The following is a 209922-nucleotide window of genomic DNA, read 5'->3' as shown; positions in this document are numbered from 1 at the left end:
GTGCGGTGCAAAAAAATGCAGTCATGTTGAACTTTTGCATGGTGAAACTCACCACACCACATCTTTGCTTGTCACCAACGCAGACAGATTGCGTCCTGGGGGAGTCATCAGTACCTAACCACAGCTGTTTGCTGGATGTAGGAATACATGTGAACAGTCAAAGACTTCTGTGGCTCCTGTTAGACTGACATTGATTGTACAGACTTAAAGCGGAGGTCCACATAAAAATGGAACCTCTGCTTTTCGGAACCCTCCCCTCCTCCGGTATCACATTTGGCACCTTTCAGGGGGGTGCAGATACAGATATTTGCACCCACTTCTGGGCATAGACTCCCGCGGGGGTCACTACCCTTCCTGTCCCCCACTGCTGTCTTCTGGAAACACACAGGTCCCAGAAGACAGTGGGGACCAGTTAGGACGCACAGCGCGACTCGTGCATATGCAGTAGGGAACCGGGAAGTGAAGCTGCAATGCTTCACTTCCTGATTCCCTCACTTTGGATGGCGGCGGGGGCAGCCAAGAGCCGAGCGATTGATCGGCTTCGGCTGCCGACTTTGTGGGCACCCTGGACAGGTAAGTGTCCATTTATTAAAAGTCAGCAGCTGCAGTATTTGTAGCTGCTGGCTTTTAATATTGTTTTTAGGTGGACCTCCGCTTTAAAGGGGTTGTAAAGGTAAAAATGTTCCCCCTAAATAGCTTCCTTTACCTTAGTGCAGTCCTTCTTCACTTACCTCATCCTTCGATTTTGCTTTTAAATGTCCTTATTTCTTCTGAGAAATCCTCACTTCCTGTTCTTCTGTCTGTAACTCCACACATTAATGTAAGGCTTTCTCCCTGGTGTGGAGTGTCATGCTCGCCCCCTCCCTTGTACTACGGGAGAGTCAGGATGCCCACTAACACACAGCTCCTTTCTCTATCTGCAAAGTAGAGAGCGTCCTGACTCTCCTGTAGTCCAAGGGAGGGGGCGAGCGCGACACTTCACATCAGAGAGAAAGCCTTGCATTACTGTGTAGAGTTACAGACAGATGATCAGGAAGTGAGGATTTCTCAGAAGAAATAAGGACATTTAAAAGCAAAATTGAAGGATGAGGTAAGCGAAGGAGGACTGCACTAAGGTAAAGGAAGCTATTTAGGGGAAAAAAATTACCTTTACAACCCCTTTAATGGTTAGAGAAAAGATCATAGATAAGATACTGTGGTGGTGATCATTTCTCCCTCCATTTTAGGAGGAAGGTAAACTAGATACTAGCATTCCCAGGGGTTTAAAATTTGAGTGGGATCTTACCCACTGTTATGAATAGTTTTATTTATTCCCCTTTTAGGGTTATTATTACCACTATCTATCTCTGTTCTTGGACTCAATATTAAACTTATGTCAAGTTCTGTTGTCAGAATATATTTGACCTGACCTCTAGCACCATTTTTACATTCAGGTTTAGAGTGCGTTGCTACTGGGGATTCCTTTTTATTTGCATATTATTTCTGAATTTTGTATCATCAACATTTATTATCTGTTCTTACTTTCAGTTTATTTATTTTTTTCATTTGTTTTTATTTAGGAATTAAAATAAAGTTTCAATTATTATGGGGGGATTTTTTCATTTTTAGATAAATATTGTATGTACATGCACATGCACATTGATACATTTCTTGGGGTGCTGGCTAGCAAAGATCTTCCTTGATCTATGTGTGTGTGTATTTTGCACACATGAATTCTTATGACTAGCCCCACACACACCTGATATCAAATTTTCACTGAGTGGCAGCCGATGATGCATTTACCCCCCCCCCCCCCATCTTCTACTTGGAGGTTCCATCCCCAAGATTAAGCCAGGGGGTGGAGAGAAATGTATTGTGGCTTGACCTGGCAGGATCCCAGGCTGAGACTGCCATTTATCTCATTACAGGTGGGCCTGCATTAATGTGCAGCTTATGGGACACACCACTTGTTATACTTTAGAAAGCAGCCACAGTCTAAGTAGAAAAGCCTGTTCCCTGTCAGCATGTTGCAAATAAGGACCTTGCTTTCTGTGTGGAAGCAGTGGTCTCTCTGCAGAGGTCCAACAAGCCTAATGATGAGGCAAAGAAAGCACTCTCCAGTTAGTAGGGAGCATGAACTTTGCTGCTTTGGTTTGACTCTGTAAGGGGTGTGTTGAATCTCTGCACATAGTTCATTGTTTCCCTAAATATTGGATTTACATACACTTTAAATATAAAAACATAACTGGGAGAAGTTAAATAATAAACAAATGCCACTAGAGGGAATTAGTGAAGGAAAATAAGCAGGTGATTCTAAAGCCAGCCATTTTTGTTTTAGTGGACCTGCAGCTATGAGTGAACCTTGTTTGCAAGGTGCTTAGTGAATTGGTAAGAGCTGCAAAGGAGCCCTTGCTAGTGTACATTTTTTGGGGAAAAAATGAACTAATATATTTTTTGAATCACATATAAAGAAACCACAAAATAATACTATGTAATATTTCCTAATAACCTGATTAAAAAATTAAACTTTGAATTTTTTTGTATATTTTAGTCCTAACTATAAAATAGAAAGAAAATACATGTATGCAAAGCCAGTATAGCTTCCATTTAGCCACCCTTTATTGCAACATATCTTAAATGTTTTATCTTCCAGGAACTGTTAAAAGTCCTGCGTCCAAAGAGAGGATATACTTTATTTTGCTCAATACTCCTCTATAGCGAATGTAACACTGTGCATTGTTACTGTAATGCAGATCTTTATTTTGACCACAAGATGGCAGTGTTCAGCCACTCTGTTCGGCATAATACAAGAGTGCAGAACTTCTACAGTTTAGAAGAGACCAAACTACACAGCTCAGGAGCAATTGCCAGGGGACAGGAGCACATAAAAGGGAAAGCCCATGAACACAAGGGGGGAGAGAGAGACTTTGCCCTCTTGCAAAGACGTGTGTGGAAGAACTGTGTGAGGCCACATGGGCCTGGGCCAGCAAGTTACAAGTGTCATCGGAAAGCCGGATTTCCTAAGGAGGCAGACTTGTGGAGATCTGTTTGCTGCTGGATCGGGAAGACATCATCATTGCAGCCACTTCTTCAAAGAACAAGGGTGGACCTCAGCACGACACTCATCAATTCACTCTCCTTTACATAAGAATTGTGTGAGAAGGTTTCTTACCCCTTTAACAAGTTATTTCACATTTAAAGACATGGAACAGTACAGGCTTATGCAATCAGCACATGTGCCAGAGCCCATCTATTGCTGCAGTCTACCTTTATTAACTGTTTCTACAAATACTCCCTGCAGGTTATCTGAGATAACCCTATCACTTCCTGCTAGGCCGAACTCTGCATTTATTCCAATTCAAGTTCAAGTCATCCAAGGAAGGAATTTCCCACACTTCTCAATTTAAAGAAACATACGTCTGACAATTCCCCCCCCCCTTCTACTAAACTGACTTTTCCTTGCCATTCAATATTTTTAAAGTGGTCTTCCACACCAACTTCATATATTAAAGGGGAACGCCGCTAACCACTTTATGATCTATAGAGATTACTCAGTTTTTTCTCATCTTAAAGAGACCGCATACTTCATTGTGCACCAACCTATGGGCCCCAGCTAAGCCGGTGGAAGAATCAACATATACTTATAGCTTAGTTGTGGGAGGTAGCTCTGAAAAACTTCCTGAGTTAGCCTTGTGTTTTTGTCACTCCCGCTTTGCTCACTTGGGGAAAATATCTCAGTCTGAGAGCTATCATTTACATCTTCAGTCCTGCAGGATGAGTGGGCGTGTCTTAATGTGGTATTGTACTGTGTTGCATTGTCCCTTAGCTGTTGCATTGTTTATTGATAGTTTTGGCTAACTGTTTTCTTTGCCTGCCAAACTATGCTTTGATCTTAATAAGAGTTAAACATTTATTTGTGTTTTTTTTCGTTTGTGTGACATCCAAGGAACTACCTGGCCAAGATACTTTGGTGGTGTGAGCAGGGGCGGTGCTCTGCCCATGGCTCAGTGATGTACAGAGAACCCAAAATATTCTAGTGGCTTCTGTGGGGGTAGCGCTCCACAAATAAATACCAGGAATTGGGCTATAAAGTTCTGACCAGATAGTACTATAAGGTCTAAACAGCCTGCATAAAATGTTTCCTCAAACGTTGGACATTTATTGGTAGTGCAGAGAAGAAAGCGGGTACGCATCTCCACATATTCTGGCCATGTGGTAAGCTTAGAAGTTTCTGGTCCCAGGTGAGAGTTCTAGTTAAAAGACTGAGATTGTGACATAGGGGATTACCTGTTACATTTATCACACCACCCCAGCCACAGGTATAGAAAGACAATAATTATTCTCTTAAATATGGCTAAAGCGTGCAATCCTGCCCTCTGGAAGCAGGCACTTCCCCAACAATAACACTTTACCATTACACCCTCAGGGGGTAATCCACAAAAGGGATACGCCGGCGTATCTACTGATACGCCGTCGTATCCCTGTTTCTATCTATGGAACTGATCCACAGAATCAGTTTCACATAGATAGGGAGAAGATCCGACATGTGTAAGGGACTTACACTGTCGGATCTTAGGATGCAGTACTGGGGGCATTTCTCGTCGAAATGCCGCTTCGGGTATGCAAATTAGCACTTACGGAGATCCACGAAGCTTTTACGCTTAGTTTTTTCTCCGTAAGTATTAGTTTGCCGTCGCAATATTAGGGCTGCTTTTACAAGGCCTAAACTGTTTAGGCCTTGTAAAAGTAGACCCTTCTATCGCGCGTCGCTGTCTTTTTTTTTCAAATTTTTTTTTTCCGCCGCAACTCGTATCTTTTTTTTTACGCCCGTCGCGATTCTCAAAACCCGGCGCAACGTAAAACCGCGCAAAGCACGTCGGGAAAATGATGTCGGGAGCATGCGCAGTACGTCCGTCGCGGGATCGCGCCTAATTTAAATGGGACTCGCCCCATTAAATTAGGAACGCCTTGCGCCGGACGGATTTAAGTTACACCGCTCAAAATTTCTAGGTAAGTGCTTTGTGGATCGGGCACTTAGAGATTTTGCGGCGGTGTAACTTAAATGGAAAAAGTTACGTTGCGCCGGGTTTTTGAGGATTAGGCCCTCAGAGTCTTACATAGGAATGTCTTCTTCCCTTTCCCTTACCTGACACCCCCCCCATCTCCCCCTTCTTTACTTTCCAGTCTCTCTCTTCCCTCCCGCTCTTCCTTCTTCCCCACTGGGTAATCTCCTTTACTTATTTTTTTCTTCACTCTTCTGTGTACCTTTACCCAATGTAGAAATATGTAGCGGGCATATCTCCAACTGTCATGCCTAAGACTGACTTTCAATGCTATGTTGTGGAGAGTGAGTCTCTACTTATCTCACACCATTTTCTAAGTAGTGTTGATGATGGACCACATGAGCACCATCAGGAGAAAAACCAATCAACCACTGCTAAAGGAACCCCTAAAAATTCTAGGGAACCCTAGTTAAGATAAGCTGCTTACTGAAAATATGTTTTTGTTATTTCTAATGATTTTTTGGTTCCTGCTTATAAATAAGTAATACCTATTTAATGGTGTTGCTCAAAGATTACAGTATCTGGACTCGTAAGGCATTTGACGCAATGGAGACAAAAGAAAACCAAAGTCATTACTACTGTAGCTGTTCATGTTATCTCAGAATACAAATATAAGCTTTACTTTGACACATTCCATAACAAGCAGGTAAACAAATTTATCTCAGAGAGTTAATTTCAATGTGAATATCAAAACCATAGACAAGTTCATCCACATACTAGAAATTTTAGTTTCCTGCAGGGGGGGTTACACAGAACCAGCATGAGGGAAGAACCTTACCTTGGTTACCACCTGTTTCACCATTTATTTTCTATTATCTATATATGGTTTGTATATGTAGTGATAGAATTCAGTATATATTTCCTTCTAGTTCCTTTCTCTAAGGCTTCGGTTTGTAAAAAATATATCCAGGTTCAATAATGTCAGCCAACAGTTTGTTGAAATTCAAAAGCATGCCAGTGAAGGAATGTCATTTAACCACCCAAAAGATTTGGCTGCTCAATGACCAGGCCATTTTTTGCGATTCGGCACTGCGTCACTTTAACTGACAATTGCGCGATCGTGCGACGCTGTACCCAAACAAATTAATGTCCTTTTTTCCCACAAATAGAGCTTTCGTTTGGTGGTATTTGATCATCTCTGCGGTTGTTATTTTTTGCGCTATAAACAAAAAAAGAGCGACAATTTTGAAAAAAAAACACAATATTTTGTACTTTTTGTTTTAATAAATATGGTGGTGAACGTGCAGTTCTCCCTGGGGGGTATGCTGGACGGACTTTTTGGTCATGAAGGCGCAGAGGGTTTGTTAAACCTGATCTGATTGCGCATTTGTTGTGTCTAATTGCAGCCTGGGCTCCATGGTCTAATGGTCATGTATATAGAACTTGCATTAAATTTGGATTTAGATTAAAATTTTAATATATGTTTATACTACTCAGGTCTCTGACTCAGTTGTACAAATTCATACCACCACACCCCCCCCCCTTCCTCCCCATATTCTCTTCCTCATCCAGTTGGGGTTTTCCAGTTGATAATATTTACAATCTAGTCACCATATGGCATTCTGAGCCAATAGTGAGACCTGTTTTTCTCCAACAATCCCTAAGTGTGTCCTGACGAAGCTAGACAGCAAAACGCGTTGATGCACAGGGGCTCAATACTATATACTATGCATGTTCATCTTTATCATGTAATATATACATATATATATATATATATATATATATATATAATTTTAATTCTTCCATTTTTTTTTGCTTTTTTTGTACTATGTACGGTTATAAAAAAAAAATTATATACTCTACTGTTACTGCCCCTAAAGTCCAACCTTTGGGCTACTTTTTTGCCCTCAATAAATATCCTAATTTTTTCCCTCAGTTTAGGCCGATATGTTATCTTCTACATATTTTTGGTAATAAAAATCGCAATAAGCGTATATTGATTGGTTTGCGCAAAAGTCATAGCGGCTACAAAATAGGGGAAAGATTTATGGTATTTTTATTATCATTATTATAATTTTTTTTTACTAGTAATGGCAGTGATCAGCGATTTTTAGCGGGACTGTGACATTATGGCGGACAGATCGGACACTTTTCACACATTTTTGGGAACATTGACTATTATACAGCGATCAGTGCTATAAAAATGCACTGATTACTATGTAAATGTCACTAGCAGGGAAGGGGTTAACACTAAAGGGCTATAAATGGGTTAACTGTGTTACCTTGTGAGTGTTTTAACTGTAGGGGGGTGGGACTGACTAGAAGAGATGACAGATCACTGTTCCTAGCTAGTAGGAACACACGCACTGTCTCTCCTCTCAGAACAGTGATTTGTGTGTTTACACACACACGTCCCTGTTCTGGTTCTCGTGCCTACGACCGCCGGCCACACGCATTGGCATCCCCGCAGAGAGTGCCTGCTATCCTGCTTAAAGGGCCAACGTACAGCTACCACGGTTCACGGGAACATGCCGACCTGCCGTAGTATAATGACGACTGCTGGTTGGCAAGTGGTTAACGGCCCGTTTTCTGGAGTACATCAAAGATGTTAGTTAAAGTGGATGGAAACCCTCACATATACCCAGTGAAGTGAACAGCCTCAGGTGATTCACAGAGATGAAACAAATATCCCTACATAAGATAAGAGACATGTACAGTATCTCACAAAAGTGAGTACACCCCTCACATTTTTGTAAATATTTAATTATATCTTTTCATGTGACAACACTGAAGAAATTACACTTTGCTACAATGTAAAGCAGTGAATGCACAGCTTGTATAACAGTGTAAATTTGCTGTCCCCTCAAAATAACTCAACACACAGCCATTAATGTCTAAACCATTGGCAACAAAAGTGAGCACCCCCCAAGTAAAAATGTCCAAACTGGGCCCAATTAGCCATTTTCCCTCCCCAGTGTCATGTGACTCATTACAAGGACTCAAATGGGAATGGGGAGCAGGTTTGTTAAATTTGGTATTATCACTCTCACTCTCTCATACTGGTCACTGGAAGTTTAACGTGGCACCTCATGGCAAAGAACTCTCTGAGAACCTGAAAAAAATAATTGTTGCTCTACATAAAGATGGCCTAGGCTAGAAGAAGATTGCCACGACCCTGAAACTGAGCTGCAGCACTGTGGCCAAGACCATACAGCATTTTAACAGGACAGGTTCCACTCAGAACAGGCCTCACTATGGTCGACCAAAGAAGTTGAGTGCATGTGCTCAGCATCAAATCCAGAGGTTGTCTTTGGGAAATTGACGTATGAGTGCTGCCAGCATTGCTGCAGAGGTTGAAGGGGTGGGGGGGTCAGCCTATCAGTGCTACACCATATGCCGCACACTGCATCAAATTGGTCTGCATGGCTGTTGTCCCAGAAGGAAGCCTCTTCTAAAGATGATGCACAATAAAGCCTGCGGTTTGCTGAAGATAAGAAGACTAAAGACATGGATTACTGGAACCATGACCTATGGTCTGATGAGACCAAGATAAACTGCATAAGTGCTGCTGGCACTGGGGAGCTACAGTTCATTGAGGGAATCATGAATGCCAACATGTACTGTGACATACTGAAGCAGAGCACAATTCCCTCCCTTTGGAGACTGGGTCAGATGGTAGTATTCCAACATGATAACGACCCCAAACACACCTCCAAAACGGCCACTGCCTTGCTAAAGAAGCTGAGGGTAAAGGTGATAGACTGGCCAAGCATGTCTCCAGACCTAAACCCTATTGAGCATCTGTGGGGCATTCTCAAACAGAAGGGGGAGGAGCGAAAGGTCTCTAACATCCACTAGCTCCGTGAGAGGGTTAACCTCAGGGTGAATTTTTTATACCAAAAGCGGTATCCCCGAGCTAGACTCGGATTGCATTGCAGGATGCAGGGGAAAGTTACTTACCTTGTCCCTGGATCCTGCAATGTGTCCATGCTGTGTGTGTGAGCTCCTCCGCTGTGTCTCCTCGCTCGATTCACAGTGCTGCCGAGCTCCGTTCCCTGCGACGTTACGACGCACGGGGACGGAGTTCGGCGCCAAAGTGAAAAACACAATACACATACAGTATACTGTAATCTTATAGATTACAGTACTATATGTAAAAAATACACACCCCCTTTGCCCCTAGTGGTCAGCCCAGTGTTCTGCATGTACTTTTATATAATAAAAACTGTTCTTTCTGCCTGCAAACTGTAGATTGTCCATAGCAACCAAAAAGTGTCCCTTTATGTCAAAAGTGCTTTTAGACCAGCTAGAAAACAGCGATAATAAATTAGAATCAGTTGCAGAATTGCGTAATATAGATTTGTGGGGAAATTCGTCATCAAACAATAAAAATAATGACAGCGACAATTCTGCAACTGAGCAAATTTCAGTGTTTTTGATTTGATTACATTATTGAATATTTTTTATTATAATTACATTATTATTTGTTATAATTATTTATAGTTATTTATTATATTATAATTAATAATTTTGTGTTTCAAACTTTATCATACCCGGGATGTCTACTAGACTCTTGTTTGGACAGATTTAAGTGAGTTATTCCTAAGAATTGCAGGCCTACAGTATAAAACGCCAAATTTCCATGCAAAAAATTGTTCTGCTTTTGGTACAAAATTCCAGACATAATCATACAGCCAGGGAGGTTAAGGCAATGCTGAAAAATAATGGTGGCCACATAAAATATTGACACTTTGGGCCCAATCTGGACATTTTCACTTAGGGGTGTACTCAATTTTGTTGCCAGCGTTTAGACATTAATGGCTGTATTTTGAGGGGACAGCATATTTACACTGTTATATAAGCTGTACACTCACTACTTTACATTGTAGCAAAGTGTCATTTCTTCAGTGTTGTCACATGAAAAGATATAATAAAATATTTACAAATATGTGAAAGGTGTACTGAGATACTGTGTATGAGTATGTGTGTATATATATTATATATATATACATTTATTGTGATAAACAAAGAGTCACCCAAGCTCTACCGCACAGTGAAGGGATAGTGAGCTGAGTACCGTTGCACAGGCTTGAATGTCGCATATACATAAGATAAACAAAACATGCCGGAAACACAAATGCTTCTTCTTATGTTCCGTTATTGAGCACAAACAGCAAGGCAACATCTCAAAACTGATGTGTTTTGGCCAAAGCCTTCCTCATATAAAGGGCGTGCTCAATAAAGGAACATAAGAAGGAAGCATTTGTGTTGCCGATGTCTTTTGTTTTTCATATATTGTGTCTTTTCATATTCTTTTTCTATGTCAATGTTGCACCTTTATGAATTTTTAAAGTCACTAAAAGCGCGGCTATTTTTAGATTTGCGAGCATGATTTCTATGATGTTTTTTAATGTTAGATATGACTTTAATAAACAAAGCTATTATATTAATATTATAAAATCAACACTTTCTTTTATTGCCTGTCCCCAAGTCTCTGATCAGGAAGAACAAAAAGGAAGAATGACAGCATTCTAAAGATGCAGGGGATTACCGGATCACGTCAGAGGTTACATGCAAACACGTACAAAGGTATACAAGCAGGTTATGTAGTATGCAGGTGTGGCAATGAAAGTACCTGGAGGAGGTAATCTTTTACTGTACTAAAGTAAATAGCGATATATCAAGGTACATCCATTCCAAATTAGTTGAGAGGATTGTTTATATAATATGTATACTTTCAGCTAAGATCCTGGAAACCAAGATGCCTGACCACTGTAGGACTGGGTTCATATGATTGTCTCAAAGGAGGCATCTAGAAGATGATTTGAACATAGAGACATAAAAGATGACAGAACAAAGACTAATGGGTCCATCGAGTCTGCCCCATTGTTTTTCTTTATACATATATATTTTGTTAACTTATGTCATATTATAGATCTGGTTGATGCAAGCATGTTTGAATCCACTTACCGCTGACTCACTACCCCTGCTGAAGTCTATTCTAAGCATGAATTACGCATTTGATGAAATAATGGCTTTAAACTAGGAGAAAGATTTGAAAGTATGTCCCTGTGTTCTTTGATTTTTAACTTCATATTGCAAATACTGCCCCTAACCCCTACTAAGAGCCACCCCACCAAAAAAAGTGATGGTAGCTGTCTGGGGATTTTGTAGCAGGTATAGAATAACTCTGTAGCTTTATTTGCAGTTTGAAAAAAAATAACTAAAAATAAGCAGCGGCCTTTGCAGGATTGCATTGACTTATTTCAGTCAAGAAGCAATTGACTCTTGCATTTGGAGCCATCTACAGATTAGGTATCTACCCTTGTAATCTAATGCAGCTGTTGGAGGACAATGACGCATCCATGAATATTGTGTGTGTGTGTGTGTATATATATATATATATATATATATATATATATATATATATATATATATATATATATATATATATATATATACACATACATACACACACACATACACAATTTAATTTTTTTGTATTGACATATATTACAGCTAAATACTAATCACAGACAACAATTATTTATATCTGCTACAAAATGTCACCAACATAGTTTCTGAAAGATTAAAAAATAAAATGTAAATTGTTAAAGGATACTAAAAGCTTTTTTTTTTTTTTTTGTTAAAAACAAATAACATGTTATACATACCTGCTTTGTGAAATGGTTTTGCACAGAGCGCCCAGGGTCCCTCTTCGGCACTCTTGGCCCCTCCCTCCTGTTGAGTGCCCCCACAGAAAGCAGCTTGCTATGGGGGCACCTGAGTAGAGCCGCAACTCCCCGTGTCCATTCAAAGAGACACAGTAAGGCCCCACACCCTCTCTCTCATTGGCTGACAGACTTTGATTGACAGCAGCAGGAGCCAATGGCACCACTGTCTCAGCCAGTGAGGAGGGCAGTCCCAGGCAGCTTAGACACTCCAGCAACAGCGCTCGATCTAGACGGGGCTCAGGTAAGTATTAGGGGGGCTGATGCATACAGGGTTTTTTATCTTAATAGACAGCAAAAACCTTCTGCCTTTACAACCACCTTAAAGTTGAACATGTACTTGTAAGATGATAGGACGTAATAGGATTTTTTTTTCATCATACTTCCCTATAAAATCATTTTCTTTGAGTACATCATGGGACACAGAGTTAGGCTAATATTAATTACCAACTGGGTTATACGCCATCTCTAGGTGAATGGACACTGGTAGACACAGTCTTGGACAGGAAGTGATTCCCTATATAACCCCTCCCATACAGGAAGTACATCAGTTTTGTAGCAAGCACTGAATCCTAAAAAAAAAAAAAAAAAAAGGGGAGGGATCTCAGTGTCCCATGATTTACTCAAAGAAAAAGATTTTACAGGTAAGTGTGACGAAAAAATCCTATTTTCTTTTTCATACATCATGGGACACAGAGTTAGGATAATATTCAGTACCTACTGGGATGTCCCAGAGCAATAGCCTTGAACATATGCACTGAAGACCAGGTAGCAGCCTTACAAACCTGAGCCAAATATACCTGATGGCGAAAAGCCCAGGAAGTTCCTACACCCCTGGTAGAATGAGCTCTCACCCTAAAGGGAGGAGCTTTACGTTTCAGACCATAGGCCTAAATTAACAATTGGCGGACCAAAATGGCAATGGAAGCTGACACCACCTTTGGCAAAAAGGATGGAACAGGTCATAACACAACCCTGTCCTGGTGAAGGATGGTTGCCTGCATGAAAGGGCCGCCAAATCCGACACCCTTCTAGCCGAGGTGACGGCCATTTGGAAGGCTAGCTTGCGTGACAGCAAGTCTAATGGATTTTCCTTGATAGGCTCAAATGGTTGTTTCTGTAACACAGACAGCACTAAGTTCAAGTCCCAAGGACACATCGTGACCTAAAGGGGGGAAGCAAACAAGTTGCCCCCTGCATAAAGGTTGGGACCAGCGAATGGGAGGCTAAAGGTCCTTGGAAGAATACTGACAGGGCTGAAATCTGACCTCTGATTGTACTCAAAGCCAATCTGATTTCCACAGCTGACTGTAGAAAAGAGAATTCTCCCAATCATGTATTTCAGAGGATGCCATTTTCTGGATTCCCACCAAACAATATAAGTCTTCCAGACCTTATGATAGATTTTCCTAGTCACAGTTTTCCTAGAATTCACAAGGGTTGACCTTACTGGTCCCGAGATGCCACGGTCCTTCGACAGCCATGCTGCCAAATTTAGAGACTGTAAATTGGGGTGGAATATAGGAACTTGAGACAGTAGATAGGGGTGGCATGGAAGCGTCCAAGGCCCCTCTCTCCCCAAATCCTTCGTAACAAAATGTGGAAGGAGAGGGACTGGGGGGGGGGAGCAAACCAGGGAGTACTGGCTCCATGGCATCTGTGGTCAGTACTCTTCAAGTTACCGGAAGGATATTTCCTTTCGCAGGTTCGGATCCTGCAGCTACCAGTTTAAGCATTAGCCCAAGCCTGAGGAGATAAGAACATTGGATAATCCAGGGCTTGTCCTCTCCTGTATAGGCCTGGAATAGAACTAGGCATGAGGTACTGCCTCGAAAGAGAACCCCATCCTTCTGAGAAGACTTATACAGAGCCGAATGGAGGGTTGTCTGGTGCCCCTCATCTGTAGCACCTGATCGGTCAGGGCACAGATCCTTATGGGTGGCAAAAAATACCTTTGCTTGGACCGTATCTAGTATCAGACTTAAATACTTCAGACTTTGAGCTGGTCTCAAGGCTGACTTTTCGGTATTTATGACCCAGCCTAAGCTTTCCAAATACCACACTGTGCAGGTTATGCTCTGTTCTAGAGCCTGTAGTGAGGGATCTCTGAGCAGTAGGTTGTCCAGTCACCCGAGCACCAAGATCCCTTGGGCCCTTAAAAGACCCAGTACTGGTGCTAGGACCTTTGTGAACACCAGGGAGCTGTGGCAAGGCCGAAGGGTAGAGCCACAACCTGAAAAGGACGTTCCTCTACTGAAAATCACAGGAACCTCTGATGAGGTTGAAAGATAGGTACGTGTAAATACGCGTCCTTTATATCAATGGCTAAAAAGTCCCCCATCTGGAGCGAGGCTACAATTGAGCAGACCGACTCCATCCAAAAGGACTGGATTAGTAGATACTGGTTCAGGGCTCTTAGATCCAAAATGGGCCTTGTAAACAGGTTCAAAATAAAACCCTGCACACCTTTTTGGATACAGGAACCTGTACAATCACTCCTTGATGCATTAAATGATGTAGTGCCTGAAACAGTAAGTTTTTTTGGAGGTTGCTGGACATCTTAGAAACTCCAGCTTGTAACCGTGGGATATAGTCAAGGTCACTCACTCGTCCTAAACAACCATTCTCCAAAATGTCCGCATAGTACAGCAGCCTTCCCCCACCCAAAAGATTGGGGGGAACCCCTCAAAAAAAAAAAAGGAGGGCTTGGTGCTGGATTTAGAAGAGCATTGAACCCAGGGCTTTTCTGCCCCTGGCCTTGCAGCTTGCCCCTGGCTCTAGTGCACTGTTGGCAGCATAACTGCCTTGGCACGGAGACATCTGGGGAAGCAGTCCCTGAGGTTTTAAACAGAGGACGCCTGGTGCTTCTCTTCACCGGAAGTAGAGAACTCTTCCCTCCGGAAATCTTTTGGATATATTTGTCCAAATCATCACCAAACGTTTCCCATGAAAGGGGAAACCCGCCAATAACTTCTTACAAGGAAGCTCGGCAGACCAGTTCTTAAGCCACAAAAGTCTGTGCATATGTACAGACAAGAGAGAAAAATGAGAAACCTGCTATATTGAACCCTTTAAGCCAGTGGTCATCAACTCTGTCCTCAGGGCCCACTAACAGGCCAGGTTTGCAAGATAACTGACATGCATCACAGGTGATATCATTTGGCTGCTCAGCGATTGCAGTATTCTAGTCTGCATATCCCCAAGGTAATACATAAAACCTGGCCTGTTAGTGGGTCCTGAGGACAGGGTTGATGACCACTGGCTTAAGGGATTCAATATAGCAGATTTTGAATTACAGCAGGATTACAGCGGGAGGGAGCGTTGAGTCAACACCGGAAGAAAAGAAGAGGGAAGAAGAAGGCGACGGAAGAAGACCGGGCTGGCCGACACTAGTAAAAGAGCTACAAAGAAGATAGCGGCGGCCAGCCCCGAAGAAGGCACCGGAGAGCGGGAGAAGAACCGGGGAGCGCAGAGAACAGAAGAAGACCCCCAGAGAGTGGAGAAGTCAGAAGACCCCCGGAGCTGACTAATAAAATATTTTAAAAACCTGTGTAGTGTGTTTATTTTTTTTGACACTTTTCCTCCAGGTGAATAGGTAGGGGTACGATGTAAAAGGGGGCTCACAGATTCCGATAAGCCCCTCCGTCCGCATACCCCGACAATCAACGGCCAGGGTTGTCGGGAAGAGGCCCTGTCCTCATTAACATGAGGGGAGGGTGCTTTGGGGTAGGGGGTGCCCCAGAGCACCTACCTCCCCATGTTGAGGGCATGCGGCCTGGGACGGTTAAGGAGGGGGGGCGCTCGTTCATCTTCACCCCCTTTTTCTGACCTGCTGGGCTGCTGCTCGGATACGGGTCTGGTATGGATTTTGGGGGGACCCCCACGTCGTTTTTTCGGCATAGGGGGTTCCCCTTTAAATCCGCACCAGACCCATGGGCCTGCTATGCTCTTGGAGGGGGAACCCATGCCTTTTTTTGGTAAAATTTGGCGTGGAGTTCCCCCTCAAGATCAGCAGAGTACAAGTCGCATGCCAAAGTCGGAGCGTGCAAGACTGCGTTCCGACTTTGATCCGACTTCAATGATATTCAATGGAGTGAAGTAGGATCAAAGTCGGACCAAAGTAGTACAGGGAGCATTTGCAAAGTCGCTCCGACATGCGTCGGACCAGTTAAGACAGCTCCCATAGGGAAATTGATTTTCACACGTCTTGCGGCATGAGCTCCCAATGTCGGAGCGTTTGTCGGACTAGTGTAAACCCCGCCTCAGCCAGTGGTCATCAACCCTGTCCTCAGGATCCACTAACAGGCCAGGTTTTATGTATTACCTTGGGGATATGTAGACTAATATACTGCAATCACTGAGCAGCAAAATGATATCACCTGTGATTCATTTCAGTTATCTTGCAAACCTGGCCTGTTAGTGGGCCCTGAGGACAGGGTTGGTGACCACTGCTTTAAGGCATCAACAGCAAAACACAGCGCTCAACGTCTGACCTGATTCTTTACGGACTGGCTGTACCAATTGCTGCAACAGCTGGCTGAATACCTAACCAAAGAAAAGGAAGCCTTTAATAGTGACTCCAGTTTCTTGTCAAGGGGATCTTTCAAGCCCTGTGCATTTTCCACCGGACAAGTTAAGTTCTTGTTCAAGGAAGAGACTGCTGCATCTACGGCTGGTATTCTCCACTTCTTGATTAACTTTTCATCCATGGGAAATAAAAAGGAAAACCTTTTAGGAGGAACAAAAATTGTGTCAGGATGTTCCCAATCAGCATACACCGCCTGTTTCAACAGTAGGTGGTAGGGGGAAAGCCTGTGTTGGCCTGAAGAGGCCTCAGGGACCCCAAAGAGGACCAGGGGGCTTAATAACCTCTGCAAGAGGCAACTTAAAGGCAGAGTAAGAGTCTGGATCAAAAGCCTCCACGACTGAGAGGCAGACACCAACTGGATATCTTCTTGTCCATATTGCTCAGAAGCAGACTCATCCACCAGGCCCTCCACAGAATCCTGAGCTTTTAGTTCTTCCCCATCCTTAACCCATTCCTGCTCCAAACTAGGAGGCTCAGGGGAGGGGGATCCATCATGTTTCTTGCCACCCTGTGGGATAGAGGCAATCTTGCCAGCAATCCTGTGCTTTAACCTGGCTAGGGCTGAGGACAGTTCATCCTTGGTGATAGAGGGTAAAGCAGCATTGGACTGTAGGCACAAAACCAGATAGGCACAGCGGCTCAGATTGCCTGGAAGACTCTGGTCTTTCAGGGGATACGACTAGGTTCATCAGGAGCTACTGACGACATTGGTGCGTGTCCTTCCATGTAGCGCAAGTCCCGCTCCTCTTTTTTGAAGACATTTACAAGCCACAAAAAGAGTACATGGGTGTAGTATTACCACACCTCAGAAGGAAGACCCTTTAATAGGGCTCACCAACCCCCTATGCAACAATCCTGCTAAGCGCCTTAGCCTGCCAAGCGACACCTGGTGACCCAGGTAAGGATAAATGAACTGCTGCAAATGCCTGGTTCAGAGCCTGCTGTGTCCCACTACTGCCTTCTGGAAGCACTGCAAGCTTGGCATACACAACTTAAATAAGTTGGCTGTGCTCTGGGACATTTTGCGCATGCGTGCGCACATGGTCCCGGAAAACAGGCGCAACTGTATTCGCATATAACGCAAATCTTGGTGTGCCCAGATTAGGCTACGGTGCATGCGCATCTTCGAGTGTGCATAATGGTATGGCCGCCAAACTGCTGAGCACAGCAGCGCTCTTGCGAATCCATGTGTGCCATGGCGAACCAAGGTGAAATGGTGCCGTGCGCCATCATACAGATTAAAAAACAGCAAGACACAAGCAAAAAACAGGTACACTTTGAAAACACCCACAGCAGGTACCATTTATCTAAGCATATAGAGCCTGTGTCAAATAGATCCAATCAGTCAATTCCTTGATTCATTTAAGAACCATTTGTGGAACTAGGAGACCTGGAGCTCAGAGAGCTCAAACAAACATGCCCATCCACCTTGCAGACACTGGTAAAAAAACAAAAAAAACCTGATGTACTTCCTGTATGGGAGGGGTTATATAGGTGAACACTTCCTGTCCAAGACTGTCTACCAGTGTCCATTCACCTAGAGATGGCGTATAACGCAGTAGGTAATGAATATTCATTACCCAACAGTGTCCCACAATGTATGAAAAAAATTATATATATGAGAGATACAACACTATACATATTAGTTATGCATAATGGTGTGTATGCCATTAGCTGCAGGTGTCTCCTCAGTGGCACCAGATAACTTCACCAGCTATCTGCACCATTCCTCTCCATACACAGAACTCGTCTGACTACAACAATACATTATGTTCTGCCAAATGGCAGTGAAGCTGTTGAATGACAGGATTACAATTCGTCGTCACAGATATTAATGCATTGTGGAATTGTAGAGAAACCGTGAGGGATGGGAGTGTAAAGGCAGTTGCTGAAGCTGACCATGTACACACATTCCCGCCCAATTGGTTAGAATGAACTCTCGGTACTGATAAATAACAACGCAGTTCTTAAAACATAAGCTATTTTCCGTGGCGGACAAGGGGGATTATGTGTAATACATTATAGATAAAAGGAGTGATATTGATAAAAAAAAACATACTATAATGTTAATTCCACTGGGGCATAAGGGAGGGAACCCCTAGTATTGGTCCGTTTTTATAATTTTAATGAACTTTGTATGTCATTTTATATGTAATAACTTATTTAAGAACTACGTTGTTTATCAGTACCGAGATAGTCCATTATAACCAATTTGGCGGGAATGTGTACATAGTCAGCTTCAGCAGCTGCCCCTACACTCCCACCCCTCACTGTTTCTCTATATTAATCTGGATGATAGTACTTCGTTATGGCTAGTTATAGTCCTACTATGTGAGGCTATACTCAAAAACGCTGCATTGTGGAATTGTAGTAAACTGAGTTCTATGAATAGAGGGGCATAAATGGGTGGGTAGTGGGTAGTTCAGTATAGCCAATCCTGCAGTTAAATTTTACAGTGCCAGAAGACAGTCACTGAAGATGATATCCAGCAACTGTGAAGGGGCAAATGGGGGGTGAAGGACGAACTAGCAAGCACTAAAAAGTCAGAATAGAAGCTGCACTCCTTACAGTACTTGAGCTTGTAATGATGTGTACTTGAAGGCAAGGCCACACATGGTGACTTTGCATCTGGTTCTGGCACAGCACCATCACGCCAAATAAATGGCACTTTAATAGGTACACCTGTTCAATTGCTTGGCAACACAGATTGCTAATCAGCCAATCACATGGCAGCAACTCAATACATTTAGGCATCTAGACATGGTGAAGACAACTTGTTGAAGTTCAAACCATGCATCAGAATTGGGGGGAGGGGGCTTTAAGTGACTTTGAATGTGACATGATTGTTGGTGCCAGAGACAGGCTGGTCTGAGTATTTCAAAAACTGTTGATCTACTGGGATTTTCACACACACACAACCATCTCTAGGGTTTACAGAGAATGGTCCAAAAAAAGAGAAAAAAATCCAGTGAGCGGCATTTGTGTGGACAAAAAGGCCTTGTTGATGTCAGAGGAGAATGAGCAGACTCGAGATGATAGAAAGGTAACAGTAACTCAAATAAGCACGTGTGTTCACAGATGGTATTCTGCATACCTTGGTTGTAACAACGCATAAAATCTTTAAGCGGAAGACCACACCGGGTGCCACTCCTGTCAGCCAAGAACAGGAAACTGAGGCTACAATTAGCACAGGCTTATCAAAATTGGACAATAGAATATTAAGAAAATGTTGCCTGATCCAATGAGTCTAGATTTTAACTGCAACATTAAGATGGTAGTGTCAGAATTTGGTGTAAACATGAAAGCATGAATCCATCCTGCCTTGTATCAACGGTTCAGGCAGGTGGGGCAATGGTGTGGGGGATATTTTCTTGGCACACTTTGGGCCCCTTAGTACCAATTGAGCATAGTTTAAACACCATGGCCTACCCAAGTATTGTCGCTGACTATGTCCATCCCTTTAGGACTACAGTGTACTCATCTTCTGATGGCTCCTTCCAGCAGGATAATGCACCATGTCACAAAGCTCAAATCATCAAAAACTGGTTTCTTGAACATGACAATGAGTTACTGTACACCAATGGCCTCCACAGTCACCATATCTTAATCCAATAGAACACCTAAGGAATAAGGGCAGTTCTGAAGGCAAAAAAGGGATCCAATCCAGTACTAGCAAGCTGTACCTAATAAAGTGGCGGGTGTGTGTACGTACAATATATATACATATACACACATGCATACACACACACACGACCTAGCTTTAAAAATGAAGCATCATTAGTGGGGACTGCCCTGTATGTAGATCAGAACATAGAACAAACACATATTCCTTTGCCAATTTCTCACCAGGGTAACTACCTACACTGAGGCTGTGGAAAGAAAGTGCAGTAACCCATAGCAATGAATTGGAGTCATGTTACTAAAGAATCTTGATATCCTGTTGACAATTTCAATTTATTGCACTTTACTCATAGTCGTGACTTTACACTCTTAAATCAAGGTCATTAATGTACTGTTGTAATGTAGGGTCACTCTGCTTTCCGAACATTAAAAAAATTTGTAAATTTTTACAGTACCCAATACTAGGTTGTATTTTGCTCAGAGTATCAGTGTATGAGCAACTTTAGTAGCACAACTAGTTTTTCTGGACTTAAGTTAAACAAGTTTTTATATTCTCCTCCGACATGCATGAAAAATATGGGTTTTATGTACTGCAATTTTTTTTTATTTTATGCAAGCTATGTAAGGTACCCAATTTTGTCTTGTATCAGTCCCTCTTCAAAAGAGGTCAGACTGGGAGAGGAAGAACAGTATCAGGAGCCAATCAGCTGTGTAGCAGTGCATGAAGCATGCTGGTAAGGATGTGAGAGTGACAGTCTCCTGCTTGTCCTTTTACAGTATAGTCCCAGGGTGGGAAGGAGACCTGCAAGTGTTACTGTACTGAAGCAGTGCAAAACCAGTCTCCTGCTCAGCCAGAAAGGGAGTGGTTTTGCATTAGAGCTGTGTAAATGTCAGATCTGGATTGACAAGACATACAAATCCTTTGGAAGGAAAAACAGCTTCCTTATTTGTGCTTCTTCCGTGTATGCATGAAGAACAGGTTTGGGTTTGCAGACGCTTTAAAAAAAGTGATCGATCAAGCCACATGAAAAAAAGGTTTTGCATTGCTGGACAGAAAAAAAAAGTGTATGTGTTGGGAAATGTTGTACTGCCATCATAATTAAAATAAACATAAAAAACAAAAAATAATGACTCCAGAAATGTCTTATTTACCAGTGATTCAATTATTTTGGCACTGAAATATTTTTATTATCATTCTATTAATGACATGGCAAGAAATTACATTCTATCATAATAAAAACAGCATTACAATTCCTTTGACAGGCAGGAAAATAGGAGATTAGCTCTAGAAATGCAGAAAAGATTTATTAACATAAAAAACATACAGTATCTTTTTCTCCTCCCAGTAATCATTTTTGTTAAGTACAGGAATTCCTGCTCCCCCAACAAACATTAGGTAGTAAAGCCAGTAAATAAGGCCTCCCAATGCAGATGTAAAGAGGGGTGGGAAGCTTATTAGTTTTCAATATTGCACAAGCTAATTTCAAATCATTTAAAATTTCATATTTACATTTGCGAGATACAACAGCTACATAATTTAAGTACAAAACAATACTAACAAGCAGGTAAAATTACAATAATAAAAAAAAAAAATTAACTATACAGTACTTTCATGGAGAACAAATTCAGAAACACTACTGATGTTACACCAGTAGGTGACAGCATAGATACACATATGTACATTATTGGCAATTATTTGCCAGCACAGCCCTAGAAATGGAACTCTTATGCGACGGGCTGAATATCATTTACAGTTATGAGACAAAAAAAAAAAAAAAGTCATCAACTTGCAATATGACAAGTGATAAAATGATGGAACTTTATGAGCAATCCATTAATAAACCAATACCAATAAAAGTGACATTGGGGATATAAAGGAAACATTTACAAAATACCGTAGAACAGGTAAAACACCAGCTTTTAAAATTTAATCTGCCTGATGAGCATTTTAATCCCTGATTAAATTAAAAATTGGTGAGGTAAATCTAAAAATAAAAAATATGTGCGACAGAAGATTTTGCCAGTGTATTTGTCGTGATATAATGCTGGAAAATATTATGGGTAATGGAGGATATTCATACCAAATTTAATAAGGTAAAGGGCAAAATGTCATAATGGACATCAACCAAATGATTTAGAGGTTTTAAAAACAGATTGCTGAAATCCAACTGCCTGCTATTGCCAAGTGCAGATGGTTGCTTTTATGTAGATTTTAGGGTTATACAGAATTATGTTCCCATGAGGAATATTATTATAAAATAAAAAAATATCTCAAAGTCAGTGGAAGAAACAATTTTCACCACTGTGGCAACCCATGTGATCCTTGCACTAGGTAAAGTAGGCCTGCCAAAATGAGCCACTACATAAGTTACCGAATACTAATCCACTCCTTGGCCTTTGTAGCGTTTTGTTCATAGGATTATTTTGACATCAGTTTAAAATGCATTTGAGCTCATGGAGAATTAAATTATGGGTGCATTTGACCTGCAGTTCACCACCTTTAAGTGGGTTTTTTATTCGTATAGGACTTCCATAGTGAAGAAAAACCTGCTTACAGCAATCAAAAATCCATACCTTTCCAATTTACATCCCCTTACCTTTATAGGTACCGAATGAGAGAAATTCAGGAGCACAAAGTGCAGCCCACAGAACAGGTAATAGGGTTTATAAATACTGCACAGTGATGTAATTTACAAAAATTGAAAGAAAACGGAATAATAGGTTTTACTTTTAGTAATTGCTTTTGTTCAAGTTCTGTGAAATGAACCCAAAGACAAGACATGGGGCCCATCTGCTGAAGTTCCCACTGTATTTGTAGATTGTACAGATTGAGCAGTACAGTTGAGGAATAAGGCTCCTTTCACATTAGCGCATCTCCAAAGTCATGATTTTGACTTTATGCTCTACGGAGCAAAGTCCCACCAAAGTAGTGCTGGCACCTTTTCAAAGTTGCTGCCACTTTAGGTCACAGTGATTTAAAGGGGGCCATTTAAAAGAATGGTGTGCAATTTATCAGGCGACTGATGTCCAAAGTGGCATGAAAAAAAAAAAAATTAAATTTACACAAGTGTGAATAAACCCTTAGGGGTTGATTTACTAAAGGCAAATAGACTGATCTTTGCAAAGTACAGTTGCTCCAGAGCTTAGTAAATGAGGCAACCCTTCACCTTGCAAAACAGTACCCAATCGCGTGCAAAAAAAAGGATGGAAGTCAGCAGAGCTTTTGCTCATTTACCAAGTTCTGGAGCAACTGCTCTTGCAGAGTGAATCAACCCTTTAAATGTCATATTCTGAATGACTGTCTAATTGTTAGCTGGATATACCAAGTGTGCAAAATTGTCTGCAATAGGCAGTCCAGGGTGTATACTATGCGCCCGTCAGTACTCCAAGTCCCTCTTTTACCCTCAAACCATATAACACTGAAATTGGTTGCCATGGTGTGATCATGGAGCAAGACCAGAAAAGTAGTGGCTCTTTTGCTGGCCAAACACTTTATAAATCAGATTGTACAACCCTCTGTACAATGGAGGACAAACTTAAACAACCAATTCAATTTGTTTGGAATCAGACAGGCCCTTGCACTACACAGATCATATGGAGACAATCAGTTTGTATACAACGTGTAGTCAGCCTTGAACCCACATTTACTAAACCACCAGTTCAGAGCAGCAGGCATTTTACCCGACTACTGCATTATTCGTGTACAAGAACATGGTAAAGCCCTTTTGAACATTTCATTTCAGAGCAATGTAAACCGAGTTGGATAAGAAAATATTTGGTCCTTAGTACATTGGCACAAAACAGAAATAGGCTACAAAAATCTGAATCCTAAACCATAAAGATCTAACAGACTGCATTCATACTTTGACACAGAATCTTGCACAGCATTAATTTCAGTCTCTGTCTCTCAAACTGCCATAAAACATTGACAATTTAGATCCAAAAAAGGCTACTAAACATCAGCGCAGATATTGGTCATTTCCTCATGTGAAGTGCGTCCTGGAATTTGGTACTGGTATATCGAGCATGGAATCCTTTTTTATTGATGGTGTCATCAGTGTGGAAGCGAATCATGATTGAGTCCCCGGCAGAATAGATTTCTTCAGGAGGCTAAAAAATAAAAAATAAATAAAAGTACAGAAATCAACTAAAAAAAGTACAACAGCAAGAATAAAATACTATTCCTACAGCAAAATAATGCAGATAAACAATTTTAGGTATAAAGGGAAAAGTGGGTATATTGTCAATAAACCGGTACAAAAAAGTGGCCACTGCCCCCACATATGACTGGTCTTTGTAGCAAGGAGCACTGGAATGGCAAAGCATGTCAAACATGCTCAAACTTGCCAACCAGCCAGTGACCAACCGAACTGACCTGTCTAACAATGTGCATTAAGAACAGGAGTTTAGTTGCACACATAGTGCATACTGCCATAGTGCTCTGTGCTGGGTGTTCAGTGTGACCCTGTACCTTTGATGGGTGGCTCCTTCCAGGCTCACCTGTCCCCTACCTATCCATTATAAATGCATGTGCTGCCAAGATGGAGACTTTCAGTAGTTAGGGTCTGCAGGAAACAGGGTGCCTTGGCGGGGCCTGCAGCTTACGCATGTATTTGCAAATGTGTGCAACTAAACCTCTGTTCGTCACACATTGTTAGACAGGTCAATGCGGTTGGTCGCTGGCTGGTTGGCAAGTTTGAGCTTGGAAATCCCTTTATATTTGTTTGACATATTGGAAACTAATTTAAACAAACAAATCTGCACACGGATTTACTTTCTAAGCCACCTTAGAAGAAAAGCCTGTCCCTGCCAGCAACCTGCAGAGTGAGACCCTTGCTCTGTGGGTCCAACATAACCACACCCGAGTCAGACTCATGCTCGATGCCGATTGGAGCACTCAAGATTTGACTCTGCAGGGGTGTGAGAGATTGATGCTTTCCTGCACAGCACACTGGCAGGGGACAGACATGCTTTTGTTCTCTAGCTGTGGCTGCTCTTTAAAGAAAACTGACTTCAATATACATTTTTTTCCCTCTGTTCCAATATAAATCATGATTCTAGCTTATATCAGGATGGGATTCTCCATATGCCCCATTAGGGAAGAAGGAAGCATAGCCCACAGTGAAAAGCACAGCTGTTTCTATATAAAATGTAAAAGAAATGCTCTAAGAGTTTAAAATAATGTTTGCTTTAGAAAAGCATTGGCTTCCATGATCAAAGATGGCCGGCATATATTACCAGAGTCGGAGGTGACGTCAAACTGGGAGGTACCTGCCCAACGTGTTTCGTTATAGGAAAGGACATCATGATGTAAATTCCTATGACAAAAGGCATATGGGGGGGGGGGGGGGGAAATTGTACCTCTGGTTTGACATCACCAGATTTATTTTTTTATTTTTTTTAATGTAGGCTATCCTTCATAATGGGACATAGGAGTACCACATTTCGATATAAGCTGGAACCACCAATTATATTGGAACATAAGGAGAAAAAAAAAATCGATTGGAGTATACGGAAGCTATAACACCTTGGCTAGAGCTACACATGCTGGTTTTGACTCTTGTTGTTGCAAGGAGTCAAAACTCTCTGGTGAGTGTGGTGTGAAGTCTGTGTACCAGGTTTTATGGAGTGAGCACACCCTGTCCGTCTTGGTTTGGAGCACTATAGTGGAGTGGTACCGTCACCTGAATAGCACATTGATCTGATTTATGAGACCACGTGATATTGATAGGACTTATGATTGCACATATTTGTTTTTATGGAGAATTTAATTACAGTGTATAGGTAGCACTGTTACCCATAGGGTAGGTAGGGATTTTTTTCTGTGTTTTAGTTGTTTTTACACTGCATAACAGCAAACAGTTTTTGCTCATCACTTTATTTTACATTAACATAATCGCAGGTTAATATTTATTTACACACACAAAAAAAAAAAAAAAAAAAAAAAATCCCCATTTTATTAAGAAAAGTGAATTGTTTGTACTTTGTTTTGGATAAAGCAGAAATGTGTTAGACCCTCAGTAAGCTTGGCATTTCCCCACCACTTTCTGTCCCAACAGGAATAGAGGTCAAGTCACCCCAATAGGAACACAGCAATAAAAAAAAAAAAAGGAGAGCTTACCGGGGGTCTAACATTTGTGCTTTATTCTAAACAAAAATACATTTTTGTTAGAATGCCATTTGTTGTTGCGCTGGTGTAGCCCTCTAAAAACTTACCCCAGATCCACAATATCTTGCCAGCCTTGGAGCGGTACTGTCATATCCATCATAGATTTCTACATGGTCATAACCACAATCCGATTCTTCCTCCATTTCAAATGTTTCAAATATCAATTCCACACCATAGCCATCTTCTGCTACAATAACCCACTCACAGTTCAATTGTACTGGGTAATTGTTATCGCCATACTGGGCATGGGAATACAGATCCTTGGTCTGGATCTCCGCTTTTAAGCGTCCTCCACATTCTAAGAAAAAAAAAAAAAAAAAACACGTTAAAAAGGATTACAGTACAAATATATATATATATATATATATATATATATATATATATATATATATATATATATATATATATATATATAGAAGCTTTAGTAGTCAAAAGAATACAAAATCGGTAAAATATATTCATATACCTGTACTATATTTGGCCTGGAATCCTTTTCTCTGCACTGAAGCATCAGAATAAAAACGCAGAAACATATTGCTTGTTGATGCAATTACAGGCTCTGGTTTTGTGCTGCCGCAAAATCTCCCAAGAATGGGGAATTTGCTGGTTGGTCCATCGTACAGTTCAAGGTGATCATAGGCACATTCCTGGTGCAGTTCAATTTCAAAGTCATTGAAAACCTAAGAGTATAATCATGATCAGTATAATACACATCTTTATAAGCAAGGTGAGCTCAGACACTATTTGAGAATATCATGGTTTCCCATAAACCGCAAAAAAAAAAAAAAAAAAAGAAGAGGAAGAAACGGCCGCACTCCAAGATGAAGAATACAAGTCCTTTATTAATCCATCCAAGTGACACACCACAGGAAAAACGACAGTTAAGGCATCAAGGCAAACATGTTTAACACAGTATCATGTGCTTATTTATTGCTTAGGCAATGAATAAGCACACGATACAGTGTGAAAGATGTCTGCCTTGATGAAAGTATAAATCCTCTAGGTTTGGGATTTTTAAAGGCAATTTTTTTAAACAAAATTCTACATATGAAAAGTTGTATTAAATATATATACATACATAAAAGAGAAATATTCAACATACTTGATTCTCAAAGTACTTGCCTGCTAAGTTACGGCGGCGTAGCCTAAAGCGGGCGGGCGTAAGGGCGCCTAATTCAAATTTGTCTGAGGGGGCGTATTGTATGATAATGAGGCTTGACCCGACGTGATTGCTGGGCGCCTACATTTTCCAGTGTGCATTGCTGGTAAATCCGCCGCACGGGCCTATTGATTTCGACGTGGACGTAAACAACGTAAATCCCTATTCACGGACGACTTACGCAAACTACGTAAAATTTTCGAATTTCGAAGCGGGAACGGCGGCCATACTTTAACATTACTATTCCATCTATTAGATGGAATAACTTTAGGCCTGATAAAGCGTTACGTAAACGGCATATCTGTACTGCGTCGGCCGGGCGTACGTTCGTGAATAGGCGTATCTAGTGATTTACATATTCTACGCCGACCGCAATGGAAGCGCCACCTAGCGGCCAGCCTAAATATTGCACCCTAAGATAGGTTAAGTGTATCTCGGTTTGAGAATACACTTAACTTAGGTGGGCGTAGATTCCGAGTTAGGTCGGGGTATCTACTGATACGCCGACCCAACTACCTGAATCTAGCTATATGTGCGCTTTTCAGTCCGTTGCAGCGTGACGAATGTGCTATCTCCATTACGAATGCTAGTTTTACCAGAACGAGCACTCTCGTCTCATACTTGATTCTTGATTCTGAGCATGTGTGTTTTTCCCCCTCGGAAAAGCATACACACGAGCGGTTTTCGCAACGAGAAAAAGACTGACGGTAAACACCATGGGAAAAAAAATAGAGCAGGTTTTAATTTTTTTTTTCGGGCAGTTTTCTCGTCGGGAAAACCGATATGGAGCATTCACATGACTAAATCTAAATTCACATGACAATCTAAAAAAATGGCAGTTTTCTCGTCGGGAAAACCGGTCGTGTGTACGAGGCATAAAACTTGAGGCTAAAATGGACAATACCAATGACTCAATTTTTGAGATCACAATGGATTTTCCCCCTCTACACTTGTTTAAAGAAAGGCAAGACATAGAGGGTTATTTACAAAAGGCAAATCCACTTTGCAATTTTAAGTGCACTTTGCACTTGTAGTGCACTGAAGGTGCACTTGGAAGTGCAGTCGCTGTAAATCTGAGGGGTAGATCGGAAATGAGCGGAAGCTCTGCTGATTTTTTTTATCCAATCATGTGCAAGCTAAAAAGCAGTTTTTTTCTTTTCCTTGCATGTCCCCCTCAGATCTACAGTGACTGCACTTCCAGTACTTTTTTTATTTTTATGATGCATAACCTTTTAAAAGAACTATAAGAAAATAGACACAATGACATTCACATCTTAAATCATAAGCCATCATGTACAGTGTAGGCCAAAGTGCAATACCTTTAAATATTTAGCATTCCTATCTCTCATATTCATGGAAGGACACTTACTAGTTTGACTCTATGACCAGCAGTAGTGGATATGCCCCATGTGCACTCCTTGCGGCTTGGATACTTCTCAGGATAACTTGGGCTTGAAATGGTTCCCTCAGCATTCACAAGTCTGTGTTCACAGCCAGCTAGGGATAAGCACTGTGTTAGCAAAATGCAATGATTTAAACAATGCATTGGCTTTTTTGCATTCATATACTTGGAACTTAAGTTATGTAAAATATTCCATAGTAACACACGACCTGCACAAATTGTAATAAATGTTGGCATATTAATAAGCATCTACCCACATCAGTTTCTGCATAAAGCACATTAGCCCTTAAATATAGGAACAAATATGCAATACATTGCCGCTTCTTGGATTTGATGGCTACATTGGGGTCTTTTCTTTTAGTTTTGCCTGGTGATCCTTCCAGTAACACACTTCTTGTCCTAGGGTGACAACGCTTGCTATACTATATCTATGGAGAAGCAGCATCACTTAAGTCCCCCTCTCATCATAACATAGGGGAGGTGTTCTGTAGACCACAGAGAACCAATAACACTGCTGGTATATTTAACAACCGTAAAGGAAGCAAGTTGGAAAAGTTCATTGTTAAGGTGCACACACACATTTAAGTTCTTTATGGGACAGGGCTAATGAAAATGGTAAAAAAAAAAAAAAAAAAAAAAAAAAAACACACACACCTCAAATTTAGTGCCGCCAATTCCATTAGTGGCATTGAACAAAACAAATCCAACCAAATCAGTTAGCAATAAGAGAATATTTTCTGGAAGGTAAACATGCCCTGTAGTATATTCATTTAGCTTGAACCAGTTTTAAAATGTTTGTTAGGGCTGATTTTTTTTCTTCACTTTAATGCTTTTCTTGCCTTAAGGTAAACCTTTTGAGCGTAGCTCCCGCTCACCAGATCCCCCATTTTTGGTTTCTACTCATTTCCATAGTTCTGATTCTATCCTGGTTTTCTCTAGCCCTACAATATCAAACATTGATACATTTTCCAGATACCTTATTTTAATAAGGACTAAAAAAGTAAAAAATTTAAGTTTTCTATTAAAATGAATGAAAGGTTTTAGTTTATTGGTCTTTTTAGATGCACTTTGTGCCACAAAGTTTATCATCCCAGTACACCAAGACAGCGTATTTCTTTGGATTATGTTTGATTTGGGTTCTTGCTTTTCTGTTTGACCTTGTTTCTGTGGGTTTCCCCGGCAAGCCAAAAACAAACATTCTATAGAGTGTCTGAGACTATGGTGGGGCCAATGTGCTATAAGCAGGAGCATGGGCTGATGTGAACATTTATTTACAGTAGAACTATAGGATTTTGGAGTAAGGCCTTTTTCACACTACTGCGACTTCAAAGTCGCGTGATTTTTGCGGTCACGATTTTAGGGAATGCCTGTGTAACTTGCATCAAAGTCAGACCAAAGTAGTGCAGGGACTACTTTGAAGTCATACAAATATGAATGGTTGTCATTGGAAATCATGGGGTACAACTTGTCATGCGACTTTGCAGTCCCAAGTCGCAGGACAAGTCATACAAGTGGGGGCCTAAGGTAGGGTTACAGTCCCTTCTGCATCTGTGTCCCAATGTAGAGCTTACTTACTTCCTGTCTCATAGCCAAAACGGAAGCGAGAGGAAATCCCTACAAATGAAGGGAATTCCTTGGGGACCCTCAGGTCACCATAACTAGTGTCCCCATTGGAAGATTTCCTCTATTACTTTTCTGGGGACAACCCAAAATTTGGGATTTTCTTTTACTTTCAACGATAATGGTAAACAGGACAAATGGATGGAGGCACAGACAGCAGTACAAACTGACAAGCGTTCCAATCCCTCTCCACTATTCAAAAAAAAACATTTTTGTTGCCTTTAGTTATACTTTAGTCTGTTGTGTTGATAATATTTTATTAAAATGCATTTAATTTTATTGAAATTCTGTGCAAAATAAAACATATGCAGTTCATCTCTGCAATACATGCACATGTTCCCATGTTTTGTCTTTTTTTTTAATAAAACTTTGAAAGTACCTTAAAGTACTTGTTGACCTTGCTAATAATCCATTAAGTGCCCAAGTTCCTGCAAGATCAATACTGTGCTGCAGTGAAATCCCGACCAGTGTTGTCAGCCCCAAGTTCCGACTACAGAACACCTCCCCTGCTCATCGTCTAATATAAGGGGGACAATCTAAAGTCCAGCAGTGGAGGACTACAGCAGTGCTGTGAACACTGCTTGGCATTTCAGAAAAGCAGAGGCAGCTTTGTCAGCTCACCGAATTTGACAGAACCGGTATCTTTATGCATTAGCAGGGCTTTAAGGGATAAACCTTGTGAGAATGTACATTCTATTGCTGAAAATTGACTGCATATATTTGTTTTAAAGTTTTGGCTAGGCATACAGTGTTAACCCTCTGTCATACAAGGTGTTACAGAAAAGTTAAGGATTAAGAGACAAGTGTCAAAAGCACGATATGACACATTGGCCAGAGATTTGCCAGAATTAAATATTGGGAAACAAATAAGTATGAAACCATTACCCGAGGATCGAACAGGCCATTGGAAAATAGGTACTTGGCTGCAAAAGGTTCCACCACGTTCCTATCTTGTGGACGTTGAAGGAACTCTGCCACTCACAAATCCACTCGTTTGTGGTGATGGAGCAGCCTGAATCTCAGTCTCTCGTTGATCGATCAGACTCACCCAGTGTCACAAGGACATGACAGTGAGGCATGTACAGAGGCAATGCCTCATACCAATGGCAATGACAGTTCTGGGCAAGCAAGTATACCCGACAGCTGTCAAGCGCAGAGCATGCCAGTATGTCATGAGGAGCCCAGTAACTTCAGAGAAGGCAAAAAAGAAATCCCTGCACAAGGGCCAGTCTTCACTCGTAGTGGTAGATTTTCAAAACCACCTATGAGACTTAACCTATAGAATGTGTTATTGCTGTGTCTCTTGAATTTCACAATGTTAATTTATTAACACTAAAAGAAGTAGATGTTATAGATGATATTTCTTCTTTAAATGCAACTTTATGGTGCATCTCTGTTGTACCTCTTCCCGTGTGCCGTTTCCTGTTCCTGCTGGGTTATTCAGTAAACATGGCTTCTGTACAGTAATGGCTTGTGCGGTCTCATTACAGATATTGCATCAAACATACAGTACATTTTAGGTAAATTAGAGGCCTAATTTTGCACGGAGAACATCAATGTGTATACATTTAAAGGAAACCTGTCAAAACAAATGCATAGCCTGCCAATCCTAGCCTCCTTTACAAAACAATAGTTGCCCAACTAATACTTTGAGTGTCACTTACCCAGAACAAGCATACAGCAAGTGATATCGAAACGACCGATTTACATACTTTCTTGGTCAGGGACTCAAAAGTACTAAGGCCATTGAACAGCATAACAGTAAGGCAGATAGACATTTTCAGAAGAGAGGATTGTTATAGTAGCCCTCATATTTCTGTTATGAGAGTTTTAATTTAGTGACCTTACCTTCTTTACAGTCATGTCCGTTGTCATGAAGCGTGTAGCCATTTTTGCACTGGCACATATAGCTGCCAAATGTGTTGATACACTCATGCTGACAGCCTCCATTGTCTTTGGAACACTCATCTTTATCTGTAAAAAAGAAGCAGATCCAACTTTGGAAAGTTGCCATACAATGGTGGCACACAGACTTGAAAACAGTTTACATACTGGTTGATTTGTTGGTTGTTGCATTTGTACTCCGCAGTATCCAGTTAAGACACAGATGTAACTGCTATATACTGTATTCAGATCCACCAGTGCGAGAACATTTGGAAAGACATTTTTCACCATAAGTAAAAGCTGGACAATAACTAAATGGCTTCATGTCAGTTAACAGAGGTACCCTCTTTGACCTGTGAAGGTAGGGCTGCTCGTAAAAGCAGATCTTTCACACAGAACGATTGAAGTCATGTTACTTTTGCCAATGTTCCTAAAAACTAGCATATAGTTGACATTCAGCACACAGGCACAGTTAAAGGTGTGCTCTTTCTTCAAAGGGGTTAGTGTTATGACAAATCACTTGAGTCTCAGACTCTTGATGTTATCACTTGCTTGTTAACCCCTATACTGGCTATTACAGTCAAGGAATTAACAAGTGGCTATGTATGAATGACCTATGGCGAAAGCACCCGGTTTAAAAATAGTTGATAGAAAACTCCTTAAAATGCTTTAAAAATGTAGCACCCACAAAACAGGTTGTTTTCTGTGCCAGTGGTTCAAAGGTTACCATTTTAACCAAGATCATGCCAATCACATAAATAACCATCTATACACATATGCAAATAAGGCAGGACCCAGCCAAGTTTTGGTCCGTGTGTACTCCTCAGTTTTCAACAGAAGCCGATTTAAAAAAAAAAGATGCATTTACATTGTGTGTGGATGTGATGATCTGGAGTCGTCATCGTCCGTCCCCGTCCCCCACCCCCGTCCTCCCCAATTACCCAAACTCTAAATTGCCAATACACTAAAGCAAAGATCTATCTTTCTAAACAAAGGGACAGTTTACGGTCCTTCAGACTTTAGGGGAGCTGTATTAGGGCCATCGAGAGAAGAAAATAACCAGGTGTCCAGTGGGAGTAAACAATACCATATCTCTGGTGTCAGCGTGAAGACTTGTGCCCCATCACTGGTGTCAATGAAACAAATTGTGGTCTTTTTGATGGTATCAGTTGGAGGAATAATGCCCCTTTGTTGGCATCAGGAACCAGAATGATGTCCCATCATTGGTGTCGGCAACAAGAATGACACCACATGGTTGGAATCAGTGGATGAAATAGTGCCCCAAGGGCCAGATAAAGGCAAAGGGCCACATCCGGCCCTAGGGCTGCAGTTTGGAGACCTCTGCACTAAAGGACACACACTTGGGACTAAACAAATAGTCTAAGACAGGGGTAGGCAACCTGAAAGAGGTGGAGATCTACCTGAACAACATGGGAAAAGTCAAAGATTGGGCACAGTGTTGCCTCCTCACACCCGATTTAAACCTCCAATTGCTGTATTGCTGTGTCGCAACTGTATGCACTGCACAGCAATGATGGATTTAAATCAGGTGGTGAGGAGGCACCATATCGCCCCCTCACCACCTATCAAAAACTCTGATCACTTTTTAGGAGGCTGCACCTGCAAATGAGCCCTTAGTTACATTCAGCAGTGGAACCCTTAGGGCTCGGTCACACGTAAAGTTTAGGGGGTGTAAAACCCTGTGGTTGAGTTCTGGTTTTACCGCCTCCAATCCCTACCTCCATTGGTATACACATGCCACAGCAGAAATTAAGCTCCCTGTTGCTTTTGGTGGGTGCAACCACCTGCAAATCACAACCCATTCATGTAAATGGGGCCACTCTGCAAGCGCCCCGCAACTGCCTGCTTATATAGGGTTGAAGGTGTTAAAGCAACACAATGATGAAATAATGCCCAGTGTATTGCTTCACACTGAACTTAAGATCTCTTCTTTCCTGCTGCTGTCACCACTCTGGAGCCTGCAAGCTGGGATAAGAGGTATAGTGCAGTTGGCATCACTTCGCAGGAGCCAGCAATACAAAGGCAGGTATCTGCATATGTGGCTCTTGCTTCCTACTACAGCTCCAACTTTACAATTAGTCCCTCTGCATTGCACTCTGATGTTTGGAATGGGTCAGCAAGCCCAGACTGCAATCTACCAGTCACCTGTCTGAGATCTACTGGTAGCTTGCGATCTACAGGCTGCTGACCCACGGTCTAAGATTCCACCATTTTTACAAACGTCATGGATGGAAAAATCTCCTTTGCTAGGCTATTGTATTCTGTCAGAATATCCAAGCAGTGCCTTCAACCAATATCAACTGAATAATTGACTGCTGTTGAGCCAGCAAGGTCACCTACTGTTACAATTTCAGTGATTCAGAGGAACTAGCTGAAACTGTAGGGTCCATTTAGGGACTGGGAAACCCCTTATATAGTCCATTCATAACTACGATCACATAGCTAGACAGAACACTGAATCACAAGCTAGCTTTCCAAAGATCTCTACTATAGTACTATAGATATCCAAGCCATTCCTTGTAGTCTCTGTTCCCACTCATAATGTGGGCATTTCCAGTCCTCTTGGAGAGATCAAAAAAGTTGAGGATTGTCAAAAGGAGTACTATAACCTCTTCGAGACTAACCAAATATTTTTGTTGTACGTGCACATTTATTAGAATGCATGCAGTGGCTATATCAGCAGACTGATTTTAGTGGCCACGTCTTTCAGTGTAAATGATTAGAATTCCAATATTTAATTATTTTCCTTACCAGAAAAAAAGTTTACTTTAAATCCTTTTTTGGACACGGTGTTATCAGATTTAAATTCCAGCCTTATACCATTGCCTTGTGATGTAATGACATCTGGTTTTTCAGAGCCACAATATCTTCCATGTAGCTTTGACTCTGAAGTTAGACCACTGCGAATTTCCACATAGTCATACTTGCAAACCTAGAGAAATCATCACGTGGAGGTTATTTGTTTTGCACCATTTGAGCATTGGAAATTGTGGGTAAAATGCAGAAATCATAAACTGTAATATGAGAGAACAAATCATCTTTTCATGTGTTGTACTTACATCATTGCCCTCAATGTCAAAGACTTCAAACTGCAGTGATATCCTGTACTGTGCTGGAGCTACCACTTGCCATACACAGTTTTTGTTCATAGGATATTCATTTGGCCAGCCAGGACTTGTTATTGTCCCATCTAGTTTTGTTATGAAACCTCCACAGGCAACTAAAAAAAGAAAACCATGAAGGTTGACAAAAGAAGAAGAAGGCCTCACACCATTAACTCAAGTTTTAAAAGAATAAGTTCTCCCCCCACCACCCCAAAAAAAAATGTTGTTGGGGTCCTGTAACAGCATTGCAACGCAGCTTAGCAGGCTGTTAGGACTTATCATTTTCCCATCGACAGAACACTGAATAGACGATGCAGCCTAGCGTGCGAGGTGCCGCACGGCTGCATTTGTTTTAGATTGTAACAGCGAGTGTGGAGGCCAGGGCATTTGTACCATGTTACACTCTGAATAGCAGTGTGACATGTTACAAAAGGTGAACTAATCCTTTAACCGTTGTTACATTCCATTGTTACCCAATTTTGCTGGACATGCTACTACTACATATTAAGAACAGATATCTTAAATGGTTTGCCAGCATGTTCATACATAGTATTAAGCAGTTAAAAAAATTAAATAACATAAAAAGGCACCTTAACGTCACACTGATAAAACTAGCTAGACAAAGCAGCAACAGAGGATGGTAACTGTAAAATATTCTTACCAATAAAAAGATTTGCTGTTAAAAACTGTCCTGGCTGCCTCTAAAGCCTTGTACACACTGCCATGAGAGCTTTGGGCCTGGGAAAACCAGCCGTGCGTATGCTCCATCGCAGTTTTCCCGACAGGAAAGCTGCCAGAAAAAGAAAATGGCAGTTTTTCTATGGGAAACACTGCGATGGAGCATACACATGGCCGGGATTCCCGACCAAAGCTTCTCATGGCAGTTTTCCTGTCGGGAAACCAGGTCGTGTGTAGGGGGAAAAGTTACCAAGCAGGTTCTCGGTTTTCCCGGTGGTAATAAGTCCGCCGGGAAACCTGTATGTGTGTACGAGGCTTTAGTCCAGGCTAACGGTGTCTAACACAAGTTAGGCTAGTAAGAAATATGCATAGAACACATCTTCCCAAAGGCATTGGGGTCTTTTTTTAGGCTAGGTTCACGATGCTGCTATACAAATTTTGATCTGACTTTCAGTGAGATTATGTAGTGCAACTTGGATGCAACATTAATGTTTATACAAAAGTATATACATCCTTTGGGCTTAAAACCGCACTGGAATTGCACCAAAGTAGTACAAGGGTCTTTTCCTAAATTGCTTCATGCTGGGTCGCATTGCTGTGAACAGACACCACTAAAAACAATGCAATTTCCCTTGTCATCATGGGACTGACTCAAGCCACATCTGAAATTGCACTAGTGTGAAGCAGGCCTTAACGACACAAAAAAAAAGAAAAAAAGAAAAGAAAAAATTGTCATCCGTGTTCTTTTGAGCAAAACTAAAGGGATAGATCAACGTAATACTACATATTACTAGATGTTCTTCCAAATATCTTGAAGAATGTCTATAAAGCCTTGTTTTAATGTATTACAGCTTTGATTTTACACCAATATACTCACCCTCACAGTTTTTCTTGTCTGGCGTCAGCTCATAGCCTGGATCACAGACACATTTGTAACTTCCCAGAGTATTAACACAACGCTGAGCACATCCTCCATTATCAGGCCTTGCACATTCATCCATCTCTTTTCAAAAATAAAAAGATCAGCAATGCTAAATCAGGTAATGGAGTATTTACCAACAAGAAAATCACTGGTGTACATTTTAGAGGCTGAGCAGCAATATGAAAGTAATTAATTCTCCCATTAACATCAAACACAAGCTCTTACGTTTCCAACTTTTGATGACCCCGAGATACCTCCCCAAGAGCCACCAGACACAAAAAAGGTACAACTCAACATCAAAAGCAAGAATAAAAATTACATTCCTGTAATAAAATGTAAGAAAGGATGCTGCCCAATAAAGTGATCACTGATCATCTAAGCTAGAAGGCATGAATATGCTCCTAGTACTTTACACACGCCAAGACCCACGAGAGGATCTCAGCGACAAACTGTAGGCCCTTGTGTGCCAACTTACACGCCCTTACTGGGTGCATGATGGTGTTATATGTGGGATGTTTCTGCCTTTAACTGATGCCAAGATACACTGGTAAATGATTGTTCTCATCTATTGTAATGAGAATGTTACTTGGATCTACCTTGACTGTATTCTTAAAGGGGTTGTAAAGGTTTGTCTTTTATTTTCTAAATTGGTTGCTTTAAGCTAGTGCATTGTTGGTTCACTTACCTTTTCCTTCCATTTGCCTTCTAAATGTTTTTTTTCTTTGTCTGAATTTCTCACTTCCTGTTTCTCCACAATAAGCTTTCCACCATCATCTGAGCGGTGAAAAGTCATTTAGAACAGCTTATTGAGGAGGAACAGGAAGTGAGAAATTCAGACAAAGAAAACAAAGAAAAAAAAACATTTAGAAGGGAAATTGAAGGAAAAGGTAAGTGAACCAACAATGCACTAGCTTAAAGGAACCAATTTAGAAAATAAAAAACAAACCTTTACAACCCCTTTAAGTGGTCTCCATATAACCTTTGAAAAGAATAAAGACTTAAAAAAAATGTATTAAATTAAAATGATTGTAAAGTCAGATTTTTTTATCTTGATGCATTATATGCATTAAGATAAAAAGACTTGTGTGTGCAGCAACCCCCCTAACACTTACCTGAGCCCCCTCTAGATTTAGCAATGTTGCACGAGACACTCAGCTTGCCGGGACTTCCCTCATTGGCTGAGACAGCAGCACGGCGCCATTGTCTTCCACTGCTGTCAAAGTCAGTCAAGCAATGTCTGAATGGACACAGGAAGCTGTGGCTTGGCTCACGTGCCCCCATAGCAAGCTGCTTGCTGTGCAGGCACTCAACAGGAAGGAGGGGCCAGGAGCACCAAAGAAGAGCCCGAGAAGAGGATCTTGGCTGCTCTGTGCAAAACCATTACACAGGGTAGGCAAGTATAGACATGTTTGTTATTTTATGGAAAAAAACACGAGACTTTACAATCAAGTTAAACGTTTCAAATGCAAAATTACTACAATGCATTATCTGCATCATACGGGGATTATACATAGGACTAGACAAATCCATGTTGGATGGAAGCGCATACTACATATTAAAAAAGGAGACTGACTGGCTTCTGAATGCTGCAATGATCTGTCCTGCCATAATTAAACATTTAGAAACCAGAATGACATTTATAGCAAAAACACGATTATATATCCTGCATACATTTATATGTACATGTATATTTTACATGTACTGTATATTTTTATAACTGTGCAATGTTCAATATACAAGTGACCCACTAACATCCACTAACACAATTCTCAGCAATCAAGTATTGTTTGTCTTGAAAACATCTAGGCCTCATGCACACTGCAAATCAAAGAAGCTGCTCCTACAGGCATTTGAGCTTTTACTTTTCTCTGCCTGTTAAAGTGGTTATACGTCATCGCCACATGCGCACTAAAAAAACTGAAGCAATGGCACCTATGTGCCGCTGCTTCAGTCCAGGTACCATTACCAGCAGCTCCCATGCGCATGCACGGGAGTGACATCCCAGCTCCGGCCAATCACAGTGCCGGAGCCGCGATACCCAGAAGTAACCCCCGGGAGAGATGGTGCCGCCGGGGGGGGGCAAGGACCACTGCAGGGGCTTCGATCCAAGGTAAGTAATTCATACTGAGCTAGTATGCTAGGCATACCAACTCATTATGCCTTTGTCTTGCAGGTTTTTCTTTTTTTTTTTTTATTGGGTTTGCAACCACTTTAACTCCCCTGCATGTTAGCCCATGTGTGCATGCACACTAGAGGCGGTTTCAACCCTTTGGGTTTTTTTCTGCCTGTAAACTCCTGAAAATGCCTATAGTATGCATGGACACAGGCTAATGGAGGGGAGTTAACAGGCAGAGAAAAGTAAGGCTCCATGCACACTGGGTAAAACACCACCAGTTCCCTTGGCAAGAAGCCCACTGCTCATATAGGGCCAGATTCTCAAAAGAGTTACGCCGGTGTATCTACAGATACACTGGCGTAATTCGAAAATCCCCCCGGCGTATCATTGTTTTGTATTCACAAAACAAGATACGCCGGAATTGGGCTCGGATTCCGACTGGTGTAAGTCACTTACACCGTCGGATCCTAAATGCAATACAATGCTGACCGCTAGGTGGCGTTTACGTTCAGGTCTCATTTGACTATGCAAATGAGCCTGATACGCCGATTCCCGAACGAATTTGCGTTGCGTACTCGTCGTTTCCGTAAGCGTAAGGTTACCCCTGCTATATGAGGGGTAACCTTACGCCAGTCCGCCGTATGCCATGTTAAGTATGGCGTCGGGTCCGCATCGTCTTTTTCCGTCGGTTACGTCGTTTTCCTAAGTCGTTCTTGAATACGACTTTACGTCAATGACGCTCACGTCGGCGTCATTGACGTTTTCCGTCGTGAGCTGGAGCATGCGCACTGGGCTATTTTTCAGCCCGGCGCATGCGCAGTTCGATCGTCGCGGGGGCGCGCTTAATTTGAATACAAGCCGCCCCCTTTAAATTACGCAGCCATACGCCGGGCCATTTACACTACGCCGCCGCAAATTACGGAGCAAGTGCTTCGCGAATACGGCACTTGCTCCAGTAAGTTGCGGTGGCGTAGTGTAAATGACTTGCACTACGCCTACGCCGTTTCTTAGAGAATCTGGCCCATAGAGTGTTTTTGCACATAGTTTAGATGAGTTTAGTGTTTTCTGCCATAAAGCTCCAATCAGAAATGCAAACCAGAAGGGTTTTTCCTGCCTCTAAACGCGGAGCTCAAAATATGCCTCCAATTGCCCTTATGTGCATGGACAACATTGAGCTGCTTCTAGAGGCAAAATACAACTCCTGTAGAAGGAGCGATTTTTAAGCCAGTGTGCATAGACTTATAAAGCACAAAACAGCTCAAACACCGGTAAGAGCAGCTTCTTTGAGCTGCAGTGTGCATGGGGCCATAACCTTTATCTTACCGACTTTTCCAAGAAAGCAAAAAAGTACCAGTTACACTTTACCGGTAACGGATTTTCTAGGAAGTCTTCTTTTCTAGGAAGTCTTCCAGGACAGCAGGCCTACTTAGGTGTGCCGTCCTGGAAGATGACTGGAGAAATATTCTTAAAGGCCCACTTGTATGAAAAGCAGAATAAACTGACCTCTTGAGTAAAGCAACAACTAAAATCTTTTGAAATAACTCAGGTCCCCTTTTCAGACAAAGTAAAAATACAGCGAATTATATCTCCAAAATATACAAGCATTAGGAAAAAGGGTATAAACATGATTTTTGAAATGTTGCAACAAACTTCTAGGAAAATTAGAAAAATAAATAAATTAATAATCATATACCAGTATCCTTAAACCAGGTAAGATACCAAATAAATTGGTTTTATCTAGTATCACTCTGTATAGACAGGTACAAATGGCCTGAAAGTTATCTGTACATGGTGGTATACATATTTATTATCCAAGTGTGCTAAAAATATATGTGCAGATGTACACGTACGAAAAAAATAAATGTCAAAATAAAGCAACAATGATGGACATTGGTGCAACACAATTACCTTTGAAAAAGTTGGCAGAAAATCCAGCTTTATTGATAGAAGTGTCAGAGTAAAATTTTATCCACAGAGTATTTGAGGTAGATTTAATATCATCAGGCTTCTCATAGCCACAAAATTGTCCAATCAACGGACTATCTTCAGAAGGGCCATCACGTATTTGGAGGTGATCATACAGACAATTATCATGTGGTTCAAACTGCAGAGCATAAAAATGGTTTGATGCTTAACATTATCAATTAAGCCTAAACAGCGGTTATGTTTTTTTTTTCTTCTTTTTTTTAAGCTTGAATAGAGTCTGGGAAATTTACAACATTTGCAGGTTCTTTCCTCCCCTCATTGTAGAGATTACCCTACACTTCTGGTCCTGGAGACAAAAATGTCCCCAAACACAGGGACATTTCAACTTTTAAACAAAATTCCCCATTGGAAGACATCACTCTAATCTCCTGTTCTTGTGACAATCGTAAAACATATAATAATTTTCATGCATTTTATTACACCCCCCATTGACAGAGGTACATACTCTACACTAACCAGACTTGCAAATTGGGGGCCACTACCATTGTAGCCATTTCCGGTTTTAAGTTAACCATGACTACTTCCCATGATTTCTTTAGTAACACCTCCATCTTTTTGCCCATGTTATCAAATGTGAGGTCAGTTGACTTAACACATTGCAAAAGGGCTGTATACAACTTTGGAACTTTGTTACACACACACACACACACACACACACACACAGGGTCCTCGTTAAAGGGGAACCTCCTCTTCAAGCTTTTGTGTGTGCCGGTTCACACAAAAAGTGAACCTTCGCTTTTCGGAAACCCCCCCCCCCCTCCTCCGGTGTCACATTTGGCACCTTTAAAAGGGGGGTGCAGACTTCTGGGAAACACACTGGTCCCAGAAAACAGGATCAGCGAGGCTCGCAGCACGACTCGCACATGTGCAGTAGGGACACTTCACTTCCCGATTCCCTCCCCAAGGATGGTGGCAGGTGAAGCCCAGAGCCGAGCGATTACTTGGCTTTGGCTATTGACATCGTGGGCACCCTGGACAGGCAAGTGTCCATTTATTAAAAGTCAGCCGCTGCTGTATTTGTAGCTGCTGGCGTTTAATATTTTTTAGGCGGACCTCCGCTCTAAGTGTTATATGTGGTTTTTAAGGGCAAATGGACAATTGTATTAAGAGGCCCCTAGTTTCATGCATGACCCCAAGGTTAAAGCAGATGGCCCAAGAGATCCGAACTCAAAATTTTTCCAGAATGCTGGAAATTGTACAGCAGGATGAAACCACAACAGCTTGTATTTCATCATTAACAATATATCAGAACTTCCAGTAGATAAAAATAGCTGTCCCAAAAAGTAGCTTACCTCAAAAGTTTGGAAGGCAAGACCAACTACATATCCTTCAGAGACCGAAATCGTCCAAACGCAGTGTTTATCTGGCCGATAATCATCCGGATAGTTAGGAGACTGTATCTGACCCATGTCCTTTTTTAAACTGCCTCCACATTTAGCTGAAATAGTTGCAAGTTAGAACACATGACCAAAAATATTGCAAAATACAATAGCATTTACTACAGCGATGACTGCCAATTACAAACGCACAATGAGAAAATGATGTTGGGCCAATATATATAAAAAAAATTCCCCACTATTAAAATTAGTGATGGGACAAACTGTGACCGAATCCCTCATCTTTACCAGCATATTTTTTTTTTTACTTCCCTACCCAAATATGGCCAAAACTTCCAGGTATAGAGGAACATGTGACCATGCTGGGCCAATCAAAAAAACACAAGGAGTCTACAGTGCTCTGTAGGCAATACTGGCAACCCAAAATGTACACAGGACTTGCCTTCACTCTTAATGGACAAATAGAGTAGCAGGGGAGCGAAGGAAGGATGTTCTGCCAGAAAGGGGTAAATTAAAGTGAACTTACGGCTTTGCAATTCCAAAGCAAGAAAAACCCTTCCATGAGCCTCCAAAGCCATCCAGCAAAGACTTCAAGTCAGAAATTCTATGGTGCTAAAGTCAAGGGAATAAGCACACGCGGCTCCATACGGGGTTAGTAGGAATGTAGTTCATAGAGTAACTCGGTCTCCTTTCCGTATCACATTCAAAACTGGTTTGAGTGTTCTCGAGCAAGTGTGGAAACATTTTCAGCACTTTTAATTTTTTTAGCACACTCAAATTTGTGTGCAATGAACAGCAAAACAGATATTCCAGGATCACAAGATTAAAACAAAATTCAGTCATTGCAGTACAGTATTGACTGAATGGAAATGTAATTATTTGCAGGTAGGCTGTGCTCTGTGGATGCATCCTAACGTTTTATTTTACATCCTAATCATCCCCTTGTGTTCAGTAGGCACAACACTGAGCTCAGGAAAGTTTGTTCATTTCAGTACGCAGAGCACAAACACATTGAACTGGCACCTACCTTCATAAAATGCCAGGAACCCTTTACCAAGGATATTACTGCTACTTCGAAATTCAATCCATAACCTACTGTCAGTTGATATTAACGGCTCTGGAATATGATCCCCACATAATCTGCCTAGATTAAAAGAAAGGGTTAGTACAACAAATGTGATAGTTGAAATACTGGATCTTTATACATCCAACAGTACAACCCTCACATTTTTGTAAATAGATAGCTTTTCATGTGAGAACACTGTAGAAATTACACTTTGCTACAATGTAAAGTAGTGTGAACAGATTTCACCTCAAACGTGAACACACCCCTAAGTGAAATTTCCAAATTGGGCCCAAAGTGTCAATAATCTGTGTGGTCACCATTTTTTTCCAGCACTCCCTTAACCCTCTTGGGCATGGAGTTCAGAGCTTCACAGGATGCCACTGAAGTCCTCTTCCACTCCTCAATGACGACATCATGGAACTGGTGGATGTTAGAGACCTTGCGCTTCTCCAGCTTCCGTTTAAGGATGCCCAACAGATGCTTAATGGGGTTTAGGTTTGGAGACATGCTTGGCCAGTCCATCACCTTTACCCTCAGCTTCTTTAGCAAGGCAGTGGTCCTCTTGGAGGGGTGTTTGGGGTCATTGTTGGAATACTGCCCTGCGGCCCAGTCTCCGAAGGTAGTGGATCATGCTCTGCTTCAGTAGCTCACAGTACATGTTGGCATTCATGGTTCCCTTAAACTGTGGCTCCCCAGTGCTGGCAGAACTCATGCAGCCCCAGACCATGACCCTCCCACGACCATGCTTTTCTGTAGGCAAGACACTTGTCTTTGTACTCCTCACCTGGTTGCTACCAACACACACTTGACACCATCTGAACCAAACAAGTGTATCTCAGACCACAGGACATGGTTCCAGTAATCCCTAGTCTGCCTGTCTTCAAACGGTTTGCAAGCTTTCTTGAGCATCATCTTTAGAAGAGGCTTCCTTCTAGGACGACAGCCATGCAGACCAATTTGATGCAGTGTGCGGCGTATGGTCTGAGCACTGACAAGATGACCCCTTTAACCTCTGCAGCAATGCTGGCAGCACTCCTGCATCTATTTCAAAAAGACAACCTCTGGAGATCCTCAGAGTTCTTTGCCATGAGGTGCCACATTAAACTTCCAGTGACCAGTAAGAGAGTGAGAGCCATAACGCCAAAATGTAACACCTGCTCCCCAGTCACACCTGAGACCTTGTAACACTAATGGGTCACATGAGACAAGGGAGTTAAAAAAAATGGCTAAATGGGCACAATGTGGACATTTACACTTAGGGGTGTACTCACTTTTTTTGCCAGCGGTTTTTGACATTAGAGGGTGTGTGTTGAGTTACAGTAAAACCTTGGATTGTGAGCATAATTTGTTCCAGAAACATGCTTGTAATCCAAAGAACTTGTATATTAAAGCAAATTTCCCCATGAGAAATAGAAACTGAAAAAGATTCATCCCACAACCATTTATTCACAAGTCCTTTCGTTTAACCACTTGCCTACCAGGCACTACCTGCCGTCATATGATGTTGTCCCAGAACAAGAGTCGCACCGCTTCACCGTCATTTGACGGTGGGCAGGCGGCAAGCAGTTATATATCAGACAGGAGGCTCATATCTTATGCATTATCTTCCTTTAATAATGCGCACAGCAGAAATACAACTTTTAGTGAATTTCAATAATAAAATAACTTTTTATAAACAAACTACAAGTCCCAGCAGTCCTCTGGGTATGCCGGCCAATCACACGGCAGATCAGGTAGTATATAAGGGACTGTCTCTTTAAACACCTCCTCTTTCTTTCTGCTCACAGCATGAAATCAGATGAGTATTTTATTCTCAGATATATTTGTCTTGTGATTTGAGAAAGATTCTTTTCATATTGTTATGGGACTTCGTTTGGGACTTATTCCCATTATAGTTCCCAGTGTATTACTATTTGTATAATATCATTTGTATAATATTCTGTTTGCAGATTATAACATGTCTTAATTTATAGTGTGATTGTACCAGGTAATGTTACATGCTTTGGTACCTGTAGCTGCCGCTTTAGCGACAGCGTTTTTCTTCCTACAGGATTTGGTTTCTCTGAGGTGGATTCGATTGTCAGGCGGCGCCATTTTACAGACCTTGGCGCCTTCCTGTCACTTGCTCAGTCACCGCGCGCTCCCCCTCAGAGCGTCCCGTCTCTGAGGGGGCGTCGCGAAGCATTCCCGCGCTCCTCCAATCAACACGTCATCGCTGCGGGGGGCGGGCTCGGCGAACCTCAGCGCCGTCCTATCACATCGCAGGAAGCGTAATCTCGCGAGATTACGCTCTCCTGAACGGGGACACGCCTACCGTTCGCCGCTGCTCCAGTGTGGAGTAGTCGGCTGTACGGGTAGGTCATCCCTGAGGGCCCTGCCAGGCATAAATAATAATACTTACTAAATTACAGGATAAATCCATTAATAAGGGATAGGTTTACCCTAACTAAAAAACCTGCTGTACTGGCATATATGCTCTGGGGAGCCCCAGTCACGCTGTGATTAGAGGAATCAGAGTGTGGAAAATCTTCCCACCTGCTTTCCCCTTTTTGACCAAATTGATTTTCAATACCTCAGTATTACAAATTGTTTCAATTACCTTAATATTACAAATTACCATCAGCTTGGCATACCATGGCTGATGAGGAGCATACTGACTCCCCTGTCATCCCTAATGGAGGTGACCGCACTCTCCAGAGCCCCATATTCCTGACTGCTGCCCAGATCCAGGAACTCATAAATCACTCGGTACAAATAGCCATGGCTTCGGCCCCCATGTCACATTTGGCTAATCCCGTCATGCCTGGTCCCCCAGGCTGTGGTGAACCGCCCACAAAAAAGGGCAAGGCGACGCATAAGCGCAAACACGTTCCCACAACATGCGACTCCCCGGCAGGGGAAGTAAATAATGTGCCCCAGGCAGCACCCAACCCGGTCTGCCGACCCACTACCCTCCCAGACTCTCACCGACCCCTGAGCCTCGGGGAGCAGCAAACGCAGAGGCAAAGGTCCGCAAGACGGTCCAAACCTGATTCCTTTGTGGACACGTCTGATTCGTCCGCGGAATCTGAGGCGGCAGACGCCTACGAGTCTGATGATGATGTGGAAGATATTGATTATGAGGGTAGTGGGCATATGGCGCCCACTGACAACGCCACCCCTGTAACCCAGGGCGAAACAATTCTAGACGCTAGGGGAGAACCCTTCTTCGACCCAGAAGGGATTTCTCACCCCCGCTCTGGAGAATGGGCCCCTCTCCCGGAGGTTGCCCAATATATCCAATACTGGGCCCGCAGGTCCGTGGATAAAAACAACCGCAACAAATTGAGAGCGGAGTGTCCTCGCCCATGCATCCCGAAGAAGGCACTTCTCACCCCCGAGGTGGATCCGGTACTGCTCAGGTACCTTACTAAGCAGGGCAAATATTCTAAAAAGGGTATCGAACGATCCTTTCGTTCCATCCAGGATCGCATCCTCGACCTGTTTGGCCCTGTCACCAAAATTCTGAATATAGCCGAGCAAGCTTCCTCCTCGGATAATCCGGTGGACTTAGATCAGCTCAGAGGCTGGGCCCAAAGAACGGTTTGCCTGTTAGGCAGCGCTAATACCATTTGCTCCACGGAGCGTCGCCGATCCATTTTAATGAGATTGGATCCTCAACTATCCCATCTCGCAGACTCTGAACCTGGCCCGTCAGCCGAAGGGATGCTCTTTGGAGATTCCCTCATCAAAGATATTAATAAAATGGTCGGACTGTACACGAGTCTGGACAAGGCCCAATCTTCACTGAAGAAATCAGGGACCGCCAAAATTTTTCCCAGGGCCGGCAGAAACAGGGGCCGTTCTGCCGGTCGCTACTCCGCAAACAGGCAATACTATAGAGCACCCGCTCAGTACAGCCAGGCTCCGCAGTCATATCCGATACCGGTGGCTCAACCAGCACCATTCTTTCCGCCACGCGGACGTCCCTGGAGGGGACGAGGAGGGAGAGGCTACCCCCGTTCAAGACCTGCTACCGGTGAGTGCCACACACCTGTATTCTTTTCACACTCTCCTAGGGGGAAGATTGAGACATTTTATCCACGGCTGGTCTGCGATTTCGGCAGACCCCTGGATACTCAACACGGTTACGGGATATCAGATAGAACTGTATTCCTTACCAGAATTGAATGTGATACCTCACCCCATCCGGTTCTCAAACCAGAACTCGATACTTATAGACCAAGAGCTCCAAGCTCTCCTCTCCAAACAGGCCGTCATAGAGGTGGACCCTCTCTCCCCAGGGTTCCTCAGCAACCTCTTTCTGGTCAGAAAAAAGGATGGCGGATTCCGCCCCGTTATAAATCTAAAAATCCTCAATCAACACGTTGTGTACCGGCACTTCAAGATGGAAGGGATTCATCATCTGAGGGACCTCCTGCGTCCCGGGGACTGGTTGGTAAAGGTGGACTTGAAGGACGCCTACCTCACAGTCCCCATTCACCCTTCCTCCCAACACCTTCTACGATTCAGTTGGAGGGACAAGATATGGCAATTCACCTGCCTTCCCTTCGGGCTATCCTCCGCCCCATGGTGCTTCACCAAGTTGCTGAAACCAGTGGTGGCGGCCCTACGGAGCAGAGGCGTACGATTAATTATCTATTTGGACGACCTGCTCATTATGGCTCGTTCCAGACACCTGGCAAACATGCACGCCTCCTGGACTGTCAACTTACTCCAGGAACTAGGCTTTGTCATAAACCACGAAAAGTCCATCCTGATTCCATCCCAAGAGATGGAATTTTTGGGATTCTTAGTGGACACCAATCGCGCTGTCCTTCGCTTGCCCAAGACCAAACTGGCCATTATCCGCAAGGAGATTCGTTCCGTATTGTACAAACGGCGAGTGTCCCTACGCGGCTTAGCACGACTAGTAGGACTCTTATCGGCCTCTGTACAGGCCATCTTTCCGGCACCCCTTCATTATCGAGCCCTGCAGAGGCTCAAAGCGCTTCACCTACGCCAAGGCCTACGCTACTCAGACGAGGTACCTCTGGATGCGGAAGCTGTGGTAGAGTTACGCTGGTGGTTAAAACACGCCATCGATTGGAATGGGAAAACCATTTTCAGCTCCAATCCGGATTACATTATAGAATCAGATGCGAGCCGACACGGCTGGGGTGCTCGCTGCGGACCTTCCGCCACAGGAGGGACCTGGTCCGCAGAGGAGTCTATGCTTCACATCAATGCGTTGGAACTCACGGCGGCCTTTTTCGCCCTCAGGAGTCTTCTGCCGAACGTATCCAATTGCTGTGTTTTACTACGCATGGACAACGTGACCGCAGTCCAATATGTCAACCGCCTAGGCGGCTCCAGATCCAGAACCCTGGCAATTCTAGCGAAGGAGTTTTGGCACTTCTGCCTGGAACGCAACATCGTTCCCTTGGCAGAATACATCCCAGGCACCTCGAATTTGGTTGCGGATTGGAATTCTCGGTACCTCACCGACTCCAGCGACTGGCGACTGGACCGTTTGGTATTCCTCTCACTGCTTCGACTGTGGGGTCCCTTTTCCATGGACCTCTTCGCCTCACGCCTCAACCGGCAGCTCCCGCACTTTTTCAGCTGGAGACCGGATCCCGAGGCCCAGGCGATAGACGCCCTTCGCCAGATCTGGCCACAAGGGACGCATTATGCGTTTCCACCCTTCTCAATGATCCTCAGGGTTCTCCTACATGTGGCAAACCTGGGGGCCTCAGTCGTGTTGATCACTCCTTGGTGGCCAGCACAACCGTGGTTTCCCCTGCTCCTGGGAATGACTGTCGATCTCCCCAGACTGCTTCCCCGGGTTCCACATCTCTTATCCAATCCAACAGGGGAACCCCATCCCCTGGTAGTGGGTCACGACCTCCATCTCCTCGCTTGGTTGGTCTCGGGGTGTCAGACTCGAGTGGCGACCTTTCACGAACGGCTAGGGACCTCCTCGCCCTGGCCTGGGCCCCCGGGACTAGATCGGCGTACCGATCAGCCTGGGGAACCTGGGTACGTTGGTGTGATCAACGGCAAATTGATCCCGTTCACGCACCTGTACCAATGGTAGTTAATTATCTGGCGGATTCATTTGAATCCGGGAGATCATATAGCTCCATCAACGTGTATCGATCAGCCATTTCGGCTTACCATTGCCCGGTAGATTCCCTTCCGGTTGGTAGACATCCCTTGGTGTGCCGCCTCTTACGAGGCGTTAGATTCCAACGTCCTCCACATCCCAGATATCAGAACACTTGGGACGTGGCATTGGTATTGAACATGTTTTCTACATGGGAGGACAATGACGCTCTCCCGCTAAAACTACTGTCCTTTAAACTTACTGTTCTTTTATGTTTAATCTCCATCAAACGAGTATCTGATGTCAAAGCCTTAGACATTTCCAGGCGCCAATTTTCACCCCGGGGCGTTCAGTTCTCGGTTGTACGTCGTACAAAAACAAGAATACGATCGGTCTTCTATCCGTCTTTCCCATCACACCCACGCCTATGTGTGGTTCGCTGCTTGCAGGCTTATGAGTTACAAACAGCGGCGCTACGATCTCCGTCGTTGTCACAACTTCTCATTTCCTACGTACGCCCACATCTTCCGGTGTCCTCGGCCACGCTGGCACGGTGGGTGAGATTCACCATGGACATGGCCGGGATTGATGTCAGTCTGTTCGGTGCCCATTCTTCAAGGGGTGCCATGGCTACCAAGGTAATCACCTCGGGTGGCTCACTTTCGGATCTTCTGATGGCGGCAGACTGGTCTTCCGAGACCACCTTTCGCCAATTTTACTTTAGACCGGAGGACCACGTATCTATGACAGTTCTGTGATTATGTTATTGTTTTGATTAGTCAGGTTTAACACTGTATGTATATCCATGTATGACTTTGAACTTGCATAAGATATGAGCCTCCTGTCTGATATATAAATTGAGATTTTCCTAGCTTGTGACGGAAAATATTAGTTATATGAAGACAGGAGGCGAGTATCTTCCCACCCGACCCAACCCTATCACGGTTTATCTCATGTTGTTCCAGGTTATTGATGAACAAAACACAAGAGCCACGGGCTGAGAAGTTTCCGGAGTGTTCTCCGTTGTTGTTCCCCGTTGGGACGTATACCTGCTCGACTCGCCAGATCCGATTCCTGACGGACGGAAGACTAGTTGCAGTTGAAGTTTTCGGTTTCAAGTCCTTACCAGTTTCGCTCCAAGAAAGAGGAGGTGTTTAAAGAGACAGTCCCTTATATACTACCTGATCTGCCGTGTGATTGGCCGGCATACCCAGAGGACTGCTGGGACTTGTAGTTTGTTTATAAAAAGTTCTTTTATTATTGAAATTCACTAAAAGTTGTATTTCTGCTGTGCGCATTATTAAAGGAAGATAATGCATAAGATACTCGCCTCCTGTCTTCATATAACTAATATTTTCCGTCACAAGCTAGGAAAATCTCAATTTAAAGTCCATATAAAGAGATTATAGCAATGTGATAGGTTGTGTAATCATAAAATGTCTATTCACAAATGGCAGACTCCACAAGGGGATTAGAAGCAAACTCCAGCAGGAGCTACAAAGTATAAAAGTGTAGCAATATGGTTACATTTAATAAAAGGTACAACATTTAGCAACTTGCATGGTTGATAATTAAAAGAGGCACATACAAGTATGCAGGCATCCAGGGTAAAGCTGTGCACAGACCATCCCCCACACCGCTGGCTCTCACCACTGCAATCGTAACCGGGAAAACAACCCTGCAGTAGAGCAATTGAACCGTTCGTGGAGCGCAGTGTGGAAGGTGAGGACTATGGTCTATGTGGACAGCTTTAACCCGGATGCCTGCATACTTAGATGTGACTCTTAATCAACCACGCAAGTTGCTAAATGTTGTACCCTAATTAAATGTAACCATATTGCTACACTTAGAGGCGCCTCTTTTATACTCAGTTGTGACACAACGCTACTTGTATAAAGACATCGCTTATATAGCAAGTCAAAATTTGTTAAAAAAATATTTTGCTTGTCTTGCAAAACGCTCCCAAACCAAGTTACTCTCAAACCAAGGTTTTACTGTATTTTGAGAGGACAGCAAATTTGCACTGTTTTACAAGCTGTACACTCACTGCTTTACATTGTAGCCAAGTGTCATTGCTTCAGCATTGTCACATGAAAAGCTATAATAAAATATTTACAAAAATGTGAGGGGTGTACCCACTATTGTGAGATACTGTAGAAACTAATAAGGTTTTATGTTGAAAATGAAACTGCCAGCAATCTGTTTGCTATATGGGCTACTGCTCCAGTTTCCTTAGCAGATATGAATAGTAATAGCTCTCTGATAGGGATATAAGCTAGTGATGAGCAGCCAAGAGCCTAATGCAATTCCAGAAAAATGTGGCAGCGTGCTCATCATAAAAATAAAATAAAAACGATTAAATTATTTTTTGGCCCATTTTTCAATAAAGCTGCTGTCAAGCATTTTAACCTGCAACATTATATTCAAATTTACTCATTTGGCCCTTATTACAAGGCTACATATAGATTTTTTAAGTTTATTAAAGCCATTTGGAAACACAAACCGCTAAGGCCCCGTACACACGACCGAGTTTCTCGGCAGAATTCAGCCAGAAACTCGGTCGGAGCTGGATTCTGCCGAGAAACTCGGTCGTGTGTACACTTTTCACCGAGGAAGCCGACGAGGAACTCGTCGGGTCAAATAGAGAACATGTTCTCTATTTCCTCGTTGTTCAATGAGGAAAGTCGGCCCACCGAGATCCTCGGCGGCTTCAACACAGAACTCGACGAGGAACTCGAGTTCCTCGGACGTGTGTACGGGGCCTAGGTGATGTCATCAGCTGTACTTTTCAAACTAGTCCTCAAATATCACCAAGCTTACACATAAAGGAAGTATTTTGTTTCCACAGTTTAATGTGTCTCCCAATCAGTATTTACTGTAGATGAGGGAAATTCTTCAAAAAAGACTGGTTCAATGTACTTGAGTACTGGAAGTGTTTCAAGGAAAGTGTCACATGAAGGACCACTAATATATAACGCATTTAAAACCATTACACAAATACAGTATAGTAATACACACAAAAAAATAGGTCACCCAATAAAAAAACTATTTGGGTAAAGTGACATTTCATGATGGACAAGGAACAAATAAGGGCTCATTTACCTTATGCAGGAACCCCATCTAAGGACTGGTAAGCTGCATAATACATTTTTGGTCTTGGATTTAGACACAATTTAGCGGGTACTAAAAATGCCTTTAGGAAATTTAAGTTTTTTTTATATTTTCATTCTTAGATTTCAGACTAAAAAAGTAAAACGAATATAAAATTTACTTTTTTTTTTTAATCCAAGTGACAATGACTAGAAAATACTCACGTAATTTACCTGGATTGGTGTAACTGCTTTGCTGATGAAAAGGCTCAATAACTAAAGCACAGTTAATTCCTCTGGCTGATTCAATTTATGCCCTCTCTATACCCACCCTGTGGCGTGGGTGCATTTGTCCCCTGCTTATTTGCCTGCATTTACAGTATGTGCATTTACAGAATCCATCAGGATACTATTCGCATTTCATTAAGTGCCTTTACCTAGTAATGGTGCTTTCCTCCAATAACCATCCCGAATTTCTATGTAGTCGTACCAGCATAGCCGACTTTTAAATAGGTCCATTTCTGTGAAATTCAGAACTATCTAAAACAACAAAGTAGGAGTAGTTACCAAAATGGCATACAAGACATTAAAAATGTATTAAAAAATAAAATAATGGGTCAGATAAAGCAGCAATTTTTTTCCTCAAAGTGAAAGTGTGCAGAAGACCACCAAATGACTGGGGTGGTTTCCTTCATTTTCAGCTCACTTTTAGGCACACTATAGATCTTACCATTTATTCCCCTTCCACCACAGGCGGAAGGAGAGGAAATTGCTTGATTCCCTTCAGCTGCGCTATTGTTTTCCCTTCAGCTGCGCTATCCCTTCAGCTGCGCTATTGTTTTATGTTGGCGGGGAGCCTTCCCTGCCAGCAGAATACAATTAGTGTTGCTGGCTATAGCTGGCGACACCAATCAGGAAAAAAACATGACAGGCTGGTTTTATACAAGTCGATCAATAGATCGACTTATGTACAACCAGGGTGCCCATACATGAATCAAAATTCAGCTAGTCCCTGCTGAATTGGTCAAATTTTGATCCATGCATGGCATGCCATTGTGCTATACATTAGTTTATATTTTCATACTAGTAGTTTTGGCAGGACATTTGCACCACCCTAGGGAACGCCTACATATGATACCAAGCCTTAATGCCAGGGACAAAAGGTGAGCTCTGACTTCTAAATCCAGATACACAAACAGTTTTTTTCACGCAACCCCGTGGGTTGCACAAAGATGAGAAAAAAAAAAACCTGACCGCTCCAGTTGGAGACCCTGTACTAACCATGTGGGGATGCGGGTGGGTGGGCCCGTACGTCTGTGGAAGTCTAGAGGTAAGGCTTAAGTATTGCTTTAACAGTGAATGATGCTCCTACCAGGGACACATACTATGCAATACCCTTATAGAAAAAAATAAAAAATAAAAAACAATTCTATAAATGTCTCAATTGCAAGAATGGCATCTCAGATGCAGCATCATCCTTGGGCTGTTCATGGGATCTAGTTATTTCAATCTAAGGTTTACCATGAACTATAGCCACATGAATATACAATTTTTGGACGTAGAACTCTTTGCATGGCAATACAATATTGCACGCCCACAGCTCGCACCCATCAACGTTAATTAGGAGCATTCCTTATGCCCAGTATATAAATATTAGAATAATTTAATCCCCTGCAGATTTTGTAAGTTTGCCCACCTAAAAAGAAATGAAGGGTCTATAATTTTTATCATTGGTGTATTTTAAATGATAGAGACAGAATATCAACCAAAAACCACACCTAAAACAAATGCTATAAATTAAGTTGCAATTCAGTAAAAGTAAAATAAGTATTTGATCCCCAAACAAAACATGACTTTGTACTTGGAAAAACCCTTGTTGGCGAGCACAGACTTTACACTTCTTATATTTGGTGACCAGGTTCTCAGGGGGGGATTTTGGTTCACTCTTTACAGATCTTCTCTAAATCCTTAAAGGAACACTAAATGTTCGTTTTTTTTAGGTGAATTGATTGCTGTAAGCTAGAGCATTTAAATATCACTTACCTCATTTTTCCCTTTGACCTCCAAAATACAGTAATCCAGGTTTGAAAATGCCATTTCCTGTCACTCTTCTTGCTTTCCACCAGCATCTGAGCCGTTTTGCATGGTGGAAAGCAGAATGTGCTCACCCCCTCCCTATGACTACAGCCCTGCGTGAAGATGCTCTCTTATCCCTCACAGGCATGGAGGCTAAGCCTAATGAGAACTGTAGTTCCCATTAGGCCGTGATGTAGCAAGAATGAATGCGCACCGCAAACCAGGAAGTCAGTGAGAATAATGATTTAGGAGTACTGGAGGTGAATAAAACAGCTCGATTTCAACAGGTATCAAACTAGTTATAATGCAAAACATTACTTTTTACTTTATCAGCTACTGTCAGACTTTAATTTAAGAGGAAAATATTCTTGTCTTTACAACCCCTTTAAGGTTTTTTGGCGGTCACTTGACAAATCGAAGTTTTGTCATGTTGGAAGACCCATCTATGAAGCATCTTCAGTGTTCTGGCTGAGGGAAGAAGGTTCTCATCCAAGATTTTACAATACATGGCCCTGTCCATTGGCCTTTCAATGAGGAAAAGTTGGTCTGTACCTTTAGCAGAGAAGCGGCCCCAAAGCATGTTTCCACCTTTGTGTGCGACTGTAGGGATGGTGTTCGTAGAGTCATAGTCAGCTTTTTTTTCTTCCTCCAAACACGGAGAGTCTTCAAGAAGGCACATGTACAGTCATGCCAATGAATGTCTAAATGATTCAGGGGCCATGTATTGTAAAATCTTAGATGAGAACCTTCTTCCCTCTTAAGATGCTTCGTGGATAGGTCTTCCAGCATGACAATGACCCAAAACATACTGCAAAAGGCAACAAAGCAGTAGCTCAAGAAGCACTACTTTAAGGTCATAGAGTGGCCAAGCCTGTCTCCAGACCTTATCCTATAGAAGATTTATGGAGGGAGCTGAAAACGTCGGGTGGCCAAGAGACAGCCAAGAAACCTTAAAAGATTTAGAGAAAAAAAAAAAAAAAAAAAAGGAGTAGACCAAAATCCCTCCCGAGGTGTGCAAACCTGGTCACCAACTACAAGAAATGTCTCACATCTGTGCTTGCCAAAAAGGGTTTCTCCACCAAGGACCAAGACATGTTTTGCTTGGGGATCAAATACTTATTTTACACATTGAACTGCAACTTGAATTTATAGCATTTGTTTTATTTCTTGATTTTTGGTTGATATTCTGCCTTTATCATTTTAAATATACCTATGATAATTAAAGACCCTTCATTTTTTTGCAAGTGGGCAAACTTACAAAATCTGCAGGAGCTCACATATTTTCCCCACTGTAATTGTACCAAACATCAAGATTATGTCACTTAGACAGCCCTGTTAAAAGGCAAAAACTACTAGTAAAAGGGTATAGCAAGTTGTCTCAGAAAAAAGGCTACAATAGAGCGCTGTGATGCACTCGTATTTCCCTTTTAAGACCCATCCTAGAAAAGACCCAAGGGGTGGTAACTGGGACAAAGTTATCTTACAAAGGGAAACCAATGGTTAGAATGCCTAAATGCCCCACTCCTTCCTGGACTGAATGAAGTTCTGTCATTTAAACCTTTATAGAGGCGTTTGTGTCTATTAATTTGGGGTCATTCTTAACTAGGTGAGCGTATTATACAGTGTATACAAGCGATGTGGTATTTGGGTAGACTGGTTAGTTATAAAATGCAAATATATCGTGTTGCCCAGCATGGCAATAATCTTCCTTGGTCTGCCTGGTGGAGGAGATATCGGTAACAAATTTGGAACAAGTAGGAGCTTGGACTTGGAGAAGTTATGGCTATACAGGTTTTACATATCCAAGCAGATGGCCCCTCGGCTTTGTGGTGATAGAACTGGCATTTTAGTTTAGGTGTAATATTTCTCATCTGCAACAAGTGTAGTATATAGTGTCTTGGTGACTTGGTGACTTTGGTTGAGTATTTTATACTTCCAGCCATACTGTAAAGTTAGGTTGCATTAGACTTTCGCCTTATATGGGCCACATACAGTATCTCACAAAACTGAGTACACCTCTCACATTTTTGTAAATATTTTATTATATCTTTTCATGTGACAACACTGAAGAGATGACACTTTGCAACAATTTAAAAGTAGTGAGTGTACAGCTTGTATAACAGAGTAAATTTGCCGTCCCCTCAAAAAAAACTCACAGCCATTATGTCTAAACCGCTGGAAACAAGAGTACACCCCTAAGTGAAAATTTCCAAATTGGGCCCAATTAGCCATTTTCCCTCTCAGGTCTCATGTGACTTGTTAGTGTTACAAGGTCTCAGGTGTGAATGGGGAGCAGGTGTGTAAAATTTGGTGTCATCGCTATCATACTGGTCACTGGAAGTTCAACATGGCATCTGATGGCAAAGAACTGAGGATCTTAAAAAAAAAAAAAAAAAAAAAGGGAAGAGTTATTGCTTTACATAAAGATGGCCCTAGGCTATAAGAAGATTGCAAAGACCCCGAAACTGAGCTGCAGCACGGTGGCCAAAACTATATAGCAGTTTAACAGGACAGGTTCCACTCAGAACAAGCCTTGCCGTGATCAACCAAAGAAGTTAAGTGCATGTTCTCAGCAACATATCCAGAGGCTGTCTTCGGGAAATGGACATAAGTGCTGCCAGCATTGCTGCAAAGGTTGAATGGGTGGGGGTCAGCCTGTCAGTGCTCAGACCATATGCCACACACTACATCAAATTGGTCTGCATGGCTGTAAACCCAGAAGGAAGCCTCCTCTAAAGCTGGTGCACAAGAAAGCTCACAAAAAGTTTGCTGAAGAAAAGCAGACCAGGGACATGGAACCATGTCTAGTGGTCTGATGGAACCAAGATGAACTTATTTGGTTCAGATGGTGTCAAAAAAGTGTGGCAGCAACAAGGTGAGGAGTAAAAAGACAAGTGTGTCTTGCCAACAGTCAAGCATGGGGGTGGGAGTGTCATGGTCTGGGGCTGCATGAGTGCTTCCGGTACTGGGGAGCTACAGACCATTGAGGGAATCATGAATGCCAACATGTACTGTGGCATACTAAAGCAATGCAGGATTCCCCCCCTTCGGAGACTGGGCCACAGGGCAGTATTCCAACATAACCCCAAACACACCTTCAAGATGATCACTGCCTTTGCTAAAAAAGCTGAGGGTAAAGGTGACTGACTGGTCAAGCAGGTCTCCAGACCTAAACCCTATTGGACATCTGTGGGACATCCTCAAATGGAAGGTGGTGGAGCGCAAGGTCTCCAACAACCACCAGCTCTGTGATGTCATGGAGGGGTGGAAGAGGACTCTAGTGGCAACCTGTGAAGCTCTGGTGATCTCCATGCCCAAGGCAGTGCTGGAAAATATTGTGCCCAATATTCTGTGTGGCCACCATTTTGGACATTTTCACCATTTTGGACATTGTAGAGCAGTTTACGACATTAATGGCTGTGTTTTTATTTATTTTGAGGGGACAGCAAATTTACACTTTTCTACAAGTTGTACAAGTTGTTGCAAAGTGTAATTTCTTCAGTGTTGTCACAAGAAAAGATAAAAAAAAAAAATGTGAAGGGTGTACTCACTTTTGTGAGATACTGTATGCAAGTTTTTAATGATCAGTCCGACATACGCCTTTCTTCAAGAATAGGCGATTATAAAACAGGGTACTGTCATCCTTAAAGAATAGTGGTTTAAGAATTATTTGTGACCTTCACATTCTCCTGAAGGGAGATGGTGAAACATGGAGAGTACAAGCATAAGGACGGTAGAACCCCCTTGCTAGTTACCATTTTGGATACTTACCACAAGGACTTCTGGCGATAATCTAATCTAAAGTGGTAGTTTTCTTTCTTCCATAAATGTGAAGTTTAGATTGTCGTTTTTGTTTAACGGTGTGTTCGTTTAATAAAAAAAAAAAAAGTTGTACGTTTTAAATAGATTGTGTTCCTGTGGGTACCTATAAAGTCCATAATGGTAATGCATAGTATTTGTCCTAGATATCAGGATGTGGAGCCCTCTATTTACCCTATTGGGTTTCTATGCTACCACCTAGTATAGATCTGCCTTAGATGTTTTAATGTATGGACCTACCAAGTAGGGCACTCAAACTGCCAGAATCATCACACATTTGCTTTTATTGGTGCACTCAATTCCAAATGTGCAATTCCTCTAACTGAATTGGCAGGATCATGACATCAAGGTTCCTCTGGGGATCTAGCATTAACTGTTGAGGCAGCAGAATCAAAGTTTTACTGCAAATATTTGTACTTTTACCATTTGCCGCAATATTGGATATCCGAAAATTCCATTTAGTGTAGAGGGGACAATAGCTGTAAACAGTTTACAAAGTTGAAGTCACTGCCCCTTTCACAATCTTCAACGCTTGAAGCTGTGCCATTTTCTTCTGAGTCCCTTTTTATAATGTTTAATTTGTGAGAAAGATGAGGTTACCCTTTAAATCTGGAACCCAATACTTGTAAAATCCACCTATCTATATGCAAATTGTCAAAGCATCCTGTTCTGTTTTATGCCAATATGTATACTGTGATTACCCCACATGACAACAACAACAACAATAAAAGCACCTTTGTTAAAAACAAAACAAAAACACACACTTGTAAAATATTAAATATAATTTAGTAAACTCAACCAGCGATCACACTAGCCACTACAAAAAAGAAAAAGCATCTAGGTTCTTGTCCATCATACAGACCTACAAGTCTTCCCAAAGAGGCACTGAATACCTTTTCTCCAGGTGTAACTGAGATTCTCCAGATGCAATGTGTATAGGATGGATAACCACTTGGATAACCAGGAGCAGAAAAATTACCACTTGATTCTAGCAAAGTTTCTCCACAAGCTGGAAAATGAAAATGAGAAACAAACTTTACATCCAACATTAGAAACATTTATCATGTTACAAAGTACAACAAAGCATCTTTTTCTTATCTAAAGATGAACCTACAATTTAAATGTGACAATTACATTCCAGGTGGACCAAAACAAAAGCTGTACAAGTCTGTTTTATTTAGAAGGCAGCTGCAGCCTTCCTAGAACATTTAAATGTCATTAAAAGTAGTTCAAGATTTTGTTTGCTTTCAACATTCAATTCTGGAATGAATGGACTTTACTAAAAGAAAACCACATTCACTGATAATAGTGTACATAAGAGAACCAATGAGATTTACAGATTACAGATCTTTGGCTCTGACTTGGCAAGGGGAAATGCTGGTATCTTTCTTCTACCCAGTCTTGCTGAAGTGATCTTAAAAACCTATTAACCACTTAAGCCCCAGACCATTTGACTGGCCAAAGACCAGACCACATTTTGCGATTCGGCACTGCGTTGCTTTAACTGACAATTGTGCGGTCATGCGACATGGCTCCCAAAAAAAAATGTCCTTTCCCCCCCCCCCCCCCACAAAAAGAGCTTCCTCTTGGTGGTATTTGATGACTTCTGCGGTTTTTATTTTTTGCGCTATAAACAAAAACGGGCGACAATTTTGAACAAAAATGCAATATTTTTAACTTTTTTGCTATAATAAAATTTCCCCCAAAAAAATATATAAAATATTTTTTTCCTCAGGTTTAAGCGGATATGTATTCTTCTACATATTTTTGGTAAAAATTGCAATAAGCATTTATTGATTGGTTTGCGCAAAAGTTATAGAGTCTACAAAATAAGGGATAGTTTTATGGCATTTTTTTTTATACATTTTTTTTTACTAGTAATGGTGGCGATCAGAGATTTTTATCGTGACTGCGAAATTATGGCGGTCACATCGGACACTTTTGAGACCATTCTTTCTATAAAAATGCACCGATTACTGTAAAAATGACAGTGGCAGTGAAGGGGTTAACCTGTAGGGGCGCTGAAGGGGTTAAGTGTGTCCTAGGGAGTGATTCTAACTGTTAGGGGGCATGGCTACCGAAATCGCAGGCGTACTGGACAGGCAAGTGTCCATATATTAAAAGTCAGCATCTGCAGTATTTGTAGCAGCTGGCTTTTATTTTTATTTTTTTTAGGCGGACCTCCGTTTTAAGAGCTATGGGCGGAAGTGACGTTTTGGCGTTGCTTCCGTCCTGCAATGGTATGGAGCCATCATCCCCTCACTCAGCTCCATGCCACACAGGGAGAATGATCCGATCGCTGCTGCCGACTCCGGTAAGCAGCAGAGGGGAGCACAGCGGGAGGGGGGGCCCCTCTCACACCACCGATAAGTGACCTTGCCGTGAATCCGATACAGAGACCACTTATCTGAAACCCGGGCCACTCACTGAAGAGCATACCGGGGTATATGGCAGCTAGCTGCTGCCATAAATTGATATTGCTCTTCAAAGTGCTGACGTATATTGTGAGCCAGACCGGAAGTGGTTAACTTAAACTTATGCTTTTCTCTACTTCACATATACAAGGATAAACTTCTGTCCATTAAAACTTTACCATCCTAGATCCAAACCAGTTTTAATTTTTATAGAAATCTGTGCCTTGATTAAAAATAAAAAATAAAATAAAAAATAAAATAAAAAGTACCTGGACACTTATACAGCTTCTTTGCCTGAGCAATATCTCCTTGGCTGAGGCGAATGCGCTGCCCAATAGTTGGTCGAATATGGTTATTAATTCTCCGGGGAAGTATTGTATCAAAATATACACTCCTGTTTAGAAGAGAGAAAAAAAAATGCATGTTAAAAAAAAATGCTGGTTAGTTTACTGCTATGCTCCTACAATATATTTTGCATGGTCGTGGACATTTGCTTTATTTGCCTTCTGTGTGAATTTCTCATACCCCACCAAAATCTCAAGATCAAATTGGATTTTTAATATTCCAATCTTGGTTTTTCAAGGCTTGGAAACGCATAATTTTTATCAAAAAAAAAAAAAAAAAAAAAAAAGAAGAAGAACAAACCTTCCGCTACCATGAAAACAGATGTACTTGGACGGTTGAGTAAAACAGAAATGTTAGCCAATCAATGGAAATAATGCAACAGAGAAATGGTCTTTAGAATTTTTTCTTGTAAACCAAAGTAGAAAAGCTTTATAGCACTGTTGACAGCTAAAATGTATTTACCAGTAAGATTTATGGAATAGATTAATACGATAGTCCTAAATTGCAAAGATACTGTCTTCACCCCCTCTTCCTTCCTCTAACTGGCCAGAGTTACGGAAGCCGCCAATCACAGCACAGGCCCTTTAGAAATGGCAGGATCGTTCCCTTTCAGTGTGCAAGCATATAAAAATCTCCTAAACCGCACAGGTTTAGGAGATATAGGCTTACCTGTAGGTAAAAGTGGTATATCTAGGTTTACAACCACTTAAAATAGGTCAGTATTTGCTGAATATGCCTTCTCACAGAAAAGCAGATTTGTTACCATTGGCCGAGCTTCCAGTAATGGGGAATATAAGCTTGTGAGATCGCTGGTCACCTTGGGACATCAAAGCTTGATTAAAAGCTAGCAAACTAGCTTGATTCTACTCACCACTATGAAAGGATGGATGAGCTAAAACACAGAGGTCATGTGATATACTTTATAGTGAACACTAAAAAGTGAATATTTGTGTTTGATGAACGAATTATTCAACATTAGGGCTCCTGGCAAATGAGCCGCCATAATCCTGGCGTTTGGCCAACTAAGCCATGAAAGAGCATTGAAAATTTGAAGACCAGGCACCGCTAATGCAAAAAAAAAAAAAAAAAAAACACACACACCACACACTTCATTGATCTTATTTCTAGATACTTGTCAACGACTTGATTTGAAAAACAAATAATTTGATACAAAAGCAATCTTCAAATAAAGCCGCAAAATTAATTGTTGCTGAAGCATAGATCCTTTACATTTGAGCCTTAAGAAATAAAAAAATAAAATAAAAAATAAATAAGAAAAAAAAAAGGTGAAAGGGACGTAGATGTAACCAAGATACCAAACCCGTTTAAATGAAAATATACATCTTGTTTTGTATATTTGCTCATGAAATCTATAAACCACTGAAAACGAACGTCCGAACTATTGTAAAGCCATTACTCTTATAATATTGTCATCTCCGATTCTGGGATAGTGAGTTTCTGCCTGTCCATTTCTTAGTCTGGTAACTACTTTATAGTTAACCAATGCTGTTGCGAGGTATCCACAGCAATTCCAAGTGAACTAAGCAACAAATCAGAACAATTGAAGGGGACCACAAGAGTCTGCCATGAACTGTGGTCCAGATACAATTATTTTCCTTTAACAAAACTGGTCAACATGCAGGTGTGAGGTTCATAAGATGGACATGAAACATTGCTTTTTGGGGCTTTACAGCAAGATAATTTATTGGATTTACCACAAAGTTTAATCAGGACACCTCAAGTTACATAATTTGGCATCTTATGCTAAACAATAAGACTAAGGGAAAAGTAAGAACTTTTATAATTTAAGCAGAGCAACTACAGCAGAGCAGCTTACAATACCTATTGAAGGAAATGTATTTTTGTCTCTAGCATGCATTCTCTTGCCATTTTATTCTTCCAAATAAAGTCTGTTCCCTGACAATACTTCTTTTCATGGATCACAATGACACACTTGTCATTCCTAGAGATGATTCTTGTATCTCCAATGGCTCTTTTCAGCTGATGGGAAGATCAATATCTTTAATTCCTAGAAGCACTTTATTTGCTGGGTGATAAACTGCTAAGTCCTAAAGTCGTAGACAAAACTGGATATGAAGCATTACGCTGTGAGTCTTTGAAGTCTACCAGAAGATGGGGGTCCTCAAAGCTGCAACGCTTGCTAGATGACTTCATCTGAACAAAGATTTGATTTATTCAAGTTTTTTCAGTTTATAAAAACATCAATGTGCTTATTTGTCTGCAGATCCGTTGGCTAAGCTGCTCCAGCACATATGCCGCCTCTTGCATGATTCTCTTTTTGTGCTGGACTGTTGCAATAGTTATTTGGAGTTATTTACCATCTTTGTCACTCTTTAATTTCTTAGTCCTCATGCACACTGGATATTTAAAACATTGCAGTTCGAGGCAGGGGGGAAGCCAGACATCTAATTGTCAATGCATACATAGGTGTTTAGAGGAGCTTAGAAGCAGAGACGTTTGGAGGCAAAAAAACAAAACAAAAAAAACACTGCCAACGCATTCAAAAGCAGCATTTTGGCAAAAAAAAAAAAAAAAAAAAAAAAGATTGATGCCTGTAAACGCGCATTAAAATGCATGAGGGTCCGGAGTGTTTAGCTCTGTGAGTGTTAATTTTAATGGCCAAAAAAGATTGTTATTCTTGTCAAATAATTTAACTCCCAAGCACTTGATGCGTCCAAACCCGTTACACACATACAAACGTCAAATGCTGCTGCCAGGAGGAAAGGCCTCTATGAAAGATGGCAAAACGTCCAGTGTACATGACGCTTTACTGTATGAACATTTGAATTCTTCACCCACAGTTTCTAAAACAAATCCATAGTTGCAAGAAACAAAGCGGTTACATTTCCAAAATAATGTTTTTTCCTACAGCAATTATAGTCTACATTCTTCTCTGGTAGAATTAGAATTCTTAATTTCAGCAACTTCCAGTTACGGTACCAATTTATCCTTGGCAGCAATATGGAAATGCAAAAAGGTGTCTACAGACAGCCTTCACCTGACCCAGCAATTTATGGTCATATCAGGGTAGGTTTGAATTTTCATAGGCTCCTTCACAATCCTAGCTGATGCTTCCTAACCAAAAGTCTGCTTGAGGTGGAGTTTTCCACAAAAATATTTTGCTCGACAGCTTGTTTAGCGGCCAAGTCCTGCAAATTAATTTTGAAGAGAAAATTAATTTGAAGAGACGAAGTTTCTCTGTAATGTTTATTTAGGCAATGTAAATAAGTAATGCATGATGGATAGTACTTCACAGTTTATAAATGCAAATATTAAATGAATTTCCTACTAAACAACGCTGTTGCCTTTACTCCCAGAGTCTACTAATGCAATGGGGTCAATTTACTAAATATAAGTAGGCTATTCACTTTGGGGACGCTGCACTTTGAAAGGGCATTACCCCCAGAGGTTAATGAATGAGGTGACGCTCGGCTGACTTCTATCATCCAAACATGTGCAAGCAAAATTGTGTTCTTTTCTCTTGCATGTGATTGGGTATTCTGTGCACCAATTTTACTAAGCTCTGGGGAAATTGACTTGCAATATTCGATTTCCCTTGCAAAGCAAGTGTGTAAGGAAAGAGCTTCTGGGAGATATAGTTCTGGGGATCGGTAGGAAATGTAGACTGTTATGCCAATTCCTCTAAAAAGCTACCCCTACAAAAATGTTACAAGCTTGGTGAGAACATCACAGGGAGTAATAAAAGCTATGGCCATTCCAACAGCATAAAAATGAAAGCAACCTTCAGTCATTGGCTAGAATTCCAGAATAAAATAACCAACAAGCTTGTATTAGCCAGCAAGCCATGTATACCATTGTGTAAAAAAAAAAAAAAAAAAAAAAAGACGACCCCAAAACAAACCTCTAGCTACAAATATATACGCAAATCATTTTTATATGACACAATTAGGATGAGTAAACATTTTTAAAAATGAACTAGGTAGCAGAATGCAGAAAACAAAAAAACTTTGCACTGATGGATCTACTTACGTGTACTCTTGTTAAACAGATCAGCTCAATACCAGCTACAATTATGAATTGACTACATTCAAGGGTCATAGGAACAACTGAATTGGTAAATTTATCATGCAGCTTTGTGCAGCATTCCTAGTAAACCCTTTTACTGGATAGGTCCCTTATGTCAAATTAAGCCGTTTTGTTGAATTTGATAGATAGAAAAAATATGGCACTTAACCAAGCAAATTGTGCTTTTGCAGTCAGTTTCTGAATTATGTTCAGCCTGCCTACAGCTGCCCATTGAGATCAGTTTACAGTTTCCGCTTCTATATATGTAATCACTTAACAATCAACCCCAGTATGAGGTAAGCCTGAGCTATATTACAATTAGGCCAGAAAGCATTTCCTCTATAAAATATTTACCCAAGAAAACAAAAATAGGTGTGTATTTCGCCCATTCCCACAGTGTAAGATAAGTTGGCCGAAAGCATAACTCCTGGGAAAAAATGTCCCGAGAAGCATGGCACTAAAATATCACCAACAGCATTGTATACTGTGCATCCGGAGAGTATTCACAGCACTTTATCCACATTTTGTTACCTTATTCCAAAATTAATTAAATGTATTATTTTCCTCAAAATTCTGCAAATACCTGATATAACAATGTAAAAAAGGTTTGTTTAAAATATTTGCATATATATATATATATATATATATATATATATATACACACACACACACACACATATATATATATATATATACACATATACATACATACACACTACTATTCTTATTAACAATAATAATATCACCACATGTACATAAGTATTCACAGCCTTTGCACAATACTTTGCTGAAGCACCTTCGGCACCCATCACTGTTGGGATGGTATTGGCCAGGTGATGAGCGGTGCCTGGTTTCCTCCAGACATGACGCTTGCCATTCAGGCCAACGAGTTCAATCTTTGTTTCATCAGACCAGAGAATTTTGTTTTTCATGGTCAGAGTCCTTCAGTTGCCTTTTGGCAAAACTCCAGGTGGGCTGTCATGTACCTTAATACTGAGGAGTGGCTTCCGCCTGGCCACTCTACAGGCACGATTGGTGGAGCACTGCAGGGATGGTTCTTTCTCCACAGAGAAATGCTGGAGCTCTGTCAGCGTGACCACCGTGTTCACCTCCCTGGCTAAAGGGCGCTTCTCCCCAGATTGCTTAATTTGGCTGGGCCACCCACGTTAGGAAAAGTCCTGGTGGCTACAAACTTTTTCCATTTACGGATGGAGGCCACTGTGCTCATTGGGACTTTCAATGCTGCAGAAACTTTTCTGTACCCTCCCCCAGATCTGTGCCTCGATACAATCCCATCTTGGAGGTCTACAGTTACTTCAACTTAATGGCTTGGTTTGTGCTCCGACATGCACTGTTTACTGTGGGACCTTATACAGACAGGTGTGTGCCTTTCCAAACCATGTCCAATCAACTGAATTTACCACAGGTGGACTCCAATCAAGTTGTAGAAAAATCTCAAGGATGAGTGGAAACAGGATGCACCCGAGCTCAAATTTGAGTGTCATGGCAAAAGGCTGTGAATACTTCAGTGCATGTGATTTGTTTCATTTTTATTTTTAATAAACATGCAAAGATTTCAAACTTTTTTCACATGGTAATTATGGGATATTGTTTGTAGATTTTTGAGGAAAACCATAAATGTAATCAATTTTGGAATAGGGCTGTTACATAACAAAATGTGGAAAAAAGTGAAGCATTGAATACTTTCCGGATGCACTGTATATACCCCCAAGAATACCAAAAAAATGCATAACTGATTTGTTGCTATAGGATTGCTACAAATTGCAGTTGGGCTAATAATATTAATCTATTCCCCAAGCTCATGGGGGAGAATACCAGAACCCATTACAGATACTAAGGAAAAATCAATTCTTCAATCTTGTGCGATGATGTTTATTATAATCCACTTATTAAAATATATCCAACTGAAAACTTGGTTTTGGATAGAGTAGGTAAGGTAAAACCCCAGTAATTTTTTTTTTTTTTACATATATCGCCTAAGCCCCATTGGGGAGATTTCTCTCTTCACTCTGTTCTCTCGGCACAACAGGAAGTGGGAGAAAATCTTTTGAATGTGAGGGATTATCCTCCCTCAAGCAGCTGTATCAATTGAAATGCGTGAGTCACCCTCTCCATTTGTCCAGTTTATGGTTATGACAAAGTGAAAGACTATCCACATTTTGGGTTGTCCCAGAAGTTAAATAGTTGATAACGACAATAGTCCATCCTGTTCAACCTGTGTAGATGTACGTGTGTCAGTGTCGATAATCATTTCCCATAGCCCCATATGTTGTGTTCTTTAAGATGTTGTGTCTTTTAAAAATATAAATACTCCCCGCTGACACCACCAAGATTTAAATGGAAGAAATAGATTTAATTTTATTCACAATTTTCATGCCATAATTTCTGTCATGAATATTACAATTTCACACTGGGAGGAAAAAAATAATTCAAACACAGTGCCATGCAAAAGCACATGAAACGTTACTGGTAACTTGAAACAAAATACAAAGTCTTAACCCCCTGGTAACTTGCTCCCCACCAGGATCTCTAAATATGCCCCCATTACCCCTCTAATTGCTTTAGAGGCGGTGTAGCTCAAGGATCCTTCCTGCATATCTGGTGCAGTCTATTTAACATGCTCTCCACCCTATTTAGTGTGTCCTCATCACCAGAACCATCTATGCATTATTAAATCTGAAGACGCCAGACTTAACACAATGCCAACTTAAACTTTTTCTAAAAATCACAACAGCAGCCAAACAAATCATTGCTAAATCATTTTAACTACCCTTTGTGTGCTTGCAGTTAAAAAAATAAGGTCACGCAAGCCATGCTCCATGCCAAAGTTGAAGAAGTCATCTCTGATAGCATAGCCAAATAGGAAGCCCTCTGGTCCCCGTGGGTGGCACATTTCCATTCACCCAACTTTGATGAATCTTACTTCCACGATTGGTGGCGTTGTTGTCTCACAGCTTAGTGGTATTCCCCACTAGGTTCCGCTCTAGAGGTACCTGGGACTCCCTCCCTCCATTTCCCTTTCTTGGCCTTCCCCCTACTACCTTCTTTTAAGGCTTTCCTTCTTGAGCAGCCAACATTCCCGTATTCACCATTGCACTACAGTGAGCTCCCATGCAAACGCTCTTTGGTTATCATGTGTCATACACTTTTAGTTAGAGAATCCTAATGTAATTTAGGCACACTTTATACGTTCTAGACTACTAGACTTTAGCCTCTGCCACTTAATACTAGTTATGCATCTTATGTTTATACATATGCATCACCCCTTATGTGATAATTATCTTTGTTACTGTTGTGCTATTTACCCATTTCTTCATTCTTGCTCAAGTAATGAGCCAATATCTGTGTGTACCGTTATTCTCTTTCCCGACTAATAAAACATTTAATGGTAACAATTACAAAACAAGAAATACTATGAAGAACTTAAGAGACATAACCTTAGATTCCAACCTTGAGAATGTGTTCCTGGCATAATGCATGATACTATCAAAATCGTATGTCTCTCCCAAAGAGTTCACTTCTCCTGGCTCCATTTTAAGGAAGTTGTATTCCTGACCTGCAAGGACAACAAGCTTTGAACATATTCTCACACTGAAAATAAAACTTCAGACCTAAAGAGCTCAAAAAGGACTAAATTCATATTTCATTTTCTACAGGGAATGCCTTTAAAAATTAAGAGGTAACGATGCAATGAACTTAAATCAGGCAATGCAATAAAGCATTTACTTTTCTTTTTATTTGTAGGACCAATTTTGAGCAAGATTTTAAAGACTAAATGCCATTCAAAGCTTACAGTTCCAAATTGATGAGAAGCTTGATGCTCTGCAAAGTATATCGTTTTGCTACAGACACACATTTGCCTCACCTTTCTGGCCCTGGGTACAGTCTTCCAACAATCACATCATAAATTCAATATTTAAGCAAACGAAAATAAAGCCACTCTTGTATGAATTAGAATATCCAAGGCACCGATTGTTCCATGTGACCCTGGAAGCTCCAATGCCTTTCATTCCATTCTTGAACTTATTTGTAGACTATGAGTAAGCTCCAGATGGAGTGAAACATGTTAGAGCTTACAGATCAGGTGAAACAGTCTGTGTTGGACATCGTAATGATTCATACAAGGCACTTTAATGGAGAGCGGTTTCCTTTTTTTTTGGCTTTTGTTCCATTTTCATCTGGTGATCCAGCCAGCAAGTCTGTTTTTCAAAAGAACAAGCTCTACAGCAGAATATATCCGTTTAAATGAAGGAACCAAAGAACTTAAAGTATAACTAAACACAGATTTTATTTTGTTTTAGATAGAGTGGAGAGGGATTAGAATACTTGTCCGTTTTTATTGTGGTCTGTGCCCCCATTAAAGCAGAGCTCCAGTAATTTTTGTGTTTATTAAAAGTCAGAAGTTAGAAAAATGTGTAGCTGCCGACTTAATAAAAAACAAACAAACAAACAAACAAACAAACAAACAAACAAACAAACAAACAAACAAACACACACACACACACACCTGTCCCAGGATCCAGCGATGTGGCCTCCCTAAAAATTGATTCTCTCCTTTACTTCTGCCGGTGCTGGCATTACAACTGTGGGCACCAAGCTGGGGCAACTTGTGGCCTTACAGCCGGTTGTGTTGCGCCTTTTGAATGGCGTAGCAATCTTCTGGGTGTCCCAAATGATTGCAAAGAGAAAAAAAAAAAAGAACTTCCTGTCAAAACTAGGTACCCGCCCTCCCCACCCCCATCCCCAAAAAGGACATGCCAAATGTGGCATAGGAAGGGGGGGGGGGGGGGCTTACAGCATAACTTCTTTTGGGTGGAGCTCCGCTTTAAAGAGATTCACCCCCATACCCATATGCAGTTTGTCCTGTTCATGGTTACTGAAAGAAAATCTAAAATGTTGGGTTGTCCCCAGAAAAGTAAGAGGGGAAACACTAGTTTTGGGGACTTGGGGGTCCCAAGAAGTTCCCTTAATTTGCAGGGATTTCATCTCACTTTGTTTGGCTATGGTACAGGAAGTGAAGGGAAATCTTTGCAACGGGACACAGATGGAGAAAAAAAACAAACACCACCTGACAGGCGTTATAAACCCCTCCTTGCTCTATCCAAAAAAAAAAATCATGCCTATTGTTCTACTTTAACTGACAGGGGTGATTAAAACTATCAGCTTTCATTTATTTATGCAAAACTTTTCCCGGGGGGGGGGGGGGGGGGGGTTTGCTGTAACTGTTTATAAAGTATTAGCTGGAGTTTGGCCTCAATGTGCCAATGTATCTAAATCTGCTAGTACATTTAATACCACCCTCTCCCGTACCCCACACAGCAATGCATCCGTTTTCTATGCTCATTCCTCCAGAGTCTTCCTAATACAGGTGGTGTGTTACTGGCCAGATAACCAGGTGTAAACAGGAGGGAAAAAAGACAAAGAAAAGAAAACTGATGCAGCCACCACATCTAAAGACTGGTAAGCTGCAATATAATACATTTGTGGGTTTAATACTGCTTTAAATATGGAATAGGTAAGAATCTTGTGGATTAGTAATACCAAAAACCTTTCCACGCTTGCAGAATATTTGTCATTGATAACTATGGAAAGCCCATGCCAACTACAACACAACCAATTCCGTTTGAAACCAAAATGCAGCAGCCTAGGCATAATGCCTCTAGTCTTCATCCTCTGACACCATCAAAGCGAACAAAACCTGACAAAAATGGTGATGGGAGAGACCTCCAGCACACAGCCTGTGATGGACAGCCTCAGCTCTGTCCCCAAGTGAGGTGGGGTGTCCCTTTGCTGTCTCTCAAAGCTTTTGTATATCTGAGTGTTAAAAGAATGTATAGGACAAATCACTGCTAACAGATAAACTTATGCAGAAGAATTTGTTTCATCTTTGTGCATCACCTGAGGCCAGGTCACTTCACTGGGTATTAGGTAAGGGTTTACAACCACTTTACGCCATCTTATTGGACTGGTTAGTAACAGTACCACGTCCCTATATGCTTAATGTTACATGCCCACCATTCTAGAAATGGGACTTTGAGTGTTGTTGAAGTTTAAAAAAAATGGGTACCATCATTAAAGTTTTTAAGATGGTACCCAAAAGATGCTTAAAGTCTTGGGCCCCTGTTAGACCCCTTTTACAATGAGGCGCTTTTCAGTCGTTTTAGCTCCAAGAATGGTGCCTCTCATGCCACCCCTGTGTGAAAACCTGAGTGCTTTGTGGGATGGGAAAAAAGACCTGCAAGCAGCATCTTTGGGGCGGTATACACCGCTCCCAAAACGCCCTGTCCACACGGGCGCTTTAATCCTTTCTTCAGCCACTAGCGGGGGGGTTGAAAGCACCGCTAAAACTGGCAGCGCTTTACTGCCAACCCACCCCAGCTCCAGTATGAAAGCACTCTTACAGGGGCTTTCCAATCAGCGAGTTTTTTCAGGCAGAAGTGGGTAAGCAGATGTAAATGAACTTGTGTTAGTTTACATCTGCCCACCTCCAAAAAAAAAGGGGGGGTGAGTCTACACTTTCTTTTTATTTTAAAGTAAACTTCGGCTTTAAAGAATAAAACAAATCAAGAGTATGCAGAAGAATTACAAGCATGACAGAAAGCAGATCCTCATGTTCATACCTTGCTGTATGTTTTCTCTCACAATTGTCACATGCTCATCTCGGTCAGGCCGGGTATGTTCATGCCAAAAACCAACAACATGACCCAATTCATGGACCACTATGCCGAATTTATCACAGTTTTTTCCTATGGATATGGCCTGAGGACCTCCTCCACGACGACCTACATATGAACAGCAGCTTAAAAGATTTTAAAAACAATTATAAATTCACAATATCACATTTATAGATGCATCATATTTAGGTCATCAAAGTACACTATTAAAGTAAAAAAGTTGAATAAAATGATACAACTATTTAAAAAAACAAAACAAAAAAAACACACGGACATATTTGCAGGTAGGCGGGGGCATAACTAAATTTAAGCAAGATTCAGATTTTTAAGGATGACCTGGAAGGGATTCACAAAATCAGTGCAAGAATTTCTCTGGTATTTATCAATTTAGTCTTCGTAATATTAGATGTAGTACAAGTGCTACTTATTGGTGACCTGTACCAATTTAGGGATTCTTACAGAAGATGGTAGTGAATATTGCATTGGACCTCCTCAACCCTTTTACGGTCACAGCCTTTATTTTCCCTAATTTGTGTATACTAAAATGCACTGTCATAAAAATACACAACCCTTCAAAAAAAAAAAAAAAAATCCTGGGACCATAGGGCCTGTAGAAAGAAAACTGCTGGTTTTGCACTTTGTCACACAAGATTTGTGCGACTGTTAATCAAACCTATATTTTTAGTAAAAACTAAATAAAAAAATACACAAAAAACACTAGATTTATGTATAAAAGTTTTGTCACAGGAAGTGAAGCGGCTAAAGGATGCAAGATACTGTAGAAGTTGCAATTTCAGGAGATACGTGTATAGGTTTGTTTTTTAAATAAATACACAAGCAAAAAAAACAAGTACCCAAACATTTAACTGCAGAGAAGTTCAATCCCCAAAACAGATACACATCTAAATCACAGAAAAATAGAAAGAAGAACAGTTTGGGACTTTAAATGAGATGGTGACCTGGTAAGGTCCGGTGCCTCCATCTAAAAGGGAGAGGAAAGGAAATGGGACTTTGAATGAAGCACGTAAGTGTAAAAAGATAACATTTATTGTACAGGTTAATATAGTACATAATGGCAATCATAAATAACTAATAAATATCCACTACAGTTCATATAAATACACACACACACACACAAGTTAAAATACCATATGGTTACAGACCGCCAATTTCACATAATACACATATTGAAAAATATCTAATGAAACACATGGTAAATAGAAAAACGGCATTGAGGATCTATGCATTTCATGGATTAAGCCATTAAGCACGCAAGTTGATGTGTAATGTCATACGATAGAAAAAAATTTAACCATAGAAAGTAAACCCCCACTCTCTGAAATACTTACAAACGTAGCTGTACGATGAAGGTGGATGTGGCACTAAAGTTTGGAGGCCCCCTAAGGGCATCTCTACTGGGAGCGGAGGTGGTGGACGTCCTGAAGGCCAATAAGGATGACATCCAGGGGAAGACAGATTTCCAGGAATTAGAAATCGTCATAAGTGGCCAGGAGTGCCAAAATCAAAAAAGAGGACTTCTGAGAAAATGGTATAATACAAAATGTGCAATAGGTCCTGTACTCGGTAAAGGGAAGGACAGGTAAAATAAAAAAAGCGTCAGTGAAGTCCAAACTGGTGAAGAGAAATAATGGATTGGTGGAAAAAAAAGTGAACCTAAGAGAACAGATGAAACCACCAAGGCCAATCAGTCATCCATAAATAAGGCCTATAGGGGCACAGCCGCCACACGCCCACCAACGTCATGCTAGCCTGCACTGTGGGAGGGAGGCGCCATCAATTGGGCGGACAAGCCGCCCAACATTGGCGCCAATGTTTCTATCATATTACATTACACATTCAACTCACATGCATGCTCCTGAAGTGTGGATCAATCCACAAAATGCGTAGATCTACTCAATGATATGTTTAAATTAGGGGTGTGCATCTTCACTGACCTCACAAAATCGATTCCGATTATCCTGTCCACGATCCGATTCCGCGATGCATCACGATTACTGTGCACTGTTTTCATCCAAAAAAATTCAAGCAGTCAGAAGAACTCAATTTATCTGTTCTTAAAAAATAACTCCCTGCATTTAGCTCCAGACTGCCCCCAAATGACTTACAGGAGATGGTCAGAGACTGCAGACATGACCCACGAGAGGGTCAGAGACTGCGGACATGACCCACGAGAGGGTCAGAGACTGCGGACATGACCCACGAGAGGGTCAGAGACTGCGGACATGACCCACGAGAGGGTCAGAGACTGCGGACATGACCCACGAGAGGGTCAGAGACTGCGGACATGACCCACGAGAGGGTCAGAGACTGCGGACATGACCCACGAGAGGGTCAGAGACTGCGGACAATGTCCCCCCAAACGACAATGTATGCCATTTCATTAATTATTGTTTATGCATGTCTTATTGTCTCAGTGATTGATTCACATCACAACTTCATTGATACTTTTTTTTGTATGATTTATGGTTTTGCTCATCACTGACCCGACACATGCAATGCAAGGCTGCATGTGTGGTGGTGTCAGTGAGGAGCAAAACCATAAATCATACAGAGGAAAAATAAAAAATAAAATTGTATCAATGAAGTTGTGATGTGAATCAATCACTAAGATAAGAAGACATCCATAAACCATAATTAATGAAATGGCATGGTCACTTTAATGTTTTGATCCACCATCAAGTTTATTACAGTCATAATTTAGCAAATTTGTGGCCGATTTAAGTACCTGATGACAGAGTGTGCACTGGTTTCCTGCTGAAGCCTGTGAGGACAAGCGCGGCCATCCAGTATTCTTCCGGCTCACTCGGGTCTCCCACTGCCCGAAGCAGCCTGTTGTGAGAAGGACAAGTGCGGGGCGCTGGCTCAGGTCTCCCGCAGCAGCCTGTGTGACAGTGAGCCGAGGAGGAGGACTCTCTGGAGACCAGGAGTCGGGGACACTCGATCCACATGTCTCCTCTCCTGTAGCAGCCAGCTCAACACACGGCGACACGGCTGGGGATGACGTCAGCGGGAGACAGGAAAAGAGGGCGCGGCTGACGCCCACGGCTCAGGGGCAGGGCACAGTGCCTTCAGCTCCATTAAGAGAGGCAGGGCGCCGCATGCAGATGACTTCACCCTAAAAAATCGATTATTTTGGTCACAGCATCGATGCTGCGATTAAAGTCAAACACCCCCAGTTTCAAAACTATATATATATATATATATATATATATATACACACATACATATACAAACACACATATACATACACACACACACACACACACACACACTGTATTGGATTTATTATGATTAACATCGTGTACTATATTATTAACTTGTACAATAAAATTTGTTTTTGTACACCTACATGCTTCAAAGTCCCATTTCATTTCCCGCCTTTTTATTTTAAATCACAGAAATAAGTGAAAGCATAAAAAACGTAAACACAAAAATTGAATATTTTGAAGCTTACTAGTACTTTGATGCGGTGGCTGCATTAGTTGTCTTTAAGCCTTTAGTTTACACTGGCAAAACTGCCAGTAACACTTGTCACACCTTTATTGAAGCTAGGCAAATGCCCTGTGTGTGGATTTTGTATTGGTTTTAAAAAGGGCCCAGTAGAACCCCTAGCTCATTAGTACCCCAGCAGATGCCAAGCTCAGTAGTAACCCCCAGCTCTGCTGATGCCAAGCTCAGTAGTAACCCCCAGCTCTGCTGATGCCAAGCTCAGTAGTAACCCCCAGCTCTGCTGATGCCAAGCTCAGTAGTAACCCCCAGCTCTGCTGATGCCAAGCTCAGTAGTAACCCCCAGCTCTGCTGATGCCAAGCTCAGTAGTAACCCCCAGCTCTTCTGATGCCAAGCTCAGTAGTAACCCCCAGCTCTGCTGATGCCAAGCTCAGTAGTAACCCCCAGCTCATAATCCCACAGATCCTTATCTGAGCTTCCTCACTCTCAAGTCCCAACGCACCTCATGCTATGCTGCACACCACGTGCAACATCAGCTACTTTCTCTTGCTCTGGTCCCCCAGCTCAGCTAAAGTCCAGTCAACTTCCGCTAGAACGTTCCCATGTTGCAAATCACGTGTGCCACCTGGTAGTTGCTTCGCTCCAGTCCGGACCCTGTTCCTTCCTGCTGCTGCACACCAGATGTGAAGTCTGCACCAGAAAAACCCAGATTATATACACATGAACCAGAAGTTACTGCTGATGAAGTCTTTCCGATTCACGTGTTGGTTTACCAGTGCATCCTGGGATCTCTTACCTGCAAGACCTTCAAAACAAAGCTAAAGCTGAATAAAAGCCCCTCAAAAGCTTTAACTGCTGTTAGCGAGCATTGTCAGACTTCTATGGAGGTTTTAGAGATGCTTTGAAGCACCAAAAAAGCAACATGGGGTAAAAAAAAAAAAAAAAAGTATTGCACAATGTGTGAACAGAACTGCAAGATAACCATTTTATTTAGTGACCGATGCTTTGATTGGCATTCAGAGAGTTTAAAAAAAAAAAAAAAAAAAGTAGTGTGTCCAATGCCATTATTTGAGGCAAGTATAAACAAGCCCTTATAGTTTTGCGGTCATTAGTAAGGTGAATGGATGCACATAAACTTTGGGCGTGGAGATGGAATCACAACTTCATCAGAAGTGTTGTTGCACACATGAAATGTTTATGCATGGAACTTTCACTTTATTACACCACATTACCCTTTTTCACTTTTACTTATATGGAGAGTGAGAGATTTTCTAGCGCTGCACACCTTTTTGGATTTGTAAAAACGATTCAGGGTTCACACAAGTAAAAGCAAATACCGCCAGCCATTCACCTCTATGGGTGGCTGTACACGCCACCTGCAGCTCCCCAGCTGTAAGAAAACGTCAGGATTTTATGCCAGACCCCTGCCTGCACGTTTAAACCGTCCCCATGTGAACAAGTTCTAAAAAAAGTGATAATCGGGTATCTACTACTATGTAGCTAGGGCATTTCTGTATTAAGAAATATTGATTTACCACAACGTATTCCCATTTATACTTACCCACATGTTCTGTAAGTGAATATGATGTAACTTTCTTCATCAGTTCTTTCAACAAATGTTACACAGGTATATCTTTCCCAGTGCCTCATTGCTTGTTTAAAGATTGCTCTTTGAGGGCCTATAAAGAGCAAATATGAACTTTTATGTTAATGTACAAATGCCAATAAAAACCTCAACGCAGTAAACTTTGTCTATACCACATCATCTTCTGTAAGCTTAGCTGGATTTATAAAATAGCAATAGTCGGAAAAGCCTTAGATGTTTTTGGTAACCAAAATGCAAGCAGAAAATACTTTAGGTGTGCAGTAAGGTCCCTTCAATGTTCTTCTTGTCCCATAAATCCCCCATATTTTTTGGGCGTTTATTCAATTAAACTATTAGGGCTAGACGTGGAAAAAAAAAATAATCTAACCAGTAAAGTTTCCTCCGATGACATAAGGTATGACTCCTCCGGGCCATATTCTCTCCGTTCTAGAAGTTGCAGCTCTGCGAACCCTTGCCTTCTTGTCGCTAGAATATTTGATTGTGGATCCATTTGTCACAGCATTCAAGCTACCTTGTAAAGAAAGGTGCAGCACAGTTTACACACTCAGTGTAAATACCAACAGTATTACAAATTCTGAAATTGCATTGTATGCCATTTTTTTAGGTCATTAATGGAATTTTTTATTTGTGCCTCTTGTTTAACCACTTCAATACCGGCCCATTGTCATTTGACGTCCACAGATGGGATCTCCCATCCTGGGTGGACGTCAAATGACGTCCTCAGCTTTGCGGGTGAATATCTGAATGATGCCTGCAGCCAGAGGCATCATCCAGATATCCTCTTGTTCAGCCGGTGATTCTGCACGACATAAGAACGATCATAGCGGCGGTTCCGCCGCTTGATCGTTCTTGCAGGCGGCAGGAGGGGACATCCCCCCCCTCCATCCGGTGCTTCTCCGGGCTCTCCCGTGCCTTCGGGGGCCCGGAGAACGAATCGTCCGGTGTCGGCAGGAAGCATAGAGATGACTGGTGACCAGATGGTCACCAGTCATCTCTATGACCGTCGGAGGACCCGGGCGCGATGTGATGACGTCACGCCCGGGTCCCCGTAAGTAAACAAAGCCGCCATTGCGGCTGTAAGCATCTATTCACGAGATCGGTGAATTTTTTTTCACCGATCTCATGGTTTCCAGCCTGGAGGAGAGATGTGGGGTCTTGTTGACCCCCCCCATCTCTCCATAAAGAGGACCTGTCACACACATTCCTATTACAAGGGATGTTTACATTCCTTGTAATAGGAATAAAAGTGAAAAAAAAAAAAAAAAAAAAAAAAAAAATTTGAAAAAAAGTGTAAAAATAAATAAAAATAAGTAAAAAAATAAATAAAAGTGAAAAAAATTAAATTAAACCGCCCCTGTCCCCGGTAGCTCGCGTGCAGATGCGAATGCACACGTAAGTCCCGCCGACATGTAAACGCCGTTTAAAACCCATATGTGAGGTATCGCCGCGTGCGTCAGAGTGCCAGCAACAAATCTAGCACTAGATCTCCTCTGTAAATCTAAACTGGTAACCTGTAAAAATAAATTAAAGCGTTGCCTATGGAGATTTTTAAGTACCAAAGTTTGGCGCCATTCCATGAGTGTGCGCATAATTAAAGCGTGACATGTTGGGTATCCATTTACTCGGTGTAACATAATCTTTCACATAATACAAAAAAATTGGGCTAACTTTACTGGTTTGTTATTTTTTTAATTCATGAAACAATTTTTTTTCCAAAAAAAAGGGTGTTTGAAAAATTATTGCGCAAATACCGTGCAATATAAAACGTTGCAATGACCGTCGTTTTATTCCCTAGGGTGTCTGCTAAAAAAACATATATAATGTTTGGGGGTTCTGCGTAATTTTCTAGCAAAAGAATGATGATTTTAACATGTAGGAGAGAAGTGCCAGAATAGGCCCGGTATGGAGGTGGTATAAAAGCCCTGTATTGAAGTGGTTAAACTGTTTTTCCCCCTCTAGTGCACAGAAAAGGTCACACGCTTTACCTGCATGTGTGTAGTGACGATAAAACTTTTGCATCAGCCAGGGCACTGCAGGTAAAATAAGGCTAAGCTGTATATCATTAGGATTGCAATTATAAAAGGGTTCAGCACAAGGGACACACCCTACTCACTGCAAGGTATGCCCCTTGTGCTAATTTTTCTGTGTTTAATCTTAGCTACACTTTGGCATTAAGGCATGTCTTTCAGCATATGTGCAACAATGCTGAATACTACAACGTAAATTTGTGGCAATTCTAACCTATCCAGCATAGGCCCAAGCTGGAGACATTCGCCAATGGTTACCCACTACACCCCCACCGGCCTGTACCAATAAGATATGTTGGGCTAGGGGTCTTGAGTGGAGATTTTTCACCATTTAGACATTGAGCAGAACAGGAAAAGTAATCAAACACAATTTAGACATTTGTGATCCTAGCAGTGGAACGTGAACCGGCACCAACTGCCTATTCAAATTCGAGATGCGATAGGATTGCTGAAATCCAAAACGGAAGCCGATGCTGGCACCATGCCACACTTTGCATGGTACATTTCTTTAGCCCACAGTACTCTGTCCTTACCATTAAAGGGCCATTTGTCAAAAATGCCCAGTCCTCTTGTGTGCATATCTAGTAAATGTTAAAGCACACCTACTGCATAACTTCATATATTTTATCTTTTAATGCAGCAGTATTTAAGACAGCCTAAACATTTCATCCACAAATTTTCAACCAGGTAACTTTTCTTTCCATTATGCTGCAGACTCCCAAAAGGAAAACTGGCTTAACATATGGCTCAGTTTGAAAACCACCTTATTCTCCCATTATATATAAGGGAACCAGTTTAATGTCAAACTGTCACCAGCTTATTAGGTTTTAGTCCACGCAGCTCTCTGAGCTTTAAAAGTATATATAAAAAAAAACATATGCAAGTTGCCATATTTCCAAACATAATGGCTCAGCTAAAATCCTCTTTTTTGAAAAAAGACAGCCTATTGGCAAGTGCACACCATGCAAATGCATTTGTTTTCGGCTTGAGTTCACTGAGGAAAAAAAGTTTCCAGTTTACACTACTCAGACGTCGGAATTAAATACATCCTTCCTTTTACGGATAGGGTTACTGATTTTTCCACAACACTTGTTCAGCAAGGATGCTGACCATAGTGTCAAATACAGATAAGTATGTCTTCCAATAGCTACGAATCTATGAGATATTGTAAAAACTTCAAACGTGAACAGCATAATTTTATTTTTTCTAAAAGGGGACTTTTTACATGCTTCTTAAAGCATTTGCAGGGAAAAAACATTAAGTACAGCATTAGCAACAATGAAGAAAATTGATAAATTTGTGATCATTTAAATACAAGGAGTGTTTACAAAAGAAAATCTCTTCATTATTTTTATGTTTTTTTTAAATACAGTGGCAGCTCGTGCATTGAAGGTGCTCTATATACATATATATACACACACACACACACACACACACACACACACACACACACACACACACACACACACACACACACACACACACACACACCTGTAATGCTGGGCTATATACACCCCTAATCCAATGCGGAGCTATATACTGTCCTGTGATGCCAAGCTGTATACTCCTGACACTATGGATGAAAGCAAGTGGAATACAGGGGACGGAGTGGGTGGATTGTATAAGGGGTGGGGCTTGTGAAAAGTGTGATCCTAAGGCTTCAAGCCCAACATACAGTAGCCTGCTCGGATTGGCTTTGAGAGTCAGAGAGGCGTGGGCTGATGATGTTACAGCCTCTGCCAATCCAAGCAGGCTTTGTATTTATCAATAGAATACAATTTGAGTACAGGCAAAAAAATCTTTAAAAAAAAACCTGTAAAATTAGGGGGTCATCTTGTACACCATGTCGCCTTATACACCGGCAATGATGGTAGTATGCAATCTTTTTTTTTTTTTTTAGTTTAAGGCGAACACCTGGCAACAATATTCAGAAAACATCTAATGCAATCAAGAAAATAATGCTACTTACATCCACACAATTAAAAGTACATTTTTCCTATAAAATTGAGCCATTACAAACATTTTATACTTGCCTGCCTGCTCACATTTTTCACAAGTTGAAAATGACTGCTGGCGAGTGTGGGACTTCTGCGGAGGGGGGGGGGGGGCTGAGCACCACTGGTAGGCGGGGTTGATTGGAGCTGTGCCGTTCTCCCTGCAATGGGAGAGAGGAAGAGGCAAGCCAGCCGGATCAGGGAGAGGGGATTGCCCATTGTAACAGCTGTTATTTGAATTGCCGGGTGTTCCAGGAGCTCACAGTCCCACAGTCCCACCTCCTGGCCCACCGTCTTTAAAAGACAGAACACCGGTCCAATGCGGGACGTGTGACGTGATCAAAAGCGAGAGCCAGGAGGAAGGACTGAGGGTGAGCTCCGAGAACACCGGGAATTTCAAATAAAAGCTATTACAGCAGGCAATTCTCACTCTCTAATGATCTGACTGGCTCACCTCTTCCTCTGCACAGGTCACACTGCACTGGTGAGGCTGCACCGATGGGCATTGATAAAGTTGTTAAATGTTTTATGCAGAATTAAGTTACAAAAATAAAATATCGAGTGTCATTTCATGAGATTTATGAGGGAGTGTTTAGGGGTAGGATTCGGGGTGGGGCAACTGATGGCGAGTAACACTTAGGGCCTGGCTAGTAGCTCAGGACTTGAAATTGTAAGTCATGGATTAGATCAGTCATTGCCAGGACTTCAAGTTTTTGGCAGGGGGACCATGATACATTCTTCACTGGAGTGTGTAAAAAAGTGACAGTTAATATGGTAGAGTTTACCAATTTTGCAGTAAACATGGATAGAGCAACAAGCAGTCCATGCAGTTGAGGAAGTCATCCATGACCATGGTCTCCAAACTGTAGCCCTCTGCCTGCCTTTATCCAGCACTTGGGGCACTATTACTCTGATACAAGGCATTATTCCTTCTGCTGACATCAAAGATCAGACACCATTCTTTCCATTGACACCAACAGTGGGGCATACATCCTTCCACTGGTATTAAATCTAGTTAAAATACATTTTAGCACCTTGGTAGAAATTGCATTTTACAACATTTTATCCCAGGGAATGGAGCATAAAACATTGCATGAAGTATTTAGTGTCAAAATGATGTTAACTGAACAGTGAGCCTCATTTGATTTAAAATCTTTAAACTGTCTGAGGGCCGAAAAGAAATATAGGAGGGCTTCAAATTGCCAAGAAAAAAGCAGTAATTTGACATGCCTGTTTAACAGAATAAAAGTCTCTAGCTACAGGTGCATTTTATATTAAAGCAGTAAGGGCCCATGCACATGGTCGTTTACATCCTAAAAAGCACTCTAGAGTAAAGCCCCCAGAACGTTCCAGTGCCCCGTATGCCACAGGTGATGCATACAGCCGCCTGTACAAGTAAATGGCTGTATGCAGCTTTACATTTGTAAAAAACACTCATGCTTCTGTGCATTGCCGCTCACGCATATGTGAACAACCAATTTCCAGAACACGACCATTACGCATTTGGGGAAATTTATGTGCACGTAAGCGCAGATGCACACCATCTGTGTATACAAGCATAAGGTCAGCCATTTGCCTTTATATGCACCCGTTGCTCCTCTGGTGTAAGAAAGCACCAGAAATCTTACGCTAAAGGACTTTTCAGCATGTAGACATCTGATTGCTTGTTGTACCTACATTGATAGGTCTCATGCAACCACTAAAGAGTTACAACTTCAAAACATAAATGTAGTGTACACATAATGCAGATCAAAATTTAAGCAGTTAATGAAGAAAATAAGTTAAAGATACCCAAAGGTCTGGGTGGGGTACCACATTACCCTTTATAACTTGAGGGGTTGCGAGATTAGGTGCCGTTGTGTTCAGACTTGAAATGGTAACATTTTCATTCAGGTCATCTATAAAAAAAGAAAAAAAAAAAAACACACATCACAAATTAAAACCAACCAAAACCACAGAGCCATTAGAATACTAAATACCTCCAGCTATACATATTTTGGATGTTAAAGTAAATAAGGCTATACGTTAACGGGGTGCAATAGTGTAAAGGAGAGAAAAAAAAAAAAACACACAACATTCCCCCCATTGAGTGATCTGTGTACATTACAAGGATCTTAACAAAACTTTGTTGCAGATTGCTATCTTTTGTCATTTTGAAAAAAATGCTGTGTGTGTCCATATGCACAGTGAATAAGTATGGGAGTGTTTTTTAGTTTTTTTTAATTATCAGCTGCTGCACCTCCAGGGCCTAGAGTTAAACCAAAACTGACATTTTTGTTGCAGGCGATGCTTAAAATCCGACTTGGTGCAGACTTCTGGGAAAATCCATAACCAGAATAAGCAAGACACAGGAGGGTCCACTATCGGGGGCAAGGTCCATATTTTCAAGAAACTCTCTTCAAGAGGGTTCTTGGTCCACATCTTTAGATGCCTCAGGGCCAGGGTCATGAGCGCTAGCTGGACCTGGCAATGCATCCGAGTTGTCCCCAGCAGATGGGACCCCCCCGCTGGGCCCTTCTCCAGAGGAACCCCTGCCCATCAGCTAGCTCAGAGATCCTAAGGAGGAGGGAGGGAGGGAGGGGAGAAGGGGGATAAGGCCCTTTACTCACCTCTCCAAGGATGCCCAGCTCTGTCTTCCTGCTAAAGCAAGGTAGTAGCTACTTACCCTTCCAGTGGGTTTATGCTGGAAACATCCGGGACAGCACATCTACCGCATGGTAATGGAGGTGGCTGTCGGCCAGGGTACTGTGACTCGGCCGAGTAGACCGGTCCGATGCAAGCCCTGGAGCGTATAGCTCACCAGCCACCCGTAGAGCGACGGGCATGTCGTGGACGACCCAGTGCGTAGCTATGGTCGGCACACGCTCGATGGCCGAAACTGGGAAGAATTCAAGGATCTGGGATCCAGCCTGTCGCCCAGTCAGCAGTTAATCGAAGATCGCAGGAAAAACTTACATAAATAAATAAAAAATCCAAAAAATATGAATCCAAACTAAAAGCCTCCAAGCCCTGGGCCTGAAGGGAGCCATGTCTTCTCCTAGACTAGGCAGAAAAAAAACTGAACTGCTTGGTGCAGGCTGAGAGGATATAGTCAGTGGGACCGCACCCTGGGCAGGGCGGTTCAGCTTTGAAGTTAACACTTTCTGCCTAGTCACTCCTAAAGATAGGCTATTTCCCACTATGTCAAGATTAAGACTGTCCATCCATGAACGAAAGAAATACTGAATTTTTTTTCAAAAATTGTCGCTCTATTTTTGTTTATACAAAAATAGCTCCCCCTATGGTGGGACTTTGATAGGCCAAACATTGATATGTACATAATTTTTTTTTTTAATAAGGAATAGTACATATGATTACAAAAGAGATAAAACATGCATCGAACAAACAGTATGCATGTATGGAACAAATATACATGTACAAGACAGCACGTATACCACAATGTATAGCAAAAACAAAAATAAAACTCTCCTAGATTGATGATTCCCCAAGTGCCCGACGCGTTTCTGGTATTAGACCGTCATCAGGGGTCATAGATGGGGAGCAGTATGATCGTGGTTCTTTTGTAGCACGATCCAAGCAATTTCATTAAGTACAGTCTTTTGCAAATACAAGTTGTCTAAAAGAAAGTAGGGTTGCATCCGAGTGTCAATTTAGTCCAGAGATAGACATGGCAGGGTAAAGGGCCAAAAACCTTTTCTATGATCAGCATTGGGGCATGTCCTGTCCAGGTACAATTCCTTGAATCCCTCTTAGGGTCAAAATAGACCCGCCATCACTGTGTGCAGTTTCCTTATGTAGGCTGGCGTTTCCCCTCTCAGTAAAGGCACCTTTACTGATTTAAGTGAGATGGTGATCACCTCCCCTTTGTATATTTTTGTTTATAGAGCAAAAAATAAAAAAAAACGCAGAGGTGATCAAATACCACCAAAAGAAAGCTCTATTTGTGGGAAAAAAAAGAACGCCAATTTTGTTTGGGAGTTGCATCGCACAACCACACAATTGTCAGTTAAATCGACGCAGTGCGGAATCGCAAAAAGGGGCAAGGTCCTTAACCTGCATAATGGTCCGGGTCTTAACCACTTGACAACTGGGCACTTAAACACCCTTAATAACCAGACCAATTTTCAGCTTTCGGTGCTCTCACATTTTGAATGACAATAACTCAGTCATACAACACTGTAACCAAATGAAATTTTTGTCCTTTTTCCCCACAAATAGATCTTTCTTTTGGTGGTATTTGATCACCTCTGCGGTTTTTATTTTTTCCGCTATAAATGAAAAAAGAAAGAAAATTTTGTAAAAAAAAATATGTTTTCTTCATTTCTATTATAACATTTTGCAAAAAAGTATTTTTTTTTCATAAATTTGGCCTAAAATGTATACTGCTACATATCTTTGGTAAAAAAAAAAAAAAAAAAAAAAAAAAAAAAATTGGGTTATTATTTAGTCTGGGTGAAAGTTATAGGGTCTACAAGCTATGGTACCAATTACTGAAAATTGATCAATTTGATCACATCTGATGTACTGACAGCCTCTCTCATTTCTTGAGACCCTAACATGCCAGAAAAGTACAAATACCCCCCAAATGACCCCTTTTTGGAAAGAAGACATTCCAAGGTATTTAGAAAGAGGCATGGTGAGTTTTTAGAAGTTGTAATTTTTTCCCACAATTCTTTGCAAAATCAAGATTTTTTTTTTTCACAAAATGTTCATATTCGCCGGTTATTTCTCACACACAGCATATGCATAACACCAATTACACCCCAAAACACATTCTGCTATTCCTCCCGAGTATGCCGATACCAAATGTGTGAGACTTTTACACAGCGTGGCCACATACAGAGGCCCGACATGCAGGGAGCACCATCAGGCGTTCTGGAACACCCAGACCAATTCTGACATTCCTCTCCTACATGGAAAAATCATCATTTATTTGCTAGAAAATTACATAGAACCCCAAAACATTATATATGCTTTTTTAGCAAAAACCCTAGAGAATACAATGGCGGTCATTGCAACTTTTTATCGCGCACGTTATTTTCGCAGCAATTGTTCGAATGTGTTTTTTTGGAAATAAAACGGTTTTGTGCTTTTAAAAAAAAAAAAAACATTAAAGTTAGCCCAATGTTTTTGCATAATATGAAAGATGAAGTTACGCCGAGTCAATAGATACCCAACATGTCACCCTTCAAAATTGCACACGCTTGTGGAATGGCGCCAAACTTCGCTACTTAAAAATCCCCATAGGCGACGCTTTAAATATTTTTACTGGTTACATCTTTTTAGTTGGAGAAGAGCTCTAGGGCCAAAAGTATTGCTCTTGCTCCAACGTTCGCAGCGATACCTCACATGTGTGGTTTGAACACCGTTTTCATATGTGGGCGGGACTTACGTGTGCGGTCGCTTCTGTATACGAGCACGCAGGAACAGGGGCGCTTTAAAAAAAAATATATATATTTTTATTGTTCATTTCACTTTATTTTAGTTTGATACGTTTTTCCCCAAAAATAAATGTTTTGATCACTTTTATTCCTATTACAAGGAATGTAAACATCCCTTGTAATAGGAATATAGCATGACAGGTCCTCTTTACAGTGAGATGTGGGGGTCAATAAGACCCCACATCTCACCTCTAGGCTGGGAAGCCTGAAAAAAAATAAAACGATCCTGGTTTCGATCGTAGCGGTGAGTCAGAAGAGGCACCGGAGGGAGAAGGGAGGGGAGACGTCCCCTTTCGCCTCCTGTAAGAACAATCAAGAGGTGGAACAGCCGACATGATCGTTCTTATGGTGTAGGGAATCGGCGGCTGAAAAAAATGATATCTGAATGATGCCTGTAGCTGCAGGCATCATTCAGATATCCCTGCACAAAGTCAAGGACGTCATGACGGTGGGCGGGAAGTGGTTAAAACGCATTTTTTCCCCAGAGTATTTTCTGGGTACTGCAGAGTATTAGCCGGGGTATTGCAGAGTATTGGTGTTGGGGTATTGCAGAGTATTGGTGTTGGGGTATTGCAGAGTATTGGTGCTGGGGTATTGCAGAGTATTGGTGCGGGGGGTATTGCAGAGTATTGGTGCGGGGGGTATTGCAGAGTATTGGTGCGGGGGGTATTGCAGAGTATTGGTGCGGGGGGTATTGCAGAGTAATTGCGCAGAGTAATTGCGCAGGGGTATTGCAGAGTATTGCGCATGGGAGTAATGCAGAGTATTGCGCAGGGGAGTAATGCAGAGTATTGCGCAGGGGAGTAATGCAGAGTATTGCGCAGGCGGGTATGCAGAGTATTGATCAGGGGGGGTATGCAGAGTATTGCCGGGGAGTAATGCAGAGTATTGCGCAGGGGAGTAATGCAGAGTATTGCGCAGGGGGTGGTATGCAGAGTATTGCGCAGGGGGTGGTATGCAGAGTATTGCGCAGGGGGTGGTATGCAGAGTATTGCGCAGGGGGTGGTATGCAGAGTATTGCGCAGGGGGTGGTATGCAGAGTATTGCGCAGGGGGTGGTATGCAGAGTATTGCGCAGGGGGTGGTATGCAGAGTATTGCGCAGGGGGTGGTATGCAGAGTATTGCGCAGGGGGTGGTATGCAGAGTATTTCGCAGGGGGTATGCAGAGTATTGCGCAGGGGGGTATGCAGAGTATTTCGCAGGGGGGGGTATGCAGAGTATTTCGCAGGGGGTATGCAGAGTATTGCGCAGGGGAGGTATGCAGAGTATTGCGCAGGGGAGGTATGCAGAGTATTGCGCAGGGGAGGTATGCAGAGTATTGCGCAGGGGAGGTATGCAGAGTATTGCGCAGGGGAGGTATGCAGAGTATTGCGCAGGGGAGGTATGCAGAGTATTTCGCAGGGGGGTATGCAGAGTATTTTGCAGGGGGATATGGAGAGTATTGCGCAGGGGGGTATGCAGAGTATTGCGCAGGGGGGTATGCAGAGTATTTCGCAGGGGGGTATGCAGAGTATTTCGCAGGGGGGTATGCAGAGTATTTCGCAGGGGGGGGGGTATGCAGAGTATTTCGCAGGGGGTATGCAGAGTATTTCGCAGGGGGTATGCAGAGTATTGCGCAGGGGGTATGCAGAGTATTGCGCAGGGGGTATGCAGAGTATTGCGCAGGGGAGGTATGCAGAGTATTGCGCAGGGGAGGTATGCAGAGTATTGCGCAGGGGAGGTATGCAGAGTATTGCGCAGGGGAGGTATGCAGAGTATTGCGCAGGGGAGGTATGCAGAGTATTGCGCAGGGGAGGTATGCAGAGTATTGCGCAGGGGAGGTATGCAGAGTATTGCGCAGGGGAGGTATGCAGAGTATTGCGCAGGGGAGGTATGCAGAGTATTGCGCAGGGGGGGGGGGGGTATGCAGAGTATTTCGCAGGGGGGGTATGCAGAGTATTTTGCAGGGGGATATGCAGAGTATTGCGCAGGGGGGGGAGGGAGAGTATTGCGCAGGGGGGTATGCAGAGTATTGCGCAGGGGGGTATGCAGAGTATTGCGCAGGGGGGTATGCAGAGTATTGCGCAGGGGGATATGCAGAGTATTGCCGGGGGTATGCAGAGTATTGCGCAGGGGGGGTATTGCAGAGTATTGTAGGGGGGGTATTGCAGAGTATTGTAGGGGGTAATGCACAGTATTGCAGGGGGTTTCAGGGATGGCTGAGCAGGGATGGATGGATCTGTGACTGCAATAGTCACAGATCCATCCACAGCGCTGCTGACACCCGCGCTCCCCCCTCTCACACTGTACCGCTCGGTACATGTGATCGCTCCGTCATTGGACGGAGCGATCACGTGGTAAACGGCCGCTATCAGCGGCCATTTACCGCGATTCGTGATCGGCCGGGTCCTCTGGACCCGGCGGTCACGGATGTTCCCGTGTGCACGCCCCAGGGAGAGCGACTCTGGGAGGACGTACATTGACGCCCTCCTAGAGTTAACCACCCGCCCTGTAGACGTATATTGTCTATGGGGCGGTTACTAAGTGGTTAAAACATGTGACAATCATTAAAATAAACATTTGACTTAATATAATAAAACCTTCAAGAACAAAAAATAAAAAATCATGAAGTATGCATATATAATGCACATTCTTTCCATTGGTAATACAACATTATAAAATCATAAGTTATGTGTACAAAAGCATAAGTCATAACCATCATGAACTAGTCCCCTGGATTTTCACCCAAGCAGAACTTCAATTTGCAGGATGAATTACAGTCAATTAAAAATGTTTTGCATGCATTAAATTGTGACATAAAATGAACTGGGAGATTGAATTGCAAATTACCCTGTAGTGCACATTGCAAGCCTGACCTTTGTGCCATTGTCTTAACAAGCAGAAAGACTCTTTTCAGGCCTGCAGTTACATTCTTTCCCAAGGACCAGATTAAACTCTTTGGCTGACAGACAGCCACACATACTTTGGTACATGTTTGTTGTTTTTTTTTCTCTCTTTAACAATAGGAAAAACATTTGCAGATACAAATTTCCTACCTGACCACAAATTTCTGGTTTAAAACATACTTTCCCGCCTACTACACAACGATGGCCTTGACCTTGATCAATATGGGTTAAGGCTGGGTTCACACTACTACACTACTTTCATCCTACTTTGCTCTGTGTTCAATGTTTCCCTATGAGAGCGTCTTGTAGCGTCCTACACAAGTCGGTCCGACTTTGAAAATGCTCCCTGTACTACTTTTGGTCCTATCATTGAAGTCGGACCAAAGTAGTATCCTGTTCATGAAAGTAGGATGGATGTAGGACCAATGTAGGATAAATGTAGGACCAATGTAGCAGAGCAAAGTAGGATGAAAGTAGTGTAGTAGTGTGAACCCAGCCTAAGGCTCCGGTTTCCATTTCCGCCCGATTTTGCTGGGCTAGGCTCCTAGACACTGCAGCCTCCACCTATCTATCACGGACCAGCATAATAAAAAGTAAACAGTAATGAACCCCCCTCCCCCCCCATTTGAACTCATAGGCGTAAACTTGGATTAAAGTGGAGTTCCACCCTGAAATTTGTTTTTACCAAAAATCCACAAAAAAAAATTAAAAAAATGAATTTATACTTGCCAGAAATAGTGGTTGCTATGCGGAAGTCCGTAATCTACCTCATCGTCCACAGTGGATCTTCTTCCTCTGTCCTAGTCGCGGTGTCTTTTGGTGAATGGGGCTCGCTGCGTTCTGGGAACCGTGTGTATCCCAGAGAACAGCCGACCCATTCACAAAGAGCCGCGCGGCTCGCGAAGGCGCAGTAGGAAATGGGCAGTGAAGCTGCACGGCTTCACTGCCTGTTTCCCTTACTGAGGATGGCGGCGCCGGGAGCTGCTAGGATCCAGGGAATTGGCCTCGGGGGGGCTGACATCGCAGGCGCCTAGGACAGCCAAGTATTAAAAGTTATTAAAAGTCGGAGCAGCGAACGGTGATGGCTGCCTGCTAACCTTGCTCCTCCACTGCTGAGCACATCAGTCATAATTAGAGCCTCCAGGAGAGTCCTATTCCCCCCTTCACTATACCATCTGCCTTCCGTCCACCCTGCGGTCGCACATGGTGAGGCGGACCATGAACACCAGAGCCTCCGCCACTTGATCTACAAACTCACGCGGAGCCGTGGCCTTCCCGCCGGCCGGTGATCCGGAAGCCGCGGTCTGTAGCATGGAGCCTTCCCCGCCGCTCCTCTTTGGGGACCCGGATGCTCTGTCCGAGGCTGAGAGCTTGCAAGAGAGGTCATCTGACCATCCGCCGCCAGCCCTTCGGGATGCCGACTTGCTGGCTAGATTTAAAGGGATGCTGCAAAGTGAACTTTCTGCAGCCACATCCAAATTAGCAACCCATTTGACCAGAGAGATCAGGGAGCTGGGCAATCGCACCAATGTCCTGGAAGACAAGATGGATGCCGCTACTACAGTTATTGAAAACCATGAGCAGGACATCTCTGACTTAAAAAAAGGAACTTGACACGGTTTTGCTGAGGCTGGAGGATTTAAAAAAAAAAAAAAAAAAAAAAAAAAAAAAAAATCACTCCCGTCGGGGCAATCTGCGTCTACGCGGCCTACCCGAGTCCATTGATGACCTCACCTCCACTGCACTCTTCCAAGAATTGGTGCTCGCTTTGCCGATCGAGCATCTGGAATCGACCCTTCAAATCAAATATTAATGGGGCTTTCCATTCAAGCTCACCTTCACACACACACACACACACGCCGGAACCACACGGTACACAATCCGGAGGAGGCCAAATAAACTCTGGAGGCGCTGCACCTTTTGCCCCCGCGGGATAACAGCCCGGTGCAGCATTCCAGTGCACATCCTCCTTCCAGCCAATTGGGTCGTATTTGGGAGAAAGTTGGAAGCCGTAAGCGCTCCCTCCCTGGTACCCCTCTGCAATCGGGGTCATCACATTCTGACCCAGGTTGAGACATGAGTGGCTAAGCCTTCTCTTTCATTTTTTTTGTACGGCTTGGCCGTCTGGTTGGGAGTCGCTCAACCTTGCCGGTATACCGGTCTTGACTGCCCAATGTTGGGCGTTATGCCCCTTGGTTCTACCGTTCGGTTTCCATTTTGTTTGTGACCTTGCCCTGAATGATGCGAACAGTTTTGGTCTATGATGCCCTCCCGGGATTCTCCTTGTTTGAGACTTGAACTACAACATTCCTGTTGGTGCCAGATTAAATGCCCCAGGATTCCCGGCCCCTTTTTATTTTCACTCTCCACTGCCTCAGCCACGTGTTTTGCCACCTTTACGCATTTGCATTCCAATGGCCGATGGACACCCTACCATAGATGTTACCTTGGCAATATGTTGATGCTGGAGACTTACGCTCTTTGATTTTTTTTACAGCAAGTTTTGTGCCTGGGAAACCTGACCTGTGGGCCCACATGGCTGGTTGTTTAAGGTTGGGTGGGCCCGTAATTTAGAGTGGCTTTATCTCCAGTGGTGGATGTTGTTGCTTTTTTTTTACTCTTTTTTTTTTGTTATCTTGGTTAATTATCATTAAAACATTTTTTTGGGGGGGGAGCAAAATATTGTGTTTGCATTATGAAATAACATACCTGTAATGGTGTTTCTTCTATGTGTTTTCTTTTTCTGAGACATGTTATGCAATTTTATGATTAATGAATATGTAGTCCTATTTTAACCCACACCATGTCCACAGCCTCAAAGTCCCAAATTTCCCTTTTTACATATTCTGTACCAGGGATGGAGGTGCACTACACGTGTGCCTCATTTAAAGTCCCAAAATCCCCCCTTATTTTTTCAGTGGTGGTTAGGTTTCACCTTTGGCCATGTCCAAGCACTGAACACCTTGTACTTCTTGGAATATGATAGCACTGGACAATAAGAATTTTCTGGTAGCTTCATATCTTCAAATATTTGGCAGTGTGTGAGAGAATATATATATAATCTCTATCTATCTATCTATCTATCTATCTATCTATCTATCTATCATCCCTATCCATCTATCCCGATCCTGGTCTTATGAGGTCCCTCGGCAGCTGTCTCAGCTCCTCCCCGCAAGAGCCAACTCTCTTCTTGGGAAGCACTATCCCATGGGGGGTTAGCTTGCGGGCACGCTCCCGTGATATAGCTGCCAACTGTATCACTCGGCCCTGCCCCCGACACGTCATTGATTTGATCTACAGCGGCGGGAGCCAATGGCTGCGCTATCAAACTCCAATGACAAGCCACCTCAAGCTGGGGGAACCAAACGCGAGAACGAGCCCACTGAGTTTCGTGGGTTAGGCAAGTAAAAGACAGGGGGGGCCCCCAAGGGTGCAAGGTGTTTTTTCACCTTCATGCATAGGATGCATGAAGGTGGAAAAACACGAATCTTTACAACCCCTTTAAAGTGGTTGTGAAGGCTGAAGGTGATAAAGGCCTCCCCGTGTGCAGCTCCCTACTCAGCCTCCAATACTTACCCAAGCCCACTCACGATCCAGAAATGTGCACGTGACTCAAGGCTCTCCCAGCATCTCCCCCTCCCGATTGTCTGAGATTCAGCAGCCAAAGCCATTGGCTCCCACTACAGCCAGTCAGGAAAAAGCAGGGGGCTGAGCCACGCTCTGCAAGCATGCATGAGCGCTCCCACAACAAGTGGCTTGCTATAGGGGGCACTCAGTGGGGGGGGGGGGCAGAGTGCCGGCAGGAACCCAAGAAGGAGATTGGGCTGCTCTGTGCCAAACCACTGCACAGAGCAGGTAAATTACGTAAAAAATAAATAAATAAAATAATAATAATTTACAATCATTTTAATTTGCATCTCTCTCTCTCTCAACACATTTCTTGCGACCCGGAAGACGATTTGCAACCAAACATTTAAAAAGGTTCTGTGATCATGCCCCTTGAAAAAAAGTTAACATTGTAAAAAGTGTTAGTTACATTTTTGGCTCATTTTTCCTGGGGAAAAGAAGCTGCCCAATTATGCACACCTTGATATAGGGTGCTGATGTCCTTAGGCCACACCCTCCCTCATTACACAAATACACATCAACTGATATGCTTAAATCCAATAAGCATTCAAGCTTGTACAGCTTGGGAGTTGGCCAATATGCATAAAAAATATGATTTGGTCAAAATACTCACTTGTCCAATTGTGCATAGCGTGCAAGGAGGCATCTTTTAACCTTTTCAATATATTTTACAACGTATACACACACACACACACACACACACTTAAAAAAGGATTTGGAATAGCAGCAGGACACAAGTAAACTCCTATCCAAATTGCTAGCTAAATCTCCTGAGCCTTCCTTCATATTAAACATAAAGGATACAAAAAGGTGCAGAGACCCCCAGTAGGGAAACAAACAAAGCAGTTAGGATCACAAAACATCAAGATCTGGAGGGGGGTATAGAGACGAAAGAAGAAAAACTCTCCACGACACAAAAAAACTCTAAACAGGAAGATTTTGTATACTTTCCACAAAGGCCAGAGTGCGAAAACTTGACAGTTCGAAGGGCATGTCACACTTCAGCACTGCACAAACAAGTTGCGTAGAAAGAAGCGCATTCAAGGCTTCTAACAGCCACAAAAATACCCATGATGTGTTTAATCTGAAGGTCAGATCCAGCTCACATCATAGCTATACACTGCTGAAAAGGGAAGAGGAAAACTCTAATTAGGACAACATTCCTATCCCAATGTGCTCCTTGCCTGCTTATAACTATCCTCTACTTAAAAAGCACTGAATAACTATCCGGGAACAAAAAAGTCATTCATGTATGGCCATGTTCTCTATCGAATGTGGAGCCTATAAAAAGCTTTCATATTAGGTCATTTCATTAAAACAAACAAAGCATCCAAAATTAGTATTGTGCCGATTAGGTCTCGAATATAATTTTTTTTATACAATATATATATATATATATATATATATATATATATATATATATATATATATATATATATATATATATATATATATATATATATATATATATTAAAGATAGTGAACATGACATGTTGGCAATTATTTGTGGAGTATTACTACTTGGTTACGGTATTTGAGTATATTGCGGTTAATTATCGAATGGACTAGAGCAGTGTACATTGCACACTAAGGCTCATGCACACAGGGAGTTAGAAAAAATTAGCTACAAAGCCACTACCAACGCCAGGAAAAAGCAGCTGTAAAAAATGTGCTTAGCTTTTTGTATTAGAGTTGATGCCATGCTAGCTTTTAGCAGCGTTTCTCTGCCACCGCTTAGCGGAATCTGGAAGCCCCCTTTAAACAAATGTCAAAAATAAAAGCATGCAGGTTGTTGACAAAGTAATTTATTAAAAGCAGCTCCGGCATCTCATCCTCCTCCGGTTCTCTCTGCCAGGTCTCCTCTCTCCACTGTCTTCTCCTGCTGTTCTTCCTCTGTGTGCCAATACTTATATAGCCAAGGGGCGGGGCCACCCAGCAACATAATCCGGAGGCTTCACCATTAGTGACGTCACCGCCCCATCATGCCCTGGGCGGTGATGTCGCAATGGGTGGAGCCTCCAGATTATGTCACCAGGTGGCCCCCGTCTCGCTATATAAGTATTGGTACACAGCGGCCCTAGCATTACACCGAGAGAGAGCGTCAAACAGAAGAACAGCGGGAGAAGACAGCGTAGAGAGGAGATCCAGCAGAGGATGAAGACGGAGGATGAAAATCGGAAGGAGAAGAGATGTCAGAGCCGCTTTAATAAATTACCGTGTCAAAAACCTGCGTGCCGTTTTAAATTTTTTGGACACTTTTTTGGGGTGAATGGGTAGGGTGACTCACTTGTTCACATAGGGTGGGGAGCCGGGATCCAGGGGCCCCCCCTTGTTAAAGGGGGCTTCGATTCCGATAAGCCCCCTGCCCGCAGACCAATAACCAACAGTCAGGGTTGTTGGAAATAGGCCCTGGTCCCAATCACTTGTCTCTCCCTCCTCCCCCCCTTCCTGGCACGCATGCTCAGATAGGGGGTCTGGTATGAATTTTGAGGGGGGGGCACACTTTTTGGCACAGGGGTTCCCCTTAAAAATCCATACCAGACCGAGTATGGCGTGGGGGCTCCTCTTCAAGATCCTTAGCGCAAAAGTCGCAATGCAAGTAAAATCATGACGCAATTTCAAATCAATGGGCTCATAGGGAACAATTGATTTTGACATGTAAAAAAAAAGAAAAAATGTTTACAGCGCGACAGCCTCACGTTTTTCTACTGCCCCTAAACGCTTATGCCTCCAAACACCTCACAGTTTATGTGTGCATAGAGACCCAAGCCAACAGAGGTTTAGAAGCAATAAAAAATGCACGAGCCCTAAATTTTCATTTAGATTAGCAAGAGGATATGTGGACTTCAATCAATCATGTGCAAGCAAAAATCTTTACTCTTTTCTCCAAATGGGGTATTCTTTACAAAGCAAACGTCAACTTGGCTTCCCCCCATGCACCAAGGGTAGGTTTACACTTGGGGTTAGGAGGAAATAATAAAAGTGGTTGAACCACGTTTTACACCTGTGCATTTAGGAAACGTGCAGGTATGGCTGCAGCCTCAGGGTCTTTTCACTCAGGAATAGCAATGTTTCTGTTGAAAATTACCAAGGAGAGACAGAAGTATGCAGTGGATATAGCTTTTGAATGTATGTATGTGCATGTACAGCTGTGGCCAAAGGTTTTGAGGACACAAATATTACATTTTCACACAGTCTGCTGCTCCAGTGGCATTTGCTCTTTCTCAGACATTACTATGGTATACTGAAGTATAATTACAAGCATTTCATAAGTGTCAAAGGCTTTCATTGGCAATTAAATGAAGTTTATCCAAAGAGTCAATATTTGCAGTGTTCACCCTTCTTTTTCAAGACCTCTGCAAGTCGCCCTGGCATGCCATCAACCAACTTCTGGGCCACACCAACTAATGGCAGCCTATTCTTGCATAATCAATTCTTGTAGTTTGTCAGAATTTGTGGGGTTGGTGGGGGTTATTCACCTGCCCTTTGAGGAATGTCTTATATAGGCAACAAGCTGAGATTAGCAGCACTCCCTTTAAGAGTGCTCCTAATCTCATCTCATCTCGTTACCTGTATAGAAGACACCTGGGAGCCAGAAATCTTGCTGATTAATAGGGGATCGAATACTTATTTTACTTATTAAAATGCAAATCAATTTAGAACTTTTGAAATGTGTTTTTTTTTCTGGATTTGTTATTCCGTTTCTCACTGTTAAAATAAACCTACCATCAAAAGTATAGGCTGATCATTTCTTTGACAGTGGGAAAACGTACAAAATCAGCAGGGGAGCAAATAATTTTCCCCTCACTGTATATTGCAGCTTACCAGTCCTTTGATGTGCTAGTTACATGTGTTTCATTTTTCAGGCTTTCGTTCAGCAAGTAATTTGCTAGTTTCCTGTATGGCTACACTCACTTCTACACTGCATCTTTGTTCATCTACATTACATGGTCGATGAGGAGATTAATTTACAGAAGGAAGATAAGTGTCTAATTGCAGTCCAGCTTACAAGGAGGCTGCATTTCTGATGCAACGTCACGTGTGCGCCCCACCCACTGCAGCAAGCTTCTCCGCCCAGCTCCTGCCCCCCGTCTGTACGACTCTAATGGACCCCTTAACTAATCTATAGCAAGACTCTGATGGTGACAACCTGATTGAGACAGCTGATGAAACGTGGATGCGATTTTTTTTTAAAAGAGAGTCAGACCTCGGTTGGAAGAAAATTTTAGCTACCGGACCTCCTTGAATTTAAAATTAATTTCCCCTGGCATCAAGGGTGTTAAAAAAAAAAAAAAAAAAAAAACAACAACAACAACAACACACACACACACCACTAAAAACAAAAAAAACAACGCACAGTTACTTGCAGTGCCTGGTGTGAATGGGTCCGAAGAGTTAACTAAAATGACAAGTTTTTACAGTTGCTAATTTGTTTCCCAGAGTCTTTGTCAGCTGCCTCTTGAGAATTTGGCAGGTTCATTAAATGGCCATAAAAACTCCCTTGAATCTGTCATTCACTGTATTATATTTCATAGGAATTTCTCCAGGTACAGGCAAATCTCCCCATAGAAAAATTAATGCATTTTCAAGAAAGGAACCACGGACATACAGGTTGAGAGAAGCCCTTAGTGTGCCGAAAGAGAATTTGTAAAAGTCTTTTAATGGGATACAGAGTGTCATGAACACATTAGGAAGGCACATACTATTTTACTTCCTAAAAATGTCTTTGTCTAGACAAAAGCAGGTTTCTGCATTCAGTTCTGAAAAATATGTTGATACATTTATATAAATAGCAGGCATATTGCAAAAAGGTATGCAAGAAGAAACATTTTTAAAATTATAGCCTGCTGCCCTGTAAACCAGTGGTCTCCAAACTGCAGCTCTTTGCCTGCCTTTTCCAGCACTCGGGGCACTATTCCTCCAACTGACACCAATTATTGGGCATGGCTCTTCCTACTAACACCATTGATGGGGCACTATTCCTCCTACTCAAAACAATGGGGCATTTTCTACACCCAATGCCCAGATTCTGCCCCCCCCCTAAATCCTAAAGGACCGTAAGCTTGGTTTAGAAAGTTGAGACCCCTGCTTTAATTTTGCAAACCTTTTTTTGTCATTTTGAATTTGTATTAAGGGGGAAGTCAATTTTTCACTTGTAATTACAGGTAAGCCTTCAATAAGGCTTACCTGAAGGTACCATGAATAGCTCCTAAACCAGCACGGTTTAGGAGATATTCACACAGCATGCAGCCGGTGAGGTCAGTGAGCAAGTTAACCGCTTCCCGACCGCCGCATGTAGATATACGTCGGCAGAATGGCACGTACAGGCACATTGGCGTACCTGTACGTCCCTGCCTTTCCGTGGGTCGGGGGCGCTACATGCGGCGGTCGGATTCCCGCGGGGAGCGATCCGGGACGACGGCGCGGCTATTCGTTTATAGCTGCTCCGTCGCGATCGCTCCCTGGAGCTGAAGAACGGGGAGAGCCGTATGTAAACACGGCTTCCCCGTGCTTCACTGTGGCGGCTGCATCGATCGAGTGATCCCTTTTATAGGGAGACTCGATCGATGTCAGTCCTACAGCCACACCCCCCCTACAGTTGTAAACACACACTCCTACACTCCTAACTCCTACAGCGCCCCCTTTGGTTAACTCCCAAACTGCAATGGTCATTTTCACAATAAACAATGCAATTTAAATGCATTTTTTGCTGTGAAAATGACAATTGTCCCAAAAATGTGTCAAAATTGTCCGAAGTGTCCGCCATAATGTCACAGTCATGAAAAAAAACGCTGATCGCCGCCATTAGTAGTAAAAAAAAAAAAAAAAAAAAAATAATAATAATAATAAAAATGCAATAAAACTATCCCCTATTTTTGTAAACGCTATAAATTTTGCGCAAACCAACCGATAAATTATTGCGATTTTTTTTTACCAAAAATAGGTAGAAGAATACGTATCGGCCTAAACTGAGGAAAACATTTTTTTTATATATGTTTTTGGGGGATATTTATTATAGCAAAAAGTAAAAAAAATTTGTCGCTCTATTTTTGTTTATAGCGCAAAAAATAAAAACCGCATAGGTGATCAAATACCACCAAAAGAAAGCTCTATTTGTGGGGAAAAAAGGACACCAATTTTGTTTGGGAGCCACGTCGCACGACCGCGCAATTGTCTGTTAAAGCGACGCAGTGCTAAATTGTAAAAACCCCTTGGGTCATTTAGCAGCATATTGGTCCAATCCTTAAGTGGTTAATACATGCCCTTTATGCCACAGGCTATTCGCACCATCCCACCTAGTAAAAAGTTTGTGGACATCTGATCACCACACATATGCAGACACCCCTCCAAAATTGAGTTCAGGGGTTTCCAGTGACAAGTACTGTAAATCCATTTTAGAAAACTGCCCTTCCAACTTTTAGGAAGGCCCTTTCTCCAGCAGGACTTCCCCATCGAACAAAGCTCCACAAACGTGTTAGTTTTGACGTCAAATCTCAATGTAGTTTTAGTCAGTTTGGTCGACTAAAATCTTCAGTACTGTACCAATCACCAACTCTGTTCATTCATAACTAAAGCATAGTAAACTGTTTCCTGTGCTTCAGTTTGCGAATTAATGGGCAGCTCTGTACAGAGCTATTCCTGTCTATTCATTCTTGGCAGCTGAGGCCGATTAGGATTGCAGGCTGTGTCCTCAAATCTCCTTTCTTTGACTCAAAAGCTGAATCAGAGGTCCGTTTAGATCCCCAATATGTCAGAGTCCCCTGACAAATTGAAGCATATGCACAATTACAGCCCTGGCCATTGGTAGAGGAAAATGCCTCAAGGCATGCTGGGTGACTGTATATATACACACACGGTGAGGAAAGATGTGCGCGGAGTCTTCAGCTGGAGAGTGGGGTCCTGGAGGGAGGAAGCAGCTGCCCTTCCTCTGTACAGGCAAGGCTAGTGTCGAGTAAAGCTGCAACCCAGATGTCCTGCAGAGCCGATTGGAAGGGAGACACCAGGAAGGATCCGTTTCTGGTCACGAGTTCAGATCAGTTTGAGGGGCCTGTCCTGTGAGAGTCAGTAGACGGGTGTCAGCCAAAGGGGATGCTAGTGAGTGTCCTGAAGATTTATATAGTTTCAAGTCTGCTGCCAGAACAAGCAAAGGACTTATTCTCCCATACAGGTGCAGTATAGTATAGCAGAGAGTCTGCTACCTAGTTAATGCTGAAGAGGCCAAGTGAGTTGTCCTCATCTGTACTGTATATAGTTCAAGTTGGAGTATTTTACTAATCCCTTCTCCTACCAATAAATACTAAAAACCAAATATACAGACCTAGACTGGATAACTAGTGGATAAGAGGGTGGGTGGTCAAGTGCAAAATATCCCAGTATCTGGCTGCAGGATAATCAGTGGGACGCTCAGAAGTTTATACATAGCAAACCCTACGGGGGCAGTGCTAAACTGACATTAATAAATTGCTAGGCACATTGGGGGGGGGTGCTAAAGTTGAACATGCGTACCAAATTTTTGATAGTTCTTAGTACCAATGCACTTTGATACTAGCCCTTCAAAAAAGGCAACTATGGTGAGATTACTTTCCCTACGGTATATATTAACACTGTACAAAAACAAACATGGTGTGGTAAAAAATAAAAAAAAAGGTACTGTAACATTTAAACAACTATTTCATGCTGCTATGAAATATGAGATAGTGGTTACATATTTTATATAATCTATACACAAAAACATCCACTATTAGATACGCACACCTGATAAATATACTGACAGCGGTCCTCATTCCCAAGAATGCCTACCATTTTGCTGGATTTGATCCATCAATGCACATTATTCAGACAACCACACAAAAACATTTAAATAGCATTTATATGTTTATGTAAAATAAGTCTCCTCTTTGGAACTACCCTAAAGCCATTATTATATGTAGTACTTTTGTGTTTGGAACTACAGCTGTATGATAATCTAATAAAGAAGAAGGATTTAGGTCTGGCATGTAAAATCTGGCATCCCCACCAAGTACATAGTTCAGAAATGCAGGATAACCAATGTGTGAGTTTTGTTATAGGATTTATACGGTTTTAACAGACAATTGACATTTAAAAACGAAAATTTTGTAGTAAGGTGTCAAACTGTGTGGCTGTACAGGAGTTCAAACAGGTTGCAGTGTGGGGTCCAGTGTAATCCAAATGGACAGCAGGCAGGTCAGGATAAAAGGAGGATCCCGTCACCAGTTATTTGGGCCCCGCTGCAGAATGTTCTATATGCCAAGTAACTATTCAAGAGTATCTACAGATCATAGATACGATCCATCATTAGGCTTATGATCTACCCAAGTTTAATAGCATGCAATGCCAAGCAGCGGTTTCCAAAGCAAGCAAATTCCTCTCTTCTATTGAGAGGTATGGACTCCATAGAGCAATATCATTTTGCCCCTGTACAAGAGGGCCATATTTGATGAAGTGAACATGCGTGAGGGCCGACTATTTTGCCTGACATTCTTTGAACCATTAAAATTCTGTCTAAGTGTGTTCGTCTGAGCACTAATACACGGCCCAACAAGAATTCTCTCCAGTGCAGCACTAGTGATGCATTTAAAGTTTTGGATGGATGTTTGAACCCCAATGATTTGTCATAAGACAACCTAATTGTAAGATTACATTACCTTCAAAGAGGGTACATTTAAAAACATTAAAATTCACTAACCTGCTGTAAATACAGTCTGGTTGTTGGTTTCTTCTTGGTCTAGTGATCTGTTAACTTGAAACCATTTCAGGTCCTCTTCATCCAAAGCAATATCACCCCAATAAGCAGCTGTGGAGAGAAAAAAATAAATAAAAAAATAAATAAACACATCACAAAATGTATTGGTTATACAGAAGAACTCTTCGCCAACGCAATGAAGCAATCTTGTTAAGTGGGAACATTGACACTTTAGGAGGGAATATGCCATTTAACAATTCTAGAATAAAAGCCACACACGATCCAATTTTACGACAATTATTGTCTGATGGACATGTTGTTGGATAATCCTACCATGTGTAAGCTCCATCAGACAATTGTTGGCTGAATTAACGACAACAAATGACAGTTGGTGAGCATGAACAGCCAACTGTCTGGCAATATTATCCGATTGTGTCTACACAAAGCCGTCCAAGTACAAACACGCATGCTCAGAACCAGAACCAATGTTAAAACATTAAGACATTAGCAAAAGTTGCCCAAAGGGTGGCGCTAAAGAGAAGAAAAAAAAAAAAAAAAACACCACATTTAGGTTTTGACTGAAAATTTGCCTTCTGTATGCATTTCGAGTTCATGGCCAACGCCCTTGGGAACAAAATCCACGGAAAAGTCTGATGTAACTCTGATTATGTGTACGAGGTTTAAGGATTTCACCAAATATCTTATTTATAAACTACAGACCAGCTGCTAAATATACAACTAAAAAAAAAAAACCATCAGCTAAAGGATTTGTAATTTTGCACAGCCATTTTTTGTACCCAAAGCACCCCAATAGGCAATACAGTCTGAACCTCTACAGTAATAGTAAATTTGGGTGAAAAAATAAATAAATGATTGAAACATACTCCCAACCTGTTTGACAATGAAGAAGCAAAACAGAACGTTTACCAGGTAATTTGCTTGCTTTGTGCTCTTCCTGGCAGCATGTTTACAGTCACAGCACTAATACACTAATCAGGCACTTTGATTATATCCAGTGATATAACAAATCATTGAAGTGAAGCGGAACAGTTAGCTTAGGGTCCGAAAAAGATGCAAGAACATGGATAACCATTTAAATGGTAATTAGACAAAGTCAAATAAAGTCGTATTAGACATTTAGGGCCGGATTCAGGTAGATCGGCGCATTTTTAGGCGGGCGTAGCGCATCTCATATGCCGACGTAAATCAGAGAGGCAAGCACCCAATTCACAATGAAAACGCTCCCAACGTTGCGCCGGCGCAACGTAAAATCATTGGCGTAAGCCCGCCTAGTTTAAAGTAGGTGGAAGGTGAGCGTGATCCATTTAAATGAACCGTGACCCAATGCAAATGATGGGCCGAACGAACGGCACATGCGCTGTCCCGTGAACGCATCCCAGTGCGCATGATCAGGATCACGTCGGAACGAACGCCTAAGATACGTTGAATCACTGAACGTAACCTACGCCCAGCCCGATTCATGTAGTACGACGTAAAATACGACGGCTGTTCCGTGGTCCATACCTTTGCATGGGATGCGCCTCCTATAAATTTGGAATAACTATACGCCGGACGTAAGGCTTACGCAAACCACGTATATTATGCGCTGGGCGCAACTACGTTCGTGAATCGCCGTATTTCCCTCATTTGCATATTTGCAATTAGGCGGCCAGCGTAAATATGCTTAGGAAAGTTACGTCGTTCGAAGGAAGCCTATTTTCAGGCGTATCTAGTTCTATGGGCACGGCGCATAGATTCGACGGCGCACATTTACACTTACGCGGCGTATCTGTAGATACGTCGGCGTAAGTGCTACGTGAATCCGGGCCTTAATATTTTCGCCTGTTTTAAGTGCACAAAGATGTCTACAAGAAAAATAAAATTAAAAAACACACACGACATAATTCGATTAGTTTCAGTTTGGATTACAAATTGAAGATGCTACCTACAACCACCATATTGGCAAATAAAAAATAAATAAAAAAAAAACACTTCCCGCCGTTGAGCATAAGGCTGGGTTCACACTGATACGACACAACAGTCATACAACTTTCATCCTACTTTGCTCTGCGACATCATTCCTAAATTGGTCAGACATCCATCCGACTTTCATGAACACGATACTACTTTGATCCGACTTTGTGACAGTCTGACTTGTCCTTTGACCAATCAAAACAATCCCAGTGCGAGATAAATTCCTTTTACTGCTGTTGTAATCACATGTCGGATGTCAAAAGTCGGATGGCAAGGACAAGGCTCCTACTTTGGTCCGACTTCAAATGATATTCAATGGGCTGAAGTAGGATCAAAGTCGGACCAAAGTAGTACAGGGAGCATTTTCAAAGTCAGACCGACTTGTGTCGGACTAGTTAAGACGACTCTCATAGGGAAACATTGATTTTCACACGTCATGAGTGCCCAATGTCGGAGCGTTTGTCGGACCAGTGTGAACCCAGCCTCAGCTGCAATGCCAAAACTAAATACATATGTGGAACAATCTGCATGATGTTCATAGACCATAAGGAAAGTGATTGTTAAACCCAAGCTGCTCAGATGCAGCTTAAGCATCTGCAAGTCTTTTTTGTTGCAAGAAACAAACACATACATAGTATTTGAATACTGCAGTTAATGAGCAACTATGCACAAAGCCATGATTAGTCTTAAAACTATCCACATCATAAAAAAAAAAAATTCTTGCCAATATTCTCTTGCCGAGTGTACACACACTCCATTCAAAAAGAACTACCGTTCTTTTGAATGGCACGAACGTGGCGACATCGACTATGACGAGCATGCGCTCGTTACATTCAATCCCTTCGCCGCCATCTAGCTACACCCTACCCATGCCTTGGAAGCTACCGCGCATGCGTCAAAGTAATTTTGGGCATGCGCGGGTTTCACGGCGACAGGCAAGTATACAGACGCTTGGATTTCTCGGCAGGAAAACACTGCCGAGAATCATCCTGACGAGAAAATAGAGAACAGGTTCTCCATTTTTTTCGTCTAGATTCTGGGCAGTTTTCTTGACGAGAAACCTCAAAGCCTCGTACACACGCCCGGTTTACTCTGCAAGAAAGCTTTGCCAGCAGTTTTCTTGCCGAGAAAATCGTGCGTGTGTACGAGGCTTCAGAAATGAAGAATCTAGAATGTCTATGATGGGTGTATTTTAAAATGCAAAATGCAAATGCAAAAGTAGTCCATTTAGCCTAGGTTCACACTGCTGCGAATTCAAAATCGCAGTAAAATGCGCGATTTTACCGCGATTTTGGCTGCAATTTAATTGACATGTCAAATCGCATCTCAAATCGTTCCAAATCGTACCCAGTGTGAACCAGGGCAGAGAGTGGGAAAAAATGCGATTAGAGTATGGAGTCCTACCGGAGAGGCCCATCTGAGGAGCCAGAGTGCGTTTGTCAACCGTTCCTGAGAAAATGGTGACAAAATAAAAAATAAAAAAACAAAAAAGTGTTGACCGCCCTTCATGATGATCATGGTCACTTAGGCCCGGACAGAACCTTCAAGTTAGTCAGAGATCAATTTTACTGGCTATCCATGAGAGCCAAGGTGGAAATCTACTGTTGCTCTTGCATCAGGTGCACTCAGAGAAACACTTTACCTGGCAGGGCAGCCCCAATGGGCCATCTCCAGAGTTGGGGCCAATGGAGTTGGTGTGCATTGATTTGGTGTTTGGAGCCTGACTTGAGTGGGCAGAGTAATGTCCTGGTTGTGACAGATCATGTCATCCGCTATGCCCAATCTTTCTCCAACTAGGGTTAAGCAGGCCAGTACTGTAGCAAAAAAAACCCTAGCGGAGAAGTTATTCATTATGGGCTGCCTCAACGCCTACACTCAGACAAAGGTCAAGACTTCGAGAGCAAGTCAATCAGAAGTATTAGGAAATCCAGGACCACTCCTTACCACCCTCAACCCGAGCGTTTCAACGGTACCCTGCTGAATATGTTGGGGACCCTTCCCTCAGAAGAAACAGCATTGGGGAGACCATATAGCTGCATGCAGTAGTTCATGCTTTTAATAGCACCTAACAACGATTGTACTGGGTACTCCCCCCTACAGACTAATGTTTGGAAGATGAGCTCATACCAGTGGACCTGGATTTGGAACATCGTTTGATCGTACCCCTCGGTCCTCCTACCGGGGTTATGTTGACAGGCTTCAGAAGAATATGAAGATGGCCTATGAGAAAGCCAAGAAACCTCCACCAACAGAACAGAGGAACAAGAAAAACTTTTATCTCAAAGTTAGGGTTCAGAACCTACAACTCAGAGATTGAATAATCCTTTACAGACAATGTAAGGTTAAACGCTCAGACTTCCTGTATACCAGATTTGGCCAGAGGGCAGGAATGGGCCTCTGAAGACCCAACACCGAAACCATCTGCTGCTTATATCCGAGACTGTCCGAGTACCTCCATCTTCCTGTCCGGAGGCCTACGCTGAGGAATGGGGCCGAGAAAGCTTGCCGATCCATGCCACCCGAAGAGGGGAGTGTATTCCCCCCTAGCCTAATTAACCATTTTCTTAGAATACAGTGAGGCGATTCTATAGGTTGTGCTCTGTGTCTTCGGGGACAAAAGACTTAAGTGGGGGAGGATGTAGCAATTTGGACTACATTTGCAATGAACAGCTATTCCCTGCTCTGTCATATTGTCCCTCTAGTGCCCAGCGTTACTGGACTGACATATTCGGGAGCCAAACCAAAAAGGGGTTGGGAGACTAGTAGTACCATCACATTGCTGTTCGCCTGACTGTACACCCGGGCTATATATCCCAGGGATCCTTGCAATCACCAGAGAGATTGCGGGGAAGAGCTATAAAAGAGACCAGAGATCCACCCCACACTCTTCTTCCTCCTGGGCCTCATGTGAGAGGGATGTCTGTGTGGAGAGAGTGAGGACGCGGCCACATGGTCTGCAGTCATCTGACCTGGCTGAGAGGGGGGTCCAGCATTGCCTGTCGTTCAGCAAACATCTGACCAGCACCACCTCTACAGTGCAGCAATCCACGTTTCGTGCACCACAATGGATGATCGGCAAAAGCAGCTCCGCAGCCAGGACATCCATCTGCGATTTGCTAGCTGGAAATCATTGAATCGGTCTGGTCATTGATGAGAGGGCCATTGCCCATCTTTGCACGCCTTTCCTTTGTTGTTTCACTGGGACACTACAGACAGCTTTACTTTGGTAACACTTCACCTTTACTTGAACACCCTACATAAGCATCTTTAGCTACAGTCAGATATACTACCACTCTTACTACACCTTATTGGATACAATTAAATGAGCTCCGACTGTCGGTGAAGACCATCAAATCTGCAAACAGTGATATTCTGCCATTGCTACTTAAAGGGCCCTCACACCATCTACGTTTAACCTTTAATCCCAATGAGCGATGAAGCTAAACAGGTCGGCCTGAGTTCCTCTTTCTAGAAGTATTGTCACGCAATCTCTGCTTATCCTTTCAGGTTATGTTCAAGTGGTACTATACTGTACATATTTGTATATAATCTGTTGCCAATTGCCTTAGCTGGCATTCCCCCCCCCCCCCCCCCGAGGTGTCACTCAACTGAGTTTGTGCTGTTTTTCCAAGCTCAGATGAACCATTACCGCCTTTGTACAAACATAACATTTACTGGAATACTTCAGTGAAGATAACAGAATATAAACATAAAGTAAAGAAAGGGGGGAACTGAAGCGCTGGTCAATACTAACAAAGTGGGGGTGAAAAAATATGCAAACAAACTAAATATAAATTAATGCGGCTCAAATCTGAATTGTGCTAACAACAAATAAAGGAAATGAATAAAGAAAGTGATGAGCGCAAAAATATGAATAAATGGTGCAAAAACCACATCAACAATGTGAATAATGAGTGACAATATTAAACAGTGAAAGAGATCCTCCAATATGGAGGGCCTGACATGAACACACAAAAAACCACTAAATGGGTGGGGTGTGCAATCAATAATCAGAGTGAACGGTGTCCAATAAACGCTAATAAACGTTGGTAAATAAAATGTCCCAAAATAGCAAAACAATTATGGTGATTCCTGAGTGAAAATAAGGAAGCAATATGCTGTGACTCTTGTGCAATGATGGAAACATCCACACGACAGGTGGGCTCACAATGCGCTTACCTCCCCCATACAGGGTAATCAGCCTTGGAAATCCTCAAATGGAAAGCCTGCAATTCGATCTCCTCTCCCAATGGATGGTCTGCGGTGTCTAGGCACTCTCTCCAGAGATGTGTCCTTCCCACTGAGTACAAGTTCCTGGGCTTCACAAAGATGGCCGCGCCGTATCCATATAATAGCCAGGGATGTCAACAGAAAAAAACTCCCATAGTGAAGTAATTCCCAACAGGGATATGTTTATTCAAACAATAGATTTAAAATTGTAGTCCAAACATGGAAAATTCAAAATAAAAATAAAATTCAGCAACATGTGGTGACGAGCAGCGATGTTTACAAACGGGATGCCGCGTCACTTCCGGTTACGTCCAAAATGCCTTAGGCGTTGCGTCACGGCACGTGACTTCATCAGAGGCTGGGGATTGGTTAGACTGGCTCCCATTAAATAGAGCCAAAAGCGGAAATTGAATTCGGCCATTTTGAGTACTGGATGCCCTTAGAGCGCACCGCGGCCATTTTAAGTGTGGGAAACACTACAGTGACCTGACCGATTCGTTTGGGCAAGCATGTCCAGTGGGATACTGGACAGTAGTGGACAGAAAAACGAACTATGCTGGATCGCCTGATACAAGGACTGGACCACCACTGTGTATATTAACAATGATAATTGCCAGTGAAATTTGACAAAACATTGTATTACAGAGCGTGTATGAACGCAGCTGTATATGGATATTATGTGGATGATTAAGCCAGGGAGGATTTTTTACCATCGAATATAAAAAATATATATATATAAAATTCATATGAATATTAAAAAAATATAATAATATAAAATATAGATGGGATGTATATAAATAGATAAAATATATATTACTACGTGGTATAAAATATATGTTACTACGTGGTATAGAGTATATACACATAAAATTATATGTACCATCCGTAGAATAGCGAACACTAAATTATGCTGGGTATAAAAAGTGTTGGCATAATTTAAAATATTAAAACTAATCCACCCTCGCCCCAAAGTGGCTTGATCAGGCATAAGACACGGGCTGGGTGGAAAAAGATTAAAAAACAAGACTAAACCGAAGTGCAGCTTCATCTCATCAGTTAACATCTTATCAGTTAACAATAAATGAAACTTCAATGACAAAGTTAAAAATTACTAATGAAGCAGTTGACATCAAAGTCCACATTTAACCCGTCGGGCACCAGTGTATGTAGCGTGTGTATCCATAAAGATTCCTTTTGACTAATGGTTCTCACTAGATGTGCCCCTCTCCATGGTTTGTTGAACTTATCAATGGCCCAAAATGACAAGTGACGTGGGTTTCTATTGTGGACCTGATCAAAATGTCTGCTAACATTATGTTTGTCATGACCTTTTAATATGTTCTTAATATGTTCTTTAATTCGAACCATCAATGGTCTTTTGGTTCTCCCTACATATTGTAGATTACATGTGCACTGTAATACGTATACCACACCTTCCAATTATCCACATCCTTAGATGTTGATACTATACAACACAGCACGCTTCGAAACAATTCTGTGTTCAACCCTCAGGTTGGTAATGGACAACATATAGATGTTTTTAAAAAATTAGTGCTCCAAGATTTGGATGATCTGAAACTAAAGAAAGTTTCTGATCCCCCTCATATCAAAAGAGGGATACAAAGCCTAAAAAAACGTAAGGACATAGTGATTCGCCCGGCGGACAAAGGGGGAGGTGTTGTGGTCCAATCCAAGGAGCAATACCATCAAGAACTCCTTGGACAACTTCAAGATGAGGACACATACATAAAATTACCATCTAACCCCATCGCCAACTATAAATCGCAATTAAAACAACTGATCCATTTAGGCAAGAAAAAAGACATCTTAAATAAAAAAGAGGCGATGTTTCTGCTTCCAGAAACGTGCAGAATCCCTGTCATCTATACCATCCCGAAATTACACAAGGATAAAATCAACCCTCCGGGCAGGCCAATCGTTAATGGGATTGATTCCCTGACTGCAAGGATGGGCCAATATTTGGACCATTTCTTGCAGTCGGCGGTTCAGCAGACCAAGTCCTATTTGAGAGACACAAAACATGTCCTGCAAATATTGGAAGAAATACCAGTTTCAGAAGGGAATACAATACTTGCCACTGCTGACGTGTCTTCTTTATACACTATTGTGAAACATCACTAAGCTTGCAGCGCAACTAAATGGCTTTTAAGAAATTATACCACCTTAATCTGCAAGCAACGCAAGTTCCTTATTAAATGCCTGGAGTTCTGCCTGAAATCCAACTATTTTTGGTATAACCAAACTTATTACAACCAAAAGACGGGCATTGCCATGGGGGCTAAATTTGCCCCTTCGGTGGCTAATGCGTTTATGGCACAGTGGGAAGAAGAAGCAGTATATTTGAATACCCCACCTGAATTGTCTCTGTACAAAAGGTACATTGATGATGTGCTGATTGTTTGGAATGGATCCAGGAATACTCTGGAAGAATTCTTTACAGGCTTGAACGAAAATGATCAAAATATCAAATTGGTGGTGAACATTAGTGATAAAACAGTGAATTTCTTAGATTTAGACATCACAATAATGAAGAAACAGCTGATCACTAAAACCCACTTCAAAAGTGTAGACACGAACAGTTATTTATCACTGAAAAGTTGTCATTACAAATCGTGGCTATTGAATATTCCAAAAGGACAACTTGTCCGTATTAGACAAAATTGCACTAGGGACACTGATTTCTTGTCTCAAGCTCGGTTCATTGGGGAAAGTTTTCAAAAGAAAGGATATTCGGAACACTTTATTCAGCAACAAATTGAAACAGTTGCTGGGTTAGACAGGAAGATTATGCTACAAGGCAGTATGAGACCTCAACATAATTTGGAAGCACCAGTTATTGTTTTAGACTACAGTATTCAACATAAGGATGTGGAAAAACTTTTTAGGAAACATTGGCATATACTAACTGCAGACAAACATTTAAAGAAGATTCTGCCTGCCAAACCTAAAATTGTCTATAAAAGAGCTCCTACAGTTCGGGACATGTTGGTCAAAAACGTAGTTGACCCGCCTCCTAGGAGTGGTTTTACTTTTTTTAATAAAAAAGGTTTTTTTCCTTGCAAGTATTGCTTTGCGTGCTTACACACAAAAGGTCCTCAACTCAAGAGGACTGAATTTTTGGGTACCCATACTAATACAAGTTATCCGATTAAAGACTTTATTAGTTGCCATACGGAAGGTGTGGTATACGTATTACAGTGCACATGTAATCTACAATATGTAGGGAGAACCAAAAGACCATTGATGGTTCGAATTAAAGAACATATTAAGAACATATTAAAAGGTCATGACAAACATAATGTTAGCAGACATTTTGATCAGGTCCACAATAGAAACCCACGTCACTTGTCATTTTGGGCCATTGATAAGTTCAACAAACCATGGAGAGGGGCACATCTAGTGAGAACCATTAGTCAAAAGGAATCTTTATGGATACACACGCTACATACACTGGTGCCCGACGGGTTAAATGTGGACTTTGATGTCAACTGCTTCATTAGTAATTTTTAACTTTGTCATTGAAGTTTCATTTATTGTTAACTGATAAGATGTTAACTGATGAGATGAAGCTGCACTTCGGTTTAGTCTTGTTTTTTAATCTTTTTCCACCCAGCCCGTGTCTTATGCCTGATCAAGCCACTTTGGGGCGAGGGTGGATTAGTTTTAATATTTTAAATTATGCCAACACTTTTTATACCCAGCATAATTTAGTGTTCGCTATTCTACGGATGGTACATATAATTTTATGTGTATATACTCTATACCACGTAGTAACATATATTTTATACCACGTAGTAATATATATTTTATCTATTTATATACATCCCATCTATATTTTATATTATTATATTTTTTTAATATTCATATGAATTTTATATATATATATATATATATATATATATATATATATATATATATATATATATATATATATATATATATATATATATATATTTTTTTTTTATATTCGATGGTAAAAAATCCTCCCTGGCTTAATCATCCACATAATATCCATATACAGCTGCGTTCATACACGCTCTGTAATACAATGTTTTGTCAAATTTCACTGGCAATTATCATTGTTAATATACACAGTGGTGGTCCAGTCCTTGTATCAGGCGATCCAGCATAGTTCGTTTTTCTGTCCACTACTGTCCAGTATCCCACTGGACATGCTTGCCCAAACTAATCGGTCAGGTCACTGTAGTGTTTCCCACACTTAAAATGGCCGCGGTGCGCTCTAAGGGCATCCAGTACTCAAAATGGCCGAATTCAATTTCCGCTTTTGGCTCTATTTAATGGGAGCCAGTCTAACCAATCCCCAGCCTCTGATGAAGTCACGTGCCGTGACGCAACGCCTAAGGCATTTTGGACGTAACCGGAAGTGACGCGGCATCCCGTTTGTAAACATCGCTGCTCGTCACCACATGTTGCTGAATTTTATTTTTATTTTGAATTTTCCATGTTTGGACTACAATTTTAAATCTATTGTTTGAATAAACATATCCCTGTTGGGAATTACTTCACTATGGGAGTTTTTTTCTGTTGACATCCCTGGCTATTATATGGATACGGCGCGGCCATCTTTGTGAAGCCCAGGAACTTGTACTCAGTGGGAAGGACACGTCTCTGGAGAGAGTGCCTAGACACCGCAGACCATCCATTGGGAGAGGAGATCAAATTGCAGGCTTTCCATTTGAGGATTTCCAAGGCTGATTACCCTGTATGGGGGAGGTAAGCGCATTGTGAGCCCACCTGTCGTGTGGATGTTTCCATCATTGCACAAGAGTCACAGCATATTGCTTTCTTATTTTCACTCAGGAATCACCATAATTGTTTTGCTATTTTGGGACATTTTATTTACCAACGTTTATTAGCGTTTATTGGACACTGTTCACTCTGATTATTGATTGCACACCCCACCCATTTAGTGTTTTTTTGTGTGTTCATGTCAGGCCCTCCATATTGGAGGATCTCTTTCACTGTTTAATATTGTCACTCATTATTCACATTGTTGATGTGGTTTTTGCACCATTTATTCATATTTTTGCGCTCATCACTTTCTTTATTCATAAACATATTGAGTGTTGTCTTATTTAAAGGTGCAATGATGTCTGAACCCAAAGTGTCAGGTGAGTTGGAATGTTCACATGGTCATGGCGATGCAGATGAGCAGTAAATCCAAGCAGTCCAAGGGGGCCGTGCTACATACATGTTGATCATATCCCCAATTAAAGAGGAAGTAAACCAATGGGTTTTATTTTCCTGCAAAGGTAAAGCATAATGGGCTACTATGCATCGCCTAGTAGCCCATTATGGGTCACTTACCCAAAACCAAAGCCTGCAATGTCACCGCTATCCCCACTAGCAGTGAGCGTCTATCTTCACCCCCCTTCTGGGGCCGACCTCCAGCTCTGTGACTGGCGGGATTCGCGGGAGCCGCCAGTCACAGCATGACCTCTTTAGAAACTGCAGGATCTGCCCTTTCTAAATTGTGCATGCGTGGTGGACATCGGCGCATGGCTTTCTTGCAAATATCTCCTAAACCCGGAGGCTTACCTGTAGGTAAAAGTGGTTGTACAGGGTGTACAACGACTTGAATCTCCTCTTCTCAAGAGAATTCAATTACTCTAATCTTTCCTCATAGCCGAGTTCCTCCATGCCTCTCATCAGTTTGGTTGCCCTTTGCTTCTGCACTTCCAGTTTCAATATCCTTTTTTGTGAATTGGTGCCCAAAACGGAACTGCATATCCCAGATGAGGCATTACTAATGATTTGTATGAATGAATTAACAGACTTACTGGCTCAACAGGTTGAAGAAAAAAAAAAAAAATTGCCTGACCACTCGGAGCGCAGCGCCGCTCCCGCATGAGCAGTGAGTGCCCGGCCATGAAGCCGAAAAGCTGTCACGGCCGGGTGCCCACACTAGGAATGAAGGCGCCGGCCGGAGAGGGGGTGCTCCGGACGACCGCATTGCTGGAACGTGGAGCAGGTGAGTGTTTATTAAAAGCCAGCCGCTACACTTTTGGTAGCGGCTGACTTTCAACAAACCTAAAAAAGCCTGGAACGCCCCTTTAACTTCCTTTCACCCTTTGCTGCTCAATTCTGCCAGGCATTAGCAAAAAGGAAATTCACATGTAAAATCATAAGCTGGAGTGTAGTTGGGCCATGAACCACCCACATGTCGGGAAGCTGAATTGGTAAATTCCATCACAGTATACAAAATTGCATAATCAGAATAGGCAAGTCACTGGCCTTTCTGATTCCAATACCATGCCGAGGATGAGCAGGGGCCACACACAGGCATACCAGTTGAAACTTCCAAAAAAATTCCTGATGATCATTTGAAAAACCATAATATATTTTATTTTTGTAGAAATATAAAAACACAAGTTGGGTTTACTTGGATTTTTGGATCAATATTCCAGTGGATATTTTTCAGATTTATCTTGATCCCCTAACGACCAAAATTACCTTGTTCTGAATAAAAAAAAAAAAAAATTATACACACACACACACACACACACACACACACACACACACACACGATCTTGTCAGCTGAAATGGGGCATTTCTCCCATTGAACACCATGCAAAAGTAGCAAGAGCGGATGATCGCATTATTAGAAAGAGTTCTTTGACACCCAAAGTTTATTTTAAAAAAGGTTTTGTTAAAAAAATGTTTTATAAAAAATAAACCCATGTTGTGCAGCACTGAAAAAAGGAAGCAGAGCCCGACAAGAAAGCCGAATATTTGTTCCATGTTGATCTGTTTTTCTTCCACAGACGTCAAGTGGTTTACTGTGAAATGCCATTTTACAAACTTAGAACAAGAGAAGGAAATACATTTGTTACATTAGTTCTTCATAGATATTATTAGCCATGAACAATTTGTTCAACATGGTTAAGCTTCAATTCTGTATTTACGTTGGTTCAGATACAAATTGCTGGAAGTCTTCCATTTCAAAAATTTTACTTGGAATGGAAAGTGTTTGGGCAGCCAGCAGGTTTGTTTTTTTCAGCTGAAACATTCTGACATAACTCCAGCTGTAGTATCTGGGGAAATCTTTAGACTCAATTCAACTTGCTCATTCATAACCCTACTAGTAAATGGAACAACCCAACTACAGCCACATCAAAACAACTGTGTTTCAAGGCCCTTCTGCCAAAACCAACTATTCATTGGACTTCAATGATCTATCTGAATGTAGTGAAAAATTGAAATGCCACATTGCATATTTTGAATTTTTACACGGTTATAAATATATAAAATGGATTAAAGTGGAACTTGCATTAAAAATATTGTGCAACCCTACAGCTGCGCAACAGTACAAACAAACAAAAAAAAGTTTAACGTTATCCAGCATTGTCTACTTGCTTTTCCTGAAAAACAAGCTCTAAAAATGACAGCTGGCAGATAGATTCAGCCTGGTAAGGTCAAAGAAAAGAAAAACCGCTGGGGTCCCCAAGTATTTACAGGCTGGTGTGAGGAGCCACCAATGTGTGGGTCTACCAATATAGTGTACAATAGTTACAAATAGTTTTCTCCAACATGAAAGTAAAAAAGCTGCGCCAATATGATATGAGTGATAATAATGCCAGGTCTCCTAGGCTCCGTTGTAAATAAACACACACAAAAGTCCCGGTAGCCACTTGGCATATAAGAACACAAACGATCCTGAAGACAACACCTCTGTGATCAGCTTTTTTTTCCATGCCGAAAAATGATCGTGTGTACACGGCATGAGAGTCCACTAAAGTAAGGGCCGTGGCTGGGCTATAGCCCAAGCTTGTCCTCTGGTAAGCGGCTTTATATCTTGTGGTGGGTCCTCACTTCAGTGTGCAACAGTTTCGATTTCACGGAGGTATTGTCTTCAGGATCGTTTGTGTTCTTATATGCCAAGTGGCTCCTGGGACTTGTGTGTTTATTTATCTATTTATTTATTTATATACAACGGAGCCTAGGAGACCTGGCATTATTATCACTCATATCGTATTGGCGCAGCTTTTTTTCCTTTTATAGCTTTGTCTGTGTATCGCACGCTAGTTGCTGCCTTTTATTTTTAATTTTATGTTATCTGATCTTTGCAATTAGCGCAGTTTTTTTGCCAGTTTTCTCTAACATGGCACCAAAAAACACAAGTTTCCAATGGGCTTGGCAAAATCTTTGTAAGTAATGGTAGCCGCTAGCGTGCGTCATATGCCAAGGACTCTTCATTTTCTACATAGCCGCCAAGTTTACCAGAAAACCAAAAACAAACACACAGATTATATTGGGCATCCACAACCTACTATAAAAAAGGTTTTATAAAAAAAAAAAAAAATCTGAGGAATGCTGCCATCATCTTGCTGAATCTATGGCACAAAGAATTAAGGTGGTTCTAAAGGCAAAAAGGGGTCCAACCCGGTACTAGCAAGGTGTACCTAACAAAGTAGCCAGCGAGTATATACAAAGGGTCTTCATCTGAATGGCAAAAGGCCAACACAGCAGCTAGTCAGCCGGGACAGGGCTCACGTAAAGGTTTCCTTCTGTCATGACATTGTTTTTCCAATAGCAAAATTAATGACCATGGAAAAGATGGAAGTAAAACCGCCATGCCACTTTTGGCCAATAGCCAAGCCACTACCTAAAAAGGAGTCATATACTATTGTACTTGACCATTGTTAATATTCACAAAATTTCAACATCCACAGTTAAACGATTGCCGACCGCCCGCCGTTTGACGGTAGTTGAATGGCTCCCCTGCGAGAAGTGCTTGTAGCTGTGCGGCAGCCACTTTCGGGTACCGCCGTAGTATTGAGGAGCTGATGCGCTTTCACGGTGGCCACGATGTCTGCATCCCCCATTGCTAGCATACACTGAGGGAACACATTTAACCCCTCGATTTCCCCCAGTGTTAACTCCTTCCCTGCCATTGACATTTATACAGTAATCAGTGGCCATTTATAGCTCTGATCGCTGCATAAATGTCAGTCAAAAAATAAATCCTGCATATCACCACCATTACCAGTAAACAAATAAAATAAAAATGCCATAAATCTATCCCCCATTTCGTACGGTAGCTTATTGCGATTTTTTACTACCAAAAAAATTTTTTTTTTACAAGATTACATATCAGCCAAACTAAAGAAATTGGGGATATTATAGCAAAAATAGTGTTTCTCAAAAATTGTCACTTTTGTTTATAGTGCAAAAAATAAACTGTAGGTGAGCAAATACCACCAAAAGATAGCTCCATTTGTGGGGGGAAAAAGGGCACTAATTTTGTTTAGGTACAGTGTTGCACGACCACGCAATTGTCAGTTAAAAAGGGACACAGTGCCATATTGCAAAAAAAAAAAAAAAAAAAAGGCCCATCAGGAAAGGGGTAAATCTATTCGGGGCTGAAGTGGTTAAACTGGTATCCTGTTAGGTGGACGCCATTCAATAAAGCAAATTGCTTTGCATACTCAAAAATCTTCTAATCCAGTTAGTAAATGCAAATGGAAGGCAGCCAAAAGATGCTAGCCGACTCTAGGTAACCTCTGCCATCTAACCTTCAGCCTCAATACCTTGTGCCACTAATCTACAACAAGCAAAGCCTTCAGACTTCACATCAATTCTCCAGAAAGTTAACCCTTATTATGAAACAGTATGTTTGTTTCAGCTTTTTTTTTTTTTTTTTCCCCAAATCTGCTGCAGTTTTAAAAGAAAGCTCCAGGACAGGATAAAAGTTGCTAACAGGAGTCTATGCTGAGCTACCTTTCCAGATAATCAGTGGTTAAAGCTCCCTGGAATACCAACTAAAGCTGCACGATTTTGGCTCAAATGAGAATCAGTTTTTTGCTTAGAATAAAGATCACTCACGGCGTAACATCCTTCCCATTATACAAAATAAAAAATAAAATTGGGCTAACTTTACCGTTTATTTTATTTATTGAAGTACTAGCTGAATACCCGGCGTTGCCCGGTCTTCCTATCTTAACCTTTTGGGGAGGAAAATCATAGTAATATAAATATACCCATCTTTTATATAAGGGTGTAGGTAAGGGTTAAGTTAACTGTCATATATTTTTATTTGGCATATAAGTAATATGTGTACCAGGTATTATTGAAATATCTCCAGGCGTACAGAAGTTATGTGGGAACATACATTTCCCATTGATTTGCATGGGACTTTAACCACTTCCCGCCCGGCCTATGGCCGATTTACGTCCGGGAAGTGGTTATGAAATCCTGACAGGACGTTCTAGAACGTCCTGCAGGATTTCATGCCGCGCACGCCCGTGGGGGCGCGCATCGCGGCGATCGGTGATGCGGGGTGTCAGTCTGACACCCTGCATCTCCGATCTCGGTAAATAGCCTCCGGCGGAGACTCTTTACCACGTGATCAGCCGTGTCCAACCACGGCTGATCACGATGTAAACAGGAAGAGCCGTTGATGGCTCTTCCTCACTCGCGTCTGACAGACGTGAGTAGAGGATAGCCGATCGGCGGCTCTCCTGACAGGGGGGGTTAGCGCTGATTGTTTATCAGCGCAGCCCCCCCTCGGATCGCCACACTGGACCACCAGGGATGCCCACCCTGGAGCACCAGGGTGGGCAAAAAAAAAAAAAAAAATGCCAAAAAAAAAAAAAAAAAGCCAGAAAAATAAAAAAAAAAGCATAAAGAAAAAAGATGCCAGTCAGTGCCCACAAATGGGCACTGACTGGCAACCTGGCAAAAATCAGTGCTGCCACCCCAGTGTCCATCAGCGCCACCCCAGTGTCCATCAGTGCCACCCCAGTGTCCATCAGTGCCACCCCACAGTGCCCATCCATGCCCAGTGCCCACCTATCAGTGCCCATCTGTGCCACCCATAAGTATCCATCAGTGCCGCCCATGAGTGCCCATCTGTGCCGCCTATGAGTGCCCAGTGCCGCCCATGAGTGCCCATCAGTGCCGCCTATGTGTGCCCATCAGTGCCGCCTATGTGTGCCCATCAGTGCCGCCTATGTGTGCCCATCAGTGCCGCCTATGTGTGCCCATCAGTGCCGCCTTTGTGTGCCCATCAGTGCCGCCTTTGTGTGCCCATCAGTGCCGCCTTTGTGTGCCCATCAGTGTCGCATACCAGCGCCGCCAATCAGTGCCACCTCATCTGTGCCCGTCAGTACTACCTCATCGATGTCCATCAGTGCCATCTCATCGGTGCCCATTAGTGCCGCCATATCAGTGCCCGTAATTGAAAGAGAAAAACTTATTTACAAAAAAATTAACAGAAAAAAATAAAAACGTAATTTTTTTTCCAAATTTTCAGCCTTTTTTTAGTTGTTGCGCAAAAAAAAAAAAAACGCAGAGGTGATCGAATACCACCAAAAGAAAGCTCTATTTGTGGGGAAAAAAGGACGCCAATTTTGTTTGGGTACAGTGTAGCATGACCGCGCAATTGCCATTCAAAGTGCGACAGTGCTGAAAGCTGGCTTGGGCGGGAAGCTGCGTAAGTACCTGGTATGGAAGTGGTTAAAAAAAAAAACCAGACCCTCACAAATGGGGGTAGTTAAGGGATAAATTAACTATCCTATAGTTTAAGTGGACATATAAGTAACATGTGACCAAGTGTTATCGAAATATCTACAGCCGGTTGGAAGTTATAAAGTAACATGTATTTCCCATTAAGTTGAATGGGACTTTAAAGGAAAACCCCGACCATGGCAAATGGGGGTGGGTAAGGGTTAAACCACCTATCCTATGTTTGTTGCTGACATATAAGTAACATGTGTGCCAAGTTTCATGTTAAGATAGATAGATATTCTCCCCCCCCCCCCCCCCGAAAATAATATTATTAATGTTTGAAAGACTGCTGCACAAATACAGTGGGGCATAATTAAATTATATATATATATATATATATATATATATATATATATATATATATAATGTTTTTTTTATTACACACACACACATTTTTTGGGGGTTCCAAATAATTTTCTAGCAAAAAAAACAAAAAACAAAAACAGGATGTTAACAATTGTCAGAAAAAGGGTTTAGTCTTTAAGTGATTAAACTTCCCTCATTTACACACAGAAGTCATCCCTTTGATCCAAGAACAAAAAGTTACATTGTTTATACTTATCTACCATCAGACAATGTTGTGATACACTTGGCAGGCTGCCAAAAAAAAAAAAGTTATATATATATATAATAAATAATAAGTTATATGTATGCACCTGTCATTCTTGCCTAGGCTAGACTGATGTACCTGAACCCCAAGCATCACACCAAAAACCACTACAGCATTTCTGCGAATTCATGCAGTCCTGCCAACTGTCCTTTGTTTTCTATATCACTCATCCCAAGAAGCAGCTTGCGCAGGGTGAATCTATTTAAATCAAGTCGATTTAAATTGCTAGTAAAAAAAAGGCTCAATTTAAATCATCATTTTTAAAGAGCATCTGTCCTGCAGCAGGTCCTCCTGACCTGACCCTCTGTTGACTCACCGACAGTCCTATTAACTTTAATGGGGGGCCGGTGATGTGGCAGTGACAACAAGGTGAGGGACGTGGCGGCAGCAGGTGAGTGGATGCCCGCTAACAGGCGCTGCCATGATGGATCTGAAATGGCAGGTGCTCTTTAAATGTAGAATTATTATTGCTGGTAGTTAGGAAACCTTCATTTTGTTTGCAAATATCAAAGATTCTATTTAGAATAATAAGCTGTCAGGTTAGTAAAACAGTGATATCAGAACCAATTCAATCATCCAGTTTGCAGTGTACATAGATTAGCAAAATAGGATAAAAGAATATTCCTGAACTTTGGTTTAACTCATGGTTCCTGTGAAATTGTGTGAATGCATCAATGCAGTGCATGTCATCTCAGCTTGCAGAATTTGGATTCATTGAATGAGTTTACAAAAAATATGTTTTAAAATATTGCCGAATATACAGCCTCATGCTGCATAACTTTCAAGTTCCATAAAGTTCCATTTCATGCTGAATAAACAAAATTATTAATGCATCCTAAAATAGAAAGCCACCTTTTAGATTTATACTCCAAAAGCATTTTATTAAAAATAAATTTGATTTAAATCTTATTATTTTTTTTTTAATTATTGATTAAGATCCACCCTGAGCTTGCGGGGTCTGACAGTTTACTGGCAGGGCACGCAGTGTCTGTGCATGTACCGAACCCCCTGCGCATGCGCTTTGCCATGTCTTGAAGACTGGGAGAAAACCCCTGTGGCATGCCTGCCCCAGATACGAATGAAAGTTGGCAGGGAGAACTTTCCCTACAAGGCAACACTGGACTCAATGGATTAGCAAGCAGGTTTTCTTACAGGCACATGTTTTAGTATTTGCAAAAAGTATTTCATAATAAGGACGTAGTTACTCTTTAAAAGATTTCTTGCTTATCACTTTTGAAATGAAGGGAGGGGGAAACACAAACGCACACTGTATGTTTAAAATTAGAGTTGTATTCTTCACATTCACATCGATTACATGGAAAATACAAAACTGTCACGCTGCCATCCACTGTAATCTCCATGTAAAATGTTCCATTTTCAACAGTACGATATTATATCCGGCTTGATGCATATGGTATGGATAACAGCGATTGAGGGATCCTTTATGCTGAATTACACAGCAGTTATCCAACATGTAACAAATGGCACCAAGTTGTAGTAGAATCGTAACACTGGTTTGTTAACACTTCGACCCCTTTCTCACTGAGGAGTTTTTCAGGTGGTACAGCGCTAAAAATAGCGCTGCTATACCGCCTGTAAAACTCCTGCCCAGCAACCTCAATGTGAAAGCCGGAGGGTTTTCACACTGAGGCGATGCGCTGACAGGAGAAAAAAAAAATCTCCTGCTAGCAGCATCTTTGGAGCGGTGAGAGGAGCGGTATGTAAACGATGGGAAACTGGGGCAATACCGCCTGCAATGCGCCTCTGCAGAGGCGCATTGCGGGCGGTATTAACCCTTTATCTGCCGCTAGCGGGGGTTAATACAGCACCGCTGACGGCCGAATCCCACGGCAAATCCGACGGTATTTTTAGCGGCGCTATACCGCCACCGCGGCTCCCGCCCCAGTGTTAAAGGGGCCTTAGTTAAAAAATATATAATGGATATAACAACTACAGGGAGTGCAGAATTATTAGGCAAATGAGTGAGTATTTTGACCACATCATCCTCTTTATGCATGTTGTCTTACTCCAAGCTGTATAGGCTCGAAAGCCTACTACCAATTAAGCATATTAGGTGATGTGCATCTCTGTAATGAGAAGGTGTGTGGTCTAATGACATCAACACCCTATATCAGGTGTGCATAATTATTAGTCAACTTCCTTTCCTTTGGTAAAATGGGTCAAAAGAAGGACTTGACAGGCTCAGGAAAGTCAAAAATAGTGAGATATCTTGCAGAGGGATGCAGCACTCTTAAAATTGCAAAGCTTCTGAAGCGTGATCATCGAACAATCAAGCGTTTCATTCAAAATAGTAAACAGGGTCGCAAGAAGCGTGTGGAAAAACCAAGGCGCAAAATAACTGCCCATGAACTGAGAAAAGTCAAGTGTGCAGCTGCCAAGATGCCACTTGCCACCAGTTTGGCCATATTTCAGAGCTGCAACATCACTGGAGTGCCCAAAAGCACAAGGTGTGCAATACTCAGAGACATGGCCAAGGTAAGAAAGGCTGAAAGACGACCACCACTGAACAAGACACACAAGCTGAAACGTCAAGACTGGGCCAAGAAATATCTCAAGAATGATTTTTCTAAGGTTTTATGGACTGATGAAATGAGAGTGAGTCTTGATGGGCCAGATGGATGGGCTCGTGGCTGGATTGGTAAAGGGCAGAGAGCTCCAGTCCGACTCAGACGCCAGCAAGGTGGAGGTGGAGTACTGGTTTGGGCTGGTATCAAAGATGAGCTTGTGGGGCCTTTTCGGGTTGAGGATGGAGTCAAGCTCAACTCCCAGTCCTACTGCCAGTTTCTGGAAGACACCTTCTTCAAGCAGTGGTACAGGAAGAAGTCTGCATCCTTCAAGAAAAACATGATTTTCATGCAGGACAATGCTCCATCACACGTGTCCAAGTACTCCACAGCGTGGCTGGCAAGAAAGGGTATAAAAGAAGAAAAACTAATGACATGGCCTCCTTGTTCACCTGATCTGAACCCCATTGAGAACCTGTGGTCCATCATCAAATGTGAGATTTACAAGGAGGGAAAACAGTACACCTCTCTGAACAGTGTCTGTGAGGCTGTGGTTGCTGCTGCACGCAATGTTGATGGTGAACAGATCAAAACACTGACAGAATCCATGGATGGCAGGCTTTTGAGTGTCCATGCAAAGAAAGGTGGCTATATTGGTCACTGATTTGTTTTTGAATGTCAGAAATGTATATTTGTGAATGTTGAGATGTTATATTGGTTTCACTGGTAAAAATAAATAATTGAAATGGGTATATTATTTTTTTTTTTGTTAAGTTGCCTAATAATTATGCACAGTAATAGTCACCTGCACACACAGATATCCCCCTAAAATAGCTAAAACTGAAAACAAACTAAAAACTACTTCCAAAAATATTCAGCTTTGATATTAATGAGTTTTTTGGGTTCATTGAGAACATGGTTGTTCAATAATAAAATTAATCCTCAAAAATACAACTTGCCTAATAATTCTGCACTCCCTGTATATAATGGATATTAAAAAACACATTTAGGGCCAGTGCACACCAGACGCAGTTCCGTGTGCTTTTTTTCTGCACAAAATGCATGCAGTGTGTTTTCCATGCATTCCAATGGCTCTAGTTCACACCATGCAGTCAGTTTTCGGGTGCAGAACTGACCGGAAACTGCATGGTGTGAGATAGAGCCAACTATAGTCATCGGAATACATGGAAAAACACTGAGCATGCATTTTGTGGAAAAAAAAAAAAAAAAAGCACACGGAAATGAACGGAACAGCGTCTGGTGTGAACTGGCCCCAAGTACATACAGTAAATACTTTGGAAGGGGCACCTCCACACATGCAGTCCTACACCAATCAATGGGAGCACCAGACTAGAGGCCACACTTTACATGCCTTGGAGTGGTCATATGGCTTCCACGTGTATTTGTACATGTATGCAAATGAGAACTGTTACAAATTGTTTAACCCAGAACTGTCCCTTTGTCAACTAGCTGTTTTTTGTGCTTTGGAATTTTTGTATTCTTTGTTATCCAGAGGACAGCCATAGACTGCCCAGTTTTTTTTAGCAATACAAACATTGTCCCGTTTCATGTGTCTGGGCCAATACAGCACCATTTACACACACAGTTATTTTACCAAGTGGTCTTCACATCACCATCAATGTTGCCACTGCCTTTTGATCAAACTAGCGATCTACAAACTATATACAGTCATAAAATGCATCACCACACAGGGCGACTCTGCTTAAAGTGGAGTTTCCATCCCAAAAAAATGTCTTCATTATTGTGCTCATTAGACCTAAAAGAAAAAAAATATATATGTTTTTTACTCATCTGGAAATGCCTGTTGCTATGCAGTCCCACAAAATCTGCCTTTGGAATCACCTAGGATCCTGACATCTCCCTCTGATGCTCCTGGGAAATGTGTGTCATCATTTCCCAGGATGCAGTGCGCTACCCAATTATCACTCCCCATCCAAGACTTCCAGGAAGTGCTTGTGGGCTTCACAATGCCCACAAGCAAAATGACATTGGTGTGGACATAGTTTTATAAACTATCTTTTTTGAATAACTATTGCGGAGCAGCAGCGGATTGTAAAATAGTAAGTGACCGGATTTATATTATAAAAACACATGATGAAAGGACATACATTTAAAAAATGCTAATTGTGGTTGGAACCCCGCTTTAAGCCGTCTTGTTGCCACAATACTAAAATATTGGTCTAAGCAAAACACACACACGCCAAGTTTCCTACACTGGAAACCAGCTCCCTGCGTAATCTTGCCAGGGAGTTCAAAATGGCAGATATTGAAGTTCATCTCATCAAGACTTTCATAAAACCCTGAGGGAGTCTCTCCTCCCCCGTCTCTCCCCCCCCCATCGAATACTGAAGATCAGGACTCCTCTAAGGAAGACCTAAAAATGAGAAGAGTCTTCTACAAACTAGATTTGATGAAATATGAATCTATGCAGTGGTGGGACATAGAATTTGCTAAGAAATATTATGATCTGAAAAATCACTCCGAGGCCTGAGGGCCACTCAGATGTGCAAATTTCTAGATGAAGACCTAAACATACAATGGCTCATAATTTCCACCAAATGCACCTTAGAATGGCTGAATGCCATCAAGAACAAAGAATCAGGATGCTACAAAAAAAAAAAAAAAAATCTACAAAAATAGGGGATACATTTATGGAATTTTTATTGTCTTTTACTAGTAAATGGTGGAATTTAGTGCAGGGGCAGACCGGGCTTACAGTTTCCTGGCTGATCGCTTCTGGCAGAAGCGGTGCAGGCTTTTTACAGGACTTTAGAGCGGCCTGGAGGGGGGGGTTCCCTGCCAGGAAAGCGATCAGCCAGAGGACACAGACTTGCCCTGGGGCCGCTTTGAGCTGAGGCTGCAGAGCTCTCCTTCCACTCTACTCCTCCTCTTGTGCCTCACACACAGTGGGCAACTCCTATGTGTCACAGAGTTGGGTCTGTGTTCGGAGGCGCTGTAACAAGGTCCTGCCCCCTTGTCACAGGCAGTTTACATGCGGGCATCTATCCCTTCCCCTTTATTAAAATATAAGTATTCAATATCTTAGACTTTTATATCTAGAACACATAATTACTCCATATAGCCCCTACTCTGTCCACTCTGAAAACTCATTTAGGGAAGCCTATCCCACACCCACCTAACTCAGGGCTTGACAAATTTGCTTGGAATCTAGGAGCCAGCTAAAACAGTTAGGAGCCAGGAACACACCCGGTGCTGCCGAGCTTGCCTGCAGAAACAAACGCATACGTGAGTAGTGCCCGCATATGAAAGCGGTGTTTAAACCACACATGTGAGGGATCGCCGTGATTGGTAGAGCAATAATTCTAGCCCTAAAACTCTAACTCAAAACATGCAACCTGTAGAATTTTTTTTTAAAGGGAGATTTTAAAGGGTAAAAGTTTGTCTCCATTTTAAAGCTCGACATGTTGGTTATCAATTTACTATAAAAAAAGAAAAAAAAAAAAAAAAGAAAAAAAAGGGGGGGTTTAGAATGTAAGCTCTAAAAGCGCAGGGCCCTCCTGTATTGAACTGTACTGCAATTGTGCTGTGTCCCCCCCTTCTACATTGTAAAGCTCTGCGTATAAAGCGTGTATAATTAACCACTTCATTACAGACCATAGTCAAATGACGTCAGCAGTAGGGATCTCCCATCCTGGGCGGGCGTCACGGCCATCTAGCGATTGCCCGTGAACACAGCAGGACTGTCTGTAGCAGCTCCCTCCTCACAGCCTTGTCTTCCAGGCTATGCTGAGCCAGTGGCTCCTGTTGCAGTCATTCAAATCCTGTGACAAGGAAGCAGGGGGTGGAGCCAAGTGGCACAGTGTGTCTATGGACAAAGGCAGCACAATTCGGTATCCAGCCTGCAGGTTAACTCTTGTGGCAAACAGCTTGCTATGGGGCAAGCTCAGAAGAGAAAAAAAATAAAAAATACACGAGTGCCTTCGGGTAACATGAGAAGTGGATACATTTAGAGCTTGTCTGTGCAACACCACAGCGCAGGTAAGTAGATCACATTTGTATTTTCTTCCCCCAGGTCTAAATGACAAATGTGATATACTTACCGTATTTATCGGCGTATACCGCGCACTTTTTTGCCCTGAAAATCAGGGCAAATTCGTGGGTGCGCGGTATACGCCGATACCCGCGCCGAGTTTTGAACACTGCGCCGACCTATACCGAGCGCAGTACACTCGGGCAGTCTCGGCAACTTCCGCGCTCACGTCCTGGACGTCAGCGCGGGTAGCCGAGCATTGCCGACAATACACGAGTGTCAGAGCAAATATAGTGTGAACCCAGCCTTAAGGGATTGCAAAAGATCTTTTTAAAAGACCAATGCACCCTTTAAATATACAAAAACGCCACCTTAATTGCATCTTCCCCCATCTCCAAAAAATTGAGGGTTGCATGAGAGAGAGCGAGAGAGAGAGAGTGGCTGAAGATCTATAACATATAACTGGGCACATTTTTAAAATGCACAGAAAAGGGATACAGGGAGAAATCTATGCCAAATCATTCGATGGGACAACAAAAAACACACCTTGATAAGTTCCAAGTTCCTTCTGTGTACAGACTTTGCATACAATAGTTGTTCCTCAAAGGAGTGAGCTGAAAAGTATTCCTAACAGACACCAGTTTTATCATCACCGTAATAATGAGTAGATATTTCCGGAATGCTATCTATTGCCCGGCACAAGCGCTTCCTGTTTGTCCCTCCATTGCAGCTTATATAAGGCACAGCTGCTTTATATCTGAAATGGATTCCACTTGGCAAACATTTTGCATCTCATGGGAATTTATCATGGCCAATCTTATGGTCGTTAGCGCTCAGATTAGAGGATAATTTTTGCTCTCCTCGGGACAGCGATCATTGACAGAACTTTGTTACAAATATACCATTCCATAGCCTTCAAGGTTACATCTGTGGTTATTACAGGCCAAACTAGGTCAGAAAACAAATATTCTTCGGAAAGATGGATTCTTGTTTCACCGATTCTGCGACAGACGTACAATATCATTAACCAATATATTTTAAAAGCACAACATTTTTGGAATCTCTTCAGCAGGAGGAGAGGTCTCCCATTAGAAAATTTAAGAGCAATTTCAAGTTACAAGTGAAACCCAACAGCGCAGTGCTACCGCTATCCAGCAAACCCCCAAAAACACTTGAATTAATGTTCAGTTAAAGTTCACCTAAACACGCTTTCTTCCTCTTAAAAGGACAAAGCAGCACCAGCCAATGGCTGCGCTGATTTCAATCCATCCGATCTAGCCAATCAGCAGCCAGGCTGAGCGGCGGAGGATGTCGGGACCGAGCGCGGGACTTTTGAGGGGTCAGGTAAGTATAATGGGGGGGGGGGGCGGTATACTCTTAAGTTCTCTTTTTCATCAAGGTGAAAAAAAAAATAATAATAATAATTTCCTTTACAACTCCTTTAATAAACAGACACTTGCCTGCTCCATGGTCCAGGGATGTGGATGTCTGTGCCCAGAGCGTCGCTCCTCTCCGCTGGCGCCTCCATTCACACTGTGGGTACCCGGCCGTGACAGCTTTCGGCTTCACAGCCAGGCACGCACTGCACATGTGCGAGACGCGCTGTGCTCTAGGAGTGGACAGGCGACCTCCTGGGACCTGTCATGCGTCCTAGGAGGGAGGAGCCGCCTAGGCGGCCCGCAGATGGAAGTTAGAAGTGGAACAGGAATTCCCATTCCTACCGAAGCCCCCCCCCCCCCCAAAAGATATTACATGGCAAATGTGGCATTCAAGAGGGTGAGGAGTGCTTAAAGCGGTAGTTTCACTTATGGGTGGAACTCTGCTTTAAGCGTTACCTAGTGGCCACGATGAGGTATTGAAGGCTAAATTCCCTAACAGGCAAAATACTGCATCATGATCACTAGCTAGTGCAAGCAATCATACAAAATCATGTTAGACAAAATTGAGGGCCCTTTCACACTGGCATTCCGATCAGGTCCACCTGTCAGTTTCAGGCGGCCCTGATAGAACACTCATTCACCCCTATGGGGCAGCGGATGTCAGCCGCCGCATGTCCGCCAAATCCAGATGGATTATGACCCCCATAAGTCTGGGGGAATCAGATGGAAATGGACAGGCGGATCGCTTTCATGCGATCTCCCCATAGAGGAGAGTGGGACCGACAGTCCCAGAACAGTGAGTGGAGATGGACCTGTCATTCGCCAGACAAGCCCGTGTGAAAGAGTCCAAAGTTTGTTTTGACAGCACGTATGTCTTACATTCAATAAAATCTATTTAACCACTTGCCGACCGCCGCATGTACATATACGTCGGCAGAATGGCACGGACAGGCACATCAACGTACCCGTCTGCCTAGACGTGGGTCAGGGGTCCGGTCGGGACCCCCCCCCCCCCATCCAGCTTGGGTCTCCCAAGCTGGATGCACCATGTCCAAAGTTTTGAGTAATTAAATGATTAGGTCCAGCATGGTACATCACCACTCGAGGGCTACAATTAATCCCAGCAACTTGAGGCAGTAGCAGCATTCTGCCAACTGAAGCAGATTTCATACTAGGAACTAGACTTTCAGAAATGGTTCCTGGCGCAAACAGAAAAGGTCTTCAAAAGTGGGCCTGGGTGCATGCAGTCCTGTGCCAGCTAGATTGGGGGAGGGGGAAGCACCTTGTGTACTTAAAGTGGAGTTTCCATCCCAAATTTGTTTTCTCATTGTGCTCATTAGACCTAAAAAAGTAAACATTTTTTTTTTTTTTTACTCATCTGGAAATGCCTGTTGCTATGCGGTCCCACAAAATCTGCCTTTGAAAGCACCTAGGATTCTGATGCTCCTGGGAAATGTGTCATCATTTCCCAGGATGCAGTGCGCTGTCCAATTATCACTCCCCATCCAAGACTTCCAGGAAGTAAGTGCTTGTAGGCTTCACAATGCCCACAAGCAAAATGACAACAGTGTGGACGTAGTTTTATAAAACTATCTTTTTTGAATATCTATGCGGATCGGCGGCGGATTGTAAAATAGTAAGTGACCGGATTTATATTATAAAAACGCAGGATGAAAGGACATACATTTAAAAAATGCTAATTGTGTTTGGAACTCTGCTTTAAAGGATCACTAAAGGAATATTTTTTTTAGCCAAATAGCTTCCTTTACCTTACTGCAGTACTGGTTTCATGTCCTCATTGTTAGTTTTTGAAGTAGCTGTAATTCTGCTGTGATCTCCACACTTCCTGCTTGTCTGGCTCCTTATAACCACAGTACTGGGAGATTTTCACGGTGGTCTAAGCTGTCATTTCTGTGTGTCTAAAACTCCCCAGAACCAATCAGATTCATTTTAAAAACACTGCCCTGAATTTGTTTGTTTTTGTTCTGTGGGTCTCTTTACTTCACAGAAACATGAAACCAGTTTAAAACCGAAAGTGAAACTAGAGGCACATTATATGATTGAATTTAATCTATTTGTAATCATTTTTAAAAGGAATCAGTTAACTTTTATGTCTCTATACCCCGTAAACAGTCATTTCAGCAAAAAAAAAAAATTTCCTTTAGTGACCCTTTAAGCCAAAACAACACAACACACACGGAAAGGGAGTGTCTCACAACAAAGTGGGCATTTGACACACTACAGTACTGCTGGTTGGGCCAATTGTTCAAGCTGGTGTCAGTTCATTCTCCCCCACCCCTTTTCCTGTGGGTCACAAAATTAGGACAGGAACTTACAGCACATCAGCGGGTTTTCAGTTCTGCCCATTAAAGACAGCTAAACTCAGACAACATGGTCAAAATGGGCCATAGAGCTGCAATGAAGCCGGAGGACCGCATGACAGCCAGGAAAGGTGGGAGACTACCTGAATAGTACAAGATTGTGAAAAATTGTGGTGGCGCTTTGTTGCGGGTTCATTTGTGCGAAAGAAAAGCCTGCAAGTTTGACCGTTTTGTGGCAATTTGATTCATTGACCATTTTATGGATAATTGCCCCCCCCCCCCCCTTTCATCCCCACAACAAACACTAGAAAGTCTAAGTGACGTTAGAACTCCGGATCTGAAACTTGTTATAGATCATTGGGGGGGGGGGGACAAACACCACACAAGCTTTATCAATATGTAAAACTATAGATACAATCCAGAAAATGCAGCTTGTTGCGGAGAAGCTCAGGGTCCACAAGAAATGTGGGGGTCATGTCCCTGCCCCCCCCCCCCTTTAAATCCCTTGTACAGCCGCATTTTCAAGTTAAACGGGGAAAAAAAAAAAGTCACTTTCAATTAAGGTTTTGACTACATAGCGTACTGGCCACCTGGCATCCAAAGCACATTATTCAAGTGGTGTTCCCCATGTTGCCTTGCACAGATGCAGAGTACACTTCTGCACGACAGATCAAATCAGTAATCCCACTAATAGCAAAATCTGATTTTGTTCTGTGTGGAGGCATACAAGCCAATACCCTGTAGCCATAGTAACACCAATGTAGCAGAAAAGGCATTTGAGGGATACAATGTATGCATCTGAATCAGGTTTTCATAGAAGAAAGGGGGGGGGGGAGAGAAGAAGAAGCACGCGGACACACAACTGGAGAGACTGCAAACAAAGTTGCTAAAAGTGACTGTTACAATTTAGGGTAATCAAAGCAGAGCGCAGAAGCTTCAACGTTCACATTTAATAGGCATCTAACAGTATATAAAACCACCAGAAGCACAGCAAGGCCTATAAAGAAATAAAGCTTGTCTGTTAAGATGCTTGGCACAGCTGCATCAGCAAATCATCTGCTACAGTACATAAACCATACAATAAGTTACATGCATCGTTTACAAGACAAACAGTGCTGAACTGGGTGCCAAAAGCTCCCCTGCCATGCAAAACATGCCTGTTGATATTTGTTCACATCACATAAGAAATCCTTAAGAAGTACAGGGTTGCAAAAGCAGGGAATCTGAATTTTAGTACAATGGTTAACTTGACCAGAGCATGGCGGCTCACTTAGACCAGCAGATGTTCTCAAACACACCAGTCGTCACCCTATTTTCCAAAACTAGTTTTCTGTACCAGAACGTAAACCAATAAGGGGGAGGGGGTATCGTTTTTGCTGTGCCAAGAAGCGAAATATTGCAACTGTGGCATGTGTACATTACAAACCCATATGACTGCCTTCACAGTGGGGATGGAGGGGGGTACCTTTGTATAAAAACTCTACTAAGGTCTATGCGTACTGTAGAATGTTGGCATAAGGGTCCATGCACACTAGGCAGCATTAAAAAATAAAAAGAGGGGGGGGGGGCCCCCAACTCCTGTAATCAACATTTTTTTTTTTTAGAATCAGTGTGCATCCCTAATTGTGATTTACTATACAAGCCCACATCAGGGCTCGACAAATCCCAGGCGCCAGGTCGCCATGGCGACTAGAAATGGTGTCCTGTCAACCTGGCTTGGAAGGTGGCGCCATCTGGTGGTGGCCGTTGGTATTACAAGTTGTTACCACCAGATGTGTGAGCTGGCGCCATCTGGTGGTGGCCGTTGGTATTACAAGTTAGGCATTACAAGTTGAACAGCAATTCTAATGTAATTTTTCACTGCCATCTTCTCCCCTCTAATTAGAACCCCCAAACATTATATATATTTTTTATCCTAACACCCTAGAGAATAAAATGGCGATCGTTGCAATACTTTGTCACGCCGTATTTGCGCAGCGGTCTTATAAAACGCACTTTTTTGGGAAAAAAAAATTACACATTAAAAAAATAAAATAGTAAAGTTATCCCCATTTTTTTTTTTTATATTATGAAAGATAATGTTACACCGAGTAAATTCATACCCAACATGTCACAACTTGCGTCCGCTCGTGGAATGCCGACAAACTTTTACCCTTTAAAATCTTCATAGGCGACGTTTAAAAAAAATCTACAGGTTGCATGTTTTGAGTTAGAGGAGGACTAGGGCTAGAATTATTGCTCTATGTGTTCACTTCTGCACGCAAGCTCGTCGGGACGGGATGCGTTTTCTGGCTCCTAACTTTTTTAGCTGGCTCCTAGATTCCAAGCAAATTTGTCAAACCCTGGCCCACATGATTATGTACTAAATACTCACCACTTCCAAATTTCGACAGGAGTGGACATACTGACTTCACTACAAGTTAGAGTTCAGACGTGATAGTCCTACAATGTAAAACCTGCACACTGTAGGATGAGGGTTACAGAATCCTCACTCCATCCTGCAGCATAGTCTGTATTCGTATATACAGTTGTGCTCATAAGTTTACATTCCCTGGCAGAATTTATGATTTCTTGGCCATTTAAAAAAAAAATATATTTAAAAAAAAAAAAAAAAGGGGGGGGGGAATCTATATATTAATACAGCATAACAAAAATGGTCCTCAAGCCGTGGGAATTGTGGGTGCTTGCGTTTCTACATATAGCCTTGAAAAATAGTAGTCTGCGCCCTTCTGAAAATGTTAAAGGGGTTGTAAGGGTACAATTTTTTTTTCCTAAATAGCTTCCTCTACCTTAGTGCAGTCCTCCTTCGCTTACCTCATCCTTCCATTTTGCTTTTAAATGTCCTTATTTCTTCTGAGAAATCCTCACTTCCTGTCCTTCTGTCTGCAACTCCACACAGTAATGCAAGGCTTTCTCCCTGGTGTGGAGTGTCGTGCTCGCCTGCGCCCTTGAACTACAGGAGAGTCAGGACGCCCACTAACACACAGCTCGTTTCTCTATCTGCCATGTAGAGAGCGTCCCGACTCTCCTGCAGTCCAAGGGAGGGGGCGAGCACGGCACTCCACACCAGGGAGAAAGCCTTGCATTACTGTGTGGAGTTACAGACAGAAGAGGAACAGGAAGTGAGGATTTCTCAGAAGAAATAAGGACATTTAAAAGCAAAATCGAAATGATGAGGTAAGTGAATTGTACCTTTACAAACCCTTAAAAGTAAATTTTGCATCCCCAAAAAGCGGATTTATTATAATAATAATAATAATAATAATAATAATAATAATACAGGATTTATATAGCGCCAACAGATTTCCCCCACAATTGATAGAGGTGGCTCCAGCACAGGAAGCAAAGAAACCCAATTCCTAAAAAATAAAAATAAAGTTTCTACTTTACACTTTTGTTCTACCTTCATGGAATACTTTGCCACTACATGAATAATAGCAACTAATAAAAATAGATGTTCCATTATTAAAAAGTAGACATTCCACACATGAGGGAATGAAAAGGCACACCACTTTCAGAGCATAAAACAGATGTCAGATTGTTCTTAAAATACAATTATTTCATGGTGTTTTTGGCGTTACGAGCCAAAAGATTACCTAATCAGACCACAGCAATTTAGAATGGTCAGTGACTATTTATAATTAGAATAAACATAAAAAGCAGAGCAGTGTGTTATGATGTGGAATATGTTCTAGTTTTACTAATTTGCTTCTTTACGCTGCTTTGTTTTGATTACTTTAGCCACCTTCCTGCTGGATTCTTTTATTTGCCTGTCTCCACTCTAATCCATTCAGTGCATTGCCAGGCTTCATTCAGCCCCGGGGCCAGCCTTTTCTAAAGTCCTATGCAAATCCATATCAGGGTTTGTCAAGGAAAGCTCAGTAGTTCCAGCCAAGCAGGGATTTGTAAAGCAGGTCATTTGTGCACTACATGAAAAGGGGGAAATGACATACACATGGGTGTTGCAGAGATAAAATATGACAGCTAAAAGAAACAGACTTATCCTAAGTGTATACCTACAAACATGGACCAAGAATTGCTGCAACAATCACATGGCTGCTATCAGTACAATAAAATCATCATAATGGTTTTCCCCAGCGACCACAAATTAGAGGAAAGCAAAACAAGCCAAAATGTATGCTAGAATTCACATTTACAATAAGACAATATGTGGCCAAGAGAAAAAAAAAAAAAAAAAAAAAGTGATGATGTCCCCTGTGGTTGGACGGGGCTGGTCATCTATGATATGGTTTAGGCCAGGGTTTCTCAAACTACAGCCCTCCAGCTGTTGCAGAACTACACATCCCATGAGGCATTGTAACACACTGACACAGACATGACTAGGCATGATGGGAATTGTAGTTCCTGAACAACTGAAGGGCCATAGTTTGAAGACCCATGGTTTAGGCCAGGCATGTCCAAAGTCTGGCCCGGGGGCCAAATGCGGCCCCCCTGTTGATTTAATATAGCCCCCCTGGGGATTTGGAGAGAGATTATATATATATATATATATATGTGTGTGTGTGTGTGTGTGTGTGTGTGTGTGTGTGTGTGTGTGTGTGTGTGTGTGTGTGTGTGTGTGTGTGTGTGTGTGTGTGTGTGTGTGTATGTATATATGTATATATATATATATATATATATATATATATATATATATATATATATATATATATATATATATATATAATTAGTTTGTGGCCCCCTGGGCCACAAAATATATATACTGTATTTATTGGCGCTGCCTTGAAGGGGACAGGGAGGGGGCAGGATGAACGCCGTCAGATTACATGAAAAGAATCTTCGGTTTACTCAGCAGCGTCTATTGGAAGTCCTGTCTCCTGGGATGCGATTGGACGACTGCTCTGTCTATCATAGGAGGCAGGACTTTGTATTAAGAGGCCACAGAGTAAACAAGAGATTTTCCTGTGTAATCTGTCGGCACTCGTCCCGCCCCCTCACTCTGCCCTCCGAGGCTGCAGATGGGCATTGATCAGGCTGCACTGATGGCAATGGTAAATCCACTGCATTGATTTGATTTTATTAGTTGTTAAGCGCCAAATACAGTTCAAGAACTGCGCCATTTATGGCACATGTGAGGCTGCAATGGTAAGGCTGCATTCATGGCAATGGTAAGCCTGTGCGTGTTATACGCCGATAAATACGGTATATCCAAATAACACGCCCAAGCTCGTCCTAAGCACCGCTCTGGGATTCGTTGGGGCCACAAAATAAATATATACAGTATATCCATATAACACGCCCAAGCTCATCTCTTCACCACACACAGCCACAAAGGCAAGATAATTCTTGTTGGGCAGTGTATTAGTGCTCAGACGAACACACTTAGACCGAATTTTAATGGTTCAAAGAATGTCAGGCAAAATAGTCGGCCCTCACGCATGTTCACTTCATCAAATCTGGCCCTCTTTGAAAAAAGTTTGGACACCCCTGGTTTAGGCCAACAACTTGAGCAGTGTCAAAAGAACAAGCAAGCCTGTGCAGAGTTAAGAGAATGAGCGAGACGGGAACCATATGACGGCAGTGTTCTATGGTGAGACGCCAGATTCCGGGGGTAACGGACTTACTTTCCCCACACTAGAACAGCGTACCCATTTGGCATTGTGGCACTGTCAAGCTACAGAATGAAGTGCTGTTCCTGTTGACTGCCAGCCAACACCAGTGACAGACGTTGAAGGGATATGCCATACAGGAACCTATATTTTGTAATGTAGGAGAGAGGTCAAATTACAATATATAAAAAAAAAAAAAAAAAAAAAGCCCAATGCATTTAAAAAGACTGGTTGACAAATCACATGTTCACTTACACCACACACACACACACACACACACACTCTGACAATCTGGAGCATCTGACAGGAAAAAAAAAAAAAAAAAAAAAAAAACACTGTTGCAACCTAGGGTTACAGGCACAGGAATAAAGCATACGGTTGCAAATATTTTACCAAAGGATAGGCAGTCTAATTACATACAATTTTGCCACCAATTTGCTTGATAAATGTTCTATGCATTTCTAAATATTCTACATCCTCGAATACTGTAGATCAGGCATTCCTAAGTAGCGGTCTGAGTCGCTCTATCAGGACCAGCTTGGTTCTTCCATGTCAGAGGCGGCTTTCCTCTGAGATATGAAGGGGGACCGAGATGCGATTGTGGCAGAGAACACTGCTGGGGTGGCAGAGGTTAACACTCTCGGATGGGGGGCCGAACACTGTGGGGAGGGAGGTAATGTGAAGCGAGGACACCAGAGTTGGTGACATGAAGAGGACACACAGAGGATCAGATGAAAGAATGGGATTGTGATTTATGAGGGGGGCTGTGAAGTGAAGGACCCAAATCACACAAACATGCGATTCGGACCTCGGTTGGAGGAATAATTTACTGACCGGCCTCAGTGAATTTTAAATCCGTACCCCTGCTGTAGATGATGCAACACTTACACCATCGTACAGCTTGCTTCAATCAGGAAAAGGCCTGCATCCACCATAGTTAAAAATAAAATAAAAATTAAAGCAAAAATTATGGAGACTCTTGTTGCCCTTTATTTTGTATTTAATCATATCTTCAATAAATTTGTCTTTAGGATTTCAGCAAAGACATGGTTTTGGTAGGTGTGGCTAAATTGTGGGGTTCTTCTTTGGGTAAGATATAAGAGGGGGAGGGAATGGATGGACACAACTGATGCAGTACCACAGGTCAGAAAAAAAAAAAGGAAAAAAAAGGAGTACTGACTCACCCAATCTTGGGTGGAGTAAGAATAAGAATATCCAAAAGCTCTGCATGCTGCATTGAAGAAACTGCAGCAAAAATGTGTAACTTTTTTTTATTTTATTTATTAGGTTACACATTTTTGCTGCAGTTTCTTCAATGCAGTATGCAGAGCTTTTGGATATTCTTATTCTCATTATCTTACTCCACCCAAGATTGGGTGAGTCAGTACTCTTTTTTTTTTCTTCCTTTTTTTTTTAATTTATTAGAAGATGGGACTGCGGTTAAAAACACATGATCTGCAGAGCGAAAAAAAATAAATAAATAAATAAATAAAAGATACATTTTTGCTGCGGTCAAATGCACCAGTGTGGAATCGGCCATAAATGCTGGATAGGCGTACATTCAAGAGTTCAAACACACACAGAAAAATGCCAAACAAGTGACCAATGAACCTAGAAAAGTTTTTACCTTTCCATTTGCTCAAAAAAGATCACACGTCTACAAATACAGAAATATGTATGTTGGAATAGCTGAACTGAAAAAATAAAATAAAATATCTAGATGCCTGGCTGTTGCTGGCTTTTCTTGTTCAGAGCCAGAACTCCAATCTGCATGCTTGGGCCGAAATTGCACCAAGGAAGCCATACAACCACCAAGCAAGTTCAGCATTGCCAGTCTATGACCAAATAGATTAGCAGATCACTGAATTCTTCACAATGTATGCACCTTGTTTTGGACAATTGCTTGTTCAATCTTATGATTGCATAATAATGAATGTCAGCCAGTGTAGCAATTTGAGGCCCAAAGTGATATTTTGGTAGAGAGCGCGCTGCACTTAATTTTTTTTGGATCGATTTCGATAGACTGCTGCCAACTTATTATTTTGGACTAGGGCAAGTAGCGCGGGAGATCTTAGACTGTTTCAGATCAAATGATAATATTGTACAGAATGGATATTCTGACGAATAAAATGCATTAGTATACATGAAAGGGTGTGCAAAACATGGCTTTTACCACCTTTAGGATTTGCCCCCTTAATGACCAGGCCATTTTTTTTGACACTGCTGTAACAAAACAAAAAAAAGCTTTTTGGTGCCATGTGACCACCTCTGTGGTATGTATAACACACATTTTCCAATTACAGCAAAAAATAAAATACCAAACACACAGGATCAGGAACCTCAAATTAGTAATTTTTTTGGACAATTCTCCATATTTCTTTCCAGAAAAGTTCAAGTTTGGGGCATTTTTAGTTTTTTTGCTAAACAAACCACAAAACAAAAAAACACCCAGTGGTGATTAAATACCACCAAAAGAAAACATTTATTTGGGTATAGTGTTGCGTGACCTTGCAACGGTCAAAGTGCGGCCTGGGCAAGAAAGGGGTAAAAGTGCCCAGTGGGTAAGTGATTAAATACTGAGTCCAATCTCAAATCCAGCGATGCAGGGCGCTGCTCTTCTCACTGCAAGCCTTGCCGCTTGTTGCTGTCAAATTCTGAGTTGGGGGCAGGGTTGAGCTGTGTTTTAATACACAGCGAAGCTTTAAAAAAAAAAAAAAAAAAATTTAAAATTCTATAAGCGCATATTATACAAGTGTATTGCTTGTGGGCTTCGCCAGCCCACAAGCAAGATGGGAATAACCAAGCATAAGGTGAATTTTTAAATAAAATCTTAAAGCGGTTGTAAACCGCATAAACTTTTTTTTTTTTCCTCCAAACCTGCAATGCAAAAGGCATAATAGGCTAGTATGCACCGCATACTAGCCTATTATGAAATACTTACCTGGTCCACGCCGAGCAGGATGTCATCTTGCTCCGGCGTGTCTTCCGGGTATCGCCGCTCCAGCGCTGTGATTGGCTGGAGCGGCGATGACGTCACTCCCGCGCGTGCGCGCGGGAGATTTAAAATCGGCAGGGTCCGGCGATGCCGGTCCTTCAGCCGTGGATTCCCCCCTGCGCATGCGCCGCCCGCATTGCGGGGGTAATATCTCCTAAACCGTGCAGGTTTAGGAGATATTCTCCTTACCTGTAGGTAAAAGTCCAAATAGTGGGTTTACAACCACTTTAACTAAAAGTGGCACCATTTACCAGACAAACCAATGCAAACAAAAATGCATGTCATCTCCTTAGCCTGCATTAAAAGTTGTTGTGGCCACAAAGCATCATGGCCTTGGCAGGTGTACAGCGCAATAAAACTGAAATGTACCTTTAAATTATCCGGTCGTGTTTTTTTGCAACTAAAGGCCAAAAGACATGTACAAGGGCTGCAAAGTTTACAGCAGGTGAGAGACAATATAAAGAATGCTACGGAAGGCCTGACAAAGATTACAAATACCAAACTTGCTCAGACACGACCTCAGGTGTTAAAATAAAATAAGTATACAGTAATTGGTGTGTATACTTATCTCAATAAAAATCACAGCCTCAGCAAAAACTCAGCGTGAACGATCACCTAGTTATTTCAGCTACATCTAGACATTGGTTGTTTAATGTTGATATCAGCATTATACTTCATAGCAGGGCGAGTACCCCTACTTACTAAAAGGTCGTCTATCTGCTCAAAATCCAACAAAGCAGATGTTTACAGGAGTCTTCCTACAAAAGGACATATTTTGGAGATAAGAGAAAAAAAAAAAAAAATTATAATATATATATATATATATAATTTCCCTGCAAGGCATCACATACTAGCACATTATGAGAAACGTGCCTTCGAATGAAGCCCTCCGGCACTGTGTTGTCACCGCTGACATCTTCCCCCAGTCTTCCTTCTGGGTTTGCAACCTCTGGCTACATGAGTGGCCGGGGGAGTGATGTCACTTGCATGCAGGCGCAGCCGTTTCCGGTACGGTGCCACTAGGATCAGAGACGTGTACTCTATCTGAAACTTCCTCAGAACTGCCGGTAATACTGGTGGCTGGAAGGCGTATCAAATTCTGAACTGGCACCTTTGGGTCAGTGCGTCCACCCCAACGCTCCCTCCTCTGTTTAGGGAGAAAAAACAGGGGGCCTTCGCATTTTTTTTTTTTGACTGAAGACCTCCTGATTGAGGACCCATTAGCTCTCAGTCACCTTTCGACTAAGAGTCTGCCATCACATTTCTCTTGCCTCTTAGAAAGACTGCTGAGAGCGAGAGTGTTGATCTTGGCCCAGCCCAGGATGTCTGCTGCTAGGGCCGACAGGGCTCTGCTTCTCGTGCCGCCCTGCTTGTTTAGGTAGGCTACGGCCGATGAATTGTCCAACCTCACCTGTATGTGATGACCCTGGAGTTCCTTTTGGAAGAACCCGAGAGCCAGACCAACTGCCTTCAGCTCCTTCCAATTGGACGAGCTCTTTAATTCTTTGTCCCTCTTAAGAAAGTTGAGTCCAACAAGTAACCCAGGTATGTGATATGTTGCGACGGGATCAGGCTGGACTTCTCCAAGTTCAGTAGCCACCCCAGGTCTGTTAGGACCTTCGTCATTTCCAAATATCTGGATAGCTGCTCTGGAAATGCTGTGAATAGGAGCAGGTCGTGCAGGTAAGCCATTATGGCAGGGCTCGACAAATCCCGGTCGCCATGGAGACTAGAAATAGGGTCCTGGCGACTTGGCTTGGCTTGTGAGCTGGCGCCATCTGGTGGTGAGCTGTTGGTATTACAAGTTATTACCACCAGATGTGTAAGCTGGCGCCATCTGGTGTTGGCCGTTGGTATTACAAGTTAAGCATTACAAGTTAAACAGCAATTCTAATGTTATTTTTCACTATTTTCACTGCCATCTTCTTCCCCCTAATTAGAACCCCCAAACATATATATATATATATATATTTTTTTTAACCTAACACCCTAGAGAATAAAATGGCGATCGTTGCAATACTCTGTCACGCCGTATTTGCACAGCGGTCTTACAAGCGCACTTTTTTTGTGAAAAAAAATTACACTTTTTTTAAATTAAAAACAGTAAAGTTATATCCATTTTTTTTTTATATATATTATGAAAGATAATGTTACGCCGAGTAAATTCATACCCAACATGTCACGCTTCAAAATTGCGACCGCTCGTGGAATGCCGACAAACTTTTACCCTTTAAAATCTTCATAGGCGACGTTTAAAATAAAAATAAAAAATCTACAGGTTACATGTTTTGAGTTACAGAGGAGGTCTAGGGCTAGAATTATTGCTCTCACTCTACCAATAGCGGCGATACCTCACATGTGTGGTTTGAACACCATTTACATATGCGGGCGCTGCTCGCGTATGTGTTCGCTTCTGCGCGCAAGCTCGTCGGGACGGGGCGCGTTTTCTGGCTCCTAACTTTTTTAGCTGGCTCCCTAGATTCCAAGCAAATTTGTCAACCCCTGCATTATGGACACTCCCTGGAGTCGCCGAAATGCCACGGTTCCCGCCAAGACATTGGTAAATATGCAGGGTGACGAGTATAGCCGAATGGCAAAGCTTGGAACTGTAGATGTACTATTGTTCCATCTAGTTCTACCGCTAGTCGCAGAAAATCCTGAGTTTTCTGCGATCGGGACGTGTAAATAAACGTCCCTGAGGTCCAGAAATAACATGAAGCAGTTGTGGGGGGGGAGAAGGGCTCCGACTGTAAAATATCAACTCCATTCGGAATATTTTGTAAGCAATTGATTTGTTCAAGGGCTTAAAATGCAGAATTAGTCTGAATGTTCCAGAAGGTTTCCTCACACTAAAAATGTGTAAATAGAATCCCTTTTCTTCCGCCGCCTCTGGAACTCTGCGAACTATGCTTTGATTTTCCAGATCCCTTAAGCCCCCCCCCCCCCCCCAAGGCTTCAGCCTTCTCTCTGCATTTGGGTGTGACCAGGTATCTCTGCGGGGGCAGTCTTACCCCCTTCTTATGACCCCCAGGATGAACTGGTTGGGAATAATTGGCTCCCACTGTGGGAGAAAGGTCCGCAGTCTTCCTCCCACCCTGACTGGAGAGTCATGTGTTTTTACGGGACTGCTCAGGAGGGTGAAAAAAAAAAATCACTCCTCCTCTGCCCCTGCCTTTAGGGGTCCAAGCTTTCTTTTGTCCTTCTGGCTTGGGGGTCTCCCTTTTTTGTGGACAAAACCCCCTTTCTTCTGCACTGGGGTTTTCCCCGTTTGAGAGGAAAGGACTTTTTCCTATCTGCTGTGCGGTCTAGAACCGTTTCTAGACCTGGGCCAAAGAGTAGGTCTACCATCAGGGGTATCCCACATAACTTGGCCTTAGAGGCGTCACCTGGCCAAGTTTTGAGCCAGAGGGCTCTTCTGCCAGAGTTAGCCAGGGCTACTGACCTGGCCGACATGCGGACTGATTCCGCTGAGGCGTCAGCTATATATGTGATACCTTGCAGGATTGTAGGGAAGGAGGATAAGATGGTTTTCTTAGCTGTTCCTGCCTCGAAGTGCTCCTGGATCTTGGAGAGTCAGTGCTCTAATTTGCGGGCAACAACTAACAGCCATCTCTGGCTTTAGATTCCCAATTGTAGAGTCATGTCTTTTTCAGAAGGGAGTCTAGCCTTTTGTCCATGACATCAGCCAAGGCTCCCATGTCTTCAAACGCTAGGTCAGTGTTTCTGGAGACCTGGGAGAAGGCTGCATCTAAATTTGGGGCTCTTGTTCCAAATAGACGCTGGATCATCCGATAAAGGAAACCTTCTTTCTTTTTTTTTTGTCCCTAAAGAGAAGAAGGAGGAGGGGGGTTCCTCTCAGAATCCTGCCATTCCTTTAACGGTGTCAATCAGTACTTCATGTACTGGGAAGATCTTTTTCTTCTGCTTCCCCAGGCCCTTGTACATTTGGTCATGGAGGGTGAGAGCTTTATCGGTCTGGATACCGAGGGTTGTGTAGATTGCCCCCAAGAGGTCCTCTACCTTATCCAGGGACAATTCATATCTGGAGGGTCTCCAGGACTCACCGCCCTGGCCCTCTCCCTTAGATTCCTCTTTAGAATCGGAGGTGGCACTATCTGGTTGTGCTTTTTCCACACCGGAAGGGCCTGAAGCCTCCTCTGCCCTAGGTGTAGTGGAAGGATTGGCATGCAGAGCCCTGAGCCAGTGGTGGGGTTGTATCCTGGTCAGGGCCGTACTGGGAATAAAAACCATCCCTGGAAAAAAAAAAAAAAAAATTCATACCAGCCCCATAACATTATTATACCATCGTAACAGCATAGCGTCATTTTCTTGTTCATGAAAGGGAAAAAAAATCACACATTTTAAAGCACATTTGAAGAGTATATATATTAGTGGTTAATTATTAAGGGGGACCCCAGGAACTAAGAACGTGGTGGGGGGGGGGGGGGGGGAAGAAACCTTCCACAGAAAGAATACACCAATGTAAGGGGGGGTGGGTTACCGATATAAGGGGGAAACCTTTATATCAGTGCCCCCTTACATCAGTGACCCCCCCTCAGACTGGCCTAGGGGTGCCATCACTGACCTCCTCTCAGGTGCACCGTGCAGGGCTCAGTCAGTCAGCTCGGTGGCTCTGGTTTTATCCTATATACTAGTCTCCTCTCCACACACATTTATTGCTAGTGATAATTACGGGTCTTCTCCCAGCCGTTCCGGGAGAAGACAAATTGCCGACTCCCCTTTCAACACGGTCTGCGCTGATGGGGTAAGCATGCAAATTTCTTTCCTGAAACCACGGGTTGCAGGAAAGAAATTTGCAGTGTATGGCCTGCCTTAGTGACAATTTTAATGTTTTAAACTAGTGAGCTTTTTCTTTGATCAATACTACAGATACAAAAGCACCTCAGCACTAACACTTGCTAACCGTTTTAACTAGAGATGGAGTATATCAAGGAAAAGCTGTTCAAGATCAGCTTAAAATATGCTGGATATATGTGAATTTCCCCGTAAAAATCACAGCTGTGCTGTAAAGATTAGTATTTCCTATCAGATGGCTATAGAGATAACAGAAAATAAAAAGGTCTTTGTTCTGTGGAAGGTAGGACATTTTTGTTCCACAGATTTTTTTCTAGAGTTAAATTCCGAGCACCCCTGGAATGTACTCAGCACGGTTGAAAATCAGGGTTTCCTGGTCTCCAGGCTTTTTAAGTGAGCCAGTAGAATGTTAGCAGCTGCTACTAGATTGTTTACAGCTGCTGGTTCCGTACAAAAGGGGTATAAACTAAATCTATATATTGTAATCCGAGTCCCACACTGGATAGAATTTTAAGCACCCATCACAAGCAAATATTGCCTGGGAGCCAGCAACTACTCCTGGAACGGATGTAGTCCAAAAATTATAAAACACAACCGTTTTAAAGCTTCATATTATTCCCTCATTTCAACTGCTTATATTTATGACCAAGGACGCAAGCCGCTTAAGATTTTAAAGTTTTGATTTCCTCCTAACCTAGCTGGTCCTCAGATTGTGGTCCCCACTTTCCAGTTTTAGGGTGGCTCCTTATGCTTGCATGATACCATTGAGCCACACTTGCTTGTACTCTCCTGGTCCAGACTAGAGCCAAAATGGCACTACGCTGTGTGTGAACACAATTTTAATTCTAGCACATTCTAGATGTTTGAGGAAGCGACATTTATATCTATGCCCTGGCACTTGATTCTATCAAAGAACTACCGTATAGACTCGAGTATAAGCAGAGTTTTCAGCACCTTTTTGGGGTTGGAAAAAAAAAAACCTTGGCTTATACTCGAGTCAGTAACCGAGTCCATTGCCGCCTGACCTCACGTTGCCCATTGCAGAATCCGATCTGTGTACCCAAGTCTGTGACATATTCCGACGGCGACCATGCAGTTTTAAAAAAACTTGCGCTCCTCCTTGTGCTGTTCCGTGATATGCAGAACACTCAGTTTCCCAGCAAACACTGCGTTTAGTGTTCCGCCTATCACGATCGCCCTCTCATCGATCACGAACAAGAGGGCGATTGTGATAGGCTGATCAGCGTTTGCTGGGAAACCGAGTGTTCTGCCTATCACAGAAAAGTACAACTAGGAGCGCAAGTTTTTAAAACTGCACGGCCGCCGTCTATGTCACAGACTCGGGTACACAAATCAGATTCTGCAAATGGGCACAGTGAGGTCAGGCTGCAAATGGGCATTGTTGACCCTCTTTTTTGCTTACAGTAGCTGCTGCATCCTCACCTTATACTCGAGTCAATACGTTTTCCCATTTTTTTGTGGTAAAATTAGGTCCTCGGCTTATACGGCACTTTAATAAATACAAAGTAGTAAATGTGTATTCTAATAGTGTCAAAAACATTAAAAGTTTAATACGAAGCTGTATTAACCAGTTGCCAACGCAGTTATATTACGGCAAGTTGGCTCAGCTGCGTGAATCGTTGTACCGGTATGTTGGCAATATGTCCATGTCCGCCAGCCACCCGCAATCATGGGAAAGAGGCAGAACGGGGATATATACTACAAGTGAGTGACTTTCACACTGGGGCGGTGTGCTTGCGGAATGGGCAAAAAGTTCTGCAAGCAGCATCTTTGGGGCAGTTTGGGAGTGCTGTATACAGGGGCGGAGGAGGATCCCGTTCCCTCGAAGCATGTTATACAGCACAGCGCTTGTGCTATGTAATTTAGCCCACTGTAAACCCCAAAATACCTGGCTGATCCTGCCTGGTCATACCTTCCCCTCTGCAAACAGACCACGATAATCATGGCTGCTGAGCCCCTGATACAGTGGGCCGTTTGCGCGACACCCACAGCTTTGCCTGTGTCTTCTGTCCTCGTACCTGCCTCCCCCCCATTGCAAATCTGCTATTAAATGGTGCCATCTGATCTGTACCATTATAAGAGGTTTCCCGTGCCAGTCATTTATTATAATTATATATATTTATATTTATTTCACCACATTGTATGAGGTCCGCTCCTGATGCGTGCTCTGTGGGTGGGGCCGAGGGAGGGGAGACGTGCAAGAGAAAAAAAAAAAAAAAAGGGTTAACCAGCACTCTAACCCTTTCATCACCACTAGTGTTAACCCCTTCCCTGCCAGTACCATTTATACAGCGATCACTGTATTGGGTCACGGGGGTCAGATTTTTTTTGTGCGATTGCAAAAGGACCACACACACGCTGAAAATCTAGAGTACAGGTAATCTTGACTGCCATTACCAGCCTATGAGTCCCATCCACCAAAGAGCATCCCTCACCTACATGGCAGAAGTGATACCCTACCCTAGATTGACAGCTCCAAACAAAAAACACCCCAGAGTTATTTTCAGTAGCTACCTTTCAAGGCATACAGAAGCAATGTGCCAAGTTTCAAGATGTATACAGAAGATTGTAAACCTTAAAGGGTCACTAGCAAACTTGTTTTTTTTAAAATAACAAACATGTTATGTTATAATTACCTCCACTGTGCAGCTCGTTTTGCACAGAGTGTTCCCTAACCCCGTCTTCTGGGGTCCCTCGGCGGCTGTCTCTGCTCCTCCTCGCAAAAGCTTTCTACCTTCATGCGAGCTCGCATGGTGGAAAGCTTTTGCGAGCGCGCTCCCGTGATACAGCGGCGGGCATTGCCGCCGACTTCATCACTCGGCCCCGGCGTGCTGCGTCATCCGCTGTGATTGACAGCAGCGCCAGCCAATGGCTGCGCTGCTATCAATCCGTTCAGCCTAGCCAATCAACGGCCAGGCTGGGACCCGAAGACGATCACATGCACGCGCGACTTTGAGGGGTCAGGTAAGTAAAACGGGGGTTCGGGGGGGGGCCCCGGTACCGTCAGGATGCATTAAGGTGAAACATTTACCTTTACAACCCCTTTAAAGATTTTATACCAAGCTAAAGCCAACTAAACTCAAGATCATAGCCAAACTGAAAAAATGCCCCAATTTACATGAACAGAAACGTTGGCTTACTGAAAAGTATGTCCATGTATGGTATAGTATGCACCACGGTTTGACAAATTTGCTTGGAATCTAGGAGCCAGCTAAAAACGCTCCCCGTCCCGCCGAGCTTGCGCGCAGAAGCGAACGCATGCGTGAGTAGCGCCCACATATAAATGGCATTCAAACCACAAGTATCGCTGCGATTGGTAGAGAGAGAGTGCAATAATTCTAGCCATAGACCTCCTCTGTAACTCAAAACATGCAACCTGTAGAATTTTTTTTAAACATCGCCTATGGAGATTTTAAAGGATAAAAGTTTGCCACCATTCCACGAGCGGACGCAATTTTGAAGCGTGACATGTTGCTTATCAATTTACTCTGCATTATCATATATATATATATATATATATATATATATATATATATATAAAAAAAGCTAACTTTTTTTTTTGACAAGTGTATTTTTAATAGAATGACTGAACTTACAAATCCTTTGGCAGCTAAAGCAGTAAATATATTCGATGATACCTGTTCCTGCAAGCCACATTTTCATAGACTTTAGGTGGCATCTTGCATGACCGTTGCTTCGATAATGACGCACTTTCCACTCACTGCCATTGTAACAGCAGAATACATACAACCTGCTGCGTTACGTGCACTGTTCTATAGGTAGCATTCCCAAGGCCGCTGAACTCTGTACATCCATAACAATTCCGTATTTAACAGCGCTCAACAAATCAGGACATTTTTTTTCCCCAGTGTTCTTTTATTGTAGGCCTATATAAAATAGCGTCTGTGGGTAGATACTGTGGGCTAGATTCATATGCGCTACGTCGACGTAACTCTGAGAGACAAGTACAGTATTCACAAAGCACTTGCTCCCAACGATGCGCCGTCGTAACGCAATTTCGTTGGCGTAAGTGGGTGTGACCTTATGCAAATGATGGTCCGAGCGTGGAGTGTTTTACGCCCGGCGTATCATGAACGGAGAATGCGCAGTGACGTGGACGTATGAATGCTCCCATGTGTGCATGCTCACAACTACGCCGGCTCAACTTTCTGGTATACGCCGGCCCACTGGCTTACGCCAAACACATAAATACGCCCAGACATGCGCAAGATTACATCCTGCTTTTTTCCCCCCTGAGCAAGGTAAATTTTGCTGTGCGATGGTGGCTGCTGGTAATAGAGGCAAGGAGAGGAGGGGGGGGGGGGGGGGGGAAACACACTTTTCCAAGGAGGAGAAATCCATCATCATTGCTGGGATAGCCCAATATGACAAGTACCTCCATGGTGCCCTCAGTCACCAGACCAGCAAGGCACGGAAGAAGGAGATCCTGGGGGAGCTCAGCCTGCAGGTCAGTGCCGTGGGGAATGCGACCAGGACCCCCGAGGATGTTCAAAAGAAAATCAATGACCCGAGACGTCAGGTCCTGGAGAAGCTGGCAGCTATAAGGAAGCATGCCAGGGGCACGGGAGGAGGACCAGCCTCATCTATGCGGTTGACGGATGAGGAGCAGATGATCGCCCAATGCCTGCAGCGTGAGCAGGAGGAGGGCATGGAGGGATTCGACTCCGGTGAGCAGTCCTTGAGGTCAGGCAAGTGTGTTTTAGCTCCTATACGGTGTGTAGCATGTGAGGGGGTGGAAGGGAATATGTGACAAGTGTGTGGGTCCACCAACATGTGAATGCTTGGTGTCATCCACAGATGTGCTGGAGGGAGCTGGGCCGTCGTTGACTGCTGGGCCACCCACGCCATCCAGGGATGAGTGTGCCCACACCTCTCCTCTGGAGGAAGTAGTGGAGGAGCACGGGACGTGTTCTACCTCGTGGAGGAAAATCCCTTCATCCCTGGACCCTCCCAACCTTCCTCCCCCATCAGGGGACCCCCCCCCCCCCCCTTACCCTCCTCCCCCATCAGGGGGACCCTCCCAACCCCCCTCAGGGAAAAACCCTCACCCTCCTCCACCACCATCAGGGGAAGCTCCTCAAGGGCATCCCCATATACACGGCCCCAAGCCTCTCCTGCCCCCAGGAAGGCCACCCGAAAAACCAGGGCTGTTCCTGGAGCCCATGTGAATGTGGTATGAATGGTCAGCAACACCATTGGGCCTTGGCGCGGCGTTGCTGCTCCCAGATCCTGCATGGTGGACTTGGGCTAATCCAATGTGAAGTGTATGTGGTGTGTGTGAGCTAGACACCACAGTGGTGTGCATGCATGCACTCTCCTTGAGCCGACTGTTCCCAGCACACAACGGGCGACAGACGGGAAGTCAGAAAAACCCGTCTTTCGCCTGTAGCGTGTGGCCGGAAGTGGGTGAAAATACCTGTCTTTAGACAGGTATCTGCACCCCCCTCCCCCTGAAAGGTGTCAAATGTGACACCGGAGGGGGGGCGGGTTCCGATCAGCGGGACTCCACTTTAGGGTGGAGAACCGCTTTAATGGCTGTGTGTTGTGTTATTTTGGAGGGGACAGCAAATTTACACTGTTATACAAGCTATACACTCACTACTTAACATTGTAGCAAAGTGTAATTTCTTCAGTGTTGACACATGAAAAGCTATAAAAAAAATAGTTACAAAAATGTGACTGGTGTACTCACTTTTGAGAGATACTGTATATGGCTCCGTTTAGTATCTATCCCATACAACCACACTAAAGTCATGAACCCTGGACTGTGAAGATCTGATCAGTGGATCCGTTTAAAATGGACCGCTTCCATGAGGGCTGTGATCTTCTAGACGATTACAGAGAGCACTGCTGCTGCTTATAATTTGTGGCAGCCACATGTTCTGGTGAGTGCAGAATGTTGGTGGTTTTGGCACAGTGGATTTTCAGTGTAATTCACTAATTTTTAATAAAGTCAAGGTGGACTTTACGCACCATATGTTCAGGAATTGGCAAAATTGTACACATTGATATATGGACTATTGCTCTCTTATTCATGTATCATTTTACCACATTTATGTTTCTTCTTCAGATTAAGGGTATAGATTTTTAGATGTTAACCCCTTTCCTGCCCGCCAATTGCAGATTGACATCGGCAAAGTGGTTTCAATATCCTGACCAGGGCTGTGGAGTCGGTAGATAAATGTTCCGACTCCGACTCCTCAGTTTTATGTACTTCCGACTCCGATGTATTAATATGCGAATGTATTTTATACATTCCTTGAGGGAAAGAAACGCAACCTACTACAGGACTACTGGCTGGGAAGCCAACAGTCTACTGTATTGCACAGTTTAAGCAAAAGACAAACACAATGAAAACAATCAAGTGGCTGGATAGTAGCAGCAGGCATAAACATCAGGAACAGGATCTTTACCAGTTCAAAAATACAAACCACATTATTTGGTTGTTTTAGAACAAAAACAAAGCTTATCTATAATAAACCAAAAACAAAATCTGTAAAACCTAGAAATGGTTTATATTAATCTTGAAATGTAGTTATAGGCTTAGCAAATGCAAATCAATTCAATGTAGAGTTCTAAGGAAGAGAATTGCCTCTGCCAGATCCTCTTTCATAGAGGCTCTTAAGTCAGACTTTATTATTTTTAGGGCTGAAAATAATCTTTCGACACTGACTTGGGTGGGTGGCATTTCAGTAACTATTCTGGCCACATCACTAACGATCTCTGGATAAACAAGGATGGCTTCTTCAACAGTAAGTTTTGATGAGCGATCATACTTTTCAACTTCTTTTAGTGCTTTATAAAACTCCTGTTGGTATTTTTTTATTTGGACACTTACTGGTTCTCTAACATGCGTTCCCTGTAAAAGCAGAACACAACACTATGGAAAGTATAAGTATTGCAGCTCCTAATTGTCCGTTGCGTGCCATATAGTGAAGAACGTGTTCGTTTTGCGGTTACGTGAGGCACTGCGTGCATTGGTCTTTATTCTTACAGTAGAGAAGTCATTAATTATAAAACTTTTTGTGAATTGGGACATTTAAACTTTTTTTTTTTATTCCAATCTAAATTTAGTAGGAGTCGGAGTCGGTGCATTGTTTGCCGACTCCAGGTACCCAAAATTTCCTCCGACTCAGACTCCACAGCCCTGATCCTGACTGGACGTCATACGACGTCCTCAGGATATTGAGCTGCTACGCGCCCCCGGGGGCGCGCATCGTGGCGATCGTTGTTGCAGGGTGTCAGTCTGACACCCCGCAACACCGATCTAGGTAAAGATTCTCTGACGGAGACTCTTTACCACGTGATCAGCCGTGTCCAATCACGGCTGATCACGATGTAAACAGGAAAATCCGGTAAGACGTCAGACGCGAGTAGAGGAGAGCTGATCGGCTGCTCCTCTGACAGGGGGGGGGGGGGGGGGGGGGTTTGTGCTGAACAATTATCAGCACAGCCCTCGAGGATGCCCACACTGGACCACCAGTGATGCCCATTACAGGTATGCCACCAGGGATGAAAATTTACAAAAAATGGATGCCAATCAGTGATTGGCATCCATTAGTACAACATACATTAGTGCCACATATAAGTGCCTATCTATGCCCATCCATGCCGCCACATTAGTGCCACCTCATCAGTGCAGTACCATCAGTAAAAGAGAAAAAAAAAAAAAACTTACTTATTTACAATGTTTTATAACATTTTTTTTGAAGAAAATAAAAATCCCAGAGGTGATCAAACGCCACCAAAAGAAAGCTCGATTTGTGGGAACAAAATTATAAAAATTTAGTTTGGGTACAGTGTAGCATGACCGCGCAATTGTCATTCAAAGTGCAACAGCACTGAAAGCTAAAAATTGGTCTGGGCGGGAAGGTGTATAAGTGCCCTGTATGGAAGTGGTTAAAATTCGTTTAGACACACACACACACACACACTTTAGGGCTGAAATATTTGATTATGAAAATAGTTGTCAACTATTTTTATAAGCGATTAGTTGGCCTGCATACAAAATGCATTATTTGTTTACATATCAGGAAATACAGTGCAGCACACATACAGCTCAGTAAACCATCCAAACATGTCAGTAATGCCTGAGAACTTGAGAATGTGAGAGGAGCAATGCCTTGTGGGACATGAAGTCCTGGGCAGGAGAGGGAAGCAAGCAATTCTAATAAGGTAGAAGTTATTTGGAATGAATCGGTTCCTCGTTTGGAATGCGCCACCCTGTGGCTTCATGCCCATCTTGGGTTAGCTCGCCCCAACTTCACTATTGGGCTGCAATGCTGGTGACAGTTCAGTGGTGGTTTATGGGTTCCAGGACTAATGCAGCAACACGTTTTGAGGCGGTACGTTCATGCTCCTTGGCTGACCTTTGTACGTTTGCTTACAGAGGCATCTGGTCCAATATGAGCTACGCGGAGGGTTTAGGTGGCCGCTAGGCAGCGATTTGTACATCATAACCAATGGTCTCCGGCTAAACCACTGTGGGGGGGGGGGGGGGTTTACTTCTGTGAGGTCACTTCTAAAGTGGAATTCTTTCATATGAGAATGTGGGATGGGGGGGGGGGGGGGTTGGAGTAACCTCTTCACTTTCGACATTACTAGCATATGTAGCTTTAGGTAAATACAAAACGTCATCTAGATAAGTAAGGCCCTTTTCACACGGGGCAGTGGAGGTGCGGTAGCGGTATAGCGCCGCTAAAAATAGCGGCGCTATACCGTCGGAATTGCCGCGGGATTCGGACGCTAGCGGTGCAGTATTAACCGCCACTAGCAGCCGAAAAAGGGTCAATACCGCCCGCAATGCGCCTCTGCAGAGGCGGTTTCCCATTGTTTTAAATGGGAAGGAGCGGTATACACATCGCTCCAAAGATGCTGCTTGCAGGAGATTTTTCTCTCCTGCCAGCGCATCGCCTCAGTGTGAAAGCCCTCGGGCTTTCACATTGAGAATGCTAGGCAGGAGTTTTTCCAGGCGGTATTTAGGCACTATGCCGCCTGAAAAACTCCTCAGTGAGAAAGGGCCTTAGCAAACATGAAAGTTGTTTCAGTATAGGACTACACAAGTATCAAAAAGGCAACTTTGCAACAAAATAACCAAAAAGTGTACTTTTGGTCAGACAGCAAAATTCTATTAATAATTTGTACAAAGTAAAGCACAAAAAAGACTTGGTAAATATTAGAAGTGTACCGGGGAAGGGTGAGAGATCAGAGCTCAGATAGGCATGGTTTTAAAAATCTGTCAATACTTGCTAAACCTTTAAAATGCAGGGATAGCTTTACTTTAAGAAATAAATCAGCAGATAGTTTACCAATTTAAAAGAATTATGGCCATACTTGTGGGTTACAGAAGTACACTTAGACCCTTTCACACTCGCTTTTGGGCTACAAATAGCACCTGAAAAAAACATCTCCCCTGCAGCCACAGGTGAGCCAGAGAGTGCTTTCACACCGGGGTGCAATTGCAGGACATTAGAAAAAAATCCTGCAAGCATCAGATGAAACAGCTGTGGTAATTACCAAGGCAGCGAAATTACCTATGCAAAATAATGGAAAGCCTGAAAACATGACCCGTTGGGGTGCCTTGAGGACTGGAGTTGAGAAACACTGACCTAGAGTCAGCTATCAGGGCAGAGACGCGACAGGCTCTGGAATGATCCCGACAGTCTAGTCAGGATCTACCTGGTCAACAACTGGCACTAAGCTTGTTACCCAAAAAAGAAGCAGGAACTACTTTTGGGTGACAAAAGCGCATAGGGCTACCCTATTGAAGTGAATAGGCTGTCCTATGTGTGACACATGCAAGCATGGCAAATTGCAGTTTCAGAATCACAAGCGAGAATGCTCGTTCCAGCAACACAAGATCCAAGAGCCTTACATGATTTTCATAAAGAGCAGCCACAGCCGAGTACAAAAGCCTGTACCCTGCCAGCAAGCTGCAGAGAAGGACCCTTGCTCTGTGTGAAAGCAATGGCCTGATAAGTCCCGACACTCCCTCTGCAACAAATAAAGCTCATGGTCCCCAAGAACCCTTTCACACTGGGGCGCTTTGCAGGCACAAAAATATGAAACCCTGCAAAGCGCCCTGAAACCGCAGCTCCATTCTCTCCAGTGTGAAAGCCGGAGGGATTTCGCACTGGAGCGGTGTGCTGGCAGGGCGTCAGAAAAAGTCCTGCCTGCAGCTTCTTTGGGGCAGTGAGCTCATCGCTCCTAAAGTGCCCCTGCCCATTGAAATCAATGGGCAGCGGTGCTTTGTGGGCAGTTTTAACCCTTTTTCGGCTGCTAGCGGGGGATTAAAAGCACCCCGATATCAGCCGAAAAGCGCTGCTAAAAATAGCTGTGTTTTACCGCCGATGCCTGGGCAGCTCAGTGTGAAAGGGCTCCAACAAAAGTTTTATCTCGGACTTTAGTGAGAAAAAGGGTCAGACCACTGTGGACAAAGCCTAGAAGTCTTTGCAGCATGCTGGAAAGGGACAGGCTTTGGCTCTTATATTTCACGCAAAATCGCTATACGTCGGTACTTTGATGCTAAATACAGTTATTGCAGCAACTAGCTTGCATGCGTTTCTCTATAAAAAAGTAAAAGTTGTCTCTACAGTGGATTCGCAGAGAGATCACTTTTATCTCCTTTGGTATGCCTTAGGGCTCTTTCACATGGGCGGACCGCCTGCCAGTTTTTTAGGCAGACCTGAACGGGCGCTCCGTGCTCCTCTACGAAGCCACGGATGTCAGCTGTGACATGCCCACTGACATCCAACCCGCCAAAGTGTGACGGAGGAAAAACCTACTTTTCCATCCGTCTGGCGGATCGGGTGAAAACAGACAGATGGTCCGTGTTCATCGATCCCCCCATAGGGTGGGGACCGCCCTGTCATCCGCCGGCTCAGCGTGATCAACAGAGCGAAAGGGGCCATAGGTAGTATGTAGGGCTGCACGATTCTGGTCAAAATGAGAATCACGATTCTTTTGCTTAGACAAAAGATCACGATTCTCTCACGATTCTCAAAAATGTAATGCCAGAACCCCCCCCCCCCCCCCCCCCAAAAAAAAATAATAAATAAACCTGTGATTTATCTGAAAATATGAATATATAAAAAAAGAGACCAGTGATATGTCTATAATGTTAAAGATCATATAACTCCTATGAAAAAAGCAGAATAAAACTTTGATTCTGATTTTTTCATAGGAGTTATATGATCTTTAACATTATACACATATCACTGGTCTCTTTTTTTATAGATCAGAAGCAGTACTGCAAGCAACCATTGGGTGGCGCATGCATACACACAGTTGTACAGAACTGTGAGAAGGTTTAATACATCAGAAGCAGTACCGCCGGCAACCACTGGGTGGCGCATGGATACACACTACAGTTGTGAGAGAAGCTCAGGCATCAATCCAGCGGCGCAGGCTGCTGACGTCGGTTTTGATGTCGGCGGCATTTGCGTTCCACACTGGTTACGTGGACGGCGGTGACATGTAGGAGAATCGTCGGTCATTCTGAGGGGAGATCGCGGAGGAGGAGAATCGAAATCGCGATTCTCTCCGCGATTAATCGTGCAGGTCTAGTAGTAATATATATATACATACATACATACATACATACATACATACATACACACACACACACACACACAGGGGTTGACAAATTTGCTTGGAATCCAGGAGCCAGCTAAAAAAGTTAGGAGCCAGAAAACTCGCCCCATCCCGACGAGATTGCGTGCAGAAGCGAACACATACGTGAGCAGCGCCCGCATATGTAAACGGTGTTCAAACCACACATGTTAGGTATCGCCGCGATTGGTAGAGCGAGAGCAATAATTCTAGCCCTAGACCTCCTCTAACTCAAAACATGCAACCTGTAGAATTTTTTAAACGTCGCCTATGGAGATTTTAAAGGGTAAAAGTTTGTCGCCATTCCACGAGCGGACGCAATTTTGAAGCGTGACATGTTGGGTATCAATTTACTCGGCGTAACATTATCTTTCATAATATTAAAAAAAAAAAAAAAAAAAAAAAATGGGGATAACTTTACTGTGGTCTTATTTTTTAATTAAAAAAAAGTGTAATTTTTTCCCAAAAAAGTGCGCTTGTAAGACCGCTGCGCAAATACGGCATGACAGAATGGATCGCAATTTTATTCTCTAGGGTGTTAGGATAAAAAAATATATATAATGTTTGGGGGTTCTAATTAGAGGGAAGAAGATGGCAGTGAAAAATTACATTAGAATTGCTGTTTAACTTGTAATGCTTAACTTGTAATACCAACGGCCACCACCAGATAGTGCCAGCTTACACATCTGGTGGTAATAACTTGTAATACCAACGGCTCACCGCCAGCTCACAAAAAAAAAAAAAGTAAGTATGCTGGATGGGATGGTACATAGATGTGTGGTGTGTTTTTTTTTTTTTTTTTTTTTATAAAATAACACACCACACATCTATGTACCATCCCATCCAGAATACTTGCGTCAGCTACAGTATGCTGTTTTTTTTTTTTTTTTTCTCCCCTCGCTGTACTTACTATTTAATCGTTCATTTTCTTTTTATCCTCCCGCGGGGGAATAGGCGTTCCTATGAAGAGGCGTAGATGATTGACGTGCGGCTAAGGCACGTCACGCATTCCGAAAATAGCCGGACTAGGACTCGGATCTTCACGGCGCCTGCGCACAGACAAGGAGCTGACTGCGCAGGCGCCGTATAGAGTCCTAGTTCGGGTATTTTCGGAATCATCTAGGCCTCTTCATAGTAACGCCTATTCCCCGCGGGAGGATGAAAAGAAAATGAACGATTAAACGGTAAGTACAGCGGGGGAAAAAAAAAAAACACAACACCGCATACTGTAGCTGACGCAAGTATGCTGGATGGGATGGTAGATAATTGTTTTAGGGTGAACCTCCGCTTTAAATTGATGTGGATACCCGAATGTTTGAAAAACTACCATGGAGCACTTGTGGAGGGGCCAGACCATCTCGGAAATATCCTCCTCGTTCTCAATGTAATCCAAAAGATCGGGCATCTCGGCAAGGGGGACAACGGATTTGGATTGTATTCTATTACAACGCCTTTTACCCCTGCATGGGTGGGGCTCTCTGGTGAGTACAGAAAAGTCACCCAATTTGTGTTGCACCGAACCACTTTATAGACTGTCACCTTAGAGCTAGCACGTCACTTATTTTGGAGTTTTCTGAATATGGACTTTTAGTTCATGTACTGTTGATGAATTTAAGCACATTTTGAATTATTAAATGTCCATATAAAAAAACATGTGCTATTTCATATAATGTTGATGCATTTTGTTAAGGTTTTATACAGATACGTATTTTTTTCTTTGTTTTGCTTGCACATGCCACTTTCATACGATTATTTGCACTTTATAGAGCCGTTTATCTCAGCATCAGCTAATCATATGTTATCATCACTTACACATGGTTATATTGGTTCATTGTATAATTTTCACCACATGAATAGGGGTCAACCCATCTGTGTATTACTGTTGAACAGCGCCACTTTCCATAATAATAATAGAAATTTGTCGCCAATGGAGATTAAGTGCCAGCTTGTCACCATTCCACGAAGAGCAGCCGCAATTTTGAAGTGTGACATGTTGGGTATCAATTTACTCAGCACAAGAGATATATATATATATATATATATATATATATATATATATATATATATATATATATATATATATCCCCTGAGCCAAGTGAATGTGAAAAGAGTCAAAAAAAAAAAAAAAAAACCCACACACACACACCACACATTGTCCTTGGTAATCATTCATTTTCCCCGCTTTGCTACAGACTCCACCTCAGCTCCCGTACCGTGTCGCAGTCAGATTTAAAGCAGGTGGTGAGGCGGCAACATACAAGTGAAACTCGAAAAATTAGAATATTGTGCAAAAGTCAATTTCCCCAATGCAACTAAAAGGTGAAACTAAATATATGAGAGAGACTCATTACATGCAAAGCAAGATAGTTCAAGCTGTGATTTGTCATAATTGTGATGATTATGGCTTACAGCTCATGAAAACCCCAAATCCACAATCTCAGAAAATGTGAATATTATATGATTCTACATAGAATAATAGCAGACCTCTGAAAAGTACAAGCATGTATATGTACCCGTGTAAACACGGCTTCCCCGTTCTTCACTGTGGCGGTGTCATCGATCGTGTGATCCCTTTTATAGGGATCCACAATCAATGACATCACACCTACAGCCACACCCTCCTACAGTTGTAAACACACACACACACACACACACACTAGGTGACACAACCCCTTCAGCGCCCCCTAGTGGTTAACTCCCAAACTGCAACTGTCATTTCCACAGTAAACAATGCATTTTAAATGCATTTTTTGCTGTGAAAATGACAATAGTCCCAAAAATGTGTCAAAATTGTCCGCCATAATGTCACAGTCACGGGAAAAAAAAAATTATTAAAATTGCAATAAAAAACTGTCCCCCGTTTTGTAAACGCTATAAATTTTGCGCAAACTAACCGATAAATGCTTATTGCGATTTTTTTCACCAAAAATAGGTAGAAGAATACACATTGGCCTAAACTGAGGAAAAAAAAAAAGTTTATATATTTTTGGGGGATATTTATTACAGCAAAAAGTAGAATATTGAATTTTTTTCAAAATTGACACTCTATTTTTGTTTATAGCGCAAAAAATAAAAACCGCAGAGGTAATCAAATACCACCAAAAGAAAGCTCTATTTGTGGGGGGGAAAAAAAGCCAATTTTGTTTGGGAGCCACGTCACACAACCACGCAATTGTCTGTTAAAGCGACGCAGTCCCGAATCGCAAAACCTGGCCTGGTCCTTTAGCTGCATTTTGGTCCGGGTCTTAAGTGGTTAACCTTTTCACAATATTCAAATTTTCTGAGATTGTGGATTTGGGGTTTTTATGAGCTGTAAGCCATAATCACCACAATTATGACAAATCACGGCCTGAACTATATTGCTTTGCATGTAATGAGTCAATCTCATATATATTAGTTTCACCTTTTAAGTTGCATTAGCAAAATAAATGAACTTTTGCACAATAGTCAAATTTTTCGAGTTTCACCTGTATCACCTCTTAACCATGTGTCTAACACTCAGATCGCTGTTCAGAGGGGCAGCAGGGCCGAGTGACCGAGCCCTTGGTTGCATTCGGCAGCAGCACCCCAAGGCCCCTTTCACAGTTGTACAACTTGTCATGTGACTTTGCAGTCCCAAATCGTGGGACAAGTCGTTTCCCATGATTTCCAATGAAAACCCATTCATATTAGTATGACTTCAAAGTAGTCCCTGCACTACTTTGGTCAGACTTTGATGCAAATTCAGATTCAGACCTCAAGTCTCCATGAAATCGCAGCCAAAAAAAAAAATAAAAAAAATTGCGCAACTTTGAAGTGGTGGTAGTGTGAAAAGGGCCTTATGGTTTGTTTACATGTAAAGTTGGAGGGTGGTAAAACCCTTTGTGAGGCTGCATTCACACCTGAGCGTAGCGTTTTGCGGCGTTTTTTACCGCGACAAAACGCAGCGTTTTTTACAGGTCTAGGGTCACCAATGTAAAACGCCCAAATTCGAGCGACAAAAAAGGGTCCAGAACGTGTTTGGACTTCAGGCGTTCAGCGTCAGGCGTTTTGTAGTGGAGATGTGAACCATATCCATAGAGAATAATGTATTTGTAAACCCCCCCCCCCCCCCCTCTATCGTTTTGGGGCGTCGCAATTCAGGCGACAAAACGCTCAGGTGTGAATGCAGCCTTAGAGTTGCAGCTTTACGCAACCCAATCCCCACCCCCTTTAGCTGCTGAGGAGGCAGCCGAAAGATGTATACATACTGCAGCAGGTGGGTACTATGCTGCCGCCTGCCAATGGGGTCACTCTGCAAGTGCATGCTTCTGCAGGGTCCAAAGAGTTAAAGCAGGTGGTCAGAAAGAAACAATGTTGTCTGCTTTAACCCCTTGTTTGCACAAGGTTGCAGGGAACTTGCAGAGCGGCCTCATTCACTTGAATGGGCCATGCTTGGCAGGTGCGACATTCAATCATGACATGGCGTATAACTCCTGCTGTGACATGTGTAAAACCTTGGCCACTGCAGCTAAAGGGGGGGGCCTAAAAACCATGTCTTAACTATGGGGTTTTACCAGCCCCCAAACTGCAATTGTAAATGAACCCTCCACGAGGTTGATTTCACACCAACGTGCTGCAGTTTACTTGCACCATGGGTGCAGCACAGTGCATCTGCAATGTCATTGGGTTAGCTGCGCTTTGCCATAGACTTCTATTAGATCCGTGCACCAAACCCTCAGGAGATAACAGAAGTCTATGGCCAAGCACAGTAAAGCTGCAGGTACACTGCACTGCACCCGTGGTGTGGGTAAACTGCAGCACATTGCGAAAGCAGCCCTATACTATTATGCCCAGTGTATTGCTTCACACTGACCTGAAGATCTTCCCTGCTACTGGCACCACTCTGGAGACCGGCGCTAGCCAGAATAAGATGTGGAGTGCAGTTGGCATCACTCCACATGGGACAGAAGGCAGCACTACAGAGGAGACATATGCTTGCGCGGCTCTCCCTACTACAGCTCCAACTTTACAAGTAGTCCCTCTGCATTGCACTCTGGGATGGCAGGTCAGTAAGCCCAGACCACGATCTACCAGTCACCTGCCCGCGATCTACAGGTTGCTGACCCCTGTTGTAGATCGTTCCTGGAGTTCAATATTAACAAAGTCCAGGTTGTGAATCAGGTATTCGAATTGGGAGCCAGTTCCTGGCTACTGCAATGCACTTGTAATTAGCCTTACTGAAAAAGCAAATGGAATATGGTTGCCCCCCTTCCTACCAAGTAGAAAATGGAATTCCATTTACAAAACATTTGCATCACTAGTTCTTACTATTCCAAAGTCAAATCCTGCACTCCGTTGCCTCACATGCTCCCGAGAACTTATTTGAAAGGCAGCGTTCAGTGCAGAACACCACAATGATTTCACCACGGTCCCTCCAGCATCTGTCAGGAACACGCTGCAAATGTGATTAATAGAAGTCTGTGCAAAGGATGCCAGCGAGGATCACAAGGTCCATTACTAGAATCAGGGAAGGACTGTCTCTGTCAGCCTAAAAGTTGCATAAGCAGCAATTTAACAATCAAGCTCTCATTTGGGACAAGAGATTAATCACCCATAGGGTGCCATGGGGGTCACACGTCTTTGTCACGATTTATGAAGCATGTTGGAGGATAAAATAAAACAGACACACCTTAGAGAAAAAACAAAAACAAAACTAAAGCAGTTAATTATTTACAGATTAGGGCCATTTATCTTTTGTCAGTTTATTCCAATTAGCACTCAGGCTGTGTTTACCATCCATTATGAGCAAGTATGCACAGAAACATTGTATAGTCCCCCCACATGCAGGTGGGCAGACCTCGTATACTAGTTAGATTGCCATTTCAGAGGGCAGGTTGGCTTTAAAGCTGAATGCCAGGCACACACACAATATATTCCTCAAGAAACAGTAAATGCACCAAGGCCATCTATACATGGTTCAACTCATGAACCATTAATAGGCAGGCTGAATGTACCAAATTGAGCAATCAACTTGGGTACAACCAGCCTGCTGGACTATGGCAATAATTGCCATCAATAATCACTGCCTTCTCCTGGCGGGGCAGGCATCATATGGCGTCTGCCCTTTCTACCTACTCCTGGACTCCCATTCACTGCAGTGTGAGTTTTCATACTGGGGCGGTGCGCTTGCGGGACATTACCAAAAGTCCTGCAAGCAGCATCTTTGGGGCAAGTTAAGAGTGCTGTTTAGTACTCCCAAAGTGCTGCTAAACCCCTTTTTGTGGGTTTAAAACCACCCCGCTAGTGGGCAAAAAGGCACCACTAAAACAAGCGGCACTTTAGCGCTAATGGCAGGCGCTGTCAAAAGTCCGCCAGGAAAACCCGAGAACCTGTACACACGGCCGGCATTTTGCTCGCAGGTTTCCTGTCAGGAAAACTGCTATGGAGCATACACACAGCTGGTTTTCGCGACCAAAGCTCTCATGGCAGATTTCCTGTCGGGAAAGCCGGCCGTGTGTATGCTCCATAGCAGTTTTCCTGACAGGAAACCTGAGAGCAAAATTAACTCCCCCCCCCCCCCCCCCCCCCCCCCCCATTTTGCTCGCAGGTTTCCTGTCAGGAAAACTGCTATGGAGCATACACACGGCTGGTTTTCCAGACCAAAAGCAAATCGGGAAAACCGATCGCGTGTGCGAGGCATAAGAGGTCTTATAGAGAAACAGTGCTATCACCCTAGACTGCTCTCAGGGCTTGGACTACAAACTCCCTCTTTTATCATCTCTAGGGCATGGAGGGTGGTGCTTTGTTTATGGAAGAGATAGCTAAGAAAGGTGACAACTAGGGTGAATATATAAAAAAAAAAAAAAAAAAAAAAAAAAAAAAAGTTAGCCCATTTTTTGTAGAATATTTTTGTACACTGCAAGAATTGTAAGATAATTATGAAAAAATAATATTCTAATTTTGGCCAGAGTTGTGCAGCTCTAGTATCCACGCAGGGCTCAGCCTTCCCACATGTCCATAAACCTACAGGATTTCATGCAGAATGTGCAAGGCAGCAACGTAACCTATTCAAAATGAATGCACCACAATGCAGCTTCTCCCCCCAACGCAACACAAAGATGCTTCACATCTGTTCATTAAAAATGCATGCAAGGTGTTGGGCATTGCCTAGATGAGTTGGGGTGCCATGCAATAACAATGGGCACACAAGACAAGACTTGGTATTGTATGTTACAGTAAACCAATTCACACGGACAGCAGAGGGTGGTAAAAATAGGTGGTTGATCCACATTTACAACCCCTGATCACCTACCTACAAGAAAACCTGAAGGGCACTCAGGTCTGCTCAAATTTCTGCAGCTAGACTGTCTTAATGAATTTTCTTGTATGTATGCACATCTGTATGAAAACTTGTTTAACCACTTAAGCCCCGGACCAATATGCAGCCTAAAGACCCAAGGGGTTTTTACAGTTCGGGACTGCGTCGCTTTAACAGACAATTGCGCGGTCGTGCGACGTGGCTCCCAAACAAAATTGGCGTCCTTTTTTCCCCACAAATAGAGCTTTCTTTTGGTGGTATTTGATCACATCTGCGGTTTTTAGTTTTTGCGCTATAAACAAAAATAGAGCAACAATTTTGAAAAAAAAGCAATATTTTTTACTTTTTGCTGTAATAAATATCCCCCAAAAACATATATAAAAACATTTTTTTTCCTCAGTTTAGGCCGATACGTATTCTTCTACCTATTTTTAGTAAAAAAAAATCGCAATAAGCGTTTATCGATTGGTTTGCGCAAAATTTATAGTGTTTACAAAATAGGGGATAGTTTTATTGCATTTTTATTTTTTTTTATTTTTTTACTACTAATGGCGGCGATCAGCAATTTTTTTCGTGACTGCGACATTATGGCGGACACTTCGGACAATTTTGACACATTTTTGGGACCATTGTCATTTTCACAGCAAAAAATGCATTTAAATTGCATTCTTTATTGTGAAAATGACAGTTGCAGTTTGGGAGTTAACCACAGGCGGCGCTGTAGGAGTTAGGGATCACTGTGTATGTGTTTACAACTGTTTGGGGGTGTGGCTGTAGGAATGACGTCATCGATCGTGTCTTCCCTATAAAGGGAATGACGCGATCGATGCGCCGCCATAGTGAAGGACGGGGAAGCCGTGTTTACACACGGCTCTCCTCGTTCTTCAGCTCCGGGGAGCGATCGCGACGGAGCGGCTATAAACAAATAGCCGCGCCGTGGTCCCGGATCGCTCCCCGAGCGGACCCGACCTCCGCATGTAGCGGGGGGGGTCCCGATCGGACCCCCCACCCGCTAATAGGGGAGGACGTACCCATACGCCCATGTGCCTGTACGTGCCATATTGTGGACGTATATGTACATGGGCTGGTCCTTAAGTGGTTAAAGGGGTTGTAAAAGGTACCATTTGTTTCCCCTAAATAGCTTCCTTTACCTTAGTGCAGTCCTCCTTCACTTACCTCATCCTTCCATTTTGCTTTTAAATGTCCTTATTTCTTCTGAGAAATCCTCACTTCCTGTTCTGTCTGTAACTACACGCAGTAATGCGAGGCTTTCTCCCTGGTGTGGAGTGTTGTGCTCGCCCCCTCCCTTCGGCTACAGGAGAGTCAGGATGCTCTCTACGTTGCAGATAGAGAAAGGAGCTGTGTGTTAGTGGGCGTCCTGACTCTCCTGTAGTCCAAGGGAGGGGGCGAGCATGACACTCCACACCAGGGAGAAAGCCTTGCATTACGGTGTGTAGTTACAGACAGAAGAACATGAAGTGAGGATTTCTCAGAATACATAAGGACATTTAAAAGCAAAAATGGAAGGATGAGGTAAGTGAAGGACTGCACTAAGGTAAAGTAAGCTATTTAGCCACTTCCAGACCGCCGCATGTATATGTACGTCGACAGAATGGCACATTGGCGTACCTGTACGTCCCTGCCTAGACGTGGGTTCGATCGGGACCCCCCCCCCCCGCGCGCTACATGCGGAGGTCGGATTCCTGCGGGGAGCGATCCGAGACGACGGCGCGGCTATTCGTTTATAGCCGCCCCATCGCGATTGCTCCCCGGAGCTGAAGAACGGGGAGAGCCGTATGTAAACACGGCTTCACTGTGGCGGCGCATCGATCGAGTGATCCCTTTTATAGGGAGACTCGATCGATGACGTCAGTCCTACAGCCACACCCCCCCTACAGTTGTAAACACACACTAGGTGAACCCTAACTCCTACAGCGCCCCCTGTGGTTAACTCCCAAACTGCAACTGTCATTTTCACAATAAACAATGCAATTTAAATGCATTTTTTGCTGTGAAAATGACAATGGTCCCAAAAATGTGTCAAAATTGTCCGAAGTGTCCGCCATAATGTCGCAGTCATGGAAAAAAAAAAAAAAAAAAAAAAAAAATCACTGATCGCCGCCATTAGTAGTAAAAAATAATAAAAACTATCCCCTATTTTGTAAACGCTATAAATTTTGCGCAAACCAATCGATAAAGGCTTATTGCGATTTTTTTTTTTTACAAAAATAGGCAGAACAATACGTATCGGCCTAAACTGAGGAAAAAAAAAAATTTTATATATGTTTTTGGGGGATATTTATTATAGCAAAAAGTATTTTTTTCAAAATTGTCGCTCTATTTTTGTTTATAGCGCAACAAATAAAAACCGCAGAGGTGATCAAATACCACCAAAAGAAAGCTCTATTTGTGGGGAAAAAAGGACGCCAATTTTGATTGGGAGCCACGTCGCACGACCGCGCAATTGTCTGTTAAAGCGACGCAGTGCCGAATTGTAAAAACCCCTTGGGTCATTTAGCAGCATATTGGTCCGGTCCTTAAGTGGTTAGGGGGGGGGGGGGGGGGGGGGAAGTTTCCCAATGCAGCAACTTTAATTTGCTGTGTAACATGGAGCAGGCCACATGTAATTGAAGTCTTAGGTCTACACCACAACCCTATGGACAAATGTTTGGCACAGTATTTTAATGCAGAAACCCAACTGGGATAAAAGATAATAATAAAGCGTAAAAGTATTGCGATTGAGGGCTCATTCACACCAGTGAGCGGAATGCACAACTGCTGGGCGATGTAGTGCTGATCTCAGGTACAGTTCTAGTCATCTCAGGATCACATGCAGGGATCGCCATCAGAGCGCACCACAGCCAAAGGGGTTCATTTACTAAGACCGGAGAGTGCAAAAATCTGGTGAAACCAATCAGCTTCCAGGTTTTATCAACGCTTCATTGAACAAGCTTAAGTTAGAAGCCGATTGGTTACCATGCACAGCTGCGCCAGATATTGCTAAATCAAGCCTAAGTCAAGTGCTTTTTTAGATCTACCTGAACTGTCCAAATACAGAGGGCCAGGCCTTTACAGATACTAGAGCAATTTCCGCTCAGTGTGCAGAGCTTGACAGGTAGTACTGGCTGTCACACATGCACCGCTAGTACTGGCAGTCACACATGCGCCGCTAGCACTGGCAGTCACACATGCGCCGCTAGCACTGGCAGTCACACATGCGCCGCTAGCACTGGCAGTCACACATGCGCCGCTAGCACTGGCAGTCACACATGCGCCGCTAGCACTGGCAGTCACACATGCGCCGCTAGCACTGGCAGTCACACATGCGCCGCTAGCACTGGCAGTCACACATGCGCCGCTAGCACTGGCAGTCACACATGCGCCACTAGTACCGGCTGTCACACATGCGCCGCACCTGCATGCAATGTGCCAATGTTGCAGGAAGGTGGTGCAGCATCACCAGGCAGTGAGCTGTCAAACACCCTCTGAAAAGCAATGCAAAACAGTTCACTCTTCAGAGGGCCCCACACTCCACTGCAAGTGTGAAAGAGCCCACCATACAATCTTCTTTAGATCTACCAAGTCCAACAACCTTGCCATCTGATTGGACAGCACCCAATCCAAATAAAGTATATGTTTTCAACCAATGATTGGCCAGCTCAGGTAAAGTTTGGAATAAATGTAGAGAGTTTAATGTCCGATCTCAGCACACACGTTACAATGAGATTGCAGGGTGACATCTCTGCCCATGCGAGTGTGATCGCACAGAAGTTGCACCTACCGGCCTTGCAGGGGTCCTTGTAGTTGGGCTCCTCTGCGCTCTCCTCCATTAGGTACTCAAAGCCGAAGCCGGCCGTGTGCCCCATCGCCAGGGGGATGTGCCATAGGAAGAGGAGCCCCGCAGATGTCAGTGCCCGCACACTGCTCATCGCTGCCCAGCAAACTTCTTCTCCGCTTCTCCGGTGTACAGGTGCCCCGACTCTCCGGGCTCGGTGTGTGTGTGCTGGGGGATGGAGGAGCGGGCTGTGTATATGGGGGTGCGGGGATGGGGGCGGGGTCCCGGGATTATTACTGAAGGGTTCGTTAGCGTGCGCTCAGCGCTCAGTCTGGCCCTGGGCGGGGCCTGGAATGCTTTGTCCAATCAGCTGATGGCCGGCGATCGGGGCTTGTCCCTGTCCAGGGATCATCTCTACTATGGACTGGATCCCTCCACACGTTCTGTGACCGGCGTCTTCCCAGCACGGAGCATCCATCCCTTCATAGAACTTTCCCAGTGCTGATCCTTAGAGATCAGTGTGAGGAATCTCATTGCCACCTGTGTGCTGCACCCCAATGTACTAATCATAATGCCTGCTACACACAATCACATTATCGCACCGATGATCGGCCGTTTTTGCATGTAATCTATTGAAAACGAAGAGGTTACTGGAGTTCAGAAGTAGTGTAGTGTATTGTATTGTCGGACGAAAACTGTAGTGATTAAAGGAAAATCGTATGATGTGGTATGGAACCAGAAAAGTTTTGTCCCTTCCGATAATATCACAATTGTCATGATCGGCTCTCGAAAAGCACGGTACTAACAATCAGATTATCGTACGATCGCTTGGAAAGCAACATCAAATGCTGCCACTGTGCCCATCAAATGCTGCTACTGTGCCCTCCAAACGCTGCCACTGTGCCCTCAAATGCAGCCACTGTACCAAATGCTGCCACTGTGCTCATCAAACACAGCCACTGTGCTCATCAAATGCTGCCACTGTGCCCTCAAAAGCAGCCGTTGTGCCATCAAATGCTGCCACTGTGCCATCAAACACAGCCACTGTGCCATCAAACCTTGCCACTGTGCCATCAAATGCAGCCACTGTGCCCATCAAACACTGCCACTGTGCCATAAAATGCAGCCACTGTGCCATCAAATGCTACAACTGTGCCCATCAAACACTGCCACTGTGCCATCAAATGCAGCTGCTGTGCCATCAAATGCTGCAACTGTGTCATCAAACGTTGCCACTGTGCAATGCATGAATCTATCTATTGGTGAGAGAGGGGGTAGCTGGAGAGAGGGGGCGGCGCCCGTGCACCCTTATGGATGCACCGCCACTGGTAAGAACGCACCTTCCCATTTGCAATTATTTTGGGGCGATTTACACACTTTTTTTGCAAGTGGTGCACAGGGCCGCCCTCTCATTTTAATGGGCCTACCCTATGCAAGTTTGTCTCACAAAAGGAGTTCCTGCACCATTTTTGGGTGACAAGCTTCACACAGTATTTTCATACAGGTTTTTCCGTGATTTCAGCACAGCAAACACAGCTAAATCACTCTACGTTTGGGGTGCCATTAAAAACGAGGGACACCCAAATAGCATGTTGAGAATTTTGCCGCGATTTTAGCGCAATATGGAATCAAGGGGCAATCATTAGGCCTTATTCTAAGAGGGGGACTGCAGTCTGCTCACATAATTTGTAATAAAAAAACATCTTTGCCATTCTGAAGCTTCCCTGAAGCATAATATTTTATATATACTGTAATTCTGTACTTGCCAAATATGCTACATAAATCTCCCTCCACTGAGTCTGGTTGCAACCATTTTAACTGTGGGCAGCAGAAGCTGCTGCCTGTTCACTTCCTGGATTTACACAGACACACAGAGGCTTACCTCCAGCTCTGCAGCTCTCATTGGCCCTCTTATGACTCACCCCCCCCCCCCTCCCTTCCTGGCAAACTCTCACAAGAGTGAGAGAGAGAGAGTTGTGCATGATGTCATAAGCCTAGGCTAATGACCAGACAAAAGACAGGAAGAGGGCTGTATAAGTTATTTACTGGCAGAAAAAGAATGTTTTACTATCCAAAGTTAAAACAACAAGGGGAGAAGATTTAATAGATGGAAAGTTGAAAAAATTACTGAAGGTCTGCTTTATTGGCATCCCCATGCATCAGAAAACGTGGTGCCACCTGGTACAGCCATTCAAATGAGTGAGCTGCTGTACCCATGACATGCAAACACACACGCAATAGTGTTACCATGGGTAGGGCAGCTCAGTGGCAAAGTGATTAGCACTTCCACCTAGCAGCACTAGGGTTGTTGGTTCAAATCCCATCCACGGCACTATCTGTCTGGAGTTTGCATGTTCTCCCTGGGCCTGCATGGGTTTCCTCTGTTTCCTCCCACACTCCAAAGACATGCTGATAGGTTAATTGGCTGCTGCCTATATTGGCCCTAGTATGTGTATGAATGTGAGTTAGGGACTTAGATTGTAAGCTCCTTGAGGGCAGGGACTGATGTGAATGTACAATATATATGTGTAAAGCGCTATGCAAATTGATAGTGCTGTATAAGTACCAATATTAAATAAGGGTACATCATTTACAGTAGCTGCTACAACACAGTGGCTGGGGTGTGGCGGGATGACAGCAGTGTGGATGCATTGCACTGTTCACTTTTTTTTAAACAAACTTTATTGAAAAGTCACAGTGACATTTTATTAAGTTCTACTGGCTAGCGGAGGTAGGAGACGAGACATTTTGCTGTGGGACTGTGCTAGAATAGTTGCCCAACGCAGTCCTACCGCAGCTCCTACACGATGAAGTGCAGACTATAAGAACCTGTGCAAAGCTGGTAGGTGGATGAGATCAGCCCCATTCTCTGACACCGAAAGATTTCAAGTTCATGATGACATTGCCCAATCTTGGCCCAGTGCTCATAGTCCCACCCCACACTATAAAAAGTTTCATCCCATAGGAACCTTTTGCAGTGTGTTGTTGGAGTGGAGATAGATAGAGTAGGGCTCAGTTAGCTACTAGCGATTTAATGTGTTATTGTGATTCGGAATGTAGAGCTTCAGTGCATTATATTTATACAGTGCTGTATACATTTTTATTTTTTTGGTTGCTGTGTCTTTTTTTTGCCCCCTGCCTGCCCCCTTTTTTTTAAATTGTCAGCCACAGTTTTTCCTACTACGATGCTGGTGTTCCCCCTTTGTTAATATATTTTTTTATATAGTTTTACAATTTCTCCTCAATTTAAAGCACACCAAACACCATTTTACATTCAATAAAGTGCACCTAATTACTAATTTCTTATTATCTATTCAATTTGGGTAATAAGCCAACCCCCCCCATCATGTGTGGGAGGCCAACAAGGAGAGGTAGACGTTCCCATGCCATGCCGCTCCGTTGATCCCCGCTGAGCCGGCGGATGACAGGGCGGTCCCCGCACACTGTGCAGAGACCGCCCTGTATATTCTCCGCTCCCCCCTATGGGGGGATCGGATGAACACGGACCATATGTCCGTGTTCACCCGATCCGATCCGCCAGACGGAAGGAAAAGTAGGCTTTTCCTCCGTCACACTTTGGCAGATCGGAGTGGGTCAGATGTCAGCGGGCATGTCACCGCTGACATCCGCGGCTCCATAGAGGAGCACAGAGGAGCACAGAGCGCCCGTACAGGTCCGCAAAAAAAACTGACGGTCCGCAAAAAAAAACTGACAGACGGACCTGTACGGGCGCTCAGTGTAAAAGAGCCCTAAGGCCTCATTCACACTTGGCAGGCTCCGTCGCTACGGAGTCCGCCTGCTCCTGTCAGCTCAGCGGGAGATCAGTCCGCAGATCTCCGCTAAGCTGACGGATGACAAGCTCCTCTCTGCTCACTGAGCGGGGAGGGGCTTGTTGGGCACCACTGTCTCCTATGGAGCGATCTGATGACAACGGACAGCATGTCCGTTTTCATCAGATCTTATCCGATCCGCATGGACAGATGGGGACGTGCCCCCCATACGTCTGTTTTAAGCGGGTCAGATCGGGTCGGATGTCAGCGGACATGTCTCCGCTGACATCTGACGCTCCATAGCGATGCATGGAGCGGCCGTTCAGGTCTGTGACAGACTGACCCGAACGGCCCTAAGTGTGAATGAGGCCTAAGAGGTACTATGTACCTCTTAGTCATTCACATTGGGGAGAAGGGGGTATATGTATACTGGGTCTGGCATGAAATACATGGTATGGGTCTGGCACGGGTGCCCCGTGCTGTTTTTTTTGTGGGGTCCCCCTTGACATCCATATCAGACCCTCGGCAAAAATAAGGGGCTGATGTGCATTTTAGTGGGAACCCCACACTTTTTTGTGTGTGAGATCCCCCAATAAAATCTATACCAGACCTCCATATAGAAAAAGGATCTGGTATAGATAAAGGGAATCCCCTTTACTTACCGAAGTAGAAAACGCTCTCATTTACTGGCAATTTAAACTTCATTTTTTAATTTGCATATGGCAGTTTTGCAGTAGTAGGTTGTTGTACATCATACAAATAGATCACTTTACAGGCAAGTTAAGGGCACTCCCCAGGCATGGTATTTAAAGGAATGTTGCCTTTTTAATGTTGCCCATAAAGAATTATTAAAAATACTGATCCCTGCCAAACAGAATTTAACAAAAATGTATTGCTTTGGTACATGTCTCCCAAGGCAGTGGCTATTTATTTGACAATCCCTTCCCTATTAGCCTAGAAAATGGCCATTCATGTTTTTTTTTAACATTGGGGTTTGGATTTGGCACTTGAACTGTAGACATGTTCTGCAAACCCCTCTACAACTGAACCCAGGTACATTTGGCTCATCCCTTATTATGACAGCCGTCAGCCAAGCAAGTATCACTTGTAATCAGTTATATTGTAAATATCCAAGCAAAAACACAATGATATGTACTATACCCCTCTTTTTTTTTTTTTTTTTACACAGTGCACCTTGTTCAGAACTCTGCCCATTAAAAGTTCTGATCGTTGGCTAGACAAAATGAAACTTGCCTAGGGTGGCATAATTACCCTGTTTACTTGTACAGGGCCAGAGTTGAGCTCGGATGTGTGAATTGAATATCTCTCACCATTAGGACCTTTCATCTGTCACCCACTCTGTTCTCAATCACACATTTCTATAATGACTGGAACAACTGACATCAAATAGAAATGAAACAACACTCTATTTAGTCTTAGTACTGTAGCTGAATTCGAAACATAAGTTACTTTGTGTTCATTCATTCTCTTATCAGTAGCAAAGTATCTTTACCACTTAGGCTCCATGCACACTGAAGCTGATAAACTGCAGTTTATTGGCGTTTTGGCTTTTTTTTTTTTAAAGCCCATAAACTGAACTCTATGTTAGCCTATGTGCCCATGCACACCTGGGCGTTTTTTTGTGTTAATGAGCTTTGGAGTTTATTGGCTTTTTTCTGAACGCCTGAAATTTGCGGTCAAAGTGCAGTTTTTTGGCAGGAAAAAGGCTCAAAAACGCTGAAAAACGCAGAAAAGCGCAAAAAAAATGCTTAAAACGCTCAAAAACGCCGGTGCCAGCGTTTTTTTTAGAGTTTTTTAATCCATTGGGAAAAAAAAGCTACACTGAAAAACGCTGATTAAAGCTATTGCAAAAACGCTAAAAAACGTTGAAAGGCTCCCTGCAAAGCTACTGGCGTTTTTTTTATAGCTTTTATCAGCTTCAGTGATAAAGTGCAGTTTATTGGCGTTTTGGCTTTTTTTTTTAAGCCCTTAAACTGAACTCTATGTTAGCCTATGTGCCCATGCACACCTGGGCGTTTTTTTAGTGTTAATGAGCTTTGGAGTTTATTGGCTTTTTTCTAAACGCCCGAAATTTGCGTTCAAAGTGCCGTTTTTCGGCGGGAAAAACGCAAGACGCAGAAAAACGGCCAAAAACACGTAAAACGCTCAAAAACGCTGGCGCCAGCGTTTTTTTGTGTTTTTTTATCCATTGAAAAAAAAAAATCACAAAAAAAAAGAAAGAAAAAAGCTACACTCAAAAACGCTGATTAAAGCTATTGCAAAAACGCTAAAAAACGTTGAAAGGCTCCCTGCAAAGCTACTGGCGTTTTTATAGCTTTTATCAGCTTCAGTGTGCATGGAGCCTTATACCTACAGGTATGTCTATAATAATGCTTACCTGTAGGTACTGTGAATATCTCCTAAACCTGCACTGTTTAAGAGATATTCAGAGTGCATGCAGCCTGTAAAACCGACGGACCGAAGTTCAGTTTCATCGGTCCAAACCCTCCGCGTGTATGCCCCATCGGTCTTTTGTCCTTAGGACAAAAGTTAGAGAACTTGCTTTAAAATCGAACCGATGGACCGCTGACCGATAGGTCCAAACTGATGGTTAGTACACAAAAGCATTGGTTCAAAACCCGCGCATGCTCAGAATCAAGTCGACGCATGCTTGGAAGCATTGAAGTTCGTTTTTTTCAGCACGTCGTGTGTTTTACGTCACCGCATTTTGACCCGATCGGTTTTTGGAACGATGGTGTGTACGCACATCAGACCATCAGTCTGCTTCAGCGGTGAACCGATGAAAACGGACTGTCGGACCATTCTCATCGGATGGATCGACCGTGTGTACGCGGCCTAAGGTTTCCAGCGCATGTGCTTTGAAGGTTCGGCATACCTTGCCGGATCTTCAGAGCCTGTGCCGTAAATGGTGGCTCCCGCACATATGCGCAGGAGTGACGTCATCGCACCCCCTGCCACTCATGTAGCCAAAGCCCACGTACCTGGGAGGAAGACCAGGTGAAAATGGAAGCCTTCTCAGCCGTGACAGCGTGCCGCTGGAGGGCTTCATTTTAAGGTCTCTCATAATGTGCTAGTATGCGATGTATACTAGCACAATATGACATTTCCTTGCAGGGGAATTTCTTACTTTCTGCAATTGTGGTTTATTACCGATTTAAAGCTGAAGTCTAGGTATGATCCTTATTGTATAGGTTTCATGGTCCGGCCACCATCAACATAGCAACAAATTATTATTTATGTCCTGGTACACCCCCTGCACCATTGAAACAATTGATGCAGTGAAGCAGAAAGGGGCAGGACAAGCTGCAGCCATGCCGAGTCAGCATTACCGAGGCTGCACATTGTACCGCAGCCCTTCCACTTCTTGATTATCAATGTCACTAGTCCTGATGAGGCATGACTATCCCCCCTAGATCCAGCCATGCACTCGGCACAGAACGTGGCAATCACTGCAGTAGTGGTGACACTACTACAGTGATTGTCAGCTTTCCCAGTGGTTCCTCAGGTATGAGAAATGTATACCCATTGACCCTTCAAAGAGGTCTATTATGACAAAATGTACGTAGGGCAGAGGAAATAGCTGTGACGTCAACACACCCGTCGGGGTGTAGGACGGATGTTTAATCAAATGCCTGTTTTTATTTGGAAATTTGTAAGTAGATTTTAATAAAATAGCTTTTAACCTTACACAGACATTGTGCAATGAATGGGCCAAATCCTCAAAAGGGATACGCAGGCGGAACTGCTGTTCAGCCTGCGTATCCCTGTGCCTATCTTTGCAACTGATCCTCAGAAGCAGTTTTCCAAAGATAGGCAGAAGATCCGACATCTGTAAGAGACTTACACTGTCGGATCTTAGGATGCAGTACCGCATCCGCCGCTGGGGGCATTTCGTGTCGAAATGCCGCCTAGCGTATGCAAATGAGGACTTACGGAGATCCACAAAGCTTTTCAGCTTTGTGTTTTCTGCGTAAGTTTACGTTTGCATACGTAAAATTAGTTCTGCTTTTACAAAGTGTAAACTAGTTACACCTTGTAAAAACAGACCTTTTTTTGATCGCCGCGATTTTTTTTAAATTTTGAATTTTATTTTTCGGCGCGTAACTTTTTTTTTTACCCGACGCAACTTTATTGTCCCGTCGCAATCCACAAAGCCCGGCGTAACGTAATTTCGCGCGCTGCCCATCGGGAAAATGACGTCACGAGCATGCGCAGTACGGCCGGCGCGGGAGCGCGCCTCATTTAAATTGTCATCGCCCCCTGGAGAAGAGGACCGCCTTGCGCCGGGAGAATTTACGTTACACGGCCTGAAATTTCTAGGTAAGTGCTTTGTGGATCGGGCACTTAGGTAGAAATTTTAAGGCAGTGTAACTTAAATGGGAAAAGATAAGTTAGGCAGGATCTTTGAGGATTTGGCCCATTGTTCCCTTCTTCTTGTTACCATGGTCTATGTGATCCCGCTTGAGTTTCTAACTGGAAAGCTTGAATGGTACCTCTAAGGCCGGGTACTAACGAGCAAGCATGTACGATGAAACCAGTCCGTCGGACCGTTTTCACCGTACATGCCTGCCAGAGGGCTTCTGTACGATGGTTGTACTAACCAACGTACAGAAGTCCGCGCGTAAACATTACGCGGGGCGTGTCCGCGACGATGACGCGGCGACGTGGGCGGGCCTGCCATTTAAAGGCTTCCACGCATGCGTCGAAGTCATTCGGCGCATGCGAGGGACCGCGGGCGCTCGGACATGTACGGTAGGTCTGTACTGACGACCGTACATGTCCGAGCGGGCAGGATTCCAGCGGACGGTTTTAAAACACGTCCAGGAATATTTGTCTGCTGGGAAAAGGCCCGGCGGGCAAACGTTTGCTGGAATTCGGCCCGCTCGCGCCTACACACGACCGAACATGTATGCTGAAACTGGCCCGCGGACCAGTTTCAGCATACATGTTTGGTCGTGTGTACGGGGCCTAAAGGCTAAGACCAAAGAGCAGCTGGCAGCTTGGTGCTGTTCTCCTCCATGCCAATCTGTCACTAGTTGCGACAATTTGACGCACAGACTGACGCCAGAATTAAAATGAATCTTTATGAATTCCAAGGATATTTTGCAGAAGTTGCTTTTAAGTTTGTGTCCATACTGCAGCTTTAAAGGGGTTAAGTTGACAGATGATAAGAGGTTCACAACTAGTGTGGATTACACTGATTTTCCCACAGCAATCAATCGGCTTCACCTTCACTTGAATAATGAAAGATTAATGGGTGACTATTTAGGTCAGCCAATCCAGTACAAACAATTTGGTTACAGATAGATGCTGGCAGTTCAAATCACCCATTCTTGGGAGCCTAGGGTTAGGGAGGCAGCCAAGTGGAGGGGCATATAGCATTGCGTTCCAACACAACAGCCAATATGTATCCAAAAAACAAAGTTATCTTTAATTATACTATACACTGTATATCTTAATTACACTATTATATATATAAATATAAATATATATATATATATATATATATATATATATATATATATATATATATATATATATATATATCTACAGTATCTCACAAAAGTGAGAACACCCATCATATTTTTGTAAATATTTTATTATATCTTTTCATGTGACAACACTGAAGAAATTACACTTTACTACAATGCAAAGGAGTGAGTGTACAGCTTGTATAACAGTGTAAATTTGCTGTCCCCTCAAAATATGAGAGAGTGAGAGCGATTACACCAAATTTAACAGACCAGCTCTCCATTCACACCTGAGACCTTGTAACACTAACGAGTCACATGACACCGGAAAGGGAAAATGGCTAATTGGGTCCAATTTGGAAATTTTCACTTGGGTGTACTCACTTTTGTTACCAGCTAGGGTACCCACGTGTCCCGGATTGCCCGGGACTGTCCCGCAATTGACATGTCTGTCCTGGGTCCTTCATTCTGGGACAATACAATGTCCCAGAATGAAATAGAGGACACAGCCACCCCCTACTAACTAATAACTACATTTCCAGAACTGGTTGCTAGGGCCAGCGCTGCCTGGCATCTTGCAACCAGTGACAACTTACTCTCAGACAGTGAGACCGGGAGCGAGGCCTGCACCTAGTGCAGCACTGCTGTCCCCACCCACCTCAGCACCTCCTCCTTCTCTGGCACCCAGCGGCAAGCAGCAGGGATTGGTGTGATCTTCACTCTCCAGATAGCGACGCCACTCCTTTTCTTCTACGCACGTGGCCCATGCAGAGGGAGTGACAGCAGCACTGCATCTGTTAGCAGGCTATGGGTAGCAAGCGGCACTGCATATGGTGGCAAGTGGCACATTCACCTGACAAATTCCCCATCAACCCTGAGACTACATTTCCCCCCACCCCCGCGGCCGCCTCATCGTCTTTTGGGGAAGGTGAGTCAAGTTTGGAAATGTGGTCACCCTATTGCCCGCGGGTTGGACATTAATGGCTGTGTGTTTAATTATTTTGAGAGGACAGCAAACTTATGGGAACAAGGTGGAAATAAGGGCCGTCTAATTGAGCCACCCCCACTGCGCGTAACTGGAGAATATAAGTGAAAATATAGTGATATTGATAATATAAATAAATAAATTAATAAATAAATATATGTGAGCTGCTGCTTTAAAAGTTAAACAATCAAAATGTAATATGCAAATACAGTGCACTGTGTTTGCATATTACATTTTGAAAATTTACACTTACACACGCTGTAGCAAAGTGTAATTTCTTCAGTGTTGTCACATGGAAAAGATATAATAAAACATTTACAAAAATGTGAGATAGTGGGGCAGATCCACATACATACGCTGCGCCCGGCGCAGATGTCAAATACGCTACGCCGCTGTAACTTACTTTGAGTTGGTTTGAATCCTCAACGAATTTGCGCCGTAAGTTACGGCGGCGTAGTGTATCTCTCGTGGCGGAATTCAAATTGGAGCGGGTAGGGGGCGTGTTTCATTTAAATGAAGCGCGTCCCTGCGCCGAACGAACTGCGCATTCGCCGTCCGTAAAAACTCCCAGGGTGCATTGCTCCAAATGACGTTGCAAGGACGTCATTGTTTTCAACGTGAACATTAATGGCGGCCAGCCCCATTCACGGACGACTTACGCAAACGACGTAAAATTTTCAAAATTATACGCGGGAACCACGGCCATACTTAACATTGAGTACGCCACCATATAGCAGCTTTAACTATAATCCGGAAAAAGCCGAATGGAAACGACGTAAAAAAACGCGACGGCCGGTCGTATGTTCGTGGATCGTCGGAAATAGCTAATTTGCATACTCGACGCGGATTACGACGGGAACGCCACCTAGCGGAAGCCGAGAAATTGCATCTAAGATCCGACGGCGTACGAAGACGTACGCCTGTCGGATCTAACACAGATGCCGTCGTATCTTGTTTTGTGGATACCAAAACAAAGATACGACGCGCCAAATTTGAAATTACGCGGCGTATCAAGAGACACGCCGGCGTAATTTTTTTGAGGATCTGCCCCACTGTGTATATATATATATATAAATCTGTATATATAGATATATAATATCATTTTCATTTATTTATTTATTTTAGGCTTAGACTGATGCTGTTTTTGCCAAAAGTGTGGATAACAAACAGTTTATATACAGTAATCCTATTTGTATACTGTAGTTAAAGAAAGGAAAATATCTCCTTTTTCTATTTGCCCTTTCTCTTGCTCCATGAGATAGGTGAGAAATGATAATAGGACAAGTAATAGGTGTAGTCTACCAAGCAAGGTGTGAAAGTAAAATATCATCTCTCAATGAAAAGAGACAGAAAGAATCTTCAGCAAAGATTGCTAATCACACTTTAACTACTTTTATTTGAGAAATGTTAAAGGTACATTAAAGAAAAACATGAACATGTTGCTTTCTCAGCAATGAGAAAAGAGGTTGATGCAGTGGATTGTGTTGCACCCAGTGCTTTAACTGGGCCGGAACGCGGCGGTACTCAGTACCGCCACTTCCAAAAATGGCCCTGGAGAGTACCAGCACCTCTCCGTGCACCCAGTACGTGGGTTTCCCGTACCGGAACGCAGCCCCAGGCACGGGCGTAGGAACCGGGGGGGATGCATCCCCCCCAGGAAATAATGCGGGGGGGACGGGTATGGTAAAATCCCAGCGCAGTCACTAAACTATATGCCCGCTGGCGCCGACTCACTGGCTGCCGCGTGCGCTCCTGGCTGGCTCCCGTTCCTCCTGTGCGTCTCCTCGCCCCCCCATGGAGGATTGATTTGGTTCAATCCACCGACGTGCGCCGCGTGACGTCACGCCGGCGGCCGGAGGTGAGAGGGGAGGAGGGAGCGAGAGTGACTGTCGGCGCCAGTCAGAGAACAAGTCGTGACTCACGAGGAGCCTGCTGCTGCGCCTGGGCCTGGCCTGCCTTACTGTATACAGTAAAAACTCTGCAAAAAGTAAGAAAGTATTGTGTATTGGGGAGGGGGGGGTGTTGGACTGAGCTGAGGACCTCAATGTTTTTTTTTTTTTTTCTTTAGTCAGAGAAGGCAAGCTCAAAATAACAAACATTTTTTTAAACTGCTATTTTTTATTTAAAAAATTATGGTCACCTCAGCCTGAGGTGACCATCATTTTTTTAATAAAAAATAGCAGTTTAAAAAAATGTTTGTTATTTTGAGCTTGCCTTCTCTGACTAAAGAAAAAAAAAAAACATTAATTGCAGCCTCACTGTGCCACCAAACGCAGTCACTGTGCCATCATATGCAGCCACTGTGCCCATCAAACGTAGTAGCCACTGTGCCCATCAATTGTCGCCACTGTGCCCATCACACGCAGCCACTGTGCCATCACACGCAGCCACTGTGACATCACACGCAGCCACTGTGCCATCACACGCAGTCACTGTGCCCATCAAACGCAGCCACTGTGCCCATCAATTGTCACCACTGTGCTGATCACACGCAGCAACTGTGCCATTACACGCAGCCACTGTGCCATCACATGCAGCCACTGTGCCCATCAAACGCAGCCACTGTGTCCATCAATTGTCGCCACTGTGCCCAAACGCATCCACTGTGCCAATCACACACAGCCACTGTGCCCATCAATTGTCGCCACTGTGCCCATCATACGCAGCCACTGTGCCACCATTTTTACCGATGCCATGTGGGTTAATTTTTATTTATGCCATGTGGGTTGATTTTTACTAATGCCATGTGGGTTGATTTTTACTGATGCCATGTGGGTTAATTTTTACTAATGCCATGTGGGTTGATTTTTACTGATGCCATGTGGGTTAATTTTTACTGATGCCATGTGGGTTGATTTTTACTGATGCCATGTGGGTTAATTTTTACTGATGCCATGTGGGTTAATTTTTACTGATGCCATGTGTCAGTTTAGTTTTACTGATACTATCAGGAGGACATCAGTAAAAATCAACTAACATTTCAGCATAGCATTGCTTGATTCATTGGTTTTTACTAATGCTATATGTCGGTTTATTTTTTTATTGCTGGATATTGCTCTTCGCATTACCCTCTCTGGATTGCTTTAATAGTTTGATTTATTGGCTTGAGATACGAATATACCTGGCGAGTAAAAATGCTGTCCCCCCCAGATTTGTAAGGGTTCCTACACCCATGGCCCCAGGCCAGGAATATGATGATCATCATATTCAGTGCTGGACTGGGCTGGCTATACTCTAGCTGCAGCATACAAGGGCCTGATACTAGTATCAGGCCCTTGTATGCAGAGCAGCAGCGGCCGCGGCGCTAAAACTTCCTGCTCCCTCCTCCCGGCCCCGTCACTCACCCTCCTCCGGCTCCTCCTCCCCGGCGCCTAATAGAGTACCGGCACCTCTTTTGGCCCACTTAAAGCACTGGTTGCACCACACTGTGCTGAATAAAAAATACTGTGTTCCATACTTTTTTCAGCGCACACACCCCTGCAACACAGCGTTGTGAGTTGGCACGAGAGGAAACCAGGCTTTTTGCATTGGGACTGTGCAGGCTGCCCAGTGCAGGTCAACTCATGGGGTGTAAATGGGCAAAGATGGAAATTGTTTTAGGAATCAGGCCAAGAAACTGCTAGACCAGAGACTAAAGAAAAGAAACACAGCTCTGTCACCCATGTAGCGCTCATACATCACTCGTGGATTGCTTTTCAGCAGCAGCTGCCAGGCGTTCAGCCTCATGAATGCCTATTTTTATTTATTTTTTTGCAAAGGGAATTTTTAATGCGAATGCCACACTGCAACAGCAAGCCAAGTGTCTGGCCCATTTACTTGAATAGGTTGTGCTTGGCCTGTACTGTATGCCAAATGTGACCTGTTGGCCATATTAACTTGCAGCTGGATGAAGAGTCAACTGCTTATTTTTACTGCTCCCCAGCCTCCCATGTAAATCAGGCCTAACAATTGGCAGACATTTATTCTATCGATGTAGTATGTATATAGGTGGATTCAGGTAGGCGGGCGCATAGTTGCGGCGGCGTAGCGTATGGCATTTACACATTACGCCACCGTAAGTTAGCTAGGCAAGTACATGATTCACAAAGTACTTGCCTGCTAAGTTACGGCGGCGTACCTTAAATCGGGCGGGCGTAAGCGTGCATAATTCTAATTAGACTGAGGGGGCGTGTTTTATGCTAGTGGGGGGTGACCTTACGTGATTGACATATTTTACGAACGGCGCATCCGCCTACATATCCCAGTGTGCATTGCGGCAAAGTACGCTGCACGGTCCTATTGGTTTCGACGTGGGCGTAAATTACATAAATCCCTATTCACGGACGACTTACGCAAACGACGTAATATTTTCGAATTTCAACGCGGGAACTACGGCCATACTTAACATTACTATTCCAGCTATTTGATGGAATAACTTTAGGCCTGATAATGCGTTACGTAAACGGCGTATCTGTGCTGCGTCAGCCGGGCGTACGTTCGTGAATAGGCGTATCTAGTGATTTACATATTCTACGCCGACCGCAATGGAAGCGCCACCTAGCGGTCAGCCTAAAAATTACACTTTAGGATACGACGGTGTAAGACACTTACGCCGCTCGTATCTAAGCCTAACTTAAGTGTATCTGGTTTCCAGAATACGCTTAAATTAGCACCGGCGCACATTCAGACTTAGGCTGGCGTATCTACTGATACGCCAGCCTAAGTCTTTCTGAATCCACCCAATAATATAGAATTGCATTTTTTTTAAATCTTAACATAAAATACTGTTTGTCTTTTTTAAATCTACGTGCTGCTGAACTCCACAAGCTTTTTAAGCCACTTTCTGTCCACATGTACTTGTTCCAGAAGCATTGAACTTCTTTTTTTCAGCACGTGATGGTGTGTACGCACATCAGACCATCAGTCTGCTTCAGCGGTGAACCGATGAAAACGGTCCGTCGGACCTTTCTCATCGGATGGACCGGTCGTGTGTACGCGGCCTTAGGAGAACCAGTCCACTCAGATAGGGGTTTCTGCCCCCTGACATGAGGGTGGGCTCACTTGATTGGGAAGCATGGAAAACAGTTCATATGAATTCTACAACTTTATCATGCCCTCAGATGATCTTTTCCTGGATGCACAGTGCTGTTTTCTGCCCCTAGATTAGTCTTATGCCGTGTACACATGGTCGGAATTTCTGACAAAACAAATGGGTCTGTGAGGCAACTAGCTCTGGTGAGTCTACAACTGACGGAGAGAGGTGTTTGTTGCACTTATGGTGTTGTATGAAGATCTTATCACCCTTTGGAGGATTGCTTCCATGCACTTTAGCACTGCTGTTCATTAAAATAATACCTGGTGACCCTGCAATAAAGATCTTTGTTCTGGAACTTCTGTTTAGTGGGTGACAACACTCTTTCTGTCTCCAACCTGTGCTTCGGAGTTGTCATCTTGTCACACAGGCTTCTGATGGAGATTACAAGTCTATTTATGTCACCATCAGGAAACCAGCCCCGGAGCTGCAGCATTTGCTGGAGTGCATGCTCGTAGAAAGGAAGTGATTGGAAAGAGATCAGCAAGAAGGGTATGCAACGAAGGATGGAAAATGGTATTCTATTTAACAAAATGCAATGTTTTTGATACACAGTGCTTTGCAAACTAAATGTCATTGATCTAGGGTTTACTTTAGGGTCTGTTCAGTATACAGTAAGCAATAGAGCTCAATGTAGTACAAGTTTTACAAAGGTTTTAAATTATTACCTGATCGCCCTAAGTAACCAAGAATATTTGCCGTGTTGCCTCTTGATGTATTGTATCTGTGACCAAGACTTACATTTCAAGCAAACCTTGGATTACTCCTAAAAAGTACACTTAAATTATACTTGAGGTGTTCTACTTGTCTTGTATGTGTTATGTGGAAGTAGGGAATTAAGACGATAAGCCCCTTTCTCCAGGCAGAACACACTCCACCCAACTCCTGGCAGTGATCCAGCACATGTATTTCATGTTGCGTTTTCTCCAGTCGGGCTCAAGTAATGGACGATAAAAGTACAAAGGGCTTTTTGTTTGAATGGTGAAAAACCTCAATAGCTGCAATTCCCACAGCCAAATGGTTCAAATAAGGTGATAGCGCCAATTCCTTTCTGGGTCATGTTATTTCTTTTTATTTAGAATCAATGTATGTACATCTACATTTGTTATATAATATCAACTAAATTCTGAACTTTTCAAATAGATAAGATTTTTAATTTCCAATAAATGCCAGGAAATGCATGACCAGTTAATTATATGACAAACCTTTCAAATATATATATTTTTTGTATGGGGGCGTATTTGCATAGAACACGCCCCCATCACTCCCATTTGAAATTGCGCGCCCTTACGCCGCAATAGATACACTACGCCGCCGTAACTTACCGCGCGGATTCTTTGAGAATTCACAAGAAGAAAAAGTAAGTTACAGCGGCGTAGTGTATCTTAGATACGCTACGCCTGCCTAAAGATAGGCATATCTTTGTGGATCTGCCCCAAAGTATTTAAAATACGGAATGCAAATCGTTCGTTATAGATGTCATTTTCGTTCTATTGCTTTTTCGGTGTTTCGTATTTTAGAAAGATTGTCCAATCATACGTTCGTATTTTCGCTTGTTCGTTATTTTGCTTATTCGTAATTCCGTAATTTGGTTCTTTCAGCTTTTCGGATGTTCGTATCGATCCGAATGTACAAATACTAACAAATTCGTACGAAAATCCATTTGTTACGAACGAGAACGCACATGTCTAACAGGTAGCACAACCTACCTGTTGAGTAAATCAGTTTCTCATCCTGATAATGCTGTACGGCACCTCTCAAATCTGGTTCTCTTTTGGCTGTAATCTGGGTATCCTGGAACTCCGCTGCTGGTGATACCTGAACACCTATGCAGGGCTTATTGGTTTCTTTAATGTACAGAAAAGATTACATAACCAGTACCATACTCAAGTTCCAACATGACTTGGAAGTTTAAATATGATGGGTGTTGCAGGAAACAGAGGAAGAGGAAGTCACATAGCACAGACTTCAAGGGGTTGTAAAGGTTTGTTTTTTATTTTCTAAATAGGTTCCTTTAACCACTTACCCCCCGGACCATATTGCTGCCCAAAGACCAGAGTACTTTTTGCGATTCGGCACTGCGTCGCTTTAACTGACAATTGCGCGATCGTGCGACGTGGCTCCCAAACAAAATTGGCGTCTTTTTTTCCCCCACAAATAGAGCTTTCTTTTGGTGGTATTTGATCACCTCTGCGTTTTTTAGTTTTTGCGCTATAAACAAAAATAGAGCAACAATTTAGAAAAAAATGCAAAATTTTTTACTTTTTGCTATAATAAATATCCCCCAAAAATATATAAAAAACATTTTTTTCCTCAGTTTAGGCCCATACGTATTCTTCTACATATTTTTCGTAAAAAAAATCGCAATAAACGTTTATTGATTGGTTTGCGCAAAAGTTATAGCGTCGTTTTATGGCATTTTTATTAATATTTTTTTTTTTTACTAGTAATGGCGGCGATCAACGATTTTTTTTTCGGTACTGCAACATTATGGCGGACACTTCGGACACTTTTGACAAATTTTTGGGACCATTGGCATCTTTTTAGCGATCAGTGCTATACAAATGCATTGGATTACTATAAAAATGCCACTGGCAGGGAAGGGGTTAACACTAGGGGGTGGGGAAGGGGTTAAGTATTTTCCCTGGGTGTGTTCTAACTGTAAGGGGGGTGGACTGACATGGGGAAATGACTGATCGCTGTTCATACATTGTATGAACAGACGGTCAGGCATTTCTCCCCCTGACAGGACCGGGAGCTGTGTGTTTACACACACAGCTCCCGGTCCTCGCTCTGTGACGAGCGATCGCGGGTGCCCGGCGGTGATCGCACCCGCCGGGCACGCGCGTCGGGATCAGGGACGAGCAGGGGCTAGTGGCCACTTCGCGAGGTGACGTAGAGCTACGTGCTCTCGCGCAGGGGAGCCAACCTGCCGACGTATAACTGCGGCGGCTGGTCGGCAAGTAGTTAATGTACAGAAAAGATTACATAACCAGTACCACACTCAAGTTCCAACATGACTTGGAAGTTTAAATATGATGGGTGTTGCAGGAAACAGAGGAAGAGGAAGTCACATAGCACAGACTTCAAGGGGTTGTAAAGGTTTTTTTATTTTCTAAATAGGTCCCTTTAAGCTAGTGCATTGTTGGTTCACTTACCTTTTCCTTTGATTTCCCTTCTAAATGTTTTTTTTCTTTGTTTTCTTTGTCTGGATTTCTCACTTCCTGTTCCTCCTCAGTAAGCTGTTCAGTAAGCTGTTCTGGCTGACTAACCACCGCTCGGATGATGGGGGCAAGATTACTGAGGAGAAACAGGAAGTGAGAAATTCAGACAAAGAAAAAAAACATTGCAATTCCACATCTATGTTTATTTTTTTAATTATTTCATTGACGATATATAGCTCCTTCGTGATAATTTGATTTCAGAATTGGTGCTTTGTATTTTGTTGGAAATATACACAGCACATTAGGACCAGAGAATTTTTTGGTGCAATGTGTTTAGTTTATCACCCATTTCAAATGTGAAACCGAAATTAGCAATTACAGTAAAACCTTGGTTTGAGAGTAACTTGGTTTGAGAGCATTTTGCAAGACAAGCAACATTTTTTAATAAAGTTTGACTAGATATACAAGCGATGTCTTGATACAAGTAGTGTCATGTCACAACTGAATATAAAAGAGAAGAGAGGCACCTTTAAGTGTAGCAATACAGTTACATTTAATGAAGGTACAACATTTAGCAACATATTGCTACACTTCAAGGCGCCTCTCTTCTCTTTTATACTCTGGAGCTCCTGCTGGATTTTTCTTTGAATCCCATTGTGTAGGCTTCCATTTGTGGATAGACATTATGGTTGCACAACCAGGTCACATAGCTATAATCGTTTTATACGAACTATAAGCTCAAGGACCTATGAATAAATGGTTGGGGAATGAATCAATTGAGTTTCCATTTTTTCGTATGGTGAAATATGCATTGATATACAAGTGCTTTGGATTACAAGCATGTTTCTGGAACAAATTATGCTCGCAATCCAAGGTTTTACTGTATTTTATTTTTTGACTATCAGCACAGGCATTTCAGACCTCTATAATGAACTTCCTTTTTTTCTGATCTATCAAAAGGGTGCTCCAAATCCTTTTAAAACTCAGCATTTTAAAATGGCCTATGCCATTGCATTTTCTATTCTGCCAAAAAGCACCAGTGTATAGAAGCTGGTGTAAGCTCTTTATTGCTCCCTCTGCCATGTCACTGGTCTTTAGTAACCCCTTGGTAGCAGCAGTGAAACTCTGTAAAAATCAACTTTACCTTTGGAAGTCTGCCTGGATACCAATATAGGGCTAGATTCAGAAAGAATTTACGTCGGCGTATCTATTGATACGCCGCGTAAATTCAAAGCTGCGCCGACGTATCATCTTTCTGTATTCAGAAAGCAAGATATGCCGAAATTAGGCTAAGATCCGACTGGCGTAAGTCTCTTACGCAGTCGTATCTTAGTTGCATATTTACGCTGACCGCTAGGTGGCGCTTCCGTCAATTTACGCAAGGAATATGCTAATTAGGTAGATACGCCGATTCAGAAATGTACGTCCGCCCGGCGCATTTTTTTACGTCATTTACTTTAGGCTTATCCGGCGTAAAGTTACCCCTGCTATATGAGGCGTATCCTATGTTAAGTATGGACGTCGTTCCCGCATCGAATTTTGAAAATTTTACGTCGTTTGCGTAAGTCGTTCGCGAATAGGGCTGTACGTAAGTTACGTTCACGTCTAAAGCATTGACGATTTGCGGTGTAATTTCGAGCATGCGCACTGGGATTCTTTCACGAACGGCACATGTGCCGTTCGTAAAAAACGTCAAATACGTGGGGTCACACTAAATTTAAGTAAAACACGCCCACATCATCCACATTTGAATTAGGCGGGCTTACGCCGGACCACATACGCTACGCCGCTGTAACTTAGGGCGCAAGTTCTTTATGAATACGGAACTTGCGCCCTAAGTTACGGCGGCGTAACGTATCTGAGATACGTTACGCCCCCATAAAATTACGCCGGGCTATCTGAATCTAGCCCACAGTGGATATTTTGTCAATTTAGTAACCCGTCCAGAGCTTTTTTTTTTTTAACAATAAACAGCTAGTTCCTGCAAAAGACTTTTCCACATATCTAATGCCCTGTACACACGATCGGTTCTTCTGATGAAAACTGACTGATGGATTTTTTTCATCAGATATCCGATGAAGCCGACTTTCATCAGTCTTGCCTACACACCATCGGTTAAAAATCCGATCGTGTCCAATGCGGTGACGTAAAACACAACGACGTGCTGAGGAAAATTAAGTTCAATGCTTCCGAGCATGCGTCGACTTGATTTTGAGAATGCGTGTATTTTTGACCGATGGATTTCCCCACAGACTATCGTTTTTTTCTATCGGTTTTTTAACCATACGAAAATTTTTAAACAGGTTCTATTTTTTTCACCGATTAAAAAAAATGATGGGGCCCACACACGATCGGTTCGTCCGATGAAAACCGTCCATCGGTCCGTTTTCATCAGACAAACCGATCGTGTGTACAGGGCATTACTGTACAAAGCACTTGTTATATGTGGAGATGAAACCTCTTTTCCTACAAGAGCATAAAGTGCCCCCTTGTCATTTCCAATGATCTTAAAGTGAATAAAGTTGCACCTCATAGAGGTCCTTCCCTGTTTTTAGAACATGGACTCAAAACTAAACTGTATCTTCAAGAAAAGGTTTACTAATGCTTTGTATGGGTCTCTCTCTTTCTTTGCTGCCACCACAGGTTGCAGGAAGGAAATTCACAAGATTTCCCCATTAACCACTTGCTTACTGGGCACATAAACCCCCTTCGTTCCCAGGCGAAATCTCAGCGTCCGGCACTGCGTCGCTTTAACTGACAATTGCGCGGTCGTGCGACGTGGCTCCCAAACAAAATTGGCGTCCTTTTTTCCCCACAAATAGAGCTTTCTTTTGGTGGTATTTGATCACCTCTGCGGTTTTTATTTTTTGCGCTATAAACAAAAAAAGAGCAACAATTTAAAAAAAATATATATTTTTTTTACTTGTTGCTATAATAAATATCCCAATTTTTTTTTAAAAAACTATTTTTTTTCTCAGTTAAGGCCGATACGTATTTTTCGACGTATTTTTGTAAAAAAAAAAAAAAAATCGCAATAAGCGACTGGTTTGCGCAAAAGTTATAGCGCCTACAAAATGGGGAACAGAATTATGATTTTTTTTATTATTTTTTTTTTTTACTAGTAATGGCGGCGATCTGCGATTTTTATTGAGACTGGGATATTGCGGCGGACGTATCGGACACTTTTGACACAAATTTGGCGCCATTCACATTTATACGGCGATCGGCGCTATAAAAATGCACGAATTACTGTATAAATGTGACTGGCAGTGAAGGGGTTAACACTAGGGGGTGAGGAATGGGTTAAATGTGTAGCCTGGGTGTGTTATAACTGTGTGGGGGGAGGGGGTGACTGGGGGAGGGGACCGATGCTGTGTCCCTATGTACAAGAGACACAGATCGGTCTCCTCTCCTCTGACAGCACGTGGAGCTCTGTGTTTACACACAGAGCTCCACGTCCCTGCTGTCACCTGCCGTGTCACCGACGATCGCGTGTACCCGGCGGACATCGCGGCCGCCAGGTACACGCATCGGGTCTTCGGCGATGCGCCGGGACAGTTTTTACCCGCCGCGCGCCACCCAGTGGCGCGCGCGGGTAATGCACATAAAGGCCGTTTTTAAACGGCCACTTGGCACTTGAGAGCCGCGCTGCGGACGTATTTCGTCTATAGCGCGGATCTCAAGTGGTTAACATAGACAGTGTTAACAGGGGAATCCCTCCTGCCGAATCATTCTGTTCTCCCGGCAGGGGGAGCAGTCCCTGCTGGGAGAACACATTGATTATTGCTAGCAGCTATAACAGCTGTTCGCAATAATCATACGTCTTGGCCGGTTCCTGCTTCCCATCTATGGCTGTCTTAAAGCATAAATATGGGCAAATTTTTTATGTTGCCCTGGATGCAAAAAAAACAAAACACACTTTTTTTTACAATAAGATCTTTTGGGTTGGGTTAAACTTTCATGTCATTGCGTCCTAGCCCTCTTCCCCTGAGCATGGGGCCTTGTGCGCTCAGTATATTGATGCAGGGAGCTGTGTGGACGTCATTGCGTCAGCACTGCTCTTTGCATCTTTCAGGACCACCCACTGCTGGGCAGGGCCGGATTCCAGACAAGGCCAACAAGGCCAGGCCTCGGTGCGGCAGTGGGTGCAGGGCGGCACTGCGGCTGAGAGGAGAGGACACTTTCACTTTAATTTCCGGTGTTCCCCCCTGTCATGTCACGGACGGTGAGAGGAGAGAAAACAGAGGGAAGAGGAGGTGAGATGGCTCTCAATGTAATTTTCGACAGCAGCAAAATCCCCCCCCCCCCCCCCCAATGCTCAATGTCATTTTGTCAGACCCACCAATGCTCAATGTCACCCCCCTGCTTCTCAATTTTCGGAAGCAGCACCCCCTCGCCTCTCAATGTCATATTCGGCAGCAAACCCCCCCCCCCCTTCTTCGTGTGTTGCCTAAAAAGTCCCCGGATAATGTCCCCCCTGTACTGCTCAGGCGGGGGGCGGCATTGAAGGACCCGGCCTTGGGGCGGCAAAGAGAGTAAATCAGGTTAAAGAAGAATGGGACCTGTGAAGGGAAGGAGGTGGTCCTGTGATTGGCCAGAAACATCTAAAAAAGGAAAGTAAGGTAAGTATGTTGTAGCATAGCAATAACTAATGTACATGACACCAAGCTTTTTCCCCCTCAACTGTGGATATGTATAATTTTTAGCACACAGGTAGTGAGAGACACACTAGTTTGGATTCAGGCACATGGACCGTTTAAGGCGCAAATAGCAACAATTTTTTTTTAAATAACATTGCTTTTCTATGCACAGGGGAGCCACAGGTGGTGCGTACAGCAGGCCATAAAAGTTAATAGCTGCATGTGTATAACATATTCTCTGAATGTAATACATCGTGTGGGGGGATGATAAGGGACTATATACAAGATTTTAGTAATGAAAAAGGTATCATTAGCAGTAATCAGCATGGTTTCATGATGAATCGTTCTTGCCAAACCAATTTATTAACCTTATGAGGAGGTGAGTTGCCATCTAGATAAAGGAAGGCCTGTAGATGTGGTGTATCTGGATTTTGCAAAAGCATTTGACACAGTTTCCCATAAACATTTACTGTACAAAGTAAGGTCAGTTGGCATGGACCATAGGGTGAGTACATGGATTGAAAACTGACTACGAGGCGAGTTCAGGGGGTGGAGATAAATGGACCTCGGAATGGTCAGGGGTGGAAAGTGGGGTCCCCCAGGGTATATTTTAACTTATTCATAAATGACCCGGAGGATGGGGTAAACAGCGCAATCTCTGTATTTGCAGACGATACTAAGCTAAGCTGGGCAATAACTTCTCTGCAGGATGTGGAAACCATGCAAGTAGATCTGAACAAATTATTGGGGTGGGCAACTACATGGCAAATTAGGTTTAATATGGAAAAATGTAAAACAATGCATTTGGGTGGGAAAATATGAATGCAATCTACTAACTGGGGGAGAACCACTGGGGGAATCAAGGATCGAAAAGGACCTGGGGGTCCTAGTAGATGATAGGCTCACCAATAGCATGCAATGCCAAGCTACTGCTAACAAAGCAAACAGAATATTGGCATGCATTAAAAAGGGATTAACTCAAGAAATAAAGTGGTAATACTCCCACTCTGCAAGACTCTGGTCCAGCCGCACCTGGGGTATGCTGTCCAGTTCTGGGCACCAGTCCTAAGGAAGGATGTGCTGCAAATGGAGAGTACAGAGAAGGGCAACAAAACTAAAAAAGGGAATGGAGATTATTAGTTATGAAGAAAGCACTGAATTTATTCACTCTGGAGAGGAGACACTTGAGAGGGGATATGATTTTAATTCACAAATACCATACCTGGCAGTGGTGACCCCACAATAGGAAAAATACATTTTGGCGGAAGGAAGTTTAATCAGACACGTGGCCGCTCATTAAAATTAAAAGAAAAGAGGTTTAACCTTAAAGGGGTTGTAAAGGTAATTTTTTTTTTTTAAATAACAAACATGTTTTACTTACCTCCACTGTGCAGCTCATTTTGAACAGAGTAGCTCCGAAACTGGTCTTCTGGCATCCCTCGGCGGCTGTCTCGGCTCCTCCCCGCAAGAACTAACCCCTTTAATGCACGCGCTCTCCCATGGGGGTTAGTTCTTGCAGGCTAAACTTCCGTGATACAGCCGGCGGCCCCCCCCGGTGCGCAGCATATAGTTACATAGTTACATAGTTACATAGTTAGTCAGGTTGAAAAAAGACACAAGTCCATCCAGTTCAACCACAAAAAATAAAAAAAAACAAAAATAAAAAACAAAGTAAAATCCTATACACCCAACTCCATTCCCACAGTTGATCCAGAGGAAGGCAAAAAACCCCAGCAGAGCATGATCCAATTTGCTACAGCAGGGGAAAAAATTCCTTCCTGATCCCCCGAGAGGCAATCGGATTTACCCTGGATCAACTTTACCTACAAATCTTAATACTCAAGTTATATTCTGTACATTTAGGAAAGAATCCAGGCCTTTCTTAAAGCAATCTACTGAGCTGGCCAGAACCACCTCTGGAGGGAGTCTGTTCCACATTTTCACAGCTCTTACTGTGAAGAAACCTTTCCGTATTTGGAGGTGAAATCTCTTTTCCTCTAGACGTAAAGAGTGCCCCCTTGTCCTCAGTGTTGACCGTAAAGTGAATAACTCAACACCAAGTTCACTGTATGGACCTCTTATATATTTGTACATGTTGATCATATCCCCCCTTATTCTCCTCTTCTCAAGAGTGAATAAATTCAGTTCCTCTAATCTTTCCTCATAGCTGAGCTCCTCCATGCTTCTTATCAGTTTGGTTGCCCTTCTCTGCACTTTCTCCAGTTCTCCGATGTCATTGGATGTGATTGACAGCAGAGTGAGCCAATGGCTGCTGTGCTTTCAATCAACCAATGAATGAGCCGAGAAGCCTGGCTGAGAAGCCAGCGCGTTCACGGCGCGGGACATTCGAGAGGTCAGGTAAGTAAACGGGGGGACTGTGGGGCCACTAATCCTCTGATGTTTTTTCACCTTAATACATAGAATGCATTAAGGTGAAAAAACGTGTGCCTTTACAACCCCTTTAAACTGCGTAGAGGGTTCTTTAATGTAAGTGCGGCAAGGATGTGGAATTCCCTTCCACGGGCAGTGGTTTTCAGCGGGGGGCATCGGTAGCTTTAAAGAATCTATTAAGCCTTGTACACACGACCGAGGTACTCGATGGGCGAAACACATAGTTTTCCTCGTCGAGTTCCTTGTTAGGCTTGTCAAGGAACGCGACAAGCTTGCTTTGCGTACACACTGTCAAGACAAAATCTCCTCGTTCTCAAACGCGGTGACATACAACACATACAACGGCAGGGGAAGTTCGATTCCACTGGCACAACTCTTGGGGCTGGTTTTGCTAATCTCATGTGTTTGCGTGTTAAGTAAAAGTTTGGTAAGAGACGATTTGCACTTTTCAGTCTGTTACAGCTTGAAAAATGTGTTATCTCCATTACAAATGCTACTTTTACTCCCGTCTCATACTTTATTCTGAGCAAGCGCGGGTTTCTTAGCATACACATGCTCAAGTTTCTCGTCGGAAACCAGCCCGACCAGGAACTCGACGAGCCAATTTAAGACTCCCGTCGAGGAAATAGAGAACTTGCTCTCTTTTTGGCTCGTCGAGTTTCTCGACAGTTTCCTCAACGAAAATGTACACACGACCGGTTTCCTTGGCAAAAAATATCTCCCAGCAAGTTTCTTGCTGGTTTTTGCCGAGAAACTTGGTCGTGTGTACGAGGCCTAAGATAAGCACCTGAACGACCACAACATACAGGGATATACAATGTAATACTGATCAGGATCTTAACCAAATATGTTGATATGTCTTTTTTTTAAGTTATCCGTGGCTGATTTCTTCTTGTGTTCCAATAAAAGGTGATATTGGGTGAAAGGAATGAGGCAATAGGAGACTTCTTCATAATGGGACATAGAAAGCTCTTCCCCTGAGGCAGCTCTGTTCACAATTATAAGATCTGTAAATAGCCGCACGTAGGGTTATAGACCTTCTGAGGAGAGCAATCTTTGCTACCGATAGAGACTTGGAAATGAGTGTTATAGAGGAAATTAAGTGGTGTCTATATTGTCCTCCTAGTCCAATTTTATAACCCTCTTATTATCCTTCACTAAATAGGAAACATTTTAATTGAATGAACAGTGGAAATGAGGTCCTTTATTTATGGTGCATACACACGTTTGCAATGCATCGTTTACAAGGCTTTAGAAACTGCATAGTAATGAATCTTGCTATTACAAAGACAGGACTTGATAGTTCCTTGAAATAGTATTAGCTTGAAGTGTACATAAACACAAGATAAACAAATATAATATGTTGTAGCCTGTTGTGACTTCATTACTTTTCCTCTTTTGGCATTTTTTTCCGTTATTTTCACCTGTCGATCCTTCCAGTAACATACTTCTGCAGTGACAACTCTAACCCAGTGTACTGTATCTAGAATAGCAGCATTGTCACCCTAGGTCAGTAGGTATCTTAGGACTACTCAGGGCCGCCATCAGGAATTTTGGGGCCCCTCCTTACACAGCTTCAGGCATGGGCCCCCTCCTGGAGCAGAGAACCGGGGGGCGGGGGGCCTGCCACAAATTAAGAAGCGGGGGGGGGGGGCCTTTACAAAAAAAAAGAAGAAATAAAGAAAAGTATATATATAAAATAAATTATAGAAAAAGGGGGGTAGCCACCTGGGGCCCTGGGGACCTCTGGGCCCTTTAATAAAAATAAAAAAGAAACCTCTGGGCCCTTTAATAAAAAATAAATAAAAAAATATATAAACAAAAAAAAACAAATAAACATTTATAAAAAAAAGGGGGGGGGGGTTGCCACATGGGGCCCTGGGGACCTCTGAGCCCTTTAATAAATATATGTATGTGTATATATATATATATATATATATATATATATATATATATATATATATATATATAAAAAATAAAAAAATAAAAAAATCAACATTTATAAAAACAAAAATGGGGGGGGGGGGCTTGCCACATGAGGCCCTGGGGACCTCTGAGCCCTTTAATAAAAAAAAATATATATTAAAAATATATATATATATATATATATATATATATAAAAAAAGGGGGAGTTGCCATCCGGGGCCCTGGGGACCTCCGGACCCCTTACAGGTGTACTTCCTGTACCCCCCTGATGGCGGCCCTGGGACTACTGAACACCTTTCCCTCCCCCATCTCCAAAACATAGGGGAAAGGTGTTCTGTAGAGCTGGGAATAATGCTAACTTATAACAGCCAACAGAAAAATGCACATTGAGTTACCAGCTCCCAGGATTTCTGTCAGGATCAACACATGTTTTTTGGACATACATAACAAAATGCTTTTCTTTTTCTTGGTATATTTAAAAAATATAAATATGGTATATTTAAAAAAAAAACACAACAGTAAAACCAATCTGTATATGCAGTAAAGCATGCTTGTTGTTCTGTGGAACCTAAGGGGTGAATCCTCCACATTGCGTAAAAAGGCTGTTTGATCCTGTCTTCTCTAATCCTCCCCTTCTCCCACAGTCTCCAATCCATCTCCTGATAAGACAGAGCCTTTGGAGTCACTCTGCACATGCTCAGTTTGGTGTGTAATGCTAGAGAGTTTTTTTATTTTCTTGGAAGGGCGCATATGATCAGCACAGGGCCAGTCAGCACTCCAGACAGGGGGGTCAGGAGTCATGCAGCCTCATAGGACAGTCAGAGTAGAATGATAATTCCTCCTACAAGCTTTAACCAGATTCCATTAGAAGTCACAAGACTGCTATAGAGTATACTACTGATGAGAAAAGGTATTTAGCAGTTTATTATTACTAAAATAATTGCATTTCCATGTTATGTGAACTGTGGGAGACCAGATATAGTGAATGCAGGGTCCTGGGTTTAGTAACACTTTAACAGACCAAAAGGAAAAGGTTCATTGTTAGGTTAGGGTTTTTTACACTTTAATTCTGCTCCCTTAGAAGAGACTTACCCAGTTGTTGAGAACTAACAATCAAAGATTTTATGTATTGAAAGGCACTTTATTTGCACATCATTAACCACTTCAGCCCCGGAAGAATTTACCCCCTTCCTGACCGAAGCACTTTTTGCAATTTGGCACTGTGTCGCTTTAACTGACAATTGCGCGTGCAACGTGGTACCCAAACAAAATTTACGTCCTTTTTTCCCACAAATAGAGCTTTCTTTTGGTGCTATTTGATCACCTCTGCGGTTTTTATTTTATTGCGCTATAAACAAAAAAAATTAATTTTGAAAAAAAAAGCTATTTTTTTAATTTTTGCTATAATAAATATGGTCCCGCGGGCACGGGCTCGGAGCTTGCGGCGGGCGCGGGCGGGCACCTTGTGCGGCGGATTTTCGAGCCATTCTGCCAACGTATATGTGCGCTAGGCGTTCGGCAAGTGGTTAAACAAAATATAATAATCACACCCTCGCCCAAATATGTGCATGGTATAACATACCTTAGAATGGCAGAAGCAGCTAATTTCAGCAAGAGTTAAAAGAATATGGAACCAAAAAGAAATAAGAAAACTTTGATCTCTAAACATTGGGGTGGATTCAGGTAGGGGCGCGCAAAACTGCGGCGGCATAACGAATGACATTTATGTTACGCCTCCGCAAGTTTTACGTGCAAGTGCTTGATTCACAAAGCACTTGCCTGTAAAGTTGCGGCGGCATAGCGTAAAAGAGGCCGGCGTAAGCACGCGTAATTCAAATGATCCTGTAGGGGGCGTGGATCATTTAAATTAGGCGCGTTCCCGCGCCGAACGTACTGCGCATGCGCCGTCCCTAAAATTTCCCGACGTGCATTGCGGTAATTGACGTCGCAAGGACGTCTTTGGTATCGACGTGAACGTAAATGGCGTCCAGCGCCATTCATGGACGACTTACGCAAACGACGTAAACTTTTCAAATCGCGACGCGGGAACAACGTCCATACTTAACATTGACTGCGCCTCCTAATAGCAGGAGCAGCCTTACGACTAAAACGACGTACGCAAACGACGTAAAAAACTACCGCCGGGCGCACGTACGTTCGTGAATCGGCGTAAGTATGTAATTTGCATACTGTACGCTGACAACTACGGAAGCGCCACCTAGCGGCCAGCGTCAGAATGCACCCTAAGATACGACGGCGTAAGAGACTTATGCCAGTCGTATCTTAGGCTAAAGTCGGCGTATCTAGCTTTCTGAAAACAGAAAGTAGATACGCCGGCGCTACTTAGCAATTACGCGGCGTATCTATGGATACGCCGGCGTAATTGCTCTCTGAATCTACCCCATTGTTGGTATGTATTTTTGTAAAATATAAAATAAAAAAAAAGAGTATAAATATATGTATTTGATATATTCCCAAAGCAAACTGTGCATACATTGATGCTACAATGAAGGGAATACACAGGAAACAGACAACGCATTGCTGAATTTGTTTCGTTTAATACTCACAACTAATTAAAGTGAAGCCTAGGACTCCATTTTCCAAGCAATGCCCAAAATAACTTGTGTGACCCCTGACAATCAGGGACACACACCAGGGAGTTTCTTCTACAGGAAGCTGTACAGGGAAGAGTAATTAAACACTTGCCTCCCTAGTAGAACAGCAATTACTGGGATATTGTCATTACCTTTACACCTTGTCCTGTATGCATAATACATACAATAAAACTGTAATTTCCATGGGAAAATGGAATGAAGATGCAGTATAATTTTATAGGCTAAAATGAATTCATGCCCTAAAGTTGAATTCCAGGCAGACAGATAGACACAGTTAAAATACATATATGGGAGCTGTTTACTCGCCTAAGGATTTGCTTTTTTCTCCATCCAGTCCAGAGGTTAAATCAGCTCTGCCATAAAGCACAACTCTGCGTGGCAGGACAGCTGCATTTTTTCTGCTGTAATTAAAGCAGATTTTTTTTAAATAACAAACATGTCATACTTACCTGCTCTGTGCATGGTTTTACGGACAGCAGCCCCAATCCTCCTCTTCTCAGATCCCCCGCCGGTGCTCCTGGCTTCTTCCTCCTGCTGAGTGTCCCCCATAGGAAGCTGCTTGCTATGGGGGCACCCGAGCAGGCTTGTCCCCGAGCTGCTGTCTGTCCATTCAGACACAAATTTTAGCCTCGCCCTCTCCTCGTTGGCTCACTGGCTGTGATTGAGAGTAGCAGGAGCCAATGGCTCCCTCTGCTGTCTCAGCCAACGAGGAGGCAGAAACCCTGGAGAGCCGCTGCCCTTGTGCACATTGCTGGTTTAAAATGAGTCTCAGGTAAGTATTAAGGAGGACTGCCGCACACAAAATGCATGAAGGTAAAAAACCTTGAGCCCTTACAACTACTTTAAGTAATCATTACAGGTATTTTCCCTTGTAGCTTATGACTGCACAGTGTTCCCTTGTAGCTTATGACAGCACTCTCTCCGCCTATCAGCATGTCTCTTGTTTAACCACTTCCCGCCCGGCCTATGGCCGATTTACGTCCGGGAAGTGGTTATGAAATCCTGACAGGACGTTCTAGAACGTCCTGCAGGATTTCATGCCGCGCGCGCCCGTGGGGGCGCGCATCGCGGCGATCGGTGATGCGGGGTGTCAGTCTGACACCCTGCATCTCCGATCTCGGTAAAGAGCCTCCGGCGGAGACTCTTTACCACGTGATCAGCCGTGTCCAACCACGGCTGATCACGATGTAAACAGGAAGAGCCGTCGATGGCTCTTCCTCACTCGCGTCTGACAGACGCGAGTAGAGGATAGCCGATCAGCGGCTCTCCTGACAGGGGGGGTTAGCACTGATTGTTTATCAGCGCAGCCCCCCCTCGGATCGCCACACTGGACCACCAGGGATGCCCACCCTGGAGCACCAGGGTGGGCAAAAAAAAAAAAATGGCAAAAAATAAAAAAAAAGTCTAAAAAAAAAAAAAAAAGCATAAAGAAAAAAGATGCCAGTCAGTGCCCACAAATGGGCACTGACTGGCAACCTGGCAAAAATAAGTGCTGCCACCCCAGTGTCCATCAGCGCCACCCCAGTGTCCATCAGCGCCACCCCAGTGTCCATCAGTGCCACCCCACAGTGCCCATCCATGCCCAGTGCCCACCTATCAGTGCCCATCTGTGCCACCCATAAGTATCCATCAGTGCCGCCCATCTGTGCCGCTTATGAGTGCCCATCTGTGCCGCCCATGAGTGCCCAGTGCCGCCTATGTGTGCCCATCAGTGCCGCCTATGTGTGCCCATCAGTGCCGCCTATGTGTGCCCATCAGTGCCGCCTATGTGTGCCCATCAGTGCCGCCTATGTGTGCCCATCAGTGCCGCCTATGTGTGCCCATCAGTGTCGCATACCAGCGCCGCCAATCAGTGCCACCTCATCTGTGCCCGTCAGTACTACCTCATCGATGTCCATCAGTGCCATCTCATCGGTGCCCATTAGTGCCGCCATATCAGTGCCCGTAATTGAAAGAGAAAACTTATTTACAAAAAAATTAACAGAAAAAAATAAAAACGTAATTTTTTTTCCAAATTTTCAGCCTATTTTTAGTTGTTGCGCAAAAAAAAAAAATCGCAGAGGTGATCGAATACCACCAAAAGAAAGCTCTATTTGTGGGGAAAAAAGGACGCCAATTTTGTTTGGGTACAGTGTAGCATGACTGCGCAATTGCCATTCAAAGTGCGACAGTGCTGAAAGCTGAAAATTGGCTTGGGCGGGAAGCTGCGTAAGTACCTGGTATGGAAGTGGTTAAACATGAGCACCACAACACAACTGACTGGCTCCTTGGCACTGGATGACTGAGCTTGTAGGCAGGGTGACATTTTCCAATTTGGGCCAGTGGCAATATAACCTATGCTGAGCTGCTTTCTGCGAGTGGAAATGTTTATGCATTCAGACATTGATTCAATTAGTGACTCACGCTGGCCCTTATATATTCCAGTTCAGATCTGCACTCACATCTTTGGGCAGGGGAAAGTGTTCTGGAAATGTTATAGATAAGCAACTCCTATCCTTCTATTGATTAGTGGTTCCAAATAAACAAATAACTACTGCAGTAGGGAACAGACACAAAAAGATACACTCAGAAATCTTTCCAAATAACTGTTCTGTTAATTCGGTGCGATCTAAATTTTATTTATATATATATATATATATATAAATATATATATATATATATATATATATATATATATATATATATATATATATATATATATATATGTGTTTACATAGGTATGACATTAACATTACCATTGTACTTTTATGATAACAAGGGATGTAACATAGGCAGGCTAATTTCTAATCAGGACTCGAAGAATGCAAACATGTAATCAAACATTATTATGCGCACAATGAGTACAATGTGTAATACATAAGCAAAGCATACAAAATAGAATACCGTTTTATACAAACTTTACACTTTTTTTACAATCTCCCATCTTTTGATCAACATTATACATTTTGATGACTGACCATACCTGCTATCACCTTTACCTATCAACCTCCTTACGTCTAGGTGGAGCTAGTCCTGGCCTATGAGACGTTTAAACTCCACTGGGGAGAAACTAATAGCGGAGATCAGCTATATCATTACAAAATGACCCTTTATTGTGACTAAATCTTAAATTATAGATAAGAAAAATATTTTCAGAGTAATTGGCTGTACCCTCAGATCCTGCGGACAGAATGGCCTTGTAACTTAATTGTGGGCATGCTAACTTATCAGCATAGTTAAAGGGTAACTCCACTTTAATAGGGAAAAATAGCAAATAATAATATAGGGCCAGATTCACAAAGAATTGCCCTGGCGCAGAGTATCAGAGATACGCTATGCCGCCGTATCTTACCTGGCGGAATTTCGAATCCAGGAAGATTTTGCGCCGTAAGTTACGGCGACGTAGTTTATTTCTCGGCGCGTATTTCAAATTGGGCGGGTAGGGGGCGTGATTCATTTAAATGAAGCATGTCCCCACGCCGATTGAAATGCGCATGCTCCGTTTCGAAATTTCCCGCCGTGCTTTGCGCGAAATGACGTCGCACCAACGTCATTTTTTGAACGTAGATGTGAGTTACGTCCTTTCCTATTCACGGACGACTTACGCAAAAAAAATTCAAAATTCAAAATTCAACGCGGGAACGACAGCCATACTTTAACATGGCAAGTCTATCTATACGCCACGAAATAGCAGCTTTAACTATACGCCGGGAAAAGCAGACTAGCAACGATGTAAGAGAATGGGACGGCCTTCGTGGATCGACGGAAAAAGCTAATTAGCATACTCGACGCGGAAAACGACACGAACTCCACCCAGTGGGCACCGAAGTATTGCACCTACGATCCGAAGGCGTACGAAGCGTCGTACGCCCGTCGGATCGAAGCCAAAAGCCGTCGTATCTTGGTTTGAGGATTCAAACTAAAGATACAACGCGGCAAATTTGAAAGTACGCCGGTGTATCAGTAGATACGCCGGCGTACTCTCACTGTGAATCTGGCCCATAGTGTATAAAATTGCTACACAAGTCATATTGCAATTGAATGTTATTAAAAATTACCTTTCGTTTTCAATCTGCAGCGCTGTAATTTTCTGTAAAATTCTATGCAATATGGCTACTTGGAGGCATTCTGGGAGGCGGCGCTCGTGTGCCCTCTATGGATGGGCCTCCACTGGCCTACCATGTAGACAGCCCAATGGCCAACTGAGGAAGCCTGTACTGCTGGGTGACAACACTGCTGCTACTTGAGAGAGACAGTGGCAGTCTGCAAAAAGACGTGCTCTTTCTGTGGCAGGATTTCCAGGTCAGACACTTTACAACACATTCATAAACAATAATTTGATTAAAAAAACGTTATACAGTGATGCATTATGCCAATAATACTGAAAAATAGATTTTGGGTTTATCTACAGTTTGAAGCATAACTAAATTCTCAATTTCATAAACTGAGCAGGCCAGCTCTTTTTTGTAAAAGAGACATGCAATATTATTGCATTTGTATCAAACAATCTCCTGCCCCTCGTGTGAGGTCAACATGCTCTACCTTGGAATTTGCTGGTAGTACCACTTTCCACTCTCGGGGACCTTTGGGCAGCCTATTACATCTGTGTAGGAAAAAAGTGCTCACTGCATGGAGCTACACTGGGAGGGGGGTTGTATATAGTGTAGTAGTTTAATAATAGTAGTATTCTCACATAAAAACAGTTAAAAGCATCCAGATGTAAGATTACATTGAACAGCAGATGACAAAGTGCACTTACAAAGATGGCCGCCAGCTCTAAACCAGAAGTGGCAGCGTGACCACATCGCATAGCTCCGGAAAGTCCCGGTGGTAGAAAGTGCTACTACCAGGCAGCTTCCAAGGTGGTCCACACATGAGGGGCTGGATAATATTTTGATACAAACTCGCTGTACGATGCTTTCCTTTGGCAGCTGTGAAGCTGGTGAATTCGGCACTGGTGTTGGTCACAAGTCAGTGATATGAAGCAATAAAGGCAGAAGTTATTGACACAATTGGAAACAGTGGACTTTATTATATATTTTTTTGATGTATTTTTTATTGATTCTATTGGCACTTTTTGGATTTTAGAGTTTTTTTTCACACCAGAGGGTGCTTTCCTCATTAGATATAAGGGTTTCTTTCTGAATGAATGTATTTATATTTGGCGCTGTAATAATATTTGATATTTTTTCAGAAGTTGTGTTTTTATTTTATACATGCCAGTTCTGCTTTTAAACCTAACAAAAGTTCTGAATTGATCCTTCCTGTTGTAACCAAAACTATTTGTTTCCTGTTGTATCCAAAAATTGTTTTGGCTGGTGTTGACCTTTAACCGCTTGCCGACTGCCTAACGCACATATACGTCGGCAGAATGGCACGGGCAGGCAAAGCAATGTACAGATACATTGCTTTGAATCTGCCGCCTAGTGGGCACATTCGCCCGCCGCGGGCTCCATGACCGTGATGGTTTCACGGAGAGGCAGAATGGGGGATGCCTTTGTAAACAAGGCATTTCCCTGTTCTGCCTAGTGACAGGACACTGATCTACTACTCCCTGTAATCGGGAGCAGTGATCAGTGTCATGTCACATGTAGCCCAGCCCCCTCACAGTTAGAATCACTCCCTAGGACACACTCAACCCCTTCCTTGCCCCTACTGGTTAACCCCTTCACTGCCAGTGTCATTTACACAGTAATCAGTGCATTTTTATAGTACTGATCGCTGTATGGTCCCAAAATAGTGTCAAAAGTGTCCGCCGCAATATCACGGTCATGATAAAAATCGATGATCACTGCCATTACTAGTAAAAAAACAAAAAATTGCAATAAAACTATCCCCTATTTTGTAGATGCTATAACTTTGTGCAAACCAATCAATATATGCTTATTGCGATTTTTTTACCAAAAATATATAGAAGAGTACATATCGGCCTAAATTGAGGAAAAACAATAGTTTTTTTTATATATTTTTTGGCGATATTTATTATAGCAAAAAGTAAAAAATATTGCTTTTTTTTAAAATTGTCGCTCTTTTTTTGTTTATAGCGCAAAAAATAAAAACCGCAGAGATGATAAAATGCTATCAAAAGAAAGCTCTATTTGTGGGGAAAAATGGACGTCAATTTTGTTTGGGTACAGCGGCGCACAACCGCACAATTGTCAGTTAAAGCGATACAGTGCCAAATCGCAAAAAATGGCCCGATCATTCAGCAGCCAATTCTTCCGGGGCTGAAGTGGTTAAATCACTTAAAGAGCAGCTCCAGTCTGTAAAAAAAAAATACTGTAGCTGCTGACTTTAATATAAGGACACTTACCTGTCCATAGATCCTGTGATGTTGGCACACCGAGCCAAGTCACCAATCATCTTTGGGTAAAGGCGCCAGCATTGTAAGTAAGGGAAACCGGCAGTGAAGCCTTCAGGATTCACAGCCAGTTTCCTGCTGCGCATGCGCAAGTCGCGCTGTGCTTTCTGAATGGTCCCGTCTTCTTCTGGGACCTGTGTGTGTCCCAGAAGGCAGTGGGGATGGGGCCGGAAATATCATAGATCGCCAATCTTAAACGGAAGTGGGAGCGGGTAGATACGCCGGCCTAAGTCTGAATTTGCGCCGGCGCTAATTTAAGCGTATTCTGGAAACCAGATACGCTTAAATTAGGCTCAGATACGAGCGGCGTAAGTGTCTTACACCGTCGTATCCTAAAGTGTAATTTTTAGGCTGACCGCCAGGTGGCGCTTCTATTGCGGTCGGCGTAGAATATGTAAATCACTAGATACGCCTATTCACGAACGTACGCCCGGCCGACGCAGTACAGATACGCCGTTTACGTAACGCCTTATCAGGCCTAAAGTTATTCCATCAAATAGCTGGAATAGTAATGTTAAGTATGGCCGTCGTTCCCGCGTCGAAATTCGAAAATTTTACGTTGTTTGCGTAAGTCATCCGTGAATAGGGATTTACGTCATTTACGTCCACGTCGAAACCAATAGGACCGTGCGGCGTACTTTGCCGCAATGCACACTGGGATATGTACACAGACGGCGCATGCGCCGTTCGTAAAATACGTCAATCACGTAAGGTCACCCCCCATTACCATAAAACACGCCCCCTCAGCTACGCCGCCGTAACTTAGCAGGCAAGTATTTTGTGAATCATGTACTTGCCTCGCTAACTTACGGCGGCGTAGTGTAAACACGATACACTACGCCGCCGCAACGATACGCCTGCCTACCTGAATCTAGCTATAAGTGTTTAAATGGCCACTTGTAGTCTCCATTGGAAACCCTTGTGATAGGATGGTAATGCAGGAGTACAATTAGGAGGCAGCTAGAGAACATACTTTTATGAAAGTTTCAAATGTGAACATTTTTAAAATGACTTTTGAAACTAAATTACAAATTCAAACTTATTTAGATTTTAGTGATTAGGAACACGATAAATGGTAAGATCTTTGTGGATTGGTTCTTAGGACTATTTAAATGCCAGGACCATAACAAGATGGTCCCTCACTGGCCGACAGATTTTTTTAACTTCCTATTAATAATAATACAATAGAAAAAGTGGAAACGCCATTGCAGCAGAAGTATAAACCTAAGATGGTGGGACCAGCCAAAAGCTGTGGAAAGGAGATCTTGCTGCTGAAGGTAATTTACAAGAAGTGAGGAAGTGATTCACCAGAGTACACCTATACCTGTAATATCACTACTGGGTGGTCTGACCCTTCACTGAGAGAGCTGCTGATTTCAACTGGGCTGCCAACGCACCACAATAAACAAAAAATGTGCATGCAGCTTTTTTTTTTTTTTTAACATGATGCACTACAACATGATTGTATGTTTGCACGCTATGTGATGATCTGCAACGCATGTGCATTGGAGCTGTGTTGCCTTATGCCGCGTAGACACAATCGGTTCGTCTGATGAAAACGGTCTGATTGACCGTTTTCATCAGACAAACTGATCGTGTGTGGGCCCCATCGTTTTTTTATCCATCGGTGAAAAAACTAGGAACTTGTTTTAAAATTATCTGATGGTTAAAAAACCGATAGAAAAAAAACGATCGACTGTTGGCACGTCCATCGGTTAAAAATGCACGCATGTTCAGAATCAAGTCGAGGCATGCTTGGAAGCATTGAACTTCATTTTTCTCAGCACGTCGTTGTGTTTTACGTCACCGCGTTCTGACACGATCGTTTTTTTTAACTGATGGTGTGTAGGCAAGACTGATGAAAGTCAGCTTCATCGGATATCTGATGAAAAAATCCATCAGACCGTTTTCATCGGATATACAGTTCGTGTGTTATGCCCTGTACACACAATTGGAATTTCCGATGGGATAAAATCCGATGGAATTTTCTGTCGGAAATTCCATTCAAGCTGTCTTGCACTGTCAGACCAAATTCCGACCGTCCAAAACGCGGTGACGTACAACACTACGACGACCCGAGAAAAATTAAGTTCAATTCTTTCCCGAGCATGCATCGACTCGATCCTGAGCATGTGTGTTTTTTCTCCGCAGGAGTTCCACACAGACGGTCGGAATTTCCGATAGGATTTTTTTCCATTGGAAAAAAAATAAAACATGTTCTATTTCTAAACTCCGATGGAAAAAAGTCCGATGGGGCCCACACACGGTCGGAATATGCGATGAAAAAATTCCACCTGACTTTTTTCATCGGAAATTCTGATCGTGTGTACAAGGCATTAGGGTGGTATTCAAAATAAATGGCACTGGGACATAGTAACACAGAAAACGTACCGTATTTATCGGTGTATAACACGCACAATCGTATAACATGCACCCTAACTTTAAGAGGGAAGTTTCAGGAAAAAAACTTTCCACAGCCCCCTGCGTATAACACGCAGGCACAGTTTACCCTCCATTTTCAGGGTAAAAAAGTGAGTGTTATACGCCAATAAATACAGTATATACTTCTGCAACACAATAGTGTGATTTGACCCTCACAGTTTATTCTTAATTATTGTTTATCCCGCAATTTTATTTAACCATAGCTCTAAACAGGTTTTACAAAATGATGTTTATGAGAACAGTTATTAAAGTGAATGTCAAGCCCTTTTCTATTTTTGAATAGAGTGCAGAAGGATTATTACTCCTCTGGGGTTCAGTTAGAGAGATTTCTTTCACTTCCTGTCCTGCTGGCAAAGTATTACAAGACAAGAAGTGAGGGTAAGGCCTCATGCACACTAGGCTCTTCTGAAAGCAGCATTAAAAACAAGCCTAAAGCCGTTTTTTTAAACAAGTTAAGACGCCTTCAGGCACGTCAAGCTTTTTGGCATTCATTTAATTGGCCAGGATATTAATTTATTCTGGCTATTGAAATGAACACTCAAGTGCTAAAATCACCTAGCGTTTCGCATCATCAGGAATTTTTTCTGCCCAAAACCCTCCTCTCCTGAATGCAATTTTGGTACATTCACATTTCTGCCTCAAAACGCCTGTAAATGCCTATATATGAATGGACACATAGGGCCAGATCCACGTAGCGCCGCGCATTTTTACGTCCGGCGTAGCGTATCTCAGATACACTACGCCGCCGTAACTTACAGCGTATTTTCCGTATCCACAAAGAATTTGCGCCGTAAGTTACGGCGGCGTAGTGTAAATGTGTCGGCGTAAGGGCGCGCAATTCAAATCACTAAGTTGTGGGCGTGTTTTATGTTAATACGTCTTGACCCGACGTAAATTAAGTTTTTTCTGAACGGCGCATGCGCCGTCCGTGGGGGTATCCCAGTGCGCATGCTCCAAATTAACCCGCAACAAGCCAATGCTTTCGACGTGAACGTAATTCTACGCAAAGCCCTATTCGCAAACGTTTTACGTAAACGTCGTAAACTACGGAAAATTCTACGCTGGCCCGACGTCCATACTTAACATTGGCTACGCTTCATATAGCAGGGGTAACTTTACGCCGCAAAAAGCCTTACGGAAACTACGTAAAAAAATGCGCCGGCCGGAAGTACGTTTGTGGGTTGGCGTATCTAGCTAATTTGCATACTCAGCGCAAAAATCGACGGAAGCGCCACCTAGTGGCCAGCGTAAATATGCACCTTAGATCCGACGGCGTACTAAGACGTACGCCAGTCGGATCTAGCCCAGCTTCAGGCGTAGCTTGTTTTGTGGATACAACCTAGAAGTTACGCGGCGTATCAATAGATACGCCAGCGTAACTGCTTCGTGGATCTGACCCATAGACTAACATAAAGGGGCAGAAAAAAATGTCAATCTGAAACAGCAACACAAATACAAATCTGACGTAGGTTCTAGCCTGTCCTTTCCACTAAAGAAAAACATTTTCATTTCTGTGTTGCTGTGGAGATTTCCCTCATGGTCTGCGATACAGAAAGCAAGGATACATTTCTCTAACGGTGCCTTGGACAGTAGTAAAAACCAGACAGGGGTTCTAACCCTTCCCCATTCTAACTAAAACTAAGACACACTTTAAACTACAGCATTTTGTTTGAACTAAAATATACCTACCCGCCAAAATTGTAGAGATTTTATTTCAGCACAAGGCTAAAGGAACATCAGTGATTTTCACTACAGAAACAAGCCTTTGTGTTCTGATCCACAATGAAGATGGTTAATAACATAAGCAACCATAAAGGGAACAAATAAAAGCAAACCCAAAAAAGACATTTGCAATGTCTGTCACTTGCTCAACTAATAAGATGCACAGATTTGGCATGTGAACTGGCTGGTAGCTACTGATTTGGGCATCCCAGCTTAGCTAAATGACATATGATGACAAGTTCTGTCATGCATCTCATTGCTGAGTTTATGAGGGTGCTCACATCATTTAAAGAACTGGTGTGAATTCAAAAGCAAGGACAAAAAAAAAGTCTGCAACCAAGGACGCTAACTATTCCATGGATAGGAAGCATTGTTTATCCTAACTATGGCTGCCATTTTTAGATTCTGGTTACTATGGAAACTGCTTATATGTAAGAATAATTGAGATTTGAAAAGATACATACTCATTGTTTGGGAGGATTTTCAGGTTTGTGTGGGATACAACAGTTTAGCTGAAGTTTAGAGAGCTGTTTTAAAGCAATACATCCCACATACTCCTCTCATCTACATAGGTAAACCTATATTTATATGGAATGGAAAAATGCTTTACAACCCCAATTCCAAATAAGTTGGAAGGCTGCGTAGTATCCACATAAAAACAGGATGCAACGATGTGGAAATCTCATATTTTATTCACAAACTTGTCAAATGTTTAATCCAATTTTTTTTTACAAATTTAAGACAAATGGCCAGATTCAGTAAGAGTTAGGCCGGCGTATCAGTAGATACGCCGACCTAACTCGGAATTTGCGCTGTCCTAGGTTTAAGTGTATTCTCAAACAGAGATACACATAAACCTATCTTAGATACGACGGCTTGCGCCGTCCTATCTTAGGGTGCAATATTTAGGCTGACTGCTAGGTGGCGCTTCCATTGCGGTCGACGTAGAATATGTAAATCACTAGCCGACGCTGTACAGATACGCCGTTTACGTAATGCATTAGCAGGCCTAAAGTTATTCCATCAAATAGATGGAATAGTAATGTTAAGTATGGCCGCCGTTCCCACGTCAAAATTCGAAAATTTTACGTCGTTTGCGTAAGTCGTCCGTGAATAGGGATTTACGTCGTTTACGTCCACGGCGAAATCAATAGGCCCGTGCGGCGGACTTAGCCGCAATGCACACTGGGAAATGTAGGCGCACGGCGCATGCGCAGTTCCAAAAAAATGTCAATCACGTCGGGTCAAGCCTAATTATCATAAAACACGCCCCCTCAGCCTACTTTGAATTAGGCACCCTTACGCCTGCCAGCTTTAGGCTACGCCGCCGTAACTTAGCAGGCAAGTACATTGTGAATCATGTACTTGCCTCACTAACTTACGGCGGCGTAGCCTAAATGCCATAAGCTACGCCGCCGCAAGTATGCGCTCGCCATCCTGAATCTAGCTAAAAAATTTCAGACTCAGGCTTACACCCGAGAGTCCTTAAAGAACTTAGCCAGATTATAGCCAGACTGTTGTTCCTATTTTTTTTTTTAAATTGATGGCAGCAACACGCTCAAAAAAGATGCCCTCTTGCGTAAATGTCTGGGAATTAAGGAGACTTGTTGCTGGAGTTTTGGAAGAGCAAATGTTGTCCTATTCTTGCCTAATATAAGATTCTAACTGCTCAACAGTCCTGGGTCTTCTTTGTTATATTTTTCATTTCAATATATGCTAAATATCAATTAAGCACCTGGACTCTGATACTATGAAGCCATGCTGTTGTCATAGATGCAGTATGCAGTTTAGCATTGTCCTGCTGAAATATGCAAGGCCTTCCCTGAAAAACACATTGGCTTGGAGCATATGCTGCTCTGAAACCTGGATATATCTTTCAGCATTGACCGTGCCTTTTCAGATGTGCAAGCTGCCTATTCCATATTCACTAATGCCCCCCATGTCATCATAGATGCAGGCTTTTGAACTGAGTACTGATAACAAGTTAGAAGGTCCCTCTCCTCTTTAGTCTGGAGGACTTGTCGCCGATGATTGTCAAAAAAAAAAGTCAAATTTCAATTCTTCTGACCACGGAACAGTTTTCCACTTGCAACAGAACACTTTAACCACTTCTTGACCGCCGCATGTACATATACGTCCACAGAATGGCACGTTCAGGCAAATGGGCGTACAGGTACGTCCTTGCCTTTCCGCGGGTCGGGGGTCCGATCGGGACCCCCCCCCGCTACATGCAGCGGTCGGATTCCCGCGGGGAGCGATCCGGGACGACGGCGCGGCTATTCGTTTATAGCCGCTCCGTCGCGATCGCTCCCCGGAGCTGAAGAACGGGGAGAGCCGTATGTAAACACGGCTTCCCCGTGCTTCACTGTGGCGGCTGCATCGATCGAGTGATCCCTTTTATAGGGAGACTCGATCGATGACGTCAGTCCTACAGCCACACCCCCCTACAGTTGTAAACACACATTAGGTGAACCCTAACTCCTACAGCGCCCCCTGTGGTTAACTCCCAAACTGCAACTGTCATTTTCACAATAAACAATTCAATTTCAAAGCATTTTTTGCTGTGAAAATGACAATGGTCCCAAAAATGTGTCAAAATTGTCCGAAGTGTCCGCCATAATGTCGCAGTCGATAAACGCTTATTGCGATTTTTGTTACCAAAAATAGGTAGAAGAATACGTATCGGCCTAAACTGAGGAAATTTTTTTTTTATATATATATGTTTTTGGGGGATATTTATTACAGCAAAAAGTAAAAAATATTGAATTTTTTTCAAAATTGTCGCTCTATTTTTGTTTATAGCGCAAAAAATTAAAACCGCAGAGGTGATCAAATACCACCAAAAGAAAGCTCTATTTGTGGGGAAAAAAGGACGCCAATTTTGTTTGGGAGCCACATCGCACGAGCGCGCAATTGTCTGTTAAAGCGACGCAGTGCCGAATTGTAAACACGCCTTTGGGCATTT

The 209922-nt window shown here is 42.9% G+C and overlaps 1 protein-coding gene across 2 annotated transcripts; it reads right to left on the bottom strand.

Annotated features, from left to right (window-relative positions):
- Positions 1-22981: 22981 nt before the first annotated feature.
- Positions 22982-166686, bottom strand: TLL2 (tolloid like 2). Of its 2 annotated transcripts, XM_040362262.1 has the most exons (21): positions 166406-166686; positions 101716-101823; positions 82876-82953; positions 77402-77545; positions 76990-77107; positions 71906-72084; positions 68736-68841; positions 61142-61266; positions 59352-59467; positions 53001-53103; positions 43348-43464; positions 42276-42421; positions 40906-41101; positions 36837-36962; positions 35237-35397; positions 34929-35109; positions 32121-32246; positions 28620-28747; positions 26558-26771; positions 26139-26389; positions 22982-24032 (listed from the first exon to the last, which is right to left on the bottom strand). In XM_040362262.1, the coding sequence occupies exons 1-21, from the start codon at positions 166551-166553 to the stop codon at positions 23898-23900; spliced, it is 3006 nt and encodes a 1001-aa protein (XP_040218196.1). In that variant the 5' UTR covers positions 166554-166686; the 3' UTR covers positions 22982-23897. The 2 variants fall into 2 exon arrangements, with proteins under 2 accessions (XP_040218196.1, XP_040218198.1); XM_040362264.1 differs by lacking the exons at positions 101716-101823; positions 166406-166686 and having other exon boundaries at positions 77402-77541; positions 82876-82955.
- Positions 166687-209922: the final 43236 nt, after the last annotated feature.

The sequence above is a fragment of the Rana temporaria genome, chromosome 8 (assembly GCF_905171775.1).
Source record: "Rana temporaria chromosome 8, aRanTem1.1, whole genome shotgun sequence".
NCBI classification, from domain to species: Eukaryota; Metazoa; Chordata; class Amphibia; order Anura; family Ranidae; genus Rana; species Rana temporaria.
The sequence above is the reverse complement of the archived record's forward strand: the minus strand, read 5'-3'. Positions and strand labels throughout refer to the sequence as shown.

What these genes read in the sequence shown, in the direction of transcription:
- TLL2 (XM_040362262.1), bottom strand. Translation starts at nt 166,553, where the DNA reads ATGAGCAGTGTGCGGGCACTGACATCTGCGGGGCTCCTCTTCCTATGG. An exon ending in GTTCCTGGCATTTTATGAAG is followed by an intron (nt 42,422 to 43,347) that starts GTAGGTGCCAGT and finishes CAACTATTTCAG; the next exon opens with CTAAATGTGGAGGCAGTTTA. An exon ending in TTGCCTTCCAAACTTTTGAG is followed by an intron (nt 41,102 to 42,275) that starts GTAAGCTACTTT and finishes TATGCTCTGCAG; the next exon opens with TTTGAACCACATGATAATTG.